General features: G+C 45.0%; 1 protein-coding gene, 1 long non-coding RNA gene and 2 pseudogenes across 4 annotated transcripts; 2 read left to right on the top strand and 2 right to left on the bottom strand.

Moving 5' to 3' along the window:
- The first annotated feature begins 29960 nt into the window (after positions 1-29960).
- LOC149868572 (E3 ubiquitin-protein ligase Topors pseudogene) lies at positions 29961-32628 on the top strand (annotated as a pseudogene).
- Positions 32629-32668: 40 nt separating this feature from the next.
- On the top strand, positions 32669-35857 carry LOC149868571 (E3 ubiquitin-protein ligase Topors-like; annotated as a pseudogene).
- Positions 35858-56900: 21043 nt separating this feature from the next.
- On the bottom strand, positions 56901-76876 carry LOC149868570 (uncharacterized). The gene is made up of 3 exons (XR_016441007.1): positions 76585-76876; positions 58405-58532; positions 56901-58114 (listed from the first exon to the last, which is right to left on the bottom strand). It is a non-coding gene; the product is annotated as an uncharacterized LOC149868570 (long non-coding RNA).
- Positions 76877-90349: 13473 nt separating this feature from the next.
- SVEP1 (sushi, von Willebrand factor type A, EGF and pentraxin domain containing 1) lies at positions 90350-281080 on the bottom strand. Of its 3 annotated transcripts, XM_090038830.1 has the most exons (50): positions 280239-281071; positions 243306-243561; positions 241642-241818; positions 210903-211061; positions 210445-210624; positions 205677-205856; positions 197410-197607; positions 194667-194785; positions 193730-193859; positions 191177-191284; positions 190748-190879; positions 186536-186730; positions 181767-181888; positions 176680-176788; positions 174187-174378; positions 173295-173528; positions 171822-171983; positions 170686-170847; positions 167130-167291; positions 166409-166500; positions 164481-164577; positions 163591-163704; positions 161758-161871; positions 160427-160628; positions 159398-159555; positions 157218-157419; positions 156322-156497; positions 154801-154925; positions 151742-151865; positions 151039-151209; positions 148349-148522; positions 143948-144067; positions 143156-143332; positions 142241-142325; positions 140500-140691; positions 137132-137299; positions 132402-133074; positions 127034-129819; positions 125275-125500; positions 124075-124230; positions 122777-122840; positions 118621-118794; positions 117634-117807; positions 115127-115300; positions 113834-114010; positions 113156-113326; positions 104053-104148; positions 100503-100598; positions 96099-96192; positions 90350-93173 (listed from the first exon to the last, which is right to left on the bottom strand). In XM_090038830.1, exons 1-50 carry the CDS (start codon positions 280710-280712, stop codon positions 93143-93145), a joined length of 11034 nt encoding a protein of 3677 aa, XP_089894956.1. In that variant the 5' UTR covers positions 280713-281071; the 3' UTR covers positions 90350-93142. The 3 variants fall into 3 exon arrangements, with proteins under 3 accessions (XP_089894956.1, XP_089894957.1, XP_089894958.1); XM_090038831.1 differs by lacking the exon at positions 148349-148522; XM_090038832.1 differs by lacking the exons at positions 90350-93173; positions 96099-96192; positions 100503-100598; positions 104053-104148; positions 113156-113326 and having other exon boundaries at positions 113845-114010; positions 115125-115300; positions 280239-281080.
- Positions 281081-288358: the final 7278 nt, after the last annotated feature.

Raw genomic sequence — 288358 nt, 5'->3', positions numbered from 1 at the left:
CCTCGCTCTGTTCTTCTCTTGTTACACTTGGTTCTCTATTGGTTTAGTTTAGTTTACTCTTCTCTCCAGTTTTCTTTCTTTTTTTTTAAATATCTGCAAAGAAGATAGATTCAAATGTTTAACATTTCTTTGTAGAGCAGTATCTTTGCTCATCCCCTCTGCCTTGATATTTCTTGAGAAGTGGATTGCCACCTTCCTGCACGGACTTGATGGTAACGGTCGCAGACAGCAGCACTAGCTTCTGGGACTCTTGCATATGTTCTGGGAATGTCCAGAGACTTTGACCTTCAGCAATGACGTGTTTGCCAGGGTTAATTAAATACTCAGCTCCCTTCTTACAGTGAAACCAGAACAGTTTGTCTCTGGTCTTATCAGGACTGCATTTTAGCTCATACAATGTACCACCAAAAGTTGTGGATTCTTTGCACCACCGCAGTGATAAAATGATCAACTCAGCAAGGCTGACTGGACCCAGCACTATGTGGAGTGGAGGGCTGGTATGGTGTGAAACAGCAGCCTTGGAGAAAACAAAAGACCCAAGGTGAGATTCTGAGAGATGCAATGAAGAACTCAAAGTAGCTGGATAGAGTGGAGCTGTAGTAGCTTCCAGTCTCATTTATAGTTTTCTGATCCTTGAATGCAAAGGGAACCACATCATAACTTAGGCAGCCCTGGGGTCCAATCTAAGGTCCAAACTCAGGCCTCCTGAGCTTGCCCTCTAGATTATGTTGCTGTCTGGACCTCTACAATACTGTGTCTCGCAACCCAGACCCTCACATACATCCTGCTGCAGCACCTGTACCGGGGGCCTTTGAAAGGCACCCACATGGCCACATACAGAATCAGGGGTTTTAGGGTGGATTTTAGTTTCTTTGTATGGAGATTAAAAAAAAAAAGTTTGAAAAATACAGTCCATGCTGTAAAAGGTCTGTGGAAATGTTTGTTCAGAAAAATACAGTTCATCTATACAGGTTTATACAGACACAGGTCCAAGATCCACAAACAAGAACACTCATGCTACTGCCCATCTGCCTTAGAGTGTAGGGTTATTAATGCTGTGTGAGCAAACTGCAGAAGTACTAAGGCTTACATTTTCAGAAATGATTAGTGGTTTTTAGGTGTCTGAATTTTTGGGCATTCCACTGGAGATGCTTTAAAGTATTTGATTTTTCATGGGGCATATGCTGAGAAAAATCAGTCTCCTTTAAGGCTTCTTACGGGAAGCATTTAAAAATGGAGGCATCCAAAATCATTACTCACATGTAAAAATGTAGGACTCATATGCTATGCAAATTGACATAAAGTAGACATGAAATGAAAGTTCACACCTACAGAGGGTGAATGCCTCATTAATCAGTTACCCATCCTGTAACTACTGTAGTCACCCGACTTGCAAGCTTTGCAGTCACATAGACAAAGCTCAGGCTGCAATTGGACGCATATATTTATACATGGACTTCAAAAAGCCTGTGTACTAAAAAGAAAATTGGCCCTTTTGCAGGAATTAAGTGGTAATGAAAAGGTGTGATTGTCAAAAGCAACTGACTTTGAATGGATAAAGCTGGGATCAAAGCTCCCTAAACAGCAACTAAAATTAGATACCTTTAAGAGTATTCTGTATAAGTTGTTACATCAGCCCAGAAAAGGAGGGGAGGCAACAGCAGATCAGCAGGCTAAAAGGGCTCCTGAATAAACAGGCTTTATTGTTCTATAAACTTAACTCCTTCATCTTTTGAGAACAACACACAACTAACATTGCTTCCTAATAGCTTCCTTTTCCTTTTCTTTATTGTTGTTTTCTTTTTTGTTCTTTCTTTTTCCATCTGGCACACTTCCCTATTTAACTTATATAATACTACATTATTTGTATTAATCTTTCCTGCTATGTATGGGAAGGAGTATCACATCAATGAACTGCCCTTTAAAATATTCTTAATACATCTATGAAGAACCTGTGGTATGCAGAGCATTTTTTTGATGACTGATGTCATTCCAATCATGTCCACTCTCTTGCATGTTTACATGGAAAACCTCTTGCTCTGCTTCTGTCCTATCTACTGTTAAAGGGACACAATCTCTTAATATATCTTGGGGTGACTTTTCTTATCTCAATTACACTCGAAGAGACAGATCTTCAGATCTTGTGAATAGTTCTCTATTTCAGTGGTCTCCAAAGTGGGGTGCGCGCACCCCAGAGGGTGCGCAAGACTAACCATTGGGGTGCGGGAAGAAAATATTAGAACTTCTATTTCTATTTATATCAATATACATATATTGGGGGTGCATGCTCAAAATTTTTTACTGATAGGGGTCTGCGATCAAAAAAGTTTGGAGACCACTGCTCTGTTTGACCAACTGAAAATCCAACCTTCCAAGCCTACATAAAACCATAGAATGACTTTATGGTGGATGTCAAGTCTGGCCCTGTTTTTCAAGCTATTTTCCTCACTTATGTTACTAAACACATCTTCCATCACTAAAACTGAAACTTTAAAAAAAAATCCAATTTGCTATTTGTAACTTTTCACATGAAATTCATGTATAACCATTTCGTCGTTGTTTTATCACCTTCTTTTTTAAGCTGTCAGCCCTGCAATGATTTGGCTGCAAATGCCATGGGACAGCATGAAGTGTTTCTCTGTTTAAAAACAGTTTTCTCTTCCACAGTCCTGTATGTGCTGATGAACTGTTCAAAGCAGGTCATCACAGACAGGATCTGTGAACAGATACAAAACTCAAACCATACTGAGCCTTTTACTTCTACATAACCAGTTCAAACCCAGCCTATACTGGCAGCAACTGAGTCTACCAAGAGATGCCAGGAGTCTAAAAGGTTGAGAACCGCTGCTATCAACTGTTACTGCTGGACACCAAGGCTGTACAATTAGGACCTCAAAAAAGGTTGACTGCTGAGATGGGAACTGAACAGGGTAATTATCTGCAAGCAAAGTTAATGTTTACATACCTTGCTGCCAGTTAATTAGAGCCAGCTCCTATTCTGAATTGCTACACAATTCCTCTTCACAATTTGTGAATGGCTGTGGAAGACTGCATGACAAACAAGTTATATATTAACCAGAGGCTGGAATAATCAGCTAAGTCTGGAAATACTTGCAGCCGATAAGAGGCCTGCTTGGTATTAAATATCTGAGTGTTTTCTATGATTGTGTATTATGTGCACCTTCTACATCAGAAACTGTTTTGTACCTGTCTAGAGCAGTGTTTGGGAACCTTCTTAGACTTGAAAAATGCCAGCTCTTAGTTTTCACTCAGTTGTTGAGTACAGAAAAATAACAAAGCAATTTTTCTGTTGTGAAGAGCTCAGAAAGACCACAACAGGTCAGAATGGTTTTGATACTATGGCTTTCCATTTGAAATCCCTGGGTTTATCTTGTGAATCATGTTTGTATGCCTAACAGTGCTGCTTTCATGAAATGTATTTAAATGCTCATCACAATAAAGGTACAGTCCTTCTGTGAGCTCCTTTTGTGTGGCACCCCCCAGAACCCTTGAAAGGAACTGAAAGGCACCCAAGGGTGCCACAATACCCTGTTTGAGAATCACTTGGGTTTTGTGCCCGCGGTCCTTAAGACAGTGAGTTAATTGCCAGGAAATGCTTTATCTTCAAGTTATAACTATGATCAAACCTGGAATAATTAAAATAGAAAAACTATTAGAGATGGGCATAACAAGGACCCCAGATCTAAACTGCACCATTGGGGAGGTATCTTTGAAGTCCAGATTTGAATCTAAACCTTTCTAAATTTTATGTTGGTGCATGTTGGCTCATTTGAGCCAGCAAAACCAAAGAGGAAATAATAAAAGCTGGTGACTCAAAGCAGTGAAATGAGGGAGTTGCAGGTTGGCAACACACTGTCCACTGCCTTGATGTTAGTGTTTACGGTACCTACAATATTTATAGGAGAAAAATGGAAACCTGAACTTAATATCTTAATAAGTCACTGAACAATTATACATTGTTTAAAAGCAGATTGAAAGGCCATTGGATTTAATGCAAAACTTCCCTTTCTGTTTTGGGATTTTAAACAGCTATAAAATAAAAAGAAAAGGTGACATCTATAAAAAGGGTGGAAATCTGTAGCCAAGGAGATATTGTTTTTAAGCATGGCAGCTTGGTTACAGGTAGAAAATCAGAGCACTGAAATCATGTGACCATATTACAGTTTGTTTCTCTCTATGCGTGTCAGGGACTGGTACATGAAGAAAGCAGTGGTTTGGGGCTTCCACAGCTGCCAATGTTTTGTTTGTTCTTAAAAATGCATTGTGTGGTTTACTAAAATATGTCCTGGAAGATTTTTAAAACCATATCTGCTACTGGGTATGTAGCAGAGATAGCTTTATAAAGAGCAGACAGCTAAATCTCCTCACTAATTCACATATTCAAACGATGATCCTGAGGATCTTTGGGTGGGAGGGAGAAATCAGCTCCTTTTGTAAGAGGACGCATAATTAAAATATATATATTTTTTATTAAACCTAAGAACACACCCTAGAATTGCCAACAGCCAGACAGATAGTCACCTAGGGTATAGGAAATCCAGGTTGAGAAAGACAGAATTCCTTTGAAATACCCATGCAGAAGGGCAGAAACTCTGGGCCCAAGCACGGGTTGTTAATTGGCATCACTCCCTTGTATTCTATTATCACTTCATGCCAGCAGAGGATCTGGGCCTCTTACGATTTCCCTGTGGAGTAACTTTGTTTTTCTACTGAGGGACAATAGGGAAGAGTATGCTTACGTCCATGGAGGAAAGTGTACGTGGGGCTATCCAGGCATAGGCCCTGTATCTCTGTAACAGCACTGGACCTTTCTGTCCAGGTGTCATTACTTGGCACTAGGGCTTCATTAGAGTCCCATTGTCATTGCTTCCCTGTCTTTGGGATGCTTCCAGGAAGTTTGGAGACAGGAGGCAGAAATAAAGCGAGCTTTAGAGAAATGGAGGGAAAGTTAAATTAAGGGGCATTGACCAGGAAAGAAAAGAGTAATTTAAAGTGCAATCCTACAAGAGGGAGATGAATGAAGCAGAGAAACTGGAAAGGTTATCACACAAGGCAGATGCAAGCCTCTGCATCAGCAAACCAAGGGGAACAAATTGAAAAGTATTTGTAGCTAGAGGACCAGAGGGGAACACCAAGGGGCACTGGGAACACCCAGGGGAAAAGGTCTGTTTGCAACTTGCTAACATGTCTTCTCAGGAAAAACTGTGCCGCTTTCATGACATGTATTTAAATGCTTTACTAGTGTGCTTATCACGATTGAAAAGTCCAGTAAGTCCTTTTGTGAGGTGCAGAAGAGTTGTTTATCCCTATTTTACAGAAATTGGAAGATTAATGTCTCACTTTACAAAAAGAACTCAACACCCAAAACTGGCAACTGTTTTCTTTTAAAAGGACTCAGCTTCCATTTGAGGACAAAAATAAAAACCTATTTTTGCACGCTGGCTGCAGAGGCCTTTTCAGATGTCACAATAGGATCTCCTCTTTCCTTATTTAATCAATTTAGTTTAAGGCTGGGTTTTTAAGAGCTCACCTCTCCATTAGGAGCCCAAATAAATGGCAAGATTTTCATTGATAATACCTAAAATCCTGAGTTCTTTTGAAAAGTTGGCCATAAGAATCACAGGACCAGCTGCTAAGTGCTGAGCTCCTGATGAAATGCTGAACATGAAGTACTCAAAAATGAGCCCATATGTTCTTCAGAAAGTCTGGCCCTATGACTGGCAGAAGGTCACAAGGTCTAGGGACAGAAACCACTTTCAAAATGGCCAAAACCAGTTTAAGGTAAACCTGGATGGATGTAGTATCAGGCTTAACTGGTTTAAGTTAAATCAGTTTATTGAACTTCTGTCCCAGATCCTCTCCAGCTTCAAGGTAACTCACAGTCCCTCAGCTTCCCAGGATGCTTTGCATCTCCCCCACAAACCTCTCTTCACAGGGTGAGCAGACTACCCTTGGCTTAAGCTACCTGCTCCAGGTGAGCAGGGAAGCAGGAGCTAGTGCCTCCTGGCTTCTGGCCTGAGCCAGTGAAGATGTGGCCACATTTCTGGAATCAAAAGTGAATGTTTGTTCACTTGTTTATCAGTTCAATCTACACAGCATAGATTAACCTGCAAAGATTGATTCAGCCTCGGGCTTTTTGACTACCTGTACTTAGCCAAGAAGGCTGGAATCCTGACTCCACTGAAGTCAGCGAGAGTCAGGATTTTACTTTGAAATCTCTGGCAGAGTTGAGAATGAACCTTCACTTCCATAGCTCCACTTCAGTCCCTAAAACACAAGTCCATCACTCCTACACAGATAGATCTCTTCATACACTGCTTCTGAATAACTGTACCAAAGACCACATGGAAGAGATGGTGGAAGGTTTCTTTGACTGGAATGCTTTGTTTTGTTTTGTTTTGTTTTCTGCAAGGACTACTTGAGTTCTTTAATCTTTGTTTCCAATTTTCCAGTGTCAGTGCCAATAATTTAAACATCTACTTGCAAATAAAAGGGGACATGGATTAGTTTGCAGACTCTTTTGTGAGGAGATAAAGTAGCAAATCACAATTCAGAAAGGTTTCCTTTCCAGAATAGAATACCATTGTGTAGAGAATTTTGGCCTTGCTTCAGCAAAACACATATTAAGCAAGTGTCGGAGTTCCTTCAAAGTCCATTAGACTGAAGCACCCATTAAAATGACCACATGCTTAGGCTGAATCACATCCTAGAAGATAAAATCTCAAACCTTGGCCCCTATTAGACCACTTCCTGTATAAAACCCCCCATGCATACCTCCTTTTTGTGTCATAAGGGCTTGATCCTGTAGATAACTACACATATCTTTAGATAAGTTAGTGGTCTTATCGAGTCCAAATGTCTACTGAAAATGGGTTCAGTGGGAGGAAATCCATGTGCAAAGCCATACACACCATGCATTTACGCAGAATCACAACTTGAGCATGAAGGGCCGAATCCTATTTCATCCATGAGATATCTAAATGTACTTAGGTGCTTATTCTATACTGTTTGAGTTTCAGAAAATCCATGGACATATCTACTTTTCTTTTCTTCATTCTGTCATCTTAGCTTTAATGGTGAGCAAAAAGCAGTGAGGAAAAAATGATGACCCACCCACCTTTTGTATTAACAGTTTTTCAGGCACTCAAGCAAGGGTGAATAGCACTTAGGTTCCCAAGTGGATTTCAGTTTCTAATAGATGCAACAAGACAGGGATTCAATTCCAAATATCCAGTGCTGGCATATGTGGCAATATATAATTGCCTCAAAGGTGAGTTTTCCAGCCAGGAGGCTATAGGGAGCTGCTCCATTGCTTCCCTCTATCTCCACTCCCCAAACAATTCCACGGCAGACAGGTTGTCTTCAGTTGATGGTACATGCACATCAGCTGGGTGTAGCTCCTGGGGTGAGGCAGCCTCCAGCCACCTAGGGGAGCAGAGGGCCATGGTCTTTGCCCCTGCCCCCGCCCACTCCCTACACCCCCATGAGCTTGATAGGCTGTGCTCACTGCTTTAGCTGCTGTCCTGCGTCTCTGACCAGTGTTCAACTCGTAGATACCTGCAGTGATATCCCAGTGCAGACAGGATGCATGGACAATAATGCTAATTTAGCTGGGACATTCACAGGGTGGCTAGTCAAACTGGAAATTCCTGAAAAAAACACACTATTCCATTCTTGTGTTTCATTTAACTAGTTGCACACTAATCTACCAAAGCAGAGCAAAGCACATCATGCTGTGCTTCTGACCTGACACCTGCTAGCAAATTTTATGTTGGGGCAAGTTGGCTCATTTGAGCCAGCAAAACCAAAGAGGAAATTATAAAAGCTGGTGACTCAAAGCAGTGAAATGAGGAAGTTTGCAGGTTGGCAACACACTGTCCACTGCCTTGATGTTAGTGTTTACAGTACCTACAATATTTATAGGAGAAAAATGGAAACCTGAACTTAATATCTTAATAAGTCACTGAAAAATTATACATTGTTTAAAAGCAGATTGAAAGGCCATTGGATTTAATGCAAAACTTCCCTTTCTGTTTTGGGATTTTAAACAGCTATAAAATAAAAAGAAAAGGTGACATCTATAACCTTGCTTAAGCCCTACAGCATCAGGATATTATTGCAGATAACAGACTTAACTCACTTGTAAAATCTCATTAAGCTATTTGATTCAATAATATCCTATGGTGGCTGTGTGTTTGACAGGTTAATTACATGGGAAGAATTATTCTACATTTGTACGTTTTGAATTAAATAAACCCTTTGCCCCAACATGTGCAAAGCTGCCTCAAAAATGACTCACACACAAAGTTACTTACACAAATGTGATGATTCCAAGTGCACTAAAGTGAATGGGAGACTTTCCCACTGACTTCCACAGCCTTTGGTGCAATCTGGCTTTGCAAAAGTACCTTTTGCACATATTATATTTACCCAGTCCCTCCCTTGCAAACTTTAGGTGCAATTTCAGAAGGCAGATATGACTTTTGTTGTATCCACTGTTCTGGTGACCTTGTATTTTATGACTGGATCAAGAGAACAAACCTACTGAGCTTCGATCTACCATTCATTATTTCATTTACTTCTTCATTTACCAAGTCCAGCTTAAGTTGCTGGGGATGCCATACACGCGCTGGATTGAAAAAAACAACTCATAGCAGAGCCCAGGGGTGGGTGGCTTAAAACAAACACTAGGGACTAGTCCAGGCCAAAGAAAATCTAGTTCTGCACTCTCCAGATTTTTGGTTTTGGATTAAAACTCTTAATTGTGTTGAATCAAGTCACAGAATTAAACTTCCCCAAATATGGGACAAATTGAAAACTGGACCTTGATTTTGTGGCTGAAACCTGCAGGTTTGCTTTTCTTTTGCAAAAGGTCCTACTGTCTCCTACACTTAGTTTACACAACAGTTAGAAATATTCAGAAAAAGAAAATAAAACCCTTTACTCAGTGAAATATTGGCAGGAGTTTCAGAGAAATTGTCCTGAACCTGCACTCACACTAGACCAGTGCTGCTCAATTTATCTGGCCCTGTGGATGGACTGAATGGCATGGGGCTAGTCACTGGGCTGGATTTTGAACATGGGCTTGGTCTGGGGATCTGATCCAATACAGGATAGGAGTGCAGGGTCGATCCACTGTTGCAACCCCACTTACCAGCCCAGCTTGCACGCTGATATGTGGGGACATGTCATCCAGCTCATGGGGCTCCCCCGGGATCTGGAAATTTGGTTGTGGGGGAATGGTGGCTGTGTTAATAGCCGTTGCTCTGGGCTTTGCCATAGCAATTACCACTGGAGCCCTATGTGTTTGACACAGCTGGATCCAGCCCATGGGCTGGAAGTTGAGCACCATTGCACTACATTATCATTAAGACTTAAGACAGAGTAATTTAAAAACTTTTATTACCATACTGATGAATAAACACATATAGTCATTGTCTTATGTTGCAAGGCAACATGATGTCTGGAGATATCTGAAGAGCCCTGTTCCTGATTCACAAGATTGGGCACGGGCGCAGAAGCTTGGAAGTTCACTATGCAACATTTTCTTTGGAAGTCTGGTGACCCCCATGATATAAATTGTCCAGTGTCTGAATTCTCAGTCTAAACCACTGGCGGCCAACCTTTCTAGCAGGTATTCTTCACCAGCTCCTGAGAATATCTTGCATTTGAAATCTTGTCTAACTTTATCCCACCTACATAGTTGGTCCAAATAAAAAGATATCATCCGTAAGAAATCCTTGGCTCTTTGTAAAAACCTTACTATTCAGAAATTCTGTCTTGCCACTTGATATGCATAATAGTTGGAAGGTGCTGTTGCTCTCCAGCTCTTTTGTGTGTTGATGTGAATATGTACATGCTTCTCAGCTGGCCACCAAAGTAGATATTGCCACACCATGGAACATAAAGCCTCAGCTCTTTTAGAGGGGGCAGTGGAATATACAGTTAATCTTTTGTGGGCACACTGACTTCCCTGGTATTTGTTGGAAATCCTGCTCTATTTTTAGCAAAAAATACAATGGACTTTATTTTGTCTGGATGATTGGATCCAGTTCCTCAGCTGGTGCAATCTGTCATAGATCCAATCTGACTTGGCTGGAATTATGATAAATCAGAGCAGGTAAAGATCTGGCACAGTACACTGAAAGCAAGTAAGTTGTATTTCCCATTTAATCATGGAAGATAATTTAAAACAGCCCCAAGACTAAGACTGATAAAAATTTGCACCAGGTAACCTTTGCTTTTCTCAATATTTGTAATATACAGAACCTATATCAGGAATGTTGGCTATGATTCACGTCTAAGTGAAAATAAAGATAACTGCACGGGAGTCAAAGCCTTGCATATTTTCCAAAAGGAGAACCTGTCTATACTTTTGGGCTTGACATGACTGGTTTTGACACTGACTTTGCAGTCAGGCTTCAGTTTTTAATAAACCAAGAATTGAGCTCCATTGAATTCAGTTCCATTTTATTCAAAGAATCAATTCTGGAGGGTGAGAAAGGATGTCACCTACGTATCTCCTTCAGCCAGACTAATACAAACTAAATTACTAACAGCTAACTGTCACCTGCAGAAATGAGACTGTGTTGCTATAAGCTGATGTTCATAAAAAGGGGCATAGAAAGTAAGATTCTCGCTTGCTGTCAGTAGGTCTGTCTTCTTGAATGAGTAAGGGTTGCTTGAAGACAGATGGATTTTTTTAGGATCCAAGTCTATCTTCATTACATACTATATTTAAACATGATACATCCCCTGGTTTCAGTAGCTTACCTCTGCCAAATCAACCTCAACAGTACAAAGCATGACACTGTTGTACCGAATGGCCAAGTCCTTTAGTAAAAAATGGTATAAATATATTATCTAGCAGAAGTAACATTAATAATCATGGTGCATGTTAGCATTCCTATTAATAATAGACTGAATTTAATGTTAAATTTAACATTAGGCAAAGAAGAGCTGTGCAATTTATATTCAGCTTTCCCAAAGCACTTCCAAATTACTGGGTGCATCTAATTGGTTTTCCTTTTTGCTTTAGGCTGGGAACTGAACTCTGTTTGCACTACTAGAGAGATGCGATCATTTCAGGACAGTGCTGAAGCAGACTGTCAGGAGGAAGCTTCCCTAGCTGCTGTTACTGTTGTAGTTGCTACAGAGAGAATTTCAGGGTTGCTCATTAGGGCTGTGTGAAACACCATTATTTCATTTCAATGTGCATCTTGCCACTTCGAAGGGACAGTGTTTCATTTCATCATTTTGTTTTGTTTCAAAGTTGAAGTTTTGTCGAAACTGTTTCGCTGTTTCGGCGTTTCGCTCATGGGCTATAATGGAGAATCGTGAAAATGCCTAAAACTGTCATTTCTTGCTTGATTTGGATCAAAATTACAGGTACAGTAGCCCCTTCTGAGGTCATGACGCCTGTCAAATTTCAAGGAGATAGGTGAAGGGGTTTCTAGGAAACTGCACTTCAAACTCTTCAAAGCACAACTCGTGACACTTGCTGGCAGCTGCATCCTCCCTTCATCCGGTGCGCAGATCTGGGGGCTTGCAGCCCCAGGAGGAGTCCGGCACAGCCTGGCAGCCCTCCTGGGGGTGCAAGCACCTGGCTCTGAGCCTCGGATGAGAGAAGGAGGCTGCTGCTGCTGCTGCCTGGGACAGGTAGCAATTATCTCTGGTGCTGGGTCCCAGGCAACAGGGCAGCCTCCTCTCATCTGGGGCACAGATCTGGGGGCTTGCACCCCTGGGAGGGCTGGCAGGCTGTGCTGGACTCCTCCTGGGGGTGCAAGCCCCTGGATCTGTGCACCAGATGACGGGGGACTGCAGCTGCTGCCTGGGACAGGTGGCAGGAGCAATTATCTCCAGTGCTGGGCACAGCCTGCACCCAGCGCCAGTCCCAGGCAGCCTCCTCCCATCTGGGGTGCAGATCCAGGGGCTTGTACCCCAGCAGGGCTGCTGGGCTGTGCTGGACTCCTCCTGGGGGTGCGAGCCCCTGCATATGCACTGGATGAGGGGAGGCTGTCTCTGCCACCTGGGAACGGCGCTGAAGCCAAATAAGCACAGCTTCAAAACTCAAAACGTTTTGAAAATTTCTAAACATTTTGAGTGCCCTCATTTCATTTCAAAGCTGTGTCAAATCCATTTGTTTTGATTTTGCTGTTTCTAGTTCAAAACGCATCGAAATAGCTTTGAAATTAAACACCCAGCGAAACTTCGCACAGCACTATTGCTCATCTTGCTTTTTTCACAATTATTAAAGTCAAGACAGTAACAGTCTACTGTGTGCCCAGGGCTTCTATAAAACTATAGCAAGAAACAAGAGGAAAACCCAAATCAGTTCCCAGATACAAATGCCACTGACCTTAAATTTCCTCCCAGATCAGAAGGAGGAAATTGGCCAATAATTTCATACAGGGCTGAACTAAAAGCCCAGACCTGAGTGCTACTACACTTGTCAGTACTCAGAGCACAGAGCCTGAGCCCACCTGCTGATGAGATACATGCAGTTCAGCAGATTAATGAAACAGGAGATACTCCAGTGCACAACGTATGCAATTGCGGTGTGCACTCAGAACCTCTCTCCAGATCATGAACTACTCCTTAACCACTGCTGTGTTACTAGGAATGCCTTTCTGTGCTCTCTCTCCTTTCATAGGACTGTAATCATGAATCCATGGGGTACCCCCATGATGCACCCTCCATCCCTCACCCTGGGAAACTGGGCTCACTTATGTAGCTGTTTTCCATACCATATGACTGATGCTATCCTCCCAGCAGTCCCCAATGTCATTTTTCTCCCCTAAACAAGGGAACTATAACAATTCCTTTAAATCCAATGTCTTCTGTGTTCACTGAGGGATAAGGGACAACCCTTCCATCTTCAGGGAACTGCATAAGCATTTCACATCATCTTTTTCTGCTATTTTAAATATTTGGTAGGAATCATAGGCATTGGTGTTGTTCCTTTGGCACTCAGGGTATATACAGACATACGGGGAGGTTAGATTGAGTTAAAAATGGCCACCTGACCTAAAGTAAGTCAGGATGCGGGGGACTAATGGAGGGCCCAGGTGGGCAGGCAGGGTCTGTGGGGACTTGGGGGGGATCAGGGGGAAATGGGGTCTGGGGGGGAGTTGGAGGGTGAGGGGGGCTAGCAAGGTGTGTAGGAGTGGTTGGGAAGATGTGGGAGTTAGCAGGTTACACAGGGGGCATTGGGTGAGACAGGGGGAGGCTTGGTGGTTTTTGGGAGGGTTTGGTGGGATCAGGGGAGCAAGCAGTGTCCATGGGTGAGGGTTGGGGGGCAAGCAGGGTCCACAGGGGGTTTGGATGACTAGCAAGTTCCATGGGGGGGGGACTTGCAGGGATTGGGGGGACAAGCAAGATCTCCAGGGTGGATCAGCAAGACTGGGGGGAAAGCAGGTCCATGGGGGGAAGTCTTGGGATGCTATCAGTGTCTGCAGCGGGCATGATGGGGTCCAAAAGTGTTTGACAAGATTGGAGGGCTAGTGGGGGCCTTCAGGGGGTTGGAGGACTTGGGGTAATGGGGGGGTTCTCTCCCCTCAGGGACCAGGGGCTATTTTTAGCCCTCTGGTCCCCCCATGTCCAGATGAGCAACCCATTCAGAAAGAAACCCCCCGATCCTGCCCACCCTTTCCCCACCCTGACTTACTTCTTTGGTTTCCAGCACTGGTTAGTGGGCTGGGGGGGGAGGGTGGGGCTGGTTGAGGGAGAGGTGGGTTGTCTGTCTGGGGATGGGGCAAGGGACTGGGGGCCTAAAATAGCCCAGTGCTGAGGGGAGAGGAGGGAAGGGGAGGTATGAGGTTGTGCTGGGAATTGTACAGAAGTTCACTTAGACTGGTCTTGCTAGATCTGATCTAAGTTAGACCACCTCTGAGGTACAGTTAACTTAAATTGGGTTGGCCATTTTTAGACTCCTCTTAAACTTCCTGAATTTCTGTACAGTTCACACTTAGATTGACCTAACTCAGGATCTATGTGTAAGGTCTGCACCTTGGTGAAGTAAGTTAGATCAGGTAGCCTTTTTAATGTGTTCTAACCTTTCCCTAATCTCCCGGAATGCCTGTTTGTGCACAGTGCTCAGATAAGCAGTGCTGAATCAGGCCCCAGCTTTCGCAGGAAATCAAAGGGCATTTGTATACATGTATGCACTGCAGTGCTGGGTGCTGCGGCACATGCACTCGTATCAGTGGCGAAATACACATCAGCACTGAGGAAATGGCAGCGGCGCATTTTTGGACTAAAACACATCAGAGGTACTTTAGTTCAAAATTGCACTGCTGCCATTTTGTGCATGCTGATGATGTAAAAATCACGGTTCGTTTCTTTGGAGGCTCAATGAATAATAATCCTTAGGCACACATTGTTGGTGATACAAAAGGTATATATTTGCAAATAGGGTCAGAGGGAGAAGACAAAAGATCAAAACCCTCTGCCCCCCCGGGAACAATCATTAGCAGGCTTTTATCCCCTCTCTTCTGGCACATGTACAGAAGCAGGAACTCTTACAACTCATTTCCGGTTCATACAAACATGCATGTGAATACGTCAGATCATACATCGCATGTATATTATAATTAACTACTTAAGTATGCGGGGCGGATAGGCTTAATATGTATTAGGTTATTGCGCATGCTTAGAAGGGACCCGAGGTTATGAAGGGTTCAACCCCAAGGCTAAGATTGCAATTACTCTTATCTTAGCCTAAGAAATGTGGGAGCCATGAAAGAAAGTGTGATTTAGTGTAACAAAGAGACAGTAAATTTGCAGAACAAAGAGAGAGTGATACCTTAGTACAAAGAGCCTTTGGTAGTTTTCCCTTCAATTTCCAACCCCCCTTCCCTCTCCCATTAAGGAGACAAGGAGGGCTAGCAGCTGTGTTTTTTCTAAATCTGCTATTGATAATGCATTTTTAATAATATTTCTAACACTGACATGCACTTCGCTCCTTGTACAACTGCATGTGATGCAGTGCAGCTCGCATCAGCTCGTGTGCAAAGCAGACTCTATTAATCGAGTCTCCGGTGCATTGCAGGACCAAAAAGTATATGTATAAATGCCCAGAGATTCCAGGGAGATGGAATCGCCCCAGTTATTCACTCATCCTATTGCTCCTTTTGTGTTACTAGGTTGTGGCTCAGGCCCTTCATTAGCTTCTGCCTCATTAAGACAGTTGCTGAGCAACAAATGAGCATGGCTGCAGCACAGCACTTATACTCTGGGAACCAATTAGAACAAGAAGCAAGTAGCTGCTGTTTAACTGTATCTTGTACCATTAGCCTGTTGCCATTAGCATGGTGGGAGGCATCACTGGGTTCATTTTTAAATCCACTCTCTGTGACCAATGATCCTGTCTGCCAGGTCACAAGACAGCAGCTTCTGAGGCACATGGTCTTATGATTTACATAGGAAAGACACTGAGTCACTGGGGGTGGGTGGGGGGGAAGCCCTGAAACTCACTTTTAACTGTTTTAAACACACATCACTTATCTTGCTCAGCTGCTTGTTCTTAGAGTAGTGAAGATGACTCTTTTGCATTCACTTTTTACAGGAATTGGTTATTAGTCATTGTATAAAGTTGAAAGAAGACGATAGTTACTGTTTCAGGATGAGGATGGTAGCAAAACCCCCCCCAACAAAACACTGCAGAAGAAAGCAGTATGGCACATGCTACAGCAATGCGTGCTGGCACACATGGAGGTTCAGTCTTTCCAGGAGATCCTTTGGCTGCCAGCCAGAGTGTCTCTCTTCTAGTTCTGCCCCAGCTCTGCCAGCATGCTGGGAGCCAAGAGCAGCGGGGAAACAGCAGTTTTCCTGAAGCGGGGCATTTTGCCCCACACCAAAGCCCATGTGCAGGGATGTGCGCAGTGGCAAAAAGTAGCAGCACAAATTTGTTCTGCTACTTTTTTGCTGCTACAAACACACACTCCTGCATGTGGGGACATGCATAGTGATCAGGAAGTGGCTGCTCTTTTTAGCCCGTATCCCAGCTTCTAGGGTACTTACCTAGGTTTAATTCCCTTCTCTTTCTTAAGGCATAGGAACCCACTTACATCCCATGTGAGTGCCCTAACCACTAAGCTATAGGATATTCTGGGGCAATCCACCCTTGCTGATTTGAGGGAGCTGTTCCACTTGCCTGAAGTAGTCACTTGGCCAGACAGGAGATGAGAGTGTGAGTGGTTAGGGCACTCACTGGAGCTGCCCCAGTGAATGTTTATTTATGCAAACAGGAATAGCTGCTTAAGGAAGAGCATCAGTTATTTGCACAGCCTGCTCCTAAGTCATAAAAAGCCATTTCATCCACCTTACCTCACTGGAGTGGCGGTACAAAGTAGCCAGAACATGTTGGCCAATTTAGTGCCACGTGCTGATATGCTAAATGTTGTAGAGCAGCACCATGCGGTGCCACTGACCTACCACATAACTAGTCATAGGCTGACGTACTGCTTGGAGGGAGAATGGCTATTAGAAGCAGGCCCTTGGGAAATCAGCATTCATTATTTTAATAACATGGAATAAGGAGGTACCAGAGAAAGTTTTCATCCCAGCACTAGGAGTGGGGTGAATCTATTTGCAGTTGTCACCAGATTTGTGAATTAAAAATCAGTGCAATCAGGAATCCCTGGCCAAACTCCTCCAGTGCTGGTGTTCCCTCCCTCATCATGGTTCCACTTGGGAACTGCTGATAGGCCCCTACACCGGTGTGTTAGCTGTAGCTACAGCCCTAGTGTGGATGTTTGAACTGGAAAAAACGCAGGGGTTCTTTCCACTCCTGTGCAGTGGAGCAGAGGCATAGCTGGGCAGCTCTGCACATGGGTAGAGGGCAGTGGCTCATAGAGACATAGCAGGGCAAGCTGCTGCTGCTGGGAGGATTAACATGGAAGCCAGCCACTGCCAAGACGTATATTGAATGACAATGTAAATGCAAACGTTCTGGGGCAAGAAGGAGGTGGGAGGATTAACAGACACCTCCTCCTAGCAGCAATGGCTTCCCCTGGGACTGAACTTTGCCACTGTTTCTGTTCTCCCCGCCCGTCTCATGCCACAGCTGGCTGCCAAAGCAGGTGGGTGAAGTGCCCCTCCAGCTAGATTTTGGCAGCACATTGACATCCTGTGGGAGGGTTTTGTGAGGTGTACATCTACCAGTGCAGAGTTGGACTGAAACTCCCAGTGTCCTATCATCTAGCACCCCATCTAGCTACCCAGTGGGAAGGTTTCAGCCACTGCTGCTATGGATAGGACTGGAACAGGCAACTCAAGGGTGGGGATTATTTTATTTTCATCTCTCATGGGCTAGTGAAGTGCAAAAGGGCAAAGCTTCTCTTTTGAAATCTTTTATGTTTCTCACACCTCAGTCTCATAATCATGTTTACATCATTGCTTTTTAAGCACTGGACCATCTTGCAACCCCCTCACCCATGTGGCCTTTGATTCATTAAGATATTTCCACTTGGCGTATCACTTTGATACAGGTAGCCAGCAAAGCTCTTAATTTAAAGTGAAGACAGAAAACCATTACAGTCACTCTCTATCTAACTAATCCTTTCATTGGTTTACAGTTTTTGATATCTTAATTACAGATTGTTATTAACCTTTGGATACTGGGTATCCCCCACAGCCTCCAGTTTGGCCAGGACAGTGATAGATTTCATAGGCCAGTCTCAGCTGGTTGGTGAAAATTAAAACAGAAGTCCCAGAATCGCAGGGGCACACGGTGCAGTCTGGCAGGGAGGCTGAGTGGCGTGGTGTGCCAGGCAGGTAGGCAGTGCCTACCTGCTTGCTTCTGCCTCTGCCCACAGCAGTGCTGCTGACTTAGCGGGCGGGGGCAGTGTCCCAGATTTCCTTAAAAATAATATGGTCACCCTTTTTATACGTGTTCTAAGATACCGAGAGCACTGCCTGGCTATAAACAAGAGATTAAGATGAGTGAGGGTTCTGCTCTTGCTATTAGCTCTATATGACTGGGCCCCTAGCCCACTGCAACATCCCTTTGATTTTATTGAGACTCTAAACCCCAAAGGGTTTGTCTGTGTTAATCTATTTGCAGAAACACCATGGGTGCCAAACTGTAGCGCTGAGAGGCTATAGCACTGAGATGCAAATATTTCTAGAATAATATTAATACCCAAGGCTTCAGTTTTTGGTCTCCTGGTAAACTCTGATTAATTACCTCTGACAGCACACCAAGAAGAAAAGTAAATATTAGACCCATGCAAAGTTGCTAGTATTCACTTCAGATTAGGCCGATTCAGGGGACAGTGATTTATTTGGTGATTCGAATCACTGTCCCAAATCAATTCGGTTGAATCTGATTTGGAGATTCAGCGGCTGCCAGATCTCCAAATCACCCAGGCCTGTCCCCCACCCACTCTCCCAGCCCTGGCAATGGCTGCCCCGCCTGCCCCAGCTCCTGGCATTTGAAAAAAAAAAAAGCCCCGACTCAGCGGGTGCTGCTGGGCGGGGGGTGATCCCTGCTGCCCCTCGCTGTCCCACACTGTGGGGGGGGGGGCTGTGCACTAGCCCCCTGACCCCTGCTCACTGTCCCAGCCCTGCCCACCTCCCAGCCCCTATGGCTGACCCACATGCCCCAGCTCCGGCCCTTTAAGGAAAAAAAAACCCCAAACCCCCAGACTCACTAGTTCCTGCCTGGCATGGGGGGTGATCCCCACTGCCCCCCACTGCCCTGCACAATGTGGGAGGCTCTTCCACAAGCCCCTGAAGCCCTGAGGCTGCTGTAGGAGCTGGTGAGTCCCAGGGTTTTTTTGGTTTTTTTTTCTTAAAGGGTCTGAGCTGGGGCAGGTGGGGAGCCGTGGGGTTGGGGAAGCAGGGGGGGTTGGGGCACTCGTTACAGAGCCCCCCATGCATCACGGGGCAGCAGGGGGGCAGCACGGATCGCCCCCTGCCGGCAGCAGCTGGTGAGCGGGACTTTTTTTCAAAGAACCAGGAGCTGGAGCGGGCAGGGCAGCCATTGTGAGGATGGGAGAGCTGGAGGGGGTTGGGGTCTGGCAGGGGTCCCTCCATGGTCCCGTCCCCACTCCTCCAGCTCCCCTGCCCCTCCCCACTACTAACCAGCTCCAAGTCCAGCTCCAGCTCCCTGCTGCAGCCACTGGGGAGTGCCTGAATCATCAAAGCTCTCCAAATCTTTTCTGAAGAGTCAGCGAGCTTTGAATCGATTTGGACCTTTTTATTAGTCCCTGATTTAATTCGGATTTGGAGATTTGGCCACCGAATGGGGCAGAATCTCCTGCAAATTGAATCAGCACTTGATTCAATGAATCAGCACTTGATTCAATTTGCACAGCCCTAGTAAATATGATCCATCACTACTTCCCAGAGTGAAACAGGAATCTGTATCACAGCTGGAAGTAGAGCTCAGGAACCCACAGCTTTTAAGACCACAAGGAGCCCTGAGGATCACCTCTCTGTCCTCCTGTGTAGCACAGGCTGTAGAATTCCATGCAGCAATTCCTGCATCAACCCATCACTTCCTTCCTCCCACTCCCACGCGCAGGTCCCTAGACTGAATCTCCCTTTCTCTAAGAGCCGCAATCTGCAGCAGGCAGTAGAATGGCTGGGGAGATGCATAGCTACTGAAGGCTTTATGCCTGAGGCACAGTGCAGCAAGGAATGCACAGGCCAGCAGCTGTGGTTACATTGTTTTAGTAGCCTGTGCCAGCCCAGCTCTGTGATGGGAGGTCCAGCCTTTGTTTAGCCATCTTCTCTTCACCATGCAGAGTGATAGAGTAACTCCATTAACCTGAATAGAGTTATTCTAGATTTGCACCAGTGTAACTGATATGGCTTTGATCTTGCCCATGCAGCATTCATACTCTCCTAGCATTTTGGGAGAGGCAGGGATGGCAATACTGTACTTACATTAATGATAGGGCTCATTATTTTGAATAGTTCATACCATTTTGCCCCAAATCAATGATGATGCACTTGGAGTCTGCAGTCTTCAAAAACTCATCAAATTTACTCTGAAAGGGACACGTGTATGAAAATAAAAGCTGCTGTATAGGCAGTGGACAAGCATTTAACAGTCTGGCAAGTGCAGGCCAAACAAAATATTGGATCTACTGAATTTTTTGTCTATTTAATGACATTACTGAATTTCAGCCCAACTAGGTTTCATTTGTGTTATTTAAACTGCACAAATATCAAAAATACCAATGCACTATATAATGAGAAACGCCATTATTTATTTATGGAGAAACGCCTTTATTTTCACAAACCCTAGGGAGTTGATACAAACTCTGATAATATACCTTGCAAACTATTATAAAGATTTACTCTACACTGCATTTTGGCTGTCACAAAGCTCCACCCCAGCCATGATATTACAGTTCCCATGGTAACTAGTGTACTTCAAAGAGGGAAAAGCACAAAGATGACAAAAAGGAGATGACAAAAAGGGAGAAAGATGAATGAATGGAGAGGTACAACATGGAGAAAAAAATGCTGGTAAATGGGGTGTTGCTAAACCTTCATTTACCACTTGTTCTGGAAAATCTGTTTTACTCATTCATAGCTCTAGCTCATGACAGTAAAAGCATCCTAGCTATTCACACTCTCAATTTAAAAACACGTTTGCTAGTAAAAAAATGATGCAGCTTCAAAGCCTCCAATTCATACCAGCAGAAAAATAGGTCCCAAATCAATTAATAGTAACAAATTGCTTTTTGTATTTACTCTTAGTGTTAAAGCAAGAATCTTATTCTCATTTTAAAGAAGTGCAGCTTTGGAAAAGCAAGTCAATGGCAAAGACAGGATTAGAAAACGTCTTGTGCCAAGCTTCAAAATGACAGCCCTTACTGTTTCTGACTGCCCAGTGGTCTTGGTGTTATTTTGCCATACAAAATACAGTACTTAAAATGCTATTTGGTAGTAAAGGGTTTTTTTTTGGTGGGGGACAGGGGGAGGTGGAGGCAAGGAACTTGATAAAGTCCACTTCTACTTGCATTAAAAAGAATTAAGAGTTTTATTACGTTTCATTTTGCTTAGAAACCCCCCCCCCACATGCTGTTAATCAATGTCTTTCCATTTTAGATCTGTTGTTCCATTTCTTGGAATGTTGTGATAGACTCACAGCTAATTGGTTAATCCTTTACAACATCACAGAAGCCCATGCAGCCCAATCCAGATCCCATTAAAATCAATGGGAGTCTTACTAATGATCGGGGCCTATTAACTCTTTAGTGTCCCCTAGGCAAACAAACTTGTGGGGCCCCCACTTTTTCACTTTATTATTATAATATGTAAAATAAACACAGCTGGTTCCCTTCTTCCCTTAGGGTCCTAGGCATGTGCGTTGTTTGCCTATGTGTTAATCTGGCCCTGCTAATGATTTAGTTGCAAATTGGATCAGGTCATTTGGTCTCTACATGCATAAGGACATCCAGCTCCCACTGAAATGGTCTGAAAAAATTCCATGTAGAAGCAGTATTGTCTACAGCTTTGTGTGAAGCAAACCACATTAACATCTGACATAGTCATAGCAGTTTGAGTCATTTTCTAGTAGTATTAGTAACAGTATTAATAATCATCTAGATCACCACTAGGTTTCTTACTGCTGGAATCTTCTAAGCATCAATTCTCTTTTCAGTCCTATTCAACATCTTGCTGCAGCCATCAGGTGAATTGGCCAGATGAGCGTAGACTCAAGTGCCAGCAATAAACAGAAGAAACACAGATGCACTTCTCCTTCACCACACATGACTGTGCAACTACCAACCAAGGTCGCTTCCAGGGCTTGGACAAGATCAGCTTACTGGTGCAGAACAACTGGCTGAAACTGAATCCAAGCAAGATAAACAGAGGTTATGCTAGTCTGCATAAAACATTAAGTTTGCAACTACAGTAATACCCTTTTTGGCTGAAGGTACATGCTCACACTCAGTTTGGCCTATAGGGGAGGAGTGCTCGGGAGCTAGGAGCAGCGGGGAGAGGAAGGACACAGGCACACGTGTGTCTTACACACACGTGTGCCCCCTTACCTGACCCGGAGAGGAGGCGAGAGCAGCAGAAGCGAACGCAGCAGCATCGGGGGCAGCAGCAGCTGATCCCCCTAAGGTAAGTGGGGCAGAGGGACCAACGCAGCTGAGCCGGATCCAGAGGGGAAGCCTCCCGGATCCCTCTTAGCTGAGCCGATAGGCAGCCGCGCTCCCAAGCCGTGTGAACAGAGCGCGCAAACAGGCGCGGTCTGTAAGAGTGCGCCGGCGTTTGTGCTGGTAGAGGAGCAGGAGGGGTCCAGAGGCTGACTCGTGTTAGCGCGGGGCAGAGCACCCGAACTCAGCTAGAAACTCAGCGACTCCTACGATGGTGTCGACACGAAGTGCTGCCAGGGCCCCTGCCTGGGGGGCGCGGCCTTCCCGGGGCTGGTCTGAAGCCTCCACCCAGACGGAGCCCACGGGGGGGCTGGCGTCCCCCAACCTCCTGGCCTGTGGGAGCTGCCCAGCAAGGCCTGGGGGGGCAGGGACTGGAGACCCCCACACCTGTCCTGCAGGCGCCCGCCTTAGGGCCCTGGAGGCACGGGTGAGGGAGCTCCAGGAGGAGGTTAGCAGGCTGAGGGGAATCAGGGAGGCAGAGGAGGAAATTGACAGATATTTTCTTTCCCTGCAGGGTTGTACGACCAAGGAGGATGCACCTCAAGATGAACCCTCCACTGCTCAAGATGAGTCACCTCCCGTGCCAGGGCTGCTCGAGACACGGCGGCACCAGTTCCTCCAGTCCGGCTGGAGAACAGGTGCGAAGTCCTGGCAGCCCTGGAGGAGGAGGACAGAGAGGACAAAACCAGGGAGGAGGCAACTCCATGCTCACCGCGTCTCGTGCAAGCTGAAGGAGGCAAGAAGGCTAGGAGGAAGAAGCGTCGCATGATTGTCATTGGTGACTCCATCCTGAGAGGTACGGAGGGCTCCATCTGTCGCCGGGACCCCTCGGCATGCAAGGTATACTGCCTACTTGGAGCGAGGATTCAGGACGTGAACGGGATGCACCAAACCGTAATCCAGCCCACCGATTATTACCCTATGGTCCTACTCCATGTGGGCACTAACGATGCGGCCAGGAGGAGCCCTGATCGCCTGATGGAGGACTACCATGCTCTGGGGTGCATGCTGAAGGAGATGGGCGCACAGGTGGTTTTCTCTTCTATCCTGCCAGTAAGTGGACGAGGCAGACGGCATCGCGGAGACCAACTGGCGGCTGCAGGAATGGTGCTTCGAGGAGGGCTTTGGCTTCCTCAGCCATGACCGGCACATCACGACAAGAGACGTGCTGGGATGGGATGGGCTCCACCTTTCCTCTAAAGGTAAGCGTGTGTTCTCTTCTAGGTTGGCGGACCTCCTCCGGCAGGCTTTGAACTAGACTCGTTGGGGGAAGGGGAGGATGAGGGCAGAGGAAACATCAGACTGCCAGACCAAACAGCACCCACAACTACAGCCCAGCCCAGACCAATGAGCGAAGCAAATAAACAGGTAAGAGATAGGGGCCAGGGTAACGCTGAGACTAGGCGGTCAGTACACACATCCTCAGGAGGCCTCAATTGCCTCTACACAAACACTCGTAGTATGGGCAACAAGCAGGAGGAACTCACCCTCCTGCTGGCTGACACCAGCCGGGACATAGTGGGGATTACGGAAACGTGGTGGGACGCAACGCATGATTGGGCGGTGAATGTCAAGGGCTATAGGCTGTACAGGAGGGACAGGACAGGAAAGAGAGGTGGGGGCGTGGCACTCTATATTAAGGAGGAATACACATCCTTGTCAATTAGCAAGGAGTCAGGGGAGGGGCACTCTGAAGTGCTTTGGGTTAGAGTACAAGGCAGTCGAGGGGAAAGAGACTTAATCGTGGGAGTCTACTACAGACCTCCCAACCAGGGAGAAGAGCTTGACCAGGAATTCTTGGGTCAGCTCACAGAGGTAGTGAAGGCTAAGGATGTGGTAGTCATGGGGGACCTGAACTTCCCGGACATCTGCTGGGAAGAACAGTCAGCCAGGTCTGAACGCTCATGTAGGTTCTTGGCCAGAGTGCAGGACCTCCATCTAACCCAGGAGGTGCACAGCCCCATCAGGGGAGACGCCTTGTTGGACCTAGTGCTGGCCACGGGTGATGACCTGGTGAGGGGGCTGCGGGTGCTCGACCACCTGGGCGACACCGATCATCGCCTGCTGGAATTCACCATCCACCACAAGGTGGCAAAGGCCTGCAGTAAGGCAGCGGCCCTAGATTTTAGGAGGGCAAACTTCAACGAGATAAGGAGGATAGTTGAAGCGCTGAGGTCCCGGAGGGGAGGGGAGCCAGGTGTCCAAGGAGAGTGGTCGCTCCTTAAGGAGACGATCCTCCAAGCCCAAAGGAAGGTAATCCCAACGAGGATCAAAGGGAGCAGGAGAGCACAGAAGCCTCCATGGCTCACCAAAAGCATCTGGGAATGTCTCCTTGCTAAAAAGGAGGCTTACACCCAATGGAAAGAAGGGGTCATCACCAGGGAGGACTATTCTGTAGTTGCTTGGGGATGTAGGGGGGTAGTTAGGAAGGCCAAGGCAGAGATGGAACTGTGACTAGCTTCCCAGATTAAGGACAATAAGAAATCCTTTTTTAAATACATAGGGGGTAAAAAGAAGGTCCCGGGTAATGTGGGGCCCTTGCAGGACACATTGGGAAACTTGGTCGTCACACCAGATGGCAAAGCTAACATGTTTAATGATTTCTTTGCCTCTGTCTTCCTAAGTAGGGACCAGAAAAGCCACCTCCTTGCTGGGCCCCCCGGAGAGGCACACCTAGGCCACGGGTTAGCGAGGATTTAGTTAGGGAGCTTCTGGAGGGGTTGGATGTATTCAAGTCAGCCGGCCCGGATGATCTCCACCCTAGAGTTCTAAAGGAACTGGCCGAGGTCATTGCAAGTCCCCTGGCACGGCTTTACGAGCACTCGTGGTGCTCTGGTGAGGTACCAGAGGACTGGAAGAGGGCCATTGTGGTCCCCATCTTCAAAAAAGACAGGAAGGAGGACCCGGGAAACTATAGGCTGGTTAGTCTTACCTCGATCCTAGGCAAGCTGTTCGAGAAAATTATGTTGGCACACATCCAGGAGGGGCCAGCAGGGGACTGCATGCTTAGGGGCAACCAACACGGGTTCATCAGTGGTAGGTCCTATCAGACCAACCTGGTGGCCTTTTATGATCAGATCACCAGATCATTAGATGCAGGGGTAGCAGTGGACACAGTCTTCCTGGACTTCCGGAAGGCTTTTGACACTGTCTCTCACCCCGTTCTCATTAAGAAACTGGGGGACTGTGGTGTAGACACCAACACAGTCAAATGGGTCGCCAACTGGCTGGAGGGCTGCACCCAGAGGGTGGTAGTGGATGGGTCCTTCTCAACCTGGAGGGATATGGGCAGTGGGGTCCCCCAGGGCTCGGTCCTTGGGCCCGCGCTGTTCAACATCTTCATCAGTGATTTGGACAAGGGGGTAAAAAGCACCCTGTTCAAATTTGCTGATGACACTAAGATGTGGGGGGACGTGGGCACACTGGAAGGATGCAACAGGCTACAATCAGATCTAGACAGATTACAAGGGTGGGCGGATGAGAATAGGATGGGTTTCAACACAGACAAGTGCAAGGTGATGCACCTCGGGAGGAACAACCGGCACCATACTTACAGGTTGGGGAACTCCCCTCTTGTCAGCACAGAGGTGGAAAAGGATCTTGGGGTCATCACTGACTCCAGGATGAACATGGGCCAGCAGTGTGGAGAGGCAGTTAGGAAGGCCAACCATACCTTGTCATGCATCCACAGATGCATCTCAAGCAGGTCCAAAGAGGTGATCCTCCCCCTCTATGCGGCACTGGTCAGGCCGCAGCTGGAGTACTGCGTCCAGTTCTGGGCACCGCACTTCAAGAGGGATGTGGACAGCATGGAGAGGGTCCAGAGGAGGGCCACTCGTATGATCAGGGGACAACAGGGCAGGCCCTATGAGGAGAGGCTACGGGACCTGAACCTGTTCAGCCTCCACAAGAGAAGGCTGAGGGGGGATCTTGTTTCCTGTTATAAACTAGTCAGGGGGGATCAGCAGGCACTGGGGGAGTCACTGTTCCCCCAAGCACCGCCAGGAGTGACCAGGAATAACGGTCACAAGCTGGCAGAGGGTAGGTTTAGGTTAGATATCAGGAGGCGCTACTTCACTGTCAGGGCGGCTAGGGTCTGGAACCAACTTCCAAGAGAAGTGGTGCAGGCTTCTACCCTGGGGATGTTTAAGAGGAGGTTAGATGCACATCTTGCTGGGGTCGTTTGACCCCAGTATTCTTTCCTGCCATGGCAGGAGGTCGGACTAGATGATCTGCTCAGGTCCCTTCCGACCCTAGAAACTATGAAACTATGCCTTGCTGATGTTGAGCTTGTGGTGGGTCAGTAGGGGATGCTCCTGTGCTAAGCCACCCACCTCACTGAACCCAACCACCTTCCAGGCTCTGAGTGCCTCCCTGGGGGTGCCTCATGTCTGGCCAACCCTCTTCCTGGAGCATACCCACTAGCCTGGGGGTAACGCCGCCACCACCCAGGATCTCTGTGCCCCCTGGGAAATACAGGCCTAGTAGCCCTTGAGGGTACTCGACCCATTTCAAGAACTTGGGGTGCTTCCCTCAGTCTGAAGGACAAATAGTGGTCTCCCTTAGTCAGCTGAACCAAGGAGACCCCAAGGCATCCCACTCTCACTAAGTCTCTCATGCTAGGAACAAAGGAGAACATTATTGGTTACAAGGAGTAGGTTTGGAATAGGGTACAGGGTAGAGTAATATCAGAGAAATCCCATAGAGCAAACAGGGTGGCTGGGTAGCCTTTGATCATGCATTAGTTACTGTAAGCTATATATTTAGTTAGATCTCAGGTAGCTTATGAGTATCATCCAGAGGCAGGTGGAGATTCCCCCGGGAGGCAGGAAGTTCATTGATCATGAGTTTCAAGAGAGACAGCAAGTTTCAGATGGTCCAGCTCTTTTCTCTTTGAGTTTTCATCATGACTACCTCCCCTCCTCCTGTGGAGTTCTTAACTTATATAGCCCTTATGACCTCATTTACCTGGTCCAAAGGAGAACAGCATCTGTTGGCTGCCAGCCAACCAATTTGAAAGGCATCACTGGTTGCCGGGTAGACTGGCATTGCTCAGAAAAATAGGCAGCCCAAAGGCCCTCACCCAGGTATGTGATGTCAGTCACATAGGTAGAGGAAGAAGGTTTTCCTGCTCCCTCAGACATGTATCCAACCCAGGTTACAACTCAGGGTTACCTAAAGAGCCCATGGGATGTCTGCCCTTTGCAGTGACCATGTTAACCAAGTGGTCACTTAGCAGAGTTTTTGGGGAGAGACAGAGGTGGCATTCTGCCACAGACTTCACATCTATTACTAGCACTTTCTGCCCTCTCCAGTTGATCAGCAGATTCTTTCCCATTCTGGTAGATGATAGTGTCGCTTTAGTTAGTCATACATTTGTCATCTCTTGACTGGACTACAACAAGGAGATGTACTTGAGTAGGAAGACAGCAAAGCTTAGGAACCTCAAGACAGTACAGCAAGCAAATGGCATGTACCCCATAGAGTATCAAATCAAATATCTTGGTCCTTAGTATCAAATAGTTCTATGACATGGGCCCAAAATATCTGAATGGCTATCTAGAATACCAGGATGGAGTTGATGGCTGACAACTACATTCTTGGGGCAAAACGGATCTTTCAACAACAAAGAAAAAACTTGCATGTGTGGAGCACAGAATTATGTCAAGACCTTCACAAACCTCACTACCTCTTACTCCCAAGTTTAATACTTCTTGAACCTTTCTCCAACACGTGTGTGTGTGTGTGTGTGTGTGTGTGTGTGTGTGTGTGTGTGTGTGTGTGTGTGTATATATATATGTATAGCAAACTGCCCATCAAGGATGATGAGGGGGTGGGCGGGGATGGAGCCCCACCTCTGGCCCCCACCCCCTGCCTCACCACCACTCTGGGCCTGGGCTTGGGCCCGCTGCCCACCCTCCACCACTCCAGGCCTGGTAATTATACACTACGCAGAGCTGTTAGCTCCACCTCTCTGTGGGTTGCCTTATGGCTAGGGACAGACATTCAAAAAGCCAAGCCTGAATTCATTCGCTCGTTGCAAATTAGTCTAGGCTATGCAGCTTACACGATTAATTACTGGACAGACGTGGTCTGTTAAAAAAGGAAATGCAGGCACATGCCTCCAGTGGCTCAAGCCAGAAGCCGAGGAGTGCTAGAGCATGCCCGCCAGCCACTGCCAAAGGGGAGGAGCTAAGGATTTCACCCCTTCCTGCTGGAGTGGAGTGAGTGTGGCCAGGCACCAGCCCCACAGGAGATGAGGAAAAAGACATTTCTCTGAAGCAAGGTATTGAACACAGCAATTTGCAAAGCATACAGCAAGGAACTACCAAAAGTCTTTGCCTAAGCTAAGATATGGCCCAGTAAAACAGAGCATACACAACTTAGTCTAACTTAAAATGTAAACCAGTAAAACAAGAGTTCGTCTTACTAATCCTTACAGCCAGACATTCAGAAAGGCTTTGTTTACATGTTCTGCTTTATAATGTAAATGTAGTTCTCTGCATTCTTTGGTGCAACTTCTCTTAACTAAATCTCCAGCACATGTGACCACTGATGACTGATTGTCAGGTCTATGCCAACACTTTTCACCTCTCAGTCTGGTCCTGCAAGTCTTAACTCTGCGCTCAGAGCTGCAGCAGGGTTTGGATCTGCAACAGATCCACTTGCTTCTCTCCCCTGCTCCACTGTGCAAGCCACACAGGCTACAGCCAAAGCCCTGGTGTGCTGGGGGAGAGAGGGGACAGAGTGAGTGATTAACTCCATCCTTGCCTGTTTGTAGGCAAGCCATGGAGGTATGGCTGGGGCTGGCAAACAGCAACTGTGATCCCCAGGGTTTACCAGAGGAGGGAGGGTAGGGAGAGGGGAGGGATAAATTTGGCTCAGGGGCCGTGACAGGCCAGCATCTGGCCAAACCCTGCTCCTGCTCTGGCTAGAGAGCAGAGGGGAGGGGCCAGCCCTGCTGTGGAACAGAGAGTCCCACCAAACCCAAGAGCATGCCAGGATGCTGGAGGAGTCTGATTTATCTTAAACCAGCAACAGGCCTGGGACAGACATTGCTTAAACCAGTTTGGGCCAAATCAGTTAAGTCTGATACTACATTCAACCAGATTTATCTCAAACCGGTTTCAGCCATTCTCAAACTGGTTTATGTGCACTGAACATCTGTTCTGTTACGGGTTTAAACCAGTTTCTGATCACTTAAACCAGTTTATGTGTAATGTCTGTCCCTAGCCTATAAGACCCTTTTCAGTTGCTCATAACTTGGGTAAATATGACCTGAGCTGAAGTTTTCCCTACACAGCTATTTGCTTCAGACAGAACTATTTTTGAAAGCATCAGCAAAAAAAATGGTTTATATGTTTCTGGAGGAGGATTAGGACAAATGATATGTTCAAAAAAAGTCCATTTGGCTTTGAGAAGGCCCAAAGGCTCCATGTTTTGGAAGAATGAGCTTGAAATTGGACAAAATTCCTGCCCTTATGGCGGGAATGTGATGTTTGCTGTGCTGCAGGACAGGATACCAATTTAAGTTTCTATCCAGTTAGAAAATGCCTGGTAGTTTGGGGCAGTTGAATTACCCGACTCAATTTGTGCTACACATGTGATGGCCCAAAGCCCTGAGGGCTTAACAGGACTTCCCGTGCAGTTACTGCTTTTGGTTGCTATGGCACCAGGGCAGGAACTGAAAATAGGGCAGTTGTATCTCAGTGCTGCTCTTGGTGTGCACTTTTACCTTTAAACCTGTTTATGGTTTATATGCAAAAGGAAATACACAGCACATTAAGTGTGTTTATTTTATAGTGATTGCCAACAATGCATTTATTTAGTATTGATGTCAGCTATAACGTGACAAATATCAAATGCAAAAGTGCTGGCATTGCTGAAATAGCCAGGTCCTCTAAATACCCAAAGAGAAGGTAGTCTGATTTTTAGCCAACTACCAGACCTAAGCACTTCTTTATGCTTCCCCAATTCTTCTCATGCACCTTGCTACCTTTCTACAACTGACCAACAGCAGTCTAAATAACACTCAAATTAGGGTGTGCTGACTATATGCAAAACTAACTAGATCCTTCAGTCCCAATTAGATTCCCACAGCAGCATTAAGCAGTGAGAATGGACTCATTGGTTAAATTTCATCCACTTAATTCTCTGAATTACTTTGTGGATGGACAGCTTGCAGTGGGAAATTGGTTGTTGACCTTGGAGACAGCAAGAGGAAGCAGAAAAGAGAACAAGAAGAACAAAATAACAATCACTGTAAAACTATGATTGTTAATGTGAAATGTTTCAGTGAGGCAGATCAGGACCAGTAATTAAAAATAAAGGCCTTAGGACAGGGATGCCAAACATATGGCCCCTGGAGCTTCTCTGTTGAGCCCAGCCAGCTACTGGCATGCACCAGAAGCTGGGGAGCATGGCCTGCCACAGGATCTGGGGCTAGTTAGCCCTGCTAGGTATGGCTATTGGTGGTGTTTGACTCACCGCTGCCACCCTTGGACTTGTTTTGTCAGATCCCACACTGCCATTGCCAGATTTGTTGCTGTTACCAGACTCCTTGCCACCCCTGGACCTCTCACCACTGCCAGACACTTGCTGGTGCCATCAGACTTTTCATTCTTATTGCCGCATTGGCCAATGTGGCAGCCTTCATTCCCTGGGTTGCATCTGGCCCCACAGCCTGGATTTGGCTTGGGGCCCAAGGTGAATTTGACAGCTCTGCTTTAGATACTCTGCCACTTGATGGGCCAGCCTGAGAGCTGGGGTAAATCGAGGTAGCTCTACTGACTTGAGTACTGAGAACCTGATTTACCCATCTTAAGCAAACAGTCCCATGGAGCTTTCTCAGTGTTGTATTTTCTTGCATACAACACACTCCAGAATATAATATATGCCTTGTTTTTGAAAGGCAGAACAAAAGCAAGATGAATTCCTTTGTAGTAAGTAACTGAGTAGTAGCAGCTAGGGAGCTGAGACTGTTCATTATTCTGCTCCCTGTGGATTGCTGAGGATTTTACTTTTGGTTTTCACTGGTTAGTAGTGGAATCTGCTCTTACCATCTTTATCAAATGTAATGCGCAAACCAGTTTCTAGCAGCTGGTTTTTGGGTAAAGCTGCATGTTATATTTGAGAAAATATTTGCTTCCTATGTTTCCAAATAACTTTTTTATTCAGGAAAAGTTTGGCAAAGTTAATATTGATCTTTGAATGTGTGTATAGAGAATATGACCCCTGCAATTGAAGAGCTTACAGTGGAGCACCTGACAAGTGAGCTGCATCAGCCAGTGCCCAGAGTGTTTATACATATGTGACAACATAGACTTTTTAGATAGTTGCTTTCATAGATTTTGCTTTTGTTGAATGCAGGAGTGGTCAAAAAGCTGTATACCCACTGTGCAAACTGCCTAGCCATTCACCTGAAGAAGAATGTCTTGCATTCAAAAGCCTGTCTAATTCTACCCTGTAGCTGGTTCAATAAAATATATCACGCTAAGAAATCCTTGCCTTTTGCATAATTCCTGGACCACCATGGCTATAACATCACTCTAACACTACCATATTCTTTCTATGTGAGATCCAAGACATAGTAAGGTCTTCAGAAAATTGGTCTTTTGTTAGTTCTTGTGGGTAGAGATTTCATTACTGCACTACATTACCAAGGCATTGTTGCATACCATTTTATCTGTAAAGAATATCCTTTGCTCAAGGACAAGACATATTGACTTCTGAAGAGATCTGTATTACGCTGGCTTGTATATTATAAGTGTTCAATATAGTGGTTGCTATAGAGACATTTCAGCAGATTTTTTTGTTCTGTGGGAACCCTGCTTGTCTTGTCAGGTTAGTTCCACCACTGAAGGGTGAACTGATTGTCCTACTCTGTGCCCAGAGTTCTTCTGTCAACATTGTTCAGCACATCATCATGAGTAAGGTAGTCAGATATGATCTAAGGAGTTAGGTCTTCACTGATGAATTAAAGCCTTTTTAGCTCCGTTGCACTGACCATTTTACATAAATTGATCAGTTTTATCTGATGTCCTTTTAAAATAGAAGCATATGACCAGCATGCCAGTTGTTATTGCCCTGCTCCTGTATATGCTAGAGGAAACCACTCTTAATTATCAGCCACAACTGGTACTGATGAGGCCTGTTGGGAGGATGAAAGTGCAGGACCACTGTATTCCAGTTTAGGACGTGTTCGTGCTGCCATGACTTTTCCTTCAGATACTTCAAGAATTTCTGATGAAAAATCTGGTAGAAATGGAGAAGATTCATAAGCATAGTCACAAGCTAATACAGAGCCAATGACAGTGATGCTTCTTGAGACAATTGTGTCATTGTTGATTATGTTCAGCCATTAGCTGAGAGAACACCAGTTGTTGGTGAGCTGTCCTCTGATTCTGAGAAGTCAGTCACTGAGGGGAAAAGTGAGGATGTGAAGAAATCACAGTTTATCCAGTTTCACAGCTTTAGTGACTGAAGCTTCTGGTTGTCTACAGCCATAGACACAAGCAGAAACAATGTGGCAAGGACTGATTAAGAAAGGAAGAGGAGATAGTAGCAGGAACAGGAGTAAAAGAAACAGAAGGAGATCAAGGACGTAAGAGACAAGTTTATCTAGGAAAGCCTGACTATCCCCAGGTGCAGATGTTCAAATAACCTGATGAGGAATCAGTTTAACTTACATGGGTTTCTCTAAGTGGCCTAGCTTACATGGGCAGTGAACAGAACACGTTTGCTCTTTGGTGGGGGGGATGGGGGGAGGCACACAGGTTGCTCTTTGGTGGTGGGGATGGTGCACTGGCTGAGGCGACCAGGTTGGGGACACTCCTGCATGCCTCCCAACAGGCCCTGTGGACTCCCTGGGCTGCTGGAGACTGCTGAGCAGTTGGGTGCCCAGGCCACCCCAGCCTGGCTGCTGGGTATGGGTGAACACACTCCCAGCCCCTGCTGTGTCAGCCCATGCCACACCTGCTCCCACAGTTTCTGCCTGCTTGTCCCACCATGGATGGTCAGTGCCCCCCTCCCCACCCCACACTCCCTTGCCCTAGTATTCAGGGACTCTGTAGTTATGGCCCAAAAAACCTTGCACCACCCCAGGTGGCCAAGCCGTGGAGGTCATAGGGTTGCCTCTGTGCAGGCCCTGTCCTGATGTTCTGCCCCCTGCTACCCCAACCCACCAAAGGCGAGCTGCCTGCATTAGCTTCTGCTCAGGGGGAAGATGGGTCCATACTAGAGTCCACATGGTAGGGTGCCTGGCCTGGCCACTAAGATGTGGTGTGCAGGAACCAGGGGTGCAATTTGTGGGATGTGCTCATGAGGGGCAGCAAGGGGGGCCTTGGCTGGGTGTATGGGAGCCAGGGTTGTGCTCATGCAGCTGTGCCTGTGCACAGAGGTTTTCCTGGGCTCTGAGTCAGGTTTGTGTGTACATTACAGGCTGCTTCATGATGGGGTGTGGGGGCATGGTCTGGGGATACAGGTACCCAGGTCCTGAGGCTTGTGCAGGGAACACAGACATCTCCTTCCCCCCGCCCCACTGCTGCCTGCTTGTAGATGACAGATGGCTGGAAGCAGGAGGTGAGACTGTGGAAAGGGTCTGTGCTGACTTGGCTCTGGAAGAGCTTGGGGACAGGGCCCACTTGTGCTCAACCACAGCAGCCAAGTACAGGCCAAGTGCTAGTGTAAGGGAAGGTGGTGGGGGGCTGCAAAAGAGCTTGAGGTGCCAGAGGACAGCAATCTAACTTGAATCAATAGGGCATCTGATACAGACGTTTAATTCACTGGTCTAACCTAAATTGATTAAGTTTCAATGCACATCCATCCAGAGCTATCTTAGACCAGTTGTACCTCTGTTAGGCCAATCTACGTGCACCAAGCTTCTGTATGGTTATGGGTTTAGATCAGGGCAGGCAAAATATGTCAAAGATGAAAGGAGCTGGGGCAGTAGGACCCAGAGGGATCTGGCAGGACTGAGCAGCCTAGTTCTACCCCGCCCTCAGCCCAGCCATTTCCCTGCCTTCCTGCCCCCACAGTGCTCCAGCACCATGTGGCCCCAGGCTGCATCATCAGCCTGGGGAGTATGGGAGGGGGGTGTGTGTAGGTAGGGGCAAAGAGAGAGAGTGTGTGTGTGTATGCGTGTAGACAGGAGCAGAGTGTGTGTGTATGTGTGTGTGTGTGTGTAGGCAGGGACAGTAAGTGTGTGTATGGGTAAGGACAGTGTATGTGTGTGTGGGCAGGGACAATATGTGTGTGTGTGTAGGCAGGAAGAGTGTGTGTGTGTGTGTGTGTGTAGGCAGGGACAGAACATGTGTGTGTCTTTGTAGGGTGAGTCCCACATACATACCCCACCATACACATGTACCCCCCCCTTTCACTTCCGTAGACACAGACCTCCACACCCCCTCACATACCCCAGCCACCCTCCCCCTGACAGTCCTCCATAAACGCCATACCCACCCACACCTCACATATCCACACACACCCACAGGCTCCCTCATCCCACACCCCCACACCTATCCACTCCCCACAGACACACCCACACCCACACTCACAAACATATACTCATCCCTCACAGTATACAAGGGTAAGACTTCATTTTAAGCTATTGTGCAGACACCTCTATGTATACTACACAAGCACATAACCAGGACAAAATATTTTTGGAAATCTAATTAATGAATGTTCTAGATGCTTTCTTTTAGAATATAATTTGGTATTTTTCTGGTTCGGAGATGCCAAAACCCTTGCTGAAAGGAGTACTTCTGGGGGCAAGGGGAAGGAGTTGTGGTGGCAAAAGTCAGGGGTTAGGAGATGGAACTTCTGGTCACAAGATGGTGACTCGGGGGCGAGGCACCTGTCAAGGGGCTGGGCCACCCATGTAGCCCTCACCAGCTTGCACAAACTTGGTAAGCAGCCCTCCACCTTAAATAATTGCCCGCCCCTGTGTTAGCACATCATGGACCTGCAGCAGTGGCTATAGATCAAGGAGTAGAGACAGTGATCATTATTATGGAAGAGATAGTTACCAAAGTAGAGTAGGAACATGGGCAGAGATGGCTACAAATCCTCATCTCAGAGGAGGAATTAAGCCAGAGTTCATTAGTCAAGGCAGTCAACTAGTCCAGAGTCTAGACTACCTTGTTTTTTTCTGAAAGGACAAATACACAAAATCAAAGTGGACACAATGAAAGCTATGAAAGATGCAGATCAAGGAGTCAATCCAGTAATAGATCTAGAATAGTTTCTGGAGAGACCAATAGAAAGTGATGTGAAAAGCCTGGTAAAAAAAGGGTGTGCACAAGGAGAATGCACCAACCCCTTTTATAGGGGAAGGAAATGGTTACCAGAAATCTACACCAAAGTACAGTGGCTGCTATCAGCCTGAACCCTTCAGAAAACTGAGCAAGCAGCAAAACAAAACAAAATAAAAGAAAGGAAAAAACAGAAGTCTGAGTGGGGAGACAGTTTGTGAAGGCAAGGCTATAGACACAACTAGGCATCAGAAAAAGAAAAAACACAAGAAGAAACACAGGAGACACCACACCGATCGCTCAGCACTTTCTGCAGCTGTAATTATGATGGACAGTGGTAGTCACATGGAGATTATAATATGAAAAACTGTGTAACATGACAGTAGTGTCTCCTGGACAACCACAAGTCAGTTAGATGAGAAAGAAAATGAGTCTCCATCTCCTCTCCTAGGCACATGAGATTGTAAGGACTTGTGTGCAGTAGGAAGAGAAACTGCAATATTGAAACAAAGATTGCAGTATTACTACTACCAGGGGAGCTGGGGTGAGTACATCGGAAATGTACGTGTCCAGCTCCAGGAAACAATCAAATAAGCAGACTGTTGTAGTGGCAGATAGTAGCAGTAGAAGTAGTAGTACTGAATCTGGAACAGAAACTCTGTTAGCTATACTGAAACTGCACAGCTGGAAACATTCAGTTATTTGCTTCCTCCCAGGACATCAGCTGTAGAAAACTGAGTGGTCACCATTGATATTAAGACTGCCAAAAAATGTATTCAGGTATCTGGGTTGTAGCCGTATTGGTCTAGAGGCAAAGGGAATCAGAACTCGTGGTAGAGGTGATATCTTTTATAAGACCAACTAGATTTTTGCAAAAAAAATGTCTTTAATTGCAAGCTTTTGGGCACAAGCACCCTTCTTTAGGCATAGAAGAAAAGACTGATTTCTACCCAGGAGAACTTTTACAATCTTTTCTCCTATGCCTGAAGAAGAATGCTTGTGCCCAAAAGCTTGCAATTAAAGACTTTTTTTTGCAAAAATCTGGTTGGTCTAATAAAAGGTATCACCTCTATGACAAGCTGTGACAGAAATGTCACATCACAGTGGTCTGGTCTATATAGGAAGCCCTATAGGGCAGAGAACATTCTTATCTCTTATATTCTGGCCCAAATCTAGAGAACTTGCTTGATGTCAAAGCAATTTGACCAGTATAAAATTGGTTTGAGGTCATAACTGTACACATATGGCTCCAGTCCCATACGCTTCTAGTCAGCCCTCTGGGCCTGTACAGAGTGCTGAGAGATAGATTATCATATCAGGGCTTCTGATTTCATTGCAAACACCCTCTTTCACACCAGTGGAAGTGGGATTAGAATCAGGTCCAGTGTAAATTTATAGTGGGATAGTGTGCTTCTGAAGAAGAGATGTTAACAAACAAATTCTAGCCTATTCAGAAGTTTCCTTGGGCATCACAGTCTACCTATATACTTGAATATTTTAACCACCCGAGTCATTAAGCCTAGGCACTATCAAGCCCTGTTACTTAATTAGGGGCTATAAAGGCAGAACAGTTGACTCCTTGCCCCCACTTTTATCTCAACATGACTCAGCAGAAGTGTCTTTGAACAGGATCACTCGACCGTGTTCCAGCTGAACAAGACTTTGGGGGTTTTTTTTATTTTCATTTTTGTCTTACTGAGAATGCTGTGCTTCAAAACCCTAGACAGGCCAACTCTTGCTGAAGAGAGGGCAGTTTTACTAAGGTGAGGTTAAAAATTTCATTAAAGTATGATCTGGTCATTAACATCCAATCCTTGAAACCTTGCTTTCTCACACGTACCCTCGATCCCCTGCTCTGTCACTATTGTGTGTGCTGAGTAACCTGTTGGGTAGTCTTTCCAGTTGTCCAAGGCCTAATGACATTCACGCCTTTTTATGTTTTGTTCAGGTTCACAGTGACTAAAGACTTGATCTGTTCTTGCAAGGCACTGTCTGTTTACATTTCTTGGGTAATTTCTAGTTGAACTCCAGCTCACTGTTTGACCTTGCTCTTAACCATCCATTACAATAAGTTAATCAGCATTTCATTGCTATGACTGTCAGGACTTGGGACCTACTTTCATGAGTCTCAAATGTATTAGAGATCATATACAGGGATATAAGTGGTAGCTGTGTTGGTCTAAGGACATAGGCAGACAAGGTTCTTTGGGTAAATCTGATATCTTTTATTAGACCAACTCAAATAGTTGGAAAAATTCTTCTTAGCAAGCTTTCGGGTATAAATACCCTTTGTCAGGCTGAGGAAGCATCTGCAGCTGGTGCGTGCTCTTCTTGGTTGTAATGAATAGTAAAGAAGCCAGAGGCTGGTATGCAGGCGAGAAAGGCGGTGGTGCTTGGGGAAGTGAGTGCTTAACTTCTTGCGGAGGAGCTGCTGCAGTGGTGGTGAAGGTTGCTGCTGCTGCCTAAGCACAAGCTCCCTGAGCACAGGCTGCTGCTGTGCCAGTCATACAGGTTCCTAGCAGCGTTCCCACTAAGCTGTACGGCCGGGGCACTTACCGTACTGCCAAGCATGCCTGCACAGTTGCACAGCTTAAGAGGAAACACTGGTTCCTAGGGGGCTGCCATTTGGAGCTAGACACCTCTCCAGGGCTGGTGTCTAGCTCATCCCCAACCTTCTCCCCACATCTCTTCCCCCATTACATGATTGCATCTTCTGCAGTGTTTTATTACCGCAGCGTGCTCTTGCAGCACTGCCAGCCTTTCAGGATAGCATTGCTGCTGACAGTCTTTGGCCTTTCCGAGGCTGGCTTTGCTGTAATAAAATGAACTTCAGGGTTCACCAGAGAAACCTCCTGCAGCTGACTGACTGTCCCGCTTGCCTGCCTTCTGAGATACACGGGCAGTCAGGGCTCCTCAGGAGGTAGCCACTCTCCCACCTCGCTCTGGTAACCCAACATGCCTCACACAGAAGGATGATGGAGAATGCCGGTGCAGACACTTCTGGAGGGGGAGTTCAAAAAGCAAGAGCTTAAAGAAATCATGGCTGCCTGTGCATGTTTTAATTAGAGCAGTTCCCAAGCAGCCACTCTAATTAAAATGCCTCACCATCCCATGTACTAAGCACCTGCATGTTTAAAAATGGCTGCAGGATGCTTGATCTAAACATTCGACAAGGTTTACTTAAAGTGCCTTGCAACCATTTTCAAAATGTGAAGGATTAATACATGTGACACTGTGATGCTGCTGCTGCTTTCTAATTAGAATGTGGAACAGACTCGATTAACAGTGACTTTAAGGGGTGCACTCCACCAGCATGTGGGTCCATCCCAGGTACCAGCTGAAGTGTGCCTGGTGGGGGTCCAGCTGGCCAGTTTAGGTCAGCATGAGCCAGGGGAGGAGCAGGTAGGCAAGGTCCCCAGTGAGGAGGGGGTGGGACTGCCACTATGCCGAACTGGAGGTCCAACACACCTGGGACAAAACACGAGGGCTGGCAGGGTAGAGTTGCTGAAGCTGTGGGCATCATGGGCACTGCGTGCCCAGTCTGCACTCATGTTGGTAAAGGTGCTGTGGTGGTCAATGATGGCCTGGAGCATGACAGAGTGAAAGCCTCACCAGGTGGATTAGGAGTGGTTAAATCTGGGGTGGGCAGCTGATGGGGATGCGGGTCCCAGCCAGAGCTCTGATGCATGGGGGGAAGCCCTGGGCGCAGCTACCACTTCACAGTGTGCCCCAGGCCTCCAGGATCGCTTGCCCAGCAGTGGCCTTGCCCATGTTGAAGAGGTGGCAGATTGCACAGGCTGGCAGGTGTGGCCAGCTTGAGCAGGGCAATGGCTGGCCGGGTGTCCATGGGGCGGGGCTGCTGCACACATATTAAGACAAAAGTGAAAGTCACAAAATCCTGTTTACAAATCTTTTTGGAATCAGCCTTTAAAGACTAGTTATGTATGCTTTTTAAGGTCTTCACTTTGTTCTGCACTCACCTGAGCATCAATAAACATGAGTGAAAAATCCAGTTCTCTCACGTGAGGGGTGGGAATGCATGCCTGCTTGCACTAAAAAATAACCTAAAGCCAGCACAAAAAGTCTGCTTCTCCTTTCCTGGGCAAACCATTTTTTTTTTCACCTCTTTTCATATGCTGTGCCAAAACATAGTATCAGGGGGATGAACAATGATGCTAAGTAGGTGTGTCTACACATGGATGAATGCACAGCAAGGTTACTGCGCAGTAAAATAAGGGGCAGTAAACTGCACCTGGGAACATGTATGGATTTGTGCCCAATGGGAGCAGCCCAGTCCAGGGCTGCTCCTGCCCTGCTCTGTCCCCTGCACAAGTCAGGGGGAGCTCCAGACTCCCGTGGGTACTAGTTCAGGGGCTGGCAAGGGGCATGGGGGCTAGTCCCAATGTGCATAGGACTGGGAAAACTGTGACAGCTGCAAGGGCAGCTCTCTCTTACCCTGTGCACATGGGGCTGCAGGGGCAGCTAGCTCCTGGCTGTGTTCCCATGGGCACAGCTTTATTAGCCCTGTGCACATGAGGACCAGTCCTGATGTGCAAGGAGTGGCAGCCAACTCCCTCTGCAGCTGGCACAGCTCCCCCCACATGGGGGCTTAGCCAGGCAGCAAGCTGACTGGGCTGACCAGAAGCAAAATTGATCCTGGTCAGCATCTATATGTGCACTTCTGAGCATTACCTAATGACCTGTTTATTACCTGCATGTGCTGATACTAGCAAATGGTGCATTAGACTAATTTAATGCACAGTAAGTCCAGCGCATGTGTAGACGGTAATGCTTCTCTGCGCATTGGATAAGTCTAAGGTGTAGTAAAGCATCTCAAGTAAATGCGCCCAATTAGCCACAGGAACAAAATTGAGATATGGAGCAATGGCCCTTAGCTGCTTCCTACTCACACATTAATTTTATGCAGTTTCTAACCCGACCTTCCTGGAGTTAAGCCCTATTCTACTGAAAGCCAAGTCACAGGTAATTAGGAACTGATTGTTGCATTGGAATTTTAGAACTCCCTATGACTTGAAAAGTCAGTGATGGATGCTTACAAAAATGTCAGGGCAAGTTTTTTCCTCCTCAGATTCTCCCATCCAACTTACTAATTACACAGAGGCAGAATTTGACCCTTAAGATTTGTGCTGGACAGTTCAGACTGCTCTCCAAAGATCCCCCATCATTCAACATCCACAAGATTCACAGCAACTGCTGCTCTAACTTCAGCTGCTGTAAACACCCTGACAGAAGTCTCAGAAGGGAGTGATGCAGGCTGTGTTTCTCTGTGACTTTGACTGGGACCAGATGTACTCAGGATTTTGAAAATTTACACACCAGATCATCAAAGAGTCTTTTCTCTAGTTTCCTGGATGGATCGTTCCAGAATTCCTTTAAATTGCAGTTCTGCCAGGAAGGGACTGCCCAAGCCCACCAGGATTTTGGCAAGTCTTTCTAGGCCACATTTATTAGTTCACAGAAGTGTTCTGGCACTGAGTCTGAGTCAAAAATTAGATGAGCCGATATTTCGCAAATGCTCATGAATATAACTAGGGTCAGGCTACCTCCCCACCCTCCGAAAGAATTTCCATGAATATTTACTTGAATTTGAAAAATGAATTGATTTTTGAGCTTTCTTTGTGTTTACTCACTGTACATTTTTAGGTAGTGGAGTCAGACAAACAAAACAACAAGGGAGTCTCTGAGAATCTTGCACAAAGCAGTGCATTTTCTCTAAATATATTTCTGCTTAACCAATATTTCCCCTGTTACCCTTAGCCAGTTCCTTACCCACCTGTACAAATCCCTAGTTTCTGCAGTTTAATTGCTTACCTACTAGTGGTGTATCAAATGCTTTACTGAAATCCAGATAGATTAGATCAGCCACATCTGGTCTGCCTAGAAAATCTGTTATTTTTACCAAAGGAGGATGCCTGGTTAGTCTGGCATAATTGACATTCAGGAAATGTATGTTGCATTTGCACCCGTTTCCATTTACCTTCCCATCTATCTCTTCATTCTGTCAAAATTTGCTTGTCCACTACTGAGCTTAGACACTTGAACACTTTTCCCCTCCATAAATATGAATCCCACACTTGCTGTTCCCCAAGTATGGCATAATTTTGATCTGATAGATTTATTAAAATATCTGCTGCCAGACCTATGAATTCTTGCATCTGTTCATTCAAAATTCTGGGATGGAGATTATCCTGGCCTCCTGATTTGAGCCAATTAAGCTTTTGGACTTTTGCTTTCATCTCTGATATGGCAATTTCAATTTCCATACCCTCGTTCTCATTAGCTCTCTTCCCTTTGCCCCCATAATCAACATCAATTGCCTTATTAAAAAGCATTCATTTGGGCTTAGAGGCCTAGCTTACTTTTATCTTCACCCCATCTTTTCTGCATAGTAGTGCTGCTTCTTTTATCTTTGTTCTCTTTTTTTAGGCTGTTGATGAATCTTTTGCTATTTGCTTTAATATTTTTTGCAAGGTTGAACTCAGCTTGACTTTTGGCAATTCCACTTTAGCCTCACATTTATTAGCCTCTAAGGCTTGGCTTTGATCAGCCTTTTTTTCTCCATTCCTTTCTTGAAGTGATTATTCATTTAGTTACATTTGGAGCTGCTTGGGATACATGTTCCAGACAGTTTTCGCATCTTTAATTTAAAGAAATTCCAGGCATCTTCCACATTTAAATCTCTGTGTCCCTCAGTTCAGTTGAGTCACTAACTAGTTTTCTGGATTTCTCAAAGTTTTCCCTTTTGAAAGTGCAAACAGTTACATATGTAATGGTATGACAAACTAAAGACCCTTTAATATAAAGATATTGGGAAATCAAGACTTATTAAAAGGGAGGAGGGTCATTCTCTCCTTAACTTTGTAGAAAGAACTCAGGAGTTGGGTAAAATATAATGTGCCATAAAATCAATAACAGTGTTCAGTCCTTGGTTCTTAGGGCATTTATAGACATGCTCCAGGAGTTGGGGGTGGGTGGGTGGGTGGGTGTGTGCTTTAATTAGAGTAGCTCTGAGAGCTGCTCTGATTAAAGTGCCCAGAGCGTCATGTGTATTAACATCCCCATGCTGAAAAATGGCATTGAATGAGTTTTAATTAAAAACACCCCCACCTCCATTTTTCAGTGCAGAGACATTGATACACATGACACTAGAATCTGCTGGAGCATGGCAATTACCACACTCCAGTAGACTTGATTAATCAAGTCTGCTCTGATGTGCTGTAATTACATGTTGAAGCAGCCTTGCTGCATGTGTGTAGGCACGCTTAGCAGTATTGCCAACCCCATTGTGTCAAAAATCAAGGAGACAAACTCTTAAAAATCAAGATGGTATGTAAATCATGAGATGCTGTGTTATAACCCTCCCCTCTCCCCAGCTTCTCATGCAGGTGCCCTGAGCAGGCGTGTGTAGGAACGAGGGATTCTGATTATTTTTTTAGCGGAGGGTGTTGATAGTAGTATAAGTGGAGTTGTGTTGATGGGTTAAGTATTTCTTGCCAAGGCTAGGTGGTGTCTCAGTTGGTCTGTTGTGCTGTGGAGAGTTTGCTTCTGATAATGAGGTGGGCAAGGTTAGGGGGATGTTTGAAAGCTAGGAGCAGAGGGGCTGGGAATATTTCTCTCAAGGTTGTGATCTTTGTCCAGTATCGGCTGTAGTTTTTTTGGTGATCCTTATGATCAGTTCCAGGTTGGAGTGATAGGTTTGTAGCTGCAGGAAGTTCTTTTGTTGTATTGTAGCAGGCTATTGAGGGGAATTTAGATAGCTCTTTCAAATGTGTGCTCTATTTACCATTATTTACCAAAACCATGTCTAAAGTAGCATCTTGTTAGTTCTATTTGGTGAAGAAATATGTATTGCACCAAATATCTGGGCCCAAAGATTATTAATAACACGGTTCTTCAATGTTTATCCAAGTGGTTAAAGTCTTCCATAATGAGACAATTCTCAGTAATGTTTCCTCTAACAACATTTCAGAGTTCTGTCTCCATAATCCAAATCCAACCCTGAAGGACTGTAGCAAGTCCCCAGTACTAACCAAGTGTAACCTCTTTTACCACCGTTCCCTCAAGATCTGGCCCATCAAGTTCTGGTTAATCCATACTATACTTTCTTATTTTTTTAGTCTCTTGTAAACACCAATGTCTCTCCACCTGTATCTTTAGTTTTGTCTTTTCTGCACAGCATATATACTTTAATACTTGTGTGCCAGTCATTCCTGTTTTATTGTTTTATTATTGTTTTTGGCTTGCACTTGTAATTATAATCTCTCCACTTCATTCTTGTGATTGGTTCTTTGCATTTGTAAACAAACACTGCATTTGTTTTTTCCCCCAACCACATTTAATTTGCTAGCCAAATCAAGCATATCTCAATTATACTGCCTGACTGTTTTCTTCAATATTAATATTTTCTTCTTGTTCCCAGTCTTCCAGTTTTACATTGCTGACTTCTCATTTACCTAACTGTTCTTCTTCCTACATAGTAAATCTAGGCATGGAGATTTCATGAATTTATCTTGATCTTTTTCTCTTGTTTCTTAATTTAAGGTTCTCATCAGCCCTGCCAGTCTCTCTCTCTGAAGACTCAGGTGGAAGACGACACCAGAGCAGAATGCATTTGGGTGGAGATGAAAGGTGAACTATGCAGCACCTATATAAACAGTGGGGTTTTATTGTAGGCCACTAAATCAAGAAGAGAAGGTGGATGAAGCACTCTTCAAGAAGGTGATAATATATCCAAAAGGTATGGGATGGTACTGATGAGGCTTAAAATTTCCTGGACATCTGATGGAAGAACAAATGTAGCCAAACAAAATGTCAAGGTGGTTTCTACCTTGTGTGGAGGATAATTTTCTCTTTTTCAGAATGATACAACTAGGGGATCATTTACCTTGGATCTTTTCCTGACTGTTCTTGTATTAGAGTGGGAGTGGGGGATGGGGGTGGGAGTCAAGGGGGTTCACTGAAGAACAGGGAAGAACTGGTAGAGGATGTGAAGGTGATGGGTAACTTGGGAGGAAATGATCATGGTACAAAGAATTCCAGATCCTGAGACAGGGAAAGCATGAGGTCAGCAAAAATCAGGACACTAGATTTCAAAAAGGCAGATTGCATTGGACTTGAGTTAAACAGGCACGGTGCCATGGGAGGATAGACCAAGGGCACCCAGAGGGCTGGGAGCTCCTAAAGGGCACACTATTGGAAACCCAACAAGAAACTGTCCCAACACAATGGAAGCACAAGAAGAGTGGCAAGAAAATAAAGTGCCTTCACAAGGAGCTTTTAAAATACCTCAAATGCAAAAGGAAAGCATACAGGCAATGAAAGAACGGGCAGGTCAACAAGGGAGCATACCAGGAAACAGCAAGACCCTACAGGGACAAAAACAGGAAGGCAAAAATAAAGAATGAGCTGTACTTGGCAAAGTAGGTTAAGGACAACAAGAAGAGGTTCTCTAAGTACAGAAAAGAAGGACCAAGGAAGCTGTGGGTCCTCTGTGGTCGCCACTCACTGCCACCAATGTCTGCAGTCACCACTGACACAGAACCTGGCCAAAGACTCTGGAGCCCGGTGCAGCTCTGGGCAGCTGTAGTAGGTGGGCAACAGACTGCAAACAGCTGCACTGGGCTCTAGAGCCCTGGCACTGGATCTGTGGCAGTGGTGACTGCATGCATGCCTCCAGGTGCGTGGTAGGGGAAAGGCTGGGGTTGTACTGCCTCAGGCTCCCCCCTGCCATCCACCCAGAGGGTGGTGTGCAGCTGCCACTGGCACAAAGCCCAGCTGGGGCTCTGGAGCTCAGTGAAGCTGTTTGCAGCCTCCCAGTTACAGCCAGGTCAGGCTGTGGGTGGCTTGTCAGCCATGAAGCCCAGGCTGCTTGCAGCAGGGCTTGCAATCTCCCAACCGCCTGCTGGGAGCAAACTGGGCTTTGTGGTTGGCAGCAGCTGCCCAGAGTCCAGGCCAGTGGTGGTATGCCGAGCAAAATGTTTGCTCTGGCACGCATGTGGTAGTAAAGGTTGACTGCAGGCCACCAGCATGGATTCATGAAAAACCAAGCCTGGCCAAAGAAACTTGATGTCCTTCTTTGACAAAGTAACTACTTGGGCAGATGAAGGGAATACTGTGGATATAGTGTATCTGGACTTCAGCAAGAATTTTGACAAGGTCCCAGATGACCTTCAGGGTCCCACATGATCTTCTTGGAGAAATGTGGGCTAGATAAAACTACTATAAAGTGGAAAGATAACCACCTCAATAGCTGCAAGCAAACAATAATTGTTAATGAGTCCATGTCAGAATGGCAGGAAGTGTCAAGTGGAGTGCCACAGGGGCCTGGTCCTGTTGAATGTTTATTAATGATTTGGATACTGGCATAGAAAGCTTCTTGAGCAAGTTTACAGATGACACAAAACTGGGAAGGACTTCAAACATGTTAGAGGATGTGAACACAATTCAGAATTCAGTTTGGAAAGCTGGGCTAGAGCTAACAGGATGAAGTTCAAAGCAGACAAATGCAAGGTGCCTATTCTTCCTATCCCGGAGGAATAATCAAAGACACAATACAAAATGGGGGCTGGATGGCAGCACTATGAAAGAAGACTTAAGGGTCTTGGTAGAACACAGACTCAATAAGAGCCTGTAGTGTGCTGCAGCCACACAAACAGCAAGTGTGGTTTTGGGATACATCAATGGAAGCATTAGGTGCAAGACATGGGAGGGGATAGTGCCTCTACTTGGCACTGGTTAAACCTGGTCTGGACTACCGTGTGCAGCTCTGGGCTCCACATTTTTAAAAGGACATGAAGAAGTTAGAGAGGGGCCAAAGGCAGGCAACAAAGATGATCAAGGGCATGGAAGGCAAGGCATACAAGGGAGGCTGAAAGACCTATGCATGTTCAGCTTTGGACAAGGTGCTTAAGGGGACCATGATAGCGGTCCTCAAATATTTGAAAGGCTGCCATAAAGAAGAGGGAAAGCACTTTTTTCTCTTGCTGCAGTGAGGAGGATGTGGAACAATGGCATGAAGCTACAGCAAAGTACGTTTTGATATCCAGAAACACTTGGCCTACAACACTGCCAGAACAGTGAGGCAGTGGAATAGACTGCCTAGGGAAGTTGTGGACTCTCCATCACTGGAGGTTTTCAAGATGTGGTTGGACAGCCACTAGATGGGGATGATCTAGGTGTATTTCCTACTGTGACAGGAGTCCACCCCCAGGCCTGTCCAACATAGGCCAGACCCTCTGTCTCTGGGCTACCCACCCACCTTTCTCACCTGCCACACCTTGATGGAACAATTATGATCTTATTCAGGTGGGAGGTTGCCCATTTACTACCCCAATACTACGGGTTGCTATCCACTGCTCCAAACCTCCCCTACACAGTGATCCACAACTCACAGATGGTATATAAGTGTTGACCTGCACCCTAGGATGCTGCATCTGCTCCCCCCAGCGCTGCACCGCTGGTGCTGGGGTCTGATCACCCCCTGGCACTGGGGCTTTGCACAGCAGTGTGCCCCAATGAGGCCTCCTCCTCTCCCCACAATAGCTTCAGCCCTGGTGCACCAGATAAAACAATAACATAAATATAAGCCCCCAGGCTATAACATAATAAAAGTCCTACAAGCCACACTCTGACTCCTTAAAAACCCCAAATTGCTCCTCAAGTATTGAGTACCTCCCAGCTCTAGGTACCTGTCAGAACAAAGTTTGAATGAGGTGCTGGCTAACACAGGGTTAAGCACAGACATACAGGGGCAAGTGAATGGAAAACCCCCAGAGGGCTATAACGCATACCCCCTGCGTGACCTTTACATTGAGGTAATCTAAATTGGCACTTTGCACATGCCCAGTCTTGTTGCAGCATGATGTAACTTGACTAGAAGCTTCCATGGGGAACGCTGCATGATTGGCCACTCAGATCATACTTAAGGCTAGTAAGTTTCCGCCCAGGGGCGAGAGACCAGACCAAACCTGAGCGGAGACTGGTGCAGCAGAGACTGCCTCAGGAGCCGCTTAGAACCCTGGTTCACTTAGGCCCAGGGCCCACTGGTCTCTCTGCCGCTGTCATATCTCGGTGTACCTAACGTTCGCCTCGTCTCGATCACCCATTATTGATTATTGATTCCGGTCTTCGATTACTCGCTTGTCACGCCCCTCGACCACTCGTTGCTGTTTTACTCGTTCCTTGACCACGTTCCGGCTTCATTTCTCATTTCACGCCTCGGCTACTCGTTCCACGTTCTTCTTTCCGGTTACTTCGTGCATCACCTCCGCCACTGTTACCGACTCGGCCTCATTCACGTCTCTTCATCGTTCTTGTCATCGACTGTTCATCGTATTTCGTTCTTTGTGGTAACAAGATTGAACCAGCCTATGCCACCTTGCCATCTTGGGGTGTAAATAAAACAATAAAAGCATTACCTTTTGTAACCACACGCTTGTCCGACAGCTCTGACTCCTCGCTGCTAATCCCACCTGTTCAATCTGTACTCAGCCCCACCGTGACACCAGGGCTAGGCTCCGACAGTACCCTGCAGACTCCCGGAGCCTCATTATCCATAGCAACAGTCTGGCCAGCAGGCACAACATTACTGGTTTGCAGGCACTCTCTTCCCCTGGCTGCTTGCCAGAGACCACTTCCTGTCAGTCACAGCCCTGGGATTTATATGTGCCCACGGTCCTATCCCCTTCCTGTCAGCTGACCAGCCTGGGTGGTTGGGCTTTTAACCCCTACCCTCCTGGTGCTTGGTGTTCCTATAGACTCAGGTCTTAAAGGGGCAGCCCTGCCTCCTAGTAACAGGGTTAGGGTTCCCTGTTACACCTACTATGGGTATTTTCTGTGCTTCTGGGCTTTGCTGGTTGCCCTGACCTCCTCCTCTCTTTCTGCTCCATGTGTCAGGCTGTTTTTACCCCTTCCTGAAAGGCACTGGGAATTGGCTACTTTGACTGTGGTGTGCCAGTGCTCCTGCTGGGACCAAAGCCAGAGGTTTCTGGCTAAAAGGTCTTGCCCCACTGTGCAGGGTGAAACCAATCCCCATATTTTAGGTCAGGAAGGAATTTTACCCCAAGGTCAGATGGGCATGGGCTGTGGGAGTTATTGCCTTCCCCTGTAGCAGGGAGCATGGCCCTGTACCTGGGATATATTGACAATATGTCATAAAAGCAGGACATTGGCTGCTGTTGTTCCTCTGCATTATTTGTAGCAGGTTAGGGTGTTAGGTCTGTGCTGTGTCAGAGTTGACAATCCTCTTATGTAGAGTTTAGATCATTGTTTTGTATAGCATGGTTTGGATAGGGACAATTCTCTCTCAGGCAGAGGGTTAGACTAGATGACCTCTGGAGGTGACTTCCAGCCCTACCTCTCCATGATTCTCTACGATTCTTTACTGATGTGTTCAGGTAAAGTCCATCTTTGATGAGGAATCCTCTTTTCATGAATGCTGGGTATTAATGGAAGCCAGCTATAAACCACTAAATTACTGTAGATAAAAGAGAGTAGAATATTATAGCTAGGTGGAGTCTGGATGTCAGTTACCAAATAGAAAGGGAGCAGGAGAAGCAGGTCTTTAAACATGTCTTCTAACACATAGAAAGATGCGTGTTATCTTGGGAAGGTGGTTTCAGTTTGACAGTCTCATGCAGCAGGTCTTAAGCTGGTAGTAGTAAAAAAAAAATGCTTAGAGGGCATGTCTACATATGCAATTAATGCTATAAAGGTTTAGTGTGCAGTAAGCCTTCCTGGGGTGCACCTACAAGTGCTCCCTGTTGGAAGCAAATCTGCTCTCAGTGGGAGCAACCCAGTGGAGCAAATCTGCTCCAACCCTACTCTGACCTTCTGCAGCAGCCAGGTTGAGCTCCAGGCTCTCCTGGGTGCTAGTCTGGGGCTTGTCAGGGAGCACAGGGCTGATCCCCATGTGCACAGGGCCAGGAGAGCTTTGCCAGCTGCAGTGGCAGCTGTCTTCTGGCCCTGTGCACATTAAGAGGGGTCTTGATATGGAAGGGGACAGGAGACAGCTGCCACTGCAGAGCTCGCTTGGCCCCCTGCACATGGGGACAGTTCTGTGCCCAGTGGGGCTTCCCTACACAACTGGAGGTGGCCCAGAAATGTCCCACTTCTGGGGCAGCTCCAAGCCATCTCCAGGCTGTGCAAGGATTTTCCTGAGCAGCCCTGGGCTGTCCTGCTTCTGAAGCAACTCCCTGGTCCTAGTACCTCTCTTCCCCTCCATCCCAGCACTGCTCACCTCCCAGCTCCCCACAGGAGAGCTTGAAGAGATCCTGTTATTGATTCAAGATCCTGTCTTGACATCAGAGGTGGGAGCCAGGAGCTGCACAGTTTGATTAACCAGCGAAGCTGTGTTTGTAACATTTTGGGGTGGTGAGCATCTGCTTTGACTAGCTACAGACCTAAAACTTTTAACTTCTACTGCTACTTCAATTTTCATTAGAATTGTATCCATTAGGGTTCAATAAACTTGCTTTTAGTTTAGGACAACCATGTTTTAGTCTTCTTGCCTGGTGTAAGACCCATTATAGCGTCATAGGGACACAACAAACCCAAGTGGGTCTCCAGGGCCGTTGCCCCAGGCCATTTGTACTTGCCACAAAATTGGCCTTTGAAGTGATTTAACGCCCTTTTGCACCACTTTAATGGTAGAGATGTTTGCACATGTCGGCAGCATAACGCACATTAAATGACTTTGGGATACAGCAAAATAAAACATCTCCATGGTGGTTTAGTTTGCCGTGGAGGGAAGCACCAGGCCCCGTGCATCTCAGAAGCTGTGCAGACAGGCTTCACTGAAGGGGGAAAAAAAGTGGCAGGCCTGATCTTTTTTTGTTTTTCTTCTCCCCAGAGCCTGCCTGCCTGAGCTGCATGGGGCCTGGTGCTTCCCTCCACAGCTGCAGTGCCCTCCTGGACCACTCAGGCTGGGTGCCTGCAGGTGGGTGCCACCTGGGGGACATCGCTACTTCCCCCTGCAGCTCAGGGACTGCTTGGCCCGCCTCCCCTCCCCACTGCTGGAGAGGCAGGTAAGGGTCAGGCCCAACCCTTGTGTATGTGCTATGGGGGTTTACTTTGCCCTTAATTGAAGCAGTGTTTTTAAAGACCCACCACTTCAATTTAGGAAGAATTAAACTGAAGTAAACCCCCGTGGCATGTACAAACACCCCCAGTTACTACCTCCAAAACCCCATTGGTCACACTACTGATCTTCCCTGGGTTTCAGAATGAGCATCCTATGGAAGTGAATGCCTGGCAGGCAGTCCTTTCAGAGCTGTTGTTTCAGGCTGGCTAGCTGCTGACATCACTGCATGGATTCACATTTCTCTATAACTATGAGGGCTGAAAATATAATGTGTTTTTGAAATAGAAGCCAAGAATGTAATCAGGCAATGAGGGTGCAAGAAAGGGCAGGGCTTGCCAGAACAGAGCTGATGAGTGATGACTTCAGGAGACAGCATGCTCCCTATGATTACAGCTCCCTCCTCTCCTCCAGGGTTGCGCACAGCTGCAGTGTAGTCAATATTATCATTTGGAAGAATCATAGTTTCTAAGCTTTGCATTTATACACCCATCAGCACTTCTTAAAAATGTATGTTCACCCTCTGCATAATCAGTGGGTGCAATTATAAATATTTTTCTCAGGAAGGTATAAGGTACCCGTCCTTTTTATGTAATGAAAAACATTGCTGAAACTAATCCAGCCTATTAATTAATTCAAAGAAGTATGTGTACAACTGTCAGCAGCTTTAAGGACATAATGAATGCCCCCACCCTCACCCTTTAATACAAGAACAGTCCCGTTATCCTTCCTGAATACAAGAGCCACTTACTCTACAGCGGAAAGGAGGCTCCTCACTAGCCTAGTGGTCTGAATGTGGCTTGGCTCCTGACAGGAGAGGGACACTCCAGCTGATTCATTTCCCCTCTCTTCCCCACTGGCCAGTCTTTTTTGGATCCTGGTCTAGTGCTCATTAATGCAGATTAATGGAGAAGAAAGAAAATCTGGGAAATAAAATTCCCTCCTCCTCCATGGTCCAGAGTTCTTGAAGGGTTTTGGGGGGCCCGCCTCCTAGCTCAGTTAATATGTAGAGACTTGTCCTATAGAAAACATGTACATTGTGCCCACTGCTTTGTGACTTGTTTTCTATTACCTTCCCTTCCACCTACCTCAAGCCATCCCCAACACACACAGTGACTGACAGTGAATACATTAATGCATGTACCCAGGTTTAAAAGTACATGCAGACAGATAGTGGCTTGGCCCCCTGCAGTATCCTACACCAGAGCTCTGGTAAGAGGTTATCTTCTGACCATGATAAGTCATGTTCCAGTCCATATGAAATATACTAGCTCACGTCCTTGACTTGAGCATTTACATAGAAGCTTAATCCTGTAAAGGACCATTATGATCAGGTGGTCTGACCTCTTACAGGCTACAGAACCTCTTCTGGTAATTTCTGCATCTATCCCATCACTTCTTTAAAACTAGAGTGAATGTTTTACAAAGATATCTCATCTTGATTTAAACAGTTTGGTTGCAGCACTTTGCCTTAAAATATTAACATCTATAATTTTTGGAAACTCTGGCCACGTCTACACGAGATGCTGACTAAGCTGTAGTGTCACATGGCAGAAAGCATGACATGATGCTACTGCGCAGTCAGTGTCACAAAAAAGCCATTCAGCGATGCTATAGCACAGTAACTCTGGTTACTGCACAGTTAGTTAGTGCTTGTTTATGCAAGTATTAAATGACTGTGCAATCTGAGTCCCATGTAGATGTGGCTTCTGGGTGTGTCTACACAAGATGCTTTACTGCGCAGTAGACTAATCTACTGTGCAGTAAAGTGTCACCATCTACATAGCACACATTTACTGTGCAGTAAATTAGTCTACTGCACAGTTGACTACTACAGGTAGTGAACTAGGTGCACAGTAGACACTGTGCAGTAGCACATGTGTAGATGCTGACTAGGAGCAAATTGGCTCCTGGGAAGCCCCAACACTAGAGGGCCAGAGGGCATGGAGAACTCCCCCAGTCCTGGCACTTCCAGAAAGGTACACCTCTTTTAATACATAAAATTAACATAAGCCTTCCTCCTAATGCACATGAATAATCTTGCTTCTGTTTGCCAAATACGGTTACCTTTAACTGGAATTTTCCATTCTGAGGTCATCTTTTTATTCTTAGGTTGGGGTAGGTTTGGGTCTGACTGTTCCTTTTATGCCCAGGCCATATTTATTCAATTTAGTTACCCAACTTTCTGATTCATGTTAAGTCAGGGACAGTATTTCTCCATCTGCTCCTTTTACTGGGTGCAGGTCATGACTACAGTTCAAGCTAAGCATGCAGCCTGAGCTGAGCACAAAGGTTAAACCCAGGCCTGAAGGCCTCTGGGTCCCAACAGGGTAGAGGCAAAAATAGCAGCTGTGCATTGCTACTGCCCACCATGCAGAGTTGCCCTGTTATGCTCTGATGAAGATATTTTACAAGTCAGCTTTGGTTCAACTCCTGGATCATTTTAGCAGCTGACATGGAATAGATGACAGGGGTGAAACCCCTAGTCAGGAACTGAGAATTGCTGTTAATGGTCAGAAAAGAAGAGAAAGGGAAAGGAGGATGGGAAAGGAACAAAGGCAAAGGTTAGGAACAGTGGTGATCCAGCAGGCAAGACTCATTTTCCCCACTGAGTGAGGATGGGTGAGAATGGCAGCCAACAGCCCAAGAGCTCAGCTGATCTATAGAGGTGCTGAGTATCTATAATTCACAGTGACTTTGACTGGGTTCTGGGTACTCAGCTTCCTAAAAGTAGATTCTTAAGAATATGCTTACTACACAGTTCTTTATGGAAATCTGCAACAGGCATTAGTAGATCTGCTGTAGATTGTGGTGGGGATGTGTATCCCTAAAAGTACATGGTGATCTTTTGCTCATAGTTAAGAGTGGAATTCTATCCCTTCCACAGAATTAAAACATACGAAATATCATGCAGGGTCCAGCCCCAGATCCATCTAGTCCAGTATCTTCACTCTCACACTGGCTGTGAGTGAATGCTAAGAGGAAGAGTATATAGAATCATAGAATCAAAGGACCAGAAGGGACCTGTAAGATCATCAAGTCTAGTCCCCTACCATGGGCAGGAGGTGTCTCAGCCGTTTGCGGAGGGTTCGGGATTGAGAGCATGGTCGGAGGTAGAAAGGTTTATTGACTTAACAAAAACACAACTATGCGTAGTAAAAAGCTAAACAATGACAGACAAAAATAATTCATGTTGGCAACTTATCAGCAGTCTCTTCTGATGCGTGATGTACAACAAGTTTCCCTTTTCATAAAGCTCAGTGAAGTCGGACGTCCCCAATCAGCACTGTCCGAGAGGTACCGGGAAGGCCCATGGTATTCAGTCCTTGGGCTCCTCGAGATCCACAGGCCTACTGATCCAGGTCAACAGCTAAGTAATCCTTTTCACCGAGCTGTATCTTCTTTCTGAATGACTTCTGGATGTTGTAGCCCATTTATAGCTTTGAACGGTACTGATAACTTACAGCCACTCAGGTTCTTTTTACTTCAACTGCCCTTAGACTGGCTAATAGCAGTACAAGCCTCGCATTCCTTTTGATAAGGTTAATTTTAACTATGCCACAGGGCCTTACTACTTCAAGGCTTTGCTAAATTTACTAGGCCTTACTTTATACAAGGCCTGACTACATCTTAAATTTTAATTAGGCTCTTAGCAACAACATATAGCTTAATATCTAAACAAATACAGAAAAACACTTGGTCTAATCTTCATAGAGCCTTCAGCAAGCACTTTTATCACACAGACAATTTTCAGCTGTCACAGGAGGTTATTGGGCTCAAACAAGCTCAACAAGGTGCTTATCCAACCTCCTCTTGAACACCTCTAAGGATGGTGACTGCAGCATCTCTGCTGGGAGTGTGTTGCAGATTCTACTTACCTTTATGGAAAATAAGTTTTTTCTTATATCCAGCCTAAATTTTCCCTCTATTAGCTTGTGCCCATTGGTCCTTGTCCTCCCTCAAGGTACCTTCCTGAAGAGTTGCTCCCCTAAATCTTGGTGCTCACCCCTGATGTACTTGTAGGAGTCTATCAAGTCACCTCTCAGTCTTCTCTTACTCAGACTGAACAGGCCCAGTTCCCGGAGTGTCTCCACATAGGGCTTGACGGCCTATATAGGGCCTTTATATGCAGGGCCTGTCCAGATGGATCTGTTCCATGCCCTTCTTCTCCTGCAACTTCCAGTGGTCAGAAGCCTAGGGAGTCCTAATTTGTAGGTTGGACCCCCCAGAATGAGATTGATTCCCTTGCTGTATATATTCCCAGTGTTAAACCCTTCTGAGAAGGCTGATACATGGGATTAATAGAATGTGTTCATTGGAAAAGGTATAGGCAGGGTACAATGACTTACACTTTCTTGGGAAGCAATAGAAGACTAGATGATCTTAGAAACTGTTCCAGAGAAAGCATCAGGTCTCAAGAGCAACCAATTATTCTGAAGATGAGTGAACCATCATTAGTTTAGAATTATCCTCCAGGTAAAAAGGCAGGTGAGTTACATTTGCAGTCAATTGTTATAACAATTTTTACAAGCTAGTCTAAATTTAATTAGATTTTATCTGTTTTATTCCTGAAGTGACTTACCCGTTACTGGAAACTGGAGTGTGTCATCAGCTGTAGTCCTCATTAGAATGCTGCATGGAAAGCATTTTACAATAAATGCCTGATTATTATAGTTTAAAATTTCCTGTTGCAATTATTTACCTGAAATTAGTCTAGAGCAGCTGCCTTAGGACAGTCTGAAGGCTTTCAAGGCTGTTGTCCATGGGGACACACTGGAGACACATCATGGGGATGCAGAGTTATTAGTGTGTGAGTCTTCACTGACCTGTACATTGTACCATCATTTACATTTGTCCCAAAGGCTCTAAGAGGCTCTTTCATACACCATTTCTCGTAGCTAGAGCTGGTGTGTGAATACTGCCTACCCAAGATGCAAGAGAGAGGAGAATGCCTCCCAGGGTTGTACAATATTTCTATATTATGAATATATTTTTCTTTTGCTGTTAACCATGCATCTTTTTTTACCATTAACAACTGCAGTTACCAACTATATCATAGCACGTTTCATTCTTAGGTCTCATACTGCTCCATAAAGCAGGGTATCATTATCTCCATTTAAATAGACATGAAAGATGAAGTGTTCCCTGGGTTATGATGCAGTCTCAAACTAGAGTTGGGTGAACACTTGGAAAGGTGCTTTGTGACTTTCTGATATGTTATTTTTAATGAACTGATTTCACATTGGCACATGTGCCCTTTATGTTCACTTTTGCACAGTCCACTTTTATTGTCACTGAGTTTTACAGAAAAGGAATGAAGAAGTCTTGTGAGGACACATTCAAGGAAATCAAAATAAATACATATTCTGCCATAAGTGCTTGCTTTTAGAATCCTGAAAACTATACCATAAGATTTATCTGACAGATCCCAAATAACCAGCACAGCTTGCACAGTAAGTCCTTGATGATGGTCAAGCTTTTAAGAAATGCACTCAACAATTTTGACTATTCCCTGGCTGTTCCTGGGTATTCTGAGTAACAGAGAGGGGTAAGTTCATTAACTAAAATGTTTATTAGCAGCTGCTCATTCAACTGTAATAGCAACCTGTGTATTTAAACATCATTGGTACTAATAGGTGACTACGGCAGTTTCCCTGTGGAGTTTGTTTGGCTCAAGTGCTGAACACTTACTTTTTCCTTAAATAATAAACAAGGGCTCAGATTTTCAGTTCACATAGAGGATTTAAACAAGCAATTCCTATTTAAATAAACAGGTTTTTAATGTCTGCATATCCTAGTCCCTTGTGAGAAAAAGAAATTTCAGCCCATATCTTTCTCTCTCCCTCAAGGGGCAAAACATTCCTTTCACCTTCATCAAAGTAAGTCCTTTGTTTTGTAATTTTTTCACCAAGAAATGCTTCACAGTCATTCTTGAAGTAGGCCACTTGGCACCCCTGGCAGACTGGAATATAATATCTGTGGCGAAATGCCGGGCTAGCGGCTCCGGCACCGCTTAGGGGAGCCGCGGGCTTTGCGGAGTTGTGCGAGCGCGCGGCTTGTGGGGCGGGATTGAGGTAGCTCTTAGCCGCCCTCGAGGTTCGCCAAGTTGGCACAAGTAGACGACTTAGAGTAAGTAGTTAGTGTCTCTTAATCTATAGGGTGTCCGTTGGTTCACGAGGTTCCAGAGCCAGCCCTTGTGTTCCAACAAGTGGAGCTAGTCCAAAGCTAGGTGCGGCTGCCGGCTCCGTAGTCCCAGAACTGGTCAACGGCTCATTGATATGGAATGTTAGTAATAAAAGTTATTACGGAGCAGATATAGAGTAAAATAAAAAGATTTATTCACTCACCTGGCCTCACCCTCTTACAAGTAAGAGGGGAGGCCGGTTGGAACGAAGTTGCAGTAAATACAAGTATAACGAGCGTAGATATGCTGTCTAAGCTACGATGAGAGGCAGTCGAGAAGCGGAGTCTCCGATGTTTCTTCAGTTACAGTATGCTGGATACTAAAGGGGTCTGTTGGTTCACGGGGTTCCAGAGCCAGCAGCTGCCGACTCCGTAGTCCCAGAACTGGTCAACAGCTCATGAATGGGATAGTCTATAGGGTGTCCGTTGGTTCACGAGGTTCCAGAGCCAGCCCTTGCTCTCCAACAGTGGAACAAGTCCAAAGCTAGGTGCGGCTGCCGACTCCTTAAGTCCCAGAACTGGTCAACGGCTCATAATTGGGAAACACAAAGCAATACTGTAACACAGTGAATCGTTGTCAGTTGTCGGATTTCTGAGGCCTTTATCTTCGCTGGGATACGCCCAGGCGGGGAGGCTGAGAACCGGTCTGCGGGGTGATCAGGCCCACAGAGTTTTCCAGTTGTCGTCTCTGCTGCTTCCTGCTTTTTGCCTCTTTTATAAATGTTTGTTGGACTGCCTCTATGACACTAACTATAGTATACAGATAGGATAATTTTCTTTTACATAATTATTGCTAGGCAGATTTTTTACATAAGTTTCATTTCTGCAGAAATGACACTTTTAGATAAGAAATGAAATTTACAGAATGCGCATGTGTAGCTTAATGCCAGTGGAGAAAAGTACAAAGCGTTCATTTTGATTAACAGTCTACTTCAAGGTTACATAAATGTGAGAGTGCCGTGCGGCAGTTATACAGAAAAGAGAAAATAATATAAAGTCTTTGCTAAAAACTATAAGACAGTTACAATATCCTCATTTAGTTCTCACTCAGTGAGATGCTGACATGCAGACATTTGCCACCTCCGGAGTCATTCATGGTAGCCGACACTAAATGAGAAGCCCATGCACAGGTTCCAGCACTGCTCACTTTCCTTCCAGAGCCTGTGTCCTAGCCCCCTACATCCCAATGTCCCAGTAGGCTGTAGATGCCAATATAAGGCCATAATGTTTGCCTTCAAAGCACTCAATGGATCCAGCCCTGCTATGTGAAAGCCTGAATTTTGACCTGTGAACCACCATGACAGCCATGTTCCTCTACGACAAAGAACTTGAAGCTCAGGTTGAGTCATGTGAGAGCAGGGGACAAAGCGTCCTCTGTTGTCTCAGGGAGAATTCAGAATCCAGCTGCCTTGCAAACACAACCTCCTCCAGAAAGTCTTAATGACAAAAAAGAAAAAAAAAATAACCACACACATACACTGACACCCCTCTTCTGTCCAAACACCATTTCTCAATAAAAACAACTAGTACTCCAGAACAGGCCAGTAGAACACAAACTTATGACTACCTTGGGGATGACTTTTATGCTCAAAGGGGAGACATGCCAAAGATGCCTTGATGTCTAGTAGGGTCTTTGCTGTTGCTGTCAGTTTTACATGAAAAGTGCAACAGTGCGAATTGTGATGGGCAGAATGAGACCTTAAGAGGGAAGGAGACAGGTACTTACTGTTGTTCTGGAGGCCTGGAAAGTCTCTGCCGCTTGTTCAAGGTCAGACAATAGAGTCATTAATGCTTTCAGGGGAAGACGTTCTGTCTCCTGATACCACTCCTGAGTTTTAAGTTTATCTTTTCTCTCTAAATAGAAATAAGACATTGTCCTCTTGGTGTTTTTAGGAAAAATGGAGGGTTACATGCATTCCAACATATTTTGGTCACTCATCTTCAGGGCCATATTACTTGCCTGAGGAATCTCTTTTGCAGTGGGGTAGGTGGCTTTGCCACCCTCTATGAATCCCTTGGACTCAAGACAGCCCATTAGTGGGGGTCCTTAAGTCATGATATTCAACTTGCCTGCATCAAGATGCTGTCCAGGTGGGAGTTAATTATTCTGATGGGGAATTAGCTGACATAATGACAGATGATTATATTGTGAAGACACTGCCATTCTGGACTGAATCTGTCAAATTCTGTTCAGTTAACAAAGGGATGAAGATAAACTGGGAGAAGCAAAGAGAATACCTCATTTAAAAACATTCAACTTAGAAAGGGCTGGATTTCTTGCACAGGGACTTTCACTTTTAGTTCGCTAGTTTAAATGTAGAGATTGAAAGTTCTTACCCTCCAGGGGCAGGTTGACTTAAGTTCAATGGTTTCAGTTAGGCTTCTAGTGGACAGACATCTACATCACGTTGTTTATAGCCTCCTGGCCTGCTCAGAAGAATACCTACTTCATCAGAGTTGTGAGCTGCACTGTCGTTGCCTACATCCCTGGGTAAAGAAGAGCTTTCCGTTCTTATGAAGTGCAAATCTTTTGTAAGTCTTTGCATTTTTTTGGGATCAAGATTCTCCAACATAACTGGTGAGTTTGGGGGCCTCAATTTTTTTGGTGTTCAACCCAAGATATTAGAAGGGGATCTGGGTTTTCTCAGGCATTTCTGAGAATAAGGCCCTTTCAGGTAGTTTCAAAATGGACACCCCAAATCATTATTGCTCTGCACAATCATGGTCTAAATCTAGGACTCCATGCCTGGGGCAACTGTGATGCACAGTGTAGTGACAGCTACTAGGATGCTGATCATGGGGTGCAGTTAGCACCACAAAGGTGGTACCTAGGGCTGCTGCCCTGGTCACTCCCCATCAGTTACAGTACTGCTTAAATCTACAAATTCATCATCATGTGGTAAAAAAATTCTTTTTTGCTTTAAAGAATATTTGCAAAAGCCCATTTTCAAGTACTGGAAGATCCTGGAGAGGCCTGAAATCCTATTTCCTTTCAGGAATGAACAATAAGATATAGCTAGATATCAGCCTCTGAAAAATGGCTATTTTTCATATGAGGCAAGGATTTTTGTGTGTAATATCTTTTACTAGACCAGCTGCATGGTTGGGATAGATTTAGACAAGGCTGCAAATGCAAAAAGTATGTATTGCATTTGAAAGTTTAAGTCTATGCCAACCATAAAGTTGGTCTAATAAAAGACATCACCCACAAAAATCCTTGCTTCTTGCAAATTTCTTGAACCATAATGGTTCAGCATCATTCCCACACTGTTCTTCTTACAAATTTTCCCCCAAAATGTCATCAAAAAGTTGATGATATGTAGTAGGTAACTGTCAATCCTTCTGGATCACCGTGTATGCATGATAGCTCACCATGACCTTTGATATGTGTGTCTAGGCAGGAGTATGGAGGAGTTCATAGATTTTATAGACATTAGGGCTGGAAATGACCTTGGAAGATCATTGAGTCCAGCCCCCCGCCTAAAGGGCAGGAAGTCGGCAGGAGTCATAGGATCCCAGCAAGATAAGCATCCAATTTGCTCTTGAAGGTGTTCAATGTAGGTGTTTGAACCACCTCCGATAGCAGGCTAAGTTGAGTTGAGGCTGCCCAGACCTTCCACCCCATGCTTTAGACCATTGAGACAGTATCCAAAGGCCAGACTGAGTCTAGACATTTGGTGCCTCAGTGTCTGTAGTTATATGCATGTCCAGGAATCAAACTCAGACTTCCCATGGGGTAGATAAGGAGTCTACCACTGAACAACAATAGCGGCTTTGACAAAATGATACACTTACTTCAACAATACCCTATTCATCTGTCAGTTCCTAAAAAGTATTTGCTGAGTTTGGCTTTAAACCCAAAGGATTCCCAGGCTATTTATAGGATACACCAGTACTACTCTATCTCTTTGAGGAATAGTGCTGCCTGGAGGGTTGTTACTGTGTACTGTGTGCTAGGCCTGTGCAAGTTGGCAGCGATCCAGTCTGGCTTCAGATCTGGCTGCTTCAGATGGCCGTGATCCAATCTGGAGCTCTGGACTGGGTTTCCACCTTGATCTGGCCAAAGCAGCTCCAAAGCTTCGAAGCCGCCTCAGAGATCCGGCTATAGGGTATAATGGGGAATCAATGGAAGATCTATAACTTTGTTGATTTTTATTCAATTTGGATGAAACTTGCAGGGATGGTAGCCTCTGCTGAGAGCATTAAACTTGCCAAGTGTCAAGAAGATCGGTGCAGGGGCTTGGGGGGAACTGTACCCCAAATTCCTGAAAGCCAAACTCATGTCATGGCTGTGTGTTACAACACAGGGGGGTTAAAACTGCAGGGGTGGTAGCTCTTACTGAGGCCACAAAGTCTGCCAAGTTTCAAGGACATAGGTGCAGGGGTTTAGGGGCAACTGCAAAACTTGTGCCACAGGTGACAGTGTGTGCCCTAAGGCGCAGCAGGGTGAGAGCTGCAGGGATGGCAGCCCCTGCTGTGAGGTCTGCCAGCTGTGGAGGAGATCGGTGCAGGGGGAGTCTGGGGCCCTGCACCTCCAGCTGCTGACAGGCAAAACTCATGCCAAGACTGTGTCTGTCTTGGGGCAGTTGATTGTTTTTATCGAGTCTTTCCTCTCCTTAGCCTGGTTTTGTAGGTGCTAATTGATGCCCCTCTGTATTGAGCTGGGCCCTGAGTCCCTGGTCCCTGAGTGAATCATGATTGATTGATTGGTAACTGGGGACACAGCAGCTTAGCAGCCAGGCCTGCAGCAGTGTCTCCCCTCCCCAAGACAGAGAGAGTCAGTCCCACAAGCACCTATGGCAGGAGTTTTGCTTGTCTGCAGCTTGAGGGGCAGTTTCCCCCAAACCCCTGCACCGATCTTCTTGAAACTTGGCAAACTTTGTGGCCACAGTAAAAGCTACTATCCCTGCAGTTTCTGCCCTGCTATGTTGTAATGTCTAGATGTGACAGGAGTTTTGCTTTCACAAATTTGGGGTGTCATTTCCCCCAAACCCCTGGACTGATCTTCTCAACACATGGCAGACTTCATCCTCCATGTATAGTCTACCATCCCTGAAAGTTTCATCCAAATTGGAGAAAAACCAAAAAATATATAGATATTTTATTGTTTCCCCATTATACCCTATGGCCTGATCTCCGAAGCCGCTCCAAACCACTTCCGGAAGCTGAACAAGGCAGCACTTTGACACAGATATGCTGCTTCAGACCTCGAAGTGTCGGAACCTTCTCCGGATCTGAAGCTCTGTCCTAAGTCTCACACAGCCCTACTGTGTGCTGGTTTGCAGTTTGCAAGTGATGATAATGGGATTACTAATAATACTTGCATTTCCAATGTGTTTGAGAAGTGTCCTTGAGGTAAGTTGTGGTTAGTACTGAGAAACAGGAATCCATTCTTGTCCTGTTTAGCTCTTAAGAAGCTTTGTGCTTGACCACACTAAGAGGAGAGTTGGGCCCAAATTTCCTGACACCCTAAGCTACCATGTTTACTGTAATGTAAGTGAAGCCCTTACCCTGTCCTAGTAATTAAACATGAAGTTTCCATTTGATTACTTTGTGTAATGCAGGTGGCGTTTCCAGGGATCAGGCAAACTATCACTGCAAGGGAGAGGCACCGTTATCAAACTTCACCTTTGTGCAAACATGCGTCCTGAGCCTTTTTTGAGCCTTATAAGCCAAAGTAAGCATGTGATGAGGTGCAGGGTATTTTTGTAGCGATTAGATACATAATGCCTCTGGCACAATGAACCTGCCCTTTTTTGCTTCCCAAGTTATCGTGAGGGTTGTCTGCATGCCAAGGAGGCAGCTGTTTTTCATGTGAATAATTTAAAAACCAGAACAAAACAAAATTTCTCTTGAATTTACAGCCCATCACTTGGGCTGCAGTTATAAACAGTCCTGAGCTCATCTGCTGTCTTGCCAAAGGGAACACACACATCCTTGAAACACCTGGCAGATTTCTCAGCATATTAATGAGTAATTAAAGAATTTTTTAAAGGATTTACCCCCTAATGTTAAAGGTTCCTAATGCACATGGTTTCAACACAGCAGATCTAATTTTGCTGCTACTGAAAATAGCTGTGCCCTCCTTCCCCCCTACTGACTTCACTAGTCACCAGTACACATGAAGATTCAGGCAGCATTAGCCCATCAACAAATTATAATTTCTAGTGGATGTCAGAATAATGAAAGTCCAATCCTTTCCTCCCCGCTCCCCCTCCCTGCCACTCCTTCAATTTTTCTCATTGGCCCCGGAAGGCAATGATGGCTCTGAAGAATGAAACATGCTGGCCTCCTATGCTCTGAGTGCTGCCACAAATGGAAAGAGTCCATGCTCATCCACATAAAAAATTTTCTCAGCATCTCTGCTCATTTCTGTCTGAAACTCCCTCTCCCCTCTATGCTGTTCCAGGAGCAGATGGTCTTCTATTAATGCAGTCTTAATAGACAGCGTGGGAGCTGTTTTCATTGCCTATTGATTTAAATTGCTCTTTATTTTTTGAGCCAAAACATGTAAACACAAAAAGGCAGCAGGTTAGAGCAAGTGTTCTCCCTAGTCCTGTAATTAGCCGAGACAGAGCTGTGGATCACAAGGGAGCAGCATGCTGGAGACATTTCCAGCTGAACCAGAAGGCCTGTGCTTGTCAATGCAAAGGGCTTTGAAAGGGATTGGGCACAAAGGGAAAGACAGAGAGGCCAAGAATGGGAAAATGCTATTAAAAATGCTTTGAAAGGAAGGATTCTAGCCCTGAAAGCTAACTTGGACTCAGGTGGCCAGTTCTGGTTCTGTACTCAGAGGGCCAAGGGATGCCAGTGACATGGAAGGGAAAAAAGCCATACATATAAACCACCCTTCTCCCCACTTCTTTGGGACCTCCTGGAGCCCCTCCTCACCTCATAGCTGGTCTGCGTGGAATTGGGTTCACAGGGTTTTAATCAGTAGTGTAACTATGGATGGAGAAACAGGGCACCAGCCCCAAGCACCAACTTAGAGGTGAAACTAGATGTGAAGCTGCTGTCCAGGGGGTACAAATGGCTCATTAAGCCTCAGATGGTTTTCGTGGTGGGGTCAAGTGTGGCATCAGCAGAGTAGTCAGGGTCCATGCACTCAGCTGCATCAAACCCATGACAGACTCCTACTCAATCCCTTAGTGGTATGGCTTTGGAAGCTTATCTAATGGCAGCATAGTTCTAGCAAAGGAACAGTAAAAGCATGATCAGCAGAGCAGTGCAGGTAAGTTATTTTTCTCTGCAAAGCTCTCTCAAAACACTCCCACTGTCAACCACCTGGGCGACAGTGATCATCGCCTGCTGGAATTCACCATCCAGCGCAAGGTGGCAAAGGCCTGCAGTAAGGCAGCAGCCCTAGATTTCAGGAGGGCAAACTTCAACGAGCTAAGGAGCATAGTTGGAGAAGCGCTGAGGTCCTGGAGGGGAGGGGAGCCAGGTGTCCAAGGAGAGTGGTCGGTCCTTAAGGAGACGATCCTCCAAGCCCAAAGGAAGGTAATCCCAACGAGGATCAAAGGGAGCAGGAGAGCACACAAGCCTCCAGGGCTCACCAAAAGCATTCAGGAATGTCTCCTTGCTAAAAGGGAGGCATACACCCAATGGAAAGAAGGGGACATCACCAGGGATGACTATACTGCAGTCGCTCGGGGATGTAGGGGGGAGGCTAGGAAGGCCAAGGCAGAGATGGAACTAGGACTAGCTTCCCAGATTAAGGACAATAACAGGTCCTTCTTTAAATACATAGGGGGTAAAAAGAAGGTTCTGGGTAATGTGGGGCCCCTGCAGGACGCATTGGGAAATTGGGTCGTCACAGCAGACGACAAAGCTAACGTGTTTAACGATTTCTTTGCCTCCGTCTTCCTAAGTAGAGACCAGAACAGCCACCTTCCTGCTGGGCCCCCCTTGGGCCCAAGGGGAGGCACACCTGGGCCAAGGGTTAGTGGGGAACTAGTTAGGGAGCTTCTGGAGGGACTGGATGTATTCAAGTCAGCCAGTTCGGATGATCTCCACCCTAGAGTCCTAAAGGAATTGGATGAGGTCATTGCAGGACCCCTGGCACGGCTTTACGAGCACTCGTGGTGCTCTGGTGTGGTGCCGGAGGACTGGAAGAGGGACAATGTCGTTCCCATCTTCAAAAAGGGGGAGAAGGAGGACCCGGGAAACTATAGGCCAGTTAGTCTTACCTCAATCCTGGGCAAGCTGTTTGAGAAAATTATTCTGGCACACATCCACGAGGGACCAGCAGGGAACTGCATGCTTAGGGGCAACCAATACGGGTTCGTTAGCGGCAGGTCCTGTCAGACCAACCTGGTGGCCTTTTACGATCACATCACCAGATCATTAGATGCAGGGGTAGCAGTGGACATAGTCTTCCTGGACTTTCAGAAGGCTTTCGACACTGTCTCTCACCCCGTTCTCATTAAGAAACTGGGGGACTGCGGTGTCGACACCCACACAGTCAAATGAGTCGCTAACTGGCTGGAGGGCCGCACCCAGAGGGTGGTAGTGGATGGATCCTTCTCAGCCTGGAGGGATGTGGGCAGTGGGGTCTCCCAGGGCTCGGTCCTCGGGCCCGCACTGTTCAACATCTTCATCAGTGACTTGGACGAGGGGGTAAAAAGCACCCTGTTCAAATTTGCTAATGACACTAAGATGTGGAGGGCAGTGGGCACACTAGAAGGAAGCAACAGGCTACAATCAGACCTAGACAGGTTACAAGGGTGGGCGGATGAGAATAGGATGGGATTCAACACCGACAAGTGCAAAGTAATGCACCTGGGGCGGAACAACCGGCACCATACTTACAGGTTGGGGAACTCCCCTCTTGTCAGCATAGAGGTGGAAAAGGATCCTGGAGTCATCATTGACTCCAAGAGGAACATGGGCCGGCAGTGTGGGGATGCAGTCAGGAAGGCCAGCCGCACCTTGTCATGCATCCACAGATGCACCTCGAGCAGGTCCAAGGAGGTGATCCTCCCCCTCTATGTGGCCTTGGTCAGGCCGCAGCTGGAGTACTGCATCCAGTTCTGGACGCCGCACTTCAAGAGGGATGTGGACAGCATGGAGAGGGTCCAGAGGAGGGCCACTCTCATGATCAGGGGGCAGCAGGGCAGGCCCTATGTGGAGAGGCTACAGGACCTGAACCTGTTCAGCCTCCACAAGAGAAGGCTGAGGGGGGATCTAGTGGCCTGTTATAAACTAGTCAGGGGGGACCAGCAGGCACTGGCGAAGTCCCTGTTCCCCCGAGCACTGCCAGGAGTGACCAAGAATAACAGTCACAAGCTGGCAGAGCGCAGGTTTAGGTTAGATATCAGGAGGCCCTACTTCACGGTCAGGGTCTGGAACCAGCTTCCAAGAGAAGTGGTGCAGGCTCCTACTTGGGGGTTTTTAAGAGGAGGTTAGATGACCACCTTGCTGGGGTCGTTTGACCCCAATACTCTTTCCTGCCATGGCAGGGGGTCGGACTAGATGATCTACTCAGGTCCCCTCCGACCCTAGAAACTATGAAACTATGAAACTACGAAAATTTCACCCTGCTCCTCTAGACTCTGGTGGTTACATCCCATCCTCATTCTGTGCTCCAGAGATCCCCTCTCCCATCTTGAAGTGACACCTGCAAGTTAATTCTTGCTGAGTTTGCTGAGCTGCTGCCTTGCATCAGAGTTGTACTATGACCAGGCACAAGCTCTCCCTTGATTGCAAAAGACACCACAGTTTAGCACTTATGGCAATAGCAAGGCAGGTGTCTCCTTGCTTGCTGCTACACACAGCTGTGCTATATGCATGAGTACACTGAACAGCACTTTGCTGGTCATTTGCTTATGTCAGGCTGTTTTGCAAAAGTTGGTAGTTACTACATCCTGGTTACAGTGATGGGAAAACTGAAGAACACAGAGGGTTATGTGACTTGTCTATACTTGTGTAACAAATTAGTGTCAAAGCTTGCCATTCCCATCTGGACCCCCCAGCCCTAATTCATTAGATTATATTGCAAGAATAAATAAATGCTGGTATGCATTTTTTTCAGGGAACAAACCATCACTTTTCCAAGGAAGGACTGTCTGTGTTTCACATAGAGGAAGCAGAATTAAGTTGTGCTGTGCTCAGGGCTGATATCAATAGTATCAGCCTCAACACTTTCAGGCTACAGGGGAATGAAGATGTATGGTTTTAGGACTGAAAAATGACCAGGCAGTGTTGAGGGAGGAAAGTAGGCACCTAGTTGGAGCACCAGGACTCTTTAGATTCTGTCATAGTCTTACTGTGAGACTCTGGGCAAGTCTCATTTGCCACAACTTTTGTGTGTATAAAATGAACATGAGGTCCATCCTAAGCATGGAAGCTGAACTGTGTGAGGTTGAGACCTGCGAGGGAAGGGCGTTAGGGGGACAACATTCTATTGCAATCAATGCCTTTCTCCTCCAGTTAACAGAACTTTTGTGTTTATGCTCACCTTGCCATGCGGCTTCTCCAGTCTTCACCAGTGCATTCTGGGAAACATGGGCAGGTTTTTCATGGTGCCTTGGCAGGGGATGCACACACAGACACAGCTGCTCCAGTAGCTCCATCTGGGTGCTGTTACTGTGTACAGAGCTAAACTACGTATATAGACACAATCAGGGGGTCCTGTCCACAAGCCATGGCTTCTAGTGAAGTTGAAAACTGGCATGCATTCGCGATGCATAGGGGGTGTATGCGGGTACGCATGCACCCCCTGAGTGTGGCATTGCACCCGCTACCAAAAGGCGCCACCAACACTGCTGGCAGTGCCTGCAGGCAGGTGTCGGTTTCTACCCCCACACCTGCCACTGGTGGACAGTCCACAATTGCTGCTGGCTGCTGCCAACGCTCCCAGCGGCACCTGCGGGTGGTCGCTGACCGCTGGTTGGCGCTTGCCACCTGCTGCCGACAGCGCTGTGGCTGCCTGCGGCTGCTCCACACTTACCTACACCATGCTCCCACTGCCAACTGTGCCACCATGTGGCAGAGCTCGTTGTGCTCCCCCAACCGTGGAGGGCATGCAGTGTTCATGATGGCAGGTAACCAAAGTTTCTAACTGAGGTTCCATTTGTGTGCCTGGCTGGGCACACACAGAAGTAAAAGAGCTGGAAGGAGCACCTTTCCACTTTTGGACTGTGCACCACTGGCAGGCTTCTGCCTACACTGCTCCTGCCACACTGGAGAAGCAGTGGGTAGAGGGCAAGTGCAGCCTGGTCTTTATATCACCCACAATGCAATGGCTGTTGCAGCTGAGCCAGCATAGATGAGTAAGTAATCGGTGCTGGGAAAAAGGGCAGCAGTAGCTCACTTCCCTATGGAGCAGGAGGGAGACAGGGATCAAGCATTGTTTCTCAGAACAGTCACAGTTTGGCCCCTGCTCTGCTTGGCCCCAGCCTCCACTGCCCCCAGCTGAAGCTCAATTGCAAAGTTCTAGTCCAGCCCTATGAGCCCTGTTGGGTGCCTTCACTGCAAGAAGGGAAGAGACCCTCCCTTCCAGCATGGGAGCTTTCAAGGAAGACTCCTGGGAGAGGAAGAGACTGGGAAATAGGCTCTTTTGGAAAAAATGCTGTGATATGAAGGCTTTTTCCTACCTGCTGCCATTGAAGTCAAAGGCAAAACTCCTAGGGACCCCTGTGAGAGCAGGTTCAGGCCCTCAAGGGAACATTTTGCAAAAGACAAAAAGGGCATTTGTAAACCCTTTCTCCCTCTGCACAGAGAGAACTTGCACAATTGATACTCGTGCTTCTCAGAGTGCCCTGTTGCAGCCATCCCAGGGGGCCTGCTCTGCAGTTTAGAGGCCCTGGGTAGCAGCTGAGACAGCTGCCATGGAGATTCATGCTTCACAGGTGCTCACAGATTAAAGTGAAAGTGGCTGACTTAGACCTGGAGGTTGATGCAAGAGACTATAACTCCAGCTGAGGTGCTCAGAAGGGACTGGTTGAAAATAGCAAAGGCAAATACAACACCAGGCATTTTTTACCTAAGAGGAACCCGGCAGAATCCATCCCTATGCCAGCTCCCCACAGCTTGCATTTGGCAAACAGGCCTCTCTTAGCTGGTTAATCAAAGCAGACTCCTCACTTCTGCACATGTGTGTCCTCACTCACAGAGGGGCCAGCAACAAAGCAGAAGACTAGATCCCCATAGCCAGGCCCAGGATTCAGTGTATGATCTTCTCCCCATGCTGTGCCAGGTGGGAAGGGTTAGTGTAAGGGGAATTAGGAAACCTATGATGCATCCTAGCTAGGACCGTGATCAATAAGAAAGAAAATTGAGCTTTCTGGGGAATTGGGATATTTTTAGTCCACAGCTCCATTGCTTCCAAAGGGCAAGGCAGCGAAACTTGGTGGAAGCTTTTCAGTGTGTATTAGACAGGGAGCTGACCTGTGGCTTTGGGATGACTGCAGTGGCATGAAGAGGCTCTGCAAAGGGCAAAAAAGCTGCATGCAATCTGTGAGCCTGTATCTGGCCTCTCACCAACTTCACCAGCTTCCAGTGGGGTTAGTCCTGATGTTTCCTCTTACACCCCATCTTTGGTGTAATCAATGATGCCAGCTGATCAGGGGGTGGCTTTCTGGTTTAAGTCATGTGGTGCATCTGATTCCCCACAGGAGTCTTTCCCTTAAAGATAAGTGGGTTTGGATTGAGCCTGGGTTAAATTTAGGCCTGGAGGCCCAAGATAACAACATCTTATATATTTGTCAGCTGAAATTGTATCCCCAGGTGGTGGGAATCTTGTGAGAGCAGCTGTTGTCATGAGATTTCCACTGTGTGCAAGCTGGGAAAAAGAGCCACAGCTCCCAGAGTGATAGGCTCAGGTGCTGTTGATAGAACTAGAATCTAAAGAGCTGGAAAGGACTTCAGTTGCCATCTAGCCCAACCCTTGCACACATGCAGGGTGTGCTCTTCCTAGACCATTCCAGACAGATGCTTATTTATTGTGAGTGAATGAGTAGAAGGCAGGGAAGATTTGTACCTTAGAGACTAATCAAAGTGTGTGCGTGTCCTATTACGTGCTATGTATATAGCACTCTCTCATGAGACATAAAGGGCCATGATAATACTGTGCTTAGTCACCATGGAAATCAGGACAGATGAATGCTAAAGTTCATGGTAAAGCATCACTGTCATCTTGGTTGTATGCACGGTTAATGCGGCAAGTCTACAAAAGTCTCTGTGTTTCTTATGCATCTATTTGCTGCTTCACACTCCTTTGTTTTTGGATCAACCAAATATGTTCATGGCCTCAGCTCCTGTTCTGCTCAGGTTCTCTACGTCCTCTCTGACAGCCATCTGGGCTAAGGAAAGTCTCTAGCAGCTGTGGCAGTACATCCTCACTCATGTGGCTGTAGAGGTACAAGAGGTCCCAGCCTAAGCTGATGCCTAAAAGCAGCCTGGTTTAGTTCTGGGCTTCACAGTCTCCTTGTTCATTCTCTAACCTTTGGGCTGGTGCTGTTTTTTTTCCTGTCTAGTTGTAGGGGGACTTTGTTTACCTACACTATGGGCATGTCTATACGGGACATTTATTGTGGAGTTGCTTAATTAGCTCTCTAGTAAACATCTTGGTGTATACTCACCACAGGGAACTAATAAACTCCACAGTAGGTTAGTACTTGTAAATAGAAGTACAATCGAAGGAGACGAGTTAGACGTAGAATTCTCCAGGGAGCTCTCAGAGGCGGTTTACTCAAAGGACCTGGTTGTCATGGGTGACCTAAATTTCCCAGACATCTGCTGGGAGGAGCAGTCGCCCAGGTCTGAGGGTTCATGCAAGCTTCTAACCTGCATACAGGACCTGCACCTAACATAGGAGGTAAACATTCCCACTGGTGGAAATGCCTTACTAGACTTGGTGCTGGCCCCAGGGGATGACTTGGTGGGGGATCTGTAGGTACCGGGTAACCTAGGGGATAGTGACCACCTACTGATAGGTGGGAAAAAGGTGGGAAAGATAACTAGTTGGGCTGAAATGCTAGACTTCAGGAAGGTCAGTTTTAACAACCTCAGGAGATTAGTTAGGGAGGGACTGATGGGCAAAAGCATTGGAGTGATGGGAGTCCAGGAAGGGTGGGCGTTTCTCAAGGGACTGATCCTGCAAGCACAGAAAGGGACCATCCCAGTACACATAAAAGGGGGCAAAAGAGCAAAGAAACCCTCTTGGTTGAGCAGGGAAATCCAGGAGATCAAAAGGGGAAAAGAGAGGTTTACAGGCTGTGGAGGCAGGGGGCAGTCGCGAAGGAGGATTCTACTTTATAAAGAAAGTGCAGGGTAACATAGGACCCCTTCAAGATGGACTAGGGCAACTAGTAATAGATAGGATGGCCAAAGCAGAGCTCCTAAATGATTTTTTTGCATATGTGTTCCTGGACATGGATACAAGCATGCATCCCAATTGGACTTTAGGTAAGCACGAAACAGATACCAACCCACCAACTGTTAGCACTGACCTAGTAAAGGGGCACTTGGAGGGACTGGATGTTTTTAAGTTGGCAGGCCCTGATGATCTTCATCCTAGGGTACTTAGGGAATTAGCTGGAGTCAATAGTGAAACCACCGGTGTGACTGTTTCAGCACTCGTGGCACTCAGAACAGGTCCTGGAGGACTGGAAAAGGGCCAGTGTGGTCCCTATTTTCAAGAAGGGGAGGAAGGAGGAACCAAGTAACTATAGGCTGGTTAGCCACACCTCTATCCTTGGCAAGACCTTAGAGAAAATAGTTACGAATCACACTTGTGGGGGACCAGTGGGTAAAATAATGTTAAGGGGCAACCAACATGGGTTCATAGCAGGCAGATTCTGCCTGACTAACCTGGGTTCTTTTTACAACGGGTCACAAAATCTTTAGATGAAGGAACAGAGGTAGATGTTATTTACTTAGATTTTAAAAAAGCCTTTGGCACAGTGTCTCACCTAATTCTTATAAATAAAATAAACAGTTGCAATGTAGATTATTACACAGTCCAGTGGTTGGAAAATTGGCTTATGGGACACACCCAGAGAGTGGTGGTGAATGGGTCAGTTTTTACCTGGAGAAATGTGGGCAGTGGAGTCCCCCAAGGCTCTGTCCTGGGACTGGTACTGTTCAATATCTTCACTGGTGACTTGGATGAGGGAGTAGAAAGCACTCTGTCCAAATTTGCAAATGACATTAAACTATGGGGGGAGGTAAACAAACTAGAGGCCAGGAAGTGAATCCAGACACGCTTGGACAGGCTGGGGAAGTGGGCAGAACAGAACAGGATGCAGTTTAACAAAGATAAGTGCCATGTGTTGCATCTAGGGAGGAAGAATCATCAACACACCTATAGCCTGGGAGGTACCGTTCTAAGTAGTACAACTGCGGAAAGGGATCTTGGAGTCATAGCGGACTCCAAAATGAACAGGAGTCGCCAATGTGATGAAGTAAGTAGGTGCAACACAAACAGGTCCAGTGAGGTGATACTTCCTCTCTCTGTGGCATTGGTCGGGCTGCAGCTGGAGTACTGCATCCAGTTTAGGGTGTTGCACTTCAGGAGGGATGTAGATAACCTGGCAAGAGTTCAAAGGAAGGCTACCCATCCAGTTAAAGGCCTACAGGAAAAACCCCATGAGGACCGATTAAGGGGCCTGAATCTCTTCAGCCTCCACAAGAGAAGGCTGAGAGGTCATCTTGTGGCTGTCTACAAACTCATCAGAGGGGACAGCAGGAAATAGGGGATATGATGTTTATCAGGGTGCCCTTTGGAGTAACTAGAAACAATGGCCACAAACTTCAGGAGACTAAATTTGGATTGGACATCAGGAAAAAATTGTTTACAGTGAGGGTTGCCAAAATATGAAATACGCTTCTGTATGGAAATATATTCCGGCCTATTGGAAAAGTAATAAAAGGGCTGGGAGATCCCCTTGGCTCAATAGGGAGCTCATGGACGTCTTGAATCTGAAAAGAGAAGCTTATAAGGGTTGGAAGTCAGGAACTACCACTAAGAAGGATTATGCAGCACTTGCCTGCACCTGGAGGGAGCAGACCAAAAAAGCCAAGGTGGAAACTGAACTCAAACTGGCTATGGGAATCAAGGACAATAAAAGGTCCTTCTTCAAATATATGGGAAGTTGGGGAAAAAACAAGGGCAAAATCAGACCCTTGCTGAACCAAATAGGGCAGTTGACAACTGACACCCAGGAGAAAGCTAATCTCCTAACGATTACTTTGCATCAGTTTTCTACCAGCCCAAGTCCTGCCTAACAGGACACAGGACTACCAGGGTAAGGGCAATCATATGCCTATAACTGGTGAAGATCTTGTGAAGAAACATCTTGAGTGGCTGGACATCCTCAAGTCAGCTAGCTCAGAGGGAATGCACCCAAAAGTACTGTACCTAAAAGTGCTAAAAGAGTTGGATGACATCATAGCATGAACAATGGCAAAGATATTTGAGAACTCATGGTGCTTGGGAGCGGTTCCTGAAGATTGGAAGAGGACCAATGTGGTGCCTATCTTCAGGAAAGTAAGGAAGGAAGATCCAGGGAGCTACAGGCCAATCAGTTTGACCTCAATTCCTGGAAAGATCTTGGAAAAAAATGACAAAGAAACCATCAACAACAGGCTATGGAAGGCAATGTTCTGAGAGAGAGCCAACATAGCTTTGTTGTGGGTAAGTCTTGCCTGACCAACCTAATTTCCTTCTATGACCAGGTGATGCATTACCTGGACAAAGGAGAAGAGGCTGATGTCATATATTTAGATTTCAAAAAAGCCTTTGACTTGGTCTCCCATCATGACCTCATGGTAAAATTGGTGAACTGTGGCCTTGACAACCTTATGGTCCAATGGCTGGGGAATTAGCTCTGTGGTTGGACCCAGAGAGTGACAGTCAATGAAACCAAGTCAACATGGTGCATGGTGACCAGTGGCATCCCTCAGGCTCAGTACTTGGATCAGTACTCTTTAATATATTCATAAATGATCTGGATTCATATGTCAGAAGCAGACTGGCTAAGTTCATGGACAACACCAAATTATGGGGAAGTGTGGTCACTCTAGAGGATAGGATGGCAATTCAGGCTAACCTGGACAGGCTTGCTAGGTGGGCAGATCAAAACCTGATGACATTCAACACAGAGAAATGCAAGGTGCTATACCTTGGAAGAAAAAACCCACATCATACTTATAGGCTTGGCAGTGCTACATTCACTAGCACCATGAATGAAAGAGATTTGGGGGTCATGACTGACCACAAGAGCCTCCAATGCAGTGCTGCAGCCACCAATGTAATGCTGCAGCCAGCAAAGCAAATAAAACTCTGGGTTGCATCTACCAATGCGTCTCAAGCAAAGCCCAAGAAGTCATCTTCCTGCTTTACTTGGTATTGGTGAGGCCACAGCTGGAGTACTGCATCAAATTCTGGGCTCCAAACATTAGAAAGGACGTGGAAAAGATTGAGAAAGTCCAGAGGAGAGTCACGCACATAATTAGAGGTCACTAGAACAGGCCTTATGAGGAAAGGCTGCGAGCAATGGGACTCTTCAACCTGGAGAAGCGAAGGCTCAGAGGTGACTTGGTAGTAGCCTATAAGTATATAAGGGGTGTACATCAGGTGCTTGGAGAACATCTGTTCACCAGGGCACCCCAAGGAAAGACAAGGTCTAACAGTCACAAACTGCTAGAAGACTGTTTTAGACTGGACATAAGGAAAACTTCTTTACCATCTGAATCTCCAAAGTCTGGAATAGACTCCCCCCAAAAGTGGTACAAGCAGCTACTCTGGATACTTTTAAGAAACGCTTGGATGCTTATCCTGCTGGGGTGATCTGACCCTAGCTGACTTCCTGCCCCTTGGACAGGGGGCTGTACCCGATGATCTCCAGCCCTAATGTCTATGAAATCTATGAAACCCCGCAACACCCTTGAATGTGTACAGTGCGACACCAGTAAGCCACATAAAGTAACATTTTCATCTTGTGTACATGGTAATGGTGTCACATGTACCAGCGCCCCAAATGACCACAAACATTTACAGTATGATGATTGGGAATGGTTTAAACAAGGATTTTAGGAAATGAAAGGGTTTAGCTCTGTGGAAGTGGCCACATGGGTGCTATGGGAGTGCCTTGATGTAGGTGATATGAAGATAAAAGCAGAATTTAAAACCAACCCATTATAGTTTAGGGACTGGTAGATTCTCAGTCCAAAATTCTGTATATGGCAAGATAATGAGTGTCTGTAACAGCTACAAATGAAGGCTATAAAAGATGGTTTTCCAGTGTGAAGGTTGGTGGAAGTCGGATGTTCTCTATCCTGACTCTACAGCCACCTCCAGAACTGCTTGGGATGGATTTACATAATTCATCACCAGACTTTGTCTCCATTTCATTTTCTTTTCAGTTTGCTATCTTAATACTTTTTCTTAGTTTTAATAAATATTTTTATAAAATATAAATGCCCTCAAAGAGCACATTTTTGGATCCTTCCTACCTGCAATCCTGAATCTGCAGTTGAATAAGACCAGCCTTCTAGTCTTCTAAACTCTTCTAGTTTAAGGAAAAAACCCTGAAAAGCCTACATAGAAAATGTGTCTTTACTATTTAATATCCCCCGCCCCCATTCTGTGGCTTGACAGCCATGTGGCACTTAGATTTGAAGAAATCCTGACAAATCCCCTCCACAGATGTGCTCTCGGACAAAAGCATCTCTGCCACCCTTCTGGGGAACTTTGCTTTCTTTCCCCACGTGGCCAGTTATATTGCACAGAAATGCAGCCAACTTCCCGCAGCTCATGGCCCATGCCTGAGGTCACCATTACCTAACCATTTTTTGCGCATGACACAATTATTTTTAGTGCCAGTTGGGGATTGTCCCTGGAGGGTATTTCTTCTGCATGGCAAACGCTGTAGTGTCATGCTAGGCCCTGCCCACAAACACAGAACCAGGTGCTCCAGAAAGTCTTAGAAATATCTGATAACATTTCTTCTTGTAACTGTCATGCAAAACCATTTTTCTCCTGGAATATGTCTTCCTCAGATCGTGACAGGTTACATGCAAAGCTTTGGGGCCTTTTGAGTCCCAGGCCTATAGAATGCAGGAGAAATGTGTGTTTCATTTTAATCAAGCATGAGGGAATTTAAGAACATTCAGGGGGTTAATTTTTGTAACTGATTTCCACTTAAGGTGTTACATGAGGAACAGACAGATTGGTTTAAATTCTTCACTGCATCCTGAATTTTTAACTCACAACACTTATGCTTCAGTGCTCAGTTGGGAGAAGGAGAAACAGGACAGTTTCAGATGCTGTTTAGTCCTGCCCAGCAGGTATTTCAGACGTGTGTGTGTAAGGGGAAATATTTAAAAATAGCTCATGGGATAAGGACTCACAGTATACTTTATAGACAATAGCAGATGCTTCTCTGCCAAGATAGAATACCTGTCATGAAGGCTGCTTTACTTTTTGGTTGGGATTTTCAGTAGTAAGGGTCCCAATTTCTGTTGAAATTCACTGATTGTTGGGTCACCTAACTGCTTAAAGCTGCGCTGAAAGTCTGACTGCTCTTTCTGTCACTAGCTAGCAATTAGGAATACATGCTATTATTTTCCTTTCCAAACAGAATCTCTTTAACATGTTAATTATATTCTCACTTCTTACTAAACCTAAACTTACTTAGCTCTATCAAAGGCTTAAGTTAAAATCCTGGTTCTGAACAGCTGTGAAACCTGGGAAAGTTTAGATCCCATTATGGACCTCAGTGTGCCAGTGGAACCATTATAATGATCAACCTGAAGCAAAAACCCCAAGCCTGATGATTTTTTAACTGAGAAAATTCTAATCCTATTCTGGATCAGAACCAAGATTGGGGGCCCACACTAGGAAAAGCCAGACACTGTATTTGTCCACTTAATTTACTTCTTCCATTTAAACCGTACTTACCTTAAACTGCTAATGGTGACCTCCTTACAGTTACAGGGAGAAAGATGCTGCTCCTACTCCTTGTGCTCTGTAGAAGAGTCACCATTAAGTAGATGATGCTTTCCAGAGGGTCAGGAGTCAAGGTAATCTAATCTACCAATAGAGGCAGATTGTCAACATTCTTCTATTTCCACTGGTGTTAAATCATCTTTCCTTTATCACGTGGAAACGGTCAAGAAGTACTGAGACTTCGCTGAGTGTCCAAAAGAACCAAAAGATCCATTTGTTTTGATCCTCCTGACAAGACAAATTACCCTGCTTCATCAAGCCAGTTTTAGAATAGCCCAACTAATGGATGTTCAACATCCCCTGTGAGAGTCAATTCCCCAGATCCCATCAACAGAAGATATGCCCTGCTAAAAACTGGAAGATCTCTTCTGCTTAGTTTCATCCTGTTTTTCTTAGCTATATCCCACGTGCAGCATCCTAAATTATTCTTCTTCCTTGGAGTTCGCAGTTGTCAAGTATCATATTTCTAACCAAGTCAGAGCTGCCTACCCCTTCTTTTCTTTGTTTGCTTACATATTAAATAAAAAGATTTAAAGCACATATAAGTAGCAAAGTCAAGCTCTCAAAGGCTAGAATTAAGGTTTCTGGGAGCAGTGTTAATTCTCCCCCCTTCCCTTTGTGCATGTGCAATAGGATACATTCTAATTACATGATTGCTCACTGCTTTTTCCAGCAAAATTCCTGCTGATGTTTAATCTTTCCTTATCATGTTTCTGTGCATTGAATCTTTTCTTAGAACTCAGTCTGTGCAGACCCCTAACCATTTCTGCTACTCCTCTCTGAATTTAGTTCAACTTTATCAACTTCTTTCCTATACTGAAGTGCAAAGAAGTAACAGCAGCATTATCTCATCCAGGCTGTCAAGTGAGGAGCTCTTACTTCTCCGATACATGATTCCATGCTTTTCCCCTAGCAGAGATGCTTTCCCCCCATCCTGTTGCATTCCATATTGACACCTCAGCCTCTACCAGCATTACAGCTTTCTGGATATGAAATCTGATCCCTGATGAAGGCAAGATTTCAGCTTAAGTGTTTGCAGCTGCTGGATTTAATCTCAAATTCTGTCTTCTCAAGACTCCTTTATCTTACTTTTTTTTCCACTAGTGCTTGCAACACCTCCCAGTTTAATGAACTCTGCTGCTAGTTATGCTCTGTTTGCCTCTTTTGCAAAATCATTAACGAAAACCAAACCAAATGCTTCTTCCATTGCCATTTGACTTAGCATGGCAGTTATGAGTTCTCAGTGAAGTGGCACCGCACTGCTAGGCATTTTGCAGCCTCTTGGCTAGGAACAGATTGAATTTTATTAGATGTTTAGAATTATGGATCCAAAAAAATGACAAAGCCAGTAGGGAAATACAGATTGCCCAAGCGAGGAACTAACATAAGAGGGGTGGGGGTGAGGAGGGGAATGCAACGAGGTTACAGAAAATACAATGTTAGCCAACTAAGCCTGGGGATAGGGTTTCGCGATGCTGAGAGAGAAAGAAGATAGATACGCACAAACCTGTACAATGGTCCACAGTGGTGGAGGAAGTAGGTTGACAAAAGTTTCTCAGTCCATATAGTCTCATTGTGGGGGGTCCTCTTTGGGTGGAGCGGGGTGGTCCGTTGCTGAAGATTCTTCTCAAAGTGAAGTCCATCAGGTACAGAGGGGAGTTCAGACAGTCCCTTCTGGGTCTGGTCCAGCGGTGGTTGGTTTGGTGGGGTTGGTGTACTGGTGGTGGCCTGTTATGTGCTCCATGTAGATGTCACGGGACCGGTGAATCGTGTTGGACACTATGAAGCAGCGCATCAGCTTGGCATAGCGGCGGCATGCAGGACGCTTTTGTAGCTGGCGTCCCAGGCTCCGAGTGTTACACATAAACCAGTTTAAGTGATCGGAAACTGTTTTAAATCTGTAACAGAACATAAGTTCAGTGCACATAAACCAGTTTCAAAATGGCTGGTTTAAGATGAACCTGGCTGAATATAGTATCAGACTTCACTGATCTGAGTCAAATAGGTTAATGCAATGTCTGTCCCCGACTCATAGTTTCAAAGTTGGTAGGGTCGGAAAGGACCTGAGCAGATCAAGTCCGGCTCCCTGCTATGGGTAGGAAGAGTACTGGGGTCAAACGACCCTGGCAAGGTGTCTATCTAGCCTCCTCTTAAATACCCCCAGGGTAGGAGCGAGGACTACTTCCCTTGGAAGTTGGTTCCAGATGCTAGCTGCCCTGACAGTGAAGTAGCGCCTGCTGATATCTAGCTTGAATCTGCTCTCTGTCAGCTTATGGCCGTTGTTCCTTGTTACTCCCGGTAGTGCTCGGGTGGGGGGAACAGGGACTCTCCCAATGCCTGCTGGTCTCCCTTGGCCAGTTTATAGAGGGCCACCAGATCCCCTCTCAGCCTCCTCTTGTGGAGGCTAAATAGGTTCAGATCCCATAGTCTATCCTCAGGCTCTGCTGCCCCCTGATCATGCAATTGGCCCTCCTTTGGACCCTCTCGATGTTGTCCACATCCCTCCTGAAGTGCGGTGCCCAGAACTTAAACTCCTTCCTGGTTTAAGTTACACCAGAGTCTCCCAGCATCCCAGATGCTTTGCAGCAGTGGGCTAGGCTGGGCTGTCTACTGGAGCAGAGCAGGGTTGGCCCCACCCCTCTCCTTCCTAGCCAGAGCACTGTCACTGCTCAAGCTGGATGAAGAACTACAGCAGCTGCCAGGCTTTCCCCCAGTCCCTCCACCTCCCTGGCTGCTCAGGCAGGGATCCCTCCTCCCACCCCTCTCCCATGGCAGGGACCTGACATCTAGCCATATCCATCCCCCTGCCCCATGCTAACTACTGCTGAGAGGTGTCTGTGTGGGTCTCCAATTTCAGTGGAACAAAGGGCAGACAGCTACTGGCTTCCAAATGCAAATGCAACCTGGAGATAAGAGCTTGAAACTAATGAGAGAGATGTTTTCTTTTGTAGGGTGTGATGGGCTGATAAACTTTTTTTCTGACAAGCAACCCGGCTGGTTGCAATCTGTCAGTTTTCAAGAGGGATCAGAGAAAGGTGTTAGAAATTACCTGGTTTGCATGCAGTCTGAAGAAGCAGGGAGAGGAAACTGAAAAGCTCAGTATCACCAACGGCTGCAGGATCTAACACAGTGGTTCCCAACCTTTTTATGATGCGACCCTAAATTGCCACCAACAGGACCTCCCAACCTGGCACTGTGGGGGCTGCTGGGAGTGGAGTGCAGTGGTGGCAGCAGCCCGAGGTTTGGGGAGACACCATTGCCCCCTTCATGCGCGGCGGCCCCGTCCTGCCTGCCTGCTGTTCCCAGGCTGCGTGCAAGTGTTCATGTGCATGTGTGCGGGCCCTTCACAACCCTGCTGAATACCCCCTGTGACCCTGATTTGGGTCGTGCCCTGAGGAACCAATGATCTAGCAACACTCTTTGCCCCTTGAGCAGCAAGTGGGGAAAAGCCTGGCACTGTAGGCAGGGTGGGGGGTTTATACCCCTCCCTAATCAGATCATTCTGCCAGGGCCTGGCCACAACTGTGCTTTTGCAAGGGATATTTGTTATACGGTCCCCTATACTGCTGGAGCACAGGAAGGAATGACTAATCCTGCCAGCAGCACTTGGTGTTGTGCCCAGAGGCAAGGCTGGGCACAGCTTGCTGCTTCCTGGGTATTACTTAGCTGCCAGGCTACTCTAGGGGGAGCGTCCCTTACACCTGTTTTATAGGTTCTGCAACTGCTGATGGGAAGCAGGTTGTAATCTAAGAGTTCACTCAACCCCAGACTCTGCTGCAAGACACTTCCCTTCAGTATTGTTTAGGGTTTTAGGGCCATGTCCTCTTCTCTCCAGTCCCTACCCAGCCCAGCTCCTCTCCAACACAGTGAACCCTGTTGGTTTAGTGCAGTCATTCCTGTGGTGACTGTTTTTTCCTTTGCAGATGAAGGGCGCAGTGAATCCATCATTTGAAATCCTGCTTTTCTGGCTCAGATATGAAAGACTACCTGGCCCTACTGCGAGCATTCCCATCGTTACGGCGTCCCAGCACTGGGTGCATGTGCCTCTTTAGGAATCATTCATGCATTCATTATGTTTGTGAGTGCATGACTGATGCTGCGTACACTCTCCTGAGGTACCTGAGGGAGAAGAAATGGCTGCTTTCTACCAGCATGGCTTCATCATCTTGCCTGTCCCCAGGAAATGTAGCAAGGACAGAAAGATGCTGTACTACAAGCCCATTTTCATGGCTGTTAAGTCAGACCCAGCTGAAAAGAATTCAGGCCTGTTCCCTTTGCTCATTGAGGGAGCTGCTAAGAAGCCACCTGTCTGAGGAGGACTTCCAGCTGAAATGACCCCACGGTCAAATGGGTCGCCTACTGGTTGGAGGGCCGCACCCAGAGGGTGGTAGTGGATGGGTTCTTCTCGACCTGGAAGGATGTGGGCAGTGGGGTTCCGCAGGGCTCGGTCCTCGGGCCTGCACTGTTCAACATCTTCATCAGTGACTTGGATGACGGGGTAGAAAGCACCCTGTTCAAGTTTGCTGATGACACTAAGATGTGGGGGGATGTGGGTGCACTAGAAGGGTGCAATAGGCTACAAGCTGACCTTGACAGGTTGCAACGGTGGGCGGATGAGAATAGGATGGGGTTTAACACTGATAAGTGCAAGGTGTTGCACATGGAGAGGAAGAACCGGCACCACACTTACAGGTTGGGGAACTCCCCTCTTGCCAGCACGGAGACGGAAAAGGATCTTGGAGTCGTCATTGACTCCACGATGAACATGGGCCGGCAGTGTGGGGAGGCAGTCAAGAAGGCCAACCGTACCCTGTCATGCATCCACAGATGCATCTCGAGCAGGTCCAGGGAGGTGATCCTCCCCCTCTATGCGGCGCTGGTCAGGCCGCAGCTGGAGTACTGCGTCCAGTTCTGGGCGCCACACTTCAAGAGGGACGTGGACGATATGGAAAGAGTTCAGAGGAGGGCCACTCGGATGATCAGGGGTCAGCAGGGCAGGCCTTATGAGGAGAGGCTACGGGACCTGAACCTGTTTAGCCTCCACAAGAGAAGGTTAAGGGGGGACCTTGTGGCCTGCTACAAACTGGTCAGGGGGGATCAGCAGGTATTGGGGGAGTCCCTGTTCCCCCGTGCGCTGCCAGGAGTGACCAGGAATAACGGTCACAAGCTGGCGGAGGGTAAGTTTAGATTAGATATTAGGAGGCGCTACTTCACAGTCAGGGCAGCTAGGGCCTGGAACCAGCTTCCAGGGGAAGTGGTGCAGGCTCCTAGCCTGGGGATTTTTAAAAGGAAGTTAGATGAGCACCTTGCCGGGGTCATCTGACCCCGGTGCTCTTTCCTGCCAAGGCAGGGGGTCGGACTAGATGATCTACCTAGGTCCCTTCTGACTCTAGCTACTAGGAAACTATGAAACTGTTAGAAATATTATTAAAAATGCATTATCAATAGCTGTTAGCTCCCATCAATAGTGTTGTCCTCTGAATAAGCACGGCTGCCAGCCCTCCTTGTCTCCTTAATGAGAGAGGGAAGGGGGGGGTTGGAAACTGAAGGAAAAACTCCAAGAGCTCTTTGTACTAAGGTATCATTCTCTCTTTGTTCTGCAAATTTACTATCTCTTTGTTACACTAAATCACACTTTCTTTCATGGCTCCCACAGTTCTTAGGCTAAGATAAGAGTAATTGCCATTTTAGCCTTCAGGTTGAACCTTGAGTAACCTTGGGTCCCTTCTAAGCACGCGCAATAACCTAATACATATTAAGCCTATCCGCCCCGCATACTTAAGTAGTTAATTATAATACACATGGGATGCATGATCTGACGTATTCTCATGCATGTTTGTATGAACCGGAAATGAGTTGTAAGAGTTCCTGTTTCTGTACACGTGCCAGAAGAGAGGGGATAAAAGCCTGCTAATGATTGTGCTGGGGGGGGGGGGGCAGAGGGTTTTGATCTTTTGTCTTCTCCCTCTGACCCTATTTGCAAATATATACCTTTTGTCTCACCAACAATGTGTGCCTAAGGATTTGTTATTCAATGAGTCTCCAAAGAAAACGAACCGAGAGAGAGTTTTTTTTACCTCAAAACTATGCTGCTAGCTGCAGTGCTTGTTTTTGCCTTGCCTAGTGTCTTTCTATGCTTCTCCCTTAGGAGCTCCTCAGGAAGAGACTGGATAAGTTGTTAGGGACTTGAGCCAGCTGGAAAGCACTCTGCATATCTTACTATTCCATAAAAATAGTGACTGGAATTAATCCCCATCATTGCAATTAATATTAAATAGCCTTTTAAAATTCACTCACATTCATTTCCTTTTTAAAGCATTAGATAAAGTCTGAGTTATACCAGGAAAACTGCAGTAGGTGAATGAGATTGTCTTCTCCTAGGCAACATACATGCACAGGGCTAGGGTCTCAGCTAATGTGAGTTAGTGCATCTCCCTTGACATCACCAGAGCTATGCTGATTACCACCAGCTGGGAATCTGGCCCACAGCTGGTGGGTACTGTGCCAGAAACACCTGCAATGTCTGTGAGCTGGGCAGGAAAGTGACTCCTAGCAAAACTATGATTCCAGGGGAGATCTTCATAAAATCAGGAGGGTTTATAAACAATGGGTCTGCACAGTGCAGTGCAGACAGATGATGATTCCAACTAAATTTAGAGGAAATCTATGCCCTGAAGAGCTGAAGTTTTGCTCTGTGGTCTCTGCCCTGTGCATGCGTGAGCATGTTGCTATAGTTAATCATTAACTTCCATTTAAACCGATTTGCTGCTTAGGGTAAGGCTGCTCAGACACCACAGTGAAGGGCATAGAGTGCAAATGTACATGTTTGGCCACATTGATTCTCATTAACCATCCTGTAAGGTGAGGCTTAAAAGAAAGACCAGCTGATGTGCTTACTGTGAAAAAGCACAGGATGGAGCATGGTTTAATGGACAGAGCACTGGGAACTCAGGACCTCCGAATTCCACTCTTGGCTCAGTCACTGGTCTCTTGGGAAACACTGGATATGTCCCATCACACCTCTGTGCCCCAGTTTTTCCATCTATAAAACAGGGCTGATGATACCTTGTGTTTGATATCTTGTGCTGGAAAACTCTACATAAGAACTTGGTGGTATTACATATTTGCAGCCAAAAATGTTAGGACTAGGCATGCTTCCCCATGATCAGCTCATGTGCTAGATACAATTAAGCATTAGCTGCATTGCTGCAGCTCACACAGCCATGGCCTCTGCTGCATGAAAAAAGCTGCAAATAAAAAAGTAGGCTCCTAGCTTGCACATTTGCAAAGGAAAACTTGAAAATATGAGCTGTGTTAACTGATGTGGTCTGAGCCTACAGACAGCCTGAAGCATGGGCTGAGGGGGTGACCTGCCTCCCCCCATCCCCTTTCCCCCCATGTTTCTCTAAGGGGTAAGTCCATGGGTTTCCCCACTTGCGCTGCTGTGAATGAAGGACAGTGAGCTGGCCCAGCTACTGCCCGTTTGCAGATACCTCCCAGCTGTTGGGATTGGGGGCTGAGGGGAGTATCTTCACATTCCAGGGGGACAGAAGATTGCTGCTGTTTCTGGCATTGGAAGGAGAAGACAGCCCCCTGCTACCTCCTGGAAAGGGATTCCTGCCATGACTACCCAAGGGATGGCTCAGAGTGCCTTAGGCCATCCTTTACCCAGAATAAAATCCTAGCCTGTGATAAGAGATGATGTATGTACTTCAGGGCCTAGTCCTGCTCCTGATGAAGGTAACAGCAGCAGGAGCAGGCCCTCTAGGGCTTAGGTCAGGTGGCACTTCACTATGGAAACATGAACAAGGAAGTGGGGCAGTGACCAAAGAACAAGGAACTGCAGTAAGAACACCAGGTACAAAAGAGCACATCTACTTTGTATTAGGAGTTGGTAAAGGGGACGGTGCCTCCATCACGTGGTAGAGGAAGAGCCAGAGGAAAATGGCAGTGCAATGAGTGAGCAGATGTCCTGGATGCATGAGTGTGAAAAGTAAATGGGACAGCATAGAAGCTCGTCTAAGAGGCAGTGATTTACTTTTACATACGTTTAGTGGACAAGCAAGACACAGGAAAGAACCATGTTCTAGAGAGAAAGTTATGAAAGAGTTAAAATACGGGGTGGGGGGGAGGGGAGCCACCATTGAGGGCAGAATCCACCTCTGGGACCCAGAGCAGAAATGGTGACCCCCTCTCCCTCCACTTCAACATGGAAACGGTGTGTGTAGGGCTCTGGGGGGAGGGGAGTCATACCATTCAGTAATAATAATACATAACTCCTGTCTCTCCATTTCTAGCTCTAGAGTTCAAGGCCCCTTACAGGAGAAGATAAGGAAATAGTCCTGGAGACAAAGAGGTGATGTGGTATGCCTAGTGTCACTCAAGAAGCTGGTGGCACAGGCAGGAATAGACTCCTCTGGCCTAGGGTTTGGGGCCCCATGAGGAGACTGCACCTCAACCCATGCAGAAAAACAGAGAGCAGAAAAACATGCTTCAAAGCTTCATGTACACACAAAATGTTGAAACTGCACCCCACTACCCCCCCAAATCCAGGGAAACTGAGCAAGTGGTCAGTACTGAGTGGGTGGGGCAGGGGATATTTCCTATAAAGAAAAAGTAACATTTATAGGATTGCTGCAAGAGTCACTTCACTGTCCACTCCTGGCGATGCAGAACACAGAGTATTGCTTCCAACAAGCCCAGGCAGTTCTAATGAAAAATAAGTCTCCAGTGCCTGGCACGGACTACTGCAGGGGGAAAGAACAAGAGAGTGAGAGTAAATGGAAGATGAGAGGATAATGGAAATGTAGGCCTGAGTCCCAGGACAGATGACAACCTATAAACATTGGAGTAAATCAGATAAGAAAAAGAACAAAATACTCAGCTGAATGAGGAGAGAGAGACAATTGGAAAGAATTAACAGTGATGCTGCCTGTACCTTATCCAGAATGCTGTAGCCATGGCTTCCTGAGGGATCTTGGTGCTGGAAAAGCACTGTATGTTACTATCTAGCAGAAAAGCGGCCTCAACACAGAAAAATGACAGGTTTGGTGACAACCTGGCCCATTCAGAGACAAACTTGTAGTGGAGACTGTATCCTCATGCTCAGCTAACACCAAACAGCCTCCATTCTAAATGTGACTGGATGCTACTGGTATGGTAACAATACGCCATTCCTAAAACTAATGACTCACGATGGTGGTAATAATCCCTAGCATGCCTGAAAAGTACCTTGAGTTGCCAAAAGCTCAAGGATCTAAATTTGACTCAGATTTGTGCTTTATTTCAAGGAAAGAAGTGGCTGAGACATGAGGTAAGACTGACTGGAAGAGTTGAACTTGCTTCTGTTTTTCTTATGTGGCCTGTAAAGAGACTCATACCAAGTGAAGTTTCTGGCTCTAACCACTTCCTTCTGTAGGCTGTGCCCAATTTTCCTCATAGCACATGCACAGGCAGCATCTGTGGGTACTACAAAAAACAAAGCTTCCCTTCTTGGGAAGGAAGTAGGTTTTTTGTGTTTGTTTTTCTACAGGCAAGGTCAATCTTGTACATGAAATGTCACATGGATAATCACCTTAGTCCTTGCTGAGTGCTACCCTTTCAATGAGTAATATGGTTTTCAAAGGCTCAAGGGGGTCCATCTGCCTTTTATGTCTTTAAAAATCTCCACTTAGAATGGAGTTTGCACTGAAAGTTTTTCCATTGCTGATTTCAACAGCAGTAGAGTAAATAATCCCGGTTGGTTACATGACTATTCAGTGAGGTCCTGTGCATGATGGAAGGATCTGACACAAAGTAAAGACACATTTGTATCTCCATGCCTAGGTATTATGCCATCATTGTCCTGAAATTCGAGGGGTTGGAAGCACTGCTGAGAAAAATACTATGTTGCTGCTCTTCTCAGTGGTCATGCCAGTTGCTAAGGATAGGGTTACAGTGCATTTTTCATTATGGACTGGGAATTATAAAACAGTGCAAGAGACCTTAGGCTCCCACTGCCATTTGAATGGGGTTCTGAATGCCTTTGAAAAGTTCAGCCTTGACACATAGTAAAAGCAGACAGGATAAACATTTGGGCCATATACTAGATCTGCCACAGGCAGTGCATGAATAAATGTTGACTTTGATATAGACTTTGTGCTCCATAAAGCAGTCAGCGACATGCATTGGACTTTTTTTCTCTGCAGCGGTCTCTCATCCTGATGGCTTTGACCATGGCAATCTAGTTATTCATGACTCCCCAAGTTGGATAAGTGTAATGCTTGGCACCTAGGTTTTGAACTGCAAACCTTCTGGGAACGTCCAGACTAGTGGGCACATGCCTATTGTGGTGTCTCAAAGCAGTTTGAAATGCTGCAAGTGGCACGTTAAGAATTCTAATATAATAAAAGCCTTAGTCTGTCTGTAATGCTCCAGGCCAGTTGCATGTGCACCACTGAGAGGAAACAAACCGATTGGCTGCGAGGGCCCAAAGCATTATCAACAGAGGGGCTGAGAGCCACTGCGCTGCCTCCCCCACCAACAGCCACCAGGGAGGGGGAGGCAGCGGGGAAGGGTGGAGGGAGGGAGGGAGCAGGAAGGGTTTTTCCGGTGGTAATGCCTCCCCACTGCTGCTGGGCCCCTTGCCACTGCCATGCCTCACCTATTGCCCAGCCCCCAAAAAAGGCTAGCAGAGAGGGAGAGGTGGTGGGGAGGGAGAAGGGGAAGCAGGGAGGATAATGCCTACCACTGGGTGTTGGTGATTGCCACCTCATGCAAGCTCCCCTCCCCCGCTTCCTGGGAGCCAGCGGTGGTGCAGGGTAGTGGCAGGAAGGTGCATGGGGCTGGACGGGAGGGCATTTGCCATGAAAGCGGGAGGCTGCTACAATCTTGAAGGCCCCACTAGCTGAGCCAGGTTTCAAAATGCATGTTCTCCTGCTTGGGCAGTTGACATTTCACCCCATGCCTGTGGACGAGTGCTGCACAGGGGACTGAGGTGGAAGGGCCAGCAGTGGAGGGTCCAGGCCCTGCAGCCACCTATGCATAACTGCAATTTCCCTGCTGGGATGCTGCATTGGTGGGGCCAGGGCCAGGGCCGGGGCCAGGCTGAGTGGGTTTGCTGGTTGGTGTGGCATACCTGGTCCCCTCAGGTGCTGATAGTCTAGGCTTGGGAGCTGGGCCCTTGCCCTTCCCACCCCCAGCTGTGGAGGAGGCTGGGCCCTTGCCCTTGGTCCCTGATGGTAGGGAAGGGGGCTTGTGAACCCCGCCGGGAGGGGCCTGGCCCTGCTGGCTCGCTGCCAGTCTCACCTGCCTCTGCAGCAGAGGTCTGAGGCTTCTCCACCCCTGGTGGAGGTTGTTTGGACTCTGCCTCCAGGGTGGGGGCTGCAGGGCCATGCATCCTCTTGGGGGCCTGGCTGGGATCTGCCCCCATAGTGGGGGCTGCAGGAAGCTCTGAATGAGCATCTACCCCCCCCCCCCCCAAACGTTCTTGCCCTGCTATTGCTTCACATGAAGGAAATGAAGATGACCAAAATATACAGTGGCCTGGTGAAACTAATAGGGGCAGGCTGGAGTTGTGGGGGAGATGGGCAGGAGGGGAAAGGGGACTGAAACTCAGAGGTACAGCCCCACAGGAAAAAACAACCTGGGAGGACTATGCTTGGGGAGTGAGGGGGGGGGACCCACACACGAGGGGTGGGGAGATGCGAGCTGGTTTAGCCACACAACAAACACCAGGGCAGGGGGAGTGGACCATAGGACTTACCACACAAGGGCAAAAACACACAGGGAAGGCTGCTGAGGCAGATGTAAAAGATGGCTGGAGCGATAGAGGGGCTTTGTTTGTGGCAGGTCAGTCCAGGAGCCCCTCAGGCCTCCAGCCAGGCACTCAGCAGCAGAATAGGCCGGGAAAACAAAGCAGGATCAGATGCAGTGAGGCAGCTATGGGGGAGTGCAGGAGCAATCAGTCAGCTGGGGTGTAATCCAGTGCAGGTGAGGTGTTGAGTGTGCAGCAGGGAATCTCCCTCTTCCTTGAGAGGGGGCAGCAGCCGCAGTGGTAGCCACTAGCCATCTAGTTCAGCCACTTAGGTGGTGCTTCAGGTGAAAGTGGAGGTGAAGGCAGAGTGGCCTGCCACGGCAGCTGTGGCAGGTAGGCACCTTTAGGCTCTGGCAGTGATGCTGGAGGAGGGCCCCAGAGGCAGTGCAGGCTCCCTCCCCAGGCTGTCCCCCAACCATAACTTGGTGGTGGGCTGGGCAGCAGGCTAGCACAGGGTGCAAAAGCTGGGGTGTGGTGCAGTACAGTGGACCCCTCCCTGAGGGGGGGCAGTGGCATGCAGCAGAGGACCCCCCCTGTGGGGGGGGAGGGGGAGCAGCAAGATCAGCAGCAGCCCAAGGCAGGAGGGGGTGTGGCCAACTTCCTCCCAGAAGCTCCTGAGTGCAAATAGCCCTGAGCTGCTGGCCAGGGTAGCTTTAAATACTGCTGGAGCCAGCATAGGTTCTTGCCCTAGCCTTCAACTCCCTCGGGCTGCAGATCCAGGAGGAGCTGGGCAGGGTCAGTTTGCCCCAGGTGGCACACCAAAGTTCATGATTAGGGACATGTGCTGAGGCACAAATCTCCAGCACAGATGCATGCCACTGCTATCTGAGTTGCTGCAAGTGCACATGCCTGCATGTGTGGAGATGCCCTCTGGATCTGAATGTGGCCCATTCATGTGTAATGTAAGGCCAACCCAAGGAGCATTTTAAAAAGAGCTGCTGATTGCATCTTTAACTTCGGTTGGATTTATCTAATGCATCCTTTGTGAGTGATTATTAATTATTTAATCTTTTCCTTCTTTGAGTGGAGATACACTTTCCTTATTATCCCAGACTTCGGCATTGAAACAGAAAGCACATGGAGACACAAAAGGAACCAGAACTTGTGGTAGAGGTGATTATATTTTATTAGACCAACTAGATTTTAAAAAACAAACAAATAAATAAATAATTGCAAGCACCTTTCTTCAGGCATAAGAGAAAAGATTGCAAGTTCTCCCAGGTAGAAATGAAAGTTTGTATTTCATAGAACAGTTGAAGGTGTGGTAAAATCTCCTGTTTGGCGCAGTTCATTTTATGCAGGTTAGGCTCAGAGAAAAGTTGGCATAGACTTTTTACCTCTTTGTAAACAGTTGTTTAGTAGAGAGCAGGATGTAGTTATATTTCCTTCTGGTTATGATGTTTCATATTTCACAGAAGAGTAAAACGTTAGAATGCTTTTCTGGGCAGGAATTTTTTATGTGGTGAAGAATTTCTGGGGAAGAATTTCTATGTTCCATCATTTTACTTTTCTGTGAAATATGGAAAATCATAACCAGAAGGAAATATGATTACATTCTGCTTGCCACCAAATAATTTCAAGGTAAATTGATTATTCCAACTTTTCTCTAGCCTAATCTGCATAAAATGAACTGTGCCAAACAGGAGATTTTACTACACCTTTAACTTTCCTATGAAATATGAACTTTCATATTTACCTGGGAGAACTTTTACAAGCTTTTCTCCTATGCCTGAAGAAGGGTGCTTATGCTCAAAGGCCTGTAATTAACGATTTATTTTTTTTTGCAAAAATCTAGTTCATTTAATAAAAGATACCACTTCTACCATGAGTTCTGATTCCTTTGGCCTCTAGACTAATATGGCTACCACCTGAATACCTAGAGACACAAAAAGCTTTTGAGCAGGCATTAAGAAACGCATGCAGTTCCACTTACAGGTGCAACTTTATTTACAGTGTAAAGTGCATCACACAGAACATGTCTGAAATTCACAACAAGCAGTGACATAAATGACAATACAATATTTGCAAAAAAAGGTTGCTCCTTTCTGACTACAATACTGTATCTATCAAAATATCATTAACAGCATTACCTAGAACAGCCTCTACTTTCAGCCACTCTGCCCTGCCAGCAGCTCTGCTTATCAAATGGCTTGTTTGGGCGGTCCTTGAAGCTCATTTGTTTGTTCTCCCATGTCAATCTGGAAGTGCATGAAATTCTAGAGCCAAAAGCAGGTCATGTGGCTGTAATGCTCTTTTTGAACAGTCTCCTGCCAACTCAAAGTGCCTTCCTAAGTACCACTGTTCTGCTCCAAAGAGAGTGCAAGGGCAAGACAGAGTCAGGGCATCACAAGGAAAGAAAGTGCACACACTATATAAGCACAGTAGAAAAGGTACTGTTTCGTTTTAAGAGACAAGAACTATATATATATATATATATATATATATATATATAAATATATATATATATAAAAGATAGTTTTGATTTCTCTACCAACGCATCCCAGAACCTGAAAAGTTTCTGGGCAGCTTACTGCAAACGGGTCTTACGGAATATTAAGCCCTCATTTATGTATTGTGCGCAATAGCAAAGACTACGGGGAATGTAACACCTATAGAGGGTAGTGTTTAATCCTAGTAACATATGTTGCTCATGGACAGCTGCTTCCCACTCGCTAGTGAGAACAGCTCACAGATTCAGGTTGCTGTATAGTTGTTTGAGGACTACAGTTTAGTATAGTTAGTTCTGAAATATCACAAGCTGATAAATGATTAAATCAATGTTGTGAATGAAGCCAACTGTCATGGGGGGGGCAGTCACAGTGCAGTTTTCACAGCCTAGCTAAGCTTGATTGTGGAAGACATTTTTTTTAATTCTTCTGATTTCTTTTCATTGCATACAGTTGCTACAATGTCAATGGAAATCTCTCACATGGCTGCTGTTCGTGGGTGCTGAAGGGTCTAAGTAAAGCTACGATGTGCATTACAATCAAAATTGGAAACATTGATTCCATTTTAGAAAAACGTCCTCCTGTACTTGCCCTGTTATTATGTTTTCTAATTGATAGCTTGTACTTTTACAGGCTCCAATCATTATTTCTCCCTCTATAGTTGGCACCACAGTAATTAGATAATATTCGATATTTACTTTTCACTGGTACTCAGGATAGGTGCATATATATGATTATCATCTCCCGAACATTTTTTATTTTGTTCCCCTTGGCATGCTCATGACAGGAACTTAAACAGAAAGGATGAGGAGAGTGCAGAGTGCCCACAGAGGGCTAAAAGGATAAATAAGCTCTAAGGTTGCACAAGATAAATTACTGGCACCATCTTCAGTCCTAATGCTGACTCCTAATCATTTTATATCATTACATGTGTCTTTTGAACCTGGAGAGGTGACCTTTCAAGGACAGAGCATTAAGTCTCTAATGAAACTCTTGTGTAGCAAATCCTTTCATACTTCAGACTTTTTCTAAGTAACGCTAACAGCAAACATTCTCACCCGTGCACACATACAACTGGTCCCCTGCTTTTAACTTAGCTATAGGTGAGTCTCACTGTGTGCATCTACACATGCAGTTAGCACATAGCAATGAACTCTGGCCCAATTGGCACTGGAGTTTATTACTCCTTGGTAGCATGTTCGCATGTGTGCCCAGGACCACAGCACATTGGGCTGGGGTGGAGCAGCCCCAGCTGGCAGGGGGCCTGGAGCTGTTTCAACCCAGCTCAACCCTTGTGCCCTGTCAGCATCTACATGTGCATGGTGGCACACTAAATAACACTGTCATAGGATAGTACTTGTACTTGTACTAACCTACAGCCATGTTTATTAGTTTACTACAGCCTAATAGGGCCACACATGTAAACGCACACTTTACTGCAGAGCTAATTAGGCAAGTCTGCAGTAAAAGTCTCGTGTAGATGCACCCAGTGTGTTGGGTCCTCATCAGTTGCCAGGGGAATGATTACTGACACTTTGCCTGCCTCCTTCATTCTGAGCTACACTATGTTCTTTCACCTACTGTTTGCTTTATAACATTTTCACCAGTGAACCTATGGTAAAATTAACAACTATACTCCCCCGTTAAAACATTTTCAAAGAAAGTGAATTCTAGGTGGTAAGAATTATAGGACCTGACCCTCTCCTTGCATATGACATGAGTCTGACACTGACATAACTCTACTGATTTTAATGGAATTACTCCTTGTTTACATCAATGTGAGCTAGATCAGAATTAGGCCCAAAGGGATTATTATATTATGCTTCACAGCTCAGTTAGCTCATGGTAACTATTTTTTCCAATCTAATCCATGAATTACAGTACGGCTTTGGCAAATAGTACCTAGAATTGTAACATCCTCTTTACTCTTGATTAGAAGTAAAGTGTATTTTGATTAACAATTTGTATTCAAGAAATTGGGATGCCCAAATTGTACACAGGCCACTTCTGCAGTGGACAGAAGATGCTGTACTTATTGGGGGTGGGGCTTTATGTGTGTGTAGCAGCATATAGTTTATATACTTTTGGATATGAAAAAATAAAAATGGTTTCTTAAAAGAATGGAAATGCATACAAAAAATATATCACAAAATAAAATATAAAACGGGGAGAGAAAGGAAGCACTGGATTTGATTTACAATGCATTGGGTTCCAAGGTCTAGTGGCTCTGGTGAAGACATTTTCTTCATGTAAATCAGCTGCTCTGCTGTTAAAAGGAATAGAATCCAGCTTTTCTTTTCCTGTGGTGACAGAAAAACAAAATAAAATCAGGGCTGCATAACATAAAGAGGGAGCCCAACAGCATGAGGCACATCAAAAAGACCTCTGAAAGCAGATGCAATTAGAATTAGGTGGTATAGCAGAAGCACACTGGAGACTGACATCTGGCACCAGGATGCAAATTGTAGATTGTTGGTAAGTGGCTTGAAGAAAAATCCTAATAATCCTGAACCCTGATAAAAGTTTCTGGGCCTGCCTGCACGTCCCTTTAGAATCACTGTTCCCAGCTGCCTTGCCACTACTAACCTCCTCTCCATTGCTTTCTGCTCCTGCTTGCACATCTGACCACAGCCTTTTAAAACTTAAGCAATGGTCCTGATCCTGCTATGAGCTACACAGTAGGCACATCTACACGTGCATTAGGGCACTTTTCCTAATGTGCATTAAATTTAGTACCTTCAGTGTATGTAACGTACTAAATAAATTTGCATTAGGCTGCCCTAATATGCAATAGTGAAAGTGCATCCCTTTTTAGTGGCGCATAATGTGCTGTAGCCTATTTTACTGAGCCTTGGCATAATACACAAGTTATTATGTGATGCTTAAATGCATAGGAAAATAGGCTACTGCACATTAAAGTGCATGTGTAGAAACCCCCAGTGATGAACGTGTGCATCTGCATGGAGCACATGGCAGGGGTAGAGGCCAAATTCTGGGACTAATGAAACGAGTCAAATAAAATAAATCCTGTTAAACTTTCCTTGTGCCTTTGTCTGTGATTATCACTTGTTGGCCAAATCTAATGAAGAACAAGTCTTTGTGCACAGAGCTCATGCTAGTGTTGATGGAAGTTCCATGCACAAGTTCTAGAAGGTCTGGGCCATTAAGGCTATATAAGCTTACTGGGCCATGACCCTGTCTTCTCTGAAAGTGTTTGTAACCCTCGATAAATAAGAACAGTAGTTCAGTTTGGTGACAGGTGAACCTTAAAAGGGTTAAAGTTCTGATTTGGCTCAGATAAATTCCATCAAGTTAGTCTGTGAAAGCAAAGCTTATCCTTAATTTCTTTGGTTCTGCAAAACCAAGCTGAAACTATTGTGACAAAACTGTGTCTTGGGATTTGTTTTGACTTTTCTGTTTCATGGCCTGAGTAGAAATGGGTCACAAGAGGCTGATCTTGTGGGTTTAGAATTTACAGCTCTGGACTGAGAAAGAAGCTGAGTGTAAAGGTGGGCGAAAACAGGGAATTGACACAAGAGAGAAAGGACAGCCAGTAATTCAGTCATTTAAGACCTTCCAAAATCAGTCAAATGTGGTCATGATTCTAAAACAGCTATTTCTTGCAGGTGCACCAATGTTTATATTAGCTGAAGATCTGGCCTAGTATGTCCATGTTGGGAATAAAAAGCCTTTAACCCTGATCAATATACTTCTGGGGCTAACACTCTGGATGGAATTGGAGTGCGTCTCCAAGACCAACAGTGATCATTGCACAAGGATTTCCAGGGAGGACAGTCTTTAGCCATTTGTTGAGGGCAGGGGAGATGCTCATGTAATGGCAACAGACTTACCATTTCTGGGGAAAACAGCCACTGATATAAATTTTTAAAAATGGTTTAATTATTTACTGAAATAGTACAGTTCTATATCATGGGTTTGGCAAACTTTTTTGGGCAGAGTGTCAAAAACACCTGCAACCTTAATTTTGTAAGATATTGGTGTGCCAGGTGGAGACAGTGGGGGAGCCATGAGAGGCTTGATTCTTGTTTTGGCAGAGTAGCTCCAGCCCCTTACCCAAGCTGTGCATGCCAAGCAGAATGACTTCATGTGCTACACTGTGGCACCTGTGCAAGGGTTTGCCTACCCCTGTTCTATATTTTGCCAACATACAGAATGAATACGAATCTGTTCATTAGGGGCTTGTATGGGCTGCAGTATTGAAATTTCTTCTATTTATGTTTTTTAATGGGCTTTGTTTATATTTCAAGAAATCATACATGAGAACACACACGATGCATTTTCTCATGACATTTTACTGCATGGATGATGACAATATCATCTAAAATCCAGCTAACATCTTGCTGCAGGCCCATAAATGGCTCTTTGATGGTCATGAGAAATAAAAATATCCTTGCTAAAATATTGGATTTTCTCCAACAGAATCCAAATGCACAGCTTCATTATTTATCTTTGAAGTGCAACACAGATATCTTACAGGGAACTGTGATGAAACTCCCTGATATGAAACTTTACACCACACTAAGCGAGGCAGTGATCTGAACAAAAACAGTGCTAAAACCAGCCCTGGCAGCATGCTGTGCTGGTTCCTGAGAAAGTGGGCATAGGCATAACATCTGGTTCCACACCCTCTGGGCTGATGGAAGTCAGCACTATGGTAGATCTGACAAAAGCACCCCATTGTCACGGGATTCAAACACTAGGGAAGTTGGAACCGGCACAGGCTGTGTGCTGTGGATACACGTAAAAATACTGTTACTGTTATTATTTCAAATGCATAGCACCTCAGAGCCCAAACCATGAACCTGGATTCCACTGTGATATGCACTATTTAAATACAGAACAAAGCAATGTTTCTGGCTCCAGAAAAGTTTACAATCTAAACAAAATAGGCATTAAAGCCAACCCAGAAAACAAAGAGGAGCAAATCCAAGAAACAGCCTTCATGTCACCTCTCGTGCCATGAACCCTGAGTCTCCGACCCCTCTACATGACTCAGGATGGTGCTTTCTAACAACCTCAGGTTGACGGAGAGCATGCTATTCACAGGTCTTGACTGACTTGCCACCAAAAATGGGAAGGTGTTAATTTCCAGAGAGGATCCTGATGTATCTTCCCTTTCCATTTAGTGATTATTTCCTTTCCATTTAGATAAACTGTAACTTAAGAGCCAAGTCTGGCATGGAGGACAGCTGAGCAGCACTTACCTGGAGCAGTCATGTCCAGTCCAGGATGAAGGGCAATGGCACCGATTTGGTCGTATACATTTCCCACCATTCAAACATGGAGACTGGCAAACAGCTGCATTCAAATATACGTGTATTGTTACTAATGGACTCATGATCCTCCAAGATTACAACAGATTTCAGCTGAAAGATGAAGCTGTATTTGGATGAACCTACAATTAGCCTTAGTTGTTTTTAAGCTATGCCTGTATCATTTTCTTAAATTTCCTCTTCCCAAAACCACAATGTTAAAAAAGGTAGATCTGAAAAATGTTTCTACATATGGGAGCTGAGACAAAGTAAGCTCAGAAGCAGGTCTTTGCAAAATGGAAATCAAGCTGTTTTACTATTTTGCTACCTAACGAGGTACAAGCAGCATGAATCATTAAATGCAATATTTCAGGTTGGTTTGGAAATCATGTGTTACTGCTCCTTGCTGCGGGAAGTGAAGTGGAATGCAAACAGAAGCAGTAGGAGGACTTAAAAGTACAACATCCAGGAAATCAATACAAGGCCTCATCTTCTGAAAGAAATCCCCTTTGTCTGTTTGTGAGGAATGGCAAGCAAACAGTATCTGTACTGAGTTTAGAAATGCAGAGACCTGGTATCAGTGGAAGACTGGAAAAACAGATGAAAAAGAGAAAGCTAAGGCACAAGAGAATATTTAGTAGCTCCCAGATGACAAGAAGTGATACTGGATAAAGCAGCCACTGAACATACAGATTGAAAGGAAACTGAATGAAAAGAACTCCCTGAAAAGCTGAGCAGCAAAACTGGATTACCTAGGGTAGGGATGACCAGCCTGCAGCATACGTGCCAGAAGTGGCATGTGCAACCTCTGTGTGTAGCATGTGGCAGACCAGGGTGGGGACAGACAGTACAGTTTCAGATAGAGCAGCAGACTTGGCAAGGGAAGGGGATCAGAACAGCGTAACGATTGGGATAGTGCAGAGCTAATTTGTGGTACACCTGCCAAAAAGTTGGTCCTCAGTGACACTGGGTATTTCAAACAGCAAAAAAACCCCTAGTTTTGTTGGCAAAGAAACAAAGGGACAGCACAAAACAGCTCTACTTGCTCTCCTGTGTCAGCCAAATAGACCTGAGGCATCCAAAGACAAAAAGAGACAGAGGCCCAAATCTTCCTGTCAGCACTGAGTGAAATATGATAAGGACAGTCTGGGAGACAAAACCCTATAAACTCTAATAAGCTTCATCAATTTGATGGCATAGGGCAGCTAAAAAATTGATGTCTCCTAATCAGGTGATGCAGTCTCAAAAAGGAAAATTACCACATAGCAAATCAGATACCTGGCCATAGTTTCATGGTTTCTAGGGTTGGAAGGGACCTGAGCAGATCATCGAGTCCGAACCCTACCATGGCAGGAAAGATTACTGGGGTCAAACGACCCCAGCAAGGTGTTCATCTAACCTCCTCTTAAACACCCCCAGGGTAGGAGCCTGCACCACTTCTCTTGGAAGCTGGTTCCAGACCCTCACCACCCTGACAGTGAAGTAGCGCCTCCTGATATCTAGCCTAAATCTACCCTCTGCCAGCTTGTGACCGTTATTCCTGGTCACTCCTGGCAGTGCTCGGGGGAACAGGGACTCCCCCAATGCCTGCTGGTCTCCCCTGACTAGTTTATAACAGGCCACTAGACCCCCCTTCAGCCTTCTGTTGTGGAGGCTGAACAGGTTCAGGTCCCATAGCCTCTCCTCATAAGGCCTTCCCTGCTGCCCCCTGATCATGTGAATGGCCCTCCTCTGGACCCTCTCCACGTTGTCCACATCCCTCTTGAAGTGCGGTGCCCAGAACTGGATGCAGTACTCTAGCTGCGGCCTGACCAGTGCCGCATAGAGGGGGACGATCACCTCCTTGGACCTGCTCGAGATGCATCTGTGGATGCATGACAAGGTGCGGCTGGCCTTCCTGACTGCATCCCTACACGGCTGGCCCGTGTTCATCTTGGCATCAATGATGACTCCAAGATCCTTTTCCGCCTCTGTACTGACAAGAAGGGAGTTCCCCAGCCTGTAGGTATGGTGCCGGTTGTTCCTCCCCAGGTGCATCACTTTGCACTTGTCAGTGTTGAATCCTATCCTATTCTTATCCGCCCACCCTTGTAACCTGTCTAGGTCCGATTGCAGCCTATTCCTCCCTTCTAGCATGCTCACATCCTCCCACATCTTAGTGTCATCAGCAAATTTGAACAGGGTGCTTTTTACCCCCTTGCCCAAGTCCCCGATGAAGATGTTGAACAGTGCGGGCCCGAGGACCAAGCCCTGGGAGACCCCACTGCCCACATCCCTCCAGGTTGAAAATGATCCATCCACCACCACTCTCTGGGTGCGGCCCTCCAGGCAGTTGGCGACCCAATTGACTGTGTGGGTGTCGACACCACAGTCCCCCAGTTTCTTAATGAGAACGGGGTGAGAGACAGTGTCGAAAGCCTTCCGGAAGTCCAGGAAGACTATGTCCACTGCTACCCCTGCATCTAATGATTTGGTGACCTGGTCGTAGAAGGCCACCAGGTTGGTCTGACAGGACCTGCCGCTAATGAACCCGTGTTGGTTGCCCCTAAGCATGATCTCCCCTGCTGGCTCCTTGTGAATATATGCCAGAATAATTTTCTCAAAAAGCTTGCCCAGGATTGAGGAAAGACTAACTGGCCTATAGTTCCCTGGGTCCTCCTTCCTCCCCTTTTTGAAGATGGGAACCACATTGGCCCTCTTCCAGTCCTCTGGCACCACACCAGAGCACCACGAGTGCTCGTAAAGCTGTGCCGGGGTCCCGCAATGACCTCAGCCAATTCCTTTAGTACTCTAGGGTGGAGATCATCTGGACCGGCTGACCTGAATACATCCAGTCCCTCCAGAAGTTCCCTAACTAGTTCCTTACTAACCCTTGGCCTAGGTGCACATCCCCTGGGCCTGAGGGGGCCCAGCAGGGGGGTGACTGTTTTGGTCCCTGCTTAGGAAAATGGAGGCAAAGAAGTCATTAAATATGTTGGCTTTGTCATCTGGTGTGACGACCAAATGTCCTAACGTGTCCTGCAGGGGCCCCACATTACCCGGAACCTTCTTTTTACCCCCTATGAATTTAAAGAAGGACCTGTTATTGTCCTTAATCTGGGAAGCTAGTCCTAGTTCTATCTCCACCTTGGCCTTCCTGACCGCCCCCCTGCAGCCCTGAGCAACTCCAGTATAGTCCTCCCTGGTGATGGCCCCTCCTTTCCATTGGGTGTACGCCTCCCTTTTAGCTAGGAGACATTCCCGGATGCTTTTGGTGAGCCATGGGGGCTTGTGTATACTAATACACTGAGAGCATATGGTACTCATAACAGGTTATAAAGTTGAGGTGCAAGAAATAGAAAGGGTAGCAGTTGGCAGGAATGGGAAGAAGTAGTTGGATGTGAACTTCTATGGCTCCTTTCCAAAGTTCAGGTGTAGTTTGGGGCTGCTCCCAAACCATCTATTCTGCCTAACTGCCAGTCTCTGGTGAGTGGGTAAAGCTTATCTTGTTGGCAGTGGTCCAGGGGAACCGAGAGAAAGGTCTTAAAAGTATGCTTAAACAATGAATTTGTGGAACAATATGCAATATGTACACACTGTTCTGAAAAATGGGCAAAATAAAAATAAAACCAAAAATACAATGGCCCACATTTACACAAATGTCTCAAAGCATTGTAAAAGGAAAGAGTAACTGCAGCAGGAGCTAGCATGCCTGTGCAAACTTAATCTTGCTAGCCTGGGTAATGATAGTGGTGACAATGGAGCAGCATGGAGTTCCTACAGGGTTTGTACTCTGCTTGCGAATGCATGCTAAAGCCCTTGTTGCTGTATTTCCATATCAGTCATTTATTGTGACAGCTAAACTACAGCTTTGAGAGGTGTGCTCATATGTACTCCTCTTCCATCTTTATTTTAGAGCTGGGACATCCCCAAAGATAAAGATGCCGTGCCTCATTGCTGTGAGGTGTGGAGCACTTCCAACTGCCTTTGAATTCAGGGTGACTTGTGAGTGCTTGGTAGCTCTTCATGTTGGGATGTGGATGAGATGCATTCTCTCTGCCCCTCTACTGGAAGGGTGCTCTCTCTGAAAATCCTCTCTGCTGCCTACAGCTCCCTAGATTATGCTAATAATACTTTCAGGGGAGAAGGCTGCTTTGAAGATTGTAAGACACATCAAGAGCAATAAGGCTGTTCTGAAAACAGCTTGCAGCAGGCTGATCAAACCCTCCAGCAATATTATTACAAAGTGGGGTTTTTTTTCTGTAGAATACAGTGGTTTCCATAGAGCCCTCTGTGATGCACCTGCAGGGCCTTTATTAGATGCTGATGAAAATAAACAATGGAACATGCAATATAGGTAGGTATAAGGAGTGTTACCTGTGTGACAGCGTGATCCGGTCCATCCAGTTGAGCAATCGCACTGATAAGGGGCCATGCAGCGACCTCCATTCAGACAGGGCAGGATGCATATTGCTAAGAAAAAATAGGGGACGGGGAATATGGGACAAATAAGAAAACACATTAGCACTGTGGAAGCAAGTAATAAGTCTGGAAAAGACCAAAGCCTGTGCTTAATCAGAAACTCAGCCCAAAAAAGTGTTTTGTGCGGACTATTACAAATGTTCTCTTAACCAGGACTCCCTATAGTTAAACTCCCTATAGATACTCTGTCTTTGACCTAACTTTGGGGAGTAAATGATCTGAGTCTAGAACATATCAGGTCTATGCAAGCCTTCCTTACCTCTCCCTGATGCAGGTTCCATTTATGTGATGTATATGGCAACCCCAGCAACTATAATAGGATGCAGGGGGAAGATCAGAGAGAGACGGCACAGGCAAAAAAGGGGAAGGAAAAATACAAGTACAGGTAGACAGAATCAAGCAAGAGATAGAGAATCCTCCATGGAAAACCCCATGATCAGGAAAGCCATGGCTGCAGCTATGTACCACAGTGACTAGAAACACATAGATAAATGCATCACATCTTTTATATCTATCTATCCTTTATGTCTTCAAGGGAAGTTGCTGAAAGTCATCTGCTCTTGTAACTGCATGCATGTTAATAGGACACTCACAACACCCCTCTCTTTCCACTCTCCAGTGAACTCAGCTGACAGTGAGCATGCTGGGGATGTTAAGGGAGGAAGATATTGAGTGTCCTTTTTGGAGTCTTCGGAAATATGGTCACCCTGCTTAAAGAAATCCAGTTTGGTCCAACAGGAGTTTCCTGAAGCAGCTGTTTTAAATTGTTTTCTTGCTGATAACAGGAGGGTCAATGATAGCTGAAGCAATGCAGGGTTATAAATTTTAGCTATAACCTATTTAACATCTTTGTTGTTGTTTTGTAATTACAGCAACAAACCATGATGCAGTTTGACAACCAGCCACCCCCATTTTGTGTGTGCATTAATGATACTGTAACAGACCGCCTGGCACCACTGGTCCCAGCAAGACTGCCATGGCACCTGTGGGCACTGCGTTGGGAACTGCTGCTCTAGAGCATACAGGCATGTTGGCATATGTATCTGGTTCGCAGGGCTGTCATGGGGAAAAGGAGAATCACAGTGATTGTGAAAGAAAAACCACATAGATATACAGACATCTGGAGTTTGTAAGACCAGAGAAAGGCAAATACTATTTTGCAGTGTTTCTTCTCACTCCTGCTGTTACTGCAAAAAAGCCTGTGTGCTGAAGCTGTATCACACTGAACTAGCAAGTAATTCAGTGCAGCACAGACGGAGCAGCTGCAGAAGCAAGAGGGTTTAATGGACCATGTTTAAACACAGTGCACATGTCAAGGACAATGCTAATAATACTGTAGCTGAAGTCTCCTTTGTTAAACTTAAAAGCTTTTGCCATTCTTTTCAACAGGTCTCCACTTACTGTGAGGTACTGTGGTAATGCAATTACCAGAGAGGGTCTTGAGCAGCAAAACTCAGATCCTGATTTCAAAGCCATGGAGTTCAAAGTTGTTTGGACTGCTTCAGACCCTTCTCTAGTACTAACTATTGAAGGAGATATTTGCCTTCCTACCGATCTAGCTCTCTCTCTATATTTGTATGTGCTATAGCAATATCAGCTTTAACTGATTTATCCTGTGAGGTAGGTAAGTGCTGTTATTACCATTTGACAGATAAGGAATTGAAAAGCAGAGTAGCTTGCTGAAGGCAGCCCCAAGATCCAAACCCAAGGTCTCCTCTGCCTCAGTTCTAGTCCGTAATTACAAGAGCCTCTGTATGTGATGAAGAACACTCAGCCCCAGCTCCTACGTGCACAGAGCGCCCCACCACCCAAGTCACAGGCTGATGGAGATGGGGCAGATGCCAGAGGGATTTGGTTGGCATTCACTGTTTTATTACCTGAGCACTAGTATATACCAGCCTTGGCCAGCCACATCATTATAAAAGGAAAACAGATGTAAACACAACCAGCAGCCGCCCTTCAGTCTTTTACTACTGTAACTCTTGTTCTTTCCATGCGATACCCAGCACTCCTCACATTTACTGTCAGCCCCATGCTGGATCATGTCAGAATTAGACTGGAAGCTCAATGGGGCTGTGATCTGCCTGTTTTGTCTATAAAGCACAGTGCACTCTCTGTTGGCCTGAACAAATTGGTATTATGGGGAAAGCTCTGAAATAATTCTGTGGCTCTTATTCACTAGGTGTCCAGGAAAAGTACTTATAAAATAGTTTTGCCCAACTCAGGGCTGGGTAAAGATTTGAGGAGAATCTCTGTAGCATTCAGTCTATAACTTCTCTGGTAGGGCTGCTAACGTGCATGACTTTTTAGAGAAGATTTGTGTTTTGACGAGGCCTGGTGTCATGATGACCTATAATTTGATTCTTAGGAACTGTAAAGAGTCTTTCTGGACTCTAAGTTTTGAGTCAAATTCCTCTTTCTGAGAAATGGACAAGACTGAAGGTTGCAGATTTGTTATCTGTTTCCTCATGACCAGGCAGAGCATCTATCTCGGAGTAAATAAAAAAGACATTTGCTGATCTTTCTGGTATGAAGGAATGTACCATACTGGAGGATAAGGCTGAGGAAAAACAATGAACACTTCTGAGAAGGCAGACTGAGAAAACCCTGGTTGTTTTGCCCATAGGTGGGGATGTCCTTTTAAGAGAAGGCATGCTTAACTGCTGGCTTTCTTTCAAGTAGCATCAGATTTGGATTGCCTATTGCAGAAAGAAATATGGGCCCAACTCTCCACTGCCTTGCATCTGTGTTGCCATTTACACCTGTGGAGAGTCCATACAAGCTGGGTTTAACCACAACCGAATCAGAATGGCCTTCGCTTACACTGCATATGATACTACTACATCCACTGCAAGACAACTCAAGCAATAGGTCCAACACTTCTTCCAGTGGAAATAAAATATCATGATATACGGGTTGAAACTGACTGGTGCTGAGCCACCATGACATCCAAGGAGGTATGATGCAGTTGTGGTGCCCAGCGTCATTCTGTATTAGGCATTATCTGCACGGAGAATTCCAGTGGCTTAACGTGAGATGTGATCGGTACAAAGGCAGTTGAGGTCACTTTTATGTTGGTTTGTTCTGGGTTAATTTCTTTTAGTTTAACTTAATTAGGAACACATTTAAGCAATCCTGGAACAAGCCAATTTTAACTAATAGAAGACTGTCCCCATAGAAGTTTCACTGGCAAGTATTAAACAGGTGTGTATTTGACACAGAGTCTGAACCGCTCAGCTCCAGGTACTTTTCTCTCTGCAACACTAACCCTGCACCACTGAGCAAGGTCATTTTTGTTTCTATTGCAGCCCAGGTCTAGTTTGTTAAACAGTGAAACCTCTGCCTTTTCAGACTCCTAAATGCGTAATTCTCCCAGCACATTTGTTACAGTATCCTTTAAATGAGCATATCTTATCTATAGCTTATTGTTAGATGATGTACATACGTTCTTCACACAGACGTCCCATCCAGCCTTCTGGACAAGAGCATGCATTTGGTCGTTCGCAAACTCCACCATTCTGACAGGGGAATCGACAAACAGCTGGAGAATAACAACATCATCATGTTAAAACAGAAGTTGGTTAAGGACCTGGGATGGTACAGTTATCTGCATCTTGTATGTATTCTTGGCATTGTAAGGTTTCAAGTAAGAAATATTAATGAAGTAGGAACACATATGTAATGCTTTGAGTGTGTGTCTGTGTGTGTGTGTCTGTGTGTGTGTGTCTGTGAGACAGTGTAGGCAGAAGAGACCAGTCTGATCTGTTTAATTTATTCCAGAAAACTGAAGGGCTTAGATCAAAGAGCAGAATTTTACTCACTCATTTGTCTCGGGCTAATATGATTTTCACTATTTTTTCACTGCTTCATCATGATAAGTGTGGGTGAGTACAGTTTTTGTCTAAACTAGGAATTTACAATCAACCAACCAGGTCCAATCTCCTCAGTCCCCCAGACAGTAAAAATATTAAATCCAAGAAAAGGATAAAAGATAAGATCAAGTTTCCTTTTTTTCATGGTAAAGTTCCCAGACGTAATCTACTCTCTGCCATTAACATAAGACACAACAGTAGAGCAGCCCCCCAAGAAGTGGTTTTTATTGCATTATTCTGATGAAAAATAATGAATTGTGTCAATATCTGTGTGCCATACCTACACAAAACTACACACTTACTAACATACCTACACAAAACTACACACTCACTACAAAACTTTGAAAAATTGATGTGAATTATTTCAGGGGTAGGGGAACTCAGTGCCCAAGATGAGTGGTCGTTCCTTAAGGAGACGATACTCAGGGCCCAAGGGGTGACCATCCCAACAAAAAGCAAGGTGGGCAGGAGTGCCCGAAAACCCCCCTGGCTCACCAAGGGCGTCCGTGAATGCCTGATTGCCAAAAAGGCAGCATAGGCCCGGTGGAAGGGGGGTGCTATCTCCAAAGAGGAGTATATCTCCTCTGCTCGGGCCTGTAGGGGGGCTGTCAGGAAAGCTAAGGCAGACATAGAGCTAGGACTAGCGTCCAAGATCAAAGATAACAAAAAGTCCTTTTTCAAATATATAGGGACGATGAAGAAAGCACCGGGAAATGTGGGGCCCCTGCAAGATCCTCTGGGCAATCTGGTGGTTGCGCCAGAGGAGAAAGCAGATATCTTTAACCAATTCTTCACCTCTGTTTTCTTGGGCAGGGACCGGGACTTTCCCACTGTGATGCAAGACGGACTCGAGGGGAACGCCTCCAGACCTCAGGTTGGGGAAGACCAGGTTAGAGAGCTTCTGGAGGGGCTGGACGTGTTCAAATCAGCGGGTCCAGATGCTCTCCACCCCAGGGTGGTGAGAGAGCTAGCAGGGGTTATTGCAGGGCCCTTGGCATGGCCTTATGAGTGCTTGTGGTGCTCAGGCCAGGTGCCGGATGATTGGAAGGTAGCCAACATGGTCCCCATCTTTAAAAAAGGGAGAAGGGAGGATCCAGGCAACTATAGGCCCATCGGTCTTACCTCAATCCTAGGGAAACTCTTTGAGAAGATCATCATGGAGTACATCTGTGAGGGGCCGGCCTCAGAGATGATGCTCAAGGGCAACCAGTACGGTTTCATTAGGGCAGCGGAGTCCCCAAGGGCTCAGCCCTTGGGCCTGCGCTGTTCAATCTCTTTATCAGTGATTTGGATGACGGGGTGAAAAGCACCCTGTTCAAATTCGCTGATGATACCAAAATTTGGGGTGAGGTGAGCATGCTAGTAGGGAGGGAAAGACTGCAGCAAGACTTGGACAGGTTACAGGGGTGGGCTAGCAAAAACAGGATGCGTTTTAATACTGACAAGTGCAGGGTGCTACACTTGGGCAGTAGTAACCAGCAGCACACTTATATGATGGGAAACTCCCTTCTTGAGAGCACAGAGGCAGAAAGGGATCTTGGAGTCATTACTGACTCCAAGATGAACATGGGCTGACAATGCGAGGTCACGGTTGGCAGGGCTAACTGGACCTTGTCATGCCTCCACAGGTGCATCTCAAGTAGGGCCAAGGAGGTGATCCTCCCCCTCTATGCAACACTGGTCAGGCCGCAGCTGGAGTACTGTGTCCAGTTCTGTGTGCCCCACTTCAGGAGCAATGTGGATAACACTGAGAGGATCCAGAGGAGGACTACCCGAATGATCTGGGGACTACAGGGCAGACCCTACAATGAGAGACTGCGAAACCTGAACCTGTTCAGCCTTCACAAGAGATGGTGACAGTCTATAAACTCACTAGGGGGGACCAGAAGGGTTTGGGAGAGACCTTGTTTCCCCTAGCGTCCCCTGGCATAACAAGGAATAACGGCCACAAGTTGTTGGAGAGTAGGTTTAGATTAGACATCCGTAAGAACTACTTCACGGTTAGGGCGGCGAGGATCTGGAACCAACTTCCAAGGGAAGTGGTGCTGGCTCCTACCCTGGGGGTCTTTAAGAGGAGGCTTGATGCCTACCTAGCTGGGATCATTTGAGCCCAGTTTTTTCTCCTGCCCTGGCAAGGGGGTCTGACTTGAAGATCTATAAGGTCCCTTCCGACCCTACTTCTATGATTCTATGATTTAAACTGTAATATTTCCGGAGCAGAAATTACCCTTGTCTTGGGTGTATATGGGACATACTAGAGATTTTATCAGACAGAAGCTTCTGATTCTCCCACAGTACAAAAATAAACATTATTAGGTCTAATTAGTTAAGAACAAAAGGTAACATTACGAAGCACACCAAACTGTTATACTTAGCCCATCTTCAATAATTATGTTGAATAAAATGCAGTTTTAGGGTTTAGATACCTCAAAATGTGATTCACTTTTAGGACTAAATATAAACACCCATTTTATATAGTACAATACTGCTCAACTATTCTGAGTTGAATCCTGAATTTCTGCAGGAACAGCTAAAAGTTTAATGGAGTCTTGTGATCAAACCACACAAAGCTATACATTTTATATAGTTCCTGTTTGAAATCAGAAACTGAATTCCCTTGAAATTAGGGCAATTTTTGCCTAAAACTTTTTCAAGCCTTATGACAAGAAACTTGAAACACCTTGAAAGTTTTTCATAGTTTGGGTTCTTATAACAAACATTTTATACAGCTCTAGTTAGAGAGGCATTAACAGCAACCTGGGTCATTGATCACCACATGTACATCACTGTGAAATAATGGGCAACTTCAATTTTCCATGCACTGGTAAAATTTCAATGAGGAAGCTCATAAAACACAATTTAAAATAAAGATTCCTTTAGCAGGTCTAACATGTAAATCTGTGGAACTTCCTGTGATCCACACAACACCTGGGTGATGTCCTACATTAACGTTATGTATGCAGGTAAGTAAAATGGGGTTGTATAAACAAAGTTGGTTTAATGATATTTGGAGTCCCAAATTTCTAATAAGAATGGGCTCTGATATGTGCTCTTGTTAATTCTGTTGCTGGTGAAAGAAATACAGTTGTTTTTAGTACTACAGAGTTGTCACACCTCTGTAATTCAGGGTCCCAAGTAGAGGTTTGCTCCCTCTTGAGTTTGTAGCCTGCACCGGTTCTGACATTCTGTATGAAAAAGACAGTATTAGCCCTGTGTGCACATGTTTTATATTCCACTAGGCTACCAGGTTAAAAGATGGGGAGTTCCTCATCCTTCAGTATCAAACAAATGCTGGTTGTGGTTTTAATCCTGACCTGACTCCTAACATGCCAGAGTGCAGCATGCTTTGAAAGCACAGGGTGAGAGTCTTGTGTGAGAAAAAATGGAATCTGAAAGCTGCACAAGTGCCAAAAACTGCAGCTACATGATGATATAAGTCCCACTGTGTCAAGTAAGGGTCAAACAAGGCCTGTCTCTGTGCATCTCTGCTATAAGGATAGGTACTCGTGAGACCAGGCAAGAGGACAGAAAGGACAGTATTTTGATTAAGACCTGAGGCTGAAGGTTAGATGACCCAGGATCTGATTCTTCTGCCATGCCAGTACGCATGAAGATGAACTCTAGGGAGTTATACTGGTATGGAGCCAAAGTAAATAAGGAGAATCAGGCCTTGGCTTCTGTTCTTAGATACTTTTCTATGGCCTTGAGGGAATCAATCATCGTCCCTTTGAAACCATGTCAGGAGTTGGAGCAGCAGGCAAGCTAAATTCCTGGTTACCTGACTGGGCCTGGATGTCAGTGGCCTACTTCTAGCTGACACCAATTGCCTGCTTAATAATGGACATCTGATTATATGCAGCCACCCTTTGAGAGCCCAGCAGGCTATTCAACAGGAGAGATACCTCTTTCTCTCTCTCTAGCCTTGGGCTTCTGACTTCTTGTTCCTGATTGGGCTTCTGACTTCTTGTTCCTGATCTTCTGCCTGTTGAGTCCCAGTTTCCCAATTCCTGGTTCCTGCCTGTTTGCTCCATTTCCTGGTTCCTAAATTGCCTGTTTCCTGCCTCCTGTTTGTTGACTTCCTGGCATCATCCTTTTTTGCTGGTTTCTGCCCATCTAAGAGCAGAATCTAAAACTAACTGCTCAGGCAGCCAGTTAAGTAAACCTAATGAAACTATTTGTAGTATTGCCATCTGGTGACTGTTAGTAACACTGCAATCTGTCAAGTGGGATAAACGTTGACCAGCAAAGCATAAGTTACAAACTGCTCATTTTGTATTCAGGAATTTCAAATGATGCCATTTCAAACATCTTGCACTGTTTTCCTTATGCCTTTCTGACTAGTTCTCTGTTTTCCACTTAGAATCATAGAAAATGAGGGTTGGAAGGGACCTCAGGAGGTCATCTAGTCCAACCCTCTGCCCAAAGCAGGACAATTCCTAACTAGATCATTCCAGCCAAGGCTTTGTCTATCTGGGTCTTAAAAACTGCTCTGGGTAATCTCTCTGGGTAACCTGTTCCACTGCTTTACTATCCTCCTTGTGAGAAAGTTTTTCCTAATATCCAACCTAAATTTCCTTCGCTGCAACTTGAGACCATTGCTCTTTGTTCTGTTGTCAGTCACCACTGAGAACAGTTTAGCTCCATCCTAACCATCCTTACAATCCCAGGTCCCTCAGCCTCTCCTCATAAATCCCACAGCCCCCTCACCATTTTTGTTGCCTTCTGCTGGACTCTCTCCAATTTCTATATTTCTTTGGAGATGTTGGTGGCTGGGAACCAACTTGCTGGTTGGCAGGTTGTGAACTACAAAGATACTGGCCTGGCTCCCCAATTGAGAGCCTCAATGTGCTCTCACTCACCAGTTTTATGCTGGTTTAATTCCACTGTGCTCAAAGGAGTTACCTGAGACTATCACTGAGATCGGAATCATGCACATAATCTTCAACTAGGAACAGTTCAGGCAAGTAACGATGTGGATTATCTCACTCCCAATCCCAAATAAAGACTGTTTTTTTTAATTAGATCCTTCAGATTAACTAACCTGTATAATTAGATTAGAACATCTGATGCAGGGTTGGGAGCTTAATGACCAACCAGAGGTGCCAACAGCAACAAATACCATGTGAGTCATTATGTAGGTTGCTTTCATGTTGCTTCTGATGTTGATCAAAACCTCAGACACCGTAGGCCCTTTGTTAGACAAATATCCCGCATAATTTTTACAAGCGTTCTGAAAGAGCACTTTGAAATGCATCTGGAAAACACTGGCTCTTTCTCTCACAACATCTATGGACCTTTTTAGTTTCTTCTTTTTACGTGAAAGGAGGAGGGGAACTATTATCATGTTGCATTAATTTGTTTAGTATTACTATGTGTAGACTATTGTGTAATGGAACAGGAATTCACCCCTTCACCTCTCAAACATCATATACTTGGGGGAGGGAAGTAGAGGGATAGAGGATTGTTAATCAGTATGCAGCAAACTTTTGGTTTTGTCAGGGTGTTTAAAATATTAAAATGTGTATGTGCATTGACACACACACACACACGCGCGCGCACACATATATCAAAACATAAAGCAAAGCGAAGGCGGAATCATGACACTAACAAGATGCGTGTCAACCAGCCACCTTTTTGTTTTTTGAATATCACACCCATTCTATCTGTCTCTCATGTTCAATTAAAGTTCAGCTCTTAAGTGCTAAAGCTGCCCTTATAAATGAGTTTTAGGCTTCTGAGTCACAGAATAATAGAAAGTTAGGGTTGGAAGGGACCTCAGGAGGTCATCTTGTCCAACCACCTGCTTAAAGCAGGGCCATCCCCAGCTAGGGCTTTGTGATATTTAAAAACAATTCAGTTGTAATGTGTGTCTACACTCTTAGGTGTTTAAATATTTTGATGGCAATACATTCCTAGGTCACATAGGCACTTTAAAATAAAGCTCTCCTTTGCTGCTGGGCCCTCCATTCCACCTTTTATGTATTTTGATAATGCTCCTTTGCAATCCCAAGGCAACAGTATGACAGATGTGGAATCCCTGGTTTTCAGGAGTAACTTTTCCATCTGTGAAACATTCCTAAATTGCATACGCTTCTTTTAGCTTTGGACACCATCAAAACAATTCACTGCTTTGTAACCTAAAGGGTGGACTGCTGTCAGCCACTGAATCTGAGGTTACCAAAGCAAACCTCCCTCAGAGTGCAGGTCTTACAGCTGGACATCCCAACTTGTCAAGGAATTCTGTTCACAAAGTTCATTATCACTTGCAGAAGTATTTGTATCATAGAAGTGCACCAAATGGGGATTATTAAAGAGAGTCAAAATAACTGAGGCCATTTTTGCTTAGTAGAACTTCTATCCCAAGGAGTTAGCAATCTAAAGAAAGGGTGGAGAGGAAGGAACTATTATGTTCCACTTCCCAAATAGAGAACTGAGACCCAGAAAAGGGAACTGAGTTACTTATGGGAAGAGCTGGCAACTGACCCCACAACTTTGGTCTCCAATGCCAATACAGTAGCAACAAGACTACTATGTCTTGGACACAGCAGCTCTTGTGTCTCAGGAGCTTTGTTTGAGTGACAGTGGGCATGCCTCAGGATTTCTGCTTTCAGTCCACACTTCCATAAATAACATGTTACTAGTTTATCTTAGGGAGGGCATGTTGCTCTTAATGATCTGGGACAGGTGGGATTGGACTTTCTAACTGTCATGATAAGGGGGCAGGTGTTAGGTCTCAGATATACTTGTGCACATCAGGAGCAACTGCATGGAAAGAAGCTGAGCTATCCTGTTGTACAGCTGGGGCGAAACTAGATTGCAATCATGTCCAAAGACTGGAAACAGCCAGATGACTTGGGCTTGCTCTTTTCCAGGAGGTTCTACATTTCTGGAGATCACTGCTACCTCTCATTTTTGCATTCCTTAAAATACCACTAAAGATGTTTTTCTTTTATTTTAAATCATTTAATTTCTTGCTGCTTTTACTTTTTCTGGGTGTTTTCCTCCCTTGTTACAGATTTTTAGGTTTTTATTTGGGATTTTTTTCTGTGTTAATAATATTGTAATATGGTACACATGGAAGCTTTTGAATAGGTGGTATTTTGATGCACAGAACATCAAGGATGCAGATGGTATGCTGTGCTTCATGTACTGTATGCAAAGCAAGGTAAACAACTCATATCAGATTTTCAGATTGACATTTGGAGTGCTGGCTTCCTGTGAGTCAGCAGGGGAGAAATAACAGCTGGAAGCTTTCTGGGGAGAGGAGTCAAGTCCTGAGAGCAACAGTCCATTATGCCATGGGCTCTTGGGGGCTGCAGACAGAAGGGCTATATTTTCAAAATCTGGCACACTGATTGGTCCTCCAACTAGTAAACCTGTACACACAGATAAATGCCTATTCCAGCTAAGGGCAAATTTGTATACGAGTCCTTGTCTTGCCTTGCAGCTACCAGTTTGGATGCATGGATGAGTTTCTGTACAAACAGATTTTATTATTTTACTGAAAGGCAAGAATTGTGACATCTTGGATACCACATTTAGGTAACTGTTGGTAAAATCTGAATCCTCAGTGGAGAAATACTTTTTAATTATGGTATATAGTATATACACATATCTAGGTATTGTAGGCACATGTGTACATAAGAATATGTACACACAAATATGTATGTGCTGACAAAACTTCCGCTCTTGGAGTGGACAGTTCTGTCTTCATCTGCAAGAACATCATTGCTCAAATCTTTTGGACACATCAATTCTAGATTCCTAAGCAAATATACAACTTTACAAGCAAACACGGGTATGGTCAATTACTGCTAATATAGTATAAATGGGAATGTGGATATCTAACTACTGAATGCATGCAAATACCTTACTTCACTATTTGCTACAGCGTGGGTATTTTGGCACACAAGTGCACATATGAGAACACACACATTTGCCATGAAAGACTTAGCCTTAGCAAAAGACCACCTGGTTCTTATACTTCTGTTTTTATACTGCCTGACATGATGTGACACTAATGCTGTGATGATTCCTTAGTGCTCAGTGCATATTTTTTCTGTAAGTTGTATCAATTTGTCCCTTCATGGCTCCCTGAAGACAGTATTCATAAACACTCAGAGCTCAGTAACAATGACAAAATAGGCACTATTTGTATCTTCCACCTGCCTTTTAAAGATAAAAAGCTAATTTTTCTGTAGGTGCAGTAATGTCACAGGCTGGCAGTGTTTGTCTGAAGAACCCCACTCTTAGCAGGTGACTTCTCCCCTCTCTTGATTATAACAAGTGTATTTTACTCTTGGTGGAAAGGGAATCTAGTCATTGACTTGAGATACAGAGGATACAGAATCATTGAGTAAAGAACTCCAGGAACAACCAAGGCTGGAAAAAAAACCTTTTTTCCAGGGGAGGCAAAGCAGTACTGTAGAATAGGGGTGAGTTTGCACTTATTACTGTGGGTGAAATTGGTGCACATTGAACTCAATGAGGGTTTTGCTTTTGGCATCCTGAAATCAGGTTTTTTTGTGGGTAGCACGAGATGGTCTGCATGCTCTGTAGCAGCCTCTCTCCTTCCCCTTTTAAAGCAGCTAAACATTTTTGTTTGTCCACAGCCTACAGGCTTGGACTGCAGTTCAAGACTGCCATGGCTGGGCACAGCTAATTAAAGAGACTTACCTTTGCAAGCAGGTGGTGTTGTCCAGGTTCCATTTTCTAAACAAACACTCCTCAGCGACCCCTCCAGCATATAGCCACTGTAGCATGAGTAGGTGATCATGTCTCCATACTGATAAAAAGTCCCACGTGCCAGTGCATTTTCTATGTGAGCAGGGGGGCCACAAGAAATCCCTGAAGAGAGATCATAAGTTACAATAGATAGAGAAGCTGTGATGTCTTGGAAATAATTGCCAATACAGTGCCCAACATCCCCATTTAGTTAGGGTTCATGCTTGCAGTCAGCCCCAGGCTGCCAAGGGGAACACGGTGAGCAAAACTCAGCACCTGTGGAGCAAGGGTTCTGCCTGGTGTGGAGGATGTGCATGCAGCGCTCAGCAGTGCGAACAGACCTCTGCTCTTGCACTAGACAGAGCACTGGACATAGGAAACACAAAGAAGGTATGGCCAGGGACTAGGGGTTCTATAGCACCTAGTAGCAAACACAAAAGTGAAAGTATATAATGAGCACAGCAGCCATATCTCAGTGCTGTTTATCTGTTCCCAATAGTCAAACCAGCTTAAAAGCTGCCATTAAAAGAGTAATACTGGGCTTTGCCATCTGGGCTACCCACCAGCACAGGACAAGTCAAAGGGTACTCAGGGAATAGTGCCTCAGCCTGGTCTTTATCAGACACTTACTTTCACATTTAGCTTTTGTTGGTGTCCAGGTCTCATCTGGGTTACAGGTGATCACGGCTTGTCCTCTAAGTTGGTAGCCCTCCCTGCATCTGATAGATACTTTCTGACCAACATAAAAATCCACCTCAGACAGGAGGGCATTCTCAGGAATTATGAAAGGTACAGGGCAAGGATTTGCTGTTCAAGTGGGAAAATAAAAATACATTTTTAAAGTATTTCTGCTTTAAAAGGTCAGCACAAGTAGACTTTTTGCACACATTTCATTTTATACAGCTATAGATTTAGGAGAGTTGTGAAATACTGCTAAAGGGTCCCATTCTCCATTATGATAACATCAATTTATACCACACTTGATGCGGGGAAGGGAGGGAAATCATGTCTCTGCTGAAGTTGGTGGAAGAACTATCTTCAATCTGAATAGGGTAAGGATTTTACCTAGGCCAATATAAAGGATTCTACACTGCCAGAATAACATACACGGGCCTTTGTGTCAAGGAGAACCAAATCATTGTATTTTGTGGCACTGAACAGTGCAAAGCATAGGACTGCAATAGTGAATCTGTCCTTTACCTTCTGTAAATGAAATATATACATATTCAAGAGTTTGTTGTTCACCTGCAGTCCTCTTGTGTTTAATTTTTGGCTTATCTCTGCTAGCCTTCCACATAGGAGAAGGCCCACTCACCTCCAACAAGACAACTCACAAGGAAGAATTGGTGTGTTATCTACAGCAGAGGCTGTTGTCTCTTCCATGAAACTAGTCACACTGGTCATTTGTTAAAGACCAATGAGGTGACCCAGCCAGTGTCCTGCAAATATAGGAGATCTAAGACAAAGTATAGCCAGATGAGTTTATATGGAAAATCAGACTGTCGGGGTGGATATCTTAAACCATTTAAAGCAGGAGGACTCAACCTCCTGCCATGTCATCCAGCCTGCAGGGCTCATCAAGGGTCTGGAAATTGTCATTCTTTCGTTTTCACAGGAACACTTGCAGGAGAATGCCAGTATTTTAACATGCATCAGGACTATTCGATTTGTTATCAAGAATGTTGGGATGTCCCCAAAAGGCACATGAGAGTACCTAGCTTGAGACATGCAAATTTTCACAGAAAACCATGCTGCACAATTTTTAATTTGTAGGGACAAATTCTGCTCATGGACCCATGATAGTAATTCCAGGTGAACTTCCCCAACATTAAGGGATTTACCCCTAGCTACCACTGGGTTGAATGAAGAATTGAAGCATGCTTAAATATAACACAGAATCATCATTCTAAAGTAAACACACACGTTTGCACAGAGGTATGGGATGACTCCAACTTCCACCCCCTGTGCACTCTGCCCTTGGCTCCCCTTCCAAGCTGAATCCTCTGTTGCAGTGATAAGCCACTGTGCTGCCCACAGTATTGTTTTCATACAAGGCCTTCCCATTTGCCAAGGAAACTGGTGCTTCACATCTGGTTTCTGGAACGAAGCAAATTTGTTAATATATCCTGATATCAGGCCTGAACTTTATTTATCAGTTACTCTGATGCCACACTCATGGTAGCAACTGCAATTGTTAACAAGTGTTCACAGCAAAATCAACAGTGCTGGAAAGAAACTGGGTTGTGTTGGTGTATCTGCTCTTCCTATGATGGAAAAGACCATTTCACCTTTGTGCTCCTAACTGGCACTCACATGGTCATGTGGGGCACTGGTACAAATTCCTCAGTACAACCCCATTTTCTTTCTATGGTGTTGACAACCACACTCCATACGCCTTCCTCCCCTGCTATAAGACAAACAAGCCACGATTGTGACTTTTTCTGGTTTGTTACAAGAATAAGAGGAGCACTCAAGTGGACTAATTTGCAGAAAGGTATATAGAGAGAAGTAATGTGTTTGCATATTAAAGTATGAACTCCTGGGACAGTTATTTTGAAATACTTGCCCCTGAGTGCCAACTTGTCCTGATTTATAAACAAAAACAAACAACCCAACCAACTCTCAACAGGACCTTCTCAGCCCCTGAGAAAAAATTAATTTGTTCTCCCACAAGTTTTTTTAATGGTCTGATTCAATGATAAGAGTAAATTGGATGCTTATCTTGCTGGGATCCTATGACCCCAGCTGATATCCTGCCCTTCGGGTGAGGGGCCAGACTCGAGGATCTTCCGAGGCCCCTTCCAGCCCTAATGTCTATGAAGTCTATGTGTCACAGGAGCACTGAGGTGCCCTGTTCCTAGAAGTGGAGAAGTGGAGCTGCCAATCTCCAGGGGCAGCTCAGGTGCCGGTTGCTGCGGCAACCGGGCGGGCCATGTGACCGTAAGGGGGCAGGGCCGGGCCTTTATAAACAGCCCAGGCCGGAGCCTAGGGAGCAGTTCTCTTCTGGCAGCTGCAGGAGCGGGAGTTCTGCGGGAGAGCAGAGCTGATGGTTGCAGCATGATCACCGGAGTGGCTACGGCATGGTTAGAGAGCCAAGGAAGCGTAGGCCATATGTTATAAGCCAGAAGGCTTCTTGTTGTTATGTTGCAGCCGTTTGGCTCATGGTTTAGTTATCGTTAGACTGGTGGACTGGGTAAGGCTATAAGGGGCAGAGGAGGCCTCATAGGGACCCCGCAGTAGTGTGGGAAGGGGTCCTGGCGCTGTAGAGGGCGCAGCTTTGATAGGGGACAGTGGGAAGCCCCGGAGCGAGAAACCGGAGGACCGGGTGAGGCTGTAGGGGCGTGAGGAGGCCTCACGGGATCTCCCCAGCTGCGTGGGGGTTCCCAGAGCCCTGTGTGGGCAACAGAGTGGTGCCTGGGGCGGCACAGCTATTCAGTGCTGAGGTGGCACAGTGGGTAGCCCTGAGTGGATGATAGTGAGAGGCCTGAGCAGGGCAGAGGACCCCGCTCAAGGGGCCGAGCACCAGAGTGAAGCCTGTAGGGACTCATGTTGGGCTCCAGGTGTGGGAGCCACATGAGTGGAAGCCTAGGGTGGGTGCTGCAAAGACAGTTAGCCTGGTGAGGGTGACCCAGGGGCTATCTAGGGCCCAGAGAAGGTGCTGAGAAGCCGTGGGAGCGGGCACATGTTGAAGAGAGGCCCCAGGCGGGGCACGTACAGTATAAAGCCACCCCAAAGGGGGACATGTACCATTGACAGCCACCCCAAGATGGGTGCGGTCTAAGAGGGATTCCAGAGGGCTTCCGCAGCAATAGGAATCCCAAGGAACCAGGGGCGCCAGGTAGGGCGCTGGTTGTGGGCCAAGCCCAGGGGCGCCAGGTAGGGCGCAGAAGGTTAAGGACCGGATAACGTCCAGGAAGAGCTGCGAGGCTTGGGGCGTGGTAAAGGGGAGGGGGGAGGCATGCACTGCCCATAAGGCAGGGTTGCATTGAGGCACCCCACTCGGAATGGGGAATAGTATTAGCGTGGTGTCCAGGGCGATAAGAGGCAGCCTCCCATATTGAACCTTATAACATCAAAGACGTGGCGGGCGAGTAGAGTGTGCTGGATTGCCTGATTGACATGGCAGGGGGCGCTAGTGAGATCACGGCCGCCGCACCTGTGACACTATGAAGTAAAAACTTTCATCTTTCACAGGCATTTATACACTAGCTACTGTTTTGGCTTGATATTGGTTCTCTACACTGGGGCTGTTTGCTACAATACATTTCACTAACTGCATGCCATATACATAATAATAAAAATATAATGAGTACAATTGACTTCTCCAAGGAAGAGCCTTTCCAGAAAGAGACTTGATTCCCAAGTAGCGCAATGCCCATTTAGCTTGCCAACAAGCATGGCTCTTCTGGCACACAGAATGTAAAAGTTACCTTCACAAGATGGGAGTGGTTTACTCCATGTTCCATTGGCAAGACATGTGATATTCTGAGTCCCGACTAGATGGTATCCAAAATTGCACATAAAAGTTATGTTACTTCTGTATACATTTCCCGAGGAGACAGACAATGCATTTTCTACAGATGGATGTGGCTCACAAGTTATCCCTAGAAGAGAAGAGCACTCTGATCTTACACAACTTCCTCAACTTTTATACAAAGTCAATTGTTTTCAATGCTTTTCTGTAGTGTTTCACAGCCTGCTTCCCATAATAATTTACTAGCAAGAAATGCAGAAGATACAGGCTGAAAAAATTATATATAAAGAGAAATGACTCAATGTTTCCACAGGACAGATGTGGCAGCATAAAAAATAGACACTCACTTCTCCTGTTGTACAGAACTGAGGAAGAGATAGGGTCAAGAAATTGGCCCAAACTAAGAGCAGAATGGGAGGGTAAGGGGGTTTGAAACCAAAGAGGAAGGGTGAAGAGAGTTTGTTGGCACAGGCTATAAAACCTTAATAATAGAGTCATAGGCTGTGCACAGCATATATATAGGCCTGTCCCTGGAAATAACTCATATTCCATTGCTGTGGCATCAGAAATTCAGAGATATGGATGCAAGACATTAGAACAGCCAGGCTGTGTCAGTACTGACACTGTGTAGACATCACTGCATTGTGATCAGCAAGACTCTATATCCCCAGTGCAATACATAGCACACATTACTGGCCAAGTTCTCCTCTTTTTATTCTGGTGAAACCCCATGCCACGCCATGTCAGGGTGCAACCAAGAGGAGAGCTAGCTCAGCAGCATTCAGAGCAAAGCCTTCCTGAGGGCCAAATTTTCCCATTGCTGGCCTATTGCTGGTGCATCTCTATCAAGGGAGAGCTACTATATACCAAAGATGGCATTTTACTATTATGTAGTCTTTACCTGCTTTAGAAAGGGTTTCATCTTACTCTGACATGTACTTACTCACACACGAAGGTGTAGGGGGATTCCACTTTTTGTTAACATGGCAAATCCTTCGGGTTGGTCCCTGCAGTTCAAAGCCTGGATTACAGCCATAGAGAACATTGTCTTCAAATAGGAACGCCTTCCCTTGAATGAATCCATTCTCAATTGGTTCTGGTGGTCCACAGGATATCTCTACACCAGAGAAAACATGTTTTAATCAGTTCTTTTTTACAAAAAGCTTCCCTAAAACCCTGTTCCTTCTAACTCTTCTTTCTGTGAAACAAGAAAGACCAGTGACAATGGAAGAAATATCATTTGCATGTGTACTGTATGTGAGCCAATATCCCTAGGTTATTCAACTTGTCAACAAAAGAGGTAGTATAACAGCTGATAAGAGAGTAAGGCCTGGTACCTGTTAGGTACCTCTGAAAAACAAAATCTGATATAGGCTGCTTTTATTATTTATTAATTTTAGATTTATACTACACTCAAAACACTTAGAGTGGCTTTTGGCAGAAAGCACCAGGAAAATCCCTGCAGAATCAGATGAATGATGATAAATGTGAAAAAAGAAAAAAAAATGCAAACTGCAGATTAAGGACTTAGCAAGTCAGGGTGTTAACACCAATGACTCCAATTGATTTCAACTGCTCTAGAGATCATCACCAGTCCAAAAAGCCTACTCTATAAAACAAATAAGCAAGCAAATAAAAGTTTTTGAATCCTGGGTGTTCCCTTTAAAATCTGAGAAGTTGCTTGTTCTACCGGTAACACGTGCATTGTGCAAGAACTGTGGCTTTCCTATTCATCATGGGAGTGTTTTCTCAGAATTGCAGAAATGGCTAATTATAAAAATAAAGGAAAGGTAAATTGTTTTAGTGTTACCAAAAAGACACACCCATGTTGCACCTCCTAAACTGCTGAGAAGAAGCGCCGAAGAACAGTATGGTCCAATTCTTCAAACCATCCCATTTTGCTGACCAAAGTAGGGCACCTAGAAATTGAGGCTCTTAAAAACTGTGGTTACTGGGCATGTCTACACATGGGCATTTGATGTGCATGAGCCCAATTTAAGAAGCATTAAGGTCACGTGTCTACATGTGTGCTCCCTTAATGCACCTTAAAATGGGAATTTTAAGTAATTGCACCTAAATTTGATACCTCCATAAAGCAAGTATCAAATTTAGGTGTGATTAGTTAAAGCACATTAACGCATATGTAGATGTATTAATGCAAGATCTTTAGTGCTGGGTCTGCCCAGCCACTAGGAAGCTGGCCAAAGCCCAGCACCAGAGCTCCTGTCTGGCTGCTTCTCCTCCAGAGCTGGGCTGCTCTCTGGCAGCCCCTAGTTGCAGGCTATAAAAGCCTCCAGCCATTTTGTGCCTTGACGAACACAGTGCAGGGAGTCTGAAGGAGCCAGTGCACTCTGCAGGAGCTCATGAAACCCCATGTGCCCCTTGGACAGGAACCAGGCAGGCTCTGCCTGTCCTGTTACCTAGCCAGAGCTGCTCCTTGGCTGCAGCCTGCTGCATCCCTTGCCCAGCCCTGAAATTCCCCCCAGGGCTGCTGGCCCTGCTCTCTGTGGCAGCAGGGCCAGTACCTACTCCTTGCTGCTCCTCACCCCCAGCTCTGTCTCTTTGCAGGCACTATAATGTCTCTGCCATCTGGATCACAGTCCCTGGTTGTGCCCATGTTTTGGGTGCTACTGTCAGCTCTTCAGAGCCAGCATCACAGGGACAGCCATACTGGGGCCCAGGGAGCTGGCGTGGGGATCATGTCCAGCACATCACCCCTGTCGAGCCCTGGCTCCACCTGCATGCCCATGCTCATCCTGAGAACCCAGGCCCCCAACTGGACCTGCAAGGCAGCGCATGACCTTATCGCTCTCTGGGGTGAGGTGAGGCTGACATTCAGAGAGGCAGTTTGCATGGGGTGGGCGCTTGAGCGCCCACATTTAGAAGGCTATTTCAATGAGGATGTGCATGCGAAACCACTCCTGAAAGGCGCAGAGTGATGCCTGAAAGCCAAGATTTTGCAGACACAGTGGGTGGCTGTGACTGGTTTCAACTGTTGGTTTGGTTATGCCCATAAGACCATGCCCTTCCTTGAAGGTGTTCAAGATGAAGCTGGATAAATGCCTTGCTGAGTTCATTTTCAACCTGGAAAAATGCAGGTAGTGGAGTTCCCCAGGGTTTTGTCCTTGGACCAGCGCTATTCAATATCTTCATCAGTGAGTTGGATGAGGGCATGGAAAGCACTCCGTCCAAATTTACAGATGACACCAAATTATGGGCAAAGTAAACATGATGGAGGGCAGAGAGCGGATTCAGGTGGATTTGGACAGGTCGGGAATGTGGGCATAACAGAATAGGATGCATTTTAATAAGGGTAAGCATGAAGTGCTGCATCTAGGGAGAAAGAACCACCAACTCACCTACAGGCGGGGAGGTGACTTTCTAAGCAGCACAGCAGCATCTTACCACGGTCCCTGGGCACTTGTACATGGCCTACCTCCAATCTGAGGCCAGCCAGCTCAGGGCCTCTGGTGCAAAGCATCTTATGTCTACAATTTTGCAAACTTGTACAAAAGGCTTCTGTGTCTTGCCTCTGCTGCGCCCTGCAGGAGTGCTGCATCAGGATTGCTGCCACCTGTCGCTAGAGCCACCTGGATGTGCTGGCTGTGCCAGCAGTACACCACGGACTGGAACCTCCTGCTCCAGTGGCTCATAGTGGTGGAAAACTGGGTATTGCAGGACCAGGCACAGCAGCAGGTGCAGGAGGCAAGTGAGCTGTCCTGGCAGAAAATATTGCCCAAGAGAATCCCTGGGAGGAGGCACAGGACTGCACAGCAGGAGCACTGGGCCTGGCTGGATGCCCTGGAGCAGTGCCATGTGGAGCTGCTCCAGCATCAACTGGGCAGCCATAGCCAGGCAGTGGAGCCCACATCCAGTTCCCCCATACCAGGCCCTGGCTCTGGTCCCTCAGGGCACCTGGGTTCCACCTGTTACCCCTCAGAGGGCCTCTACCACCTCCCACCCTGAGGAGCCCCTGCTGTTTGCTGTGGCCCCCAGATCTGCGGGGGAACTATCTTCAGCCAGGGTGCTGGCCACCTGCCACTGGGCTCTGTGCCCTGGGTTCCCCCACCACACAGCCCCTGACTCCAAGACTCAGAGAAAGACTAAGACTGATGTATATAGTTTTCAGTTTGGGAGGAGGGAGCTGAGAAGCACAGCTGCAGTAGAAGTAGAGCAGGCACAGGCTGCCCGTGTCTCTGCCATGCTGTTGCTCTGACACAGGAAGTGTCAGCCCAGAGGTCACAGTGCAGAGGGTCTGCTTTCAAGATGAGTGCCAAGTGCTGGCAGCTGGCTCTGCTTTCAGTATGGCTGCCAAGTGCTGGCAGCTGTGGGGATTTTTACACATGCAAGTGCTGCAGTGCCAGGCACTTTGAAAAGTGCCTAGTGTTGTGACGCATGCAGTTGTATAAGTGGCGAAATGCGAGTTAGCGCTGAGAAAATGGCAGCAGCGCGCTTTTGAACTAAAACACATTGGAGGTGCTTTACTTCAAAAGTGCACTGCCACCATTTTTTGCACGCTGATGTGCATTTCACCACTTATACAACTCCACACGGCACAGCGCAGTTTGCCTCAGTTTGTGTGGGGAGCAGACTCGATTAAGCGAGTCTGGTCAGAAGTGGTGGATCTCTGGTGCATTGTGGGACAAAAAAGTATGTGTATAAATGCTCTTTTGTGTCCAGAGGCTGGAGCTTTCCCAGGTGGCCACAGATGAACATGGCAGGGCTAAAGCGACTTGAAACTAAAGTTAGTCCTCAGTCTCACCATGTGTATACACCTGCCAAAAATGCTTAACGCACACTGGCTTAATAAGCATTAAATTTAAGCATGTTTAAATTCACATGTAGACATGCCCGCTTCAGAAAGTCTTTGTGTAAAAGTGTTGGTTTTAAAAAAAAAAATTCATTTCTGTTTAGGTAATAACATTATCTTTGGATGCCAGCAGTTCTGTAATTTTTCAAGGATATTTTCAGTAAAATCTTGGGCAGATGGTGGTGATAGTATGAGTTGCAGACAAAGCAAGTGAATGTTAGAATTTATCTGGCATAGAGACCACCGCCAAACTGAACTTGCTGTATGATTAAGCTCAATGAGCACTTACTTCTGCACATAGGTGCTGCTCCACTCCACAGCTTGTTTCCTTGGCAGATCCGTTCAATGTCGCCCTATCAGACAGAAGAAAAGGCTCACAAAACAGCATACAATTACTAACACTACTGTGGAAGAGATTCAGAGCTGCTTTTATTTTTGCATGCCTGATACAGAGTCATAGAAAATTAGGGATGGAAAGGACCTCAGGAGGTCATCTAGTCCAACCCCCTGCTCAGAGCAGGACCATACTGACTCCAGTATTCTGGTCTCATTGTTCACTTTCCCTCTGACTAAAATCTATGCAAGGAGGCAAGTGGAATGTTGAGATTAGGATCCATCAGGCACATCTCAGTCAAATTCTGCCAGCTGTTCAGAAAAAACACCCGAGGTAAATAAAAGAGCTTATGGGACATTCAGGAGAGGCACTGGGTGGGGAGAAAGGCAGCCTCTCTGAATATTGGTGGCTTTGCTTCAGTTTGTCTGGGCACCCTGTGGGAGAAAATGAAGCAAAAGGGATGTGTGGAGACCTCTAATTAATACTGTGGTCAAGTGCACATAAAAAGGAGCAGGTTAAATCCAAAAACAGAAGCATCCCTGGCATGTGCATGGGTTACACCTTGATAGGTGAGAGGGAATAATATAAGGAGGAATAGATATTTAGGTTTCTTAATATTGCAGAAACTGCCTACTGATTGCAAAATTATACTTGCCACTTTAAATACACCACTGCTTTCAGATTATTTTAAAACTGTTGGCCAGTTAGAAATAGGACAGCAAAACTAATGGTCAAGCTAGTGGCCCTGTTTCTCCTCTCAGACTCAGCAATTTAACATTGCCACTGCTGCCCAGCTGCCAAATTCCCAGAGCCATAGGAATCCCTGCAGGCTGTGTCTTGATCCTCCCTGCTTTAGAATATACTTATATTTAAGGCATCCTACCCCTGCTGTGCACAGCAGAGGAGTAGAAGAGCCTTCTATTTTAGCTGCCAAGAAGCAGGCCTGTAGGTGGCGCAGATGGAATAATTTCTAAGTGAAGTACTATTGTTTTGCCTTTTATATTGGTCCAGATTATAGCGTAACTGGCTCAAGAAGGGGGAGTGATCTTTTGCAGTGTTTTGCTAAGCCTCATCATGCTTGCAGCATTCAATAAGTAACAACAGTAATAAAAGAGAAGTATAAAAGTTCAACAGGAAAACTAATAATAAGGAAGAATACTTCATTCTAATAAACTTGGAAAACAGTACAGAGGATAATGCAAAGGTTAATCTTAATGGCACTGGTTGGTATGAGGTGGAATCAGTTTACTTGCCTGTAGTTCATAGCCAGCATTACATTTGTAATGGACTGCATCCCTGTAGCTGTATCCTGTTCCAAGCACAACCCCATGTTCTGGAGTTTCTGGTTTCCCACAAGACACAGGGACACAGATCTCATCTGAAAACAGTGGCACCCAGCTGCCATTGTCCTAAAAAATAAACATTCGAGATAACTAAAGTTTGTCTAATGTCTCTCCCTACTACATAGCTGGTCCAATCAAGGATCTTACCAAAATGCCCGCATCGAAGAGAACTTGAATTCATCTTGGTAAACATGAGAAATAAATATTAAATGAGAAAATTAAAAAATACCAATATAGAGATAGAGAGTTATTTGCTATAATTTGTATTGTGAGCTTCAACCCAGACTGGAGCCCAGCTGAGCTAGATACTGACCACTGGCATGGTGAGATGGAGAGATCTTTGGCTTGGGGATTATGGTCTAAAGAGAAAAGACTGATAAAGGGCAAGAGTCCAGTTTCTAAGTGGCATGCAGGCTGCGCTGCATGCACTCCTTTCCTGTACCACCCCAGTGCCCACAGGCCCTGCATATCATGCTGTGTGTATGTGGGTCCCTCCTGCTACACAGTGCAGCAGCTACCTTGCTGTACCAGGCTGGTGCCTTGTGCTGTGCAACATGGGGTTCCTGGGTCCTCCTGAGCTACCCAGCTGCAGAGCCTCTCTGCCCTGACACCAGGGGTGGGTTCAGGAAGCAGAAGCTGAAAAAAGGAGGAAAAGCCTTGAGACTCTGGTGGTAGCAGCTACTGGAATGGTGGGGGGAGTTGTACTGAGACTGGAAGCCTGGTGGGGGGAGGGCCACATGCTAACCCCTTTAGGGCCATAAGAAGTCTGCTGGCCGTCAGTTGGTCCAATTAAGAATAGGTCTGGGTGAATTAAAAGAACATCTGGTGAGTTATGGTGCAGTATTTTTGTGAAGAAGAGGAAACAATTATTTCCCAAACCTGGAAGCCTCTGTATATACTGTCTGAGAAGTACTCACTTTTCTTTCAAAAAGGGAGGGCATTGTTTTTATTTTATAGTGCCTTATCCCTGCACTGTGGACAATCAGGGCTTATTTAATCAGCAATGAATGCATGCATCATTTATTTCAATAGGAGAGGCATGTCAGCATCTTGGTACAGAATGGTGACCTGACCAGTACTTTTGAAAAAAGAAAAGGAAGCAATCTTTACCTGGCACATTGATGTGGTTGCCCCCATCAAAGTGTAGCCTTCTGCACATGACAGTGTTACACTCTTATTCACAGTCAGTTCATCACCAGAAACAATTACACTGGTTAGATTTGTTGGCACAGGACATTTTTTGAGGAAACAGGAAATACTTGTAGGAGACCACTGTCCATCCTCTTGACAAACGCACATATCTGCTTCTGTCTCCATCACGTAGCCCTCTAGGCACCTGCAATATATCACAAACATCTGACCACTGAATCATGCCTGTGTATGATGTTTTACCCCTCAAGGTACAAAATTTTCAGTGTGGCTGGTTACTCAGTATTTGCTGTACTTTACTGGAGTCTATAGATTTCTCCATCTTTTCAGGGCAGATTTCTCTGACAAAGAAAGGTGAGTGTATATTGTTGTGGTATTTCCATGCCACCTGTAGCAGGAGTTCCAGCATTCTGAAGCTGCCTCTGCAGCATCCTCTGCCTGCTTTCTGCTGCTGCAACAATGCAAAAGCAGTACAAATCTTTTGGAACTTGGCCCTTTCAGCTTCCTACTGCTCAAAAGAGACTCAGGTGATGGAACGCCCCAGCAGCAGCTCCTACACCAACTACTGTTTGGGCATCTGGCATATGACCCAGATTAAGGAGGCATGGGAAAGATGTCCTTATGTACTTGAGGATTCCCTGCTGCTTGTTTGGTTTGTTTCAGGCAAGGGCAGCTCTGAGACTGATCTCATTTGCATCAGAGATGAGACAAATCCTGCGCTGGCACCAAGTTTAGGCAACAGTAAAAGTGACTTAAAGCAAGATATGCTGCACCCCATACAAGTCCAACACCAAGTACAATCCAAGTGGATGGGGAAAAATTTGGCGCTCTGTGGGTTTGTCAATATAAGCACACATATATATGTATGCACACACACTACCTCCCTTCCCTATTCCTTGCACTTAGGAGAGCTTAAGTGAAAACCCATGCTTGTAAACCCTTAAAGTCATGAAGTTCAGGTACCTTCACTCACAAGCTGTCCCTTTCATGTTTTACATTAACCCCTTTCATTGCCTTTTCATTATGCCTCAGCCAAGAAATTCACTCTCCGATCACAGAAACAGCCACAAAGTGCAAACATTCTGGAAACTGCCACATTAAACCTGGACCTGTACCTTAGTAAGTTTAACATGAGTGCATATCTATTCACTGTTTCAGTGCATGGTGTGCTATGCGCTTGCAGCATTAAGGCCATAAAGAGATGCCATCCTTGGAGCAGGATCAGCTATGCCAGGATGAGTCTGCATATGGGGGAGCCCCAGAAGCACCTGCCCAGGTTCCTTCACTTTCAGAGGTGTGTCCTGGGAATCCCTTGGCAGGGGGTTCCTCAGGCACATGTATTGTGCTGCTGTGCCCTGACTCAAGGCATGCCTTTGCAAATGGGGGAACCTCTGTAAATGGGGGAACCCACCTTTTGCCGTGGCCACATGACAAGGAGTATGAATATTTGTTTTTTTGGATTCTGTGCTGCCATAAAAATGTTTATAGCAGCACAAAGGCCACATCTGTTTCTGGTCTAAAGTCTTCCACTACAATGGAAGAAGAGGGTGACAAGAAGGTTGTATGTGTTGCGTGTCAATGACTGTGATGTTTTCTCTATCACTGTTCTACGTATTTTAAAAACTGTTTGCCAAACTAAATATATATTTGCTTTATATATACCATGTATACCCTTTTTGTCCTCCACTTATTAGATGGAAATACAATTTCAGCTTCATACCTGTATTGGACTTTGCTTCCATAGGTGTGTGCCTCTCCAACAGGTACAGCATTTGGAATGGATGGTGGGGGTCCACATGTCAGTAGCTCACACTGAGGATGCGGCTCTCTCCAAACACCCTCCTCTGTACAAGTCAGCTCTGGATTCCCTTGCATGGCAAAGCCAGGTACACAGTTATAGGTGACTGTGTTCTCATGCGCAGAACTGCTCCCATTGATGTAAGCATTGGGGATGGCGGGTGGGGAGCCACATGTGATCTGCCCACAGCGTGGAAAACCCGAGCTCCATTTATCAGCTGCCTTGCAGGAGATCTCAGAAGGCCCAAGCAGCTTGAAGCCCTCCAGGCACTGGAACTGTGCACTTTTCCCACAACTGAAGTCTTTCCCAATAACAATCCCGTTCTGGATCTGTGGCACTGGGCATGTACAGAGCTGGCAAGAAGGGAGGCTCCCACTCCAAGAGCCATTGGACAAACACTGCCGCTGTGAATCTCCATGTAACTGGTAACCTTTAAAGCACACATACTGTATGAATTCCCCATAGCTAAAGTCTGACCCATTCAAAAAGCCATGAGAGAGGTCCTCCGGAGGGCCGCAGTTGACTGGCTCACAGAATGGAGCCTCTCCATCCCAGGTGCCATCCAGTTGACAGGTGAAGATGGATGCTCCGTGCAATATGTAGCCTTCATTGCAGTGATAATGAACCTCCTTTCCAAAGGCATATTCTGATCCAGTAATTGTCCCATTGGGAAGAGGTGGAGGCACTGCACACCTGATGGCTTTACAAACTGGAGCAATTCCACTCCAGCTACCATTTGCAAGGCAAACTCTACGTCTGTCCCCATCCAGCAGAAACCCTTTGTGACACAGATACTCAGTTTGCTTTTGAAATGTGTATTCTTCTCCAGTCACTCTTCCATTCTCTAAAGCTGGTGGCTGGCCACAGGAAATGGGAACACAAATGGGCTCATTCCCATCCCATGTCTGGTTTTCCTGGCATGTTCTATTAGCTGAGCCAATTAACTGGTATCCAGAATTGCATTCATAATAGACGGTGTGCCCATAAGTGTAGTTCTCTCCTTTTATATTTCCATTCATGAGTTTTTTAGGCATGCTACACGACATTGCTTCACAAAACGGAGCAGCACTACTCCACCGTCTATTAGGCAAACACAGCCTTGTGTTGGAACCAATAAGTTTATACCCTGGGTTACAGGTATAGTGCACTGTGCTACCAAGTGTATTCTCTGTAAAATGCAAAAAGCCATTCTCTGGAGGGAACAGCAAGTGGCACTCTATTGATATGCACATGGGGGCAGTTCCATTCCAGGTCCCATCCTCCTGGCAAGTGAGAAGGGAGTTTCCCAACAGCTCATAACCAGAGTAGCACGTGTACAAAATCATGGTTCCATATAAAAAGTTTGATGACTGTACTGAATTACTTTCCTTCTGAGACATTCTTTTATCCTTCCAGGCACCTGCAGCTAATGTGTGGGCCAGAGAAGGGCTCTCAGTAAGGAGCATGTCTTCTTGGTTAAAATGTCTCTCCTTACTTCTAATCTGTGCATATTCTCCAAAGTCAATGTGGGGAGGTAGGCCGCAGTCTGTTGGCTGGCATGCTGGAGTAAAGCTAGACCATCCTGTCTCTTCACAGGTCTGCATGGCGAGACCAGCCAGCTGGAATCCTGGGATGCAGCTATAGATTACCATGGCACCATAGCTGTAATCTGCACCTTCCACAAAGCCATTCTCAATGGGCTGAGGGGGATGGCAGTTTATAGCTTTACAAGAAGGAATGTCGGCATCCCACTCTCCTGTCTCTAAGCAGTGTAGTACATTCGGCCCTTTGAGCTGGAATCCTCTGTTACATGAGTATGTAACAGTTTCCCCATAATGAAAGTTTGTGTATGAATACTTGCCATTGAGTATCTCCTTAGGTGCTGGGCATTCAATAGGGTTGCAAGAAGGCTTTCCACCTAACCAACGACCATCTTCTCCACAGAGAATAGTTGTGTTTCCCAGTAGTTCAAAGCCTGGTTTACAAGTATACAGTGCTGTACTAAGATATGTAAGACCCTGCACATCCACAATGCCATTCTGGATTTCTTCAGGTTGGGGGCATTCCACTGGGATACATTCTGGGAATGGCATGCTCCAGGAGCCATTAGCTTGGCATCTGACTGTAGCTTCCCCCTTCAATAAAAAGCCGTCTGTGCAGACATACTTCACAGTGCTACCAAAATGAAGAGGCGATGCCAAAGGTTCACCAAAGGGAATGTATGGAGGCCTACGGCATAGCACAACTTTGCAGACAGGAAAAGAATCATTCCATTGTTGTGACTGCAAACATTTCAGCACAGAGGCACCATGCAATTCATAGCCCTCCCTACAGGAAAACTGTACAACCCCTACTTGGTTAACCATCTCTTTCAAGACCAGCTGGTTTTCAAGCAATGGTGGTTCTGGACACTTTGCCAGCATGCACTTTGGGTTTTGCTTTTTGCTCCATTTCCCAGATTTCTGGCATGTCCAGGAGGTATCTCCAGACAGCTTGTAGCCCTCATCACAGAAAAACTCAACCTTGGATCCCACATCAAAACTTTCTCCCTTGGTGTGTCCATGCTGGATCGGTGGGGGCTTCCCACAACTAAGAGTAACACAGGAAGGAAGTGATTCACTGTACCACTGGCGATTGGCTTGGCAGACGGCCACTGAGCTCCCAACTAACTTGTAGCCAGCATGGCACTGATAATTCACTCGATTTTCAAAGACATGTCCAGTTGTGTCCTGCAAAACAGATGAGGCAAAGATACACATGACAGAGATTTACAACCTTGGCATAACCCATTTGATTTTATTATTTTTCTCCCTGTATCTTATACTTGGTCAGATACAAGACAGACTTTAGGATGGATTCCAAAGAAATTAATGTCTGATTTGGAAATATGCGAGCAAGCTCTGCTTTTACTTGTACTCTGAAATCAGGCAGAAGGCAGGGTAAAGTTACACCTTATAGATTAATTAATTCAGAGAAGCATCAGCTTTCATAAGCAGCTGCTCACTTTGATAGATGCTATTATATTACAGTACGTTACATCTGATGAAATAATTTGTAGCTCACAAAAGCTTTTGGATCTCTGAATTATAGATCTAATTCTACTCTGCCTTATGCCTGACTTCAGACTAGGACAGCTGACTACCTCTCTTTGAAGTCAGTGAATTTGTATTGAATGCAATGGTAAAACATTCAGATTTAAAAAGTGTAAAGCTAGAAAAATGTTTTCCCTACTTTCCTCTCCCCATCCCACATAAATGAAAACAGATCTGTACACAAGAAGGAAAAAGAGCAGCAGGAAGCTAGGAGTAGCTAGAGCAGGGGTGGCCACAAGTGTACCAGAAGTTGCACAGGCAGCCTCATTTTGTGTGACTTGGCAGACTGGGGAAGGGACAGGTAACACAGCAGCAGACAGGGCAGGGAGCAGAAAGCTGAAAAACAGACCAAGCAGGAAACAAAGGGCAGAAAGCAGAAAGCAGAGCACCAGACCAGGTAGGGGAAGGTGATCAGAGTAGCACTTGTGGAGGGTGTTGGGCCAATTTGTGGCACACCTGCCAAAAAGATTGGCCTCCACTGTGCTACAGAACAGCTTGCAACTGATATGGCTCTTTAGCTCTTTATCTTGCACTAACGTGAGATTGCAAGAAAGGACTACTTGGAGAATTTTATAAATAATGCCACTCTTACTTACATATTACTGTTTTTCAGTATGATGATAGTAACAGAACGAAAATGAAATGAGAGGTCACTAGAGAAAGAACTGAATATTTTCAGCCCATTTAGCTGTCCCCTGCGGCAGGCTTGAAAACAACCAAGCATTTGTTACCTTTAGAGAATCAGTTAAAATGGTTCTAGGTACACTGTGTTCCCTGTCCTGTTCATAACAGAACTGTCTTGTCATTGATAGCCCAGTTTTTTCCATACATAAGTGTATGGCTCTGAGCATTGTTTTTATTCTCTCTACATGACGGTTACTAGGTTACAGGGAAAGTACCTGCAACCAGCAGTTCCAGGTTGTGAGATCTTACTCTTGGAGTTTTGATGCATCCTTCCCACTCTTTCTGTAGCTGATTACTGAAGCCTCAACTGTGAAGAGAGATTTATTCCCACTCCAGCCTAATTTTCATCCATTTCAACAGATTTACAGAGATAAAAAATCATTTGCAGAATCTGTGTGTGTATTCTTCATATGTGTGTTTGCAAACTCCACATCTGAGCAGATAAAAGACTATTTGTTATGCAGAAGTAGTACATGTACATGCAGCAACATGATGAATGCCATCACCCCTTTTTTCTGCTTTCTTAACTACTCTGGATGTACACTTACAGGTTTTTTGCTGCATTTGGAGCCCATGCAGATTCTGCAGGGTCAGCAACAACTAATGCATTGGAAAATGGGTCTCCAAATGGGAAAAAGCGTAAAAAGAGCAATGTAAGCTGAAGACATCAGAGTAGTGCACATAGTGTGGGGTATCTCTGCATAGGACTCGTAGCACAAAGAGTTTATATTACTGCTGGCAACTGCTGTAAGAACTATGATGCAGTTGAAAATAATTCACAGCAGACAGAGTAATCTGTAGTGAGAAATCTGGAGGATGAGAAATCCTATATTCACAAACAGTTCAGAGGAAAAAAACTTAAAAACAAATCTAAATCTTTACAGTAAAGATGAAGATTTTATCATGAAAGCAGTGCTGTACATCAGTGCTGTACAATAAGCTGAGTACAGAATATAATGACTATGTAAGGCAGTCATGCCTTTTGGCTGCGATGGCGATGTTGGGCTGGTGGTATCTTTCGTCTTAACTTAAAAGGCAAACTCAGCTCTCACTAGGAAACTGCACGTGCCTCTGCTCTTGCTAGGAAACTGTGTGCGCCTCCAGAGGGGTAATATTTTCTTGTTATAATTTACTGATTTAAAATGAGATCATTTTAGTAGCAGGCACAGAAACATCAAGGTATGTGAGCTAGCTCCAGCACTCGATAAAGTACTAGGCAGCAGCAGGAAGCTGCTGATCTGCTAGGGAAGAGAAACGTTTGGCAAGACATTTAGGAAATCACAGAAGATGCTATGACAAGCAGTTATCAAACCCTTCTTTCTAAACAGAATCTCAATTAATCTGTTCCTCCTACTAAGAAGCCTGATGCTGCTGCAAGGCTGTCTACTCCCTCCCCATCTCCACCTTGCTGCCTGGTGACCCTGGTTATATCCTTATTTAACTTCAATAGGATGGGAGTGGGGGGAACACTGGGTATCATTAAGACAGGTAAACCTTGCTCGTGCAGAATGCGACTGCGAAAGCTTTTACTGTACCTTAATAAACCCGTTTTCAAGGTTGGGTGGTTCTCCACAAGATACCGGGTGGCAGGTGGGCAAGCTGCCGCTCCAGCTGCCTGTGGCTTCACATGTCCTTTTCTTCTCTCCTTTGATATAAAATCCTTTGTTGCAGCTGTAAGCCACTACTGCCCCAAAACTGTAGTTGGTTCCACTGGCGTAGCCATTGCTAATGCTTGGTGGTTCTCCACAGCGAACCGGGATGCACTGGATACTCAAAGGAGAAGGATTCCACTGGCCACCTCGAATGCACTCGATCTTGGCAGAAGTGTTTAAGACAAAGCCTTCCATGCATTTGAAGCTCACAACTGAGCCAGCAGCAAATTTTGCTTTGTTAATGGATTCCAGGATGCTGTATGACACTGCAGGTGGCTTCTCACAAAAATCTGCTATGCAGTGAGGCATCTCCATGCCCTCAGGTGGCACCCACTTCCCCTGTGCATTGCAAAGCAGCTGGGAATTGGCTGCCAAGCTGTAGCCATCTGCACAGTAGTAATAAGCGATATCTCCAAACAACCGATGAGCACTTTCAGGTGAAGCGTGTTCCACATGGGGAGGTTCATCACAGGAAACAGCCAAACACTGTTGGTGACTCATGCTCCACTCACCGCTGGCTAAACATTCTACAGTTTCAGGGCCAATTAGCGTGTAACTGTGGATCAGACAAAGGCCAACAATGTTCACAGTTAAGCTGATAACCAAAGTGTTAAAACCCTATAAATACAATTTCCCAGAACCCAGGGAAAGCAAAGGATAGAATCCTTAATGGAATCCATGCTAAGCACAGCCATGAAAATGAATGTGCTTGTTCATGGCTTAGATACTGCTGCATTTTGGGATGAAATACAGCAGCCTGAATAGTAGTTATTTATTGACAGATAGGTTAGATAATATGGCCATCAGCTCACATTGGCAGATCTTTCACTTCGGTAACACTTTCCACTACAAGCCAAATAACACTTCCACCAAAAATCACTCTTTCCTATCTCACAGAAAAGAAGCCAACCAAACAAACAATCTCTACTGCCAAGCAGAGAGTCTTATGTCTGGGGAAGGAAGGAGAACTGAAAACTCCACACAGACCCCTTGTTGCAGTGCACTCAGGTACCCTGCGCCTGAGAGCGGAGACTGCTCTGGGGAGACCCAGTGGCAGAAAGGGGGAGGCTCAGCTGCCAGTCACCAGGGCTGCACAGGTGCTGGTTGCCGGGGCAACTGGTAAAACCAGCTGACAGGAAGGGGCAGGGCTTATCCCTTAAGCCCAGGTAGGAGGCAAGGAAGGCAGTCCCTCTCCAGCAGCCGTGGGAGTAGGGACTCAGCTCGGACAGACAGAGGGGACGACTCTGGCAGTGAGAGCATCCCCCGGTCACTGCTGGGGTTGGGGAGCCCTCCTTCCCCCCCGCTCCCTCACTCTCTAGTAGGGAGTAGATTTTGTTTAACCGGATGCTCTAGTTTTTATGTTGTAGCCCAGGGGCTTTATGTTTTATGTTTACTGTTTTGACCGGAGGACCGGGTGAGGTTGTAGGGGTTGGAGGAGGCCTCACAGGGACTCCCCAGTAGCGTGGGGGTTCCTGGCGCTTGAGAGGGCGCAGCATTTGTGGGGTGCAGTGGCCCTAGCTCAAGGGCGAGGGGGGGGCAGCGAGGAGCCCCAGGGCGAGAGAGAAGGGCCAGAACATAACAAAGCCCAGGTCAAACCACATCAACTCCATCTGCAAGGCTTGGTCTGCGGTGTAGGGGAGGAAAAGGAGCCACAGGTAGTGCCCCCTGTCATCGGGGTGTGGAAAAATGGCCAGCCTCCTGCTGATTACAACCATCTTCTAATCAAGTAAGATCAAGGCGTGGCAGGCGAGTAAGCAGGCGGTTGGCCCATTACAGGAGGGCAGAGCCACTCCCAGAAAGGCTCCGATATTGATACTCCTGTCACACCCCCAGAGTTCTTATACTAATCACATTGATGTATGAATATGCCAGATTTTATGAAAAAGGGTACCCGTACAGACTCCTACATTAGTTAACTGGAAATGCCAGTGTGGTTAACGGGTATGTGGTCATTTGGTAATGCCTTCTCTCTAAGACAATGCCAGTACCTACAAAATTAAATGTAGTAACAAATATGAGTGAAATCTAAACCTTCACAAACACACAAGTTTAATGTGTGGCAAGTGAACAGTATTACAGTTACGTATAGTTAAGCAGTCTCTGGGATTTACTCACAACCAATAGTCCTGTTGCCAACTGGCTCATTAAACCTCCAGCTGTTTAAATATATAACATGTTCTCCATGTTTTTATGTTTGTTTAAAGCCTTAGATTTTCTGTAGTGTGCTCATAACAGAAAGAGGATAAAAAGTCACCACTGGAAAAGTCTCCAATGAATCCTTGCAGGTGTGGACTTGAAACTGACTGTGCCGGCCACATCTGTAAAAGTACTTTGATTCATCTGTGGTATTTATTTTCAGAGGCTGTCGTTTGGGATTCCAGGAAAGCAGCATAAAAATTGCCAATCTGTAATATAGTCTTTCATTACCATACAGGTAGAGTATGATTTCTACTGACCTATTTTAATTTAATCCTGTTTCTTGCAAAGGTCAGTATTTTTAATCCTGTTTCTTGCACAGACTTATATGTATGCTTAACTACATATATGCACAAGATAGCACTATTGTTTTGGTGGAACTGCTTGCAGTGTGCAAAGTTAAACATGTGCAAACATTTTTGTAGAATTGGGATCTGGATAGGATCCACACTAGACTCCAATGAAGTGCAACCTGCTTTGTGTTGAAATGTAGTATAGAAACACACCACATTATTACCCAACAGTAATAGAAATAGAAAGATGAGAGAATGTTTACTTAAACAACAGAAACACAATTAAGGCAGTCAGAATCTAACACACTCATATTTGAATTTGGCCATTTTCATATGAGGATGAAAAGTGCTATCAGGACCCTAACCTTGGCTCTATCACATGGCACCTTCAGCAGCATCCTGTGGTGCAACCCTCGCTTCACAGCAGTGGCTCTCAACCCTTTTAGATTCAAGGCACCCCTGGGCAAATGACAGCTTTTAGTTTTCTTTTTTTTTTTTTACTACAAGAATTACTAGAACAATTCTTCTGTTGCAAAGAACTCAGGAAGACCACAGCAGAATGTTCTTAATGCTATGGCTTCCTATTTGAAATCTGAGTCTATCATGTTCATAGTGTTTGAATCAGCACCCTGATTGAAAATCACTACTCTATAGTGATCCCAGTGTGGCACAGCACAACCATTCAGTACACAATAAACCTGAAAACTGATGGCATATTAGCTATCTCAGAGACACATGGGGGACTTTATGCTCTCTGTTAGGCATGTTTACTGGCACATACCCAGTGCTGTTCTAAGGTGGCTATAGCCACGTACGGATATTTATTGTTACAAATAGTCCTGGGAAGGTTCCAAGCCTGTGAAATGCACCTGCATCCTACCAAGCAGCTGACTGGTGGGATGGGTGGGGGGAGGGAAGGGGGGCATTCTCCCACCTTGGGAACCTTCCTAGTTTTGTGCCACAAGAGAACAGCTCCTGCTCCTTGCACTCCTCTGGGCTGACTTGGAGGAGTGTGGGTGGAGGGGAGAGCACTCAGCTGCGTGGCAGCCTGCTTCAATCTGCACTGCTCCAGGCTGATCCAGGTCAGACTGGACTGGTATGGGGCAAGGCAGGGCCATTCTGCCACAGCAGGAACCCATTCTGGGAGGGTTCCCCCAACAGAATTCCTCCCCTGCTGCCAATCAGCTAACTGTGACAGAGAGAAGCCATTCTTCAGCCAGAGGAACCAATTCTCCCCTTGCAGGAGATTCCCTCTCTCCCACCACTTAACTGATGAGTCAGAGGTGGGGGTAATTTTTTCAGGGCAGGGTTCCCACAGGTTTCATGACAGATCACCCCAGGACAGGCCATCAAGGGCCCAGTGCTCTTCCTTCCTCCCTCTCCCTTGGGGTGGGGACAGGAGAGCAGAAGATTCTGGGATATCAGATGTCCTCCTCACCCAAGAGAAATGTATAGCCGTTCAGTGTATATTGGGAGGAGGAGAACCTCCTTATAGTTACCCCATCTAACTTCTTGCACAAAAGCCAGTTCCCTTCCATAAGAAATCTCCTGAATATCTGTACAACTCTTTGTTTGTGCCAAGAGAAAGACTTTTCCCCTGACAAACGGAATGCCTTTCCCCCTGGCCTATATTATACCCAATTCTAGGTTAGCACGGGTGGGGTGGAAGTGGCATGGAGGTCTCTAGCATGGTCTGCAAGCCATGTAGACATGCCCTCAGAGCAACAGTGTCTCCTGCTGAATCACCAGTGTCCCTGTGTTCAGCAGCCTGAGGTTAATGGTAACTCTCCCATTCAAGTTCACAGTCAGTCAGGATAACTCTAGGCCAGTTGTGGCATCTAACAAGAGTGCTGCCTGAATAAAAGGGGATGGTTGTACATGTACACTTTTGCTAGTTCACAACAACCAACCATTACATTTAATTTCCTAAAAGTTACAAAGGAATCAACTGATTAATAAGCGTTCATACAACTGAATAAGTCCATAAGAACTTATGTTCTTAAAAAGCAGGTGATACCAGCATGCAGCATCTGGGAAAATAACCTTACAAGTGAGAAAACTACTAGCCCCTGCTTGGCTTGACAATTTATCAGGGTATTGCTCTGGTAATGTTAATCTACATACCCTTCCTTACACGTATATGTGACTCTGTTGCCAAAAGTGAAGTTATTTCCATTGATGGTGGCATCTTTAATGGGAGGAGGGGAGCCACATGAGATGATATTGCAGGTGGGAGATTTGCTGTTCCAGCGACCTGAAGCTTCACACACAAGTACTGAGGGACCCTGCAGACTAAGAAAAAAGAAGGTAATTAGTAGGCTATAACGTTAGCATGGATGCTAGCTAGCAGAAGCAAGGTGCTCTTTACAGTTACTTTCTGTGTAAAATCCTGAACCCAGAGAAGTCAAGGGAAGTTTATGGTATAAACAGATTTTCTCAAATGAAGCAAATCAGCTATGCTGGCGCATGTCCTGCCACTGCTGATTGGCTTTTTTGGGCAAAACACAAATTGCCTGTTGTCCTGTGAAACAATGGGTGACATGTTCCCTACTTACAGACACATCCTTGGAAATCTCTGAGACACATCTCTGCAAGTGGGGAAAGCCAGCTCAAGTGCAGTCTCAAGACTACATCCCAGTGTTGAACCCCAGGGCTGGGGGGACCAGGGCTGAGACCGTCAGTCAGCTGATTGTTGACTGCAATCCTGGAACTACACTGTAGCCTTGAACTGGCTCTGGGGCAGTCCTGGGGCTGAGAGTGACAATCAGCTGATTGGTAGTCCTTGCTGCAGGATTATGCTGGAGTGTCAGTGGGTTCCTGGGGAATCCTAAATGGGGGAACTTGGGCAGGTACTCTCAGTGCTTGAGGGGCCCAATCCTTTGAGCTGGTGTAGGGCTGTGTAGGATCAGGCAGGGGTATGTAGGATCAGGCCCCTGAAGCCTAGAACTGCCTGCCCGGGGCAGCTGTAGAGAGTGGGCAGCTCTGGGATGATCATGTTTTCCTGCTATAAACCAAATAGACATCTGCTGCAGTTATGTGGAATTTTGGGAATTTGGGTTTGTTTGCTTGGCCTTTGTACCACTGTAAACATTTTCATACCGGCACAAAGCAACATCTGTTTCCACCCTTAGCCAGTAACTTCAGCGAGGCCAGAATTCCACTTTTCTATTCACAAAAAACACTGCTAACCCTACCAGCAGTACGGGGCAATCAGAAATATTTCAGGAGAAGCTTGACAGAACACATTCACTGTACCAAGGGATCTATTTTGTAGCCATATTGGTCTGAGACAAGAAGAATACAAAACTTTAAAACTCTTGCTTCAGCAGTAATACCTTTTATTAGACCAGCTAGAAAACAGCAATTTTTTTATTTCTTTGCAAGCTTTTGAGCACATGCACCCTTCTTTTGGTGAGGAGAAATCAAAGATTGTAAAAGTCCCCTTGGGTATCTGATGCCTCCAGGTATGAGACCAGCCTTATCTGCACATCAAAGAGCAACTCACACAGAGGAACTCTCAAGGACCCAGGGAAATACATGTCCAACTTCATTCAGCTTTCCCTGTGCAAAATCAAGTTTATTTTCTACCTAAGGGCTTTTACAATCTTTGATTTCTGCTCAGCCAGAAGACAGGGTGTGTGTGCCCAAAAGCTTGCAAAGAAAGAAATATTCTTTCCTACTTTTTAGCTGGTCTGATAAAAGGTATCACCTCTGAACTACGAGTTTTAGAGCTTTGTATTCTTCACTGTACCAATGCTTAAAAAACTGCCAAAACAAATAGAAGTTTTCTTCACAAAAAGACTGCAAGAGTGTGCCCTCAGCGTTTGAACCTGGAGAACTTTTTATATGCCACCAGCATAAAAATGTCCACAAAGGTTTGTGCTGGGTGAGGAGCTAAGGTAGAGGTTGACTAAACTTTTCACCTTGTTACCTATAGTAATGCCAAACACAAACTATTATTAAATCTGTGAGAGCTCCTCTACCCTCTCCGGAACATGCAGCCCCTTCAAGTGAGTTATTGGGTGCTGCCAAGAGGGTGTATTGTAAACCAGTTTGGGGTACATTGGTGTGACAAGGGACATGAGGAGTGGCTAGGTAAGAGATTACATCTATCATTATATGGATCTAGAGACCCTGAAGGAAAGGATATGGCATAATGGATCACTGGCTTGAGCGGTGGCCAGACAAGAGGATGTGGATTTTACCTCTCAAACACCTAGTTTAGGCTTTATATAAAAATAATTAATTCCCCTTCTCTACAAAAGCACCTTCAAAATACTTCCATGGTACTCATTTAAAATTGAACTGGCCTTTGTAACTATAATGGCCTTTTTCATGGAATGGATTCTGTGTATGAGAGAAACCACAATCTACACAACCTGTTTGGCCCAACTAAGCAGTCACAGACAAAATTTCCATTCACCCCAGTGAGGTTTATGTGCAACTTAGCAGTGGAAGACCAAGCTCTTACTGTATATGTATGGCATGGTTCTACCCTGCCCTGTAGCTTCACATTAAATGTGAGCAGAAAGCTGTATTTAAGCTCTATCATCTTATACCACTGATGTCACTTACATCTATTTGCTCATGTTTTACAAAATGTAAATGACTGCACCAGGGGACACTGTGTAAGGGGAAAAACAGCCCTGAGTGTGTATATATGTAAGCGTACAAGATATTTTGCATATGACTATGATAGACATATATTAAGGATTGGAAATTATGCTTAAGGCTATTTCTTTTTTTTTTTTTCCTATTTGTTCATTTTAACTGGTTTCCCAAATATTCGTTTATGCCATGCTTGAGCAATATATTTAAGGCAAAACAAAAACATCAGATGAATCTTTACTGCGCAGCTTTGTCCATTTATTAAAATGGCTTTGTAGGACACTTTAAGCCAGAGGTGACCAATTATGGCACATGTGCCACAAGTAGCGCAGGCAGTCTGTGTGGCATATGGCAGATCAGAGTGGGGACAGGCAACATGGTGCAGATAGGTAAGGAAGCAGAAAGCAGAGCAGCAGAGTGCAAATGGGAAGGGCATCAGAATGGCACTCAGGGAGGATGTAGGGCTAATTTATAGCACTGCTGTCAAAAAGGTTGACCCCTGCACTGCTTTAAACTATAGAAGTTCCTTCTGTCAGCAGCTTAAGAGCACAACAAAAATCATCTTGTGTGAGCAGTGAAATGTAATTAAGGACACAGCAACCAGTAAGGGTAAATAAAAACTCTGGGTTAATATCCATATGTCAAAAAAATGTGTTAGAGCTTGTTATAGAGAGAACATAATAAATATTAATGAAACATCTGATAATTCTTTTCCAGACTCTGCTGGGATTTTGTATAAAACATGGAAAGTATCTCAAATCCTTAGGTATTTTGCTTTATTGAGAATTCATAAGTTTCATCCCACATGTGACTCTGCAGTAACAATTTGTGTTTAACGCACTCTCCTTTCTTAGGGTATAAGTTGGTTATTTTGCCACTTTTACCTGTAACCACTGTGACATGTGTAGGATACAGTGGAAAGGTATGTTGTGCCAGCCAGCACATATTTTCCATTGTTTATGTCCTGTGGACTGGGACATGTTACTATTTTACAAGAGGGAGGAGAACGACTCCAAGCACCACGAGCCAGGCACAATGTTTCTTTTTCACCCACTAGATTATATCCTACATTACATCTGTAAAAAAAGAACAAAAAAATCACTAAACACATGCATACATTTTATTTACTTAGGACTCTGCTTAACTCACCCTTTCCTTGCTCCATTGCCCACCCCTTGGCACTGAAAAGTTCATAGGGTTAGTGCTGGGGATAGAACTTTACTGGTCAAGAGTCAAATTTTCATCAGTTTTATGTAGAACAAAAGGCATGGCTCTAACTTAAACTTTCTCAGAAATGTAAGGTAGAGTTCATAGGCCTACAATTTGTTTATGCTTTAAGTATAGTAACTCCCCTATACTCCAGTGAACATCTAGATGGCCCCCTATGAGCCCCTTCTTAATAGCTTTTTTAAACTTAGACAGTCGGGAGTCAAAGTGACATAGTTTTCCAATAAGAGGCTCCTAAGTATCTAAGTCACTTTTGTAAAAGGGATTCAGGAGCTTATTTCATTTAGATGCTTCTGAAAATTTTACCTCTTGTAGGCATTTTTCTGAATGACATGCAAAAGAAAAGAACACAGGGAAACCTAATGGCTTCAGCTCTTTAACTAATGCGTTCTTTGCATATGTCCTCAAAACCCCACACCACCAATAGGATAGAATTATACCCTTACAGGCAGCAGGGACATAACAGTTCTTAAACTAATATGGTGATTTCCATTTGGTATTGCACAATGACCAACAAGGAGCTTTCGTTGAAAAAATTACTCCATTGTGTCACTGGGAAAATGGAACAGTTTACATTGACTCTAATTCAGACATTTTTCACAATTTGACAATATCTTCAGTTTTGGTACCCAAATCTACATGGTTAGCATCCTGATTTTACAGTAGTATGCTAGACACACTTAACCATGCAGCATTTCCCACTCTACAGTGATTTCTGTATTATGATACCTTTTATCTTGTGAATTTGAATTCTTTTTCAAACTCTGTTTTTGCAGTGATGCTTACAGAATAGTTGGAAATCACTGGGCAGCTGATGCATTGAGACTGCTGCCTATCACACTGACATATATGGTCTCCTTGTCTCTTGCGTGCTCCCTTTCTACATTTGTCCATATCCCTCTCTTGTGTGTTGCCTTACATTACAAAGCTTTTGGGGCAGTGACCTTTTGTGTGCTGTATCTATAAACGATTCAGCAACATGAAATCCTGGCATGGGAATAGGTTTACAAGACACTGCCACATATAACTAACTAACTAAATAAATATGAGGAAGACACTGAAACAACTTTATGTTGCTGAAATGTTGAGTATACAGCCTCTACATAGTCTATGACAGTGCAATATCTATTTCCTAACTTCTGTATTATAAAAAAAATGTGTTATTGAACACTTTTGTGAAATCCACAAAAGTGTAAATGGGAGAGTTTCTGAGTAGAGTCCACTCTTTGCTCCTTTACTTTTTTCCCCCATCAGCACAGTTCAGTTTTTCTCCTGTTCAGATCAGTTTTAAATCCAGTTTATATTTTTTCTCAATTATATTTTTTCCATTTTTTTTTGCTCATTTGCCATGAGACTGCTAATTAGTGTATTGCTCCAAACACAGTTAAGTCTACCTACCTGTATAGAACTTTACTGCCATAAGTAAAATTTGAGCCCTCAACAGCACCATTCTTTGGAATAATGGGCCTCCCACAGGATATGGCTTGAAAGAGATAAAATCAAAGATGTGTATTTAGAGAGACATCAAGGACCTTTTCAGACAGAAACATTCAATTTGCCACAAAAAATGGGCGCTAGCCTCACATTTGTACGTGCTTTCACTGAGGTCAGAGGAGGTTCTTGCCTGGGTAAAGAGTGCAATTTTCCTTTCAGTGGCAACTGACTTTGCTGTAGTGCTACTCATAAATTCTTGGACATATCATATTTTCTTTCAAGTTATGTCTTTATTGTAATATAAGAATCAATATATATGCATACAGATAGATGCACACTTGCACAATATTTGCCATCAAATTTAATTGGTCAGTATCCTTTAAGATAAAAGCATTTCCAAACAATATTTAAAAAATGCTTAGCCTTAGGATATGTTGAAGCAGAGGAGGACAAGGTTGCAGATACTTCCTGTCACTCAAGAGATGCCTTAGGTCATGGTGAAACACTGATAGAAAAACCTTGTACTGGAAGGCCACTGGGCCATAGAATTATCAGGGGTGCTACCGGGGCTTGAGTCAAAACAGGTGAAAAAGTGTTCAGGGCTCCGTTTTGGATAAGGAGGTCAATGCAGCTTTTCTGGGGACATGGCCCACTTTCAGCATATCAAGAGTTTTGATTATTTTGAGATGGAGAACTGTGATTGTACTGCAATCCCTGGGCCTAGTGTGGAGGGGACTCCTCCCATAGTTAATCCTTCTCTATAAAGAAAACCATTTAGATCCCTTCTTTGACTCCACTATATTGTAATACCTATTAATTTTTATAGCTGGTGGGTCTAATGATGCACACCACAATAAACATACAGCAGAAGGACACTACCTTCACAATAGGGTATCATGTGGCTCCACACTCCAGTTGCCAAACACCTGACTCTACTTAGTCCTCTCAGTTGGAAACCTTCCTCACAGGAGAAAGTAACTTCACCCCCAACACTGTAATCTTCTCCATAAGAATGACCATTTTTGGGATTTTCTGGATTCTTGCATTTTACCGGCTCTGAGGAGGCAGACATGAATTAATAGCAGGTTTCATACCTTCACTGTCCATTAGTGCATGAGTGTCAAACTGGTTTGGCCCCCTGGGCTGGATCTGAACTACTGGGCTTCTTGTGGGCTGGATCCAGATTGTAGGACTTCACAGCTGGATCCAGACTTATCTCTCATGATGGGACAAGCATTGACACCTGAATTCATATTCTCAGCCAACTCCAAACACATTTTTCACTTGAGAGGAAGCAGTATAGTCCAGTATGTAAGGCAAGGGACTGCAAGTCAGGTGAGCTATTTCCAGCTCTGACAAAGTCTTACCATTTGTGTATGCATGTGCTAAGTCAAAATTTGGAAATTCAACAAAGGTTAGTTGTCTACACTGTCAGGTGCCTACACTGAAGTATTCTTTCTATGGACGTTTCAAAGTGCAGGTCTTCTACCCTGAAGAGCGATACTGTAAACACAACGAGGGTCTTCAAGGTCCAGAGTCAATACACTCAACTGCGAGAAAAAGGTATCTCTTCTAACTATCCTCACTGCATCCAAAGGAAGTGCTTATTCCTCAAAGAACAAGTACATCTTGTTTCCCATCCCCAGGTAGATTAAAAGCTTATTCCCTTACCTTTGCACTTTTTACCATCTCCTGTATAGGGAGGGATGCAAGTACATACATAGGAGCCATTTGTATTAAGGCAAGAAGCATGCTCATCACAGTCTGAGCCAACAGCACACTCATCAACATCTGGAAAAATAAATGTTTCTAGAGTAAATAACTGTAATAAACATCAGCTCTAAATTTACATTGCCCTAAATATCTGGCGAAATCATTTAAAATGGTATCAGTAAAAGCCTACCATTAGCGCTTCTTTGACAAACTATAACAAACCAACATAAAAAAAGAACAAAAAAAATGTAATGCCTGTGGTTCAGAGCAAAATATTTTATTTAATATAAAATAAAATATAGAAAATATGCTGGAAAAATAGAAAAGGTCCTTTACTCCCTATGCAGCACATGATCTGATCAGTCTTTTTATGCCAGTCATTTTGATTTCAGGAGGGTAAATGAACTGGAAATTTAATTCATGCTGAGAAAGAAGAGTTTTGTAATAGTTTGGGCAAAGACTTTCCCTTTGTCTGGAAAGCTCTTCCTGTCTTAGCTGTCCTGTCTATCACAAGGATAAGACAGCTTAGCATGGAGGGCAAAGTACAGAAAGTTACTACATTACAAGATGGCTGAGATGTGTAGAGTTGTTAGAGATTCAAATGAGATCAAAAGGCAATATTAAGGGTAATTATGTGTATGATGATAGTGCCTATGACCCTCAATCAGTGATCAAGACCCCACTGTGCGAGGTGTTGTACTAACATATATAGACAAAAAAAAAGGACAGTGCCTTTTCCAGCTTCTTTCATTTCAAATTTTAGCTTTCTGCACTACAGCAGGGGTTGTCAACAAGGGGTATGCACCCATAGGGGTACTTGAAAAGGTGATACGGGGTACACACAAGCAGGCAGGGATGGAGCAAGGTGGCGGGGAGGCAAGGGCAGTGGCATCCCTCTGTGCATGGATGTGGGGCAGGTGTGCTCACGCAAGGTGGCCAACAATGCCACCCACCATCCCATGCTGTCATTTACCACCCTGTGTCACCACCACCAAGGAGCAGGGCCGGGGGGGCAAAGTTAGTGGTGCCCCTTTGCAGGCTGCACAGGTGTTGCTCAGCCAGTGGTTCCACGGGCTGCTGCCGGGTGGTGTGCAACTGGCCCAGCACGAAGCCCGTCAGCAGCCTGCGGAGCCGCAGTGCAACCAGCCATGTGAAAGTGGGGTGTGGTGGTGGTGCAGGGTGGTGGGTGGCAGTGGGTGGCAGCGGTGGCCCCATGCAAGCCCCACCCCCCTGCATCCAGCTGCCACCACCAGAAGGGGTACACTTGTTAAAAAAGCTTGAAAACTCCTGCACTAGAGAAATGTGCTTGGGATACAAAGGGAGTCCTAAGCTTTGGGAGGCAATTTGAAAAACCATCTCATTGAAAAATTCCCAATATCAGGGATTATTCCTTATACATGCCAGATGTTCATAACAATTCTTCATTAAAAACCTATCAAACTGGGCAGATGTTGCAGGGAATCCAAGAAATGTGAACATGCAGCTAGGGTTATTGTAAACAAAACATATATCAATTGCTGTGCAAACAACGCAATGAAACAGGAGTATCTCAACAACAAACAAAAACAAATCCAGCCAATGAGTAGAGAGTTTCAACTGTTTAAACAGTCCACTGCAAAAAATAGTTCTAAAACGAAAGAAATTTCATACTGATACCCACAGAAGAGAAACATAGATAAAACAAACAAGGGCTGTGACTCTCCTATGTCTTGCACGCTATGCAGCCACTTACATTTTCACAGATTTAAAACAGTACTAAATCATAAAGCTGGCATTGATTTTCCATTGCTCTAAAGTCATTTACATTAGGTCAGAGAGCACATAAAACATAATACCTATGATTGGGCTCACATTTTACAACCACTTTAAATTGGTACAAAATCCTGCACAGGTCACAGGGAAATAGGGGAAATTGGGCATGTAGTGTTTCCTATGCAACTTACAGATTCATTTTACACAAGTGAAAAAGTACAAAGCAGTGGAAGATTAGATCCCCTGTCCCTCTGGTGTGGAATTGCAGGTCTTGAGATAGGTCAGACAGGATGCATGTTAGAGTACTGGGTATTGTCTGAGATAATTTTAGAGCCATTGGCTATTATTTTTCAGGGCTTGTTGATATCAGGTAGAGTCTTGGATGATTGGAAAAGGGCAAATGCAGTGTTCATTTTTAAGAAAGGGAAGGAAGGATCTAGGAAACTACAGAAAGGTCATGATTTGATTTTGACTTTGATACTTAGAAAGATCAGGGAGCAAAAGATTAGGAAGAACTTTGACTTGGAGGGTGCTTAAGTGCTGGAGCAGCACTGGAATCTAGGAAATTTGAGGAGTCTCCACACTTAAACCAACACTTGGCTGGCATGGTTTTATCAAGGATTAATGTGTGTGTCATCCTCCCTGCAGCAGGGGTACAGGTTTAGACTAGATCAGGGGTCAGCAACATATGGCTCGTGGGCCAGATCTGGCTCACAGAACCACTGGATTCAGCCTGCTGAGCCCAAGGGCACCTGTGCTGGAACATGGCAAGGAGGAGCTGCATCAAAGCTGAGCAGTTGGAAGCCACACCTGGGCTACTGTTTTTCTCCCCTGCTTCCCCTCCTCCTGGTGGCAGCATGGGTGCAGTTTCCAGCAGACAGAGAGCCGTGTCCAGGCCAGGAAGCTGGAAGCCACACTTGTGCTGCATCTGGGAGGTAGGAAGAGAAGGCAGGGGAGCAGGAAGAAGCAGCAATGGCAGCACAGATGCAGCTCCCGGCTTTCTTGCCCTGGTGCAGGCAAAGCCACTTGGCTGTGTCAGAACAGAGCAGGGTTGTTCTGGCCTACAGCTTGAAAAGGTTCCTGACTTCCTGAGGTCCCTTCCAGCCTTGCTTTTCTATGATTTTATGACTTAGATAAGGGGCAGGCAATTATTTGGGCCTGACAGCCACATGGGGAGTTTTGATGAGCTGTCAAAAGCTAGGTCAGAGTGCATCCCCTCCACCCCCCATACAACAACTCATCAGAACTTCCTAGGAGGCTGTGGGTGGGTGGGGAGCAGTGTTTAAAAGTGGGAGGAGTGGACAAGGCTGGGATCAAGGGACCCAGTCATGGGATAGTGACAGCTCCAGGCCTGGGGTCTGGACCTTCAGCCCGGGCTTGCTCCCTACATGCCCCTACCCTCTGTGGGGGGGGTAGGGGTGGGGGCAGAGGATTATGGGGGGGCAGTGCATGTGCATGTGAGTGAGGAGGGGGAGTTGCTCGGGCACTAGGTCCCAGGAGCCTGCCATGGGTAAAGGGTGGGGGCAGGGAACATATGGAGGAGAGCTCCCCTGGGCAGTGTGGTCCATGCTGTTCCCACGGCACTCCTCATGGGGCTGAGCCCCACCTTCTCCTGCAGGGGCAGCCCACATCACACTCCCACTGGTGCCCACCACCTGGCCAGGTGCTGCTATGCTCCCCCTGCTTCCAGGGGCAGCTCCTGTTCCTGATGTTGCCCCTGCTGCACTGCATCGCATCAGGCAGGCAGGCAGTTTCAGCTGGGTGGCTCTTGGCCCAGTGTGCAGGGCTCTGGCTCCAGTTCCTGGGAAGGCGGCCAGGAGCTGAAGCCAGAGCCCCATGTGCTGGGGCAGGAACTGCTTGGCTGAAGCTACTCATCTGGAGCAGTGTGGTGCAACATAGGCAAGTTCAGGAGCTGGAGCCAGTGCTGGAGGTGGGGGGCAAAAAGCAACATCCAGCTGCAGCCACACTGGTAACAGCCTGCCAGAAGCTGTGCATGCTGGTCGGGGCCAGGCTGTGGGCACCAGTGGGAGCCCAGTGCTGGCTGCCCTGATGCAAGTGGGTGGGCTGGCCCCATGCACAGCACTGCAGGGACAGCTGCAGGCCAGTCCAGTCACCTGGTGGGTCAAGATCTGGCCTGCAGGCCACATTTTGCCCATCCCTGACTTAGACCTTGAGTTCTTGAGGGGCTGTGAGACAGCCCATATTCTTGAGAACTTGCCAGAAATGTACCTGTTACCCCAAGCTTTCTCCGTGAGGGAGGTGGTGGTGAGGGGATAATCTGATACAGGGTGAATTCAGTTTTGAGGCTCTGAAGGAGGTTGCGTTGTGCCAGAGAAGGCCTACTGTAAAGGGAACTTTTACTGGAATGAAAGGTTTTCAGCTTTGTTCTTAATACCTACTTCATTTTTTATAACAACAAGTCCAGAGTGTGAGAAGAGTACTATGAAAACTTCAATAAAACAAACAATTCAGTTGCCCTCAAGTGGGGCCGTATCTTGCAAGTCATTCTAAACTCCCATAAAGTCAGTGGGAGTTCTGAGAGAGGAAGAGCAGCAGGATTTAGCCCACAGCCATGAACAATACAACCACCTAGATGACACATCTCACCAAGACAAGACGGCGAAATGCCATTCCAACTTCCACTGTCAGTGCAGAACATCCTGGAATCTCCCAGTAAATAATACCCATTATTGCACTGGTAGGTAACCGTGCTGCCAGCAAAGAAGTCCTCAGAGGAATAAAATCCATGTTCTAAAGGTGGAGGCACTCCACAGCTGATCCCTGAAAGACGGGTGAGGAAGGAGAGCATGAATATGCTGGCCCATCAGACACTCCATGAAACACCTCTTAGTGCCAGAGCAACTAGCACAAGATTCAACTTCAGAAGAAATTTCAATGCCTGAACTCAGAGGAGCTACACCAGGGGCGAACTTGGGGTGCAGACAGAAGTGCAGCTCTCTGCTGTAACTCAGAATGCTTTGCAGGAAGTGTTCTGAGTTACAACGATCCTAGGGGGAGGGGAATCTAGCTGCTGGCTGGGAGCCTGCAGACAGTTTCCCCTAGTAATGACCTCTCCTCCTTGCCAGGCCACACTGGTTTTCAGAATGGGAGGAGGGAAAGGAAACAGAGGGAGTTAAACCTAGGGTTTTTTCAGCCCCCCATTGGAAGGTGGGGCAGGTAAACTGAATTCACGTGCCTCACCCTCTGGTGCTGGCTGGGGAACCCCTAGAGTGGGCTCCTTTCCCCCACTTCCATTCTGAAAAGGGCTCGTAAGCTGGCAGGCAGCGCAGACACAAATTATAGAAGACAGTTTGTTTTGAAACATCTTCATCTGAACCCTCATGCAATGAGGGGTAACATTTTCACATAGTTGGCCATTTTTGAAGTGCTCTGCAGCCATGCACTTGTGTTTGGTCACAGCTATAGCCCACTTCCTGTGGCCAGATTGGATGAAAATTGTCACTTCTTTCTGTGCCCTTCATTTGTGAGCTTTAACTTTTACTGCCCCACTCAGGAAAGAACAAAAGAGGAACTGGAAAATAAATTAAAGTAAGACTATCTGGGCTCTTGTGTGCACACGCGTGTGTTAGAGATTGTACTATCAGCAAGAAGCAAGTTTCTAATTATGGCCTGGGAATAAAAAATGCACACTAAAGACTAGGGTGCAAAAGCCTGTTGGGATTGACTCACTTTCTCCTCATCTGAAAATGTCAGTGTAAATAAAATGCTCGAAAAAAATCACACATTTACCAACCATCAAGATTGAAAACTTCCGTTTCTCAACAGAACTACATTAATAGCTTCAAAACAAGTGTTTCCATACAGCCATGGCAAGTGTGTTTTAACTGTGATATAATGGGTTACTTCTCAAAGTAAGTTGGTAAATGAATAGTTTGCTCCTGCCACCAGCAATAAGCCAAGCTGGGGCTCTGTGGACCCACGTGCAGCCTCCCAGCTGCTTACCACAGCCGGCTTGGGACCCTGCTGCAGCTGCTTGTGCAGCCTGCCTGCTTAGGGATGGCTTGAAACTGCGGCTTAATTACCCTGATTAAGCCCAAGGAAGTCATTAATCCATGCTTAATAAAGTGTGGATTAATGGCTTCCCCAGACTTAATCAGGGTAATTGAGCTGCAGTTTCAGGCCATCTAGGAATATGTAGGGAGGGGTGGGATTGTTATGGCCACTTGGCCAATCACAGGCATGGGGGGACTTCACCACGCTCAGTCTGTGAAAATGGCTGCCAGCCCCAGGATCTGCCCAAGAAATTGGCCAGCCACCCCCTTGAGTTCAATAGACCCTTATCTATATGGCACAATGCCATGCAGAAATACCTGATCTAGCTCTTTCAGAACAGTTACCTTCCAAATGAAACTATTTGTAATAGTTAAGAGAATAGCTAAACTGCGTTTTTCAGTGAATTTTTCCCAGTTCACAAAGACAGATGTGTAATGTGTCTAACTCTTAGCCTGTGAATAGTCACAATTATAGAAATGTGAAATAACAAAGGCAAAAAGGAGCCTGGAGTTGGGAAAATGGGAACCAGAAGAGACAGACAGGACATATTATGTTTTAACAGGTCTGATCTTTTAACAGATCATTTAGGTACTTTCTGTGGCATTACTTTTATTCACATATAACCATTCCAATGTCATGACTCAGATTTAAAAGCAATCCATTTCAGTGATATTTAAACATAATGCAGATGCTGTAGCTTTTCCTCAGAAGAGTTTATGCTCAGAAGCCTCCACCGAGTGAAGGTGTTCAGAATATGATGGCTCTGATCATGATGTACTAATTTCTGTCAGACTTGGCTATCAACAAACCTACCTTTCAATCTTCAAAAGGAAAAGGGGAGCTGCTGCTTTGGAGTATAAGCTGTTAAGTGCTAGGTCTGCAAGCCCCTGTAGCAAGTTACTTAAATCACTTTAACTTTGAACCTAAATGAAACAGGGTTAGTGATGCAATGGCTGTGCTACCCTTGTATTGCTACAGAACAATTTGACATAGATACGCAACTGTTACATCTGCCTACATCATCAATCATCATTTTTAGCAACAAAGGGCAGCAGAATGTGGCTGTATGTCATTATGAACCTGATAGAGTAAAATATTTAAGCACAAGTTTATCTTTAACACGGTACATACATATTTGAATAAGAATGGACTTAAGTTGTGCTTAACTGCTTTGCTGAATGAGGGCTGCTAAGACCCACACAGAAGCCAAAATTTTTGAAGCCTGGTTTGTGACCGATGCTTTAACCTGCTACGCCTACAGTATGCTAGGATGAACTACTTACTTTCACAGCGTGGAAGAGGTCGAGTCCATTGTCCCAAATTTAGACAGTGCTGGACAGAGTTCCCTACTATCTGGAAGCCTGGGTCACAGAAAAGGCTCACTTTTGACCCTGGCTTTAAATCAGTCGATAAGGTCCGCAGATGAGGTATGGATCCTTCTAAGGATGGGCAATCTGAGGAAAAAGATGCATGCATGCAGAGCTACTGATGTTGCCTTGAATCAGAACTTTTTACTCTTTGAACACTGGATGCTGTGTGAGCTTATGTAGTGATGATAACCCTGAAGAGAGGTATACTTAATATGCTATCTTGTACTCAGATTCACAGAGCTTCACAGTACCTCAACACTTTAGAACTGAATACATTTCTGAGCAAAAAGAAGAGAAATCAGATACTAGAACAGATTCCAATTGCTGTTAGCATGAATGACCAGAACAATCTTCTATCTGACTCAATATCAATTTTCACTCTTTCAACATCCCAATACAGGAAACCATAAATCTCTGTATGTGATTCTAATGACCTTTTGTTACAAAACACTGGAATTTTAGGAATGAAGACTGGATGTTCCAGCCATTAAATTATCAAAATAAATCATTCCAAGCCAGCAGGGCAGGGGTCACAATATAACACATTTAACCTTATAAACAGAATCATTACAATATTACATTGAACAAAAACAGTTCTAAGAGATAAAGTTCTAACCAGCACAAAATATACTGTTGTAATCTATCTTCACTCTTCCAACAACCCCAGGCAGGAAGTCAGGCCAAGCAAATACATTTCCTTTTTGGAGTTCCTCTGGACAGGAAGTAGCCAGGGACTTTACCTAAGGATTCAAAACAAGTGGTTAGATATATCTGGCTGACTACTCAGCAAGCCTGGCAGGAAAAGAATTAAAGCAAAATTTTCCTCTCGTATATGCATGGCAGTCCTGAACCTAGAGTTTTGATCCTAAGCTTGCTGAGCTGAAGAGAATCTTTTCATTGATTTGAGTAGTCTCATGGGTATTCTGCTTCATTTACATGTCTGCATTTTCTACCATCATCAATGCAAAGGCAAAAGAGTGAAGTCATGTGCTGCTGGGTGGACCTGTGTACTGTCCTAACATTTAAAAATAATAACTGTTCCTTTTAATTGCAGCTGTCTATTTGGAAGAACAGCATATTTTCCTCACTAACAGGCAGATAAGGGAAAAAAATCAGAACAGATGATCTCAAGCGTCTGAAGAAGAAAAATCTAACAATAAGAGGAAGCAGGAGCTGAATTTAGAAGAGCTACAGTCCTGACATGCTTGTATTTCTTCACATCTAGTTTAAGGACAAGAAACATGACAAGAGTTTTCTGAAATTCCTGACTAAAGCAACACTATTGTGTGACACCATTGGTTAGACAGACATATTCTAAAATAAATGGGAATCCTAACACTATTGTTAATAGGAGAACTAGTTCCCATCTAACTAAGAACTGGGTACAAAACTGGAATGCCAGGGAAAATGGCAAGAAGGCCATTTAGCAAAAGGAATGCCTCTGTTCCTAGAACAAAGAACAGAGGTGTTTACAAATATTATGACAGAACAGTCTTCCATTAATTAAATATGCATTTTGGCCAACCTGTAAGAGGAATAGGACAACTTCAATAGAAAAGAGTTTTACTGAAGTATTAAAACTTTTTTGCTTCACTACCATAATGTCAAACCTCTTACTTTCGATAAAACTAAGAGGTAAAATGGAGCGAAATACTCACTCTGTTCCTTTTTATCATGTAGTAAACTATTAATGTGCCAAAGTGCTGACTGCATCATCTTGGGGACGGGCTAGCTTTTGTTATATGTGCAGGAGGATTTTGGATAAGTAAATCTTGAACTGATTGAGGAACTTGGTAATAGAAGTGGCTCTTTGAATTAGTTTGCATTGCATTCACTCTTTCCACTGCAATTCACAAGTTAAGGAATGAAATGGGCTCTTTCAGTGGCAGTGCACAGTATAAAAGGTGTTATTATTTAGTGTAACACCATAACTTCGCTGTAAAGGCACCATGCAGAATATCACAGTGCTCCCTGGATGGCCTCCAGCAGAAATATTACTCCTAGCCAAGCAGCTGTTTAAAATGATGCATGACCTAAAGACGACAAATATGCAGTAAAATGATAATTAGAAGCTTCCTGCCTTTCAATATATTAAAGAGGTAAGTGTCTGCCTGCGAGAAGATGGTTATTTAATGAACAGAATGTGTTAATAATTAACCTCCTGTGTCTGCTTCCCATTCCGCATTTGAGTGGAAGTGTGGTGGAGGAACAGTTCTGATCGCCATTCTAAAGACCAGATAAGAATTGTGAAGAATACAAAGAAGAAACCACGGGGTAGGTGTGCCTTAACATACATATGGCAACCCAACCACTCACAAGGGATAGCTGTAAGTCTGAAGTGGTTAGAAGAACAGGCATGCAGGCCCAGCGGCTTGCATGAAATGGGTGCCTGGCCTCGTCCCGTTTCTGATGAATAAGGATACATAAAAACGTAAATGAAATTTTACCCTACAGTCAGACTAGTACAGACAGTGGGTTTTTTTGCCTTCCTCTATAGTGGGGAGTGTGGCCCTCTCCCCTCACAGCAGCAGGACACGGTCTATGTTTGTCTCTCTACTTTACCTGTGGCAGGTTATGTAGTGCAAAAGGGTTCATTGTGTAATTTTAGTAGCAGGCTAGAAAAGGATTTGTGTAGGCTGGTTTGAATAGGGATAATCCTGCCTCAGGCAGGGAGTTGGACTAGATGACCTCCAGAGGTCCCTTCCAACCCTACTTTTCTATGATTTTATGCCTTAAACTCTAGCATAAAAAATAACTGTGATATAAACAGAGACATGGAAGATGATTTACTATTTGAAGCTCTAATAACGAAGAGGTAAAAAGTTTATGGGAAGTTTACTCGACAAATTTCCCTGTCTTCATCTTACATCTGTCTTCTATCATTAAGACCCTGGATTTCTGTGCATACCCCAGTGAAGGGTCAGATTTTTCAAAAGCACTCTTCACTGACCCCTCTCTGTTTCTGCTCAACTCTATGGCTGTGCCCATATAAGCAAGGGCATGTTGTTTGTGGCACCACAAACCTCTTTGTGGTGCTACAAACTGCACATGGGGAGTGTCTAAATGTGCCCCATACTGCAAATTTGCACCACGCAGCCAAAATTTGCTACTAGGAAATCCTGGTAGTAAAACAAAGCACAGGGAAAAAATACAGTGCAGTGCATGTGATGGGAACGTGTGCCCAAAAACATGGAGGAATAATCCTCCAGGGAGATTAAGGAGTGTCTTCACTTCCAGTTGTGCCCTGGCTCCTCCAGCATGCTGGGAGCCAGGCATGGATAGTTTGCCCAAAGTGGGACAATTTGTCCCTCCATGAAGCTCATGAATAGGTGCATGTGGTGCAGCAAAAAGCAGCAGCACAAATTTGTGCTGCTACTATTTTTGCCACTGCACTCGCATGCCCCTGCACAGTTGGACTATAACACTCAGCAGAACATAAACTGGGGCAGAAAATCTGGGTTATTTTGAATGCCAGAGGTGTAGTCAAATGGCAAAATTAAAGCTTTCTTTCCTTTTCTTCATTTCCTGTAACTTTTAGAAGTCCCCCAACAGAGGGATTGATCTGATTCCCATCAACTTCTGCAGGAGTTGAATGTGACACTGTAAGATACCAAAGCATTAACATTGATTTGTTCCTTTGCTCTGAGCCAGCCAAAATTCTAAACAAGCATTCACCTGTTCCAGGGAGAGGACATAATCCCAGATGTTAAGCTGGCTAATAGAGCCCACAAAAGACTCAGCTGGATTAAATCCTTCTCCTCTCTGGTCTTGATCCTGGCCAAGCACAAGTGCACCACCACCTAAGAAGGAAGACAAATGGTCCTGAGAAGAAGTTGCTGTTGTTTAAAGAAGAAAAGTATTTTCAAGAAAAAGCTGTCTTGTACACGGGGACACCACAGCAGCTGATAATCAAGTTGCAAAGCAATTTTTATTAACTAAACCGTGTTGTTAACTGGGGATACTTTAAATAGATGTTTCAGAAGTGCACCTCCTTTTGAAAATTAATCTAGGATTTATCACAAAGCATGTACAAGTACAGCTAATAATGTAATTAGGAATTATTAACTGGCTTAACAAAGTTCATGGTATCTAGGTATTTTATAATTTTCCTTATCAATGTATTAAAACTGTTAAAAGCCTTTAAAAATATCACACATGAGTAATGTACCATGCAAGTTAATTTACTTTTACCTCATTTAACTGGAGCACAGCAAACGGGAACATTTGGTATCTATGACCATGTGCATGATGGTATGAGTGTGTGCTCATTCTTTAGAATAACCACAATGCATTTGGAAATAAAAGGACAGAACAAAACTGCATACAAGGGCTATGATTAGACATGTGACCCTACCTTTAAGATGAGTTTTCTTAAATTCTAAAACACTGCACGATTCCTGCAGTTCATGAAGTTAAAGCATTTTAAATTATCAATTCTCCTCTCCAGAAAGTGATCCAAAATGGATTTTTTGCTACTCTTTGGCTACTCTCTGAGATGATGCGTTACAGGTCCCCTTGTGACAGTTTACAACTGCAGCTGTTTTGAATAGTGCATTCTGCAATGATTGTATGCTTCATGGACTGTTAGCATCTTTAGTTTATATAAACAGGTGGTTGAGGGGTTTATCACCCTCCCCATTAAATCCTTAGAAATTCCTCAAGGTCCTAAATAAACTGGCAAAATAATAATTTCTTTCCCTAGCATAGGAAATAATGAAAGAAGCAGACATAAGAGTTCTGCCATTCACATTTAGGCTAACATACAAAAGTTTCCAAAACTGTCAAGACAAGATACTGATGCAATTAAATTCTAAGGACAGTCATACAAATGATGGGGAAATATAATATGTTTATTGCTAATTATGTTTTTAAACCAAACTCATGATTGAGTTTAACACTGACATCCAATTGTGAAATTTGTTCTCATTAAAATATCCCAGGGTCAGTTCAGCATGTTTCTTAAAAATATCTATAGGCAAGATTCTGGCACCCCTATTCAGGCTGTGTGAGGTATTCCTCTGCAAATATGCACTTCGGTTACAGTGAAACTACATGTAGAATGAAGGCTAGTCCCCCTGAAGAAGGATGCTATACCTGAATCAAACGTGGGATAAACAAATGCCGGCTCTGAAACACCACAAACTTGGTAATATTAAGAATGAGGCAATGGAATGAAGAAATATAAAGAAAACATACCAGGGATTTTTGAACCAACTGAGAGACCACTGCCTCCATCAGATAACTTCCCATCAATATATACTTTCCAGGCTCCATCTGTGCATGTCCAGGTGATTGCAATGTGATGCCACTTGCCATCGTTCATAGAAGGGCAATCTGTGATCTTTTCCTTTCCATTCACATAAAGAACCCACCTGCACGACGAAAAGACAGAAGGGGCATGTAACACATGTTTACTACTGCATATAATACCAGACAGGGTGATTCGCATCATACTTTTTAGAGAGGATCCTTAAAGTTAAGTTGTACACAGCATCTCAAAACCCATTGGTCATTCAGGGGGTCACAGCCAGTACTGGAACTAAAGTGAGGTGGGGGGAAGGGCATGGGGAAGACAATCAGGACAGTAGCCCCCCAGCACATACTTATGGGGTGTAGGGAAGGGCTGCAAAAATAGCAGCCACTGAAGCTGCTGGGTGGCTGCATGGCCACTACTGGCAGCCACTGCTGCCCTGCATGCTCCCACTGTACAGGATGCAGACCTCCCTTGTTATAGCTCTGGTCACAGAAATAAATAGGCCCAATAGTAAGCTGCCTTTTTTTTTTTTTGGTAAATATTACTTTAAATATATCTTTTATCCTTTGCAAAAATAGCCCAGGGAGAAATATTTTACCTTCTGCATATTACCTTTTTCTTCTTACATCGTTCTCTTTTATTAGCAAACAACTGGCAAAAGTAGTTTTGCAATTCAGGTCAGGGAGAAATATCATTCAGAAGGACCAGCTACAAAGTTTTCACTTAGATTCATTTGTGAACTTACCCAGGGAAAGGCACTGTTTGAGGATCCTCTCTATAAAGAATTATAAACATTTATAATCTTGAAAGGCGACAGTACTACTACAGGTTTATTTACCCATTGTAATCTGTTAACAGAAATGCGTTGTCACTTCCATTATCTACTGCATAAGAAATTGGAGTCCCATAATTAGTAGTGTCAGTGGATCTCATCCAGAAGGCACAGGTGATATTACCAAGTGATGGGAAAGTATTGTCAAGTATGACATACCCATAGATACCAGAAACTTCGAAATCCAGATTAAAACCAGAGGACTGTTCTGCAACAAACAAGTAGCATTTTCAGATCTGCAGTCTTACAAACACAGAAACAAATTAAACTAAACCTTATCAAATGCAATAAAACTAAACCACAACCAGTCTGCAAAATATTTGCTTTCCACTTCACTGAATTAGAAATAATATATTCTATTCTGAGGCCACTGTGTTTTCCTCTTCTTAAAAATACACCAGTAGACACCTTGAGCCCTCAACAGCTACAAAACATGCCAGATTCAAAGAAGCACAGTTAAAAAAATATGTAGGTTTCTCGTAAATAATGAGTCTTTCATAATCTTTTGCATGCCTTTCAGCCCTCTGCCAAACAACTAAGATGCCAGTCTGCCAATCCTCTATTATTCCCCTCTATTCAGTACTGGTGAGGCCATATCTGGAGTACTGTGTTCTGTTTTGGGTCCCCCACTACAGAAAGGATGTGGACAAATTGGAGACAGGCTAGCAGAGGGTGACAAAAATGGTGAGGGGGCTGGGGGACATGACTTCTGAGGAAAGAGTGAGGGAACTGGGCTTATTTAGTCTACAGAAGAGAAGATGGAAAGGGGATTTAATAGCAGCCCTCAACTACCTGAAGGGGAATTCAAAAGAGGATGGAGCTAGATTATTCTCAGTGGTGACAGATGACAGAACAAGGAGCAACAGTCTCAAGTTGCAGCAAGGGAAGTTTATGTTAGGTATTAGGGAAAATTTTCTCACTGGGAGGAACAGGTTAAACTGGAACAGGTTACTCAGAGAAGTGGTGGCATCTCCATCCTTGAAGGTTATTAAGACTCGGCTAGACAAAGCCTTGGTTGAGATGATCTAGTTGGGGATGGTCCTGCTTTGAGCAGGGGGTTGGACTAGATGACTTCCTGAGGTCACTTCCAACCCTCATTTTCTATGATTCTATGATCTTATAGCCAGAAGTCCCAAGGCACATCCCCACAAGCAGGAATGCTTGTTTCACTGGGGACAAGTAGCAGCAGCACACCCTGTGCTGCTACTGCTTATACCTGGGGAACACCCATGCCACGAACGTTCCAACACGCAGCATGTTATTCCAGGTAGGGTAGGGCCAACTCTGCTGGCCCCAGCAGCTTTACCTGGGGGCCTCAGAGCTGCAGCCATGGGGCTCCTGCAGCAGGGAGCCTGGCTGGCAGCTGGAGTGTGGCTCTGACCCTCTAAGCTCCAGTTTTGGGCAGCATGTCCTGCTGCTATATACACCACCCTGCTTTTTTAGGTGTGGGTTTTTTGACCTTGGGATCTCCTGGGGTTTGTGAGAGAGGTTTGGTGGTGGTTTGTTCTGTTATTTTTAGTTCCCTAAAGTACATGGTATTGCTATGGAATAGCTCTATTCAAAATACTGAAAAGTACTTTACAAAGTTAAAGTGATATTATGAGTCAAAGCAGTAACTATTATTCACTCATACAGCCGTAGTACTCACAAAGTTTTTGGTGGGATTAAGGAGATGAAGGATAAATGACTCCTCTTTTGTAAAGTTGCCAGAGGCCCTTTTACTTTCATCTTAAGATCCACAACATGTACATAAAATATCATCATTTTAAATGCTTGTATAAAAGACAAAACTGATCTCAGGTGTAACTCCAATGACATCAAAGAAGTTACTACAGCTTTAAACCTGGACTATTATTTTTGATGGTAGAAACTATGTTCTTTGCTACAACATCATCTCGGTTTCTGATACAGAGCACTACAAGCAATATATGAAATATAAAGAGCTAAGGGACAGATCCTTGAAAGGAATTAGGTGCTTAAATATGAGTTATATAACTAAATACTATGGTCAATACTATGGACAAATACTGGGCTTAAATAGCTGGACATGTGAAGTAAATCCAAAAGCTGAGCACACTGGGCTAGCTGCTGCATAGTAAAAGTCATATGGTATCAAGTGAGCCAGCGTAATTCTTATCCAGAGGCTCTGTCAAGCCACCTTTTGCTGACACTTTAGTCCTGTGTACCTGTTTCACACCTGCTGCCTGTAAAGCCAGGGGGACATTTACAAACGTACGAGTTCAAGGCATCCACACAGGTTGCTTGGTTTAAGCAGGGATTGGAATCACACTCATTGATGTTCACTTCACAATGCTGTCCCATGTACCCCGTCACACACAGACACCTGAGGAGGAAACCAAAATACTTTTCTATTTCGGCTGCTTTGATTACAGAAACACTGTCCATAATATGATGTTTGTTCAGAGACATCCTATTCAATGCTTGTCATCATTATATATATTACTTCTCTCATTGTAATAACACCAGGCCTGATTCTGAAAAGTGCTGTATACTCACAGCTCTCTCTTTAGAGATGGTGCTAGGCACCTCTAAGCAATAAGCTCATTGTTTACAGCTGTCTTCCATTACAGCCTAGGTCTGACATCAGCATACACAATTCTCACTGAAGTCAACAAGAGCTCAGACTGTGCTCCCAGGATCTGAGCCAGTACAGATAATTAAGCTGTTTTTCACTAAAAAGGAAAGACAAAAGCAATTCTGATGTCACATCTGACTATCTACTCCCTTCATTTTGACTCTGGCCATAACCTTTTTTCATAATAAAATATGGGAAGGCCTGACCAATGCCCGTATCTGTTGCTGCCCTACAACCCCAGAAAACTTAATACAGGGTCTACACAAAATAATCTTCATTGTACAATGCTCTTGTGGAAGTCAATCATCAAGCTCCCTTGTTGGTAAAAAGAACCTGGAGGAAAACCAATTATTTTCAGTAAAAGAGCATGCTGAAATTCCCACCTACTCTAATGGGTGGAATCCCGTCTACCTTTCATCTTCAACCTCCATGGATTCTCTTTGCTACTTCTCATACACTTTTAACAAAAGTTCACCCCATCACCTTTTTCAAAAATGAACACTTTGGGATGCACACTGATGATATATTTGGTGTATCAGCCCAACATGCTAACATGTTTGGAGAGCCTGCAGTAGATCTGGCTTTGCACATTACAGGAAATCAGTTACTGGTTCTTCACCTGAAGCTGTTGATATCATCTTTGCATGTAGCCCCATTCTTACACGGTCTGCTGAGACACTCATCAATGTTTTTTTCACACAAGGCACCAGTAAACCCAGAAGGGCACTTGCAATGAAAACTCCCGATCCTATCTTCACAAATAGCTTTGTTACGACATGGGTTTGAAAGGCATTCGTTCACTTCTGTTTCACAGTGAGAACCTGAGTAGAAAGAGGAAAGGTTACAGCTTTATTTTTAAGTAACAAAGTTACAAACTCTATTAGGAAGAGCTATTATGCAGTTTTCAGTTTTTGGTGCCTCTGACAAATCCCAAGACAATAAAAATGACAAAGAATCCTTTGGAAAACAGCAAACAACAAAGAGAAAACTACTGTGCTTTTTTCCCTCATTTGGTTATACTATATTGTTTGGGTTTATCTGTTGATGCAATTCCATGTACCTTCATTACATTTTGGAAATATAGGATATATAACATACCTAGGTGCTATCAACCATTTAAGGTGGACACTTGCAATAATATTAAAAAATACTGTGATCCAATGAGATCACTGGTATCATGCTGCAAATGGCAAAATAACAGATGACACTACAAGGTAAGAATCTGCCTGTTCACTGTCCTAAACCCCATGAATCTATGCTATGCATTCCCAGGAGGGAGCCACTAAATGCATCTTAAAATAACATCAGTCAGGAGCTGAGAGACTTTGAACAACTGATGAGCAATAAGGAGGAGTTGGGAAACCTTCCTACCATAGAAGTTAAGTTGGATCCCTTTCATTAAAACAAAGTTGGGATAGGGGGCAGAGGGGAACCCTACACGACTACCTAGAAGTTGAGTTGTGCAACAAGGCTGAAGCAACTATAAAATGTAAAATCTTAGCTCTGCAGCCACCTGGCCTATCCAATAAAGATACAGAAGCTCTGGAAAAAATGTTCTTTTATTTGACAGAAAGCAAAAAGTACTTGCAGAGATGAATGGGATGGGAGTGGGGTTCATTTTAACAAAGAAAGGGACAATTTGGCCCACAGAGCTACTATAAGGGATAAGTAACAGCAATACAACTTAACACTTAGAGAACCACTCATATTTCTTTACCCCTTTGCTCCAAGTCATGCAGTAATTTAAATAGCAAACATGGGAAGAGAAACTAAAACTCCTGAGTTCTGCACCTGAAGCCCTTAAACCTCAATGTCTCATAGACAGTCCAAATGTCCAAACCGGTGTTTAAGTCTATGAAGGCATCCCTGACTTGCACTGTCAATTTCAGTGAGTGTAAGGTCTTTAGCTAGCATTAGCAAAGGCTGAACCAATGAAGAAACGGAGCTGACCTGTGTATCCTTTTGTACATGTGCAGCGATAAGCACTGATGTCATCAACACAAAGTGCTCCATTCTGGCATGGGTTGGAGCTGCATTCGTTCACATCTTCTTCACACAGTGACCCTTCAAACAGTAATGGTTAAAAGACATGGTATATAGACTTTTGACAAATGAATGGGATGCAGTCTGTGGTGCCTAGTTTCAAAACCTCAGTGGCAAAATATCACTCATGTCATAAATTACTGAGATCAGGAGATAAAACTATGTACCTAACTGCCTCCTTGAGAACACCTGCAGAGACTTTCCATAGCCCTGCTGAGCCCTGGGAGACTGTCCACCGTTTTCCCCTGTATCATTTTAAACACATTAAGGATTTTTACTTAATTTTGATTTAAAAAGCTTATAGGCATCATATGATGAGGGGAAGGGACTGCTTTGGCGGGGAGTATTACTGTGTTTACCCAAATCCAAGATGAATTATAGTTTAAGACAACCCCCTTCCCAATATTTAAACTCTCTACAAGGAAAATTATAAATTCGTTATAATTTTCCATGTGTAAAATCTAATTAGTAGAAGGTCATCTTCAATTTGTCCTCCACACAGCTGTGGCAGGGAAAGCAGTGGCAGGGGGGAAGGGACCAAACCCCTGCCCTTTGCCCCCCTGCTGTGCTTGTGCCTGACCCCCTGCTGCCTGTCCTCCCTGCCATGTACAGTGCCTGCCCCCTGCCTTCTCATGTCTTGTCCCTCACACGCCTGTGCCTTCTCTCTTGCTGCCTGTCCCCAGAGCCTGCCTGTCACCCCCCTTTACCTGCCCTCCACCCCCTAGTGTCTGTTTCCCTCCTCCCTTGCCCCCCTTCACCTGCCAATTATCTTTGTATGGCTCCAGCACCAGCTCCGGCTCCAGGGGAGACATCAGTGACAGCCCCCATCTTGGTTCAGGCTGGCTAAGCAGAAATAGTGACAGCAGCTCCAGGCCTGGCTAGGTAAGGGCTCGAGCCACAGCCAGACCTCCCACAGCTGGGGGCAGGTAGGCTGCATGGTCTCTCCTGTGCACCCCCCACCTCACCATGGATCTCCCCCAAGCTTCCCCCTCTGTGCACACCCTTCCTCATCATACAAGCCACCCCAGCCCAGAGCAGGCAGTATATCAGCTGCTAACCAGTACTTTCCTGGCCCAGTACTCAAATCTAAGACAAGGCTTTTTTTACCCCTGTGTTCACTGGGGAAAAAAACCTTCTCTATCTTGGATTTGAGTAAATATGGTAGGTCTTTTTATACCTGCTCACAAGGCTTGGATGATAACATGTTCTCTATTTGATCATTCACTTTGTCTTTAAAAATTGCTAATTAAACCCACAACCTGACAAGGTGTGTAAACAGGTTCCAGCCCTGAAGCATGTGAGTGACCTCTCTGATTTCAGTGTTTGTGTATGTGGGAATTCAATAGCAACACTTTTCTGAAAAAAGAATAAAGGTGAAAGAAATATTAAGCACCTGCTCCTAGGCTGAAAGTTAGGTACCTGCCAGCATACCTTGCTTACAGCTTCCTCACAAGTACCTAGTTAATATTTCTTTCAGCTCCATTTTGTTTTCAGAATGGAAATCTTACAGGCATACCAACTAAAACGTTTCATGCTTCTTGAATAATAATCCTTCTGTTTTACAAACTATTCACATACACCCAAGATTTTCTCTGCCTAATGGGACAAATTCATCACTGCTATAATTCTACAGTCAGTGAAGAAATAAACATCAAGTTAATAGGTCTGTTTTACTTGTGCAACACAGAGCTGATGCCCTTTTAAAGACGTGTTATGGAGTAGTTAAATTACTCCAGTCACCTGTGTAGCCTGGCTGGCATTGGCAAATGAAGGCTGCAATGCCATCTTTGCAAACTCCATTGTTGAGGCAGGGAAAGGATTTGCACTCATCAATCTCTAGTTCACATTTTAAGCCTAAAATGGAAACAAAGTATGATTACATCTCAATCATAGGAGCAAAGAAATGGAATTAAATCACTGAAACACAGAGGTTGTGATTATTTAATTTGAAAAATACATCAGATTCATTAACAGTCTGGAGAACTAGACATTTCAGCCCATATGCTTTTCTATCCAATATAATGTTCCAAATGAACAGGTGAGAAAATGCTATCAGAAACATCGAGAACAGATCAGGCAGCACAATACTGCAGTATGATCAGCTCCACTACCTTAGTACTGTATATGTTATCACAGATAGCTGAAACAAGGATTCTTTTGATGATAGTGGACAAAATATCCAGCTGTTTTGGAGCAACTGGATGGCTCACACTGGTCAGAACAGGAAGGATTAATAGGATTAGCTGACTGCAGTATAAGTTTCTCAGCCCAGCTGTTTTCATCAGGTAGGATTCCAGACACACTCGCACTTGGTCTAAATATTGCTTCCGTGAAAGTTAACAGGAATTTTATTATTTACTTCAATCAGCGAGAAGCTTTTAAAAAAATTCATTTTTGACCTAAAGGAACACAGGCAAACATAATTCAACTGTAATGAAAAGATCCATTTCTTTGTTACAAATGTAGCGCAAATAATAATGAACAATCCATGATGAAGATTTCCATTAATTTAATTAGCCTGTGCTTTTTCTACTGAGACTGACCTATACCAGTTAATTACAATGGGAGATTCTACCTGCCCCATGTTATGACTGACCTTCTTCCTTCCCCCAATCCACTACATAATTTACCTGTATATCCAGCAGGACAGATGCAGATGTAACCACTTCCAAGCTGTTTACAAGTTCCATTATTATGGCATGGTTCCAGGAAACACTCATGAAAAACCTGTCAAAGTACAGAAAAAACTCATCAAAAAAAAATATGGCAAAGAATGAGTCTGACATACACTACATAGGCCAGTATGTATCCCACTGCCAAATAGAAGGCTATTTAATTATATCTAACAAGTTTCATGCAGCAATCTAGAACACTGACATACAATTTTATGTCTCCATATCTCTTATTTTACTTGTCTTCATTCACTGACTTGTCTGTTACTCTTGAGATTTTACTGTCTCTATATAGCATATGCATCTGTTGCTTGTTAATTTTCCATGATAATTTGTTAACATAAAACCTAAGTGACAGGCAGAATTACAAGATGATCATTAGTTACAATCTTCCATATCATTATTACAGCAGTAGCTTTCTTCATGCTGACTCCTATGTTAACAGCAATTGTTCTTTGCTCCAGAAGGGAAAGAATAAGTCATATGCTCATGCAGCTGAAGTTGTACATCCAGTATTTTTGAATGTTCCATTTAACAAATATTCAATAGATGTTTGCAGTACTTCCTCTATAGCTCTTTATATCAATGATAGTCATGTGGTGGCACATGTGGTGGCACTTAAATAAGGTCTTCCTATCACAGTTCTCTACCAGTTCTATTTCAATCTTCCCCCTTTCCACACAGACTAATCCTACCATCAGTCAATTGCAGTGAATGGCAGAGATAAGCTGGGGGGATTCTGTGGACTTCATGTGTCCCATAGATGCATTTTAGCCTCCTCTATTGACCACAGCAAACAAGACACAGATGTTTAATGAACTGAGGACTTTTGGAATCAAGGATTTTTTTGATGGTATCTTTTATTGGACCAACTGTATATCTGGGAGAGATTATTTTTAGATGTTGACATTCTAATTATTATTATACTATGATAAAAGGCTCTAATTCTGCAAAGCTGTTGAGCTTTTAACTTTAAGAAAAACAGTATTGCAATTAAATTCAGTGTGCTTGTTGAATCAGGTGTTAGTTGTCTCTCTACATATATTTTAGGTTAATGGCTCAGGCCCAGCTTATCATTAATTATTCTTGTTCATGGGACATGGCATCTCACAATCAAATCATAAAAGACTGCTACACTTGCAGCAATGAGGCTCTTTCCTCAAAACTCATCCTCACGGGAGTTGTCTCTACTCACATAAATAGTTCCATGCATTTCAGAGAGGCTAAACACAAGAAAAAGGGGTTGAAGAATGTGTTCTATAAGTTTCTTCTTATACCTCTTCTTAAATTTGTATGTACAGAAATACATAAATAAAAATAAATGCTTCACAATCAGGACCCTAGAACCTGATGGACTATTGTGAAAGATGGTGTTACAAAACAGATCAAAACAAAAGACCAACATGCTGACCACTATCAAAAGAGCTATATTTCAAATGTGGGGCAAGAAACTGGGTCCTCTTGTCTTAAAGTAATGGCTTAGTGACATTCTTTATGATAGGCTAAGATTGCCTTTGGCTATATCAAGTCCCTTTCTGCCCAAATCATTCTGTGATAGCAAAAGAATTGGAAAGAATGCTGTAGAAAAGCACTATTAAGTTACCATTTGGTACAAAAGGTTACTAGAAAATACAAATAGTTTTTGTGAAGGAAGCCATTACTCAGGAATGAAACATATATCCTGCAAATTTTGCTAGCTAGTGAGTTATACCTCACACTGCTTTAATCAAATAAAAGGGGCCCTCACAATAATTATTTCAGAGTGCTTCAGGAAATACACTCAGCAGCACAATTATGTTACAGAAATGCATTAGCCATTTAATATTTGTAGAAGATAATATGCTTCTTCAATTAAAGCCAACATTATTAAAAAATGTTGTGCTTGCCTGACTGCTGACTTTATACTGTTTGCTGATATTTTCTGGAGGGACTGGTACCATTACACTCTCCTCAGCTGCTGAGAAGGTAGAGCCAAAACCTGAACAGGGTATAAAGGAAAGCAACTGTTAATGCAATATTACAGGATCCTCACTGCATTGTAGTGATGCATTTAAAAATGCTACAGGGAAAGTGGATTTATGGGAATAAATCCCAAAACTTACAGTAACAACTTATTCAATTAAGCAACATCAGAATCAATAATAAATGAGGAGAGAGAACCAGGCACTGTAGCAAAGTCTTTTGTAAGATGCGTTTCCCAGACAGTCCTGATTTACAGCTTAGCTCATGAAATTAATCACTTTAGTTTCCACAGATCTACAGTAAAATTTTCACTGATTTCAAAGAAACTGGAATTTAGGCTCTGTTAGGGAGCCTAATGCAGAGTACACAGTCCCCCATTTCTGATAACAAAGAAGTAACTGGAGATTTACAGAAGTTTAGGGTTGGAAGGGACCTCATGAGACCATTGGGTCCAGCCCCCCTGCTCTGGGCAGGAATCAAAAGCAAGAGTTCAGCAGGCCAGGAGAAAATTACTTTGGAAGAAGAGTGAAGTGAATGTTGCCAAAAGAGGTAGCTTATTCTTCCTTTGGATGACTCCCAAACACATTAAGAGTCAGATCTGGCCACCTTTATGTCACATTCTTTGGAAAAAATGACTCAACTTACTTGAACAGTCTGTGATAGATCTGGCACCTATGATGGTAGTTGTTCCATAAAAGGGACAAGATAAGCAGTAGGACTTCCCTGGGTCTGGCTGGTAATAGTCTCTGGGGCAGGGGTGGCAAGGAAGTAAACCGCTGCGAGAGAACTCTCCTGCTGGACAAGGTACTGTAAAGGGCAAAAGAAAGCTCTGATGACTGGCTTCCAGTTACTGCTTACTTTCCCCACAGATAGGCACCAATAAACCATGAGAAATTTTCAACCAGAAGTTGTGCTTATTTCAACAAACATTAGCAAGTTAAGCATGGCTCTTGAAAACAGCTGCCACACACTCCCTGAAGGACTTGTAAGGCATAAACACAATAACATAGTGATGGGTGGGCAAGTGGAGTATAAGTCCCGGGCACTGCCTAAGGGAGTTGCCAGAATGGTCCTAGGGGGTACCTTACACTAACTTCCCCCATCCATCCTCCTGCACTCTGCACCTTCCTTGTAGTGGCTCTGGCTCTAGCAGTGGGGATGGTAGAAGAATAGCAACAGCGCACAGTTCAGGAGCCACCAGTAGGTTGCTGCTTCATGAGGAAATGTCACCTTTTCTTTACTGCCAAAAAAGCAGTATTTTTTTGGCCACTGACATTAGCAGAAAAGGAAAGTGATACCTCCCCCAGAAGCAGTTAACTTTTTGCCACTGTGTTTGCAGCACATCACTACCACCCATGGTACAGTTACTGCTGCATAAAAGTGTATTCAACAAGACCTAGGGACTACACTCACTTTGGCAACAAGAGTCTCTTCTTTCTTGCTACTGGACATGAACAAATGCTCACCGGATCCTTTTCAAAAAGGAAAGGTGAGCTGTACGCAGGAATGCATAGTAACTGTTATGCTCTAATTACTCTGTGTGCATGGGCCTGTACAGATACAGGTGAGCTAAAACACCCAAAATTAACCCTGGATGAAGAAGGGCTGAGGCTGAAGCCTTTTTAGAACATTTATATCACTACAGGCCTGGGAAAGATAGCAGTTCAAGCATAACAGGTGCTGCATGCTCTAGACTAGCAGCTCCCCTTCCCTTTTTGAAATGGCTCCCAGTGAACATTTGTGTATACCAGTGATTCTCAACCAAGATCTTGTCACATCTTAAGGGTGATGTGAAGTGTAAGGAGACAAATGCAGTGTTAGGAAATAAGCAGATCAACTAAGCAGATGAGTGCTGCCTAAGGCTTGTCTCTGAACAAACCCCCATCCCCACTATCAGGCACGTCTGCAAGGAAGTAAGCACTGTAATCTATAAATAACATTTTGGAACTGGGTGCCACTCAATTCACATAATTTATGTTCAGGTGCCTCAAATCCAATGAGGGGTGCCTTGATCCCAAAAAGGTTGAGTACCATTAATCTATACCTTCTGTTGACGCATCCAGATGAGCGCGCTTGTGCCTCTTGCCCCATCTCAAACCCCTTTAAGACAGGGTAAGAGACATGTGGGAACAAAAAAAAGCTCCCTGCACTGCAAGTTTGCAGCATGGGGAGAAAATCAGACCCCTGTATCCAGTGGTCAACCCTCCCCGCCCCCCCCCCCCCCCCCCCAAAAAAAGGGCTCCATAGAACAGTGGAGCAAGGCACAGTTCCAGACCGTACCTGGAGCCAGCAAGGAGTCAGTCCTCCACAAGAGATGCTCTGGTGTCAGCCAGAGCGTCTCTTTGCTGCTCCTGCTGCCCCTGGCCCCCAGCACTGCCCATGGTAAGTGAGGGAATGGGGGTAGGGAGGTGTGAGGGATGGCAGGGGGATGTGGTGGGGTTTGGGGAGTGGCAGGACTGTGGGGGGTGAGGGCCTGGCCCAGACCACTGCAGCTTGCTAGTCCGGCTTTGCACTGGAGCAGGTCGCATGGCTCTGGGAGGCATGTCCAATAGCCATGCCTCCTGGAGCTGTGTGACCCATTCTGGTGCAAAGCTGGACTAGTGAGCCACACGGGGCTAGGCCAGGTCCCACCGTGGGCCACCTCCATGCAGGCACAGTAGGGCAGAGGTGGGACCCAGTGCAGTGTGCGGGGACCACGTACTGGGCCCAGCTGGGTCCTGCTGGCCCTGGGGCTGCTTGTGCTGCCTGGCCAGGCCTGTCCTGCAGCACACCGCCAAAAGACCAGCTCAGCCAGACGGCAGAGGGGCCCCAGAGCCAGCAGAACCCGGCTGGGCTTGATATGCGATCCCCGAGATGTGGAAGCTGGCAGCAGCAGGCTCAGAGTGCTCCACTCCCACTGCTGTGGCAGGAGGTAAGTTATGGGCCCTGGGGACTATGGCCCTCCATGGTACCTGGGATTCTGGGGGAGGGCAGGGGAGAGGGGTCTGTCATCTTCCAGGGTGCCTGGGACCCTGGGGGTTGGGCTGTGGACCTCCAGGGGGGAGCTGGGGCCCTGCAGAGGGGGGGCATGCCATGTGCTGTGGGGCAGGGGCTGCACCCACACAAGGTCGCCCACACCCACATCCCCCATCACATACCCATCATGTGTGAAGAAAACCAAAAGTACACATCTATACATATAGATATTTAGAATTTATTTTAGCATGATGCTAGAGAAACTGGTAGGCTTCCAAAATACTTTATCATTGTACATATACCGATAAAGCATTGCCCAACTAATGGATCCCTCTCTCTCTAGAGGGTGTGTGTGTGTGTGTAGAGTGATTTTTTGTTTTAATTGTGGAAGAACATGGATTTTGGGGTATTTTTAAAAATGGATTTGGGATGCTGCTGCAGCAGTCCAGCTAGCACAAGGGGTAGTGTCCCCAGGTATCAATTGGCTGGGTCCCAGGAGCTCCTGAGAGCGAGTAGCCCTGAGTTGCTTGCCAGGGCAGCTTTTTGTATTGCTGGGGACAGCACAGGTGCTGGTCCCAGGCTCTAGCTCCCTCTGGTTGATCCTCAGGGAGGATCCAGGCAGGGTTATTTTGCCCTGAGTGGCACAATTTGCTCCACAACAAAGGGCATGTCCGAGCATGTGCACTGAGGCAAAAAGCCCCAGCTCAAATTTGCACCACTTCTATTTGAGCTGCTACACGTGCACATGCTTGCATGTGTGGACGCACCATGTGGGTTACTTCCCTTGCGTGCCTTTGGGAATAGAGCTGCATCAAAGAGAAGTCTCAGACAGGACCCACTGATGGTATTTTCCCCTGAAAAAGGGCACTGCAATAACTGATAAAAGATCTGAGTTTTCCCCACAAGAATACTGCAATTGCTTGGAGAATTGTTACAAAACATCCATTTCATGCTGCCCATTGAAAAAAAAGTGGAAAGACTTTATTTTCACGTAACTGTCTATATATTTGACCCAGGCCTTATTTGTAATTCTATGAATCTGTACACAGCCTCATCTCTAAAATCTTTCAGGAAGTTTAGATAAGGAGGGTAGCAAAAAATGATCAGCCCACTAGCGTGAAACACAAAAAACCTGCTCTTAGCCAGGAATGACAGTAAAATCTGAGGTTAGATAAGCGGGGTTATAGTAGATGATATTTAGCAACATTTTGTTTTCAGGCATTTCACTGCCTTTGTTCTTACAAACCTCCACAGGCTAAGATATCCACAGCTCCTCTTTTTACAGTCAACATGTTTTCTGGGCAAGGCAGACAGTTCTTAGATCCAATTACTGGCTGATATGTGCCAAAAGGACATGATTCACAGGTCTCAAGACCATTAGGAGAGTAGGTTCCCTGTTTGCACTGAGCTAAAAGGCCAAAAAAATACACAAATATTAATATCTAACACAATACATGTCCTAGCAAGTAATGCTTTATTAGTTCATTGAGCGACGGCACTTGAAACAAGGTATTATGAGCACACTTTTAAATCCAGAGGATAGCAATTAGTGCAATGTTTTGCAAAGTCAATAAGGCACAGAACATTAGCTCCCTCTGTACACACATTCATTTTATTCTGGAAATCTATTTCATTATGCGGGGGTAAAAAAAATGCAATTCGACAATTGTTCATGAACAGTAAATTACTGAGAGCATGTTTACAAACTGTAAACTAGCTTACTACATTCCACTCTGCTGCACAGATTCCTTGTTATTAGTATTTCAAATTTCAACCACTGAAGCCAATTAAATTCACATGGGGGGAAAACAGTTCTTAATTCACAAGTTGCAAAGTGAAAACTCTGTTCTACCTTGGAGAGCTTAATTCATGGAAGGTGGGACACAGCAGTGACAGTGTCCAGAGGTATTTGTCCATGAGAAAGGTGGAGGATAGTGGTAGAAGGAAGTGTTGAGATGAGATACGTAACGTACACTTCTAATGCAATGTGTGCTCTCTCAGCACCAGACAATGAACATCAGTTAGGGAAAAAAGGTCCCTCATTCTCAACCTCTTTCACTATACCGAGCACTTCTTGCCTTAATGGCCAGTTCCTCTTACCCTCAACAAGCACACATATTGACACACTGGATACCTTCTGCATGCGTGCCCAAGTGAAATGGAAAATGCTTATGTATTCTCAGGTATTATCTATTCCTCAGTGTACCCACACAAGGACAGCCAGGATCTGACCAAGATCCTTAAAATAACCTGATGATACATTTACATTTTGGGGGCAGTATTCTAATTTCATTTAAACAAACAGTATTTCCAAACATTAGAACGTAAAATGTGTCCATTACTAATTCAAAAGTGACTGTTGTGTGGATGCTGAGTTCCCACCTTTACATTCAGAGATACTCCTGGAATGAAGGTATTCAGTGTAGCTACCAGATGGACAACTTTTGCATTCCAACTGCCCTTCCTCATCCTGATATGACCCAGTCCAACAGCTTTCACAGGTATGATGCTCCAGCGAGTAATAGGTGCCCAAAGGACAGTTAACTGAGATTACAAAGGAGAAAAAATAAGGTGTAGGTTAATCATGGAATACCTGATACCACAGAATACCCTTCACTGCAAACATATATAGCCAAACACAATGCACTGGAATCCAAGCTCTGGGCTTGGTGACTTTTGTATAGTCTCATTAGGAATATCTAAATTGTGGTGACAGGGTACTCAGTTCTGCTGAAACAATAAACACCACCCACTGTTTTTACCCCACAAACATCAACGTCAGGAAGGAGGAGTGAGGATATCCTGGGGATGTCCTTGGCAGTGGAGTCATAACGTGGGTACCTGGCTGTAGCAGGACACTAAGGTACCTGCTACTCTCAGAGCAGAGGCACTGGTGCGGGTTGCTATGGCAACTGCTGGGAAGTCAGCTGACAGGAAGGGGCAGGGCCTGGCACATATAAACCCCAGGGCTGAGGCCAGGAGGGCAGTTCTCTGCTAGTAGCCAAGGGAGCTCTGCTGGAGCAAGCCGAGTAGAGAAGCCTGATGGCATGAGCAGCTCCTGTTTTCTGTTACAGGGTAGAGAATTCCCTGGTAGGGATTGAATGATGTTTAGCCAGACGGCTTAGATTTTATGTTACAGCCCAGGTGCTTGAGTTTTCTGTTTGTAGTTTTATAAGACCGGTGGTTTGGGTGAGGCTATTAGGGGTTGGAGGAGGCCTCATAGGGGATCCCCGGTGGTGTGGGGACCCCAGCACCAGAGAGGGTGCAGCATTTTGGGGTGCACTGACCCCAGCCCAGAGCTAGGAGGGCAGCGAGAAGCCCCACAGTGAGGAGGGCAGCGGAGTGCCAGGAAGGTGCGGAATGAGACAGAGTGAGACAGGGCTGTGGAAAGCCCAGGGAAGACAAGGGGAGGGCCAAATTACAACAAGGTCCAGATCAAACCATGTCAATATCATCTGCGAGGCTTGGGCTGCAGTGTAGGGAAGGAAAAGGAGCCGCAGATAGTGCCCCCTGGTACCGGGGCAAATAAATGGGAGCCTCCCACTAATTAACAGCCATTAATTAATCAAGATCAAGGCATGGCAGGTGAGAAGGGAGGCGGCTGGCTCATAACAGGAGGGTGGAGTCACCAATAGACAGACTCTAGTAGAGGTATTCCTCTCACACTGGCATACTCCAGAGTCATGGTTCTGGGTGCACCCAGACATCATTTCCAGAGATGATGCACATAGTAATAAAGATTATGATTTCATAATGCCTGTGAAATGGCCCTACCCTACATAACATACCTCCTTAAAACATTAAAATCATAAATACAGGAGATGAGCACAAGGAGGCAAAAAGCATTTGGCTTACCACACATCCGACCTCTCAGCACTGAACCTGGTCTGCAGAACAGAAAGGCTTTCTCCGTTTCCAGAGAGTTGCTATCAGCAACAACCAGTTCAGATGCAAACTGAAAAGAATACATGGGTTCCTTATTGAGAGTCCTTTTCAGCCTGTTTGTGATAGTCTCTAGAGTTTTAAGAAGTCGCTGCTGGTTTTCCCATTCCAGGGTATCGTTCCTTTCATCAGGCAATGGCACACTAGCTGGGGTTTAAAAAGAACACACATGCACACAAATTGTGTTACAGATTTTACTGTTGTATGTTCCAGCATACTTTTAAGTGTGGACCCCAAAAAATGTAATGCTGCATAACACAGGTACTTTGCTGGTTGAAGGTCTGTGAAGGAACTGGTGCAGTACACAGCAACAGCAAACCTCTGAGGAGCTCCAGTTGTTTACTACAGCTATAATTTCAAAGGGTGCCCCTTCTCACTCAGCTGTGCAGGACTGCTGATGATCTCTAGTTGACTGCAGAAGCAGCACTTTTTAATGTAAAAGCTTCAGCAGACAGCTGAGTAGTTCATACTTTATTTCACAACCCACTGAGACCTTAAGAGGTCGTGAACCACCAGGGGGTTCTACTAATCTGGATTCTCCTATACTTAAGAGGTCTGAAGTCCATAGGCAGAGCCTAGGCAAACCCACTGTACCAAAATACAGAGCATAAAATATAAAGTTCTGCCCAAGACAACCATGCTGTCAGGTGCTACAAAGAAGTAAGCTAGTGAAACAATAAGGTAGCAAGATTAATTAGAAACCTGTGTTCTGCATTTCCTACAGGTTTCATGAACTGAAGACAGTGCTTCATTTTGTTATTGGTAGATTCTTAAACAGAAGAGGAAAGGAATGTTTTCTCCTCACCAGTAATGTTAAATATTAACTTAATTTTATGGTCTGTCATTGGAATGTTGAGTTTTTTGTGTCTTTTGACCCGGGAAGGTCTTGATTTCACAGTGTCAGAGCGTTGGTTGTGTAGTGGTTCTTGCTGTGTTACATCACGGAAGTCATCATAGGCATAATCCAGATGGTTTGCTGTGCCCCAGCCACCAGGTCCTGCCAGCCATTAAGAACAAGGAAAAGAAAAACACAGCATGAAAACAAGTGTCTATTTCTTCATATCAACATAACAAAAACTTCTTAATGCAAGAAGGATGATCAAAAGCCAGGCACCCCATATAGACCTTGTCTTCACTTATGTAGTTTTGCCAGCATAGTTGAGGCAACGAGCCCCTCTAACATACGTGCAGTTCTATTGAAGTGAGAGTATTTATACAGATATTTCCTCTTTTGGTTATAAAACATATTGTTTTACATGGTATATTGTTTTATATGGGTCTATTCTGAGGGTTTTACTGGCACATAATAATACCAGTAAAGGGAAAAGTCTTGTCCTTAACTAAGCCAGTTATCCTGGTCAAACTTTTAAATGGAGACCATACCTTCACACACACGTGCACATGTGTGCGCACACACATTCTCTATTCCTATCTTCTTATTACACTGCATCTAATGCCATTTGGCAGAGTTATTTCATCAAAGCCCTACCGTATGCTGACCAGGCCACAGTCCCACTTCCAGCTCCCTGGAATTGTACCCATACCTGCTCTAACAACAGGTTTTTCAGCTCAAGCATTCTCAAGTGAGAAGGACCCTCCAGAAACCAACAGCTCCTTCCTTTCATAGGAGTCCAGTTCTAGTTACACCTCTAAATGATTTCAAGGGCAGAAATATGCAATGGAGAGGGTCAATGTCCAACGTAGGACAGTTGTAGCCCATTTAGGGCTTTTTAGGTCAAAACCAACACCTCGTATTGCTATATAAATATGTGTCAATTGTAATAGTGGATATCCATCAGACGTACCAGCACATTACACATAGAAGAATGAACTAGGCCTGCGTCAATCATACAGCCACCTTCCAAGTAAAGGCACCATATTCAATTACCGTAAGTAAACAGCCCAAATTATGTATAATGGGCCTAATTCATGCCTAAGATAATACTTCTGAAAATATTAACTACAGTGTATTCATTTGGCCCAAGCTGTTCAAATAAATATCTATGTACATAACGTATCTTATTATAATTATTGAAACTGAAGAATTTTTGCCGATTCTGTTAATCTCTTTTTAGAAATATGTGGAGGTATCAATAATCCCTGCGTATAATTATGTGTCAATTATTCAGATTACATTTGATTAATGACAAAAATAAGGCAAAGGAACCCCAATAATACTCTGTAACTATTTCAGAACCAATCTTTTAAATAGCTGACTCTAAAAAATCTGGGCCTAACTGTGATCTTAGCTATACTGGAGTGTTTTTGGAGAAATTCCACTGCTAGCAGGTTAGGCTGGCATAAATAAGAATGTTTCCTCATCACTGCTTCATCCAAACAAATAATAAATTAATTCCAGCTTCACCTGATGTTAATATCAAACTGAAAATCATTGCATTTGATTGTAAACCAATGGAAAGGTTCTCATTCAACGGGAGTTAGATCAGGCCCTAAAAGAGCTGGAATATGAGTGAAGTCTTTTATTGCACAGACCAGCCACAATGCAGAGGACAGCAGTGCAACCACCTCTCTAAGTATCCTGACAATGCATCCCAAACTAAGAGTGATAATAGTTCAATTTCCAACCTTCCTTGGTCTTCAAGCTCTTCGGCTTGAGAACTCAGGGACTCTGTCAGTGATAGGTGTGATTGCTTAATAATGGATATACTTCTCTATTAGTAATTCGACTGAGAATGGCCAAGCATTTTACATATGCAGTGAAGTGGCCATTCAGACATCAACAGATTTCAATGACAGCAAAGGGAGGCCCTGATCCTGCAGCCCTGATTTAAGTACATGCTTTTCCTTACAGGCTGTGAGCAGTCTCATGGCAAATGTGTAAACTCCTATGCTCATGTCTACAAGACTGGGACTAGACCTTGGATTTCAACTAAGGACAAACATGAAAGGCTACCTGTTCCATTAACAAGCCCCAGAGGCATCTAGTCTCCCTCTTCAATGATCTGAGTTTAAATTGTATACTTTAAAAAATCCCACCAGTTTTACTTGTAACACTACCCAAACAGTTTTTTAATTTTCTTATTTTTTTTACATGCTTTGAGCTACTTATTCTCCCTCCCACCCCCCACTAACATGCACAATACAGGAAAAAGACAATAAAAAGCTAATGTACTAATTTATCAAACTATTGTTAAATTGTTTAGTGTCTTAAGTACCCTGTAATTATTTTCTTAAAGTATTCCATAGAGCACATCTAACTCTACCATAGTCGTATGTTCTTATATTAAACCACATTTAAACTCTTTAAGGTTGGCAAGCTATGGAATTATTACATTACCAATTGCAAATCCATTTTCGTAATCATAATTATATTCTAAGCAATGTTTTTGTAGCAAATCCTCCAACCTGCAGTCAATGTCATCGACATCATTACAGAATGATGGGACCTGCAAACAGAAATTAGAAAAACCGTTAAAGAAACCAAACATATTTATAATCTAAGTGCAGTACAGATCATCTGGTACTCTCTATTTGACACCAGATTTCTTCCTTTATATTGATTATAATTCTATATTTTAAAATGGGCATGGGGAATTTGCCCCCCACCTCCCTACACACATGTACATATATGCATCTACAGGAACTTGGGCAGCATCAGAGATCTTGCAGTTTAAAATAAAATAGGGAGAATCAGTTTAACAGAAGACAATCTTGACACCCCGTGTCCAGCTGATATAATTCTACAGCAGAGAAGTTGTGATGGGTAGATGGATGAGAAGATGGAACACATGTGATATGATACATCTCTATTACGTGCATATACTCCCTTCCTGCTTGGAGTAGGACTCATTGTGGGTTCAATATGGAGGGAGTAGGAAGTTAAATTTACGAAAGAGCGAAGCCACCTTGCAGTGTTTCCATGTTTCAATCACCCTGGCAGTTGCCTGTGTATTGTGTTACAAGATATAAGTATCTATGGCATGGGTGGGCAAAATACGGGCCACAGGCCAGATCCAGCCCAAGCACTTCCCTCTGGCTGGTGAAGCCCCTTCAAAACCTAGGTAATGACAGCTCCCTGTCTACAAGCCTCCAGCAGTGGCTGGCGGCACCAGCCACCTCGGGCTGTTTACTTGGGTTCTGGTCGTGAGGAAACCAACCATGACCTCAACCCTGCCCCTGGGTCAGGCCACATTTGCAGATTGAGAGGGGCACGGGGGCCTGGGCCAGATCCTGTGGTGCCAGTGAAGGGAAGGTATGCCTGGGCCGACTTCTGCCTCCTGCGCGGGACTGGAAAGGATCTTGCCTTGCAGGTAAGCCCAGAAAAGTGGCCGCTGGCATGCTTTTCCTGTGCCATGATACTCAAGCCGGCACTGGGGAAGGGAAGCAGCAGCTGGGCCAGCTGTGCCACATGCAGCCCTGGCCCAACTGGCAGCAGGGAGGAGAGGTGGTGGCTGAGCTGCGTGCCTCTTGGGACCAGCCACGCAGGTCAGCTGAGGTAAGGGCAAGTTATAGCTTTGCCTTGTGTGGGTTGGGCTGGGCTGGCACCAGGGAGGGAAAGGTGCTTCTGGGCTAGTCCTGAGCCAGGGACAGGCCCAGCCAGGTCAGCAATGGCCAGGAAAAGCGGCGTGCAACTGAAGCCAGCTTCCTCACGTGCTGCTGGGGACAGGACGAGCCTGGCCAGAGCAGCAGGAGCTCAACTGCACCTTCTCCCTACGTGAGCCGTCTGGTCCCAAGTAGCAGAAGGCTCTGCTGCCACTTTTCCTGGCTGGGCCCACCCTGTCCAGGTGGTGTATGGCTGAAGCCAGTTTCCCCACATGCTGCTGGGGACAGGACGAGCCCAGCAGGGTTAACATCGTCTAGGAAAAGTGGCAGCGGAGCTGTGTGCCACTCGGGACGGGACAAGCCTGGCTGGAGCAACAGGGGCTCAGCTACACTTTCCCCCTTACCTGAGCTGGCTGGTCCCAAGAGGCAGGAGGCTCCGCCGTTGCTTTTCCTGGCTGGTGCCAACCCGTCTAGGTCCAGCAGGTCCCAAGCGGCATGCAGCCAAGGCTGTCCCAGCCGTGGCTTCCCCACGTGCTGCTGGGAGAAGGACGAGCCTGGCCCGGTTGGCACCAGATAGCAGAAGCGGCAGCAGAACCGTATGCCACTGGGGACTGGCCAGCACAGGTACGGGGAAGGTGCAGCTGAGCCCCTGCTGCTCCGGCCAGGTTTGTCCCATCCCCAGCAGCACGTGGAGAAGCCAGCTTTGGTCACAGGCTGTTCTGGATGGGACTGGGCCAGCCAGGTCAGCACCAGCCAGGAAAAGTGGCGACAGAGCCTCCTGCGACTCGGGAGGGGCCAGGATGGTTGGCTTGTCACCAGCCAGGAAAAACAGCAGCAGAGCCTCCTCCCGCTTGGGACCAGATGGCTCACATAGGGGGAAGGTGCAGCTGAGCTGTGTGCTGCTCTGGCCTGGCTCATCCTGTCCCTAGCAGCACTGGCCTGGCTCATCCTGTTCCTAGCAGCACATGGGGAAGCCACGGTTGGTCCCATACCACTTGGGAGGGGCTGGGCCGGGCCCAGATGGGCCAGCACCAGGGAGGGAAAGCTGTGGCTGATCCACCCTGCGGGTCCTGCAGCACTGGAGGGGGCTGTGCTGGTGAGGGGACCTGGGATGACTTCTGCAGTGCCGCAGGGGGAAAGAGGGGGGCAGGCTGGGATAGGCCAGGTCATGCTGGTGCCAGTGAGGAGTGGAGGGGGGGTTGGCCAGCTTTTGCTGCATGGGGCCTGATGGGGTGGGCTGGGTCCTGGCTTGTGGGAGGGGTCTGGTGACCAGTGCTGGTGAGGGGAAGGGAGGCTGGGCTGGCATTTGCTGCATTGTGGGGTGCCAGCCCCTGCCTTGCAGCTAGGAACCCTTGCTGGGAGGGGATGGGCCTGGCCATGAGGTCCTGACCTTGTAGCTGGGAACCAGGTGGTACCAGGCTGGCCTTGGCTGGCTCCTTGCACCACATGCAGGTTCAGGCTTGCAGCTGGCTACCACTTGCTGCAGCCAGAACAGGACAGGCAGGGCTGGCTCATTGCTGTGCTATGCAGGTCTGGGCCTTGTAGTCAGGAACCACTTGCCATTGAAGCCATAGGCAGCCTGGGGTGGCCTGGGCCCTGGTAGGTACTGGGCCCAGTGCTCCTAGTGCATGTACTGGCATACCTACCAAGTTCCCCTAGTCACCTGGGCAGATATTATAACAAGGATATCTATGTGACTGTGTGATGAGGGCAGGGGATCCTGGGACAGATACAGTGAGTGGGGCAGTTTCCTGTTGGGTGGTTAGGTCTTATGATGCAGATCATGTGACAGGGTGTAACTTTCATTTCCAAGGTGACTTCCCCAAAAGCAGTACTTCTGGGGGCAAGGGGCGGGACTTCTGGTCCCAAGATGGTGACTAGGAGGTGGGGCAACTGTCAAGGGATGGGGCTACCCATGTAGCCCCTGACAGCTCACCAAAACTTGTGAAGCAGCCCTCCGCCAGAAATAATCGCCCACCCCTGATCTATATATCAACTGGGCTCTGCTCTGGTCCAGTAGTATCACAGCTTTCCACGCTGGCCCATGTAAAGTCCATAAGGAGTCCCTGTGTTCCTTGCATATGGAAGCAAAGGCATGACTAAAACAGCTGTTCCACCTTCATTCCCTTTGTGCAGCCCCTAACCAGTACAGATAACTTTGCAGAGACCCTCCAGACTGCAAATAAACTGCTCTACCAGTGATGACAATGCAGAACCCATCATAGAGGAATGCAGTGGTAGCTCAGGTTTCTTTAATTCAGCAGTATTTGTTGCTTTCCAGGAGGCTTTCCAACAAAGCAAGCTCTAGAAAGTGCTTTTTATTTGCATCTACTTTCACCCTATCAACTTTTCCTTGGAGCTTCTCTACACAACTCTTGTGTTTAGATGCTAGTGATTTAATTTTCTTGCCTTTGGAACAATACTAGCATTTCCAAGATCCTGGGGAAATGAACTTGACATATTTAGACTGTCTTCTGGACTTCTGGTATGCCAGCATGCTCCACTTTGATGCAAATGCTCAGGCTCGTCTTCAAGTGTTTTGTCCCATGACTTAGTGCTTGCAATTTCAGCTAGTAGTTGCACTTTTAAGTTTTGTTCTCAGAGACAGGTGATAAATATGCTATCAAAGAGGATTGGTAGGGAAATCAGCCAAGTTCTTCTGCAGAAAGAAAACAAAGCTGGGACAATACAACTGACCAACAGATGTCTAGATCAGGAGTCAGCAACGTTTTTGGGCAGTGTCAAAAAACACCGGCAACCTCGACTTGTAAGATGTTTGTGTGCCAGGAGCGGAGCCACAAGTGGCCTGATCCTTGTTGTGGCAGCACAGCCGTGGCACCTTCCCCAATGTCTGCTCCGAGGCACATGTGCCAAGCAAAATGCCTTTGTGTGCCACACTCTGGCACCTGTGCCAGTGGTTGCTTATCCCTGGTCTGGACTCCAGTATAAGAGAATGACAATGAAGTTGTGTCCACCACTGACAAAAGGGCTGGTGGGCAATGCCAATGAATCAAATGCCTTTGGGGTCTGTAATCCATATAAGACTATATGGCCATGCAGGTTGCTGGGCCGATGATGTCCCTGCGGGGCTGAATGGTAGCTTTTGATAGTACTTTGCTCTCCTCCCCATTACTGCCATGACTTCTCCTGTATACCACTCCATTTGATGAGGCACTGCCTTATTAAGACAGGGAGTCTTTTTTGTCCCAATCACTGAGTTTTGAGAATAATACTTAATTTTGAGGGAGTAAAATGGGGTTTTTCAAAACAACTGATGTAGGGGCACAAGTCCTACTGAAAGTCAGTAGACTCAGATTTCTACGTCTCTGGTACTTTTGGAAACTTTACTAGTGTCATCTCCAAGACAAAGTTTGAAGCTACAGCACATCCTCAGCTACCCCAATGTTTGGTAAACCACCCGTTGAAAAGACTTTTGGATAACAGAATTCATTTAGTTAAGTGAAACTCCAGCATTTTGTGAGGAATTATGCACAATGTATAATTTAAAACCATGCCAAACATAAACAAAGAGATGTTGTATACATCAAACCTTAAAAGAGAACAGTTTGTTATGCAATAATAATAGCTACAAATTACTGGTAGGGGGGAGGGGAAGGGGATGGAAGGGGAGGAATGTTGCCCTTTGGATACAGTTTTGAAGATGTACTGTAATTCCAATCTGTGGCTGCAACAACAATTTGCACATCACTCTTTATAGTAACAATCAATGTATGGGCACTTTCATTATAAGGGAGACATTTTATCATTTGAACTGAAACAAAATCAACCTCCAAGCTTCTAAGGAATGCAATATAAAGAACAGGTAAGGAGGAAAAGAAGCAATGTAAGGAAGTTATTAAACAAGTTGTATTACTAACCTACCATTTTACCAAGTGCACTCTGGAAAGCCTCAGCAAAGCTATCTAGAAGGTTGTTGTCATCACATCGGGTTGCTTTGTACAGCATCTCAAAGGATTTGAACCCATGATTGGCAAAACGATTTACTGAAAATGTGGGGAAAAGAAGCTTTTATTGGTTAATAGGTTGAGTATAACACAGGGGTGGGCAATTATTTTGGCTGGAGGGCCGCTTAATGACTTCGGGTGAGCTGTCAAAGGCCGCAGGGGTAGCCCTGCCCCATGACAGGTGCCTTGCCCCACTTGCCATCTTGGGACCAGAAGTCCCACCCCTAATCCCTGGCCTTTGCCACCAGAAGTCCCCATCCTTGCCTTCCAAAGCACTCCTTTTTGGAAGGGGTTTTGCCATCTTGGAACCAGAGAAAAACAAATCATATGCTAAAAAACAAACATCGATTATAACATATTTTAATTTTATTAAAAAAAATTACTGTCCTGATTTATTTGAAAAATAAAGTCTTACTCTTGTATATTGTGTGTGAGGGAGTGTGGGGTGTGGCTGGGAATGGGTATGGGGTGTCTGTGTGTGTGGAGGGGATTTATTGGGGGGGGAAGTGTGTGAGGTTTGTGAAGGGGAGTGGAAGTTGTGTGTGGATTTGTGGGTGGGTGTGAGGTTTGTGGGGGAGTCCTGAGGAGGGGTGGGTGTGGGGTTTGTGGGTGCGTGTAGGCCTCCCTGCCACATACCCCACCTATGGCGTGCAGCCCATGCTGCCAGTGGCAGCAGCAGGCAGTGGGCTCTTGGGTTGCTCCTGGCCCAAGGCAGGCAGAACCCCTTAGCAGCATGTGGCTCTGGCTGAATCACAGGAGCTGCACATGGTGGCATGGAGCTGACCCACCTGAGACCGCTGGCACACACTTTCAACCCAGACCAAACTGGCTCCATGCCAGTACATGGGGCTTCTGGCATTGCAGGCAGAAGCTGTGCGCCATTGGGCCAGGCTGGGCTGGCTTCATGCTTCCACATGGGGCTTCCAAGCACTCCAGCAGGGAGTCACATGTGGAGGCACAGAGCCCACCTGGCCTGATGGCATGCAGACCAGGAGATGCAGGGAGTCATGCACCATCAGGCCAGGTGGGCTCCGTGCTGCCATGTGTGGAGGCATGGAGTTGGCCTAGCCTGGCCTGATGGTGTGTGGCTCGCACCTGCAGTGCCAGAAGCCTCACGTGTTGGCACTTAGGCAGCTTGGTTTCAGCTTGAAGGCATGCACCAGCAGGCCAGGTCAGGCTGGCTCCATGCTGCCATATGCAGCTCCCAGGATTCAGCCAGAGCCATCTGCTGTTGAGGGGCTGTCTACAGCATGCCAGGAATGCCCCGAGGGCTGGCTGCCTGTTGCTGCCAGTACAATGGCGGGGGACATAGGAGGGAACCTACCTCAGTATAATAGCTTCAAAGACTGCTTTGGGCTGATTTATACTAAATTTTCTAAATTCAACAGATTATCTTTGAGAAAGAGCCTGAAATCCAAAGAATTTTATAAATATAAAGAAAGGCAAAACAAACTGCTCTAGAACCTGAATATGGTAACAAGCTTTCCAGCAGACACTGTGCTGAACAGTGTGAAAGTTCCTAGCTGTTAAAGAAAAAAATGGCTATCATTGACATATCACAACATTTTCTTAAAGGAAAGGAACCTGTGATGTTCATGCCAATTTTTTTCCCCCATCATCAACTCCTTCAGCATGTATTTTATGATATGTCACAGAGGGAGACCAAAGCATATATCAGTACTTATTACTAATCTAGTTGGCCTAAAAGTACAGATTCCTGGTACAGACTTCAAAATTCCCAAAGTTCAAGTGTTCAGATCAGGGATTTTGGGCTGGTCCATAATTCCAACACCCTGATATGTATATAAATCACTGAGGTCATTATTATCTGCTCATACTGCAGAAATAATACCATTAGTTGTAATGGCAGGCTTTGTTTGCACTACTTGAATCTGTTTCTTCACATCTGGATTACAAATAAATTCAGGGTTCAAGCTGGGTTGAATAGCTGGGTTCAAGTTGGGCCCATCTCAAATGAGAAATTACTAATAAGTTCTGGTTTGGTAATAGTAGATTAATCAATGACTTTAGATTGTGGTATATTTCTTATATACAAATGTTTTAAAATGCAGCAACATACACTTTCTAAGGCTATGCAAGAAACACAACATCATTCCCAGAATACTGAAACATCTACAATCTTCTGACAACCACACAGAAATTGCTTCTGAGATATCAAATATGCTTCACAATTATGCAGGAGAACTTCACAAAAAAATTAAAAATAATCTCCTTCACACAGCCCACTCCAAAAGAAATCAGTTCAAGAAGGAAATCAACACATGTTACAATAATCTAAGAGAGATGAATCTGGATATCTTCCCAAACATTATACAATGTATACAAAGAGATTTGTTACAACAACCATCCAACACAAAAACAAGAAATGGAACCAATTACTACAGAAACAATTTTCCCAGCCACAAAACCACCCTCAGACAAATGGCATGAATAAATACCTTACGACATTTTAGGCTCATACTTGATGTAACAGAAGGAACCAGTTAACCTTCTAATATTATCAATCTCTCCACACACACACTTACAAATGCTGAAAAATCTGTCCTCTCCAAAGGCCTTATTTGGGTATTCTTCTGGACAAAAATTAAGACACTACAATGTGGAGAACTAGAAGAATTTTGCTGACACTTTTGTCTGAAGGACTATTTTTCCAACCAAAACAAATCCTCTTTCAACATGACTTCATCCTGTGACAACATCAACGAAAATATTAACGCCAAAAAATCCAAAAAGCCCTCAAATTGGACACCTTTCGGTGGACAAAATTCACACCCTGACTGCTATATTGACTGCTTCAGAGAAAGAATGAACAATGAAATACTCAACAGCAAACACCACTATAACAACCTCTCCCTCTCAGAGAGAAGGGCCATAGAATCTCTGAGATTCATCCACCAAATAGTAATAAAACCAGCAGATAAAGGAGGAGCTACAGTTATCCTTAACCATGAAGACTATACAAAAGAAGCCACAGACAACCTTCTGACACTACCTACTATGAAAAACTAAAGGAAGATCCAACTCTCCTTTTCACCTCAAAACCACCAACACATCATTTCCATCTGAACTACAAGAAAGACTTCAGACCCTGATCCCTCCACTACCCAATCCAGGGACATTTTACATGTGCCCCAAAATCCAAAAACCAGGGAGCGCTGACAGACCTATCATTTCTAACCATGAAAACCTAACTGAGGAAATATCAGGTTTCATCAAACCCATCCTAAAGCCTTTTGTCACCCAAAGACCAAGTTTTATCTAAGACACAACAGACTTCCTTTGAAAACTAAAAGATAGTTCTCAGCATTAGTTAGATAGTTCCTTCCCAGCATTACCCTCCTAGCCAGCATGGACATCACCAATTTATATACCACACCAGGACGGCATTGAAGCCTCATCTACAAGAGCAAGATTACAACTCAAAGTACAGACCTCAAGATAGTACTAAACTCATACACTTCATCCTCACACACAACAACTTCAGTTTCAACAACCAACATTTCCTCCAGACCACAGGCACAGCTATGGGCACCAAAATGGCCCCACAACATGCCAACCTTTTCATGATCCACCTGGAAGAACTCCTCAAGAACTGCACCATCAAACCCATGCTATACCTGAGAGATACAGATGACGTCTTCATCTTTTGGACTGAAAACCTATAGTCTGATTGATTTCTGTCACAAATTCAGGCACCTCGGGGTGGGCTGTGCTGCCCTGCTGTCTGCCCCAAGGTGCACACACAGTTGCCACCAGCACGGAGCTGATGCCAGAGCTGTGAAGCCCGGTGCAGCTGTTTGAAGCCTGCCTGCTGCTTGCTGCAGCTGCCCAGAGCCTGGGCTGCCTACAAACAGCTGCGCTGGGCTCTGGAAGCCTACCATCACCTCTGTGCTAGGGAGTGGGGGTGAGACCAGGGCTACACTGCCTCGGGCCCTGCACCCACCACCTGCTCCGAGGCACGGCAGCACACGCCGGTACAGAGCTGATGTTGGACCCGGCACAGCTGTTTGGAGCCCCCCAGCTGCAACTGGCCCTGGCTCTGGGTAGCTGCTGCCAGCCAGGAGCCCAAGCTGCTCCCAGCAGGCAGCTGAGATGCTGCAAGCCCTGCTGGAAGCAGCCCAGGTTTTGTCACTGGCAGCAGCTACCCAGAGTTGGTGAGGCCTTGTGTGCCAGGGGTTGCCGACCCCTGCCCTAGACCAACATGGCTGCAACCAACGACCCTATATCTATCTCAGAAATAGATAGGTTTAAACAGTATGGTTTGCTATAGTGGAAAAACTTCCTTGCAAACAGTTTCCTATAACCTTATTCTTCATTCCCACTCCAGTTGTGACAACATGGCCAGTCTACTCTACAGACAAAATATTTTAATTTCTTATTTGAATCAAAATGTCATTGCATTGACATCTTGTAAATTCCAAGGATTCAAAACATCATTATTTTTACATTTCATTCCATTTCTGAAATAAGTTGTTGGTTCTAGAGGACTTACAGTTGAAGATTCTTTTACGTTTGGAGGAAAGTACAATTGAAAATTTTTATCAATAAAACTGCCATAAGTCCTAGAACTATTTTAATCACATTCCTCCTATACAGATTGCTCAACGTACCACTGGCTTATTTTACAGCAGAAAAAAGTAGGTTAATAATGAAAGTAAAACTTACAAGAACAGTCTGGCCATTCAGTAGAATATGGTGGCTTCCAGATCCCATCCTTATAAGCACAATGGTACTTTTCAGTTGCCCCTTCTGCAAAGCTGTAACCATCCATACAATGTAAGCTGCAGTTAACACCTATTTCACCTTCTGTGCATATGAAATGACCATTCACAGGGGTGAAACGATTTTCACAGGGAGAACCTGTATAAAACACATTCAGTTCACATACCGGTAACTTTTCAAGTAATACTCATTAGACAATCTTAAAATTAGGATTTTCAAAATCATCCAGCATCAGCATAACTCTGCCTTCACACAAGCCAAGAGAAATATTTCAGTTGATTTCAATAGGAGCACAGTTACTGCTTTTGAAACGCTCAGGAGTTTAATTCAGAAACATTGGCGAAGTACAGATAGTCAAAAAGGCTGAGATGGAGCCAATCCAATCTATGCAGGTTTCTCTAAGCTGCGTAAACTGGACCATTAGCAAACAAAACTCACATTTGCCCTTCAGTGGGGCGAGGGAGGCAGATGCCTGCACTGGCCAAAGCAGAAGGTGCTCCTGCACAGCAACCAGCATGCCAGATATTACCAAATGCAACTGAGTTTAGCCGAGTGAGGGCCACCTCTCATCGGACGTCAGGTACATGCCTCCTCCTGCTGCCCTGTAACGTGTCAAGCAGCTGACAGCTGCCTACAGGCAACAGAGGGAGGCATGCTCACCTTCTGCTCAGTGGCATGGGGGTCCCTGGGCTTTGTCTGGGGTAGAGGGCATGGAGGCACTCCCCAGACAGGATGGAGAGAGCGGAAACAGGGCTCATGAGCTGCTAGGGGATGATGGTGCCAGCAGCGTACCCCACCTTCCTGGCTGGGTCGGTGTGTGGGGGGGCACAGTGTCCCTGCCCTGTCCTGAGCACCGAGACCTTGTGCTGCAGTGACTCTGGGAAGGGTTCAGAGAATTCCCCCCCACGCCAACCCAGTGCTGAGTTTTGGCTGAAACAGCTTTCTCCTGTGCAGCTGTGGGGCTCCTGTCCATTGGCGGTGCTGGCGGGGAGGGAGGGGTGACACAGCTCAGCCCAGCACAGGGACCTGGTGCCCCACAGCTGCACAGGAGGAAGCTGCTTCAGCCAAAACTGGATGCTGGCTTGATGCAGGGGAAAATCCTCCTCTGAACCCTTCCCGGAGCTTCTGAACCCTTTTTATCTGCTGTCACTGTATATCAATCCCTGCAGCACAGGGTCCCAGGTTTGGGATTGGGCAGGGACACTGTGTGCTCCTCCTGACCCAGCCAGGAATGCAGGTTGCTCCCAGGGGAGGAGGGTGGGGGAGGAATTTTCCAAGCCCATCCCTGAGCCACTGTGGTGCAGGGTCCCAGGCCTCCGGGCAGGGCAGGGACACTCTGTGCCCCTCTGACACAGGCCGGGAATGAGGGGTGTGCCACTGGCACTGCCTGCCCCAGAAGATCACAGGCCCCACTTCTCCCCCACCCTGCTTCTGTCCTGCCTCACTAGGTGCTTGGCTGTAGCAGCTATGCTGTGGCTCCCTGAGAGGGGGGTGGGGGCCTAGCAGGCGCTCTGAAACCCCCTGGGATACTGGCAGATAGCAACCTACCTTGATTCACAAGTGGACCTGGCACTAAGATTTGATAGGACCAGTCCAACCTAGCTCGAGTAAGTCTGATACTACTACATAGGAACCGGTCTATCTTAGACCAGGATCTGTTACTTCGAAACTGGTCTACGTGTCTCAGATTTTTGTTTTGTTACAGGTATAAACTAGTTTCCAACCACCTAAAAGAACTGCAATGTCGGCTCCTAGCCATTAGATTAAAAAAAAAAACCCAAAGCACTCTGAAGGCTAGAATTTAGAGGTTTGCTTTCGGGAACCGGCTTGTAGGTAAAGTAGATATTGCATTAAAACAATGGTCCAGGGCAATGGCAAGGGTTAATTGATTTCTAAAAGCCTGTTTGTGACAAAGTTTCCTTCCAGGTCGCCTGTGTCTGACACAGGCAAGCAGCAAACAGACACACAGGCTGGGAAACTGAAGACATGTACCACACTGTTCCATAACAGAGATAAGGATGACAGTGCCCACTGCAGAGCCCTTGAGATTTCTGATTTCGGTAAACAGACCAAATTAGGAAGGCACCAGAAAGAACTAAATTAAAATGTGTACATGTGACAGGTTTGTGAAACAAAGGAATATGCTGACAGGACAAGCGTGGACAGTATGATGATCACAGACAGACCAGTCAACAATGCTCAGAGATGAAGAGTCATCAGGGGAGGAAAAGAATACAAAAGAAGGGATTTCAGAGTAGCAAAGGGTCCCTGAGGGGGAACCCAATGCCACCATGAACAGAGGGCACACCACCAGCCTACCTCACCCACCCCACTGGGGGAGGCTGGGCTTCAGCTTTCAACCTCCAATCTCCAGGCTGCTGACATCTGACATTCAAGGAAGAACCTTAGAGTGAAACTCATGTACTGGCCAGATGTATCTTGATTCTTTGAACCCTGGGACTAGTAGATACACCATTGTTTACATTACTCTGATCTGCTATTACTGTCTATCAATAAATTTGACCTATTATTGAATGGAGAGGTCATGGTCAGTCTGAAGGTTTTAGGTCTGCCTGGAACAAGGTATCTGGGTCATAAATCCAGTGCCAACACACTCAGAAATGTGGAAATGTGTGACTGAAAACCTATTATACTTCTGCCTAAAAACAAGTATCTCTTATTCTCTACCTGGTAAAACACTATATAAAATTAACCAGATTTTTAAATATAAGCTTTATACAGTAAAGCTATGGTGCACAGCTTAACACACCAAGTTCTGATATCATTGCTATTAGTTTTACATTGCTCTACTTCTGTTGACTCCAGCAGAGTTTGTTCTGTCATGTCAGAGATCAAAATCCAAACAGTAATTTTCAGTTCTAGTCCCATTTAAAAATTCGGCATGGGCTACTCAACAAGCCGAGTTTGAAGAAAAATGTGAATATTTGAAATGGAAAGGGAGGCTATAAAGTTTGGGAGGCTATGATGCTTGAGGTCACCTAGAGCTTGAAATGATGCCAAGTCTGAGAATTGGAAAGCTTAATGTTCTAAATTACAATAGCTTTGAATTCTATTAAGAAATTGACTATGTTGAGACACCACAGCAGTGGTTCTTGACCTTTTTTAGATTCAAGACACCCCTTGGAAAATGCAAGCTCTAGTTTTTCACTGCTTTTTTTACTACAAAAATAGCAGAGAAATTCTTCTGTTAAAAAGAACTTAAAAAGACCACAGGAGGTCAGAATGTTTTTAACACTATGGATTCCTGTTTGAAATCTCTGGGTTTATCTTGTGAATCATGTTTGCACACCTAACAGTGCTAATATTGTGGGGCACTATGTGGCACCTTGGTTGAGAATCACTGCACTATAGTTTGCAATACCTACGATATTTAAGCTACAGGACTTAATTATTGAACCTCGGCTTGTAAATATAAATATTAGTGAGACTTAAAAAAAAATCAGGCCAAATCAGAATATTGGTATGTATTCCTGATTTTTTCAAATTTACATGTGTATTTGTCAATTTAGTTATTAATTTTTCAAAAAGAATATGGACCTGCTAGTGGTTTGGGGAGGAGAGGTTGTCTTTATAATATACATGTTATACACATACACACATATGTAACAGCACACAGATTGAAGACTAGAAAGTGTTCTGCTTTCTGCTAGGAAATTAGTAGTTCGTTTCAATAATTTAAAAAAAACAAACAACTTGTCTTCCATACCAGCTACAGCAAGAAAACCCAAAGGCAGATTTTTATTTTCTTTGTCAATATGTATTTTGCATTGACAAACGACTGAATTAATTTCAAGGAATTTACTGCTTTGAAAATAAAACTTTTGTGGCTTTTACATGTAATTTGAATGGGAAGGGCCTGATTCACTGCTACATTATTCCAATTGCATGCCATATAAGCCATTCAATAGTGGACCTGATTTCAGCAGCATTAGAACAGTGGTGACTGAAATGTATAGAGCACCAGTCTGGTTTTACATTTTATGTATCCATGTATAAGAAAGACTTGTTACTTATACAAGTGACTGATTTATAACATCAACTACCTGATGGCGAATGATACAGATAATGGCATTTTGACTAGTTGTAAATTGATTTGTTTCAGTGGCCCAAAAAAAGAAAAAAAAAATAACAAACCTCTGATGACAATGTGGATCTCACATGTCCTGTTATTTCCTGATGGGTCTGTGGCAGTGTAATGAACTGTAGTTTCGCCTTTGGGAAAGAGATCTCCAGGTGAGTGACTTTTGGTGATAGTCAGTGCAGCTCCTGGAGTAGTTAAACAAAACAAACAAAAGAAAAAAAAAGGCTCTCTCTGTTAACATCTTAATAGTTAAAAGCATACAGCAACCTTCCCTACTGGGGCTGACTATACAATACATGACTTGGGGCTGTTAATATTTTCAGGAAAATAAATTGTAGCATAGTAAATTCTTGATAAAGCAGTAGCATCTCTTCAAAACAGTACATTGCTAAAATCCCTTGGTCTCAAAGGGTGCCAGGAGAACCATTTAGACTACCCCAACCTTCAGCTGCTTTGTATATACCTAAAGTGCATTCTCTCACCTGAGTTGTCTGAAAACTGTGGCTCCTCCCATGTTGCTCTGTACTCATTCGCGGATACCTGAATTGGAGGTGGAGATCTGCATCTATCAAGCGTAGGGGCTTCTACATCTAGAGGATTGCAAAATATGGTATGAAATTTGATCACATTACATTTAGGATACAATTAAGGTATTAATTCAGCCATAAATAGTAACCCACAAGTCAGAGCAAATTTATGGCATGATGATATAGTAAATGCACCACAAAGGTATTCCAGATGTAATGTGTAACATCTTTGTGGCTTGTTTGCATCATGCCAGAAACACAGATGCTCAGCTGATCAGTGAGACTGGCCTGTAGGCAGTACCTAGTTCTGGACCAAGTGCCTCCATCCAATTTCTGGAGGTAGATGCCAGGGGGAGAGGAGCACCATGAACCTGACATCAAGGCTGTACTCCAGTCCTTTAAAAAGTAGGCATGCAGCTAGGAGCCCCAGCTACACACCTAAAAGCAAGTGTTTAAGTTCCTGGAAGTATCAACTGAAGGGTTGAGGGCTCCCTGCCTCGCAACTGTAGGTGCTGCTTTATAGTGCAGAGCACTGGCACCTGAAAAGCCACGAGAACCTAGATCCCCAGTTGCCCATGGTCCACACTGTAGGCCCTCTTCAGATGGTCTGCAAGTATACTTTTTAAAATTTCCTGGTGTGCTTGGATTCAGACAATGTGGAGAGGCTACTGGGTCTCTGGCTCCCAGTACCTAGAGAGAGCTTTATAAAGAGTGCTGAGGGACCTCTATAAAGCTCTTTATACAGAGAGCTCCCCCACTGGGGTCTTTAAATCCTGTGCCAGGCAGCTGTGGCTGGGCTATGAAGTGTGGGGGACCAGAGGCTCCTGGCAGGGTTTGAAGCCCCCAGCAGGGGAAGCTCTTTGGCTCCCTCCCACCCCTACCAGAAGCCTCCTATCCCATTCAACTGGTAGCCTGGCCAGAGGAGCTAGTGCAAGGTTTTGGCAATCATCTGATTGTCACCCAGTCCAGAAAGCCCCAGTCTCAAACTGGATCCAGGGCTGTCCCACCCAGGGCCAGCAATCAGCTGACTGTCAGCTCACCACACTGGGAACTCAAACCAGTCCTGGTGCAGTCTGGGCCTGGGGTTGAAAATCATCTGATTATGAGCTCTGGCCTCAGTCTGCAGCAGAACTGATTCAAGTTCCCAGTTTGGTCCTGGGGGCAGAGGCTGACAATCAGCTGATCCCAACAATAGCGCCTCCTGCCATACATGGATGGCATGGAAGGAAACACAACTGTTGTGTTCAATGATCAGATCCCACTTTTCTGTTAAATGAACATGTGCCTTAATTATCACTACATTATCACTGCTAAGCTTATCCCATTGAGTTCTAACTGCTTAACCATACTACCACCAACGAAAGGCACACGAAACACATCAGTCAGATAGCTAGTTAAATAAGGGATGAACTGTAATTCAGGAAAAACTTCACTTGAAATTAGTGGCATTGTTTTGGTGTTTATTTTGACTTAAAGGAGAATGAGACTCAGTCAATGGTTCTCCAGTTATTAGACATCAATAAAGAAGGCATCACTATGTGCACAACTTCATGCTTGTTTTTTCAAAACCATCATAACATTAGATGCTTACTAATGTGTTTTAAACACAATTATTTCTTTAAAATCCAGGAAGAAGGCAGTGGAGCTGGCACTTTGGAGACTAACAATTTCTAAGAGGCATGAGCTTTCATAGGCAGTAGCTTACTTTGTCAGATGCTATGAAAGGACTCATAGAAAGAGGGGATTTAAAAGAAAGGGTTTAAAGGACTCTGTCAAGCATAATTTTCCCATATGAAAACAAGAAGTGAAAGTGTTCCATCACTGCTAAACTTCAACTAACAAAGCAGAAAACCATCTCTCTGCTTTATGCAGCAACAACACTGGCAAGGAATTAATAACCCAAAACAAGGATTCAAGAATATTTACTCAAATAATGCATATTTGCTTTAGTTCCTTCAGCTGTATTCATGATTCATTTCACTCTATGAACTTCCTAAAGAGTGGTTTTTTGTTCTAAAGACTGTTCAGTAAAAGATAGAGAATATCATCAATAGTTAAGCAAACCACTATTTGCAAGTTTTATTTCTAAAGAAATGTGTGGGTGTCCTTAAAGCTCTCCATGACACTGGCAGTCTTTCAGTCAGGAAAAAGATGCCAAGAGAATATACCAATACAATGAGCCACAGCATTGTCCATGTTTTGTTATATTAATTCACTTTTTTGCAACTTGAAGGGAAGCCCCCAATTCTGAACAAACAATGCCTCCAAAAACAACCTGCATAAAATATTTAAAAGCAACACCCACATGCCGGGCAGAGTATGGCCCCAATTCAGCAGGATTCACAAGCATGTGTCTCCCTTGAAGTGTGTGAACTGAACAAGACTATTCACATGTTTAAAATTAAGTGCATGCTTCAGTGTCCTGTTGGAATGGAGCCTCTCTCTGCACAAATGAGATCATTTTATCATTGCTAAAATCCTTCCTCTATGTCTCTGAATATCACTTACCAATAACTTTGACAATGAACGTACAGCTTGCCTCATTGCCAGACTTGTCAACTGCTGTATAGGTGATAGGAACTTCTCCAATTGCGAAAAGATATGGTGGTGTAAAAGCCGGAGTAACATGAATGGAGAGCTGGTAAAGGAGAAGATACCATTACTTAAAATCAAGCCTGATTAGTTACAATGGTATTTATGTTTTAGGACATAGGCACATAAAAGTAATCCTTTAAAATTAAGGCCTACAAATTCAAATGAATCTGATCCCCATTTACTCTAGGGATGCTGTATCACTGGCAGCTTACAGGAACTCTGAAGTGGGAGCATGTTACATTTACACCTACCTTGAGGATGCTTTACATGGTTGGAACTGTGTAGAGGGACCTTAGCATAAATGAAAATTGAATTAAACCATTTGTATTCACATGACATGGGAAGCAATGTTTCCCCAAACCAGATCTGTAAATTGGGAAGTATCACTCGTGGGAGCAAACTGTTATTGGAATCCTGCACAGGCCTCCCCCTGCCTTCTGTCAATATCACTGGTCTGTACCTGAAACTTGAATGTAGTAAAAAATTGGATTCTATTTCTTTTAAAATGCTGGTGTGAATTTTTATTATCACTGTGTACCCTCTTTGAGCCCCAAAGAGTTATTTCCTGGGGCTTAGGAGATCCAGTTTAATACACTGATTTATATTTCAAAAGCTCCTTCTCAGAAATTAGCTGAACAAGAGTTTATGTACTTAAACACTGCACTGGGTATCCTGTGAGCAAATACACCTGATAAGCAGAAAAAGTCTGAATTCTGCAGATACTCAGCTTTCAACAGATATTTTTATTCATGCTTATCAAGAAACAGAGAAGTCCAATGGCATTGAGGAAAACTAAAATAGCTAGCTAAGAAAGGACGGCATCAAATGAAGCATATAGGTTTTAGCTTGCCTCGTCTCCAGAGTTATCCTTGGCTGTTGGAATTTGCCAGCTAATATTAGCAGAGTTCTGATGTTCCAGAGTTGTGGCCTCTATATTGTCTGGACATATGATTTGAGGAGCTTCAGTATCTGAGTCAGAAAAAGAGATAAACCAGTCATGTAAGTGAGATAACAGCCATAAAAACTCTACAACAGGTAGGCAGCTGGCTTGCTGCAACCACTGTTCTTCATATCTAATAGTAACACACCATTATTTCCTTGTGCTCCTCCTGTTTGTTTGCTTTAACATCCATTTGTCCACATTCTTATACTTATACTGTAATCTCGCCAGGACAGGAACCCTCTTGGGTACATTTTGTATAGCATCTCTTAACCTGAGCCCTGGCTTCAAAGTATTGCCATATGACAAATAATAAATAATAACAGACCAATGGTTTGTCTTCTCTTACAATAACACATTTATTTATGAATTAAAAGGCTACCATATTCTTCTGTTCTTTGACCCAAGTGTAATCTATATACATTCATACCAAATACTTCTGCTCTTAAAAATATTTTTTTTCCTGTGATGGCATACTGACATTGAGCAACAGCACAGTGGGTCTAACACCACGTTGGGCCAGGGTCTATGACAGTCTCATAAGTAAAGGAGCTCTGACTAAACTGCCAACATAATTTTCCATAGCTGTTCCTTAAAGTAATTTCTGAGTCTAAACAAAAGCATCACCTACGACAAATTGAGTCCTGTACTTATATAAGTGACAATAGCTGAGAGGCTTTAGTGAGCCACTGCATAACTAACACTGGGTACAACACACATGGCACAGCCAACAACAATTAAACCTCAAATTTCTTTGACAATGTAGGGCACTTTATTATCTGCTGGCATGGAGCCTCAAAAAACATCATGGTACGATTTTTTTTTTTTATTACTGTAATGCTGTTTGATAAATGGGCTCCAGTCTCACTAGGCAAGGACAGCAGAATTTAACTCTCAGCCCTTCTATGCCCAGGAGACTCCAAAGCAACATATGAACTGATTCCACTTACATATTTATAGATATAGATCTACAGCAAAGACGTAACTCTGGCGATTAAAACTCCATAATAACAACTGCAAAAGCAGTAAATACAATCTCCTTTGCCTTCCTCTGACCCATGCTGATGACACTTGTATATAAAGTATGGTCTTTTAAACACATTCCAATTGTGATTCATGCTCCCCAGACTACAGACTTTCTGTTGTAGCAAGTTCCAGTTAACAGTGAAAATCTGAAAGAGGGGTCATAACAACCAGAAAGGAAACTGATTATTTTAAATAGGTCAAATCTTTTGGCTGAAGAATAAACAATAAAGAGAACTAAAGCAGGGACATGTTTTCATAACATGTAGCTGATCACAACTGCGTTCATTATTACTAGAAGGCATAGCCTTCAAAGACTCTCGTTATTTTAGGCTTTTATATCACTGCTAGTCATGGCACCCTCCACATGCTTGGTCCCAATGCACAGTGCTTCATCTTGATCCAACCAGGTTGGCCTGTAGCCTCATGAGGTGATTCTGTTAGATGTTACTAGCTCTGCCCAGCCCACATTTGCAGGGAAGACTTCTCAGAGGCAGACAAGCAGCTGCTGGTTCAGTAGGTAGCACTTGTTCCTTCTGAGATAACATTGAATCAGACCATGGTGCAAGGAAACATCGTGCTGTTAGCTGTGCTATGTTTAAAGAAAAAAGCAACACTGAACTCCTAATCACTTTGCAGTCATTCAGGATCAAAGATCTCATGTTGATTTCTGTAGCAATGTAGCTGACATGATTTAGTTTTCTTTATTGTTTATGTTAGAAGTGCAGCACAGAATATAAAAGAGCCCTTGCCTGCCTGTGGGTTGTGAGATCCTCCATTTGGAGACCCTCAGTTCCAGTCGCAGGATGGGACAGACAGACATACACTGTGCTTTCTCAGGGACTTTACCTTTCCTTAATTTCTGATTAAGGAAGAAAGCAAAGTCATTCAATCTTAAACTTTGTACTGTATGTTTATTAAAAAAAAAAGTCTAAATTTTTTCAGAGCTGGGTGTTTATGCAGATCCTTGGCTGAAAACAAACTTAATGTAATCACATTCTGTCTGCCTAAACTCTCCATGCAGTTTTGGCCAAATATCACATGTTGCACTGTTAACTCTTAGCCTCGTGCAATATTGCTCTGTGATGTTAAATAGGGGTAGTGCTCAATCCCAGAGATAGCTCAGCTATCTCTCAGGAAATAAATAGCCCATGGCAGCTGGTACAGAAATAGAAGTTTTCTTTCATAACACAGTGTTGGTAGGAGATCTAGAACTCCATGACATTTCATTGAGGATGACACTCAATAAGATCAATTGATCAATATTTGATCTCCAATCTTAAATTTCCAATTTGTCTTTAGCTAAGGCCTTCAATCATCACAAACACAAACAAAACAGGTACATCTAAGAAGGGTCTCAAGAGAGCATACTGCCAGTGAGGAATATCATATACATGTACCTGAACAAGCTTTCTAAGACCTAAATTTTTGTTATAAACTATTAAATTACATAATATTAAGTGCTAAAATTCTACAGTTAAGCAATGATAATAGAACCAGTGCTTTTTAGAGCCCATTGTATTTGCTCTATCTGCCAGGTTCAAGCACATCTTTATATGATTATCTTGCATTCCTTTTCTTTTCAGTCCCACAAATACTTGTAAATGGAAATTATTGTTCAGGTCTTTACCTTTACAAAAAGCCTTCTGGACATCTTCACTCCAACTCCCAGAAGAAAAGCACCTTAGTTGTTCTCTAGCTCCAGACAAGACAAAGCCATGAGGACAGCTCAATTGGCACACGGTTCCATATTTAGATGGCTCCTGTCCACAATTCAATGGATGCACCATCACACCCTTTGGTTTCTGGAAAACAGGGCAGTGCACCTCTACAAGAAGAAAGTACACGAACATCACATGGAATACACACATAAAAATACATACGCCAAAATACCAGCAAATAAAAACATATCAGAATGTAAAGGAAGGAAAAAAGAATATGAATATTATTCTAAAATTCACTAAAATATAGCCCAATTGATTATTGCCACTAATAAGATAACTTTCAATCAGCCTACAAGGAGAATAATGTGTTTCAGATGGGCTGGAAAATCTTATCAAAGATATTCTCCTCTTACTACTATGAAAGAAACAAACTGGGAGTATCTACATGTTGCCATGCTTTAGTACTTCATTTTCAAAGTACTAAAGCATGGCACAGTATGGATGGTTACTGCACTGTGTGCACAACTAGATTTCGCCACTACGCCACCGTAGCAGCGCCGCTACAGTGACATAGCTCGTGATCACGTGTAGACCCGCATGCTCACTAAGTCACTGTAGCGTGCCATATGGCAGCGTAGCACATCACTGCATCGCCATAGGGCGACGTGGACATGCACCTATAAAACCCAGACTGAGATTTAAAATATATTCTGTATAGTTTAGGGGCCAGATCAATCTGAGTTCTTAAAGTTACAAGAATTTGTTTTTCTTTTCCAGTAAATCACAACCTTTGGCAGGAGGTGAACTAGACTTAACCCTTTTTCACAATGCCACCACAGCTTGCTTGTGTCAAACCAAAGCTCTGTACACAAAATTATTTTTGTTCTGTTGAGCAGTTTGCTTACTACTCACTACAAAGTACCTCTTATACAATTTCACTGAATGAGAACAACATATGAACAAACACGTCACAGATCTCACTATATGCTCAACAGTCACCCGGGATTTATGAAATGGTTCATTACAGTTCACGAATTTATAAGTGAACTCTGACACAGATTCAAATTAAACTAGGCTGATATATCATTTTACTTAAACCTAGTGTGCAAACTAAGGCTCAGAGACCCATACATGCTGAAAAGAAATACTTACTCATTCCTATGAAACGTTAAACATTGAGATTAGCAAGTACTAGCTATAGATTTGTACTGCTCTATAATCTACCTCCATGTCACGAAATATATATTATTAGGGATGCTCAAAAATACTCAAGTTTGAATACAATTTTCATCAAAATGTTAATAGTCCCAAAAATATATAATAGAAGGATTTTTTTCAGAAGCATTTTAATCTTGATTTTAACTAGCCACATTTCTGACTTGGAGCAATGAATATTATTTTTATTATACAGCTGTGGGAATAGAAAAGGAGGATAAAAGTAGGATAGCAAATTTATACAGTTCATGTACTTCTAATAATATACCTTGTAAAGCTAATATGCCTGTAGAAGCAAGCATCTCAGGAAAATTCTGGGAATTATATAGAAATTCCTTATAACAAATGCTAAGATCCATTAGAGATTACAAAAAAACCTCTTAATTTCAAAGCTATCCAGAAAAGAAGATGGAAATCTCCAGGAATCAAAGCCAGAGTGACTACAATTTATTTGGTAGATGGAAGACGACAAACACTCAGTAACCACAAGAATCCTCCTAGGGAACAATATTCAGGAAAGGCAAACTTATGAATATTAAATACAGAAGACATGCAAAGAGTGGCTAAGCAAATACATGGATATCCAGGCTGTAAGAAAAGTTTGATGGCACAGGAAGGGTTCTGATTCAAAATCCAACAGTCAAATACATGCATTAGCAAAGTTGAGTCCTTGAAAAGCTCTGGCACTTCTACAAAAGCATGTTTTCAATATATAATCAAAGCATTATAAACATTTCCTGCCCTTTAAACTCTTGATATGCAAAAACATGACTAGACTCTAAAATAATTCATATATCAATGCTTCCTATCTCACTGTCGTGTCAACAGTCTGCAGAGCCTTTAAGTGCTTATATGTTTGCTTCAAACAGAGTAGTTTTCTGTCATGGAACTTAAAAATATCTCCATTAGTGAAAACTTAGTTCATGTCTGGATGCCTCATTATAGGAAAGATATTGGCAAAGTTCAGAGAGCTCAGGGAATAGCAACAAAAATGGTCAGGTAGAAGAGATTAGAAGATGCATTGGACAGAAGACAAAAAAAAAGAACATGACAGCAGTGCGATGAGGGCTGTAAACACAAAGATGACAAGAACTAGCTAGAGTTGTAAAAGGGTAAACATAGGAGTAATAAGAAGGAACTAAGAGAGGGGAAAATTAGGCTGAATCCCAAGGAAAAAAATGTGGAGAACATTTCCAGAGAAGTGGTGATAGTCTCGCTACTTGGGATATTTACAGCTAGAGCGAACAGGAAGGGTAAACCACAATCCTGCAGTATCAAAGAATGGTATGAATGGCCTACGTGACCTTTTCATTATCAGTTTCAATAATTTTGTGCACCATCTTTTCTCAATAGACCTGATTCTCAGTTGTCATAGCTCCATTCGGCTGAACTACAATCATTCACACGGGTTGACATTCTGTCTTAGTAAGCCTGGATATAAAATAGTTTCATAGTTTCTAGGGTTGGAAGGGACCTGAGCAGATCATCGAGTCCGACCCCCTGCCATGGCAGGAAAGGGTACTGGGGTCAGATGACCCCAGCAAGGTGTTCATCTAACCTCCTCTAAAAGACCCCCAGGGTAGGAGCCTGCACCACCTCTCTTGGAAGTTGGTTCCAGACCCTAGCCGCCCTGACCGTGAAGTAGCGCCTCCTGATATCTAGCCTAAATCTACCCTCTGCCAGCTTGTGACCGTTATTCCTGGTCACTCCTGGTAGTGCTTGGGGAAAAAGGGACTCCCCTGGTGCCTGCCGGTCCCCTCTGACTAGTTTGTAACAGGCCACTAGATACCCCCTCAGCCTTCTCTTGTGGAGGCTGAACAGGTTCAGGTCTCGTAGCCTTTCCTCATAGGGCCTACCCTGCTGCCCCCTGATCATGAGAGTGGCCCTCCTCTGGACCCTCTCCATGCTGTCCACATCCCTCTTGAAGTGCGGTGCCCAGAACTGGACGTAATACTCCAGCTGCGGCCTGAGCAGTGCCGCATAGAGGGGGAGGATCACCTCTTTGGACCTGCTCGAGGTGCATCTGTGGATGCATGACAAGGTGCGGTTGGCCTTCCTAACTGCCTCCCCACACTGCTGGCCCATGTTCATCTTGGAGTCAATGATGACTCCAAGATCCTTTTCTGCCTTTGTACTGACAAGAAGGGAGTTCCCTGACCTGTAGGTATGGTGCTGGTTGTTCCTCCCCAGGTGCATCACTTTGCACTTGTCAGTGTTGAAACCCATCTTGTTCTCATCCGCCCACCCTTGTAACCTGTCTAGGTCCGATTGTAGCCTATTCCTTCCTTCTAGCGTGCCCACATCCCCCCACATCTTAATGTCATCAGCAAATTTGAACAGGGTGTTTTTTTCCCCTTCATCCAAATCACTGATGAAGATGTTGAACAGTGCGGGCCCGAGGACCAACCCCTGGGAGACCCCACTGCCCACATCCCCCCAGGCTGAAAATGACCCATCCACCACCACGCTCTGAGTGCAGCCCTCCAGCCAGTTGGCGACCCAGTTGACCGTGTGGGTGTCAGTACAACAGTCCCCCAGTTTCTTAATGAGAACAGGGTGAGAGACAGTGTTGAAAGCTTTCCAAAAGTCCAGGAAGACTATGTCCACTGCTACCTTGCATCTAAGGATTTGGTTACCTGGTCATAGAATGTCACCAGATTGGTCTGACAGGACTTGCCGCTAATGAACCCGTGTTGGTTGCCCCTAAGCATTCAGTCCCCTGCTGGCCCCTCGTGAATATGTGCCAGAATAATTTTCTCAAAAAGCTTGCCCAGGATCGAGGTAAGACTAACTGGCCTATAGTTTCCCGGGTCCTCCTTCCTCCCCTTTTTGAAAATGGGAACCACACTGGCCCTCTTCCAGTCCTCTGGCACCACACCAGAACACCACAAGTGCTCATAAAGCCGTGCCAGGGGTCCTGCAATGACCTCAGCCAATTTCCTCAGCACTCGAGGGTGGAGATCATCTGGACCAGCTGATTTGAATACATCCAGTCCCTCCAGAAGTTCCCTAACTAGTTCCCCACTAACCCTTGGCCTAGGTGCACCTCCCCTGGGGCTGAGGGGGCCCAGCGGGTGACTGTTCTGGTCACTGCTCAGGAAAATGGAGGCAAAGAAATCGTTAAATATGTTGGCTTTGTCGCTGGTGTGACGACCAAATTTCCTAATGTGTCTTGCAGGGGCCCCACATTACCCGGAACCTTCTTTTTGCCTCCTATGTATTTAAAAAAGGACTTCTTGTTGTCCTTGATCCAGGAAGCTAGTCCCAGTTCCAATACAATAGTGTAACTGGGAGCAGAATTTAGACTTCTGAGTCTACTTACAGTAATGTGAAGAAATATAAAATAATCTTGCAGTGTATGGGTCAGAATTTGATGTCAATTATACCGTTAGTAGAGATCCAGGGTTAAAATACTTCAGAGAGAGAGAAGACTCCCACCTCATTTGTAAAATAAGAAGGTAGCAAGTAAAGTTGATTGTGATCAATTAAGCACACTATACAATTCATAAACAAGAAGTGAATTTCAAGAAAATGGACAAAAGAAAACACTGCAGAATACATTATTAATTTTTCTCTCTCAACCCTCATCTTTTGCTTGCTAAACCCAATAACTCGAAGGATGAAACAAATTTTAAAAGGACACACTGCTTCTTTCAACACTAGATGGCATCAGTGCCCCTGGCATTAATGCCAACTAATCTTGCACTTGTCTTCTAAAGAGTAATTAGCCATGATAAGCTGAATTCAGGTAAAAGGCAGGATAGATTTGCACCTTACAGACCCGTGATTCTCAACCAGGGTGCCACCGCACCCTGGGGTGCTTGAGATCCTTTAAAGAGTCTGAGTGCCCCATGGTGCCACACAATGTTAGCACTGTTAGGTGTTCAAACATGATCAGCAAAATAGTCTGAGATTTCAAATAGGAATTCACAGCATTAAGTACATTCTGACCTGTTGTAACCCAAGTTCTCTGCAACAGAAGAATTGTTCTGTTGTTTTTTCTGTAGTCAAAAACAAGTGAAGACTAAGAGCTGGCATTTTCCAAGGGGTGCTTCAACTGTAAAGAGGGGTGCCTCAAGTCTACAAAGGTTGAGAATCACTGTTATAGACTAAGTAAAGCAGAGATTAATATTGTGAGGAGGCTAACATTTGACAATATCCATTCAACCTAATATGCTGGCGATAAGCCATCCATCAGTGGAATACAATTAACACTTCTATTTTTTTGCAAATGAGATAAATTCCAAAATCTCTCTCTCTCTCTCTCAGACACCTTGTAAAGTAATGTACTCCAAGGCAACTTTTACAAAAAGCATCTTCAACAAAAGTTACTTAACTAAAATACACATAGCAGGTGCTTGCATGCACTTCTGCCTCATGCAAAAAGCCTAATGGATTCAACAGGTGATGTAATTCACGGTAGGGACGGCTGTTCATTTGTAGTGATACAAAGTGTCTCAGCGTCTTCTGGCACCAGGAAAACATGGCACTATGGAGGCATATAGACATTCAATCCCTTTGGCCAGAGAGCTACGAAGTCACCTCAAAGGCCCTCTCCAGCCAGGTGATGACTTGGTGCTTCTCCTTTGTTCCCCCTGCCCTCACAGAAACTTGTTAAGTGAGGTAACTGGAGCTGTCTCGCTGCTGCTTCAGCTTCCAGGTGGCATCATCCCCTGCACTGTCACTCTCTGACCAGCTGTTGCTATCACTGGTAACCTGGCAGGGTGGCAACAACCGGTAGGGCTGCCTGCAAGGCCTCAGTAATACTGCTGCAGCTGCCACAGCATGGGCTCTTGCTGGCAAGAGCCTGTGCTCTGTCAGCCCCAAGGCCATTTTGGGGGAGCCCTAACCCCATGGCCAAAACACTGGCTCTTTCTGGGCTTTTCACAGTGGCTGTCACACCAAAACACTGCGTAGCTGTGCAGGACCCTCTCCCTACCTAGTCCAGCTGATCTCTGCTGGCCACAGTGGCTGTGGTAGCAGCAGGGTCCCAAGCAGGGCTCCTTGACAGCTCACTACTGGACAGGCGACCAAGGAACTAACTGCTTTCCCTCCCAGGTTCCCCCTTGGAGGGGAAGAGAGACAGCAGTGGATGGTGGATGCTAGGGGTCCTAGAGACCCCTGTAGTGCTATTTGTAAACTGTACAGGTGTTATGCAGAGTGCTACAAAACCAGGAAGTTCCTCTTTGTAACCACTAGTATTTTGTAGAACTTAAAGCATCTTTGTAGTCCTATAAACAGCTTGAATGGCTATGTGCTTGCTTTCGGTTGCACTACCAAGGCATGTTTAGCACTACCAACGTAATACTTGTCCATGGCCTTAGAGACTCTACAGAAGGTACCGTGAATATCCCATGAATATCCAAGAACACCAAAGAATATCTGATGTCTGGAAAATATGCCTTACAGTGAGAAAAGTGCAGCTGATTCCATTCACTTTATCCAAGAGAAGGTTAAGAAATGCCTTGATCACAGGCTAAAAGTACTGTCATGGAGAAGGATTTCTGGTTATATACAGCTCTTTGTTCTTGCAGGGAAAAAAAGCACAATAAGGGTTTATGCCTGAAAGCTAAGGTGATAAAATTCAGATTTTAGGTGCAATTTTTTAATAGAGAGGACAATTATTGTGACCAGTGCTAAGCAGCACAATAGTTTATGAACATGCCATCAGGGAGTTGTCTGTCTCTACCTGGCTTGAATCTTTATGCCCCTGCAACAATCCCATGCATGACTTTCACATCTCTACATTCTGTCAGTGGGAGTCAATGAAAGTTTGCTTTGACTGCAGCCTCGCCAGAAGTGAGCACATATTTTTTCAACTAACACTTGTTGCTATAGGACAATCAAAGATAATTCTTACACTGGATTTCTGGGAAGAACAGAAGTAAACTTTGCTGTCATTAACTTTGAAACTCTCACATAACTCACCCGATTAAGAAAAGTCAAATACTGTACAGCGTGAGGCAGCCTTTAGATATGTAATGGCACTAAATCATCATGATTAAAAATTAATTCAAGATTTTTAACTAATGACCATGGTAAATCCTCATATAACAATCCTCCAATAGTATTTTGGGCCCAGTCCTAATCTTTTTAAAGTTAATTGAAGTTTTTGCGCTGCGTTCAATGGAGGCAAAATTGGGCACCCAATGTACCCAATTCAAATACATTTTGAATTATTTTAATGATGTTTTAAAAGCATGTAGTTATATCTTGGACCAATTTTAATCTATTTCCTAGGATGGTCAAAATTTTGTGCCGGTTGTTCTTAAATTATAAATAATTAAAGGCGCAATATAAATCACTTCTATATCTAAGGACCTGACATGTTTAGTGCAAGTGATATTAACTCCACCTTGAATTTCTAGGGGCATATATTTCCAGCTTCTGAAATGTTGGGTTTTATGTTTACAATCTCTGAATTTCAATTTGTTGGAGCTAAACATACATACGTATACATGCACGCACACTTTACTGAATAACATTTTCTGTGAATTTACTCATAAGAAGTGATGAACAGACACTCCTGGATTCAGAAGTACTTTCTTATATACACAACAGATATGGTGTAGCCACAGCAATGTAAACTTCTGCACACCACTGCACCAAGTCTGCCAGGCTTTACTTGGCCAACAAGACTCAAACTTTAGCAGGTTGATTCTTCTCTAGCTTTGAGAGCTCAGTCTCCCTGCTTATTTAACTCTTGTGCTCTCTTCTGTGTTAGCTTTCTCTACTGGAAACTGGACTGTGATCACCAATTAATTTTGTATAGGCTGACTAACAGCTACCAGGCAGTAGCAAATTTTACTTGTTACCTGTTTGTGTTAGGTATCAACAAGCAATGTGGACATCAAAATTTCTTTATCTTTCTACCAATCCCGCCTCAATCTACCTTGCAAAATACATTATAAGGTACACAGACACAGAGATCATTGTTCTTTCTTTAGCTCCATATTCATCAAAGAGAGTGGAAGAGACATATAATGACAACCCACCCTCAAAAAACCCAAAAACATACCCAGACACTTTGGTTCCTTCCAGTCCCACTGAGAGTTTCCTTGACAGATGAGTTTGGCATTTCCTTCCAGTTCAAAGCCCTCGTTACAGGTCACAAAACACACAGTCTTGTAGGAGATATCACTCGATGAACAATTAATATGTCCATTATCAGGCCCATGAAGTTTTGAACATTTTCGTACTGCAAAGCGTAAAACAAGTATATTTTAAGTTTTAAACCATCAGAAGGATACCAAAATAAGCCATCAGAAGGATACCACAATAAGCTTAAACATCACTTTAAAAGGCCTTTTTCATGGAGGTGAATACATTAAAAACAACACACTGGTAATTCAGGTTAATACAGGTTTTCAAAAGTGACGAGTAAATTTAGCTGGGGCAATTTTCAAAGGTCTGGGACACTTTGAAAAGGCCTAAGTTAGGCACCCAAAAATCAGAGATCACTACAAAATCCAGGTGTTCAGTAAGGTTCCCTGTTTAAGGCTATACAAGTAAGACAATGTGTTTAGTTTGCTGGGGGAGTGATGCTCACTGGGGAGAATACGTTAGTTTTGGCTGAGTATAATACTTTTTGTTCTTGCTGAATTTCTAATGCTATACCCTAACATAAATTACCTAGATCAGGGGTGTCAAATTAACTTGATTCTGCAAGCTAGATGTGTGGCCTGGAAGCAGTCTACCGACTGGATAAACAACACGGAGCCAGCCCCACAGACCAGATCAGGTGAAGGCATGACACCCCCATCACTCCACCTCCATACTAAATCCAGCACCCAGAGGAACCTGCTCTGGCCAAATTGGGACATGAGCTGCATGCAGCTCCCGCACTAGCTATATTGGGATGTGAACCACATGCAACACTCACAGCATATATGGTCGGGGTGGATGCTGCATGCACAACAGGTCCCAGACTGGCTCAAGCTGGTGCTTCATGAGGCACAGACCAGCCAGAGAGGACATCAGATCCAGCATGCAGGACACTCACAGAGCCTACCAGATCCACTGCCTGCTCTGGCCAGTTCAGGACAGCACTGCACGCAATGCCTCCCCTGTGACCCATGATCCCTGGACCAGCTGGAACAGGTACCACATGCAGCTCGCATCTCAGATTGGCCAAAGCCACAGACACTAGATTTGACACATCAGGCTGAGGAGGTCCCAGACTGTCACTGCATGGGGCTAGCACCCAGGACTGGTTGATGTGGCTTTCCAGGCTGGATTCAGTCTGCAGTCTGTACGTTTTCCTGCCTCCCTACCCGTCCCCCTGACCTAGATAGATTAAAATCAACTCTGTAAGAACTTGCAACCTTAATGTACTGCATCAGTCTTTTCTAATGAATGAAGTAGCAGTACAAATAAACAGCAACAACTGGATAAAAATGATGTAGACTGTCATTCTCCAGAATGACGGAGACTGTTATCTTTTAATAGCTAGACCCTTTTCTGTGTCTTTCTACTGACTGCAATGGTGAAGGGTTGAGCCTTTAATGGAATATGACTGCAGAGTCTGGGGTGAGTTTTTATTCTGTGGTTAAGAAAGTTGATTTCACCAGCTAACCCCCTGCCAGCGTAGGAGGCAAACCACTCACTTTCTTTCCAAATATATTTCAGACTTAAGCCAACTTGGCAGCAATCTTTTCTCTTCTCAGTAGTTGTTTATTACACATATTGATGAGAAAGTACATATATATAACTGCACATGTTGGCCCAACAGATTGCATGTCTTCTTAAAACCAATCAGTGAACAAAGTTCCTCAGTTATTAACCAAACGAAAACCAGATGTAAAAATCTTAAGGAATATAAATGACATAAAGATAAATATATATAAAAAAATTATTTTTGAAAGAGACTGATATTAAAATGTTGGGGTGTGGGAAATAAAGCTATTTACCAATGGATAAGGAATGCCAATCCAGTACTGCCAACATTTTATGGATAATGTTGAAAGTTCAGCTGCAGGATATTGCTTTCCTTTTTCTCCCCTCACAGATACACATGCTGGTATCAGAGAGATATGGAAACTTACTAGTCCATTAGGTTTCTAGTAAATGAAAGAAAGGACTGCACTTCACATCCATTTTCTATTACTCTTTACCTTACTGCACTGAGAAGGGTACACCTACCACAATTCTGGTGCAAACTGATGTAGTAGTGTACTACAGTATACTATTTTCATACTTGTAGGGTAGCAACTCTCAGCCTTTTGAGACTTAAGGCACCTCTCCACAACTTTTGTGAATTATGTGGCACCCCATTTCAAAAACTAATTTATCACAGTGCTTCCCCCCTTGCTCAGGAGCAAGGCAGTGTAGGAAGGGGATGAGGAGGAGTGGCTGGGAAGGGATGAGCCTGTGTTTACCTGTTTGCACCTTGAGGCATCCTTCAAAGGATCTCACAGAACCTTGAAATATTGCAACAGCTCAGTTGAGAATCAGTGTATCGTGGTTTCTTCTGTGGCCAAAGTTGTAGCACGTGGGTTTTGGCAGAGTATAGAATGAGGCATGGCTGACGGAGCCTAGATAAATGTAGGAGCACTGGGGAAATGTTCGTCAGGCAACCATCGCTACAAATCATGTAGCATGCCATGTGTCCATTTCTACCTCTCAACAGGTCTGGTCATCAGCTGGCATGAAAGAAGTATGTAGGCAGGGGAACTGGACACATGACACATTTATTAACGCGCCTTCCCCCAGAAGAACATTCTTTTGTCAGGTCATAAATTAGGCATTTTTTCACAAACATGAAATATCCCCATGAATTCAAATAAAAATATTCTGTTGGCATCATAATTATAAATATATTTCCTGAATCCAACAGTCATTTTGCTATTTGGATACTGTCTTGTTTTCTATCAGCCACTACTAGTTACTGAAGGTGTTCTAATGAGTCTAAGCATCACTTATCACACACAACACATTTCAGCTAGCAAAGCAAACGCACCAAAATGCTTGAATGTTTACCGCCAAAATGAGCAGCCTGTAAAGGGATTAGAATCCTTTCACTGTCCTTTCCTAATTTATATGATAAAATACTGCTGGGATTAACATGACAGCCATGAACCGAGCCCTTTGATCTTGTTCTCTTTTATAGTGTGGTTTACTGTATGAATGAAGAAAAGCAGACACCACATATGCTAAGGCTGTATCTTTTTTAATACAGAAACTTCAGCATGATTCACTGTAGCAGAAAAAACTTAAAAGGATATCCTTGGATGCTTCAAAGGAAATTAAGACAACATGACGATAACAGCTCAAGGCAGAGAACTAACCTTTTTGCCACTCTCTTGAAAAGTCAAATTATTCATTGAAAGGAAAACATAAAACCTTGAAGAAAAAAATAAGGTGACCTCCCTCAGACAACAAACAATAGACAAAATATCCTTTCATTTCCCCAAAAGGGATTTCTATGCTTTCCATGTGCTAGATTCCTTGTCTTCTCTGTGCAGTCTACAGCAGTGTAGATTGTTCAAGAGCAAATGGATTAGCCATTCCTTTACCCTCTCATGGCAAGCACATGCCAGATGTATCATTCCTCAGACTACTTTGTAAAAGAACTTCTATCATGAACATATGATCTCCCAACACCCTAGTGCACACACAGCTGGATTGCCAAACTATTTCATCAGCACTCAGTTTGTTGGAAAGACATGGCCATACTCCACTCTCAAACTTACTTCCTCATCCTCCTTCTGGAGGTTACTGGAATTTGATTAAGTTCTGCAACCCTTGTGAAGGAATTTGCTAGGTAGGATAAGGTAGGCTACCAGGTGAGTATGGCCTCAGGAGTGGCTGCTCTCTAGCTCTGTCACTTACCCTTGGCTGTACCACTCACCTTGTCCCCCACCTTGTGACTGATGTGCATATACCAGCCACTATGGGGCAGATGCCAACTATATGGAGACTGGGGAAACACTGTTAGTTTCCTTGTCCCTATGCAGGGGAGAAAGGCAGTTTCAGTACATGAGTAGACCGCTTGAAAGAGGTCAGATTCAGCTTCCTTTCAAGAACTGCACAGTTCTCTAGTGTGCTCTGCATATGCATTAATGCCACTGGAGTGGAGTTAGGTCACACCAAAAAGAAAGTACAATACTTCTGTACATAATACAGACCTTCTAGAGCTGTTCTAGAGAAATGCCTTTATTCACACCCCTCCCCGTTTCTGACTGTGCTTCCTGGGCCTGCTGTTTCTTTCCTTTCCGGTTGCCATTCCCTTGCCCACAGCATCAGGGAAATTGTCAGTCTCTCCCCAGTGGAACTGCCCTCAAAATTCTTCTGGGACAATAAACAGGACCCAGAGTTTCCCCATCTGTTTTTTTCATTTCCATAATAAGCCCCAAACTACAAATCAGAAACTTGCAAGGCAGATTCGTCTTGCGTGTTTCTGCCACCAAATTCCAATGTCAACATTCATCTGTGCCAACATGACTCCCACATGGAGATTCTGACAAACCAACACTGCAAAGACCTCACATCGTGTAGTACATGTGCTTGCAGGACAGGGATGCAAGAGAGGATAGAATGGACCTTTTCCAAGTGTTTGATTATAGAAAATATCACTCTGCATTTTTTTCCTGAGGGTTTTCTTCCTCTATTTTAGTAGACTGGAAAACAAAATGCACATCATGGGGATTCCCTTTTAAATATTCTATCACTTGAGGTTTAGAGTGAACTGACCATAAACCAGCAAAAGTAAGACAAAAAGCAGCCCCAAACATCATAAAAAAGACAACTCATGTCAAAAGATATTTCTAAACAAATGTCATTCCTACCTCTGCAAGTGGCTTCTGAACCAGACCACAGGCCACTTGGCTGACAAAGTCGTATGCTGCTTCCCACTAGATCAAACCCTGCTTTGCATCGGATTCCACAGGCAGCATTGAAGTAGTTGTTGCAGACGTTCTGGATAAAGTAGCCATTTTCAGGGGGCTTCAGTTCAGGGCAGTGGACAACTAATCAATTATAGAAGCATAGGGTTAGAGGTGATGGGTGGAATCCAGCTGCTAAATTAAGGAAAGCATCCTTGTTATTTCCAACTTGTATGGCTGCTTAGATCTGGAATTTTTTTTATATTACAGCATCCAGGCTTTTAAGTGAATGTACAGTAAAATCCACCTATGCCTTGATATTTCATTCACAGTGAAATAGACAACAACAATAAGAATTTCTGGGTCTAAGTGTCATTCTGTGCCTTACATGGCTATTCATGATCTCTACTGGAAAGACTTACCTTCACAGGTTTGTCCTGCAGCACGATACCCCTCTCTACAGACACAGTCCTCAATGGAGGTACTTCCAGGTGGAGAAGTATGGTTCTCATCAGGACATGAGATGCAAGTGTTAATTCCACCTGGTGAGCCTTCCGGCTTGTAAGTTCCTGATGGGCAAGCTATCCAAGAAAGGAGGAGACTTTTAGAAGAAAAGGATGAGACTCCAGAGTTTTTGAAAATACACTGGACTACCAATTTGCATAAGAATATTTTTAAATACATACGTCCATCTCAGAAAGTAAAGAGATCTGAATATATCCATGGTCCATGGTTTGCATCACGTACCAATTGCTTTGCTTTCTGCTTCTTCCTTCTAGGGATATAACATTCAAGGTAGGGACCCTGTCTCCCACATATATCTGTAAAGTTTTTAGGACATATCCAAAGCTCACTGGCTGGGGCACAAGGATGGTACAATTTCACAATTGTTTTATGTTTGTATAACTACACTGGCTTCAGTGTCATGCCTGATTTACACTTGTATAAATTATTTCAGAATCATGCCTCAGGTTTCCAAAAACATGTCAACATTATGCTCAGGCTTAATACATAAGAATTACTGATATATTGTGCAAGGAAAAACTTACATCTGGGATGCTGATTTGTATTTCATTCTATGACATATAAAAGATATATTATATAACTAGCTATAAATACAATGCGAATCAGAGCCCATGGAGCAACTAATCAAAACAATTATTCTCCAAAACCTTTAAAGTAATTTATACGCTACTCAAGAGTTTTAACTGTGTGCATATGTATGGAAGAGATTTACCAAAGACACCTTAAAGCAATAAGACCAGCAATAGGAGAATTCCAGCAATTAGGGCACTAGAGTTCAATTCCCAACACTGTCACCAATTTCCTGTGTGACCCTGTCAAATCACTAGGTCCCCTTGTGCCTTTGCTTCCAATCTGTAAGAAAATTATAGCACTTCCCTAGTTAAAAGGTGGTGCTGAGGACAAATGCATTAAAATATGAGCTGCTCAGATAGTACAGTAATGGAGAAACAAATAATCACTGTAGGTAGAATATAAAAACAATGATACTTAAGACATTACTTAGGATCAAAGGAAAGTAGGCCTGGAAGGGTGCCTGTACACGAGAGCAGAGGTTGCTCTAACACACTATAATTACAGAGCATTGGAGCAGACTTGATTAATCGAGTCTGCTGGAGAGGGGTAATTACTGCACTCCAGCAGCCTCCTACATCTCATGTATCAATAGCAGTGGAGGTGCTTGAAGTAAAGCTTGTGAAACGAGCTTTAGTTCAAGCATCCCCACCACTATTTTGAAGCATGGGGACACTGATGCACAAAATGCTGTGGTGCTTTAGTTCGCCCTAATTAAAATGCCACTCCCTTCACTTCTCTTGATTTGCAATACAACCCAGCATGCTGTTGTTCTTTTTTGCAACAAGAGCACACTGCTAGCTCCCATTCAGTTTAAGGTTCACTGTAATCCCTCTGTAATCTCATTGTACTCATCACCTGGTAGGTACCCCTATTTGTGAAGACTGAAGTAAATAAGACATTAAATATTTCAGGCTTTTCTCTAGCCAGGCTGGTCTCCTGTTGCACTTTCCATTCTTCCATCATATAAGGATAGCTGCTCCTGCACCTTTAAGAGGCCATTCTTGAAACAGCATGTCTCAGCTGGTGGGTTGCACCCCAAAAGTGAGCCTAGAATATTTGAAAGGGTCGTAAGCAGGTCCCCAGAAAAACCCATGAAAGCACGGGTTTCCCCTTGCAGGCTAGCAGCGTTCTAATCCTTGCTCAAAGCGGGACCATCCTCAACTAGATCATCCCAGCCAAGGCTTTGTCTAGCCAGGTCTCAAAAATCTCCAAGAATGGAGAGACCTCAACCTATCTGGGTAATGTGTTCCAGTGCTTTACTACCTTCCTCGTGAGAAAGTTTTTCCTAATATCTAACCTAAACTTCCCTTGCTGCAACTTGAAACCACTGCTCCTTGTTCTGTCATATGCTAACACTGAGAACAGTCTAGTGCCATCCTCTTTGGAACTGCACTTCATCTTATTAAGCTAAAGAGGTCCCTACTCTCCTCCCACACAGCAAAAAACCCTTACTTCTAGATACAGCCATTCTTTGAACTCACACTTAAAAAACGAAACCCTCTCAATTCCTGTAATCTCCAAACTACATAAGAGAGCACCGAGTAAAAACTGACCCAGAGGGTTAGGCCCGGGTGCCTGGTGGTGGTGTCAAGGGTGGGGGCGAGGGTGAGGCTGGGGCAGGAGGGGCAACCCCCAGCACTGTAACACCCTTGTGCTCCAGCCAGGCCCAGACACAGTCAACACGTGCATTTGAGCGCAAGTAAGTACTCTGCTGTAGGATAGTAATTGTCAGCCAGTACTGTCCTACAGCGGACTTAATTAGTTTACTGTGCACGTGTAGACTGTGACGCTTTATTGAGAAGCTAATTGGTCAACTCTAGAGTAAATCGCAACTGTATATGTGCCCAGAAAGTCTATGTACAAATCTCAGGTCAGTTTAGTATAAATCCTTCTGTGCTGGCTGCATACAGTAATTACTATGTGTGGCAGGGCACTGTTGGTGCCTGCCACTTTAAGGGCTGGGTCAGGCATCCAGCAGGTGCCTGATGGCAGCAGCCATTTCAAGAACCTAGTACATAAAGGCTGCAGTCTGTTGCTGCCAGCCAGGCAGAAACATTGCCTAGCTGAGCTGCAGCAGGAACAACCCTGGAGGTAAAGGCTTAAGGGATGGATAGGAGGCTTTTAAGGGGATGGATAGGAGGCTCTTGGTCCTGGGTACGACCTAAAACTGCACCCTGCCGGGGATGGATGGCCTGGTGGGGCTCCAAGTGGTGTGAAAGCCTCCTTGAAATACCAGGCCAATTACCTCCCCAGTGAAAGGCGGTTCGGGGCACCTTAACCCCAGCTCCCACATCCTAGTGGTAACCTGGCAAGGAGGTCGGCAGGACCCAAGGGAGTCCAGAGGAGGGAAAGGTGCTCAGAGCAAATGAGAGGCAAGGAGCCCAGAGTTTGGGAAGGGGCGTGGAGCCTAGCAAGGGGAGTACAGCCTAGTGAGAGGCAAGGAGCCCAGAGGCTAGGAGCCCTGACTCTGTGTGTGTGGGGCATGCAGCCCATTATAAGTGAGGGGCATGGAGCTCAATGAGAGAGGTCAGTTAGGGGCCAGGATATGGTTACAACATGTGGATGCCATCTGTGAGACTTGGGCTGCGGTGTCGGGGAGAAACAGAGCTGCAGATAGCATCCCCTGGTATTGGGGCAGTCTCCCGTATTATACCAAAAGTTTATGGAAACAACAAAGTTGTGGGAGGCGAGACTGGGCAGATTGCCCATAGAAACAGCTGGGCGGGCCAGCAGGAGATCTGGCCCCCCTGAGCTTGCCCCCTGTTACACTATACTAGTATTTTAATCTTCTAGTAGGAAAGCCTTCTGCACTATAAAAATGCAAACTTAAAACTACAGCAATTTTACTGAACATTTAGAGTAGAATGTATTGCACCTGGTTGACAACCAAAGTGCAACTTGAGATGAACTCTGTTCATTAGATAAAACAGGATTCTACCCTCAGAGTACAGAATATAGACTTTTTAAATGGAAAATAAAGTTAGTGACAAATTAAAAATCAAACCGGTAAAACATGACATTCCAGAAAATCAGGAATGTGGAGCACAGTGCACGAGTTCCAGTGGATTTTAATGTCTGAGATACAGCAAAAGATCCTCTTCTACAGCATGAGGCCAATGTTTTTCATTTGAATGTATGAATACAAATTTGATGGATGGGTAATTTTGCTGTAAAAAATTCAAATCTACAGAACGCCTGAGAGAACCCAGATCTGATTTCCTTCTAATTACACCAGTGCAGTCTAGTAGCATCAATGGAGCTGTTCCTGATTTATCCCAGAGTAAGGGAGAGAGGAGAAGCTTAATATACTTAAGAGATGAATTTGATAGATTGTGTCTTTTTAAAAAATGCATAATTTCTTCAACTAAACTAAATTACAATTAGTAAGTAATCCCTGCCACTAACTGTACTTCCCATACTTCATGCTAATAAATATTCAGATTAAGGGTTTATCCTTTGCCAGGTTGACAGCAGCTTGCTTTGTACTGTCCTGTAGGATACCTCCTGCTACAGTCACTCCTCTGTCCAAATTGAGCCTGTGTTCTATTAAATATAAGTAACTGAGATGGAGATAATTATCTATATAATTTCAACTCGTTCTTGCATTCTAAATAAAATGCTATTATTATTATTATTATTATTATTATTGTTCCAATACATTAATGTGTTAAATGTCAAATCCTGCTCTCACAGACACTGACAAAGCTCTCCAAATGATTCTTCACTATAGCCCCACATTTATGTCAGTGTAACTAATAACAAAATGGGTTACATCAGCTATCAGGCACTGTATAGAAGCAAAGAATCTGGCTCAGAATAGACATGGCTTATCCATTTGTTAACAGCTGTGTGAACTACTTGAAGAATTTTAAATAGTGATAACCAATTTTAGACTTTGTTTATTTTTTTTTAAAGAACCCACTGCATATTAGACAACTGCACACTGTCAAAGTTGACAGCTACTAAAACTCTTTTTTTTTCTTTAGGGTTTGAACTGCTGATAATGTTTAAAGGCCCCTATATATCTTTTTGCGCTACGGTACCCCAAGATCCTCCTTGTGCCTTAGCAAATGCAAAAAAAGAGGCAAAACCTTCTAGAATAATAAATGCTACTGTGTTATTAATGCAAGTGAGCTGGCAAATGCTGTAGCAGGCTTATTTATCTTAACTCCTCTGCTTTGAAGTCATTCACATTTTAAATTGCATTTTGACATCACTGGATGGGCCTGACTTTTTACATTAAGCTTAGAGATTGTACTAAGTCGAAGTCATAACTTCCATGAGAGAGAGGATATTAATTGGTTACAGTGAATCATAATTTGCTAGCATTTCCATACTTTTATTTGCATTCCTAGCTGTGACATGGTAGTATAGCTTTAGAATTTTATCATCCAAGCCCTCAACACATTCAACAGACGACAGCAAAGGCAATGTATGCCTATGGGGCTGTACTCCTACTGGCAATGGGTCTGCATATGATATATTGCCTGTCACACAAAATGCACTTGTTGAGGGCATAAATAATCTGTTCAAGTTCAGGACAACCAGATCTTGGGGCACATGCCAGCTTCTCAGAAATCTTTAGAGGCCTATCCTATTGGTCCTCATTAATTGCCCTGAAATTTGTAATCGACTGCAGTCTGGCTCCTTTAAAGGAGTAATAGCTAGATAGGGCAGTGAAACTGATAACAGACTGCCTGAGCATGCACACATTGAGGGGCACGTCTTGTGTGCCTTATCTCATGTTGCCACCCTACCCTTCCTTCTCCATTAGTCCTGCTTTCTGTTTCTTCATTTATGGTTTCTGTGTTTTATCTCACAAAAGGCAGTTAACTGGAATGGATATCATGTCCCTTTTGAGTATTTTTGAAAAATTATAATGGAAAAAAAATCATTGTCAGAGTTTGTAATCTGCCTTTCTGCACTCTGGAATATATAGTCCTGTCAAGAACAACCCAGCTAGAAGCATGCTAGAATTACAATAAATATGCAAGAGAAGTGGATTTGTTTAAACATTTAATATATGGGACTTGTAGTAAGATTGCAAAGGAAAATATATGGCATGTCTGTAAGTCCAAGGATCAGAAGAGGATTTGTACTAAATCTCAGCATGTTCTGTAGCTCTTTAATATTTCCTGTTATACTCCACATGTGCTCTGCATTAATTTCAGACACAGATGAATCAATTCACCAGTTTGTCCTTTCGGGCAGTGTTTTTCAACCCATGGGTCATCACCCAAAAGCAGGTCACAAGAATATATGAAAGGGTCATGCACAAACTTTAAAAATGGATTCTCCTTTAAAAGAGAAAAACATGAGAAACTGTGGGTTTTCCCTTGCAGGTTGAAGGAGTTCCAGCCTGTAGGGGGCTGCTTGGAGCCCTCATGCCCCACACATACCCCACCCACCCACCCCACACACTGGGAGACTGGGGCCTGGGGGCAGCAGGTAGGGAACAAGGGTCATTGGCAGGGCCAGGGAGCTGTTTTCTACTTAAACTATTTACTGGATTGGGAGTGGCCACCGGTGTTTTCAAATGGGTCCTAGTACAAAAAGGGTTCTCAACCACTGCTTTAGGGCTACGTACAGACGTTCAAAAAACCCACAGGTGGAATCAGTCTAAGTTGCACAGTTTTCTGTAAGCAGCGTAGTTTAGATCAGTAGCGAACAGAACTTATATTTGCCCTTTGGTGAGTTGGGAAATCTTAGACTGAGTTCCGCCATTTTTAAACCAGTCTATGCATGCTGAACTTCTCTTCTGTTACAGGTATAGACTGGTTTGTAATCACTTATGGTAAAAACATAATGTCTGTACCTGGCCTATGAGATTTCTGCGCAGCAACATTATCAACCACTTTAGGAGCCAGTTGTATTTTACAGTCATATTTATGACATTCACCCACTGGAAGGACTGGGCTGAACTGGAAAATGAGTTTAGATATCTCCATACATGGAAATCCCCAGGTATGCACCCACGGAGTACAAATGCACCTTAATCAACTATCTACTGCTAGCTAACACACAAGCTGTGGTGAAGCACCTCATTGGAAGAACTAACTAGTTCTCTTCTTCTTAGTGCCCTTCAAACAGTAAAAATATGTTTTCAACAGATTTAATCATTCATTGTCGAAGTGTGAGTTCAGATCATGTTTGTACCATTCCCATGACAAAAGGAGCTGCAAAGTTCCCTCGAATGAGAGAAAATCCCCAAATGGCTACCACATCATGCGTTAGCACAACCAGGGGTACTTGAGAAGGCCCTAGGGCAGAAGTTCTCAAACTGTGGTCTGCGGACCACCACTGGTCCATGAACTCCATTCAGGTGGTCCGCAGAAAGATGACCTAAGGCTAAAGCTGACAAACATTACACCCAGCTTCCCAGAATTTTGTGAAAAAAGACAAGCACTTCCATCACATTAGAAAGGTAAGACTACTGATATTAAAATATGATTTGTGCTTTTTGATTTGTAAACAAAAAAAAGTTAAGAGGCCTATTGAGACCCTCAGTAATTTTCAAGTGGTCCGTGGAAATAAAACCAAACAGATTGAGAACCACTGACCTAGGGTGTATGTGTGGGTGGGTGGGGATGGAGTGCTGTCATGCACCATCCTGCGCTGCCATGCAGGTGCCACCTGCCTGGCCAGACATGAGGGAAGCCCGCACACGGTTGGCTGCTGCTGCTCTGCATTCAGCTGCATATCATGCCTTCCCCCCCTGCTCTGTGTCCAGCCATGTGCCTCCCACCCCAACATCTGGCTGCTGGGGGTACACTGTTCCACATCCGGCTGCCAGGGGTACACTGATACAAAAAGTTTGAAAACCCCTGCTTTAGCACAACAGGTGTGGGTGCAGCTCTTTGCCTTGTGGAATCATGAAGGAAGAGGGCTATTGGCAGAATGGCCTCAGGGGCTGATAGAGCTTGTGAATTTTAGGGCTGCTGTAGCTTATGCCAAGGGCCAAATTAATTAGATCAAGGGAGACGGCAGTAAGTCATCAGTTTGGGATCTAATCCATGCATATAGTTACCACTAATGCTATTCAAAAAGCAATACTTTTGGTGAAAATTGGAATCATTAAGAATACTAACAATTCTAGGAATATCACAGAAAGCCATGTATGCCCTGTCTCAAAATTCATTTAAAAAGCAGAACAGTATTCCATACTTAAGTACATAGTATATGGTCTAAATGTATTCATTGTGGGGATAGGGGATTTTTTAAAGAATCATATAAAAGTGTTTTACAAACATTCAAACCAGACTCATATTCCCCCTTTGTGAAGAAAACAAACATGATGATGACTGCAGTTTTACAAATAGACAGCATCTCTGTGTCTCACTGTATGCAACTTGCCCATGGTAACAAAGCTAGAAATGGAGAACAGAAATCCTGATTCTGGGTACTTTGGAGTAACTGTGGGAGAACACAGAAACAAACCAAAAAGTTATCATTAAAAAAATTATCCTATACATATTTCACTTCACTATTTGAACTGTCCTAAATACCCTCTAATTTTGCCAAAGGCATGTACTGTAGTGCCATTTGTTTTACTTTCTGCAACATTCTGTGTTATCTACTGTCAGACTTAAGTGAAGATTTCAGTTCATTTTGAAAAAAAGACAGTAGGTGGGGGCAAAGAAGGAAGATTATCTGAAATGAAAATACAAGTATTTGTACATAGAAGTTCAGTAACACAAGTATGTAGCTGTGACTTTGGTGCATACACAAGCTTGACAAAGAAGAATCCTTACTACATTGAAGAAAGATTATTAGTTTAGTCCTAAAATAAGGGTTAAGTAATCGGAGTGCAATCCTGACCCTAGTAAAATTAATGGCAAAACTCCTGTTGTTTTCAGGGTAGCCAAAATTTTAGACCCATATAATGTCCAGCAGTGATATTTTAGGTATTAAAACAGAATGCAGCTGGCACATATTGTGATAGTTTCATTGATTTTGGTGCAACAATGCTGATTTATAGCTTTGAACTATACAAGCTGTTGAACATCCAACTTGTTTTTCCTCTTCATGCACTGGTTTGGTTTCAAGAGCTATTTATGTCCTAATTCCAATAAGTGTTTCCCACACATTCTTATATCCTGGAAATTGTGCATAGTAAATTCAAAGTTTACTGAACAGCCACACTGGGACATGACACCATTTTGGTCTATGAAGTCTTTGCTTTGGCATAAATTCTGCTACTTTGCTGTTTTTTTTTTAATGTCAGGCATTTGCATTCAAATCCTTGCTGCTATATCCTTTGCTAAAAGTGGTGAATGGAAGCAATGCTGCATTTGCTTCAGTAGATGTGTAGCTGTTAGAGAAGGATTTTTGGATATGGTCTTTACATAATTACACACATAAATTCCTTAGTAAATCTTGCATCATCTATGGTATGACAGCATTTGGCACTAAGCACTAATAATAATAATCTTATTCTAAGTGTGCTGGATCTTAGGTTTGCTTCCAACAATTTAAGTACATAAACATTCAAAAGGAACATCACTGTCCCCTGTGTGCATTCAGTTACCACTTTACTATTTCTGTAGTCCAAATAATTTTTTCCTCTTTTATCCAGTCTGTACAATTTAAAAAAAAAACAGATTCAATACGTGAAATTATGCCTTGTATTACTGCTTATAGAAAGATTAGCTGATATCTAATTTCTGGTGTTTTAAGTTTCTGTTCAAGTCTAAAGGAGTGGGAGGCTAAGTTCTTTTCAGCAGTGGCTTAAGAGAGGTACAGGGCATCAACCAACTCCATTTTTATTTTTCTTTACAAAAAGTTCCATCGGTGGGAGTAAATACATAGGTTCAGGAGAGGGTCTTGATTGCAAAGCTGATAGAGAACAAATTCACTAACTCTTGCTCTTTATTAGTAACTTATGTCTTTCTATCATTTACAGTTATATATAAAGGAACCTATCAATGAGTACTCTAATAGGATATACATAAATATAACTACTAGCCTATCAATCAATCGTTATCCCTAAACAATTCCCATTTCATTCCCATTGCATTTCATGGAGTTAAACCATGGATACATTTGGTTAAAAATTCCTAAATGCATCACCTCTGAAGGCATGAGTTGAGCACGCAACTCCTTTATTGAAAATGAAGACACAGTCATTTTGGGAAGCTCTGACAAAGGCACCAGCTACATTAGGGGTGGCCTGTGGGCCGGATTTGGCACAACAAGGGATTTTGTCCAGCGCGCAGTGCGTCCCTCAGCCCCAGCTGGCCCAGGCATGGGGGGCAGCCTGGGCTGTGGCATGCATGGCCAGTCCAGCTGCCCCCAGGCATGCAGCAGGGCTGAACAGGGTAGCACAGCAGCCAGATTCGCTTCCCGGCTTCTTCCAGCTGCTGCTACCAGTCTTTGCTGCCACTATCAGACCCAGCCCTAATGCCTGGGCACTTACTCACAGCCCTACCCCATCTGCCCTGCTGTGTGCCCACTCCATGCTCGTCTTGTCCAGTCTCCATGGGGACTCCATGATCACAAGACAGTGACAATATGGGGCCAGAGCTCGGGACAGAGCTTTGGTCTGCTTTTGGCATGCCCCCCTGCCCATGGAATTGGTGTCCACCATGGGGGAGGCAGGAAGCAGATCACAGCTGTTCCCCGGGCCTCAGCCCCGTGCTGTCACCACTCCACAATCCTGATCTCTGCTGTGGCCCCACCCTTCCCACTCCCAGATACCACTCCCCACCCACCCATGGTCCCATCCCACCTGGTAGACCACTTAGAGAGTTTTGGTGAGCTGTTGCGCGTGTGGGGGACGGGCAGGGGAGGGAGTATGTTGACCTGGCGCACGACAGCTCAACAAAACTCCTTAAGTCGCCTTCCAGCCCAAGTAATTGCACATCCCTGAGCACAGTACACCCACACCAGACCCACAGTGACTCAAGAAACTGCTGATTCTTGGGTTTTCTCTTTACCAGCCAAAAGTTCCAACAAGGCCAATGCGAATTTCACATGAATAAGAACCGCAAGGCTGTAGACCTGCATCATTCTCTTCTGAGATGTTTCTCCTTTCTGCGACTCCCCCTGACCACAATGAGAGTTAAACACCACAATGAAACTCCTTTGGTTTGCAGATCAAAGCAGGTCCAATTGCTGAATCACAGCTGGGGAATGCTACAAGTCAAACTGTTATCAGAACAAATAGGAAAGTTAAGTAGTCCTTCGAGGCCACCTCAAGAAGGTGTCACTACTGCAGACAGCACCAGATCTGGCCTCTCCGTGGTGCCTTTTTATTTTTGTTTTATCACTTAAATATACTTGTCAACAGTTTTGTTTGTATCCCTGTTAAGCAACATTTCCAAGCACCAGAGACCTGTCGCATGACTGTGCAGATTGAGAACATATGCAATTATTTCCATGTTTACTTACTTAGCAGCCACAGGCAGTGAGACAGTTTTTGGTTAACTGAACAGTGCTGAGGCACATGCAATAGCTCAAGCTAAAAAACTGGAAAATAAAAGGGGAGCCTTTGCCAACTGCTTTTCACATATTATGAAACTATTCTTTCTCTGTGCATGGGTCAAAAAAACCGCCGTAAACTTGGTTTTATCATTTCCACTGTGTTTTTTGGAATTTTTACTGCTGCCCATTTTTATGCTGGATATGTACCGTATTTCCCATTCTCTGCCCTGGTACAACTGGGGATTCTTGACCCCACAGATGAGAGGCACAGGGTCAGTCTGCAGGGTGGACTAGACCCACACACCAGCCCTGTGCACCAGAGCCAGTGCACAAAGCCAAGTGCAGGCACCTCATGCAGCACTTGCCCCAGATCTGTCCTGTGCATTGTATGCAGTGTGCACCAGCCTCAATCCAGAGATTAGGCACCGAGTCAGCATGGTGTGTATACTGCATGAGGTGCTTGCATTGGACCGGCCGTGGCGCATGGGGCTGCAATATGGGTCTGATCTAAATCAGCCCCATGCCATGTTCAGTGTCCAGCCCCACGTGCCGCAAGCAGTGTGCGCGCTGGTTTCAGAAGTATGCAGGGTGGGGGCAAGCATGTACTGTATGCAGTGTTCATGGTTAGTCCAAAACCCACAGGTCAGATCCTAGGGCTACACAAGCTGGATCCAGTCAGTAGGCCTACCTTAGACACCCTTGTTTTAAAGTGATCGAAACAATGCGTTTCAAAATGCGACATCATTTTTGAAAGAAAGGGCTTTGTGGCGATAGCTGAATCACACAGTCCCAAGCCATAGCATCTTAATTAAAAGAAGGTTAAGAAGCAACCACCCTCCCAGAGCCAAAAGAAGTCTTTACTTTGCGTACAGGTTTATTTCCACTGGCCTGGGTTTTTTCCTTTATCTTTGGTAACACATGTCTGACTGTCACCAGAGCTGCACAAATCACAGGACACCAAGGCTAATGGCTGGGCGGTGCTTAGAACCTAACAGCCCTCCTCCTAGAACAAAGTCTTGCGCTAAACTGCTAGATTACACTGACATGATGACAGCAGGGCTAAATGGAGTTAAATCAGTTTTTGGATAAAACTGTATGGATCTGACAGCTGGTTGGGCCAGAATCAGCCCAAGATCTGTAAATAGCCTGCAGCAGTCAGGCAAAAGTCACTTGGCATCATCTTTGCAACCTCAGCCCTGATTCTGGTAGCAACTCTAAACAGGGTTGGTAGCCCAGATCATTATAGCAGCAGTTCAGTAATTCCCCCTTGCTGGACACTCCCTTGAGAGCCTCTCCCTTGCAATGGCCATACACAATACAGGGGCTCTCTTGAAAGCCAGGCTGGGGGGAGGGAGATGCTTCAGCTGGCCAATTAAAAGGATTTAAGACTTCTTAGTGCTACCAGTGCAGACCAGCTATGTGCTGCTAAACTGTATCTCAATGCAGTTTGTAATGTCCACTAGGTAAAGATCGCTTGTGTAATGAAGCACAAGGTCTTAAAATCATAGGCCGTGGAACAGGGTGGGCCACCCGGACCATGGCCCAACCAACTTTTAACATGTTAATTTAGGTAGCTATACTGTTAAAAAAATAGCTACACAGTTTTAACCAGAATGACAATTGTGCATTTGTGGGTTATATAAATTAACGTGCTAAAAGTTGGTCAGGCCATAGCTGGGGTGGCCCACCCTGTTCTGCTGCTCAGCGCACTCAATACAAACAGAGAACAGTAAAGATTTACAAGGCTGGAAGTGTCCTGAAGGCATGGACGCCACGTACCCCCGGTGGCTGGGGCAGGTGGCAGCGCAGTTGGCAGCAGTAAGTGCGGAGCTGCCACAGGCAGCTGCAGCACTATCGGTGGTGTCGAGTGCCAACCAGTGGTTGGCAACCACCTGCAGATGCTGCTGGCAATGTTGGCAGTGATCACAGACCACATGCAGACACTGCTGGCTGTGTCAACAGCGGGGGCGGTGAGCAGCGACTATCCATAGGCACTGCCGGCAGTGTCAGGGGCACCTTTTTGCAGGGGGTGCACTCCCACGCTCAGGGGGTGCACATGCACCTGCATGCACCCCCTACGTGTCACGAATGCCTGAAGGGCTGAATGGTATACTGTCTCCTTAACCCCAATCTCACCCTGTGGCTTCAAAGACAGTTTTGCACCTGTTAATAAAGTTTCCAGGAGCTGGCCTTTTTTACTTGTTTTTTGGCCTTGTTCTCTTTTAAAGAGTGAAGTTGTTTTGTAAACTTCTGGAAGCTGCACATTTGTCAGTTCTGTCCATGTCTGTACACCTGAAAGAATGCCTTTTTTATGGAGATTTTTCCCTGACAAATGAGGCCACCTATACCTACAATGATGAAGAAAAGAGAGGAAGAACATTCATGTGTGGCCTGCAGTGCACACCCAAAGAATGTCAATCATGGTTAAATGTTAATTTAACTGATTTACCAGGGCTTAGCATTATTTGGCCATTGATTCCTAGCCAAAATGTCTGTTACTAAACTACACTTGCTTCTAATTAGTTAGGTTCATGAATTAATTAACGCTGTCCAAAAATTCCTTATGGGCTGGAAGTATGCCACTGTTATTCTTGAACACAGTCCAAATATTTCTGCACTATTTTTTTGCACTGCTGTAAACCACAAACTAGAAAAGGATGTAGGTAAAACTTGCAAAACTGTTTGGTGACCTACAGTCATGTAAGGTAGCACATGCTGTGTATGATGTCTTTCTAATGCAATAGAAGAATCTGTAAAACTATTCAAGAAGAAACTTAAGACTCTTCAGATGGGCTCATGAAAGAACAATACTTGCAGAGGTGGAACTTGCTATCTTGGATGCACTTGTGTGCATTGTGGACCAGGCCATCACAAGTTATTTACAATACAATATCTTCAAGCTGCTGTCTGAGGTAGGGAAAAGGGCCCTCGGGGTACAGTGGGCATCAGCCAAAGGCACTGCAGGTACAAACGGCATTGCCTGAAAATTCTTTTAACTGGTTAGCAAGTCCACACACCCTGTGAGCTACTGCAGAGAGGACAGGTGGATGTGACCATACCTTGGGGCTCCTGTGAGAGGCCCAGTGTTGCTAGTTCTAATTTGTCCTGGGAACGAAGGACAAGAGATGTGATTGGCTTTAACAAAATATCGAAAATACCACAGCTGTATTCAGTCCTACAGAGGACCCTAATGGCATTGTACAATTTGGCCATTCAATGCCTGGTTACTGAGACAGACCTTTCTTTGCCTTGGTGTACTCTTGATGCACCTATTTTATAAAGTACTCTAGTAGCATTACGATATTTCCTATACCCTTTGCATACTCGGATAAACATTTAAAGGAGGTGCTATATGTTAAAATGCATCATATCTCAAATCCCCGCTGAACAATGAGATATAGGGCTGGAACTAGGAAGTAGGGCTGGCAACCAGAATTAAGGATAACAAAAAGTCCTTTTTAAATACATAGGGAGTACGAAGAAGGCACCAGGTAACATGAGGCCCCTATAGGACAGACTTGGCAATCTGGTGATCGCAGCAAAGGAAAAAGCTGATCTCTTCAATGAGAGTCCCAGAGGACTGGAAAAGGGCCAGGGTGGCCCCCCCATTTACAAGAAGGGGACAAAGGAGGACCTGGGTAACTATAGGCCAGTTAGTCTCACCTCAGTCCTTGGGAAGACCTTTGAGAAAATTATCAAGGAACACATCTGCAAGGGCCCAGCATGGGAGGTAATGCTCAGGGGCAACCAACATGGGTTCACTGCAGGCAGATCCTGCCTGACTAACCTTGTTTCCTTTTACGACCAGGTCACAAAGTCCTTGGAAGTGGGCATGGAAGTAGATGTAGTCTACCTAGGGGTCAAGAAGACCTTTAACACTGTTTCTCACCTCATTCTCGTAAAAAAAACTAGGCGACTGCAACACAGATACCTACACATTCAGATGGGTAGCAAATTGGCTCAATGGTCTCACCCAGAGTGGTGGTGGATGGGTTGTTTTTAACCTGGAGGGATATGGGCAGTAGAGTTCCCCAGGGCTCGGTCCTCAGGCCTGTGCTATTCAACATCTTTATCAGTAACTTGGAGGTGGGTGTGGAAAGCACGCTGTCCACATTCGCTGATGACACAGATGTGGAGAGAAGTGGGCACACTGGAGGGGAAGGAGAGAATCCAGCTAGATCTAGACAGGTTACAGAGGTGGGCGGATGAGAATAGAATGGAATTCAATGCAGACAAGTGCAAGGTACTGCATCTAAGGAGAAGGAACATGCAACACACCTATAGGCTAGGGAACACCCTTCTTAATAACACAGTGACTGAAAGGGATCTTGGAGTCAACGACTCCAGCATGGACACGAGCTGCCAATGTGAGGAAGTGGTCAGTAAGGCTAACCGCAGTTTGTCCTGCATCCACAGATGCATCACAGGGAGGTCCAGGGAGGTGATCCCTGCTATCTTGCTATCCCCTCTATGTGGCACTGGTCAGGATGCAGTTGGAGTACTGCGTCCAGTTCTGGGTGTCGCACTTCAGGAGTGATGTGGCTAACCTTGAGAGGGTCCACAGGAGGGCCACTCACATGGTCAAGGGGCAGCAGGCCAGGCCCTATGAAGACAGTCTAAAAGGCCTGAATCTATTCAGTCTCCGCAAGAGAAGACTGAGAGGGGATCCCGTGGCCATCTATAAACTCACCAGGGGGGACCAGCAGAAAATAAATGAGGCTTTGTTCCCCCAGGCACCAACTTGGATAACAAGGAATAACGACCACAAATTGTTAGAGAGAAAGTTCAGGCTTGGTATCAAGAGCCATTACTTTACGGTTTAGGCTGCCAGGCTCTGGAATGGACTCCCAAGGGAGGTGGTGCTCTCCCCTACCTTGGGGATCTTCAAGAGGAAGTTGGATAGATATCTGGCTGGGGTATTATGATCCCAGCACTCATTCCTGCCCAGGGCATGACCTGTTCAGGTCCCTTCCAACCCTAGAAACGATAAAACTATAGCAAAACCATCCATGTGTCTTTTACTAATTTAAGGTCTGCTTCAGCCTGGAACTGGGGTTGGGGTTGGGGCCAGAAATACAACAGCTGCCTGCCCCTGCACCACCTTGTACAAGATGAGAAACTTTTTTCTAACATGTTTAATAGGAGTGAAAAACCTGGTCTTGGAATCAAGTAAATATAATGTTTCACTATTAAGTTGATGATGCTTAAAGAATGACTCTTACAGAACTTTCTGCATGGAAGTTTCCTGCATGGATAATGCTTTGTCCACATCAGCAGCGGTGTTGATGTGGCTGGGCACCCAGGGCACTAGTTATAGATGCTGCCATGCCACCAGTGAGATCATACAGCTGCTGGCAACAGCCATTCCCCTCACCTCCCACCCCAAGTCAGTGCCCAGAGTGGCTGTCCTGGTCACCATGCCCAAGTTACACCACTGCCTGTCAGTCCCACTTCTGGATCTTTCCAGACTGAGACTGTGGACATTCATTTGCAGTGTTGCAAACTGCTAAGCTCAGAACTTCATAGCTCTATACGAATAAGAGCACTATTAGGGCATGTGTTGGAGTGCAAGAAAGCCAGTTTGCCAGTTAGGAGACAATAGGTGACTGCTCCTTTGCTTCTCCTGCTCCCAGAAGAGCCTTCCAGGATGCCAGCAGCTGTTCCCACTACTGGTGGCACTGTGGGGGCACCAGTTCATATACCTGTGGAGGTGACAGCAGTTCTGGTACTGTCAATGCCATTGGGACACCAGCTGTTGTTGGAGCTCTGGTAGGGCAAATGGCAGCAGGAGCAGCTGCTCCCACAGCATTGGGGGGCACCAGCCAAAGGGATTGCTGACACATTCTTCCTCCCCCACAATCACTTGATGCCAGCAAGGTCCAGCTCAGAAGTGTGCAAGTGCTGTGAGCTTTCTTGAGTTTATTAGCTGCCCAGCATCCCTGCTTTCATGCAGCCCCAGAGTAACATGCCAGTGACCTCAAAAACATCACTGAACATATAGTGCACAGCCAAAAGGAGAGGTGTGTCCCTGGGACTCTGTGGCACCTTGCTGCGGTTGGGTGGGCTGCCAGGGAGCCAACCACTGTCCATCCTTGCCCTTTGAAGGGGGTGAGGGACACCAGTGTACTGTTGAATGCAAGGAGTCCATGAGTAGGGTTCCTCAGGGCTCGGTCCTCAGGCCCGCACTGTTCAACATCTTCATCAGTGATTTGGACAAAGGGGTAAAAAGCACCCTGATTTGCTAATGACATTAAAGATGTGGGGGGACGTGGGCACACTGGAAGGATGCAACAGGCTACAGTCAGACCTAGACAGGTTACAAGGGTGGGCGGATGAGAATAGGATGGGTTTCAACACAGACAAGTGCAAGGTGATGCACCTCGGGAGGAACAACCGGCACCATACCTACAGGTTAGGGAACTCCCCTCCTGTCAGCACAGAGGCGGAAAAGGATCTTGGGGTCATCACTGACTCCAAGATGAACATGGGCTGGCAGTGTGGGGAGGCAGTTAGGAAGGCCAACCGTACCTTGTCATGCATCCACAGATGCATCTCGACCAGATCCAAGGAGGTGATCCTCCCCCTCTATGCGGCACTGCTCAGGCCGCAGTTGGAGTACTGCGTCCAGTTCTGGGCGCCACACTTCAAGAGGGATGTCGACAGCATGGAGAGGGTCCAGAGGAGGGCCACTCACATGATCAGGGGACAGCAGGGCAGGCCCTATGAGAGGCTACGGGACCTGAACCTGTTCAGCCTCCAAAAGAGAAGGCTGAGGGGGGATCTTGTGGCCTGTTATAAACTAGTCAGGGGGGATCAGCAGGCATTGGGGGAGTCCCTGTTCCCCCGAGCACCACCAGGAGTGACCAGGAATAATGGTCACAAGCTGACAGAGGGTAGGTTTAGGTTAGATATCAGGAGGCACTACTTCACGGTCAGGGAGGCTAGGGTCTGGAACCAACTTCCAAGAGAAGTGGTGCAGGCTCCTACCCTGGGGGTGTTTAAGAGGAGGTTAGATGAACACCTTGCTGGGGTCGTTTGACCCCAGTATTCTTTCCTGCCATGGCAGGGGGTCGGACTAGATGATCTGCTCAGGTCCCTTCCGACCCTAGAAACTATGAAACTATGAGTCCCCTGGTAGCACTACATCTAGCCAGACACGTTGTACATGGCACTACAAAATTTAACACTGCAGAGAAATGTCTGCAAAGAACCTTGTCTGTTTGAATCAGGAACTTTTTTGTGGAGGACCTGCCATTTTCGTGGCTCTACAGGTGTAAATGTGGCGACACCATTTTTGTAGGGTTACAAGGATATTTGTATTGCTACAGGTGTAATGTTTATCCATCTCCTGAGATGGAGTCCTAGTTTACTGGGCTTTATAAACACAGAATATTCGAGAGTTTCACAGCTTTGATGAGTTAGAACAAGGGTGTGTAGCAGGGTGGCAATTAGAGTGAAACTATGGATGAGAAAAAGAAGAAATAAACAGTAAGTAACCAATTATGCTCTCCTGTAAAGCTGTGTGGCTTCTATTTGGAAATTTAAAAATAAAATGTATGCATGTGTCTTTGAGTTAACAGGACAGCCATGAATTTTTATGGTGACTTCATGCTGTAGGGGTAGATGTCTGTGCTCTCTCCAAACCTGTAAATTCTCCTACTTTTGTGCTTTTACTGTTGCCACTGAACTTTTCTTTCAATTCAGTTCTGCTTTGTGAGCACACCCAAACATGACAATGATTAAAAGATAAATTAGAAAATACACCCTGCTGTTACAGTCTACAGAGAAGGCAACCTGACAAGAGGTCTGACAATATGATATTACAATGCATGTCACTTTGTAATGACCAAATCTATCTGTCAACTACATATGTAAAAACATTAGTCTGAAAATGGAGACATACATAAAATGAAGAGTCAGAGAGAATATGTTTTTATGTTCTCAATTTTTTTCGGTGAAGCAGCAAACTACACCCTAAATTAAGATGGAAAACTTTCATGAGTGATGACCGGCATTTCTCAGGCAATACCCTTTGTTTGAACATTACAAGCCTTGTATTAATTTATTTTTGGGTTATGCTCAGTAGGTTTCTTTTATGCTCATAGAACAATATTGGAGCTGCCTAGCTGTTAATTTTTAGCTGCTGTAAATACATGCAACTCCATTTATATTAACAGAGCTGCATTCATTTACAGCAGGTAAGGACTGGGTCTAATGCTTGGTTACCCAAGTCACTGACCTGGTGATGAAAGGTTTTGTCTTCTGTTTTAAAGGTGACAAATTCAAGTTTAACCTGGTTATTCATCGTCGCAGAGCTCTCAGGTGCCCTGCGACTGAGAGCAGAAAGGGCTCAGGAGAGACCCCTAGTGGCAGGAAGGGAAAAGTACAACTGCCAGCCACCAGGACTGTGCAGGTGCTGGTATCCCTAGCAACTGGGGAAAACCTAGAGCCAGGAAGGGGCGGAGCTTAGCCCTTCTTAAGCCCAGGCAGAAGGCCAGGAGGGCAGTTAGGCTGCCCCGAGCGAGGGGGGCAGCCAGGAACCCGAGCGAGGGGGGCAGCCAGGTGCCCCAGAGTAAAAAGGGGGCAGTGAGGAGCCTGGAGGCAGGAGGACGAGAGACCCCGGAGCTGAAGGGGGCAGTGAGGAGCCTCAGAGCCAGGGGGCAGCAAGGATCCCAAGAGTGAGGAGGGGCAGCAAGGAGCCCCAAGAATGAAAGAAGGGTTGAGACTTAGGAACATGGCCCAGGTTAGGTCATGCCAACAACATCCGCGAGGCATGGGCTGCGGTGTAGGGGAGGAAAAGGCGCCGCAGACAGCGCCCCCTGTCTTCGGGGCATATATAAACGGGCAGCCTCCTGCTGATTCAGATCATCTATCAATCACAAGTAAGATCAAGGCATGGCAGGCGAGAGTAAGCAGGAGGTTGGCCCACTGCAGAAGGGCGGAGCCCCACGCCCAGAGCGGCTCTGAAAGTAAGACTCCTGCTACATTCATACTTCTGTAAAAGTATTTTATTTATTTATTCTTAGCTTTTGCCATCAGCATCAAGAGAGCAACACACTGAAACAAAGCAAAACCAATTAATATTTGATAAATGTCATGTGTGAATGAGACAGACGCATACAAAAACCCATCTTCATGAAAGAAGGGGTGGCCTTTTTAGTGGTCTAGCTTTGTTCTCTGTGTGGCAAGCCAAACCCAGTGGATTCATCTGGCACAGACTCACATCCTACAAGGTGTGGCTGAAGTTTCAAAACATGCCCTTTGAAATAAAAAAGCTGCAGCAAACAGCTGGAGCTTCTCAGCAGTCCTGTACAGCTGTTGGCTGTGACTTTGTATATATCTCTACCTAGCTTGCAAGCCCTCGTCTTCACTGTGAAGGAACCTAATCCTACAACATATCTGAGTTCTACTATACTTTTGGAGTGCTGTATTCAAAACTGAATAAATTATCTCAATCATAAAAGGTTTCTTGTGTAACATCAGTGATGCAAAGGACTCCAAGACTGCTTATCTGAACTGATGTTACTCAGCAACTCATACCTCTGAAGACTTTAGGTAGCTGAACCAGCAAAGCACTTAAATATTCACTTAACTCTGAGTATGAGCAGCCACATTACTGACTTCAATGTGGGAACTCTTATGTACTCAGAGTATACCCTATGTTTAAGAACTTCGCTGGTTCACAGCCTTGGGGAGGCATAACAGAAAAGGCAGTAAATTAAAACATGTTTGTTAAATTTTTTGACCTTCCCCCTCACTGCACTTGACCACACATAAGTGATTGCTTTGTTATTTTACTTCCAGTGCCCTCCTTTCATAGCACTAATTTTTCTTCCTTTAAGATAAAATCTACTTAATCCTTCTAAGACTATCAAAATATTCGTTTTCAATTTGAGATACCAGCATCAGTTCAGGGCCACCTTTAAAAACTACCAGCAACATATTTATGGTTCTAATATGTACAAAATACTTGAAGTTACACAGTTTTCAAGGGTAAATGAAAAGTTGTACAGTAATATGCTTTTGATTAAGATCCCAGTGGACCAACTATTATTCCAATGAAAAGGTTGTCCTGATTAAAGTCCCAATTCTACAAGGAAGTCAGATACAGATCCTCTGGCAGAATCAAAACCCATTAAAAAAAAACAAACAAACCACCAGGAAAAAACAACAACAGTAAAGCATTGAATTAAGAATGTAAGACTAAAAATGGTACCACCAGTAATGCAAAGGGACTGGAATCCTGCCATACCTGGGAAGCTCAAGGTAAAAGGAAGCCCTGGGTGGTTCATAATTCCCCCCAAGGCTGCCTTTACTGAAAAATACAGGCATTTCTTACATCAAAAAATACAGAGGGCAATGCATTCCATCTTTTATTCTAACACGTGCTATTGAAGTAAACCCCAGGTGAGGTATGTAGTATGCCTCAACAAGCTGCAACTGCATATGCCTCCTGCATATGACTCATTTTCTATACTAGGATCATACAGAGATCATCAGTTGAATGTGAAAACATAAGTAAATGGTGAGGCAGTGCAATCACCTACCCTGGAAATCTTCAAGAGGAGATTAGACAGTCACTTTGCTGGGGTCACCCGACTCCAAGTTATCTTTCCTACTTGGTGCAGGGGGCTGAACCCAATGATCTTCCAAGGTCTCACCAGCCTTACTATCTATGAATCTGTAAGTAAAAACTTATTTACAAGTTGAGTACCAAGGGTTTGAAACAGTCTCTCGCCAGAAGTTCTGGCAAGACCCCGTTCTAAACCCTTGGGAAAGGCTGGAAGCCTTACTCGTTTTGAAGGTCCAAAACCCATGTAATACTCCTACTGACGACTTTGGGCTTTAAAGAAGCTAGACATGCCTATTAGCATTAACACAATAAGCAAAACCATGGGCCACGTATTTTGCTGCTTCCCCCGAAATCTCTAATCACAGCAAATGTAGACAATGAAAAGTTCTCTACAACAAAAGCTTTCTCTTCACAGTAATGCAAACCAAGCACTAAGCTTTGTGTTTAAAACATCATATTTACAGTATATAGTGTTAAATTAATTATCTGGTTCCAGGGGTTGTTACTGTAGTACGTCTAAAGTCATGTCTGGATAAAAGTTCCATCTTGAAGATGATGAGAGCCACATGTGCTTCTCTTATGAATGAGTATGTGTGGTCTCCTACCTCTGAGCTGTGGTAATCTAATCATTAACAACACACCTAAACAAAAAACAAACCGAAAAACCCTCCAATTCCTTATTACATTTCTATTCATGTAAAGCATTGGATTTGCTATTCATTTCTTTTATAGGACTTTATTTGGGGAGATCTGATCAGATGAGTTTATGATAAATAACACTTCCCAGCAATTTATGAAATCTTTCCTTTTACCACTTCACACATACAATGCTATATATTATATGTATTCCTTCTGTGCTACCATTAAATACAAAAATAACAGTTTTGCAAAGTGTAAAATCAAGCAAAAAATAATATATATAATAGCATTTACCATATAAAATGCCTTATTTTTCTTCAATGAAGCCAGTTGCAGGGTACATAAATTTTGGTGCCAAGAACCATTTGCAGGGTATGAAAAACCACTTAAATGTGGCAAAAATACTACCCCATCAAATTTAATGGTCTTAGAGCCACTTTTACCAAATCAAAGCACATACAAATGATATATGAGCTTTGAACTGATATTCCCATAAAAGACTTGCTGAAACGGATGATTTACTAGAACACAAATTTTTACTGGAAATACTCCTTTGGTCTGGCAATATCTGCTCAGTTACAGAGAAACCCACAGCATCTTATCCATACTCTATTTGTTGGGTTTTTTTACTTTACATCTTAGGCAGACCAGCATTATGGACAACCAGTAAATGAGTTTCCTAGGCAAAACAACAAAAGTTGGGCTCTTGCATCCACGTGTTTATTTGCAAAGAAACATCCCCTGCCTTCCATCCCCACAAATCCAATATAAATAAGAACAAACAATGTCCCCATCCAAAAAAACCGAACCAAAATAAAAACCCTAGGAAATATTGTATTTTTTACTGTTATAGGTATTTTGGCTTAAAAAGAATAAGGATAGTTTTCATTCAAAGACACGAATAGAAATCATGATTTTTACAAAGGTTATTTAAATGGAAATTAACTTAGCACCTATGTATATCCTTGTCTGCATTGCTTGTCAGCTTCTACCCATCTTCCCATCAATTTATCCCATCAGTTTTTTCATTCTGCATCTTAACCTTCAATATCCCCACCATAAGACACATCCATTTACATTCTTTCTGCTCTTTTCAATCATAATGTCATGTTCAGATTGTTGTCTGGAAAACATCAGACAGCATCAAGGAACACAAAATGGTAATGACGAACTCTGTAGTGGTACAGAGTAGACACCGATTCTCAGCTTTTAATTGCTAAAATCCTAAATCTAAGTTGTCAATTCAGGTCAGTGTTTTCTCCATTTTTATACTTTCCTTCTGTTATCATTGATCCTTTTAGTACAGCATGGTAATGTAAAAGCCTCTGTGAACAGTCATAACATATACAGAATAAATCTACTGAAAATAATCCCAAAGCCTGAGAAAATTCCAATCAACAGAACCAATTTAAAAATAATACATGAGTATTTAACTCCGAGATGCTGATAGCACAAATTCAGTTGTTTTGGTAAAATATGATACAAAAAGATGTGCAACATAACTGCAGTAGTAGCCACATGTTATAACTGGTCCAGTCTGCTCTACAGCTCCATTATGATCTAATTTTCAAATACAGAAATCTTAACAGACTCCCCATGTCCCTGTGGACTGACTCAAACCTTCACTCAACCAGACAATTCAGCCTGAATATCTACTGAGGTAAAGGTGGAGCTTTTTATAATCCATTCTCCAATCTCCCCATCCTGCCAGTCTTCTTTCCCCCTTTATTTACTGGTGAGATCTCAGCCAGTTACCCAGGGTTCTTCTTGGATTTCCGTGTCACAAATCCAGGTACACAGAACTCCTTAAAAGTCTGCAAATCCTAACCATGCTCACATTTTCCAGGTATTCCATGTACTCTGGGCATTTTTTACCCAGAGCATGACAAATTCATAATGAACGCCTGTCGGTACAACTCCACCATTTGCTAATCGCTGCAGACAAAGTTACAGAATCGCCTAAAAATGACAATAAAAGGCTACCCAATATCCAGTAATAAGCAGATACCTCTTATCAAGAGAACTAAGGAAGGGAGGGAGGGTGGTAGAAGCCAGAGCAGATTCCTTGCATTCTTTGGCTAGCCTATTTCAACTCCTGAGTGGTATTAAGGCTCTTCCTGTCCTACCAAATAAAGAACTAGTAGTAGTACATAAGCACTGAATTTCATAAAAGTCACCAGGAATGCAAACAGAAATATGCTCACAACCTTGAGAAGCCAAAAATTTTGCATGCTGTCTATGCAAAACAAGTTCTCTCAAGCTGGATCTAGATTTCATAGTCTTACAGATCATTGGGTCCAGCTCCCCTGCATTTGGGCAGGAAAGACTGTTGGGATCAGATGACCCCAGCAAGATGGACATCAAGACGCTTTTTGAAGATCGCCAGGGTGGATGACTGTAGCACCTCTATGGGGACCCTGTTCCAAACTTGACTTGTAAAGAAGTTTTTCCTTAAGTCTAGCCTGAAGCGATCTTCAAATCAGTTTGTGACTATTATTCTTTGTCCTTGAAACTTAACAGATCTATCAGTGATTTTGATTTTGGTTCCAAGCTTGGCAGAGTTAAAATGCCATGTGATTTCAGATTTTATTGGGAATGCTTCATACAAGTCTAATTAACAAAAACTATTTTGCTTACAAAACCACTGTTTTGTTACATATTCACATTGCAATTATGAAGTGTTCTTGCTAAAAAATGTAGCTGAAGTCTAAACAGCTTCTTGGATTGTCCATCCATATGGTATTATTTAAATTCTTCACTTCAGTAATTATTTATACATTACTCTTCAGCAGTGGAAGAAAAAAGAAGAAAAACTATTAAATTGGCATATGCTATGAATCTGGTTTACTAGTCTGTACCTTGTCAATCATACATCTTCATGAATGTCTTGTGCAGTAGAAAGTATGCTATAAGAAAAACCAAAACACACACACAAAAGAAGATTCTGGTTTAAAACATGGCAATCTTTCCCCATACCCAAGTCCACCCAAACTGAATGTCAGCATGGTATCATCATCCGAGAGATGAACCAGTGCAATCAAATCTTATTTGCCCTGAGGGCCTCCCTGGAAAGGACACTATTGTAGGTGGAAGAAAAAAAAGTCAGCAAGGTATATTTCCTAACCTCATGAGAAAGAGCAGAGAAAGTAGGCAAAGAAATACAGCATGCACTGGCATTTTGTGTGCCACTGCATAGGAGTCGTCATCCACTTTAAAAAATGTCGCTTAAAAAGGGTGGGATGGCAGTAGCCATCTCTGGTGTACATGCATGTACATACAGATATGTTATCTATGTGTATGCGTGTTTACACACACACACACACACACACACACACACACACACACGATCAGGCCCTGGCTTTGAAATCAGGGCTTTAGCCTTCCCATCATAGCCATTCCTCTCAGTTCGCAGTCTTGTCAGCTCAGCATCTATGTGGGACACAGCTGGTCAAAACTTTCCATAGGGTCCTAGCCATGCACCCATTATCTGCCACTGGAGTGGGCAGCCAGGGTCAGCTGACCCTTCAACCTTTCCTATAAAAACCCCTGACCCAGAAGAGGAGGTGTCCAGGAAAAAGGGTTCATTTTGTACTCAGGCTGTCTTGCCCTCAGTTCTTAGAATCATAGAAAATGAGGGTTGGAAGGGACCTCAGGAGGTCATCTAGTCCAACCGCCTGCTAAAGCAGGACCATCCCCAACTAGATTACTCCAGCCAGGTCTTTGTCAAGTCAGGCCTTAAAAACCTCCACGGATGGAGATTCCACCACCTCTCTACATTACTTGTTCCAGTGCTTCACCACCCTCCAAGGGAGAAAGTTTTTCCTAATACCCAACCTAATCCTCCCTTGCTGCAACTTGAAACCACTGCTTCTTGTTCCGTCATCTGCCATCACTCAGAACAGTCCAGCTCCATCCTTTTTGGAACCCCCTTCCGGTAGCTGAAGGCTGCTATCAAATCCCCTCAGTCTTTTTCCTTTGCAGACTAAAACCCAGTTCCCTCAGCCTTTCCTCGTAAGTCATGTGCCCCAGTTCCTGAATCATTTTCATTGCTCTTTGCTGGACTCTCTCCAGCTTGGCCACATCCTTTCTATAGTGACCCAAAACTGGACATGGTACTCTAGATGTGGCCTCAGCAGTGCAGAAGAGAGAGGAAAAATCACGTCCCTTGATCTGCTGGCAATGCTCCTACTAAAGCAGCCCAATCTGCTGTTAGCCTTCTTGGCAACAAGGGCACACTGCTGACTCTCATGCATCGCATTGTCCACTGTAACCCCAGGTTCATTTCTGCAGAGTCACTGCTTAGCCAGTCAGTGCATACAATTCTTCTGTCCTAAGTGCAGGACTTTGCACTTGTCCTTCTTGAACATCATGAGATTTTTTTGGGCCCAATTCTCTAATTTGTCTAGGTCACTCAAACCTAGCCCTATCCTCCAGCATATATACAACAGCCCCCAACTTTGTGTCACCCACAAACTTGCTGAAGGTGCAATACATTCCATTTTCCAAATCATTAGTGTAGATATTCAACAAAGCCAGCCCCAGGACTGACTCCTGGGGTACTCAATACTGGCTGCCAGCTAGACACTGAGCCATTGATTACTACCCATTGAGCCCAACAATTCAGCCAGCTTCTTATCCACCTTACAGTCCATTCATCCAGCCCCTACTTCCTCAGCTTGCTTGCAAGAATACTGTGGGAGATAGTAAAGTCAAGGTATATTAAGTCCACAGCTTTTCCTGCATCCAGAGAGAGAGAGAGAGAAAGAGTGTGTGTGTGTGTGTGTGTGTGTGTGTGTGTGCGCGCGCGCGCATAATACATATACATCCCTCTTGAGTATAATTCAGCACTGGCATTCTCAGATTGTCTCACCTCACTTTCTTTCCCTCATTATCTTCTCTATATTTTGCATCCCAAAAGCTTTATTTTCCACAGTTGTCATGGAAATTTACGGGTGGCGTGGGATTCCTGTGTGAAGCAGGACTCGCCCCAGCCTCATTAGGTTTAGTAAACCAGAGAACACTCCGTCTGTTCTGTTTCAGATGGCACACCATCAACGGTACTATAAAGAACAGGAGGACATTTAGGGCCAATTTCTACTCTTTCACATTGAACATGTGGATCCCATTTTACTTTATGGAGACTTTCTACAGGATATTTTCAGGTAATCAGGAAAGCAAACACTGTGTATTATTTCACATAGCTATTTTGGTGCTTCACAGCTAATACTTTAAACTACGTTTCTAAACCACAGAATAACATAAGGCACGCACATATTATTTTAATAAGTAAGGTTAGATACATTACAGGCACAGAATCATTTCCTATATTGATTAAAACTCTATGCACACAACACTCTGTATTAACTATAATCATAAGCAAGCTTAAAAAATTAAAAACAAAAAGTAGCACAATAAATCACAGTTGATCACTAAGTCCTATCAATGTAAACTTCCAGCAGCATTCCCGTGCATGATACTGTGAAGAAGAGGAGCTAGCATGCATTCTGTGGATTCCTCATACTTTACAAACCCACAGTTATGCTCAGCTGGGGAATGTTAAAAAATGCTGGAATGTGCATCAGAACAAGATTTCAAAATATGCTGTTTTTGCTTTAAGAAGCCCATGTGGCCTTTTGTCTCTTTTTCCTAATAAGTGATATAAAACAGAGTAAGTGACTGGAACAAAGCAAGTCATGTTCATAAAAACAGACCCAATTCTCTTCTCTTCTCAGACACATGTGCAGCTTTCATCAACTTCGCTGGATGAGGCACACACATGGCTGATGGAAGAATTTGGCACATCACTTGTATTACACACAACACAGGAAACCTTTTTTATACATCTGTTTTACAGATAATAGTTGATGTGCTTACTGAACTGACACTTCCCTTGGTGGTCTCTAATAATGCATTTAACGAAGTTACAAGCTTTTACTGCTTTTGTTCAGTGATACCCAAAACATACATTCACATTTCAGAAGATGCTTTTATGAACAAAGGATAAAGCAAAGGATTTTAATTTTAATGAAAAAGGACCTTAATTCTAATAGCCAATTCTAAGAACCTTATTTGACTTTTGGAGTACTTAGAAACAATGTTTTACTTTCTGGATTATTAATAAAGTGTTGGAAGGCGTTTGTCCTATTTTACTTGGGTGACAGGAGAGCAGCTATAAGCACACTCTCACTTGCAAAGCTGAATCAAAGAAATCAAGATAAACAAACACCCCCCCCCAAATTAAGAGCAAGAATGTATTTCCTTAGAATACCTGGCAGAATGAATTATACTTGAAAACAAAAATCTGAAAGTTAAAAGACCAGATCCTCAGGTGAGCGGGTACAGTGTCAGTGAAATTAATAACATCCACTGACAACAAGTGAAGCTACACACCAAAATTTTCATGCCATTCTTAATTATGCCCCATTACCTTAACCACCTGGCTTTAAAATCCATTACTACTAGTGTAACCGAGGTGGGGAGTGGGGCAGCAAGCATTTCTATTTGAATGCCTACTTCCTGGAAGCCCTTTTTATAGCATCTGACAAGGTGAAATGTTGCTTAGGAAAGCTTATGCATCTCTGAATTAGTCTGCAAGGTGCATCTCAACCCTCAGCCCTTTTTGGCAGGTTATACCTTGTTTACGCTCCCCATGAAGATGTTCACATTTGGGCATCGGATCTACTGGTGCCCTGATCATTCCACACTTGGAGCAAATGAAGTCCCAAAAATCGGTAGGAATTATAACATTAAGGAAACCTTATCTGAATAATCAACATGGCCCTGATGAAATATGAGCTTACTCTTGTGTATATAAATTACAGCAGAAGGATATTTTAAGAAACAACTGATAAGAAATTTGATCACACATGAAGAGAGTAGGTGAATATCTGAGGATAAATCAGTAATAACTACCTTAAGTTTATTTTTCTGGCAAAATTGCAGAGTAATTGCTTCTTGTAACCAGCATATAAATAAAATATTAAAAGAGCAATCATACGTGTTTTCATGATTAAGACTGAGTGACAGAATGGCTAATACTTCCATCTAGACCCATAACATAGATACATAATCCATATATCTAGATTTTACCATTAAGTATTTCCCAACTTGAAAACAATATTTCACAAATTACCCATAACCTAATCCAGCAGTTTCAACCGGGGACACGTACCCCTAAGGGTACTTGAAAGAGTTGTAGGGGGTACGCAGAACTGATGTGGCCAATAATGTGGCAGATAAAAGCTGCATGCAGACAGCACAGCATGCAAGAGGCCAGGAGTGCAGCCTGGCAGCATGGAGAACAGCTGAGTCCACCTGGTAAGTCTGTTGTGAGGGGTGGGAAGGGAAGGGCAGGGGCAGATCAAGGTCCCAGCAATGGGGGAAGAAGTGAGGCTGGGGCAGGCACAGCTCAGCTGGGGTGGGGCATGGGACTGAGCCACGTGGGAATGGGGGGCAGCTTCTGCTGCTATACGCACCCCCAGGATGGGGGTGTGTGCCCTTGGATCTGTGTGTGGGGCGAGGGTAGGTTGGGGCCGGGAAGTTCCTGGTGGGGGGGCTGGGCTGGGCTGTGCTCAGGGTGGGTCGCGGCAGTGGGAGCCACACCCCCCTGCCCCCCAGACGAGCTGCTCATGGCTGTGTCCCACGCTCTGCCCTGGCTGTGCAGCGCCTGCATCTGCCCCAGCCTCGCTTCCTTCCTCACTGTGGAGGCCTCAATCTATACCCCCCACCCTGCCCCTTAAAAACAGGAAACAAATATATAAAGGGGTACATGAGCTGAAACTTTGAGACAGACGGGGTACACTTGTTTAAAGAGGCTGAAAACCCCTGACCTAATCAGCTTCCTTACTTCTAGAGGTAGAACCTTCTAGAGGTTATGAAAAATAACTAGCCAGATAAAACACCATCTATCAATCAACTATATAGGTCTTTATTTTAACATTATTGATGTTAATTATTAATGCAATATTTTTTGGAATCTGGAATTCCAAATTCAAGGCTTTCATGCTTTTGCTCTGATGTGCAGTAAAGGGCTTTCTTCAGTCATAGCATTGTTTCTCTCTCTCAACACCCCTAGGAGGACTGTTCATAAAAGCAGTAACAAAACAAAACAAAAATCACTGAGATTTGATGATGTTTCTGCTTAGTGACCAAAACCTGTTTCTTCTACGTTAAGTAAAAGCCAGTGTGGGACAATTCAAGAGTACCCAATCTGCCATGACTAACACAATGACCATTTGCACTTAACATATGGTAGGATCTGATCCAAAATTTACTGCAGTTAACGGCAGTTTTTCCACTGACTTTAACAAATTTTAAAGCAGTTTCAGTCCTAGATCTGATACAGAGTTGTAACTGACCTCACTGAATTTCAATTACACTCAAATTCAAGGTATATGAATAAACTCAGAAAAATGAAAACAGATACTTACCTGTACATTCATGCTGTAGTCCTTTACCGTAGTAGCCTTTTTCACAGATGCATTCAAATTGGCCAGTGTGAGTGCCACACTTGCAGCTAGCCATGATATCGCAGCAGTTTTCATTTGCCTCACAAAGATATGAACAATGGGATATGTCTTCTTGAATGTAACTGCCAGAAGGCAGATCTGAAAGCAAACCAATTATAACCACACATGCACAGTTAGTAATTAATTAATGTTGCTGAACATCTTATCAAACCTGTATTCACTAGGGGTAACAACAACATGAGGAAATATTTCAGTTCATACAAATGTACAAGCCAAAGTCTTGGGGGGGGGGGGTGTTGGATGTAGCCGTGTTGGTCTAAATGCGGTATCTTTTATTAGACTAACTAAACAGTTGGAAAAATTGTTCTTTGCAAGCTTTCGGGTACAAACACCTTTTTTTGACTGATAAGATGTTCAACTACATTAATTAATTACTAACTGTGCATGTGTATTATAATTGGGTGGTTGTACCCAAAAACTTGCAAGGAACTTTGTTTCCAACTACGTAGTTGGTCTAATAAAAGATATCACATCTACCCAAAGAACCTTGTCCGCCCAAGCCAAAGTCTGAATCTTTTAGTCAGACAGAATGCTCACTAGAGACTATTGAGCAAAAATCCCCAAGCCTTTGGTGTCTTTTTTCCCTTACTAAGACTAAGCTATTGGCTTCCATGCAGGAAATAAAAAGATACGGGCCTGAAACAGCTTTGGCTTAAATGATTGGAAAGATTTCTGCTGACTCTGATAGGTACTGCCTTGGGCCCCAAGACAGCAATTTGTCCATGGGTCACTGTTTAACTGTAAAAATACTTGCTTCATAAATAAGAAAAAAATCCTCCTTTATTCCCTCCCCACCAACAAAAAAAGAATCATCTAAAAGCCTATCTGCATCCCAGAACAACCTGGAAGTACTGAAACTTTTTCCATGTTAAATTAATCAATAAAAAATAAATAAAATACAAAGGGCTGGATCTTCAGCTGATATACTTTGTATAATTTCATTTAAGACAATAATACACTGAATTTATAATAGGAAAACAACTAGCCTTACATTCTTAGTTGCTATTTTAACCCTTTTGTCCAGGGAGAATTATTTTTAAGGTAAACATCAGAAAAAAGAAATGTTGCATTTTCATACCTAAAAAATGAATCACATTTACATGGGGGAGGGGAAGGAAGAGAAAGAGATTAATTTTATGTATTATACAGTAAAAGCTTATGGATAGATGGATACTTAAGCAAATTCTTAATTCTTACCATATACCAATTTGTACCTTTAGGCAGCACAGTATCTTATTAAGTCTTAATCCTTAATCACGCAAAACTTCCACTAGCACAAACTTTGACACTTGCTCAGGCAAAATGGAGAGTTGAATCTGATCTAATGGAAACTGCAAATGCATATTAAAGAAAATTAAGCTCAGAGTATTAATTTTGTCTTAATACCCGAGATATGCCTGTTTTTGTAGGACATAGGCGATATGACAAAACAAGGAAAGAGGAAAAAATCTATGCAAATCATTTCATGAGACCTGTGCTGTACCTCTTGAAAGGTTTTCCCACTTGCACCCCCATGCTCTGTACAGGGCCTGAAATGATAGTGTCATTGTGACAAGATGCCATACCTTCATGAAGAGCTCTGCGAGCTAATGCTTCAAACTCTGCAAAACTGTGAAGCAAGTAGCAGTGTTCCTCCTTGGGATAAGACGCCATGTCATTCAGCTCTCGGATGTTGCCTTGCCATATCCCAAATGTGAAGATCTCCACTCCCAGTTCACGCAAGGATGCTGCGATTGGTCTTGGGTCACCCCCATTGGAATACCCATCAGTAATGAGGAAGATTGCCTTTGTGGCATTCCCACGAGAATGACGCAGTATTTGCTGTAAGCATATAAAACAGTACATCTCAGACAGAAGGTTAGTGACAGGTACTGTATGCTAGGGTGCAGCTTCTTTTATTTGGATGGCTATCTAACTCAATCTAGTCTTTGCTAGACCACCCACTATTGTTAAAGATCAATCTGTGAGCAAAGATTGTGGTTAAAGTGTCAAAAACTGGCTCATAGTTTGCATGCCTAGGGACCAGTTATGATGCAGACACCATGAATTTGTGCCACTGGGCCAGTCAACCATTTCTCACAGTGATGAACTATATTTTCTGCTCTGGCAGAGAGCAAAAAGAAATACTCAGTTCCAGCACAAGCTCCTCATGCTGGGAAGATTTCAGCTTTACTGACTAGCTTAAAAGTAGGATGGATAAAATAAATGTTGCAGCCACATTAGATCCACTGGGCCAGATCCATATCTGGTGGACATCAGCCTAACTGTACCACCCACCCACCCACCCACCCACACACACACACCACCTCTATAGATTTGTGAAAAATTTGAAAAACTAAGTTAGTTACAATTTTTAAAGCTGGAGACCTTGGTCACAAACAATGTGCCTTTAGCATTCTACCTTTTTTTGTAGTAAATTCCCACCCTACAAGGTAAGTTCTACTGAATTCCCATAAAAATGTATAAACACCATCTTTTTGTTCCTATAGAATTAGATAAAACAGAATGGTTATTAACCTACAGCAGATATTTACAGAAAATGTCTGTCTGATGGACAGCGAATGTCTTACTCTGAGGAGGGGAGTGAACCCGAGTGGAATCAGGCTCTCTTATGATCAGGGATCCCGGTTTTCTGTTTAAAAATCCCAAACTCTCTGATAAAAATAAATAATTAAATAAATAAATCACAAATTCTCTGATTAAAACCCCACAAATATACATTTTTCTGTGATTAAAATGAAACACCACTCTCTATCTCTATCTATATCTACAGAGGTATCAGTTGAACACATGGTTTTCTTGATACTTTTATCATTTTAAAGTAATGCGGATGCCTAACAGTGCCTCAATTGTTATAATAAAATAAATTCTAAATACCTATATATTTTGGCATTTGAAATTTTTTTTATCATGGAAAATCAGAGTTCTCCCTGACCCCTTCACTCACCAGGATGCGGGTCCAGATGCAGCTGTCCTGTCCCCCACACTGCTTTGTGGTGCTGAGCAGCCCTGCCCCTTCCCATTATATTGCCCCTCACTCGCAAGCCACAGACCTCCCAGTGCTCCTCACCCCAACCTGCAGCCCCCCGACCCTGCCAGTGCAGAGTGATCCCAAGCCACGGTCTCCCGGCCCTGCTGGTGCCCCTCACTCCGGACCCACAGCACTCCCACCCCCAAATCCCTTCACTCCCAACCTGCAGCCACCTGCCCCTTCATCAGCCCTGCTCAACAACAGGCTCCAACTACCACACAAAATACATGTCTTAAATGGCATAGGAGGATATAAATTAACTAAAATATATCTAATCTACCCTTCCTGTTTTGCCAACAGGCCTAAAAGCTATTCTAATATATGCAAAGCTAACGAAACCAGAGTACATAGATGAAGTAGACTCTGCAGGGGTCCCATTTCGCAACAAGGAATTAGGAGCCAGTCGGGACAGCTCGAACCTTCCAACCCTTGACTCGAGAATATGAGGGCACATAAGACAGGAGCAGCCCTAGCAGAGAAAGATGGCCAAAAGAATCCGATCTCAGGTACCCCAGGAGCCTCCATGACTAGAATCAGCAGACCATCACTGGAACATTAATTTAAGATTATAAATCTGTAATTCAGATGGAGCAGTATGTGCTGCCAATCAAGATTCCTAGGCATCCTGTAGCTAGCTCTTTGAACTGACAAAAGGATAATATTGACTTGCGAGGGATACTGCTACAGTGGGGACTCCTGCTGTTTGGGGAGTACTCCTTTTCCAGGTGAGATATCATCCAGAGCCAGAACAGTGTTAAGACTAAACTACAGTCCTACAAACATACTTTTTTCCTTATACTAAATATTCTGAATCTTTCAACTACACATTAAGAGCTATTCTTTGTCCACTGGCATTTGAGCCAATTGCATAGGTTCTTTGCACCTGGTCAGCCATTTAAATGTACATAAAGTATTTTACAATACATTATGAAGGACAGGCCCTTACTAGTACATACAACACTTTGGAAAACTTGCTTTATGTCTATACATGTGCAAGTTGCTACATTAGAATTGGCATAACTTAAGTCACAGAAAATATTTGCAAACAAAGAACAAAAAATTGTAACAAAATTGTTTCAAAGGACATATGCACCATTATAGCTCAGGATAAAAAGCCTTTTTATGCAAGCTACAAGCATCTCTGGATTTTACATACCATAACTGAACTGTGTATAACAACATAGTTACCGCTAAGTACAACTTCACTGGAAGAGTTTGGGAAGCTGTACTTGGACATGGAGAAAAGGAGGTCTTTAAATATTAAGTGTAAAAAAATAAAATTAATTGTCCTATTACCATGTCGCAGGGCACTTAAGTGCCCAAAGGTACACATGCTGGTTGCTGGGGCAACCGCAATGGTCAGCTGACCGGAAGGAGGCAGGGCCTGGCCTATATAAACAGCCTAGGCTGAGGCCAAGCAAGCAGTTCCCCACTAACATCCACGGGAGAAGGAGCTCTGCTGGAGTAGGCAGCTTGATGGCCTGAATAGCTTCGGCTTGAGGATACCGGGAGGAGAAAGCCCACGTAGGGGATTTGATTGATGAGTAGCCAGAGGGCTCAGAGTTTACATTTAGCCAGGTGGCTTAGTTCTTGAGTTGCAGCTGATTGGCTTAGGGTTTTGCTTTGTGGCTACACCGGAGGACCGGGTGAGGCTGTAGGGGTTGGAGGAGGCCTCATAGGAGCTCCCCAGTAGCGTGGGGGGTTCCTGGTGCTGGAGAGGGCGCCGTGTTTTGGGGTGCATCGACCCTGGCCCCAGTGGGGTAGTGTTGTGAGGAAAAAGCCCCAGCGCAGGTGCAGGCGAGAAGCCCTAGTGGGGCGTAAGACCCGAGAAGGTGAGTCTGGGGGGGCCAGGCACAGCAACGGCCACCTGAGCCTTGGTGGGGTTTGCAGACCCCAGGAGGGGGTGCACTGACCCCAGCCCTGAGAAGGGGCACAGTGCATTGGGGGGCCAGGCATGGCTACAGCCACCTGAGCCCCAATTGTGAGGCGCACCAGAGTGTGTACCAGTGAGAAGCCCAGAGGGTGCTTGCGTTAAGCCCCAGGGAGGGCGCACAGGAATAGAAGCCCCAGGGAGGGAATTTGGGGGCCAGGCACGGCTATGGCCACCTGAGCCCTGTTCGTGAGGCAGGGCCCCAGCGCGGGCGGGATTGTGAGAGTGCCCCAGTGGGGCACAGCCACAAGAGAGGCCGGAGAGCGTCCATGGGGAGTGTGGAGAAAGGCCCCAGGGTGGGCGATTGCCATGAGCCCAAAGGGTGTCTGCAAGGACGCAGGCGATAGTAGCCAAGCAAGGGGGTGCCGTGAGGGCGCAGCAAGGGATTTTGACAAGACAATGTCCGGTACATCTGAGAGGCTTGGGGCGTGGTATTAGGGGTGGTAGCCCTTGAGGCTTTAATTCACGGGGTCCACTAAGATGGTACACAAACTGGGATACATCAGGGGTACCGTGTCCAAGGGGGCAAAAGGCAGCTTCCCTTAATACTTTTATCAAAGACGTGGCAGGCAAGAACAAGGGTGCATTTATACCAACTTGGCACGGTAGGGGGTGCTAGGAGAGATCACGGCCGCTCCTGGGTCCCTGCCCCGTGACATACCACTAAAGCTACCATTTTAAATTTAATTGTGTTGCTATTCAGTGGCTGTGAATCAAGTCAGCCAATACACAGGTGTAAAATCTAACAAGGCTGCCAAAATAATCCAGAGAAACACGGGAAAATAAAACCCTTCAGTCGTCATTACTGCTTCTTAAGAAGTCATCTCACAACAGACCCATTCTAAAAAGAAAAACTTCTCTTCTCTGGTATCTTCAAGTTCTATCTTAATATATGTTAGATTATTAACACATGCAACTCTATTTGAGACAGCAATTATTCATGAGCCCATAAATACAGTATAAACTGTGCTTCTCTAAGATACTATGGCTGCTATTAAAGGGAACAGTACAAATTTTCCACTCAATTTCATTTTCCACTCATTAATTTTTAATTCCTAGTTCAATGAGCTATTCTCAGTGAAGGCACGACTGCTTTATACCAGCTGAGAATGCTGCTGTAGAAGTTTAAAATCAGAAGCTTGGAATGAAATCTTGACAGCATCTAATCGACTTGAGTTCTGCCACTGGCTTCAGTGCAGTCAGGTTTTCACCTTGCAATCTCTGAAACCACAGATATAGAAGGAGATGTGGAAGTGAAGGGCAAAGAAGGGCACAGTAATAGTGGCAGTTACTTCAAGGGATATTGCCTGTTAAGAATACTGTAGTAGTTCCTGTTTTGAAGCATGCTGAGTAAATATGGGGGGCCCAGCCGATCTTCTGGGGATGTGTAATGCTGCGAGAGTGGGATTCTGAGTGTACCATTCCTTCTCCTCTCTATGCAGAACTGCACGTAAGAAACCAGAAGTCTTTGCCTTCACTTGCTAGAGCAGAAATACCCTGGTATTAGGCACACTTTAAAAAAAAATCACAGGAAAAAAAAATCACAGTAAAACATATATACTTGTTCTGAGAAACTTAACAACAAAATAGTTTCTTGAACTCCTTCCACCTTGTAGTAATAATCCTAGTTAAGAAACTTATGTAGCAAAAAAGGAAGTGATGAGTAAAGCTGTATAAAAAGACATCAAACACATGAAAGTAGTTGAAACTTACCTTCTTTCTCCTTTATCATTGCTTCAAAACACAGACCAGTGCCAACAGCCAACAAAGGTTTGTGAACATTTTAGACAATATGGCCACGTCCACATGAACAGGAGCATCTGTGGTACCTTGAAGCCTTTTGAGGCACGACAAAATGCACGTGGCACATGTGAATCCATTTGCCACTGTACATATTTGCATATTCTGCATAGTTGCAGTGCAGCAGCAAAATTAGAAACTAGCAAATCCTGGTATCTTTAAAAAAAAAAAAAAAAAAAAAGCAATACGGTGCATGTGGCTGCAGTGTGAGCTGCCTGAAAACTGGAGCCAAGCCAGCTAGAGACATGCTCCACCTGCTGGCGAGGCTTTGCACACCTGGATCACCACCACTGCAGTCTAAGGAGGTCCCCAGGACCTCAGTTAAGGTCACTGGGGCCAGACCAGGTGCTAGCCCCAGCCTTCCCTACACCACCTGCATTAATTTGCCATGTACCAGGGCTCACGTAGGGTCATGCCTGGGGACAAGCAGCAGTGGTACAAATATGTGCTGCTGCTGCCACTTGTCCCCAGGGAAACACATTCCTGCTTGTGGGGACATGCCCCAAATCAAAATTTTGTACAAACTGTAGCTAATGTTGAGAGTGCTCAGACCAAAGCATGGTTCCAAATGTTCACCAAGCAAAAATAAATACATGTGTGTGCATACTCTCTCTCTCACACACACACAAACAAAGAAATGAAATCCTCAAAGCATAACTCAGTAGCACCAAGTAGTTTGAAGCAGATCCAAACCAAAGCTTGGCAGTTGTTGCTTTTCTTTACTCATATATTTGGAGGCTCATAATAAAAAACTCAGGGGCCCTCAAAATTTATAGGAGCTGAATGAAGAGCTCCAAAGCACCCCAGAAAAACCAAACCCATTCCTTTTCACACTGCTATAGTAACCATCAAAAAACTAGAATGCAGCAATGCTAAAAAATAAAGCTAAGACAAAAGACACTAACAAAATAAATACCTACAACAGAAAATCTCTCTGATCTCCAATAAATCAAAAAATGAATGCCATACCCTATTTTCAAAGTGACTGCAGGCTGAACTGAAACTCCTTTCTACGGTTAGTTTCGCAACATTTCTATTATAAGATCTTGTTTTCAATAGCTTAAAAGTTTACCAGATTTTAACCATAAGGATTGAGTTTGTTTTCTTTTAGACAATTTTAGCAAAAAAGGGTTTTTAAGAAAAGAAGTTTTGCCAATGTGAAATGTTTTCTATAGAGATGCACTGATACATCAGTCCTATATCAGATCTGCACTGATATAGGGAAAATTGGCAGCATCAGCAATCGGCATTTTTTGGCTGATGTGGCCAATAATGTGGCTGATAAATGTCCCGTGCATGCGCACAGTCACAGTGCAGCATGCAGATGGGCAGGAGCACAGCCTGGCAGTGTGGAGAGCAGTCAGGTCCAGTTAGTATGTTATGGTGGAAGGGGTGGAGAGGAGGGAAGGGGGGCAGATCAAGGCCCCTGAGTTGAAGGAGTGGGGCTGGGGCTAGGGCTGGGGAAGGCGCTGCCCAGCTGTGGTGGGGTCAGTTGTGGGACAGAGCCATGAGTGGCTTACCCAGGGGGCATGGAGGAGAGGCAGCTCCTGCAGGCACCCCGCAATGGCATGGGACCGGATCTGCGTGCCAGGTGAGGGTGGACTGGGGCTGGAGTGGCACCAAGCTCTTCCTGGAGGGGGGCCGGGCTGTGCTTAGAGTGGGTGGCAGCAATACTGGGAGGGGCAGTTGTGGGGGAAAATGGCAAGTTTTGGGGTGGCTGCAGCCTCCCTGTGTAGCCCCACTCCCAGCACCCCCTGCCCCCCCTCCACCACAACAGATTTACCAACTGGACACTGCTCTCCAAGCTGACTGGCTGCATATCGGCAATCCAATCAGTATAAGCCTATATGACTCATTAAAAATCAGCCATTGGTATCTGCCCAAAAAACTCTATCAGCGCATCCCTAGTTTCTAGCAACTCATTTGCTGAGAAACTTTAGCACCTCCATGCTTTGAAGGGGGAACCTAACATTTAATGGCAGTGGAAAACAAAGAAAGGAGAGCAACCTTAACAGAGATATTTCTTAAACTGTTCAGTGCCTGATTTTTGCAACCTTAATGTTCTTTTAGCCTACTTTTTTTCCATGCAATACCTTGGTGCAGCTTAAGGTATAGGATGGTACTACATATTTTGACATCCTGTTCTTTCACTAGGTCAACTATTCCATGGGCGTGTGACAGGTTGAGGGCTTGGATAAGCACCATTCTCTTGCTTCCCTCTGCAACTCTGCCAAGCACCAGGACTGCTCCCACTCTATACTCTAATGTGAACAAGGAAAGCTGGGAAGTGGCCGTGGCCCCAGCTTCCATAAGCCCTTGCCATCAGAGGGCACCTCTACATGTGTAGTTGATGTGACTGAATATATTCCAGCTCAATTAGGGCATTTTTGCACATGTTCAGGGAGGCATGGAAGGGTGCTTTAATTAGCAAGGGCTTTTACCCAAGTGTCATGGGCATCAGTATCCCCCACGTTGAAAAATGGCAGTGGAGTACTCTGAACTAAAGCTTGTTTGAGAGCTTTAGTTCAAAGTGCCCCACTGCCATTTTTTGGCACAAAGATGCTAATACACATGATGCAAGAGTCTGCTGGAGCGCGTTTATTTTCGTGCTCCAGCAGACTCGATTCATTTCCAGCACATCTGAGCTGGCTCCCTGCACAGGTATAAAAGCCCTTAGAGTTGGAATAAACTAATCCTGATGTCACCATCTACACATGCATTTCAGTGCAGTAATTTACTGTGCGGCCAGATACCACTTGAATTGGATGGGACCATCCTGCAGCACAATGAGTTAGTCTACTGTGACCCAATTGCTGCACACCTGTAGACAGCATCGCTTTACTGCACAGCAAAGTAGTCTGCTGCGCAGTAAAGCGTCTTGTGTAGACATGCCCAAAACCACCTAAACACCTAAGTAAGAGCATGGGGCAGCTCTGGAGTCCTGAAGGATCATAGCACAGATGAAAATTTTGGAAGGAACTTCCAGGGCAAGAACGTAGGTCTTGGATGTATGAGCCTGAGACATGCCAGGTAGCTAGTGGCTCTTCTGTGTTTTTGAACAGCACCAGAGATCACACCCTCTTCCTAGGCTCTTCTGTTCTTTAGTGCTCCTGTCAGACATCACCACCAATATAACAGTGGATAAGAGAGCAGGGTAGTTTCACAGCTACTTGATGTGGTTTTAGTTGGTTCTACTGCTACCAGTACATCTAAGGAAACAATCAGGCATACAACTAACTTCTTGCTCTCAGAAAAAAGAAAGTATATGTTTATATTTAATAGCTTGGCCCTTGAATCTTTCAGCTGTAACCTTAGACATGAAATCCCTGCTATATAAGCCAGAGGAGGAAAAAAAAAATGAAGAGACTTTGAGTGCCTGAGTGAAAGAAAGCAGATACAAATCTATTTTTAAATTACATGCATATGGTTGATAGGCCTTTTAACTGCTTTGGGTTTTTTGGGGATTTTTGTGTGTGTAGACTTATCATGGCATAAAGAACAGGCTCTGTGAAGGAATGCTTGATATTCCAGTGCTGGCTTGTTGTATGTTTTCTGGTAAATTTTACTCTTACCTACAGCCACTAGTGGAGATGAGGCCAAATGCGTTACTTTTTTCCCCTAAAAATATTTGTCTGACATTTTTCATCTGTTTTGTTTTATTGACTTCTGCGGCACCTTCCTCCACCCCCAGCATTTCTCCTCCCAGAACCCTCCCAAAAATCCTTTAAAAGTCATTTTTGTTCAGCAAACTGGGAACAGGAAGAGCAATTTGAAAATCAAATCCTACAAACAGATATGAGCGTAACTTTACACATGTAACCAATATCCACTCTCTTGGTGGGACTGTTTTTTCATGACCTGATTATGAATTTTCATGGATTGAGCACAAGGACCCATGAGGACTTTTTGGGGAGAGTGATGTTAATAGGGCTCTGAGGATTCACTCCTCAAAAACACTGAATACTCAGAACTGCCAAAGTCAGCTGAAGTTTAGAATTGTGCAGCATTACTGAAAAATAGATCGCGGATGACACTCTTAAGTGAAAATATGGCCAATACGATAATTATAGTAAATAGTAAAAGACCAATAAAAAGTACAATTAAATGGAAATGATGCTGGTGAAATATTGTACCAAGCCAGTAGCAAGATCTTCTCTTTCTAACTTCATCTGTTCACTCTTCTTTCAAGTTTTAACATGGCCTAGATACAATTTCTACAGACAATCCTTTTTACTCCTACGACAAAATTCAACATTCTTTGCACATTAACAAGGAGTTATTACCATCTGTATTGTATCGTCTCTTCTTAGTGTGTACAAATATCTGGCAAACTAAACACCTCCTCAATGCCAGTAACAGTACTTAGAATTATAAAAATGTAGTCTTGTTTAATAAAGTTGGTATACAAAATCCATTTCTAACAATTCACTGCTGTAAGAGAAGTCAAGTCTTATGAGTGCTTAGGGCTGCCTTCCTAGGTTTTAAACATTAATTTAGAGTTTCATGAAGGTCTGGGGACTGGCAGCATTTGAGAGAGAACACTAAGCAGGTATAGCGCAGGCGGCAATTTTCTTTCCCATGCCCCATTTGTGTGACCCAGAGGAATCGACACCCAGTGTGTCTGTGCTCATTCAGTATCTGGCCTTTTGAACTAAAAAGCTGTTTGTTATTCATATACCTATCTACTAGGAAATGTATAGAGAAGCACTAATCCAGCTCATTTACAGAGCAATCATCAGATAATATATGGTTGGTTGCTACTTGCATTTGGGATGGATTCTTGCCAGTAGAGTAGCTGTCTGAAAGGTTTCCACTTTACTTTAGATACCAATCATATGTCTTTAGGGTGCAAACAAGAGTCCACTGCAGTAGACTTCAAGCTACCTAGACCTACACTGGGGAGTGGCACATGCAGCAGTTCACTGCTACCAGGAGCAGCATGTACAGCTGTTCACTGTTCCCAGGAGATGGGGAGGAGCCTGATACAGGTAACTTAGAGTTGTGGGGAAGAGTAAGCACAATTGGGAGGGGGCTGGTGGGTCTGTCAGGGAGAAGAGATGTCCAGTTCGGGGGAAGTTGGCGGTGGATGATTAGCACAGCCCTGGGGCTGGAGCTGGGGCTAGCCTTTCCCAGCCCCAGGGCTGCACTGCAAATGCATACAAACATTCAGTTGATTGGGTTAACCTTTCCTAGACTGGGTTGACCAGATCTTGATCATGCCCCTTGTAGCAGGGCACTAGGGTGCCTGCTACTGGCATTGGTAATGGGGCTTGACTGCCAATCAGCAGGGCAGCACAGCTGAAGGTTGCTTAGGCAACTGAGTGGGTCAGCTGACCGAAAGGGGACAGGGCCTGGCCTTTATAAACAGCCAGGCCGAGGCCAGAGTCAGTTCCCCTCTGACAGGCTGAGAAGTAGGAGCTCTGTTGCTGAGCAGAGCTGCTTGAGCTTCCGCATGTTGATGGGATGGAGAGGCCTCTATCACGGAGGCTTGATGGAGAGCCAGGGTGGCGCGGAATGTTATAGCCAGTGGGCCGATTTTTGTGTTACAGCTGGTGGGCTCAGGGCTTTACGTTTGTTGTTGTGATGTCTGTGTAGCACTGGAGGACCGGGTGAGGCTATAAGGGGATGGTAGAGGCCTCATTAGGGGCTCCCTAGTAATGTGGGGTGTTCCTGGCACCACAGAGGGTGCAGTGTTTTGGGGTGTCCTAACCTCGGCCCCAGTGGGGCAGTATTGGAGAGGGCCCAGCTGGTCAAGGCTCGGAGAAGGGTCTGGGGCCAGGTAAGGCTTAGGCCGCCTGAGCCCCAGTTGAGAGAAACCCTGAGAGGGCGTAGTATCTGGGTGCCAGAGGGAAGGCACGGCAGTGTGGTGCCAGGATGGCGCTGCGTTTGGGGGTGTTGACCCCAGCCCTGTGTGGGCGATTAACTGGAGAAACCCAAGCAGGGCATAAAACCCGCAAGGAGGCGTCAAGGGGTCCAGGCACGGCTACGCGCCACCTGAGCCCCAACCGCGGGAAGCACGGACGACAAAACCCCAGTGGGGGTAATCGGAGCGCGGGAGGCGCGAGACAGAGGCCCCAGTGTGGGAGAGTGCAAGAGGTGCAAGCATAGGCCCCAGAGAGGGCGTGAGTATACAAGGCTGCGGGGAACACAGAGAGACAAGGCCCGAGTACAGGAGAACATGTGGGTAAGAGCCCGGTGAGGGTGGACGTGTGGGTAAGAGCCTGGAGAGGGTGAGGTACATAGGGAAGTCCCAGAGGCAAGCCCGGATAAGGCAAGTGCATGGGTAAGAGCCCGGTGAGGGTGGATGTGCGGGTAAGAGCCTGGAGAGGGCAAGCCACCGAGGGTAGTCCCAGAGACAGGAGCCCGGTGAGGGAGAGAGGTGCGTACGGAGAGGAGCCCGGTGAGGGAGAGGGGCGCGTACGGAGAGTGACTGGATTGAGCCCAGTGAAAGTGGACATTAGGGCGGAGGCCTTTAGCAGGATCTCTAGGGAAAGTATATAGGCAAGACAACGTCCGGAAGAACTGTGAGGCTTGGGGCGTGCTACAGGGGAGGTAGGAGGCATGCGACGCCCATAGGGTGGGGGCACCAAATTCATCGGGTACAGAGCTGGGACCAGTAGAGTAAGAGCACCGGGTCCAAGGGGCCAAGTAAGGCAGCCTCCCATTAATCTTAGAGAAACAGTAAAGTCGTGGCGGGTGAGAAAGAGGGTGCTAGACCGGCAACTTAGCACGGTAGGGGCGCCAGGGGAGATCACGGCTGCTCCTGGGTCCCTGCCCTATGACACCCCTCCTGAGGTGAATTAACTTAGACTGAGTGCACCACTTTTGGCTGAATTAAACCTCCTGAATGCCTGCATGTGAGGCATTTAGACTGACTCAGGTAGGCTCTGGAGCGGTGAGAGACGCGCGGGTGAAGCCTGCTGCGCCCCCACTCCCCTGAAGCCCCCCAGAAACCCCTCAGCAGCCGCCGAGCCCCCTGCCGACCCCCAGCACAGCCGGAGGTAAGCGGGCTCGTGGTGGGAAGGGGTTAACTCCTCGCTTGCTCGGAGGAGGCCGCTGCCTGGTGCCGGGCCGGGTCAAGCCCCCGCCCAGGACCCTACTTGGCCCAGCCCCCCAGGGAGCTGCGCGAACAGGCTGCGCGAACAGGCGCTTCAGTTAGCGTGGAGTTCGCGCAGGGGAGGGCGTGGGAGGGCACGAGACCCTGCCTGCAAACCCCCCCCAGAGTAGTCAGCCCCAGCCGTAGCCAGCCTACCAGAGGCATGACACGGATGGGCATGCGCCGCACCCCGAGGGTCCCCTCGGGCTCTGCAGCCCCTCCACTGGGCACCTCAGAGATGGCCGCCCAGACGGAGCCCATGGTTCCGGGATCCACACAGATGGAGGCCCTGGCTCTTGGCTGCGGGGGCTGTCTGTCCCTTTTTCAGGCTCTGGGGCCCGGGAGCATGGCCCCCTCCCCTTGCGGGATCTGCTTCCTGCTGGGGTCTCTGGCGCGCCAGCTGGAGGAGCTCCAGGGCACAGTCCAGAGACTGCGTGCCATCAGGGACTGCGAGCAGGAGATAGACTCCTACTGCCAGGCCCTTCTCCCCCGGGAGCCGCACGGGAGAGCTCTGTCTCCCTCCGCGACTAAGGAGGACTCTGGGACCTCCCGCTCTGCCCAGTCAGAGGCGTGGACCAAGGTGGTCAAGGGCCCCAAGGCCCGCCGCACCAAGGCCCCTGCCCGGCCGGAGCTTAGCAACAGGTTCACACCTCTTGCAGCCCCAGCAGAGCCCACGCAGTTGCCGGCTCCCGCAGGCAACCCAGGCTCGACCACAGCTACTGGCCCCGCTCTCCCCAAGACAAAGCGTAAGGTGTTTGGAGTCTCCCACAACATCCTGCGGGGCACTGAAGGGGCATTCTGCCGCCCCGACCCCTTAGCCCGGGAAGTCTGCTGCTTCCCGGGGGCCCGCATCTGAGACATTGCGGAGAGGATCCCGCAGCTCCTCCGGCCTACAGACCACTACCCCATGCTCCTGATTCATGTGGGCACCAATGACATGGTTTGGAGCACCCCCAGCCAGGTCATGAGGCGCTACAGGGAGTTGGGAGCGGGGCTTAGGGGTCTGGGAGCTCAGGTGGTGTTTTCATTGATCCTCCCAGTCTCAGGCTATGGGCTGAGGAGGGAGAGGAGGATCCATGCGGTGAACTAAAGACTGCGGCGCTGGTGTTATCGGGAAGGCTTTGGCTTCCATGACCACAGCCCGCTCTTTGGAGAGAGAGGCAGCGAGCTGCTGGGAAGAGATGGCCTCTACCTCTCTCCCCTGGGGAGGAGGCTCTTCTCAGCCAGGCTGGCTGACCTGCTCCACCGGGCTTTAAACTAAGCCCGCTGGGGGATGGGGGGACTACTGCCCCTGCTGGCCCGCTGAACGGCCCTTGCAAAGCCAGCGGACCAAGGCACTTAAAGGGGCACTTAAGGGAGCCCACCCCTGCCCCAGCCCTGGCACAATCTGTGGGCAAGGCAAGAGCCCCCAAGGGCACACTTGCCTGCCTGTACACTAATGCCAGGAGCCTGGGCAACAAGAAGGACGAGCTCGTCCTCCTGCTCAGTGCAAAGAAATACGATGTCACTGGGATAACAGAGACCTGGTGGGACTCCACCCATGACTGGACCACGGGTATAGAGGGCTATACCCTGTACAGGAGGGATTGTGTTGACAAAAGGGGCGGGGGTGTAGCTCTCTATGTGAAGGAAAGCTACATGTCCCTGCAAGCTGATGTTGGCGACCGGCATGGACAGCTAGAGACCCTCTGGGTAAAAATTCGTGGGGAATTTGGCACAGGGGACACAACGGTGGGAGTCTACTACAGACCTCCCACTCAAAGTCCTGAGCTTGACCAGGAGTTCGCCCGGGAGCTGACTGAGGCCGCTTGCTCCAGGACCTTGGTTGTCATGGGTCACTTCAATTACTCGGACATCTCGTGGGAAGATCACTCAGCTAAATCTGAGCGGGCGCAAAGCTTTCTCTCATGCGTGGATGACCTCTACTTGACTCAAGAAGTCTATGGGCCAACGAGAGGCAAAGCGCTGCTTGACCTGGTACTGGCTATGGGGGATGACCTAATCGGCGACCTAGTGATTGATGGGAAGTTGGGTGACAGCGACCATGAGTTGATCACCTTCACCATCTGCTGTAAAGCTGGCAAGTCAGTCAGCAACACAGAAGTCCTTGACTTCAGAAAAGCTGACTTTGACAAGCTCAAGAGGCTAGTCGGTCAGGCCCTCAGGGACCATGACCCCAGGGAGTTGGGAGTTCAAGAAGAGTGGTTGCTTCTCAAGGAAGCGATCCTCAGTGCACAAGCTAAATCTATTCCAACACGGAGGAAAGGCAGCCAGAAGGCACAGCAGCCCCCCGGCTCTCCAGAGACCTAGCGGACCTACTGTGGCTAAAAAGGAAAGCCTACAAAGGATGGAGGACGGGATTCGCCTCCAAAGAGGATTACTCCACGCTGGTCCGGTCCTGCAGGGAGCAAACCAGGAAAGCCAAGGCTGCAACTGAACTCCAACTAGCTTCAGGCATCAAGGACAACAAAAAGTCCTTTTTCAGATATGTGGGGAGCCGGAGGAAAAGCAAGGGCAATGTTGGACCCCTGCTAAACCAGATGGGGCAACTGACAACTGATGCCCAGGAAAAAGCCAACCTATTAAATAGGTACTTTGCGTCAGTCTTTCATCAGTCACATGGGATGCCCATGCCTGCTATGGGACAGGGAAATCTGGGTGAGGGGGATCCCCTACCCTCCATCAATGCTGACCTTGTGAAGGAACACCTTGAGAAGCTGGATACCTTTAAGTCAGCTGGCCCTGACAACCTGCACCCCAGGGTACTCAAGGAGCTGGCGAGCGTCATAGCCCAGCCCCTGGCACGGATCTTTGAAAACTCCTGGTGCTCTGGTGTAGTGCCCGAAGACTGGTAGAAGGCCAATGTGGTGCTGATCTTCAAGAAAGGGAGGAGAGTGGATCTGGCTAACTACAGGCCCATTAGCCTGACTTCTATCCTGGGGAAGATCTTAGAAAAGTTTATTAAGGAGGCCATCCTTGAGGGACTGGCCCAGGCTAACATTCTAAGGGACAGCCAGCATGGGTTTGTTGCGGGTAGGTCTTGTTTGACCAATCTCATTTCCTTCTATGACCAGGTGACCTATCACCTGGACAAGGGAGAAGAGATTGATGTCATATATCTTGACTTCAAAAAAGCTTTTGATCTGGTATCCCATGATCACCTCTTGGCCAAACTGCCCAGTTGTGGCTTTGGCTCCACCACGATCCGCTGGCTGGGAAACTGGCTTCGTGGTCGGACCCAGAGGGTTGTGATTGATGGCAGTCACTCATCGTGGTGCCCTGTGACCAGTGGGGTCCCTCAAGGCTCTGTCCTGGGACCCATCCTGTTCAACATCTTCATTAATGATGTGGACATTGGAGTCAGGAGTGGACTGGCCAAGTTCGCCGATGACACCAAACTTTGGGGCAAAGCATCCACGCCAGAAGATAGGCGGGTGATCCAGGCTGACCTGGACAAGCTCAGCAAATGGGCAGATGAGAACCTCATGGTATTTAACACTGAAAAATGGAAGGTTCTCCACCTTGGGAGGAAAAACCTGCAGCACCCTTATAGGCTCGGCAGTGCTACATTGGTTAGCACTACAGAAGAAAAAGACTTGGGGGTCATCATTGACCACAAGATGAACATGAGCCTGCAATGCGATGCTGCGGCTAGTAAAGCGACCAAAATGCTGGCTTGCATCCATAGATGCTTCTCGAGCAAATCCCGGGACGTCATTCTCCCCTTGTACTCGGCCTTGGTGAGGCCGCAGCTGGAGTACTGCGTCCAGTTTTGGGCTCCACAATTCAAAAAGGATGTGGAGAAGCTTGAGAGAGAGTCCAGAGGAGAGCCACGCGCATGATCAGAGGTCAGGAAAACAGATCTTACGATGACAGGCTGAGAGCCATGGGACTCTTTAGCCTGGAAAAGCGCAGGCTCAGGGGTGATCCGATGGCCACCTATAAGTTCATCGGGGTGACCACCAGGATGTGGGGGAACATCTGTTCACCAGAGCGCCCCATGGGATGACGAGGTCGAACGGTCACAAACTCCTGCAAGACCGTTTCAGGCTGGACATAAGGAAGAATTTCTTTACTGTCCGAGCCCCCAAGGTCTGGAACAGTCTGCCAGCAGAGGTGATTCAAGCGCCTACATTGAACACCTTCAAGAGTAAATTGGATGCTTATCTTGCTGGGATCCTATGACCCCAGCTGACTTCCTGCCCTTTGGGCAGGGGGCTGGACTCGATCTCCCGAGGTCCCTTCCAGCCCTAATGTCTATGAAATCTATGACCTAACCCTGGTTAGCGCTGTCTAAATGCAACATCTGTACATACCTGTAATATTTATAGCTTTCCCATATTCCTAGTTTCTCTTCTCGTATCATTTGCAGTGCTCCCTATATATAACTAAGGAAATACCTACTTAAGAAGTACAGAAGAAATTCTATCAATCATAACAAAATATTTTATTTATAAATAAATAGACTTAAGAGTTTAAATATACTGGGGGAGGGGAAAGAGGGTTACTATTTTTGAGAGAGCACCACTTGGAAGCAAAAGGTTTTATATACTGCATTACCAGTGCACAAAGATATCAATCCCTTCACTACCAAAACATTGTTTCTATTTACTTGATTTTTTCCACCCCCCTCTAAGTCACAAGAAACGCTGTAAACTGTCAATCTAATTCAGAGTAGAGCTGGGCAACATTTTCTTAGTGAAATAATTTGTTTGCTGACTATTTTCAACTCCAGGGTGACTAAAGCTACTTGTGAATGTAGATCAAAATTGGTGAATACTTTTAGCCAAGGAATTGGACGCGTCTAAAACAGGACACCTGGACTCCTCAGGGCTAGTTTCATGAACATTATTCACGAAACTGAAAGTGTAGTGGTGTTTCTCTGCAATGCTCCCCAGTACGCTCAGTTGGAACATGGAAATTCTCAGTTGAAATCCCATCTCTGCCTCAATTGCAGCAAGGATCTTCACTGGTGGGTTTCTCACCTCCTAGAGACCACACTAACCCCCTGGTAATCAGGCAGCCTGGGTCTCAGTCTTCTGCTGAAGGTTTTCCACTTTACAGGAAGAATTAAGTATCCAATGGCACATGCCAGAGTGAGCATAAAAGCATGAAAATGATTCCACAGCCTTGTGGTTAGAGTACTTAGTGGTGGGGGTGGGAGAAAAGGGAACAGCTGGGTTTTAGTCCCTACTCATTTGTGGAAGACCCTTTGAAATCTAACCTGAAATTCACATTTCCCTTGCTTTCACTAAGCAAAACAAAAGCAAATAGTTAAAATGCCCCAAACTGTCCTGTGTAAGGGGTAGCCTAACCTCTCTGAGCCTTAGATACTCATCTGTACATTGGAAGTTATGCTTCTGGACTTCATGAGGCTCAAAACAATGCCCAGGAAGTCCAAGACTGTCAGACAGAAGGCACAATGAAAGTTCAAACTATTTTTCTCAATCCCAATATCTTTTCATTTCACTGATAACCACTGTGTTTCATTCAGGTGAGCTCTACATTCTTTGAGGTTTCCCCTTTTTCCCTTTCCCGATAGGGATCAATAGCAACAGGTGGTGGTTTTGGTCTCTTTTTTTTTTTTAAGAGACCTCAGACACTAATATTCTTCACCCATGTGAAAAGGGACAGCATCCGTAAATGAAATGGAGAAGGTCTATTTTATTTTGGTTTTCTTGGGCTTTTTTCTTTTTTATTCAGCTAGAGTCTTACTCTAATCAATGACATTCCTACTCGTACACAATTGCAGAGGCACCCAACCCTTCTCCCACACAAATTAAGGACAGTGCCATGATCTTAAATGACCCTGGAGTAGATGGCCAATACAAGTAATGGATTTTTGCTAGCCAAGAAAAGCCAAACACAAACTAAAACCATTATTCAAAGAGCTGCCACAAGAGTCTGTTAACGATTTTGCTTGTTAAACCAAACAATGTAGGAAGATACCATTGCTATTTTTCCTGACTGCAGTTACAGTAACTTTGAATGACTGTAATCTCAGAAATATGTGCTTAACCTAAACATGCATGTCTCCTTTTATATCATCCTATTTTCATCTTTTTTGCCTTATAGTTCCCTCTCTTCATTCAAATCCTATTCTGAACTACACTTTTTCTCCATTTTGACCCTGTACTTTCCAATCTATAGGAAACTGACAGAACAAGTGTGTGAAATGTACTCCCATCTTTATTTCAGAATATTAGCCCTTTGGGGGCAGAAACTAGAGTTGTGTGTGAAGAGGACAGTATTCAGTTCAGATTTTGGCCTGACTCAGGGGACAGTGATTTGATTTGCTGACTGGATCACTGCCCCGATTTAGATTCTGCTGAATCTGAAGATTTGATTCTGATTTGGAGAATCAGTAATTCGGCCATGGACACAGCTTTGTAAGTTTTTTTTTTTTTTTCTACGTACCTCAAGGTACCGGGCACGGCTTGCAGATGCCAAGAGCATGGGGGGGGTCCCCTGCACTCAACAGTGGACCCAGAAGTCATCATCCCCTCGTCCAGCTCAGTGATCGGCCATGGGGGACCCCAGGTGTCCCCCCAGACCCAGCAGGCACCAGTCTCTGAGCTGGGGGACAGGGGTGGCCCCTTGTATGCTCCACGGCAGACTCAGAAGTGGACCAGAAGTATTTCTGGTCTGTTTCGAAGTCCACTGCTGAGTGCACAGGGGGACCCCCTCATGTTCCCATAGGACGCTTCATTCGCCCCACCATCTCAACGTTCACAAGCTGTGCCTGGTACCTTGAGGTATGTTGAAAAAACATATAAAGCTGTGTCTATGGCCAAATGGCAGCAGAATGATGCTGGTCAAATTTTGCTATGACATAAAGGCGGTGCTCCAACTGATTTCTAATGGGAGAGTCATCAGTATAATGCTACAGTTTCTTAGCAGGAAAAAAAGCACGTTTAAGTTCTATAACTAAAATCGAGCCAAATGGCATGTTCATTTAGATTCTGGAGTGACTACTGCTGAGAAATAAGCTCCACCTACTTGTGTCCAAGCGTACAAATTAGAAAGCACCGATGGCTCAGGAACAGCCTTGAACACAGTAGTGAATGCATTCATAAGCATGCTACAAGCTGTGTCCAAGCTATCTAAGCTGCCTTATTTATGGGTTTACACTCCTGGAATAGGCTTGAGTAAACAGGACGCATGTCTCAGCAACAATCCTAGGCTCACACTGGCAACTGTACAGATCTACCCCAAAAGCTTTTGAGGATAAAAACTAGTCTGGAATGTCTGTAAAAAGTAGGTTGCAGATACAATTAATAGTGGGAAATGAGAAAGGAAATGATGGAGAAGAGAGCCTGAAAAAAGGCTGAAAGGCAATTTTTAATTTTTTTTTTTTTAATATATAAGCAGGCTTTTTATACTCGGACAACTGCAACTCATAAAACGCAGGATATTGTTAAACATGAGTGTTGAAGACATGTAAAAGCCTGCAAATTTAATTATTTTCTGGGTAAATTAATGTATTGTGGAAGAAGCCTATAGTCCTGATTTCCAGAGTTTTGAGCTGCTATGAATGAAATTAATCAGCATTGTAGATTCTCAGCCCCTACAATTAGGGAGACATGCATTATGCTGAAGAAGCTGCTCATAAATCAAGGAAACGGGTTTAAAAAAAAAAAATATCCCAGGCAGCAGATTTGTTTTTTTCTTACTCTAATATTAAAATTCTTTTGATGTTTCTGGGGCAGAGCACCTAGAAGACTCACATTTCTATGCATGCATTTATGTCCATGGATGGGTAGTCATCCCATCTGTATTTGGAGTCTGACACCTCTCTCAAAAAAAGAGAGGTGGAAATGCAGGCTCCAAGGATGGGCTATTCTACATGAAAGAGTTATCAGAATGGCACTTAACTATCACAACAGATAGATACTTTAGAAGAGTTCCTTATACAATACTAGCTCTAGAACAGAATCAAAAAGACCTAACATAATTCCTGCAGCAGCTTTGGGAAAGATAGGAAAGGTGACTACACACTATTGTATGGCTGCCTCTATTTGGCTTTTGTGGCTTAGTGCAGAGGTGGCCAACGGTTTTGGCAGGAGTGCCACAAATTAAGTCCCACCTCCTCACCAAGTGCTGCTCTGATCCCCATCCCCAGGTGTGCTGAATACTGGCCACTCCTGGTTTAGTGTGAACACAACTCCGTAAAACACAAGGAAATCCACTGGTTTGTTGCAGGGGAATCGAGGGACACGCATCATGACAGTCTGTGGCAGGGCACTTGATGTGCCTGCCACTAACAGGTCAGGCAGCCTGCTGAGCCACTGGCAGGTGGGGTCAGGGCTAACTGTAGAGTCAACTGTCCCATGGGGCTGGCAGGAGGCTAGGCCTGAACAACAGAGCCGCCTGATTGGAAGAGAGCTGGGTGTAGACAAGACATAAACCCAGACCCTACGAGTAGAGCTGACCATAACATCTTGGGAGCAGGCACAGGAATACCATCCAGCAGGAAGGCTGCTACTCCTGAATGCCAACAAGAAGAGTAACATCTGGAGGTCTGGGTAGGGACTTAGGCAATGGAGGAGTTCCTGGGTATCCAGTGTGGGTGTTGAGAGCCCTCAGAAGGGGGCTGAGAGTCTGTGCCCCTGTTGAGGGGCCAGGTGTCTGAGAGACCTGGTGAAGGGCCTGGGTGAACCCAGTGAGTGGGGCAGAGTACAGGGGCTTACAGAGGGGTCCAGCTGCGGCCAGAGAAAGTGATCTATGGGAGGGGCCTGAGAGACCAGACTCGCAGAGACAAGAGGGCTGATAGCTCAAGGACTGACCCCAGGAATCTCAACTGGCCCCTGTGGGACCAGGGACCAGGAGGGGCCAAAGGGTGAAAGACCACAGCAGAGACTGCCAGAACCAGGAGCACCTGAAGTGCTTAACTGGCCCGAGGTGGAGCCAGGGCCTCAGAGAGGCCAAAGGTCCTTGTGTGGCCACACTCAAGACAGGAAGGTGTCAAGAGGCATGCAGCCCAGGATGACTATAGCTGGTGGGTACAAGAGAGTGAGCTGGAGCCAGAGACAGAGGACTTGGATACAAGATGGAGCCAGGGCCAGGGGGCCCAGTAGTTAGCAGCCGAAGAGCAGCAATTGACATCTAGATGGAGCCCAGAGAGGGACAAGCAGGATCAGGTAAACCTGAAGACCGATCCTGGGTAAAACCTAAAACTGCACCCTCCTGGGGAGGGTTAGCACGGTGGAGCTACCTGTGGTGGAGCAGCTTCCATGAAATGCCACATGTGGGCCACTAGAAAGCCTCAGCTCCCACTACCTTGTGGGTGACCCCAGGCAGAGGGAAGGCTAGGGGAGCACACCCTGACAGAGAAGCATTTGGCAGGTGGACTACGTGGGTCCAGAGGCCCAGTGAGGAACCAGAAACAATTGGGACCATGTGGGTCCAGCAGCCCAGTAAAGGGCCAGAGAATAGAGGGTAGGATTAGAAGGGTCTAAGTCCTAGAGTTGCAAAGCCCAGCAAGGGGCCTGAGGCCTATAGTGAGGCCCAGAGTGCACAGTGGGACAGAAGGGTTCAGCAGCTCAGCAGGGGCCAGAAATAGAATACAGGGCTGGACAAGTCCAAGGGCCTGGAGAGCAGCCAAGAAAGGGAAGAATAAAAATGATCTAGGGCAAGGGACCAAGTAAGGAGCTGACAGCCCAGAGAGGGGCGGGGAGAGAGACTGGGTGGCCTAGTAGCCAAAGCAGTGGTTGGGTGAGACTGAGGGGTCTGTGGACCCAGAAGAGACCAAAGGATCTGGCAACCCAAGTGAGGCTGAAAGAGAGAGACTGAGGGGTCTGGCAGCCCAGGAAGAAGCTATGCGGAAAGACTGAGGGGTCTGAGGCCTGGAGTGGGACTGAAAGAAGCCAAGGGGCCGAAAGTCTCAGTGAGGGGCTGCATCAGCAACTGGTTGTAGGATGCCATCTGCGAGGCATGAGGCATGATGTAGGTAAGGTATGGAGCCATGCAACTGGCCCACAAGTCCATGACCACAATCCGGGTAGTCATTATAGTAAGACCAGGACAACCACCCTATTTAACATTATATTTCCATCAGGGCATGTAAGGCAAGACAGGCAGGCACCCTAGAGGCAGTGTGGCCATAGCTGTGGAGTCACCAAGAGGCATCACGCCACCCATGGGACCCCAACCTTGTGACACATTCCCACAGTTCTCTAGCCTAACAATGTATAAGTTTATTTGCTGATTAAGATGGCAAGACTCACATCCCATCTCCTCTCTGCAGCCTACTTCTTCCAGTGAACAGCTCATTTTACATTCTCTGCATATATCACATCTGAACCTTTTTTGCTGTATGCCTATTGTTTTGTATACCATTTCCTTCATGTCTCCCAAATAACAATGAAGTAATAGCCTCAGGACAGCTAGAATGCATTCACTCACTGAATATTACTGATTTATTGGCAACACCAAATAGGATGGATCAAACCAGGAAGGCCTTCATACTACAAAAGAAAGATTAACTTAAAGCAACCAACATGGCTGAGGTCTTATCTCAATGAAATATCTAGAGTTTTGGATAGCTACAGCTGTTTTAAAAGATCTATTATAACCAACAATTATATAACCACCATTTTCAAAAGCATTCCCTTTTCTGGCAGTACCAGGCAGATGGCAAGTTGCCGTAGCCAAGCCTGAGCAGAGCAGCAGTTCTGTCCTAAATTGTTCACTGCAACCTCCAGTTCTGTATGTAGCAGCCCATATCCATTCCTTAATTACACCCAGGAGCTAAAGGTTGTCAGTAGAATACAGATGAGGCATGGGACACTGGGCTGCATGCTGTATGGATGCTCCCCTCACTCACCTCCTGCACCATGTGCCCATGCAGACATCTCTCTCCCTGCCCCCCCAAACACACACAATGGTCACTCCGCCACTACAGCAATGCAAACCCTCCCAATGCTGCACTGTGCACCCACATGGGAACCCCCCAGCCCTGCATCAGGCACGCTCCCCCTGCCCCCAACTAGGTTCACACTCTTCCCCTCACCTCTGGACCCCCAGCACTGCAGTGAATGGGAGTGTGCCTGAAGTAGGGTTGTAGCCATGCGGGCATACAGTGCATAAGTTCCCTATGCAGTGCAGTGAACTGCTCCACTCCCTGGGGCAAGAGCAGGAAACAGCAGCCACAGGAGGGAAGGAGAATCCAGAGACTTTGACTGCTGTTGCAGTTAAAGTAATGAGGGGGATAGGTGTCCTGGGAGGAGCCTAGGGACTATAACCTAACCCTTCACAGGCCACGTGCAGCCCAGGTCACCATCTAGACAGCCCTGGACTAACTAATCATAACAGTCCCTTCCACTATTAAAAATCTATGATGCTCATCTAGAATGTAGTAAGAACACTGTCAACAAGTATCTGAGAAAATGAACATAGCTTGATAAACAGTATTAAAAATTCTAGAGAAGGTTTAATAGACTAGGGTTTAGACCAGGTCTAACATGGCTTCAAAGACTATGACTTCATCATCTATAATCATGACTACCAATATTAATTTTACTGCTAAATAAAATTGTAGTTATATTATTTATTACACTGTCAGACAGCAATAAGCAACCATACAAGTTGCATATTCTGAAACTACCCACAAAACAACAACATCCTTTTGTTATTTTATAGTCAAATTTGCCACTCTCAGAACTGGTACCAAGTAGGAGCAGATTGCTAACAAGAAATAACAAGAATTCCTAATAACATAAGGAATTCAAGACAAATGATGAGACAAATGTTCATGCAAGTTTTAAAGAGCTGCTGACATCTCATGAAATACGCTGCAAGCCACCCTGCTTTGAAATTATTCTTCTTGTAGACTGCATTTTACGTTTTTTGTGTTTCTCTTCCTTTATTCCCAATAAGACATGTATAGATATACTAAGAAAATATTAAAAAGGAGAAAGTTTTGGTTTCAGACTACATCTGTTCCAATAAGGAATTAGCTAATGAATTTGTCAAACTACAAGGAACTATTTTTTAATGATGGAAAATGGAGACACCAGATAACCTTTGTGTTAACTTAAAATAATTTGCCCACCTGATAGACCCAGTAAGCAAGAGCATGTCTGGTCTAAGACTGAACATGGAAAAGTGAGCTATGCACTTACCAGTTTCAGGTTTGTACATGCAGAGGGTAAAGCTGCTGATCATCTGGCAGGCTCTCCAGTGCATATAAGGTATGTGGATTTGCAAATATTGTCACGTTTTATGTTATTCATAAAGCAAAAAGAAAACTTCAATAAAAATGGACTACATACTAAATAAATTGGGGCTAAAAAGCGTGATGTATTTTGTGGATGCTAACAGACCAATTCCAAAAAAAACAGAAATCCACAATACAAAATCTGACCTCACAGCTGACACTACACAGCATGTCTGTTGCCAGTTTCAGCAACAAGAAAAAAGGTTTGACTGGGCATGAAAAGTGAACTACATTTTCACATCCAGGGATGGCCCCTTGAGGGGGCCTTGGGAAGTATAGTCTGCCATTGACCATGCTGTACTGATTCTGAGAATAAATATCATTAAGGACTTAATTAAGATTAAATTAAGAAATGGTTCTATTCACAAAAAGTGTCTGTAATAATGGCATTGGGAAGTTCCATGTTTATTGTCTCTCAATTATTCCATATATAATTTAATCACCATACAAGCAGAGGGAAAAAGCTTCTTTTTAAAACTGCTGCTCCTGCAAACTCAATTTGACATTTTAGAAGTTCATCTGGATTATTACCAGATTTTTCATCATAGACAGCATTAAAAGTTACATAGGATACTGTTGGGCCTTCAAGGATACCCATGCAACTCCACTGCCTTCCATAGGTCCACAAATGCAATTAACTGGAGCTTTCAGTGACATTCTGTTGGTGATGCACAAGATAGAATAGAGTCCAAACTTTAGTCTGTGTTACCTAGTTTGATTTTTCAGAGGTAATAATCATACAAACCCATGGCAATTTTTTTCTTTCATGAAGTCAGCATATCTATCTTTAAATACAGCATGAGAACAGAACTGATATGATGAAAGAGGGTGCCAATTTTATCTAATCACTTTTCAAACCAGAACCACAACACAAAACTATTACCAAAAACAGTTTAGAAAAAAAATTAAGCTGGAAAATAATTCTTAAAAATGTACTGAAATTAAAATATGATCGTCAAAGATATCCCAATGGATAATAATTATGTATTCTGCAAGCTGATTTTTGAGGCAACGAAGCAACCATTACTTATTTAAACAAGCACTAAATAAGCATTATGGTTGTTTACTCTAAGGAGATATGTGCTTACATTCTTCAGTAAGCCAGTTTTGTCAGTTTCTTAATTGGAGGATAACAGAGCACTGATTTTAACATGTTGGCCTGCCATTTTGTCATACAGTACTGCGATCAGGTTAGAATACAAAAGCCAGATTTACATAAGAAATACTTTAGAAGTGCAGAGTGTGTAATCTAATTCTGTAGGTACTGACTCAGACTTTTAACTAGGCTAATTAATAAACTTCAGTGAAGCTGTGCTCAAGTGCATAAGCTGTTAACTGGTGTTTGAGTTTTAGTTTAATATTTAGTAGTTCTGAAAGATTCACTTAACTCTTACTGGACTACATCCTTGTAATAATTTAACCTAGGACGGTCAAACTGGTGGCCCATGGGCCAGCCACACGTTTATAACCGCTATAAATGTTAATGAAAAGAAACCATCTCTTACACTTCTCTATTATTTTTTACACGTTTCTATTGTAGCCTTAACCACAAGAATACCTGAGCAGCCATCACTCTATTACAGGGGTTGGCAACGTTTTTGGGCAGACTGCCAGAAACACCCCAAACCTTGACTTGTAAGATGCTGGTGGGCAGGGGGCGTGGTGGGTGGGGAGGAGAGAGAGCTGCGAGAGGCCAAATCCTTGCTGGAGCAGCACAGCCCTAGCCACTTCCCAACCACACGCCCCAAGGTTTGCATGCCAAGCAAAATGCCAGGGATTGCCTACCTCTGCTTTATTGGACTTCAGAGGAAGCTGCAATTGTTCCTTGCCTCCCAGTAGCAGAGGACTCATAGTTTCATAGTAGCTAGAGTCGGAAGGGACCTAGGTAGATCATCCAGTCCGACCCCCTGCCTTAGCAGGAAAGAGCACCGGGGTCAGATGACCCCGGCAAGGTGCTCATCTAACTTCCTTTTAAAAATCCCCAGGCTAGGAGCCTGCACCACTTCCCCTGGAAGCTGGTTCCAGGCCCTAGCCACCCTGACTGTGAAGTAGCGCCTCCTAATATCTAATCTAAACTTACCCTCCGCCAGTTTGTGACCGTTATTCCTGGTCACTCCTGGCAGCGCACGGGGGAACAGGGACTCCCCCAATACCTGCTGATCCCCCCTGACCAGTTTGTAGCAGGCCACAAGGTCCCCCCTTAGCCTTCTCTTGTGGAGGCTAAACAGGTTCAGGTCCCGTAGCCTATCCTCATAAGGCCTGCCCTGCTGACCCCTGATCATACGAGTGGTCCTCCTCTGAACTCTTTCCATATTGTCCACGTCCCTCTTGAAGTGTGGCGCCCAGAACTGGACGCAGTACTCCAGCTGCGGCCTGAGCAGTGCCGCATAGAGGGGGAGGATCACCTCCCTGGACCTGCTCGAGATGCATCTGTGGATGCATGACAGGGTACGATTGGCCTTCTTGACTGCCTCCCCACACTGCCGGCCCATGTTCATCGTGGAGTCAATGACGACTCCAAGATCCTTTTCCGTCTCCGTGCTGGCAAGAGGGGAGTTCCCCAACCTGTAAGTGTGGTGCCGGTTCTTCCTCCCCATGTGCAACACCTTGCACTTATCAGTGTTAAACCCCATCCTATTCTCATCCGCCCACCGTTGCAACCTGTCAAGGTCAGCTTGTAGCCTATTGCACCCTTCTAGTGCACCCACATCCCCCCACATCTTAGTGTCATCAGCAAACTTGAACAGGGTGCTTTCTACCCCCTCATCCAAGTCACTGATGAAGATGTTGAACTAGAAAATACCTTAATTGCACCTTCCTATGAAGTGCTGGACCCACTGCTGTGGTAGAATCCATCTGCCATGTGACAGACTCAAGCTTAATTCTTGGATGTGCCTATAACCACAGCCATCAAGGCACCAATCATCTGGACTTGGTCTGGCCTTTGGATACTGTCTCAATGGTCTAAAGGGAGGATAGGTCTGGGCAGCCTCCACTTTTCCAAACTCCTGCCTAGGCATGTGTGTTGAAGCTCTTGGTGACCTTTCAACTGTACACCATAATCCAGAAGGATTGATGGCCTCCCACAACAAAGTGTTGGGAGCACTAAACTTCTTGTGCAATTGGTAGTGAGTGATCTGTACATTCAGGCAGGGACTTGGCATGTCACAGTACCGAGCTCTCCATGTTTCTTTTAATTAACTCCTCACAATAACAACATTAAGTGAAGAGATGTTTTGCCAAAGGGATCAGGACTCATCTATTATGGGGAATAAAGGCTAATGAAAAATCCTATGGAAGTTTTGATGTGGCAAGTGATTTTGCCTGTGAGACCATGGGAACAATGTCAATTCAATTTTAAAATAAAGTAAACCACATTTATTTTGATTTAGTCCAAGAGACATTTTGGTTCTACCTACCATAAAAGTATCTTATGGTTCAACCCCACCCGCCGCTTCATGTAGTACAAGGTAGCATAAACGAGTCTGCTGTCAGGTCAGTACTTGTTAGAGCTTTGAAATGCGTATGCTTTAGGCTGCCATATTCTCTACCGTACCACAATCATTTTTTTAAAAAGTGACGCCTTGCTATCAGTTTCCAGTTATCTGTCAATATCAGACATGGATTTCTCTATGTAAAGAGCTTCACAATTTATTATCTAGTGGAATTTATTAAAAATAAAATATTTGTTACTTTTCTTTAAAAAATAAAAAAAATACTTTTAAAACTACAGAAATATATTGGAGATGCTTATTTGACAAATTAAACAGATTTCTGTTGTCCACCTAAAGGGAATTCAAAAGTTGTGCATGTTTAAAAGGTTTTAAAGGTTGAGAAGGTCCTCGCTTAAGGCCCTATTTCACCTGAATGCAACAGAAATGTATTGAAACTTTATGCAGGGAAAATTGAACAAATATTATATCTAAAAGGATGTGGTTACATTCAACAGGATGCGGTTCAACAAAGACAAGTGCAGGGTGCTGCACCTGGGGAGAGGAAACCAGCATTATGGTTATAGGTTAGGGGCTGACCCTCTCGGCAGCACACAGGCAGAGAGGGATCTTGGAGTCGTGATTGACTTCAGGACGAATATAAGTTGTCAGTGCGACAAAGCAATAGGCAGAGCCAACTGTACCCTGTCCTGCATCAACAGGGGCATCACTAACAGGTCCAGAGAGGTCTTGCTCCCCCTCTATGAGGTGCTGGTCAGTCCGCACCTGGAGTACTGTGTCCAGTTCTGGGCGCCGCACTTCAAGAAGGACGTGGGGAACCTGGAGAGGGTCCAGAGGAGGGCCACTCGTATGGTTAAGGGCCTCTGTGGTCAGCCCTATGAGGAGAGGCTGAGGGACCTGAATCTCTTCAGTCTCTGCAAGAGGAGACTGAGGGGGAATCTTGTGGCTGCCTACAACCTTATCAGGGGCCACCAGCAGGGACTCGGGGAAAGTGTATTCACCAGGGCCCCCCTTGGAGTCACCAGGAACAATGGCCACAAGCTGAGGGAGGATAGGTTTAGGTTGGATATTAGGAAGAACTACTTCACTGTAAGGGTGGCCAGAGCCTGGAATAGGCTTCCCAGAGAGGTGGGCTCTCACCTTACCTAGAAGTCTTCAAGAGGAGACTGGATAGGCACCTGGCTGGGGTCTTATGACTCCACCATCCCCAGTGCTCCTTCCCGCCCATGGCAGGGGGGGGGGGTCGGACTAGATGATCTGTCTAGGTCCCCTCCGACTCATTGATTCTATGATAAAAGCTACAGTTTTCAAAGTGTACTCGCTATTCGTTATAAAATCTAAATGTACAAAAAATGCCACAAAACTCACATGCAATTCATTTGCTATACATTTTTTCATTTTTAACACAAACATTTAAAGTACCATATTTATTCAAATCTAAGATGAAGCCCCTCATCTTACATTTGTGTACAAAGAGGAGGGTGGAGGAGCAGGCAGCTGCTGCAGCTTTGACTCTGGCCATGAGCCCAGGTCAGGCCCAGAGTCAGACCTACAGCATCCTCCTGCCCTCCCCTCTACTTGCTCTTTGCAGCTTCTGCCCTTTCCCTCCTCCCTCCCCCACCCCCTTACCATCAGCTCAGCTCAGCTCTGGTTCGGGCTGGATTTCCTCCTGGGCCAGGAGTACAAGGAAACTCCATCCCCTGCCCTCCCAGTTAGCAGTGCTGCTGCTGGATGGCCAGGCAAGAGCTGTGTTCCTGAGTAGTGTATGAGAGTAAGGAGGCGTAAGGAGCAGAGACTGCGAGGAGTGGGGAATGGAGAGCAGAGATTGTAGGGAGTACAGGGAAGAGACAGATTTTGGGGAGCAGGGGGATAGGATGGTGCCAGTGGCAAGAAAGCTGCAGGGAGAAAAAAAAGTGTGGGGGCAGGGGGTAGGGAGCAGAGGGCACTGACCCCTCCAGCCCCTCCCCCTGCTTTCCCTGTTGTAGCAATGGAGGGGAACAAATTTATGACAACTGTCCAATAATTTTACAGATACAGAATCTAGTTATTTTTTAAATTACAAATCTTCCACATATAGAATCTAATTGCTGGGGGGGGGGTGCATCTTAAATGCAGGGATGTTTGAGATTCAAGTAAATACGGTGCATTCTTTCTTTTCTGTTCTATTTTCACATGGTCTTCACCACTGTACCTTCTGAATTTTTTTGAGGACTGCATTAAACAATGTGACCAGCATCTGACACATGGGATTCACGTTCTCTCATCACCTTCTTACCACGAGAACTGTATTTAAAGGATAGCAGTTTGTAATGTGGATAAACATGGTATATTCAGAGATATTTCTAGTTCATAGATTCTTAGATTCATAGATAGTAGAGTCAGAAGCGACCCCAAAGAATCATCATAGTAGAGTCGGAAGGGACCTATTAGGTCATTGAGTCTGACCCCCTCCCCTGGGCAGGAATGAGTGCTGGGGTGAGATGACCCCAGCCAGATGTCTGGCCAATCTCCTTTTAAATTCCTCCAAGGAAGGGGACAGCACCTCCTCCCTTGAAAGCTTACTCCATATTTTGGTAACCCTCACTGTAAAGAATTTTTTCCTGATGTCCAGTCTGATTTTGCTGTCTTCCAGTTTGTGCCCATTATTTCTAGTTCATAGATAGTAGAGTCAGAAGGGACCCCAAAGGATCATCATGTCCAACCCTCTGGCTCAGGTAGAAAAAGGACCGAGGTCAGACAACCCCAACCAGCTGCCTATCTAGCCTTCTCTTAAAGGCCTCCAAGTTAGGTGATAGTACCACGTCTCTTGGCAGCTCATTCCAAATTCTGGCCACCCTTACTGTGAAAATTTTTTTCCTAATGTCTAACCTGAATCTATTCTCCACTAGTTTGTACCCATTATTCCTAGTTACTCCTAGGGGCGCCCTGGTAAATAGCGCACCTCCAACTGTCTGTTGTCTTCCCTTGATAAACTTATAGGCTGCTACAAGGTCTCCCCTCAGACGTCCCTTCTCTTTAAATAATATTTCCATGCTTAGGTATACATTTCTCCAGACATGGGATTACTAGATTATAAACACCTTTTGATACCTCTAACAAGCACAATTAGATAAGTTTTGTTTTATCTCTAGTATGTTCTATATAACTTAACATCTGTTTTCCCCCAATATGTACAATCTAGATTTAAACAAGGCAGAAATATTCTGAAACCAAAAGACATGAGCCAGTCTTCCCTTACAAGAGATGTCATGGATCTGGAAGGCAGTTCTGTACAGCTCTGACTCTTCTGTTTTAAAATTAAATACCATGGATATCACAAAAGGTTTCACGATTTAGTATTTGATTGGATTCTGTCAGACATAAATAAGGCAGTTTTCCCCTTCACAACTGTTAGCACCACGAGACTGGAAGAATATTCCTGAGCCAACAAATCCAGTCCTGCGCACTTCACAGGCAACCATCTATGCAAAGAATATAAAGACACCCACCCTAAACTCTCATTTACAACACAGCCACATAGAGTTTTTTTTGGTTTTGTTTTATGAATGCTATAGCCAACCACTGTTAAAAAGTGAGGGGAAATGAAAAGCACCACCAGTGCCCTGACAAAGCAACAGCATAATGATTACAGAAGGTTAATATATGCTCAAAGGGACCTAGGGAAATAGCCATGCCACATGCTACAGAAGAAGACAACCCCAGTCTTTGCCAATATGACCAGGAGAAAAATTCTTCCTTGTTCCTAAATCTGGCAATCAGTTGGACTCTGAGAAAAAGAACAAGACCCTCTGGACAGGTTCATCAAAGATTTTTAAGTACCAGCAGGGACACTGGTGCACCCCACTCTAAACCTCTGGCTGTGACTAAAATCTACCACTACAGAAGCAGAGTGGAGGAAAAAACCCTAAGTCAATAAAGCATCAGGTGGAGAAAGAGAGCAGGAATTCTTCCTGGATCTCCCAGACCAGCAAATAGCATGACGCACTATTTCTAACCTAAGGAGGGTAACACAGTGATTGTTTACAGTCATTAGAGAAGTGTGGGGAATTCAAGGAACAGGAGAAACGTTTGCAACAAGGCAGTGACTTACCTCAACTTCACAGTAACTAGAGCTCATAAGGAGGTAGCACATGATACAAATGTTATACTCTGCCAAGCGACACAAGGTTGAATGGTTAACTGGCACACTCTATTTGACTAGCATATTGCATTTCTCTAAGGTTCAAGACTTCTGGCACCCAGTTTTCTGACACACTGTCTCCTTCACCTTTTGCTGACCAGAGAAGTCAATATTTGATCTTGCCTATGAAATATAAATAGCCCACAACAAGCACCAGAACAGGAAATGGGGATAAAAGGTGGAAGGCTAGCTTGGAGGTCCTAAGCAGACCAGTGATAATCAACCTATCTGGCTCTATGGGCTGGATAAGATAAGTGGTGCAGAGCCCATCCACAGACCAGATCCAGCATGGAGTCAGTCCATGGTTGCAATCACCAGCTAGTAAGCCGATGTCTCTACCCAGACTATGAGTCTTAACATATATAAACATTATATTAATAGCAGCAATGAGAAATTATAAGAATTATATACAGTTTCCTTTGTAAATACATCATATTACCAGCTCCATGCAATTTCTGTGTATTTACTCCAGCACTGGAGACCTGTTTCTGTTTGCCTGAATATTAAAAAAAAAAAAAAAAAAAAGTTTCTGGCACACAAGGTTGCAAAAGAATACTGTCAGCAAATGAAAACAGCACAAGACAATGCTATTATCGTCCTGAGTCTGCATTCATAGTCCAGCAGCTCCAGTCTCAGTCTCTGGATACTCATAGCTTTCCCAGATGAAATTAGCAAGAACGTGGTCAAGTCTATTACAAGGTAGATTCCCCTCTGTTTTACAGAGGCTGATTAGCAAAACTGTAAAAGGCAGACTATGGAGTTGTTTGAGGGGAAGGAAGTGTCCGGGGGAGCAGCAGAGCAATAGGCAGCATGATACTCTGGGTCTAAGGAAAAGAGTAACAGAAATGCTCTTCCTTTCCAGAAATCTTGGCTCCTTCCCTTTTCAGCAGCTAGGAGGTCTGGATTTTTAAATACAGCAAACTACTGAAAAAGTGTGTGACAGAGCAAAGGAAGAGCAGCTTGGTGGAAGCTCAGCAGCTAACAGGGGTGATAGTCACTGACTGTTCTCATCAGGGCATTGTCCCCAGCTGCTGCTAGTGGCTCACAACTCGGAGATCTCTGTTTGACAGGTTAAGCTTTCATCCCTCAAATGCATGGTAAATGTTGCAAGTCCAGAGAAAGGTAAGGTGGGTGTTAGTCTGAAAACAGGCCCAAAAGCAGAGGGCAATGAAAATGGTTAGGAGGCTATGGCACACAACTTACAAGGAGAGACTGAGGGAACTGGGTTTATTTAGTTTAGAGAAGAGAAGACAAAGAGGATTTAATAGCAGCCCTCAACTACCTGAAGAGGGGTTCAAAAGAGGATGGAGCTAAACCATTCTCCATGGTGTCAGATGACAGAACAAGGAGCAATGGTCTCAGGTTGCAGCAAGATAAGTTTAGGTTGGATATTAGGAAAAAAAACTCTCATTAGGAGGGTAATCAAGCAGTTACCCAGAGAGCAGTGGCAACATGTAGGGGGTGCTTGGGGGTGCACATGCACCCCCTGACAGGTCACGCTCCCCACACAGGTGATGGGCGGGGGGGCAGGCGGGAGCACTGGTGCCCCCCCTGTGAACACTGGCCAGGGAATGGAAGGTGCCGGATGAAGCTCCGTGGCCACTTCCTGGTCAGCGTGATCAGCAGTGGGGGACCACCCCCGGTCAGCGAGACTGGCCACAGGGGGACCCCCCTGCTGGCTGACTGGTTGCTGGCGGGGGGCACATGGCCCCCCTGACTAACATGGCACCAGTCTCCTATGCCAGAGAAGTGGTGGAATCTCCATCCTTGGAGGTTTTTAAGACCTGGCTAGACAAGGCCTTGGCTGGGATGATTCAGTTGGGGATGGTCCTGCTTGGAGCAGGCGGTTGGACTAGATGACCTCCTGAAGTCTCTTCCAACCCTCATCTTCTATAATTCTATGAAAGCACAGTAGAGTTGCACCTTGTAGAAAACTGAATGATAGATGCAAAAGCTTTTGTGAGTAGCAGCTCACTTCATCTGCTGCTCACAAAAGTTCATGCATCTCAAGCCCAGGTTAAAGTGAATGCAGCCAAAGTGGACACACCAGAACTGCAATAAGCATCTTCCAAAAATGGAGCAAATTACTGAACAGCTGAAGACAACCCTTTTGCTTTCTACCTGGGGAAGAGGCAGCACAGCATTACAAGGCAAAAAGTACTAAAAGATGCTATGAGGAAGGATGCAGAAGCAATGTTCCAGTTACTGTATTGGTTAAGCAAAGTCAAGTGTTGTATCTTCATTTATTTAGAGCTGGGTTCTGTTCCCAGCTCTACCAGTAGCTACCAAACCTAAATGGCCCTGAACAAGCTACTTTCTGTTCCTCAGTTTCCCCATATGTAAAATGGGTATAATAAGTTGCACCTCACATGTAAAGCACTTGAAGATCCAGTGATGAAAATTTCATAGCATTATACCTAGCTTTCTGAAGTAAGTAATTTTCTAGCACTAATACTACAATATACTGCTTGTAAATGTAACAGGTATCCTGTAGAGTAAGCCAGGACACACACATTACTTCAAAGCTTTGCATTTGGTAAATACACTCTGTAAACTGGGGGTAAAAAGTTGAAAATTCTGGATTTTTTTTAAATTTATGGAAACAGAAAAAACTCCAAAAAAGGGGACAACAAAAAAAGATATTTTAGGAAAATGAAGTGAAAAGGATTTGTCTCCTGTTAAAAATAGAGAACAGCAACAATGATAGTCCACAGAAAAAAGGGAAAAGTCGATTATTATACAGAAGTGTACTTTTCTAAATTCATTTCAGTAGTGTTATTTTAACCAAAATAAGTCTTCTTTTAAGAGACCCTAACCTAGTAAGATAAGTGTCCTCCAAAGATGTAATTTCTCTGACAGGAAGAAATTATAAATGAAGAATCACAGCAGTGTCTTTTTAATTTAGACAGAAGAGAAGCAGACAGTTCACAGACTTTTAGTTCATCACAATATACTCTGTCATAATATGAGCTTGATTCTTCCCAAGTTATTAACAAACCACAATGTAATAGACAGCAACAGTATTGTACCCCTGGGACACATCATTTAGCTCTGCCTCTACAATTAAATACTATACCTCTAAACCAAAATTTGTGTGCCTGTTTTTTAAAGTACATTTAGCCAAGATAAGTCAAAGAAAACAGGCTGCATTAAAGATATTGTTACAGAGTATAGAAATTATGTTCATAGCACAGCTCTCTCATAAAGTTCTGATAATACTGAACTTCTGTCTGATCTTAAATTGCAGAGTTAAAGAATCACCATACAGGGATGTATTCTCAAAATGATTTTCAAACTAAAACTAAAACTATGCTGGAAACCAATCATCATTTTCTGTTATCGAAAATATGGAAAAGGATGAAAGAAAAATTTGGAATCCCACAGACTCAAATCCTACCATCCCACCAAAGTTACACATGACCTATTAGAGAAGTTCATCAGACACAGAGGTACAGGAAAACTTAGAGTGGCCATTAATTAAGCCTTCCTAGCCTTTAATAATTAATATGCAGAATATGTGATATGCTTATAATTCCTTTGTACGTGGACAATTACTGATACTAGAACATTTTTACTCTAATGACTTGGTCACTTGAAGCCAGCTTGGCTCTTAAGTATCCAAAAGTCACCTTTAAAAATACAGGTTTGTGAGCTTAGAGGCGTATACTGGGGGTGGATGAGTGCACATGTACCTAAGGCATGGATTTGTGCACTGACCAGGTGGGTGTAGGTGTGTCCAGAGCAAAGACATGTGTACTGTCTTGCATGCACTGGAGAGGGGGATGTGCATGTATCCAGTCCAGAAGTGTGTGCACCCAGATCAGTGCACTAGGGAGGTGGGGGTGCTCATGTCCAGTGCAGTGATGTGTGCTTAGATCTGTGCACTGAGGCTAGGTACGTGTGTGCATGTCCAGTGTAGAGGTGTGTGTTTCCAGGTGTGTATACTGAGTAGGTGGGTGTGTACCCAGATCCATATGCTGGGGTGGAGGGAAGGGGAGGGGAGAGGTTTGCAAGTATCCAATGCAGAGGTGTTTGATCCCAGGTGTGTGCACTGAGCAAAGGGGAGGCAGGAGTGTGTGCACCCAATGGAGGCACGTGCATCTAGATGGATGTACCAGGGCAGAAGGCTGCATGTGTACCCTGAGCAGAGCTGTGTGCACCCAGATCCATGACAGGGGAGCAGGGAAAAAGGTGCATGTGTAGTAAGCCCAGGTATATGTGCTGAGCAGGTGGGTCCATGGATACTGGGGGAGCGGAGGGGGGAGGTCTGTGTGTATCTAGTGCAGAGGCGTGTAAGTGTGTGCACTGAGCACTGGGGCAGGTAGGTGTGTGTGCACCCAGTGGAGGCACATGCACCTAGATGCAGGCACCGGAGAGGTAAATGTGCATATACCCGAAGCAGAGGTGTGTGCACCTAGATGGCAGGCACCAGGGGGAAAGCTGCATGCGTCCCCAGTGCAGAGGCATGTGTGCACCCAGAAGCAGGGTGAGTGTGCCTGTAGCTAGGGCAGAGGCGTGCATTCCCAGGTGTGTACAGGGAGCAGGTGGGCGCACGCCTCCCCAGTGCAGAGGCACGTGTCCAGATGGGGGGGGGGAGGGGGCAGGTGTGTGCACTCGGGAGGCCAGCATGCAGTTGTGCCCAGCCCAGATCCATCCACGGGGGAGGCAGGCAGGCAGGTGCGCGCATCCCAGGTGCGTGTGACAAGGCGGTGCGGCGTGGTGTGTGCCCCGCGCGCCCTGCCTCGCCCCCTCCTGCCCTGCCTTCGTGCCCCGGGGCAGCGCCCGCGCTTACCGCCGCCTGCTGGAAGGCGCCCTTGGTGTAGGTGCCGCCGCCGCGGTAGGTGATGGCGGGGATCTCGTGGCCGAGCAGGGCGCACTTGTGCTGGCGCGGCCGGCGGCGGGAGATGTAGTCCACGCGCGCCGCCACGTTGGCGCGGGACGAGAAGGGCACGATGGCGACGCGCGTGGCGGCCGGCACGACGGGGAAGGCGGACAGCAGCTTGCGCACGAAGCGCAGCTCGGCCTGGAAGTTGGCGGCGCCCACGCTGGACGACTCGTCCACCAGGAAGAGCAGCTCCAGCAGCCCGCTGCGCTCCCGCAGCCGCCGCACCTGGCGCCGGAAGGCGCGGCCCAGCTGCTCCACGCGCCCGCCGCCCGTGCCGTCCGGGGGCAGCGCCGCCGCCGCCGCCCAGGGCCCCGCCGGCTGCGCCCCGGCCCCGGCCAGCGCCAGCGCCCCGCACCCGCACAGCGCCAGCAGCGCCCACATGCTCCCGCCTCTCGCCTCGCCTCGCCTCAGAAGAGCTGCCGGCGCCGGCTAAGAGCGCGCCTCGCCCTGCCCCGGGCCGCGCTGAGTGGATGGCGGGGCCGCCCCTGCCCCTGCCCCGGGAACCGCCCCGGGAGCCCCTGATGGATCCCAGATGTCTGGCGGCGGCGGGAGGGAGGAGGCGTGTGCGTGTGCGGGGCGAGGGGTCCGGATACCAGGCGTGCCGGGATAATTGGAAACACGTCGTGGAGGGATCAGCGCCCGCGGGGGGCGGGACTGCGTGTGTCTGGGTCGGGGAAGGAGCTCATCCCCCACCCAGCTCTGGTCAGAAAGGCTCTGTCTCCCCTTCCAGCATCAGCAACGGGGGATGAGTGTACCTGTGTGGTGTGAATACGTGTGTGTAGGGGAAGGAGTTCGCCCCCCCCCCCAATTTTCGTCAGAAATGCTTCCCCTTCTCTTCCAGAACCAGCAACTCTGTGTGTGTGTGTGTGAAGAGAAGCCCCCCCTCCACCTCCAGTTTTGGTCAGAAATGCTTCCTCTTTCCCTCCAGATCAGCAAATGTGTGTCTGTGTGTACCTGTGTGGTGTGTAGGGGAAGGTGTTCACCCCCCCCAGTTCTGGTCAGAAATGCTTCCCTTTCCTCTTCCAGGTGTGCATGTGTGAGTTCACCCCCCCCCATCAGAAATGCTCCCCCTCCCCTTCCAGTATCAGCAAGCAGCTGTTACTTCCAGCGGGAAAGCCACCTCTTGCCTGTATTTTGAGACATGTGTTAAATGACTTGGGATTCATTTTCTCTTTTTGTTCCAAAAGAAGCATGTGCCCCAGGCTAGATGCTGCCCTGGGATCTTTCCCCAGTGCCTGGCTCTGCCGCAGACGCTCCCCGTGACCTGAAGCAAAGTTGGTTCACTTCTCTGTGCCTTGGCTTCCGCAGCCTCCAGTACAGAACCAGTTCTGATCCCACTAGTGGTTGTGGTGTACTCTGCCAGTCAGTGGGCATGTCTACATGTTCATTAATGTGCTTTTGATACTGCACATTTAGTTTAGTACTTCCTTAATAAAGCACTAACTAAACGCACAGTACCTGAAATTACTGCGCAGTAGCCCCGACGCACGGTTACTTAGGGATGCTTGCTGCACATTAGCCTAACAACATTGCGCAGTAGGCTATTATCACGGTTTTTGCCATGGCACACTACTGCATATTTTGTGTAGATGCGCCTAATGCTCCCAAAGATACAATTAACATAATGGGCCAGATTCTCACTGGAAAAGGATGTGTTTATTTATTGGGAGAGTTGGTTGGCAGCTCAGAATTGGAAGGTGTATAATGAGATTCAGACAAACAGACTGGGTAAATGTATCAATACCTAGACAGCAGACATATAGGGTATCTTTTGTTAATCCGTTTAAGTCGACACAGAGGACCAAGGGACCAGTATAAAGCCACTAGTTGTGTTCAGTTCTCCACCTTGATCTTTCTCTAGAACAGTTTCTGAGAAAGACACTCCCTGTCTGGAGCTCCTGCCTCCATCCAAGCCCTTCTCTGTTTCCTTCTATTTTATGCTTTGGATCACTTCTTGGCAAAAGATCATATTTTTTAACTTACTGACACAGTATCATCTCTCCCTTCCCATCTAACCATTTTCCAGTTCAACCAGGCACTTACTTAACTCAAAACAACTGCTGAACTCTTCCCCTGCAGGGAGGAGCTCAGACCCTTCATTTATTTCACCCAGCTAAGTTGCCTTCAACAGGGCTTATGTTCAGCTTTTCTGGTCCCTTGCTTCAGCTCCTGCTTTCTAATGTCATTCAGTTTTGAGTAATCAGTTCTCCTAGGGCAATTTTAAAGGAAATGGTGAACTATTTGGTGGTCTCTATCAAAGACAGCACACTACATTATAGCCTTCCTCCCTGGCATCTCTACTTATGGATAATTGATGCCAACAACACTCCCACATACAGTCAGAAAACAAACTCAATTGCAAATAGCCAGTTAGTATAAGGACGGAGGTTATCACTTGATTAGGCAAAAAACAAACTGTGTTGGGAATGAAAGGGATACAAACATGTAGCTATGTATTATTTTCACATCTATACAATCATTTTCAGCCCAGAATGGTTCACAAATGTATAGCTTTGTTACAGAAAGGCAGCCACTTTTGTAGCCAATTGTCAAGTGGTACACTATACCATCATGAAGAGAAGCAAAGTTTTTGTTTGGAAATATAAGTGGCAGATCTACTGCATTGGTTAAGCTGTGATGGTAAAGTAATGTAGGTATACAGCAGTGTATAGGCTCCATCCACAGACCCTAAGCAGCCATGTCAGGCTTACAGAAAGCTGCTTTAGAGAGGCAGCTAAGGATTGCTTCTGACATAATTTCTCAAGTGACAGAGCTGATTCTATATTATCTAAACCCGGCTCCACTCCAAAGGGGCAGCAAAAGACCATGGTTTATACCAGCCTAACTGAACTCTTATTTGGCACAGGTGTCCTGTTGGCACAGCAGTCAGCATAACTTAGTCTTAGAGCATCCCTTAGGCTGTTCTGGAACTATGAATTGGAAAAACTATGGGCAACTATGAATTGGAAGGACAGGGAAAAAGGCAGCTGAGGAGATCTCTGGGTGCGTCTACATATGTAAATGCTGCTGGATGGGTTTACTTCAAAGTAATTTACCTCCAGAGTGAACCACCCCCCCAGGCAGGCATCTACACATGCATGCATTTGGGAACAGATTTGCTGCCACCCTGCTCTGCCCCCCTGTAGCAGCAGCTGTGCGGTGGGGGGAGGGAGCTCCAAGCTCCCCCTGGGTGCTAGCCCAGTGGCTGGCAGGAAGTACAGGGCCAAGAAACAGCTGTCTCCTGGCAGGGGCTGAGAGATTGCTTCCTGCCCCATCCCAGAACTGCTTGTTACCAGGGCAGGCTCCAGTGGTGGAGCCCAGGCAGGGGCAATGCCTCCTGCCCTGGCAGCAGGGGGCTCCCAGCCCCAGATCCCTAACTGGGAGCAGGGGACTTGGAAAGAGCTGTCAGGGAGGATGACATGGTCCTCACCTGGGCTCTGGTGATGGAACCCCCCCAGCAGCAGACAGCTCACAGAGGCAAGAAGCAAATTTCCCAGGCCCTGAATCATGATTGCAGAAGTAGGACGAGGAGCTCCCTGCTGGTGGAGCATGGGGACATTGTCCCCACCCCAGCTCCGATAGTGGAGCCCACCCCAGCAGCAGGTAGCTCCCGGGTGCAGGGAGCAATCTCCCACCCCCTGTTACCCAGCTGACCAAGAGCAAATTTGCTCCTGGTTGGCTGACTTATGACTTACATACGACATATGGCTGCATCTACACAGGACACTGACTGTGCGATAGTTACTGCACAGTCATATAGTACTTGCATATACAAATTATGAAATGACTGCACAGTAACCAGAGTTACTACGCAGAAGCATCGCTGAATGGCCTTTTGGTGATGCTGACTGTGCAGTAGTTCATTTTTACTGCACAGTAGCATCGCAGCACAGTTCATGCCATGCGATGCTACAGCACAGTAATATTGAGCTACTGCACAGTCAGCCTCATGTAGATGTGGCCACTGTGCAGAAATTACTTGGCATTTAATTTGTTACTTGCATTTGCAGGGAGCAAATTAACTGCCAAGTAGAGCAAATTACCATGCACTAAGGGTCTGCATGCATAAAGGGTGATGCTTACTATACAGTAATTTGCTCTATTGTACAGTAAAGCATCTCGTGTAGACATGTTCTCAGTGGAGTTGAGGAAACATCTCTTTTGACTATTATAGTTCTCAGTTTATTCACTGCAGAATAAGGAATTATTTAAGAAGAAGATACTTTCAAGTTCTTGGACGAGTTTACAGGTTTAGAGCTAAAAATACTACAGTATTTTACAAGGACCATCGTTGCTCTTAGTACCTAAGAAAATCTGCTACATATGTTTCAGTGAAGAGGAAAAAATTATACATATTGGTTCAATTACTGTTGGGCAGTTATAATATTTTTTTGCTGTCCCTGCCAGAGTGGGAGTCAGCAATACAAGATACTAACTCTGGAAACACAGCAGTTTAGTTCAATCTCAGTTCTCATGAGGTTGTTGAGAAGCTGAAATTCTAAAAGACAGTTGTATATTAAATTCCCTGGACATATGGTATTTGTGAAAAATCATATTCTGCTTCATGGCCAACTGAACAAACAAGCAGTCTAGTCCTATGGTCATTATATCTTGAAAGTGGTTATCATACAAGGTCAAAACCCAGGATTATGTGATACTGAGAAGAATGAGGGTAGGTTCAAGAAAATTAGGGCAGTTGGCGGGGGGGATATTTTTTAAATGGTAGATAATTAATATAAAAGATGATGAAAAGCAGGAATGATCTGTAACCACTTACATTAAAAAAGGAATTAGGCACATCATAACACAAAGAATAAATTAATTCCCATTAATGTCATTGTGGGTTACGTGAATTTATCCAAAGAACAGAAACATTAACAAAAAAGAAGAAAGAAATAGTACAACAGTACAGTCAGCCACTACACTAAACAGCAACCCATTACCTAATAAATTAATCTCAAACTTAATATCAGGTATTAACGAAACCAGAACATCAGAGAGTCATAACAGCCATATGTGTTCACATAAAATTGATACTATCATACGTATGTACAGTCACTTTTATCATGCAGGGTCCCAAGGCATTTTAGAGAAGTACTTTACAAAGAAATGCAGCCATACTTACATTCACACTTGGCATCTTTTTAACAATACATGACAACACTACATGACACTTATATCCATGTAATAAAGAAGAATATTGATGGCTAGAAGGAGGAGGAGGGGAAGAAAACTGAAGTATGTAGAATATAATTATTCAAAATTCAGAATAAGGGGATTAAAGAGCTCTGTTCTCACCAGAAGTGTTGTGGGAATATTAGGATGTTAAGCAGCCCAAACACAGGTTTTAGCTGTGTTCTTAAAAACAGCCTTCAGCAGTTCAATGCTCCCTACACCACAAAGGGCATTAGTTTACTTCTAAATTAAGAATAGGGGTGCCAAATCCCCAGCCCATGGGACTCCCTACAAATCCAAAAACTTGGCAGCAGGGGGAGCAGTGGTAGCATTACTTACTGCTCGTCTGCTACCAAGTTACCAGCAAAAGAGATAGGGAGCCTGGTGGGCTGAAGAGTGTGGGCTGTGGGGAGCCTGGTACACTGGATAGCATGGCCCTGGATACAGATCAAGTGCTCAGGGCCAATTTAGGCACACAAGGCCTGATCCCAGTATTTGAGGCCAGGTTGAGGGGACACAGGACCCAATCCAGGTGCACAGGGCTGGGTGGGGGTAGGCAGCATGGAGTAAGATCCAGGTGTACTGGGCTGGGCAGGGGGTGGCAGAGGTCCAGGGGCCTAATTGGACCTGCCAAGGCCACTGGGGCCCAATCTAGATACCCGGTACTGGGCAGAGGCACTGCAAAACTCAATCATGGCATACAGGGCCTGATCTGACCTGAGGACCAGCCCCATGCCACTTACCTTGGCCTGTGTCTCCAAAAAGTAGAGCACTACTGGGTTAGAATGACACCTACAAGGAATCACTGGCCCCTCCTCTTGCCTATCTCATGTTCCTTCAACTAGTCCTTTCCAGCTAGACCCGCTCTGCTTAGTTTACTTCTATCTACTCATGGCTAAAAGCAATATGGCTATATAATTACATTTTTGAATGGTAGAAACTGAAAAAGTTTGGATTTAGCAAATGATGTCCTTTAGGCTAATAGTCTCTCTTCACTAGCCTAAGGAGAAAAATCATATTGCAGTCAATTGCATCAGTGCAAGAGGCAGGGATGTAGTTCAACATGTAAATAGAGCTGTTTGGAAAACAATTTTCGAGTCTGAAAAAAAAAAATATAAAAACTCCAAGATTTTTAGTTTTCATTAAAACCAGACTTTTCTCATGGAAGTTTCTATTTTGATGGCAAACCTCTTCCCCCCTCCCCCCAAAACAAAAAAAATCATTCAGCATGACCATCTGTATTTGTAAATCTTCTGCCTGTTTAGATGCATAGGCTCTCCACTTTCAGTTGTCTCTTCCCTGCTGTTTTCATGATTACTTGAGGTCTGGGGTTACACTGACCAGGAAAAGAAGGGGAAGTGGAAAGCATACTGAGGCTGCCCCTCTGGGAGCACCCACACAGGTTAAAATGGGGCTCTGCCTTGCCTGATGGGATTGCTCATATTTAGTGTTGCTCCTGGTAACAGACTCCCCATAGGTATTTGCATCACTCCCGCCCACTCTACTCCAGCTAGTGTGTAACAATAGAAACTAGAGTCAGTAGACACCAGCCTCTGCCTTGTGGCAGGAGAACAGCATTTTGTAATTCTGACCCAGGTCAGGAAGTTAAAAGCAGGACTTCCCAGCATTTGTACTATTGCATAGCTGCACTTCTGACTACCTAATATAATCCAACTTTGCAGGTCGATCAGTTCACTGCCACCTCAAAGTCATATGTTAATTTAGTACTACTTTGTCTCTTTTGCTTATTAAACAAAGGGGAATCTCCACCCAAAATTGAGACCTATTCTACAAGATAAGCAAGCCAAGCAGTATAACTTTAACCAAATAATTCAGATTTAAAACTGGTGAATAAAATATGGTTTAGCACTCTTTCCTCTACAAACTTCTACCCCAAGACTTGGGTATATAGAATCTGGAATGCACTTGCAGCAGAGGTGCTGTAGTCACCGTAGTTTCATAGTTTCTAGGGTCGGAAGGGACCTGAGTAGATCATCTAGTCCGACCCCTTGCCATGGCAGGAAAGATTACTGGGGTCAAACAACCCCAGCAAGGTGTTCATCTAACCTCCTCTTAAACACCCCCGGGGTAGGAGCCTGCACCACTTCTCTTGGAAGTTGGTTCCAGATCCTAGCCGCCCTGACAGTGAAGTAGCGCCTCCTGATATCTAGCCTAAATCTACCCTCTGCCAGCTTGTGACCGTTATTCCTGGTCACTCCTGGCAGTGCTCAGGGGAACAGGGACTTCCCCAGTGCTTGATGGTCCCCCCTGACTAGTTTGTACATGGCCACTAGACCCCCCCCTCGGCCTTCTCTTGTGGAGGCTGAACAGGTTCAGGTCCCGTAGCCTATCCTTGTAGGGCCTGCCCTGCTGCCCCCTGATCATGAGAGTGGCCCTCCTCTGGACCCTCTCCATGCTGTCCACATCCCTCTTGAAGTGCGGTGCCCAGAACTGGACGCAGTACTCCAGCTGCGGCCTGAGCAGTGCCGCATAGAGGGGGAGGATCACCTCCTTAGACCTGCTTGAGATGCATCTGTGGATGCATGACAAGGTGCGGTTGGCCTTCCTGACTGCACCCCCACACTGCCGGCCCATGTTCATCTTGGAGTCAATGATGACTCCAAGATTCTTTTCTGCCTCTGCACTGACAAGAAGGGAGTTCCCTGACCTGTAGGTATGGTGCCGGTTTTTCCTCTCCAGGTGCATCACTTTGCACTTGTCAGTATTGAATCCCATCCTGTTCTCATCCGCCCACCCCTGTAACCTGTCTAGGTCCGATTGGAACCTATACCTCCCTTCTAGCGTGCCCACATCCCCCCACATCTTATTGTCATCAGCAAATTTGAACAGGG

Source organism: Crocodylus siamensis, chromosome 3 (genome assembly GCF_052110815.1).
Source record: "Crocodylus siamensis isolate JL-2025a chromosome 3, ASM5211081v1, whole genome shotgun sequence".
NCBI lineage: Eukaryota > Metazoa > Chordata > Crocodylia > Crocodylidae > Crocodylus > Crocodylus siamensis.
This window is presented reverse-complemented; position numbering and strand designations above follow the sequence as displayed.

Bases quoted from the DNA above. Each gene is read 5' to 3' on its own strand.
- SVEP1 (XM_090038830.1), bottom strand. From the start codon at position 280,712: ATGTGGGCGCTGCTGGCGCTGTGCGGGTGCGGGGCGCTGGCGCTGGCC. The intron at 193,860-194,666 runs GCAAGCTAAAAC...CTCCTTTACCAG, and splicing joins AGGATAACTCTGGAGACGAG to CTCTCCATTCATGTTACTCC. The intron at 159,556-160,426 runs GTGAAGAACCAG...TTTCCTCCTCAG, and splicing joins GATGATATCAACAGCTTCAG to GTGTCTGTGTGTGACGGGGT.